General features: G+C 33.2%; 19 protein-coding genes and 3 long non-coding RNA genes across 25 annotated transcripts in view; 12 read left to right on the top strand and 10 right to left on the bottom strand.

Annotated features, from left to right (window-relative positions):
- The window catches only part of LOC101254804 (uncharacterized), a 4,460-nt gene extending 2,215 nt beyond the window's left edge, over window positions 1-2,245 (top strand). The window contains exons 2-3 of the mRNA XM_004240897.5: window positions 819-920; window positions 1,695-2,245. Of these exons, the coding sequence (XP_004240945.1) occupies window positions 821-920; window positions 1,695-1,834 (240 nt within the window). The 5' untranslated portion in view covers window positions 819-820 and the 3' untranslated portion in view covers window positions 1,835-2,245. The remainder of the gene's footprint in view (window positions 1-818; window positions 921-1,694) is intronic.
- Window positions 2,246-4,978: 2,733 nt separating this feature from the next.
- LOC101254496 (putative ABC1 protein At2g40090) lies at window positions 4,979-17,565 on the top strand. Its single transcript, XM_004240896.5, has 12 exons — window positions 4,979-5,314; window positions 6,327-6,481; window positions 6,623-6,748; window positions 6,890-6,985; window positions 7,066-7,166; window positions 10,938-10,974; window positions 12,506-12,724; window positions 13,850-13,961; window positions 15,530-15,621; window positions 15,706-15,885; window positions 16,364-16,477; window positions 17,050-17,565. Exons 1-12 carry the CDS (start codon window positions 5,131-5,133, stop codon window positions 17,248-17,250), a joined length of 1,617 nt encoding a protein of 538 aa, XP_004240944.1. The 5' UTR covers window positions 4,979-5,130; the 3' UTR covers window positions 17,251-17,565.
- A 7,239-nt stretch (window positions 17,566-24,804) lies between these two features.
- Window positions 24,805-28,897, top strand: LOC101254210 (GDSL esterase/lipase WDL1). The gene is made up of 6 exons (XM_004240895.4): window positions 24,805-25,166; window positions 26,348-26,425; window positions 26,821-26,961; window positions 27,375-27,451; window positions 27,587-27,736; window positions 28,379-28,897. Exons 1-6 carry the CDS (start codon window positions 25,056-25,058, stop codon window positions 28,590-28,592), a joined length of 771 nt encoding a protein of 256 aa, XP_004240943.1. The 5' UTR covers window positions 24,805-25,055; the 3' UTR covers window positions 28,593-28,897.
- A 3,375-nt stretch (window positions 28,898-32,272) lies between these two features.
- Window positions 32,273-35,832, top strand: LOC104647972 (uncharacterized). The gene is made up of 6 exons (XM_010323899.4): window positions 32,273-33,758; window positions 33,861-34,373; window positions 34,441-34,740; window positions 34,943-35,065; window positions 35,149-35,573; window positions 35,721-35,832. Exons 1-6 carry the CDS (start codon window positions 33,060-33,062, stop codon window positions 35,830-35,832), a joined length of 2,172 nt encoding a protein of 723 aa, XP_010322201.2. The 5' UTR covers window positions 32,273-33,059.
- On the top strand, window positions 35,826-37,050 carry LOC138349148 (uncharacterized). The gene is made up of 3 exons (XM_069299217.1): window positions 35,826-35,856; window positions 36,085-36,665; window positions 36,742-37,050. Exons 2-3 carry the CDS (start codon window positions 36,136-36,138, stop codon window positions 36,968-36,970), a joined length of 759 nt encoding a protein of 252 aa, XP_069155318.1. The 5' UTR covers window positions 35,826-35,856; window positions 36,085-36,135; the 3' UTR covers window positions 36,971-37,050.
- Window positions 37,051-37,991: 941 nt separating this feature from the next.
- LOC138349379 (uncharacterized) lies at window positions 37,992-39,057 on the bottom strand. Its single transcript, XM_069299707.1, has 2 exons — window positions 38,677-39,057; window positions 37,992-38,432 (listed from the first exon to the last, which is right to left on the bottom strand). Exons 1-2 carry the CDS (start codon window positions 39,055-39,057, stop codon window positions 37,992-37,994), a joined length of 822 nt encoding a protein of 273 aa, XP_069155808.1.
- LOC101268190 (uncharacterized) lies at window positions 38,618-41,076 on the bottom strand. Its single transcript, XM_026031488.2, has 4 exons — window positions 40,572-41,076; window positions 40,175-40,274; window positions 39,234-39,784; window positions 38,618-39,087 (listed from the first exon to the last, which is right to left on the bottom strand). The coding sequence occupies exons 1-4, from the start codon at window positions 40,756-40,758 to the stop codon at window positions 39,065-39,067; spliced, it is 861 nt and encodes a 286-aa protein (XP_025887273.1). The 5' UTR covers window positions 40,759-41,076; the 3' UTR covers window positions 38,618-39,064.
- Window positions 41,077-97,717: 56,641 nt separating this feature from the next.
- Window positions 97,718-98,295, top strand: LOC101267898 (protein EARLY FLOWERING 4). The gene has a single exon (XM_010323897.4). It carries the CDS (start codon window positions 97,718-97,720, stop codon window positions 98,081-98,083), a length of 366 nt encoding a protein of 121 aa, XP_010322199.1. The 3' UTR covers window positions 98,084-98,295.
- LOC101253904 (peptidyl-prolyl cis-trans isomerase B) lies at window positions 98,240-102,939 on the bottom strand. 2 transcript variants are annotated; one of them, XM_010323898.4, is made up of 8 exons: window positions 102,798-102,939; window positions 102,684-102,717; window positions 102,492-102,567; window positions 100,474-100,521; window positions 100,350-100,373; window positions 99,006-99,188; window positions 98,804-98,879; window positions 98,240-98,706 (listed from the first exon to the last, which is right to left on the bottom strand). In XM_010323898.4, the coding sequence occupies exons 2-8, from the start codon at window positions 102,684-102,686 to the stop codon at window positions 98,568-98,570; spliced, it is 549 nt and encodes a 182-aa protein (XP_010322200.1). In that variant the 5' UTR covers window positions 102,687-102,717; window positions 102,798-102,939; the 3' UTR covers window positions 98,240-98,567. The 2 variants fall into 2 exon arrangements, with proteins under 2 accessions (XP_010322200.1, NP_001307125.1); NM_001320196.1 differs by having other exon boundaries at window positions 98,287-98,706; window positions 102,664-102,717; window positions 102,798-102,930.
- Window positions 102,940-112,452: 9,513 nt separating this feature from the next.
- On the top strand, window positions 112,453-115,637 carry LOC100301919 (PI-phospholipase C PLC5). The gene is made up of 9 exons (NM_001247247.2): window positions 112,453-112,816; window positions 112,897-113,093; window positions 113,355-113,490; window positions 113,577-113,816; window positions 113,904-114,133; window positions 114,229-114,346; window positions 114,722-114,874; window positions 114,987-115,073; window positions 115,298-115,637. Exons 1-9 carry the CDS (start codon window positions 112,490-112,492, stop codon window positions 115,589-115,591), a joined length of 1,782 nt encoding a protein of 593 aa, NP_001234176.2. The 5' UTR covers window positions 112,453-112,489; the 3' UTR covers window positions 115,592-115,637.
- Window positions 115,638-116,369: 732 nt separating this feature from the next.
- On the top strand, window positions 116,370-123,583 carry LOC100301922 (PI-phospholipase C PLC2). Of its 2 annotated transcripts, none has more exons than XM_026031287.2 (9): window positions 116,370-116,921; window positions 117,286-117,482; window positions 119,372-119,507; window positions 119,584-119,754; window positions 119,855-120,075; window positions 121,258-121,375; window positions 122,536-122,688; window positions 122,794-122,880; window positions 122,981-123,583. In XM_026031287.2, exons 1-9 carry the CDS (start codon window positions 116,616-116,618, stop codon window positions 123,272-123,274), a joined length of 1,683 nt encoding a protein of 560 aa, XP_025887072.1. In that variant the 5' UTR covers window positions 116,370-116,615; the 3' UTR covers window positions 123,275-123,583. The 2 variants fall into 2 exon arrangements, with proteins under 2 accessions (XP_025887072.1, NP_001234197.1); NM_001247268.1 differs by having other exon boundaries at window positions 116,616-116,921; window positions 119,852-120,075; window positions 122,981-123,575.
- Window positions 123,584-129,237: 5,654 nt separating this feature from the next.
- On the bottom strand, window positions 129,238-132,836 carry LOC101267612 (protein EIN4). Its single transcript, XM_069299706.1, has 2 exons — window positions 132,827-132,836; window positions 129,238-130,229 (listed from the first exon to the last, which is right to left on the bottom strand). Exons 1-2 carry the CDS (start codon window positions 132,834-132,836, stop codon window positions 129,634-129,636), a joined length of 606 nt encoding a protein of 201 aa, XP_069155807.1. The 3' UTR covers window positions 129,238-129,633.
- Window positions 132,837-133,828: 992 nt separating this feature from the next.
- LOC109120429 (uncharacterized) lies at window positions 133,829-182,671 on the bottom strand. Its single transcript, XR_002027865.3, has 2 exons — window positions 182,531-182,671; window positions 133,829-134,066 (listed from the first exon to the last, which is right to left on the bottom strand). It is a non-coding gene; the product is annotated as an uncharacterized lncRNA (long non-coding RNA).
- Window positions 182,193-182,904, top strand: LOC104647971 (uncharacterized). Its single transcript, XR_741973.4, has 2 exons — window positions 182,193-182,356; window positions 182,585-182,904. It is a non-coding gene; the product is annotated as an uncharacterized lncRNA (long non-coding RNA).
- Window positions 182,905-190,816: 7,912 nt separating this feature from the next.
- Window positions 190,817-194,147, bottom strand: LOC138349147 (rho GTPase-activating protein 5-like). The gene is made up of 4 exons (XM_069299216.1): window positions 193,701-194,147; window positions 192,798-192,950; window positions 191,655-192,346; window positions 190,817-191,566 (listed from the first exon to the last, which is right to left on the bottom strand). The coding sequence occupies exons 1-2, from the start codon at window positions 194,141-194,143 to the stop codon at window positions 192,908-192,910; spliced, it is 486 nt and encodes a 161-aa protein (XP_069155317.1). The 5' UTR covers window positions 194,144-194,147; the 3' UTR covers window positions 190,817-191,566; window positions 191,655-192,346; window positions 192,798-192,907.
- A 503-nt stretch (window positions 194,148-194,650) lies between these two features.
- On the bottom strand, window positions 194,651-196,310 carry LOC101267316 (uncharacterized). The gene is made up of 4 exons (XM_004241075.5): window positions 195,872-196,310; window positions 195,649-195,784; window positions 195,069-195,559; window positions 194,651-194,986 (listed from the first exon to the last, which is right to left on the bottom strand). The coding sequence occupies exons 3-4, from the start codon at window positions 195,416-195,418 to the stop codon at window positions 194,788-194,790; spliced, it is 549 nt and encodes a 182-aa protein (XP_004241123.1). The 5' UTR covers window positions 195,419-195,559; window positions 195,649-195,784; window positions 195,872-196,310; the 3' UTR covers window positions 194,651-194,787.
- A 708-nt stretch (window positions 196,311-197,018) lies between these two features.
- LOC101253595 (NF-X1-type zinc finger protein NFXL2) lies at window positions 197,019-214,892 on the top strand. Its single transcript, XM_004240893.5, has 13 exons — window positions 197,019-198,837; window positions 198,915-199,028; window positions 199,107-199,162; window positions 202,933-202,999; window positions 211,079-211,171; window positions 211,300-211,385; window positions 211,467-211,629; window positions 211,778-211,951; window positions 212,144-212,334; window positions 212,609-212,690; window positions 213,924-214,130; window positions 214,286-214,375; window positions 214,457-214,892. Exons 1-13 carry the CDS (start codon window positions 197,716-197,718, stop codon window positions 214,610-214,612), a joined length of 2,601 nt encoding a protein of 866 aa, XP_004240941.1. The 5' UTR covers window positions 197,019-197,715; the 3' UTR covers window positions 214,613-214,892.
- LOC112941687 (uncharacterized) lies at window positions 211,997-212,637 on the bottom strand. Its single transcript, XR_003247204.2, has 2 exons — window positions 212,451-212,637; window positions 211,997-212,369 (listed from the first exon to the last, which is right to left on the bottom strand). It is a non-coding gene; the product is annotated as an uncharacterized lncRNA (long non-coding RNA).
- A 1,890-nt stretch (window positions 214,893-216,782) lies between the features above and the next one.
- Window positions 216,783-220,693, bottom strand: LOC138349146 (uncharacterized). 2 transcript variants are annotated; one of them, XM_069299215.1, is made up of 5 exons: window positions 220,414-220,693; window positions 220,073-220,257; window positions 218,802-218,960; window positions 217,325-217,774; window positions 216,783-217,161 (listed from the first exon to the last, which is right to left on the bottom strand). In XM_069299215.1, the coding sequence occupies exons 3-5, from the start codon at window positions 218,863-218,865 to the stop codon at window positions 217,133-217,135; spliced, it is 543 nt and encodes a 180-aa protein (XP_069155316.1). In that variant the 5' UTR covers window positions 218,866-218,960; window positions 220,073-220,257; window positions 220,414-220,693; the 3' UTR covers window positions 216,783-217,132. The 2 variants fall into 2 exon arrangements, with proteins under 2 accessions (XP_069155316.1, XP_069155315.1); XM_069299214.1 differs by having other exon boundaries at window positions 216,886-217,154.
- A 13,374-nt stretch (window positions 220,694-234,067) lies between these two features.
- On the top strand, window positions 234,068-235,850 carry FER (bHLH transcriptional regulator). Its single transcript, NM_001247725.2, has 4 exons — window positions 234,068-234,540; window positions 234,904-235,077; window positions 235,156-235,329; window positions 235,624-235,850. The coding sequence occupies exons 1-4, from the start codon at window positions 234,082-234,084 to the stop codon at window positions 235,729-235,731; spliced, it is 915 nt and encodes a 304-aa protein (NP_001234654.2). The 5' UTR covers window positions 234,068-234,081; the 3' UTR covers window positions 235,732-235,850.
- Window positions 235,851-248,715: 12,865 nt separating this feature from the next.
- LOC101253292 (putative serine/threonine-protein kinase-like protein CCR3) lies at window positions 248,716-251,294 on the top strand. Its single transcript, XM_004240892.5, has one exon. It carries the CDS (start codon window positions 248,809-248,811, stop codon window positions 251,158-251,160), a length of 2,352 nt encoding a protein of 783 aa, XP_004240940.1. The 5' UTR covers window positions 248,716-248,808; the 3' UTR covers window positions 251,161-251,294.
- A 33,461-nt stretch (window positions 251,295-284,755) lies between these two features.
- LOC101252994 (uncharacterized) overlaps window positions 284,756-288,358 on the bottom strand; it is a 15,924-nt gene continuing 12,321 nt past the window's right edge. The window contains exons 5-6 of the mRNA XM_004240891.5: window positions 285,293-285,446; window positions 284,756-285,191 (exon numbers count right to left, since the gene is read on the bottom strand). Of these exons, the coding sequence (XP_004240939.1) occupies window positions 285,051-285,191; window positions 285,293-285,446 (295 nt within the window). The 3' untranslated portion in view covers window positions 284,756-285,050. The remainder of the gene's footprint in view (window positions 285,192-285,292; window positions 285,447-288,358) is intronic.

Raw genomic sequence — 288,358 nt, 5'->3', positions numbered from 1 at the left:
AATTAACTAAGAACAAAATTAGTCATTACTAATGAAACATAATTCAAGTATTTTACTAGGTACAATAATTTTAAAAAGTTGTTCCATTGACAAAGTACAGAATTGTGGAGCATAACTTGTAATTTTTTAAAAATATTTTTTGGCTCTCACTTAGTTATTTTGGGGTATATGTATGGATAGTGGTTTTGAAAATTAACAACTCATAATACTTCATTGTGCCATCGCTGAACTTTCTTAGCTTATGATATTACTAACCTACTTAAGGAATCAGAAATCTGTTCCTTATCTATCCTGCCCTGCCCTAAATCGATCAAAAAATAATCAAAACATGTTTTTCCCCGCCGTGCCCATTTATATCTTCCACTTCTCTGGCCCGATAAGAGTTTGTCCTGCCTTGTTTAGTTGTCCTCCCGACTTGTGGGACTACACTGAGTATTTGTTGACTTCGACTTCATATAACATTTTAAAATAAGTCGTTTTAAAGCAGTTCAAATAAAGTTTCTCATGAGACAATTTGACTTGCATATAAGCCAATGTTTAGATAAACTGAATTAGACGAGTCATGATGGTCTAAGTTAATAAATATGCGGTACGTACATCTCCCAAGCTTCGTAGGGTTGTGCCAGTGATGTTTTCATGGGCTAATTTTTCCACTCCTAGTAATCTGTTTGCCTAACTCAATTTTACTACATGATTACTGATAAAGTTATGTTTCCTGGTTTGTTAATTCATTAAATGAAGCATTGTTTGTTGTTTATATATTATGAATGAATCTACTGTCTTTGAGTAACTGAAACCCTTTCATTGGATGGAATCAGTAATGGCTCTCTCATTAGAAGACTTCCTTGTTCGTGCCCGAGTACTAAAGCTGTACCGACATGCTCTGAGAATCTCAAGGAGAGCACCTCCTCATGCTAAAGGTGAGGCATATACTTGGTTGAGTGAGTCTATTTTCTGTTGTTTAGTTCGTGGTGAATCTACTACTGTACTTTATTAAGTTAAACTAATTGAGATAACAAGGATGTTTGACACATTTTGTTATTTTGTGCTTTCTGCTCTTTGGGTTCTTCCTGTGTGTTAGTTGTTATTGCAATCATATAGTTTGATCAACTCATTTTGCCAATGTGTTAAAAGTTTACACTTTTGGTTGACTGAGCCATTGATCTTGTGTATAAAGTAGAAAAGAGGAAGCCTGCAGTGTCTGCTAAATCTAGCCACTAATAAGTTACTACGGAACTAGAGAGAATTTCATGATGAGAGTCCATCAATGAAACACTGAGATGTAACTATATGTCACTACTTGTGAAATACTACTTGGTAAATGGGCTTCCCGAGAAATTTTTCGTATCCTTTTGTCATTGCAACCCTGGCCTTTGCTGAGCTATATTAAGAACTCAACAGTCAGTTCTTAATATTTCAAAAAAAGAAATGTTAGTACATTATTGCATCTAAAATTTGTATAGGTAACACTTTTGCAGAGATGTTGAAATGAAGAGTGAATCAAAATGTTGTTTCTATCCATATCCGTCATACTTCTCTAATTATCAGCCATAAGAGTATTTTATTTTGTTCTTTATCCCATGAATTTTTTCTGATTCTACTTTCTAATGGTTCTAGGTGTAAGGCTTTTTCTCTTTTCAAATATGTTGTTTATTTAGTGTTCAATGACTTCAATTGGACCTTTCCGTTTGCAGCTGATTTGAGGCAGATTATAAGACAAGAGATGGAGAATAATAGGAATTGCAATGACAAGCAGAGAATTCGGTTCTTGATTAGTGATGGAATTGAAAGAGTGAAACGTTTAGATGAGACGCTTGATATGCAAGGCCATTGATTTAACTGTAATGTGTATATGGTATGCCTTACATCTTGCAACATCAACCCTGTTGTGACCTATCGGATTAATCAGAGACGTGCTGCAAACATAGGTGGTTCATGCGCTTTAGCCATCTCTGCTTGGTTTATACTGTTATCGCCTCAGAAGTTATTGTTTTTTTCCAACTTACCTCCAATTAAGCCAGGATCTTCACTGATTCTCGTGTAAACATGTGATTTTGAAGATCTCCCTTGATCCTCTTGTAAAGATACTGAGATTGTACTGCTCCTAGTCTCCAACAGCTAGTAGAACTAGAAAACAATTCTAAGATATGCAAGTCTCAAGGTTCAGAGCTATTTAAATTTCTTGTCTACATAGTGTTTGTGGAGGATTGTGTTTATTCTCAATAATCAAGCTTATCATGTTTCAGTTTTTGTACTAGTAAGCTACATGGCTAGGACTCTTCAAAACCGTCGAGGGGTGCGTGTTGGATTCGCCAGAACCCAACACAGGTGTGGCACCAACATAGCTAGTAAGGATTTTTGAGCTGCAATTTCTCTAGCAATTAACAAATGCAAATTGGTATACTCAAGTTGGAAAACTCATAGGTGTAGATGTTTTTTGCATTCAGAACTGTGTATTTAATTAGATGCTACATCTGAGGCTCAACTCCCATTTTAAAGCTTTACTGGGTGTGGGATTAGGTGCTTTTTAGGTGTTTGCTTTTATTGTTATTAATGGTAATGTTCAAAATTTTACCCAAATATGTATTTAGCATAAGGATTCCATAAGAAATAACCTAATGCTATATTCCATAAGCTCAAAGTTAAAATGGAGTTTACTTCTATAGTGGGGAGCAAATCCCAGACCTTCCACTTTTCTTAGCTGTTGCAAAACAACTTCATAAATTGGCTGATGACTCAGTCTTAAACATGAAAATCAATTCACTAGAAGGTTTTTATGGGGTTGAGGGATTCACCCACTCCAATTGCTTATACTTCAAACTCAATTTACGACTGATAATTATTCTTGATTTTAATTCTTCATTGATAATCCTCCTTTTTTTTTTTTTTAGATTCAAGTTGATTGATCAGCACTTTTGCTGGATAAATTAAGATTGATATTAGTGAAGTTATTTTGAATACAAAATTTGATCAATAGAAAATCTATCCGGATTTAATTTGTTTTGGATACAACAATAGGAAGTTTTATTTCAAATTCAATTTATTTTGAATACAACAATTGAAAGTTTTATTTTATATTCAATTTGTTTTTGATACAACAATTGAAAGATAGAAAGGACATGAATTTTTATGTAGGAAGTTTCAAATACGCTGTTGCCTAGACTATGATTTAGATAATGTGATACAAATTGTATATTAAACATAATACACTTTAGAACACAATTAAGTTTCGATATACATTTTTACTTTGAATGTAGTTTATTTGCATCGTGAATGATTAAATGGTCTTGAATTTGAAAGTTGCATAGAATACAATTTAAATGACGTGATACAAATTATATATTTAACATAATACACTTTAAAATACAATTAAGTTACGAAATATAGTTTTATTTTGAATCTAATTTGTTTGAGATGCAAGCATCGAATGATACAAAAAATTACAAAAACATTTTTAGAAAGGGTGACTATATTTGAATATAGAATCGAGGAATACAAAAAATAAACCAAATCGTAAAAATCCATTAAAATTGCAAAAGAGAGAAGAGGTAGAACAAGTCCGTTAATATGTTTTTAAATATGAAGAGTTTTTGTTATAAATGATCCTCCATTAATAAAATATTATTTGTAATAAATTAAAGTAATTTTTTATAATATATTAATTAATTTATTTTTAAAAAAAACAAAAAAAAGAAGAAAAAAACTAAATGTAAAGGGAGACCAGAAAGAAGTGTCACAACACATTGCCATGGTCCTCCTTTATATATATATATATATATATATATATATATATATATATATATATATATATATATATATATATATATATATATATATATATATATATATATTATGCTAGTCAAAATTATTAGCTTATTTACTGAAAACAGTTGTCGTTTAAATATATAATTAAAAAGAACAACATTTTATGTAAATAGTAAATCAATGTACAATATTTTACAAAGGTGTATTCAATGTCCTATTTACTCTTGAGTATTGATAAAAATATCTAAGTCATCAAATATCATCAAGTCATCAAGAGATGTTCTTCCTCAAGATCAACTTGATATGTCAAAGTGATGCCCATCATTTTTTGATAAAACATATTACAAAGAGGCATAAATCATCTCTGTTCAAGAAATACGTTACTAGCTATTTCATCTATCTATTTTATTTGTCATGTTGCGCTTTTCGAAAGTTAATTTGACTAGTTTCTAAAGTTAAACTAGATTACATTGATTCAATATTTTAAACAAAAAAATTTAGATATTTAAAAGCTATATGAAAAGTGCTATACATTGCAATTTTTTGCATATCAATATGATGAAAAAATATATCGTAAAATGATAGTCAAAATTTTTAAAATTTGACTCTAAAAATGAAATGTATGACAATTAATAGTGAAAAGAGGAAGTATACTCGAATTAAGAAGAAAATTTATGAAAGAAAAATTAAAAGCACACATATCTTGCCAAACAAAATTACTTTTATTTATTTATTAATTAATTTGGTTATTCACTTATTAATCATATACAAATAAAAAAATGTTTCATTCAAAAGAGAGAAAAAAACAATAATTCATTCAAAATGGAATATAATTAAAACGATTGACATTGTCAAACTTTTTATCACTAAATTTATCAAGAATAAAACTTCAAGATTCATCATTTCAGCCTAGAACAAAGAGACAGTGACATTCTAATCTCAATGAAAATTTTCATAGACACTTATATAAATAAAATCACTAACATAAATATTTTTGTCTTAAAAATTTTTGCTCTCATAAATAAATTCTGATGAAAACTTATATTTAAATTATTTATACTAATAATATATTATATATGTATAACAACAAACATATGTATATAATTTATCAGTTCGATTTAATCATTTCAAAAATAAAACTAAATCAAATAGTTAAAATTTTAAAGTCAAATCAAATTCAAATAAAATCAATTTTTTTTTTAATCTAAAGGGTGAACGGGAAGTTAGGCTGAGGACAAAAATGCGTAAAAGTAGGTGGGCTACGTTGGTAATAGAATATAGGAGAAGGGGTAGTAGCATTTACCTTCTCCATTTCTCTACCTTGTTCGTCAAAATCCAAATCCTCCAGGAGGGGTCGGAAAAATAATGGCTGGCAGGTCTATGTGGCGCGCCACAACCAAGCTGTTAGTGGCCACCACCACCCTTGGTGGTGGAGCAGCGGCGGCCACAATTGCCAGCTCCGACGACCCAGCCATGGCCCTTAAGCTTTGCACAAATGTCCCTCTCCGTCTCTATCGCGATTCCGTCACTGCTGCCACCATTGCCTTCGGTATGCTAACCTGAGAATCTATCCTTTTTAATGTTTTTCCCCTGCTTGTAGCCATGGCTAGAAAAGTACAACTTTATTTATATTAATCGATTCTGGATCTTTATATTTTTCTCTCTATAATTGTAACTTAGTTTAGACATGTGGTCTTTTGAAAATTCGAACCCCTGTTAGTTTATGAATGGTGCTTGATCAGTTGATGTAATGTTTAAGAACATGGGACTCTTAGTTTCACTTTTATCCAATTTTGGTATGATCTTGTTGAGCTGATTATTTTTGTGGGGCTAAAGTGCTTTGTCCCTTGCAACATTGGCCTAGTCATGGACAATAATTTATTGAGTCTTGCATATTGAAGGTCAGAAATTCTGTCAAACTGAATCAAAACGAATGGTGATTATATAAATGAGCTTGTTGAGGACATGACCTCAGGAGAGTTTGGAGGTCACAGATTTGGGTAGAGGGTTAGTTGGTAGTTGAAGATTCTCTCGTTTTCTGCAGGATATGCTTGATAGTCGTACTTGGACCTTATTTTTTACCTGTTGTATTAGCATTTCATAGTTTCTTGTTCTTAAATTTCAGTTATCACTTGTGCTTTTTGTTCTTTGGTTATCACATTAATTTGTTGTCATTACTGTTTTTTTGTTGTATGTTGTTGTACTGCTCTGCATTTCACACTATTTTGTTGTTGTTAATGCCATCATTTTTGCATTCCTTTTCAAACTGCTTGGAAATGCTTTACTTTAAGCTGAGGGTATCTATCTATTCAATTCAAAATGCTCACCTATTGAATCAAGCTAATAAGGCCAAAATCACAATGCTCGCTTAAAACTTATTCTACTTATTAAAAGCAGTACAGAACAGAGGTGTTGTTCTTATTTCTGTGTTGTGCCATTACTGAGTAATGTTAGGGAAGTTTTTGTGTTCCTAATACTGCCCCTTTATGTGATAATATAGGATTTTTTAAAACGAGAAGTGCTTTTTAATATACTAAGAGATGATCCATACTTGTTGTTAGATTATGAATATTCACTCTGGGGACTGCCAGAAGGTAGTGCAGAGAGAGCAAAAGCCAAACATGAAGTTCACATGAGGGGTGCACGCAGGCTAGAAGAACTTTGTTTCAGAAATGGTGGAATTTATATTAAGCTTGGTCAACATTTAGGACAGCTGGTTTGCAACTTCTCTCCTTAGGTTATTGTATAGATAATTGTGTCATATTTATATTTGTTCAAGGCACAAGGAGACTCTCGCTTCTACAAGTAACTGCCCAATACTTTGGGCTTATCCAACTTGACCTTTGTTTTTTCTCAGGAGTACTTAGTACCTGAAGAGTATGTACGTATTATGAGGGAATCAATGTTAAATAGATGTCCTCATTCTTCTTATGATCAAGTGCATGAAGTTGTGAAGAAAGAGCTTGGAGGTGCACCTGATGAAGTATGTCTTAATTTATTGGATTCTCCTCAAAAGCAATGATTTGGTTTAACATAAAGTCAATTTGATGAATATATGGCTTATATATCCTTGGACTTAGTTGCATTGTTGCGCGATCAACTGAATTAGAACTTTTGTCTACAGATCTTTGATGAATTTGATCCGATACCAATAGCAAGTGCTTCTCTTGCTCAAGTCCACGTTGCTCGAACGCGTGATGGGCAAAAAGTTGCTGTCAAGGTCCTAAATGTTGATATTGTTATAAATTGGTAGTGGAGAATTTTCCAAAACTTATAGCACTCTTATTTTGCTAATTGCAGGTTCAGCACACACATATGACAGATACTGCTGCAGCAGATTATGCAACTGTGGAGTTGATAGTGAACACATTGCATCGATTTTTTCCTTCCTTTGATTACAGGTTAGAAATATTCTCCTTTTCACCAAGTTCGATAAACTTCTAAAAAGTTTTTCCAGAGAGAGTATTTCTTTTGTAACTTGAAATTCTAGAAACAGTGAGGGATGGTTCAAAACTCGGTGGATAATGTTCCCTATAATTACTTTTCCCCAAGAGAGTATTATGAACTTAGCATCATGTACATCAATCACTCGATAGCAATCTACTACTCAATCCCAAATTAGTTGTGGTCTGTCATCTGAATCCTTTCATATGTATTCTACTTTATTAGGTCCATCTCACCAATATTTTTAAAAAAGGGTAGTGTTTTCGTCTCAAACTTTTCTCTATATGGACATGCAGGTCTCTCTTTAGAATAAAGTCTCTTGAGAAATACTTGACCTAATGTAACTGTAACAACAACAACTAGCCACTCTTTATTTGCAATACGGATCCTTTGTTCTGTTATGTTGTATGGTTTGCTAAGTCCGCATCATTTTGAGAGGCTTAAGGTCTGTTAGAAGATGTTTTCTTTGTGATTTTAGATTCACTGTGTCCCTTCTAACGCCTTCAACTACGTAGTATATGGTTTTCAGATGTCTTCTCTCATTTAATCTTTGATGCATGCTAGTTCCACCCTCTATAAGATGCAATCTAGTTGTACATTCATCCTAACCTGTGCATTTATGTGACGTTTATCTTGTTAATACGTTACGGCCTTATAGGCCTAACATTCGCACCTCAAAACAACATTTTTGGCCTTAATACTGATTTGTTGACCTGCCTTTCACTTAGTTAGGTGTCTGTATATCGCATTGCATTTCCATATCACATTACTGCTGTCGCTCTTATTTCACTTGTTACATTGTCATATCATGCCATGAATTGTCTACATATAGGCACCACAGTCCCATTATATCTCTTTTCGTCTTCATTCGTCTTAAGGAGCTAAATTCACCAAATATATTATGCCTTTCAGCTCCTCCATTTCAACTTATCTTTAGTTCGTATTACTTTTTTATATCATGTCATTTTCTTGAAAATTCAAACATAGATTCAATATTGTCTTTATTTAGGTACCATAATCCTAGTAAGACTCACTTTATGTTCATCTTCCTATTATCTAAGTTTATCATTACGTATTTTTTCCTATGAATACTTTTACTTTTTACTAGGGGTGTCAATTGTCAAATGGGGGGGTTGGGTTGAAATTGGAGATATTAAAATGGGTTGAAATAGAATTCGGGTTGAGTCATGACCGATCCAAGTTTACTTTGGGCTTAAAATCGAGTTGAGTCGTGACCTACCCAATTTGACCCGCTTAATTTTAACATATATTTAACTTTTAGAACCAAATTTCAACTTAAGAAGATAAAAAAAAAGGTTACAAATGGACAAATAAATTTTTCCCTTCTTAATGTGCATGTCATTGTTGTCGCGCCTCGAGCTACCCATGAGACGCGGACACGGGACCTAGGACCATAAGTGATCCCAAGCTAACCCTGCTTGCATGATCATGAACATACTAAAGATAATAAACTGATACGGAAGTTAAACCATAATTAAAATGAAAAATATGGGGAATACCCGTATACTATAACTGAGATATTTGAAAAGCTGATGAGTTTAATATAAAGAAAATATTAACTTAATACTAAGCTGAAACTAGCTATGTCTGAAATAAGTCTCTAACTGACTAGAAATGATGGGACAAGCCCCAACTAAGTCTAGAAAAAGTGAAACTACAAGACTGAAATGAACTCATGAATCTTGTCCTCGGAGAATGAGGATTCACCACTGATTCTGCTGAACTGGAGATCAAGAATCGATCTAAGCGTGACCTGGATGCTGAAAACCTGAACCTACATCACGAGAAGATGTAGTGCACGTATGCGTTAGTACTCGGAAGGTACTGAGCATGTAGGATAGAATAAAGCTGAAATAAAACATAACTGAACAAGCACAAAAGCAACTATAATATTCTGAACGTTACATACTGAATTTTGAGCTAACTGGATGTAATGACCAAATTTATGACATGCTGAGACTGAATACTAACTGGACTGTAAATATGGTCAATGCAATAGAGCCTGACTGAACTGTGGGAGTTACTAATAACTGATAATAAAACCACATGAGCTAAATGTGTAGTTCAATGTATACGCCCCATCGAGAGGACCCAATATGCCCTGCCAGAGGTATAGGCATGTTGACGTGATCACTAAACTGATGCCCACAGAGGGGACTTACAATCTACTTGGCTAGTAGTTCTGGGAGTATTTGGGTACGCTAAACCCTAGTCCAACTCAGTATTATGCTACTCCCAATGAATTAAGTGATTAACATATTGTGATTGAATTTATGTAATACTGGATAGCTCAAAACTGAACATGCAACAATTAATCTAATAATAATACATTAATAACTGAGTCATGTATAACTGAAGTACCGAAATATCTGACCTAGCATGTGTAGTTCAACAATTAAAGAAATAGATAGCTAGGTTCTGAAATTCATGCGATAGCCTGAGTAATAACATGGTAATCTGATTTGGAACATATAACTAACTTATTCATGATATTCTGTTGAAGTTCTAGAAACCTTAGGGGAATCAAAAATTTGATTGAAAACTAGGGACCCAATGAGTGAAAGGAACCCACTAGTGAAATACCACAAACCTGGTGATGAAATCCACGGAGAAATCTTTTAATTTCAGGGCTGCAACCGATGGAACCTTGATGCGTTCTTGAATTAGGGTTCTTGACCTTTTTCTCCTTTCTTGCTTCTAATTTTCTAAGTTTTAATTAATGATTTGACTTAGGTAAGTTTTAATTATGTTTCTAGGCTTAAACTGAATTAAACCTCATAATTTAGGGTCTAAACGATGTAGCTTAGGGGTTAAACGAAATAGGAAAAGACCCCTAAATTAACTGCGTCGGAGTGATCGACGGACCTGGTCCACGGACCGTGGTCCTAAATACGGTCCGTAGGTCCTGGCCGTCGTCTTGGACCAAGATTCGACGGACCTGGTCCATGGAGCGTTGTCCTATCTACTGTTCGTCCTGTTCCTTCGTCGTTTGGTTCAGAGAGTGGGTTTATGGACCATGATCAACGGACCGTGGTCCCACCTACGGTCCGTCTTGTTCCTTCGTCGTTTGGTTCAGAGAATGGGTTTATGGACCATGATCGACGGACTTGGTCCACGGACCGTGGTCCTACCTACGATCCGTATGTCCTGGTTGTCGTTTGGGATCTTTGAGTTTTCTGTGGACCAAGATCGACGGACCGTGGTCTTCACTACGATCCGTAGATGGCACCTGCACTTCTGGAAAATCTGAATTTTGGTTTATCTAGGGTATGGGTTGTTACAATTGTCTTCCACGGGCTACAGGCTATATATGTTAGCTTCCAAGTCTAGGTCCACCAAATTGTCAGTTGCATATTACTTTTCTGTTTTTCCACTCTAGTTTCTCAATTCACATGATCACATCGAGGATATGCAACGAGCCAATGTTCCAATACCAATCTGAATTTGAGTCATTTGTGTGTGTGTGCATGTGTGTATTGTGTAAACCAATATCTACCATCTTCTGTAGATATACAATACTGTGACATTTTTCCTTTAATTGTATATAGAAATATAGTATATTGCATTTATCAGATTTGTGCTTCAAAGTAAAAACTAAACCTTTAATTCTAAATGGGTTCAGGAATACTCATGATGCAATGTCTAGTTCCTATTTAATTTACTCTGGTCTAGCTTTGGTTTCTGATCCAACCTTTTGAAGAATGCAGGTGGTTGATTGCTGAAGTTCGTGAAAGTATACCTAAGGTAGCTACTGAAACTCAGTCATATTGTCCTAGTATCAATTTTTGACTGCTCTCCATTTCACTTATCCATGATGGGTGCTCAATTCTGTGAGCACTCCATGTTTCTACGACAGACTTTTTATTAAGTTTCCAACTTTTCTTGTGTCTTCTAGCTCCTTTGATCTCGATGTCGTCTAAACTTGCATCTTGAGAAAGCATTGAGAACCCTTGTCCCCATGTGCTGGAATTTTTTTGTTTCTTGAACATTTTGGTGCGGTCATTAATACCTATATACATATGATTGTTCCTTTTCAAAGTCATATATTTGTGGGAGACTTTTATATTTTTGTACAGATTGTACACGGGATTTCCCTTCTCCTGTACATACGGAGGAAGTATTCTCCTAGCTGGTTCTTGTTTCAGTGTTTAAAATTTCTCCACATTGAAAAGAAAATTTTCTTTGGTAGGTCCCCCTTAAAGTAAATTAGAGACACTTGAATAGAGTTTTGAAAACTTTTTTTTGGAAAAAAGTTTGTGGATGCAGCGGATGTGTTTTGATATCTATAGCTTCCTTGAAGATTTGTGATTTTTTTGTCCGCGAGAGTCTTTTAAAAAGATTTTCGAGGAAATTGTCAAAGCATAACTACTTATTTTTCATAAGCAAAAGATAACTCTCTCAAATCACAAATAAATTATACAAAACAGTTTGTTAGAGCTTTTTGCAAAATAAGCTTCTGTAAACTTATTCAATGTACTTCTCTAATATATGTCCTAAAAACTTTAACTATCAGTTGAAATGCTTAGAGTTTTAACATTCTGAAAGTAGGCATAATCCTTGAAATTACCAGATGCATGACAATCTTATGCAAAACATATTAGTAGTTAATAACGATTAAAATTTTGTAAGCGGAGAATGCGAGTCAATTTTGTCTGCAAATATGGTTTTTTAAATATCACTGTGTTTCTTTAAGAGATTACAGATTAAATTAATCGAAATTGTATTTCACTTATTCCCTGAAAGTTGTCAGAGAACATCCATTTTCATGTTTTAATGTTATAAATATATGAGATTTCATTCTCATCTTAAGAGGTCTTGAACTTTCATAGACCAAGCCGATGCTGTACTTTTCTTTCTACCACCTGCTTGCACAAAAGTTAATTTAGCATGTAATCATGGAATAGTTTACCATTCATAGATGCAAGGAAAGCTTGCAACATGTAGAATATGTTGTGATGGTATATGAACATAGGACACTTCTTTAGTCTGTTTGGTGATTGCAGATTATATCTACAAGTGGCAGAAACCATCTTGTTTTCTGCCACTAATTTCTCTTAAGCTTGCTCTTTTAATTTTCTTATACTTATAGTCAATAATCTTCTTTATACATTATTAAGAAATGTTCAAGATTTGTTTCCACTTTCAAGGTACTGCTGTTCATTAATTTCTGTATTTGGGGGCATTATTTTCTTTTATTGTGATATTTATGCTTGTCATACATTTTATTTTCACTATTGACATGACAAAATTTGATAAGTTATATGATGTCTATCAGGAACTAGATTTCTTGGTTGAGGCCAAAAACAGCATAAAATGTATGGATAACTTTCGGAAGCTGTCTCCTCATATTGCAGACTACGTTTATGCACCAAAGGTGTATTGGAATTTAAGCACTTCAAAGCTGTTAACCATGGAATATATGGAGGCTGCACAAGTAAATGACTTGAAGAGCATTCAAAGGCTTGGAATTCAGCCAAGTGATGTTGTAAAGTTGGTAAGTTGTTTACTTCAACATTAAGACATCATGTGCTAAGTTGCTCGGACTCTTCACTTTTGGTGCCGAATCTGTGTTGATACGACATGGGTGTGGGTGTGGGATCCGTGTACGATTTAGTCAACAGATTTTGGGTACTTTTACCATAATTGATGGGGAAACCTGGATAATATTTGAATGATTTCGGTTATCAATGCAAAAGCAAAGGTGAAATTGAAGAAAATGGAATACCTTTTATATAGAAATTCCTATATCACTCCTTTCCCTTTAATCTCCTTCCCGGATTCTCCTCGAATTCTCCATATAATATCTCCTAATTTAGGATTTATACCTCTATTCTTAGATATTTTAATCATTTTTAGGCTAATACCCGCACCCGTATTCATACATAGATCCATGTCGCGTAATCTTGAAATTTAGACCATGAAAAATCCGACCTCTAGATTTACACCCGTATCGTACAACCGCACCCGAGTCCGAGCAACTTAGATTCTGTGATAATGACAAGCTTTCATAGTATCCTTGGTTAAGGAGGTTTATAGCTTTTATTTTTGGTATATGCAATATGGATATTGGTCATGTTTTTTTTAATGCTTAATGTCCCAAGGTTATAGCCCACCTTATCAGCAGGGGCGGAACCAAGTGGGGGAAGGGGGTTCATCGGGAAAAAATAACACTGTATATAGAAGGTTAAAATTATGTTTGTGTATCTATATAGTAGATGTTGATCCTAGAGTGTGTTTACTTCTTCAAATTCTGAAACCCCCTTGTGAAATCCTGGCTCCACCACTGCTTATCTATTCCAATGTTCAAATAGGTGAGTTAGAGAATGAGTGAGTTTAGCTTCAACAGGTACCTGTGTATTGACTTTGTCACTCATTTAGGCTATCATGCTATTTCACATTGTAGCCTTACTGGGGTATTTCATGACTTGAGTCGAGGACCATGCTGGTCAATCATTACTCAACATTGAACATTCCATTTGATTTCTGTTGTTTTTGCATAGATGTCCATGTCATGACATTCTTTCAAAAAATGTGAATCAATAGGTGTTAGTTTCTGTGATATAGTTTTATACTTATCAATTGTAGTGACAATTAAATGATCATTATACCACTTATGTAGGTTAGTGAGACTTTTGCGCAAATGATGTTCAAACATGGTTTTGTGCATTGTGATCCACATGCTGCAAACCTGCTAGTCCGCCCTTTGCCTTCTGGTCGTAGGAGCATATTTGGTAATTCTTTCATCTCTATCGTGTTAATATTTTTTGTTTCTTGATGGAGTTGGATGGTAAAACTTGCTGTCTATTCAAGGAATTTCAAGTTAAATTTCGATATTGCTGAAAGTTGACTTTTCTTTTTGCTTTAGTGGAAAATCTGTAATTCAATTATCCCATGTTGAAACTTGAAATATCTTATATGTATCATGAGGCAAATTGCTCGCAGTTGTTGGTTTATATCAGTTACACCACCAACCATACCTCAGGTAAATAATTTTCTGTTTTCTGTGTCTGCCTGCATATAGGTTAGGGAGTTGAAACTATGTCAATTTGATGCACGTGAGCCATCTTGAAGGATGGAAATAAGGTGGCATGGATGGGTGTACTGTAGGGGGGGCCTATCTCCACCCACCGGTCACCACTGCTTATTGCAGATATTTCACCTAATGAAAATACAATTCTTATAGGTCAAGATATAGTTAGAATGAGAAGCTAAATATGGTTCCATTTGGATTTGGTTGTGGGATTTGTTTAGAAGAATTAATCTTGGATTTGGTTTCCAGAAACAATTGTGTGTTTGGATTTAGTATAAAAACGATTTGGATTTGAAAAATGTTTGTATTTAGGTTTGTGTCATAAAACTTCTGAAAAATTATTACTGGAGGTGTTGGTTAAAATTCATGAGAAATATCATCTGAACATTTTCATGTGCAACCAACTTAGGCAAAAAGCAGAAGAGAATCTTTTTGTTGACCATATGAAATGAATAGAAGGGGAGGGAAGGGGAAAGGGACTGCCTGGCCATAAAGTCTGGACAATCAGTAGGACTAATTAGCAAAAGAGCACTTAATAAATGTAGGGAGCTACATGGAAAACAAGAGTTTCTTTTTTTTTTTTTTCATTTGGGGGTGGGTGGATCAAATTTCTGGAAATAAATAACCATACCCAAAGTCAGTTGTTGAGCGGATGCCCAAAACCTGAGCAATCCTAATACCAAAGTAGGTTGGTCAAGCCCCAAAAAATGGTTGTGTTTGTTCAAAAGCCTTTTGAATAACTTGGAGGTAAGTTAAAAGGAAGAAAAAGAACAGCGAAAAGAGGGTCTTGATCCTGATGTTTTTAGTTTGTTTATGGAGCATAATTCTTGTTCCAACTTGAACTTGAATAAATGATGTAGGTGCACCTGAATAGGAACTCTTTAACCTTCTTGGTTGTTGATTTTAAAATCTCTTGTATGTGGTTGCATCCTTTTTGTCCTTTCAGTAGTTTAGTAAAACACTTAAATCTTACATAAAAGATTGTGTATTTTCATGCATGTATGCCATCTATTTTCTTGACACCTGCCCTGAAAGTGTTCGGGTTAGGAGCATTTCCAACTTGGGATCCAAAAGTCTTCTTTTGCTTCAGTAATGGGCAAGGTGGTTCTTCAGAATCTACTCTCCTGTTGTGTTCTAATCGTCTTTCCACTTTTCTAGTTAGTCCTGAGATGAACACATCTACCAGTTGCCAAAATATTTGAATGTTTTCTTGAGCAATGAAGATGACATTCTGTAATTTCTTTCTCTAATATTTATCCACTTGCATAGGAAGGAGAAAACCTCAGTTGATACTTTTGGACCATGGTTTATACAAAGAACTTGATTACAATACCAGAATAAACTATGCTGCACTGTGGAAGGTGATTTTCAAATCCTTGCTAAGTTGTACATTCAGCTATTGGTTTACTCGTTCTATTAACATTAAAATCCGGTATGTACTGCAGGCTTTGGTATATTCTGATGCAGATGGGATAAAGGAAAACTGTGTAAAACTGGGTGCTGGAGACGATCTTTACGCATTGTTTGCTGGGATTCTCACAATGAGGCCTTGGAATAAAGTGATAGATTCTTCAGTTGATCATCTTGTTGTCAAAGGCACAGACGGTGACCGTTCAGAATTGCAGGTGACTTATTCTATGATAGTGTGGAGCTAAGTTAATATTATGAATCTGCTAAGCATCTTGTCCTAGATTCAGGGAGAGTGCTTATTTCTCCGTAGCTTCATTATCTAGCAATTATTTTCTATAATTCCTTTTACTTTTTCTGGATAGTCTACATGGAGTATTTTCAGAAGTTCTGGGAAGTATAATGTGTTTCAGAGAGATCTGTCATGAGCAGGCTGATCATTTAGCTTTAGCTGTGTTTTGTGGGGTAACATTATAAAGTATCATGTAATTTCTTTTGGCTGTGCTCCTCATGTGTTGGGTCTATGTTGAAACATAAAAAGAAGAGAAAATGATTTGTGACAGAGAAGTCTTTATTTTACCTTGTAAATAACTAATTCTTTTATATTTAACTTTTCCTAGTAAGTTTGCTCTCAATGAAGGTTTGGATTACTTCTAATTTCATTTGCTTTTGTCAACTATTTATGTTGTCATGCAGATGTATGCTTCTCAATATTTTCCACAAATCACTGAACTTCTGAGGAGATTGCCCCGGGTTATTCTTCTAATGCTCAAGACGAACGACTGCTTACGAGCAGTTAATGGGTCATTGGTATGAGTTTATTTTTGCTACAATTCATATGGTTATACTAGCATGAAAATCTTACAAACTCTGAGAACCCTCTTTTCTTGGATTTGTCCACCAACTTATTCAAATAAGATATTTGATGCTTGTGGACCCTTATTTTTTTGACATTTAGTTAACTGTCCAGTGTCCACCGTCCTGAGTCAGCAAATAGAGGAAAAACTTCCTGCTGTTATACAAAAGGTTTATTTTTTTCTTTATTTCTTATTTATGATATGATCAATTCCATTCCCCAAAATCCTGAGCCCAATATGGCATGTTTTCACTTTGTTCCTTGGTGAGGAGTAAGAGGTGGAAGATCCCGACCTCTAAGCAATTCCCTGCCTTGTCTTCCCAAAAGATTTTATTTCAGTCATAACAGTTGCGAAACATTGAAGTATCCAAAATAGCTGGTTTTTGAGTTACTAATAGGTGAAAGTATTTGTTCCATTCCTGTTCTTGTTGGTGGTCCTGTATGTCACATGAAGCATCTTGTGAATTATTTGTAACGCGACTTGAGCAATGATCAACTGATATTTCTTTCATTCTTCATCAAACAGATTCAAGGGCCTTCTCTTGAGTCATTCTTAATCATTGGAAGGGTTTCATCTGAAGCGGTTCTTGAGTCTATGTTGTTGCAAAAGAGATCATTATTATCTTGGATCAATTTTTGGATACAGAAGATCTTGTTGGAAGGCCGGGTTTGCGTAATGCACATAGCAGTGTGGCTTTTACAACTTCAGAAAGCATTGACATTGTGAAAGCAAGTATACTTCCAATTTTATTGGATGTCCACTAACATAGTGAAAGCAACTAACAATCAGGAGATGTTTGATATGGAATTTTGTTCAAAACTTTCTATAGAAGGTGGATTCATTAATTTTATTTTATTTTTGCAATTCTTTTGTAATATGCTGCATTTACAAATTTTTAAGCAGAATGAACCTCTTAGACTAGGCTAGGGAAGCAAAAATGTTTATTTGGTTGTGAATCATCCTAGGATATTAATGGTATGTTAGCCATAAATTGTGCAATTTCTTTTATGGCAGACTTTTTATCTATCAACTTTTGGAGAATCGCGTTTCGATTACAAACAAGCTTTCAATTCTTGTTCCAAATTTAAGTATATTAGGGGTTGACATTTACTTGAACGATTGCTGATAGTAAAAGTGATACCAGGTTGATTTTCCTCAAGTCACATTATTATACAACCTTCATAAATTTCTCACTTATCCTAGTGAGATTTTACTTTTATCTATCCATCTATAAATTGTCATACTGAGTTAGCATTCCATGTGTAACAAAATGTGTTGAGAAGATGATCTCCAACTTATAATTATAATTTGAATTTCGAATCTAGAGTGAGATCCATCTCGAGAAATTCTCTTATACTCATCCTTTTATGTCATGAATCATACTCTTGAAAGACATGTTAACACCTATATCTCAACTAATAACAAACACCCAATGTCCACAACGGTAACACAATCTCTTTCTATACTTGCAAACCAAAAAAGCAACACCCAGTACCTTTTCAAGAATCAATCTTGAATGAAAATTTTGCAACATACCAATAATCCTCCTTCACCTAGTACCCAAGTCCTGCTTCTAAAGTCAGTTATATTGTACAATCCACCATAAACATACACCAAAATTAATAATACTAACTAGTCTTGTGTAAAGAAAAAGATCCTTAAAGAAGGTGTAAAATAAATATGTGATTGAAGTGTTATATTGGAATACATACAAGTGCAGAAATATTGAGATATTAAATGTGGCAAGGAAAGGTAGTTGAGAATTTTAGATACCTCCATAATCTGCCCCATCCGTGTACTGCTTCTCTTGCAATTAATTACTGCAATAATTAAACAGTTGCCATTTTCCTCATTTCATTTTCCCATTTGGTACAACATTCAACAAACACATTAATGACAAGTGTAAACAGTAGCTCACAAAGACTTTCTCTTTCACCCTTATTTCAATTTTGGTCTTGGTCTGATTTTAAAAGAGTAATTGCTTTCTGAATTCAAATTTAATTTCATTTATGCTTCCTACTTACACTTTAGCAATGAGTATTTGTGACGTATTTAAGATTATAAATTTAAAAAACTTATAGAAAATTTCATGAAACATTGAATTTTCATAATACTTTTCATGCTTGTTGAGGTGTTTCATAATTTTTACGAAAAGAAGATTAGGATATAAATTAGACTTTACTTTTCATTTTTTCCCTTATTAATTATTATCAAATTAATTTTTAGAATAATTCAAAGCAATTAAAGTTTCTTGAATTCATCCCATCGAAAATCTAAATGAAGAGTAAACATTGAAAAATATTTTAAAAATAGTCTTGAAAGTTGTACAATTAAGTTAATTTTAAAATATGAAAAATGTCTCAACTCTCAACAATTCAATTATTTGAAACAAAGGGAGTAGTATTGTTTTTTTAGCTGATGTTCGGAACTTGTATTGGAGCCCAATCCATTTTATATCTCGAATTCAAATTCAAAACTTCAGGCCAAGAATGAAATAGGCGTCCTAAGTATTTCATAGGCATAATACATAAAAATGACCGTAATTTGATTTTAGCGGACAACGACGACTTCTAACGTTGAGTGAGCACAAGTAAGATACATAAATTTATATAAAAATTGAACAAGTAGACACACATGTCTTGCATGACATAATACACGTACGATACAAAATTGTCATATAATATCCATTTACTCTTTTTTATACAAGTGCGCACTTGTTGTAAAATCAAGATTATAAGAAGAAGATAAGAGAAGTAGATGTAGGAGAAGACTTTCTTCTTATTCAAGTATTTGTAAGTTTCATATATATATATATATATATATATATATATATATATATATATATATATATATATATATTATAATAGTGAATGAACAACTCTATTTATAGAGTGAGAAATCATTCCAAAGATCACCATATTAAGTATCATAATAAATAGATGCATACTTATCCAAAAAGGTTCATGTAACCTAGTGAATATGAATGGTTGTTCATGTACTAACTTTATGGACTATCCACTTATTTAATGAATTTATAACACTCCCCCTTGGATGTCCATAGATATTGTGCCTCGTTAAAACCTTGCTAGAAAAAAACCCTGTGGAAAAAAATTCTAGTGAAGGAAAAAGAGTATACATATCTTTTGATACGCATTATTTGTTGCCTCATTAAAAACCTTTCTAGGAAAACCCAATGGGACAAAACCTAGATTAAGGAAAAAAGATTACAGTGCGTATTTTACTCCCCCTGATAAAAACCACGATTCAGATGGTTAAGTTTCCTCATTCCAATTTTGTGAACCATCTTCTCAAGAGTTGAGGCCGGTAAAGATTTAGTAAATAAATCTGCTGGATTATCACTCGAACGAATTTGTCGCACATCAATATCACCATTCCTCTGGAGATCATGTGTGAAGAATAATTTTGGTGAAATGTGTTTCGTTCTATCTCCTTTTAATTGAGCTATGCATGCAACATTGTCTTCAAAGAGTATTGTGGGTATCTTGACGTCACACTTCAAACCACATCTTTCTTTGATAGAATGTATTACTGATCTTAACCATACACATTTTTTACTTGCTTCATGAATGACTATTATCTCAGCATGATTTGAAGAAGTAGCGACAATAGACTGCTCCGTAGATCGCCATGATATAGCAGTACCTCCATATGTGAACAGATAGCCTGTTTGTGATCGAGCTTTATGTGGGTCAGATAAATAACCTGCATCTGCATGACCAACAAAATCTGCACTATCTTTGTTAATATAAAACAGACCCATATCACTAGTTCCCCTTAGATATCGCAATATATGTTTAACTCTTTTCCAATGTCTTCGTGTAGGGGAAGAACTATATCTTGCTAACAAATTAACAGAAAATGCTATGTCAGGTCTCGTAGCATTAGCAAGATACATAAGTGCCCCAATTGCACTAAGATAAGGTACTTCTCGACCAAGAGGTTCCTCATTCTCTTCTTGAGGTCGGAATGGATCCTTACTCACTTCAAGTGATCGGACAACCATTGGAGTACTTAATGGATGTGCTTTGTCCATGTAAAATCGTTTCAAGATTTTCTCAGTATAGGCATATTGATGGATGAAGACCCCGTCTACTAAATATTCTATTTGTGGTCCAAGACAAATTTTTGTCTTTCCAAGGTCTTTCATTTCAAATTCTTCCTTTAGATATTCAATTGCCTTTTGAACCTCTTCTGGAGTTCCAATGAGATTAATGTCATCAACATAAACAGCAAGAATAACAAACCCCAATGTTGTTTTCTTAATAAATATACAAGGACAAATGACATCGTTTATATAACCTTGTTTTATCAAGTACTCACTGAGGCGATTATACCACATGCGCCCTGATTGTTTTAAGCCATATAATGACTTTTGTAATCTGATTGAATATATTTCTCGAGATTTTGAACTACATGCTTCAGGCATTTTAAGTCCTTCTGTAACTTTCATATAAATTTCATTATCAAGTGAACCGTAAAGGTAAGCTGTAACCACATCCATTAGATGAATTTCAAGATTTTCATGTACAGCTAAACCAATGAGATATCGAAAAGTTATTGCATCCATAACAAGTGAATATGTTTTTTCATAGTCGACACCAGGTCGTTGAGAGAATCCTTGTGCAACAAGGCGTGCCTTGTATCTTACAATCTCATTTCTCTCATTTCTTTTTCGTACAAAGACCCATGTATAGCCAATTGGTTTAACATCACTAGGCATTTGGACTACTGGTCCAAAAACCTCACGCTTAGCAAGTGAATTCAATTCTGATTGAATTGCTTCTTGCCATTTTGGCCAATCATGTCTTTGTCGACATTCTTCGACGGATAGAGGTTCAAGATCCTCATTTCCTTGCATAATGTTAAGTGCAACATCATATGCGAAAACATTATCCACTATGATTTTTGATCGATCTAAACTTATCCCATCACCTGTAGAAGAACTTATTGAGAGTTCTTCATTTACTTGAGTCTCGGGTTCACTAATTTCTTCAGGAATATCAGGATTAATCAGATCTTGAATTTCTTCGTGAAATTCTTTTATAGTGTCATTTTTTGTACTTCTTTTTCTAGGATTCTTATCTTTTGAACCCAATGGCCTACCACGCTTCAGGCGTATTTGTGATTCAGAAGCTATGACACTTGTAGATGGTCCTTTTGGGACGTCGATTCGGATAGGCACATTTACTGCAGGAATATGTGACTTTATTATCCTTTTTGAATCAGTAAATGCGTCTGGCATTTGATTTGCTATGTTTTACAAATGGATGATCTTCTGGACCTCTTGTTCACACACAGGGGAGCGTGGATCAAAATGAGATAATGATGAAATTTTCCATGCAATTTCACTTTTAAGTTTATTTTTCTCTCCCCCAATTGCGGAAAATTTGTTTCATCAAATCGACAATTTGCAAATCTTGCAGTGAATAAATCTCCCGTCAATGGATCAAGGTAGCGAATTATTAAGGGTGAATCAAACCCAACATATATGCCTAACCTTCTTTGAGGGCCCATCTTGGTGCGCTGAGGTGGTGCTACAGGCACATATACAGCACATCCAAAAATTCGAAGATGAACAATATTTGGTTCATGACCAAATACCAATTGTAATGGGGAGTATTTATTATAATGAGTCGGTCTGAGACGAACAAGTGATGCTGCATGTAAGATAACATGACCCTAAACAGTAGTAGACAACTCACTTTTCATAAGTAGAGGTCTTGCTATCAATTGTAAGCGCTTAATAAATGACTCAGCAAGGCCATTTTGAGTATGAACATGAGCTACAGGATGTTCAACTTTTATCCCTACCGATACGCAATAAGCATCAAAAGCTTGGGATGTGAATTCGCCAACATTATCAAGACGAATTGTCTTAATGGGATACTCTGGAAATTACGCTCTTAATCGTATCATTTGTGCCAATAATTTTGCAAACGCCAGGTTGCGAGATGATAAGAGGCACACATGAGACCATCTTGAAGATGCGTCTATTAGGACCATAAAATATCTAACGACCCACTAGATGGATGAATAGGTCTACAAATATCCCCATGTATTCGTTCCAAAAATTGAGGGGATTTAATGTTAACCTTCATTGGTGATGGCCTAGTAATCAATTTGCCTTGGCAGCAAGCAGCACACGAAAACTCATCATTTGTAAGAATCTTCAGGTTCTTTAATGGATGACCATTTGAGTTTTCAATGATTCGTCTCATCATTATTGATCCAGGATGACCTATTCGGTCATGCCAAAGCACAAAAGTCTTTAAGTCAGTAAACTTCTGGTTTACGATAGAGTGTGCTTCAATCGTACTTATTTTTGCATAATACAGGCCAGAAGATAAAGTTGATAATTTCTCCAATACATATTTCTGGTTTGAGACAATCTTGGTAATACCAAGGTATTCAACATTCATTTCATTTATTGTCTCAACATGATATCCATTTCGGCGAATATCTTTAAAACTTAACAGGTTTCTTGGGGATTTAGAAGAGAACAAAGCATCTTCTATGACAAGTTTTGTCCCCTTAGGCAGAAATATAGTAGCTCTTCCGGAGCCTTCTATTAATTTTGAATTACCAGAAATTGTAGTAACATTTGCTTTTCTTGTAAGCAAGTAGGAGAAGTATTTCTCATCTTTGAATATGGCGTGCGTTGTTTCACTATCAATTATACAAATATCTTCATGATTGATCATTGAGGTATCCATATATTCTTCAAGATAAAAAATATAAAAGAAATAAACATTATAATATTATTACTAAAAACAATACACAACCTTTTAGTTATTTACAAATCTAGGAAAACATATTCATACTAGTTCATATAAATGACGAAAATGAAATATATTTATATTATTACAGACCCATCACCTATCAGGTGATCTATCTTTCCTTCGGGGTTCTCAAAGAAATCCGTTACATCTAGATGCATGGGTTCAACAGTATCTTCCGTGATAAAGTTGGCTTCTGCGTTATTTTTCACCTCCTTTAGGGAAGCTTGATATAACTCAACCAGGTGCCTTGGCGTACGACAGTTACGTGACCAATGTCCTTTTCCTCCACATCGATAACATTTGTTGTCTGAATTTTTCTTCTGCACTACTTCATGTTTTTCATTCTTCTTTTTACACTGATGGTGTTGAATGTTATTATTTAGTGCAAGACGATCACCATGATTAAAATTTCTTCCTCGACCACGACCACGGTCACGACTGGGGTCACGACCTTTTTCACGCTTAGATTGGTGAAAATTTGCCGTATTTACTTCAGGAAATGGCATAGAACCAGTAGGTCGACTTTCATGATTTTTCATCAGTAAATCATTATGTTGTTCAGCAACAAAGAGATGTGAGATTAATTTGGAATACTTTTTAAATCCCATTTCTCGGTATTGCTGCTGCAGAAGCATACTCGAGGCAGGGAAAGTGGAAAACGTTTTTTCCAGCATATCATGGTCAGTGATATTTTCTCCACATAATTTTAATTGTGAGATAATTTTAAACATAGAAGAGTTATACTCACTGATAGATTTAAAATCTTGAAGTCTCAAGTGGATCCAATCATAACGTGCCTGTGGAAGGACAACCAACTTCAGGTGGTCATATCTATCTTTTAAATTGTTCCACAACACCAGAGGATCCTTAATAGTGAGATATTCCATTTTCAAACTCTCATCAAGGTGATGACGGAGAAATATCATCGCCTTAGCACGGTTTTGATTCGATGCTTGATTATTTTCTTGGATGGTGTCTGCTAGACCCATCGCATCAAGATGAATTTCTGCATCGAGTGCCCATGATAGATAGCTTTTTCCCGATATGTCTAGAGCAAGAAATTCAAGTTTAGAAAGATTAGACATTATTTAAAAATAAAGGAAATTCTTATCTCCGAGGCTTTGAAAGTCTTTACTTGAACTGGTAGAGACTCGTGCTGATAACGTGTTGTAAAATCAAGATTATAAGAAGAAGATAAGAGAAGTAGATATAGGAGAAGACTTTCTTCTTATTCAAGTATTTGTAAGTTTCATATATATATATATATATTAAATAGTGAATGAACAACCCTATTTATAGAGTGAAACATCATTCCAAAGGTCACCAGTATCATAATAAATAGATACATACTTATCCAAAAAGGTTCATGTAACCTAGTGAATATGAATAGTTGTTCATGTACTAATTTTATGGACTATCCACTTATTTAATGAATTTATAACAGCACTTATATATTTCTAAAATTAAAAATCATAATTGCAATTGAAACCAAACTAAAAATCATGTTTATATATGTCATATATTTCAAATGCATGGAAAAAAAATACTAAGTTAGGTGAGGAAGTGTAATCCTAACACCCAGTAGTAGGTAGAAATAAGACAGATGAGTTGCCACTTCCGTATTTGAATTGAATGGAGTAATACAAAAGAGGGGAAAATTGAAAGATGAGGTTATAACAAGGAAGGGAAGAGAAGAGAAGAGAAGAGAATAAGGGTTTCGGTGAATCGAGGATGGTTGGACCACAGAGACCACAGTTCGTTCTCTTTGGATCCTCTATTGTTCAGATCAGTTACAGCAATGGCGGTTGGGGCGCTATTCTCTCCGACATTTATGCCCGCAAAGTATCTTTCTCTCTTTTCTACTATTTGTTTGTTACAACTTCATGTTTTGCTATTTGTTTGTTATTCTGGAAACTATGCTGGGTGGTTGGGGTTACAAAAATAATCAACACTACTGCTTAAACAAACAAGGAACAATATACCAGTTATATTTTAATCATAATGACACAATCAACTATGCTGGTTGCCAAAATGAGTTGTTCTGCATCTTGTTTAGACTCGCATCCTTTTCACAAGTAACCTAGTTGTAGTAATGTCTAAATAATGGAGTTTTCCAAAACTAGTTACTTGCCTATCATTATAACCCTACTACTTCCATACTTAGGGTTCCTTTGGTTGGTATAAATAATCGAAGACTACCTAATACCTCCGACCAAATGGAGGCATTTTATCCCAAGATTATTATACCTTATATCTCACACCTAACGACTCCTAGGTTTAAAGTCATACATATCTTTCCTTTCATCAAGTTTGAAAACCTTCATTGAAATGTTTCTTGTGCTTCTCATCATTCTCACACTTCACTGAATTCCGATATCAATGAGCCAGTGAGAGGTGCCATGTGTTTATAATGAAATAGGTGCTCGCCTTATGGTTCTCAGTCCTCTTTTGCTGAAATGCCTTTTGAAAAGATTTTTTCCTAGCATCGGATATCTTCCTGGAGAGGAAGACTAGTGCCAGATCAAGCATCCTCATTTTCTCTTTACTAGTTTGGAATATTAGGTATCCCTGCTAAATATATTTTTTTTAATTGTTATCATAGGGTCTTGAATGTTAAGTTACACATCTGTTTTTTCTCGGTGTTGGAAACTTAACTTTTCCAGCATTTTCCATTTAGTGATTTTTTTTGATGTTGGAGTAAATTAATCGAGATATAATGGATGAGAGTGTCATTTGATGATGAATCTGATGACTGACATCTGTTTCGTATGTCTTGTTTTGGTATTGGTTCCATGTTACTTGGGGAAATTTGAAGTGCTCTCTTGTTGTGATCTTAAAAGTGCTTGTGTTGAAGTTTTCAGGTTCAACATTTACTGTAAAGTACCTCTTATACAAAGCTTTGTCTCATCACTCATGCACTAACGAATCCTGGCTTAAACTATTAACATCACAGTTCCATTAACTTACGCAGTGAGTCTTGATTTAGTAGAGATTAGAGAGTAATACCTTCTACTATACTGTAGGCGGACATATTATTGCGAGGTTACTATGGTTGGAACTCAAGACGTGCTATACAGGTCCTTGATCAAGTGTTTCCAAAGGTATTGCATCTTGCTCCCCAATATCTCTGAATGTTCAATTCATGTGAAAGTTTAAGTATAGCTGGTTTGGTTAGACGCTCCCTTTGCCTGATTTCTTCTTTTATTGACAGTTAAAAGACTGATTAATACTGCTGTTTGAACAATCCTTTTCCCCAAGAAATAGTGCTATTTGCGTTAGAACTTATCTTATGCGTTTTGGTTCATATCATCTGACTATCAGAACGTTACCAATGTCTTCTTGGATTTTTATTGTGGAGAGCTTTTAAGAATTCAGAATGTCCTGTAGAAACCTACTTGTGTTTTTTTAAAGATATCTCATCTGGACATCTGATATTGGACGACATTTCCTATATACTAACTTTTGACTTCTTAAAATGGTGTTTTTCGTCTTCCAGGATGCAACTGTTCAGCCTACATTGGTGATTGTTTACTTTGGTGGTAATGATTCAATGGGACCTCATTCATCTGGATTGGGTCCTCATGTACCTCTTCCAGAGTACATTGAGAACATGAGAAAAATTGCAACTCATCTCAAGGTATCTTATTTTACTACAATAATGTCCTTTTCTTTTGTTTTCGAGCTGCCTGTTTGCTATTTTTATCTATAAAAATATGAACACATTGAGAACATGAGAAAAATTGCAACTCATCTCAAGGTATCTTATTTTACTACAATAATGTCCTTTTCTTTTGTTTTCGAGCTGCCTTTTTGCTATTTTTATCTATAAAAACATGAACAGTTAGCTGCCTCAAGAGAACATAACGCCTTTAGATACGTAATATTCGAGAGATCTTGAAATTATTTCACTTCGTTATATACATTGGATTTCACTTACTTTAATCAAATTGCAGTAATTATTTTTTTTGAGAAAAAAAATATTAAAAAATACAGTAATTATTGATCCCTGAATTTTTCTTTTTCTTGTTTTCTTTTGGTGGGGGTGGTTAGAGCATCTCAGAGAATATTCGCATAATTTTTCTCAGTTGTCCACCTGTTGACGAGGCCAGAATTCGTGAAAATACAAGGTAATTCAATAACCATCATCAATATCATGTTATCTTTTACATTTTTGCTGTACTTATTTCCAAGTTCCATTCTCTGAACTGCATTTTGCCCTTTTTCTGATTAATGAAAAACGTTTTCATCTCCTTTGGAAACAGTGCATATTTCAGTGAGTTGGTTCGAACAAATGAATTGTGTCGACAGTATTCTGAGGCCTGTATAGAGCTATGCAAAGAGATGAATCTGAAGGTTGTTGATCTTTGGACAGCACTTCAGAAAAGAAAAGATTGGTTGACTGCTTGTTTTACGTAAGTTCAGCTAACTATGTGTTTGTGCAAGTTGTATCTCTACCAAATTGAGAACCTCTGCGATCATTGAACTGTTTCTTTCCTAAAGTTCAGTCAAATTCTTATCTTCTTGTGTTGTTATGAAGATGAAATAAGCTTCCCCTTTTAGTTAATTGGTTTGTCTTTGACTCAAAAGTTCTTTTATAATTATTTATCCCTAAATATTGTTTCTGATTGGTTGGAAAATAAGTTTTGAGATGTTCAGCATTACAACTGAAGATCATGGGAAAATCTTTGTACACTAAATTTGTGGTATTTATTAGCATCACCCACAGAAATTGAACTTCCAGCATTGTCTCATAGCTCTAGTTGTATTTTCTGAATACCTCCTCCAGAAAATACCATGAAATCAGTTTATGGAAGTTCTATATATGGCGTAGCAAGTTGTAGTTGGGATCGAAGTATTTTTTTTCCAGTAGTTTGTTCAAGAATGCTGAGTTATGTTCACTATACTAGTGACAATATCTTTTTGTATCTGATTCCTGACAAGGAATATTGTGTGTCGGTGATTATAGAGCAATCATTTCTCCATTCCCAGTTTCTCATTTTTTCCAGAGGAAACAAGGGCATAGTTTTTGAATTTGTTTGATGTGTTTTATACAGGGATGGGATTCACTTAGCGGAGGAGGGGAGTAAAATAGTTGTTGAAGAGATCCTCAAGGTGTTGAAGGAAGCCGAGTGGACACCTAGTTTACACTGGAAATCAATGGCAACAGAATTTCCTGAAGATTCTCCTTATGATTTGGTTTTAGCAGATGGTAAAACCACAATAAACCCATCTGACTGGACTTACCATCGACAAATTCAATGGGATTAGATTAACCTTCAAACATAAAGCTTCACAATGTATCCTATATTTTCCCTTTTCATTCAAATGCTAATTTGTCACTTCTTTATTCATAAAATATATTGAAATTACTCTTGGCCCAACTAGGCCTTTAGTTAATAAATAATACTATATCTAGTGTTTGTAATTATGTGATTGTATCTTCTATTTTAGGATGGACAATGTAGCACTTTTGTTCCACAAGTTGGAGATGGAATATTCCCAACTTACAATAACATATCACCGTGTAATTGCTCCTTTGGTAAATATATCTGTCCTTTGATCCTTGCTTGCTATGTATTTTGTGTTAACTATACCTTCATGCAATCTTTCTTTCAAGAAATGACAATCTTACTCTGTTTTGTCTGTTCATGATAGGTAGGATTTAAGGTAATTTGTACACTCTCTTTAATTATTTGTCCACTTTTTTTTTAATTGTTTCTAGTTACTTGTTCATTTTGACAAATCAAAAAAAGAACAATTTCTTTTATCTATTATATGCTCAATTAATTATTTTGAAAAAGGTAGAACTTCTAGAAAATCTTAAGTTTTTAATTGGGCAAACTAAATGAATCTCACTAGTATAGATTCTAGTTAGTAAGATTTCCGATAGTTTCAAATAATACTTTTACCATATTTTGCGCTTAGGAAACATGAGCATGAATCCATCTGCAGAATTTTAAAATTGACATACATATAATTATTTGTTTATTTTGTTTAAATTAATTGATTGTAACTAATTTTCTTAATTAGAGGAGTGATTGAGGATTTTCATATTATATGGACAATCGATTCTGGAAATTTAAATTAATCAAATCACTTAATATAAGACAGAAATTTAAGGAGAGTAATTATGTTTAATTAATTTAATTTCATTATTCTTTGAAATAATAAATTCATTAATATTATTAATAAAAGACAAAATCATGTATATCTTGGTCATGTAATTTGATTAATTTTATTTTATTACTCTTAAAAATATAAATTTATTAATTTGATGTATTTACTATCAATATATGATGTATTCAACAAATTAAACACTTAAATGCATAAATATCATACAAGTACATTCATATGTATCATAGAAGTATCTAGTATTAGTTTTATGTATTTCCTATATGTATCTAATATTAATTTCATGTATCTATTTATATTATCTAATATTATCTCATGTATCTTTTATATGTCTAATTTGATGTATCAAATATCAGTTTCCTACTTCATATCCAAAAATATGTATCTCATATACATAGTAAGAATATACATATAATTGTATGTATCTACATATGGAGTGTAACTAAAAATCATGATCTTAGAGTATTTGTTGTAACATTAATAAAAAATATAAAAAACTTGAAAGCTCTTTCTATTTTTTAGTATCTGACATTTTATTCGTAGATACATATAATTTTAACTCGGATACATTAAATCTTTAACTAGATACATGTACAACTAATATCCTTCATATCTCTTTCCTCTTGAGCATAGATCAACGCCACTTCCGTTGCACGTTTCCTCGCCATCATGAAACCAACGTCTCCGACAAAAACTTCACCAAACTAGAAGGAAATCTTATGTTCTTAGTTGCGCTCTTCTCCTAGGCACACTGAAGAAGTCTTGTTTGATCAATACTATTAATGAATAATACTATTAATATCTTACTCTCTTTGGTTCGACATGTATGAGATATACACATGATTATATAACTATTGATAATTATCAGGTCTAATGTGTTTTGAGTTGTCATTATCCCAATATTATACAGATTACATTTAAAAATTATTTATTTCTATAGATTAATTTTATTGAAACTTAATTAATTAAACAAATTACATAATAAGTTTAGCAACAAGCATAAGTAATGATTCATAATTTATCAAATCGACATAATATGGGAGATAAAACTTATATGATTAATAATATTAATGTCTGACTCTCTTTAATTCGAAACATATCAGCTATATGCATGATTTCTGTATCTATCGATATTTACCAAGTGTAATGTGTTTCGAGTTGTCCTTGTCTCAATATTTAATTACATTTTAAAATGATTAAATTATAAAACTTAATTTTATTTAAACATTATAATTTTAAAAAAATTACTCAATTGGAGATCGTTTTAGTAACCAATATAAGTGATGATTCACGACTTAATCAAATTGACACAATATAGGAGGAAAGACTTGTATGATTAATACTATAAATATCTGACTCTCTTTGATTGGACACAAATGAACTTTATGCATGATTTCTATAATTATCTATATTTACCATGTTTAATGTATCTTGAGATGTCTTCACCTCAATATTACAAACTACTTTTAAATTATTTAAATATATAGTTTATTTTTTATTTATACATAATAATTTTTTTTAAAAATACTTAATTGAAGGTCATTTTAGTAATGAATGTAAGTAATTATTCACAATTTATCAAAATCAATGTAATATAGAGGATAAGAAGTGATTAAACGCTTTAGTTTTTCACGCAAGTGTTCTCAATTTACACTATGAAATCATATGATAATATCAAGAATAAGAGTATCAAGTAAAAAGGCAAAACACTTTAGAACATACATCTAAAAATAGTTAAATGATCAGATTAAATAGGTTAAAATCGATGAGAACTCAAAATAACAAGAGGACCATCTTTAACAACCGAAAAAATAAATTAACCTCTAAGATGAATTAATATATCACAGTAGCTTTAATACGAGTTAATATCTTATGAGAAATTATCTAACAAGATTATTGAACTTTATTTTATATCAATAAAATCACTTAATTTAAAGTTTTTTAGCTTTAGAAATCACTCAAATTAAAAAATTTGACATGACAAAATAAATTATTTTATGTAAAAATAACTTAAATACACAACTATAATTTTTATATTCTCTAATTTTCCCTACTTTTTTTAAATATTACATAATTCCCTATTTTTTTTTATTTTAGTATAAGTTTTTAGATACATTACACTCTCTCTCCTATAATACACATTTACCAATTTTAATGCCTATTTTTTCTCCATTAAAACACTCAACCTCTTAAATCAGTTTTTGAATTTTAAATTTTTTCCATTTAAACACTCAACCTTTTAATCATCTTTTTAATTTTGAATTATTAAATTTAATTAAATTTAAATAAAAGAACAAATTTTGAAATTTTGAATTTCAAAATTCAAAAAACATAGAAGCAGGGTTCCACTGCATTCTACCGTTCTTACCAAATTCACGTTGCACTTCTTTTTTTTTCCTTAATCGTCTTCATCCCTTCATAAATTTGAATCTTCTCAACCCAGCAGATTTTTCTATTTTCTTCTTTTTATTCTTAATCCATATTCGACTATTTCTTCCTAATATTGAATCGTAAGAACCCAGACCCTTTTTATAGTTAATCCATCATCAATTCATATATTCTTCTCTTTTTCGTTTTTGTTAATTGTTCTATTACTTCATAGTAATGGATCCGTCAATCAATAGAAGGATATATGATTCCGATGATGATAATTGGAAAGAAAATAGGAAAAAGTTTTTGCATGATCCTATGAATCTTCAAAAGGATTCAAACAAAGACCATGGCGAAACATCAAAGGTTGTAAAAATACAACCAAAAAGGAAAAAAGAAGCAGCAAACACTGTTGTTAGGCCTACATTGTCTCGGGTTAGTATATTGGTACTTAAAAATGGTGTTGTTTAAATTAGTAAAATTTTTAAGGAATCAAGTGTGCTTGCTGATACATTTTAAAAAGGGTGTATAGTGTTTTAGATGGTCAACTGATACGTGAATTTGTTGTGTTTCATAATATTTTATATGTATCATTAGGTTTTTGAAAATTATTATAATGTATCATTCAATAAGTGTAGTAAAGTATAATCTGTGCTTGATGATACATGTTGAATCTGTGTGTACATTGTTTAGTAAATGTAATGATACATGTAGTAGCTATGTATCACATGTTCTGCATGTAGTATGAATTCCTGTATGATATCATGTATCAATAAGGTATTAGTTGTTTAGTTGATTTACTCATACATGTTTTGAAACTTGTTATAATGTATCATTCATTAAGTTTAATAAATGCTTAATCAGATATAGTTGATGATACATATAGATTCTTTGTGTATGTTGTTTAGTCGCTGTTTATGATACATGTATTAGACATGTATCACATGTTATAATGTTTTATTTAATTCAATGATACATGTTATAGACATGTATCACATGTTTTTCATATAGTATGAAATTCTGAAAACTGAAACCATGTATCATTAAGTTATTAGTTGTTTTATTTAGTAGTTATATTTCTATATCGTTTTAATTTGCGGTTTTATTTTCAAATTGCAGCCACTGAAGTACAAGATTAAAAAGATACCAACACATCCCATAAGGTTTGCTGTCAACTTTAACAACAATTTCCTAAAGGACTTTGAAAAATACGTGGGGGATAATGTTATCCAAATGTTTAAGGATACAATTTTTGGACCCTTTTTAGACATATCTAAATGTAATTTTCAGGGTCAAATAACTAAGTGCTTATTGCTTTTAGAATTGGAACAAAGCAACCCTAATATGTTGCATATTAGACATTCCAACGGGTGTGTCCTGAAATTTGGTATAGATGATTTTGCATTATTAACAGGACTTAAGGTCAGAGGAAATACCAATGATTTCAAATACCCAGAACAAACTAATTGTATGCTTTTTAAAAAGTATTTCCCTGGTGCAGTCAATAGTGTTACAAAGCATCAACTAGTTCAAAGGTTTAAGATGGGTAATTGGGAGAGCAATCAGGATGCACTCCAAATGTCTATACTGTTCTTTATTCATACATTTGTATTAGCTTCTATTGATAACACAGCGATATCTATTGTCGACTTTCTAATGGTTGAAGATGGTAGATATCAACATTTTCCTTGGGGTCAGCTATCATTTTCCAAACTAATTGGTTCACTTAGACAGGATTTTGACGTTAGTAAAAAGTTGTACCGATTATATGGGATGCCATATGCACTAAATGTTTGGATATACGAATGTGCATCCAATTTAAATTCAGAAATAGCTGTGAGAGAACGCAATGTCATCCCAAGAATATGCAATTGGAGAGTTGTGTCTGAAAAGGCAAAGTTTGAAATGCTTATGTCCACCATTTTCCAAAAGGTAAAATTTTATTTTTGTATATGGAATATCGTTATTTATGTCTTTGTGATACATTACTGTATCTAACAGTTAAATTATCTTATGTGTTTGTGATACATTTAGAATGCATGTTCAAACATTGTCCCAACAGCAGAGGAAATTGAAGCTTTTGATATTGCTCAAGTTGAACATGCTCATTCTACATCAATACCATTAGTACAACCAAACGAGCAAGATGATTTGGATGATTTCTCCACAAAACCGCCAGAACAGTTATTGAGGACATATTCTAGAGTGTCTGATACATCTCCTCCACCACCGCCAAAAAGAAGAAAAAAATCGATTATTCAAAAAAAGAAGGTGTCAGAACAGAAACAGCCTGATCAATCAAATGTGTCTCCGACACCGGATGATGATGTACATGTTTCCATGTCAAGTCTGCCTCAACATTCGAATGCTGATGATGTACATGGTTCTGTTCCACAAGTGTCACCGAAATCGGTTGCTGATGTACATGGTTCTGTTCCAGACGTTTCTCAGAACCCGGCTGCTCATGTTCATGGATATGCAGATTCACAGAATGTCAACAATATAATTCCTCATATTGAAGAGTTGAAAGGATATTTGAAAACTTACGTAAGTAAATTATTTTGTAATTTTTAAACAAACTTTTATTTATCCTAAATGTATCTACAATTTTTAGGTTGACAAGAAATTTGAGGAATTGATTATTTTGATAAAAGCAAATCACTCCCAGCTGATGCAATCTATTAGCAAAGAGAACATCAATTTTCAGGCTGATACAAGCACATTTCAGTCTTACAAACAAACATCTCAGCAAATACCGGTTGATCTCGATGATATGGGTGGTGTAGCTGAGGATGGTGGTGGTTTTTCTGGTAAAAATGGTGAGCATCATATCGTCGACGATGCAGGGGATGTCAATGTGGATGGTGTTGGTGTTGCCGTAAATGAGGGTGAACCAATAGTCACTGATCCAAAGGTAATGTTTATGATACAGTGGGTATGTTGTGTATCATGCACATATAGTCAATGCTTTGTATCATGATCATTTTTTTTCTCATTTTATATTCTGTCATGTATCATTCATATTTAATCAATACTATGTATCATGTGATTGTTATCAATGTTACGTATCAGCACAAATTATATTAACAGTTTTTATTTCAAAACTGCATATTCAGGATGGTGACGCACATCAGTCGCACCAAGATTTAAATGAACATATCATGGACCAACCCGTTGACGACAATGTTCATCACAACATCCCTCATGTGTTGCCCGAAAAAACAACAACAGATTCATCGGTACATTTTTCAATTTTGATTTATGACACACAATTTCATTACACACAAATTTATTCTAAAAATCATTACATCATATTATACAGGATTCTTCAACTTCAACAACAATATCGCCATCAACTCAAGCAGCAATAGAAGCGCTTATCAAAGATTTGGGTAAAGATGCTACCAATGCTAGACCATTATATTCTTACGATCCAAAGAATATAACTAGCAGCCAGTACTTGTTGACCGACAGTCAATTACCCACTGAAATTCCAATAACGGGGATTGCTGTTAAAACTGATGCAGTCACTCCTGCGCATAGAAATAGAATGCCTTCGAGAAGGATTCAATCTCCATATTGTACTTCTCTTGGGTCAAGCGAAAAGGGAAAAGAGAAATTGAAGGATATGGCTCGACTCCATTTCCCGTTCGAAGGATGTGGCATTGCAGATAAAGTTTCACCGAAACTGATTGAGGATTACATGAATTGGTTGTTGAGGGGGCTTCTAAAAAATCATAACAATAAGTAAGTTTTATACATTTTTTTTCTCAGTGTTAGGCGTAATCATTTTATATACAACTAATTCATTATACTTTGTTATATAAAAACTGTAAATAATTGAGTGTTATGTATCATGTGGATACATTGAAAACTTAAGTATCATATATGCAGGAACCCATCGGACGATAAATACAGATCAAGATCTTCTTCTTTTGGATTTACGATGATGGACTTTGTTGTTGCTTTTCCAATGAACAAGAATTGGTTTTATGCCATGTCATAGCCAAACAAGTGTTGGTCTGATGAGGTAAAATATTAAACTATTTATGAAATATGTATCAGTCATAACTATATTATAACGTCATGATACATTATCTATAAGTATCATACTATTTAATTAGCAATGATACATTATGTATAAGTATCATACTATTTAATTTGCAAAAGTATCATACTATATTCACATAATTATATTTCTTTTTTTATATTGTTTAGATGTAAATAATTTCTTACTCTGTTTTCATTTTGTTTATAGCACATCGATGTGATTTTTTACTACCTTCGTAAAAAATCAAAACTTTGCAGCATGGATCAATACAGATACACAACAACCCACTGTTTGTTCATGTCACATGTAAAAAACTGTTATGATAGATATTACATGGACGATGATGATGATAGTCTTACTACACAAGAACATATTGATCGCGCTTCAATTGTATCTGTACATGAGAGGTCAATAATTAACATCATCAAAGGGTTTGGAATACCAGCTGCTTTACCATGGCATCTTGTAGATGAGGTCTACATCCCAATTAACTGTGATCAACAATTCCATTGGGTGTTGGCTGTTGTTGAGTTGAAAAACAGGTTGATAAGGGTTTTTGACTCATCAATTAGCACAAGGAAACAAACAATTCCTCATGAGATCAAGATGTTGTCTAAAATGCTTCCTTCATACCTACTTGACAGTGGTTTTTTTGAAGAAAATGAACGCACAAATTTTGCTGATTGTCAAGCATATAAAGACAACAATAATGGATCACTTCTGGAGCCTCAAGTTCCTTTCATGATAGAATTTGCACAAGACATCCCTACACAGGAAAGCGATAGCCTGTAAGTATCAAGAATTTTTTCAGTTGCCCTTTTTAATGTATCATTAAGTTTTTAATTTATTCTGTATTTTTTGTAGAGACTGTGGGTTATATGTTACTGCATTTGCCGAGTATATCAGTGACCAAATCAATATATCTTATGCTGATTTTAATCCTGATTACCTGCGTCAAAGATATGGAGCATTGCTGTGGAGTTATGGAATTGAGAAGGCTAAGTGCGGATATGTTAGCGACAATGATGATCCACCAAAATCCAGGGGCGTAGTCACACCACCACCAGAAGAAGATTTAGTTCACATAGCGTAGCATTTCATGATAAAACAATGTTTTAATGTTATATTTATTATTTTTATATGTTATTGAACAACTATTTTTATCCTTTTTAATGTTATTTTTTTGGTTTTATCAATTTCCATGAATATTTTTTTCACATTACGTAACAAATTTGTTTATATTGAAGATATAAATATCAAATGATAGACATAAACATTTTTAAATTTTTAATTAAAAATAGACATAATAAATATACTGACAAAACCAGGTTTAAATCATTTAATAAAGTATAATCAAAGTATTTATAATCAAACATAGACATAAAGATTTTTAAATTTTTTATTTAATCTAGATGATACACTGCCAAAACCAAATGATACATATGTAACAGAAACACACTAAAAATAACTGATACATTGGCCAAACCGTATGTATAATGTACAATATGTTACACTCTAATCCTTAAATTTTACAAGATACTTACGTAAATTGAATAGCATATTCATATGAATTGCTATTATTTTTTTAAAGGAAAATTATTTACTGTATATTTCAATAAAAGCATATCAAAAAAAGCATTACACAAGTTAAATTATATAAATTCACATGATACATGATTTATAGTCATTCTAAAGTACTCAATAACATTAACAATATATTTGTATTTTTTATCTAATGGAGATGTATCATTGTGCAAACCAATGATACACACTAAAAGTACATGATACTTTATATAAACAATGTGTACAAAAAATACACAATAAATGTACATGATACACTAGATTAACCATATGTATCATGTACATTATGTTATCTTACTGTAGCATAAGATTTATATATTCAAAACAAATATTGACACAAGTATTTTTACCAACACCAATAATAAGAAAGTATTTATAATCATAAGCACGACTTCAAATGTAATTACCACATGTTTGTACGTTTATTTATCTAAACACAAAGTGTTCAATTTGCAGTCGTAATTAAAACTGAAATTCATTTAAATGTTTACGTGATAAATTATTCTTTATATCATAGAAACATTACGACAAATTCACTTCTCTTTTGGGTAGAAAGTACAAGTTCTTCTGTTGTGCCCTTCTTGTCCACATTGTCCACAACAATTTGTGTTCACCGAAATCTTTTCATCTGCATTCTTTCTTCTTCTTTTTCTTAGTCGTCCAGATGATCTTCTGTATCTAGGTGGATACACAGTTTCAGCTACCACGTGTTTAGGATCTGACCAATCTTTCTTATCTGGCATTGGCACCATTGGAATTTCATATGTTTTTGCCAACGCATCAGGCTTGTAATAATCAGAGCAATACGGATTCATATCGGTGACATTCTTTTTTTTCAATACAGCTATTGCATGTGAACAAGGTATCTCATCTAGTTGAAATCTACCACAACAACATACTTTCCGCTCAAAACAAACAATATATCTTCTTCCATTTTCATAAACCGAGAAAATAAACTCAGATGATGGAACAACCTGTGTACATCAAAAATTTTAAATATATAACTTTTAAAAACCAAATCATGTTAAAAAAAGCATAATGATACACAGAATTAGATATATATAATATAAAGTATCATTTAATGATACATACCTCCATTTTTGAACTTTTAGCTGCGTTTATAATCAACAATTCCTCAAATTTTCTACCTTATGTGTCCTTTGTGTATGAGGCTACTTCTCTGTTTTTGCAATGCCAAGATCCAAAAAGAATTCTAACCTCTTCCAAGAATTCTAATATAGTTAATTGGCGTGCTTCAACAAGACAACCATTGATACATTCTGCAATGTTTGAAGTCATCATTCTACCTCTGTTTACTGTTGCATGAACTCTTGACCACTTTTCGTAACCTGCATATTCAAGGTACTCCTTAACCCTGTGATCAATTCTATCAACCTTAGCCATCAACTTATCAAAATCTTCCTTTCTATATGCCTTGGCCATAGAGTAGAATAGATCACTTATGGCCTTTCTGCTCCTTTTGAAGTTTCCACATACATTCTTCCAAAGATGCCAGATGCATGCATAATAAGGTACATCGGGGAACACAATCCTTACACTCTTCATGATACTCTCATTTCTATCTGAAACAACACACATATCTTTTCTATCGCCAAATGCATGTTTGAACTGTTCAAAAAACCATTTCCACGAACAATCATTTTCGGTGTCAACAACACCATATGCCAATGGAAATATGCAACCTGATTACACACACATTATATTATTTGATACTTAATATATAAAAAGACATCATTACTATAAATAAAAAATACCTGCGCCATCAAGTGTGCTTGCTGATACAAATGTCCCTTTGTAAGCTCCACTCAGATGTGCACCATCCACAACAACTACTGGTCTGCAGTATTTAAATCCCCTAATGAATGGTCTTAAGGCGATGAACAGATACATAAATTCATCCTCTTCAGTCTTATGCATTCTTATATAAGAATCTGGATACACAGTTTTTAACATGTGTATGTATCGCGGCATCCGTCTATATCCAGCAGATGGTTTTCCTCTAATCATGGAGAGTGCACGTTCTTTAGCACGCCATGCTTGCTGATAAGATATTTCAACACCATAATATTCTCTAATATCATCAATTATATCCCTTGGTGTATAAATTCGTTTATAATTGACCAATTTTGGAGCTGTCACTCCACTTACAAATTCCACTGTTGCTTGGACTTTGGTTAATACCCTCTCCCTCATCGGACACGTATGTTCACTATTGAAATTTCTAACAATGAATATATCAGATTTTTTCCTGCACGACGCCTTCATAGTCCAACCACATTTGTCTGAAAAGCATACCAACACATAGCTGCGTACATTTTTTAAGCATATTAATACACATATCAAATACATCATATATAATATATTCAACAATAATGTTTAAATTAATCAAACAATGAATCACACAAAAAGTATCAACCAATTTTTAAGAAAAGTATCAAACTTTAATGAAATTTATCCACTATTTGTGATATGACTGTTTAAAATGATACAGTCCTTACTATATCAGTAGTAGTACTTTCAAGTATCAAAATACTTATTTCAATGTATCAAAAACAAATTCCTGAAATGATGATACATTAGATTATAAAATAACATATGAAACTTGCAGGTTTTCATATAGAACAGTAATGTTTCATGTACTAATTAAATTATAAAACAACACATGATACATTAAAACATCAAAATACTGTCATACCTTTGTTGATCAGACCTCTTCACTTTGCAGTTGAAGTTGTTCTTTATCTTATATTTCGTCATCACATCTACAAGTGTTGCTTTATCCTTGTATATCTGACCTGTCTTCACATCAACAATATCTGAATTTATTATAACATTTGCAACTCCAACTTCTGAATTTTCATGTGTCTCAAATAAGCTATTTTCAACTATTTCCAAAGCCTGTGTATCATTTGTTGTGCCTTCTACACACGTTATTTCTCCACTTCTTCCATCAAAGTTATGTACAGTACCACTATTCTTCTCAATTGTGTCAATACATAATGGATATATTGAAAATCCAGGCTCGTTTTTTTTCAGTTCAAAATATAGTTTAACACTCATATCGTTCTTAAGTTTCATCGGACAGGAGTTACCTTCTACAATGTATCGAATTTCAATTTCTTTCCTTGATACATCAATGTCCAACTCGGCCGCAATTGCTGCTTTGAGATTAGAAAACGAAATTGAATCTCCAACAACGATTCCATCAATTTTGTAATTTTCATACTGCAATTCGTTCACCCAAATTCCGGAATGTCTAATCAAAATCGAAGTATTCATCTTCAAAAACCCACTGCAACAACAAAAAAATTTCGGCAACTCCAATTGTTTTCTAAATAACTGATACAATCTTTGATTTTCAAATTATGAAATTAATATCCAATTAAGTGCTGATTTAATGCTGATTAATGATCTGTTACCACAATTTAAGCTGTTTTAGTAACAGCTGTAAATTGTCCGTTTTTATCCCCTATTTTTTCTTAACAATTTTAAGTTACTATGTATCATTTACCATGTATCACAACTTTCTAAAGTATCACGGCTCAGCAATTTTAAGGGATTTTTTGTAATTAGTAAACTTGTCGGGACAGAATGTAATTATTGATTTACACTATGGGATTCCTTAAATTTATACTTATTTTATATGCCATGTAAATATGGGCCTCATGACAATTAAACAAAATTTTAAATATATATTTCTTTACCATATAGATTTGAATCCCAAAATTAAGATTTTAGTAGTATTTTTTTTATCGAGTCACCCAATATAAGTTCGATGTATACCCACATTACTTCACTTTCCAATTTCTACACTTTGAGCTACTATCAGAAGAAAATTATTTATTTATTTTTAAATTATAGTTATCATTATATATTGGTTACTTTAGTTAGATATTCCAGTACATATATTCATCAATTCTAATGCATTTTGAGTTATCGTTGTCACAATATTTCACAAATTATATGAAAAATAATTTAAACATATAATTTAATTTAATGCATAAATTATTTACATAAATAATTTGATTTATTAAAAAAAACTGATGCCTAACTTATAGTAATTTAATTTGATTTAGAAAAGAAAAAGCTTAACTTAACCATGGAGCAGGAATGAAGTTCCATTAAATCAATTTAGAAAAGAATTAACAGTTTTAACGCTAATATGAATATGAATGTGTGGTATATCGCATGTCTCTTTTTTATTTATTTCACAATTTGGCTGCTGCAATTAAAGGAAAATATTGTCCCAATGGGACTCTTCATATTCTAAACCTACGAAACAATGTTCTAATTAAATTACAATTTTAGAAAACCACAAACACTTTAATATATTTTTTCTTTATTTTAAACTAAAAGGTTAATATGATCTTTGTACGTTTCTGGTCATATTTTTCTGGCTGTTTAGCAATTCTTTTTTAAAAAATGTTTAACTCATATACAGCTCCTTAAAGCTGTCCGCACACCTATTAGACACAAAAAAACTGACATGACAAAAACGTATGTTTCACCCTATTTTAAGCACGTAGATTTGCTGAAAATATTTTTTTTCCTTTTTTCCCACTAACTTAATACCTAAATTAATAAAAAAGGGAAAACTTTTTTTTAAAAAAAAAGTAAAAAAAGTATTTTTCCCCAACCAATATTCCTAGTTTTGTTTCTTCTTCTTTATCTCTAGATGTAACACTTTTCCGGCTCCAGCGATTTCCGGCGACATCGCCGCCGTCGCTCCTATTGCCATCCACCTTTTTTGTCTCTTTCTTTAGCCACCCCTCCCTTCCCCTTATCACCATCGATTTCTAGCGAATTTTTATTTTTTTCAAGGTTTGATCTCAACATATACGTATGTCAATATAATCCAACAACAAAGAATCACATCAATTAATTAAAATCGTTAGTTAAAAATAAATGAAGAGTTTCTCGATTCCAAAAAAACATCACTTATAAAATTTTGAAAAATATTTGCGGTAACTCCATTTTTTCCGGCTATGGTTATAGAAATTCATAACTTTCAGGCGAAATCTTATTCATCTTTCTCGATGGAGAGAAAAAATTTCATTTGAAAAATAGATCGAGGGAGGAATTGTCTTGAAGAGTGTTGGGAATGTTAAAGTTGAGATTTACCGGAGAGAAAAAAGTGGGGTTGCTGTTAGGGTGGTGGGTGGATGGTTTTTTTTTTAGAAAATTCTTTTTTTTAGTTAATTAAATAGGCTAAAACATATAGTGATTTTTAGAATATCATATTTTGAATAAATTTTTTTTATTTAAATGTTACGTGTTATTGCCATGTTACAACGAGAGTAGCACACACATCTCATATTTTGGTTGATTGTCAAAAAAAATATTAAATAGATATCAAATTTAAGGAGCATAGATGTTCAATAAGTACAAGCATTAGTTGAGGAGTTCAAAACGAATTATGCGGACAACTTTAAGGGGCTACAGATGACTTAAACCTTTTAAAGAATTCGAACCCTAATTTTGGAGTTTAAAGGTAAAGACAACTAGGAATCCTAGTTTTAAGGGATACATGTATTGATCGTATCTTCAATCATATATGGTATAAAATAGAGAAAAGACATAAATTTCCTCATGCACTTATTATGAAATGTCACATATACATTTAAACTATCATGATGACCTAAAATGAATTTAATATCATCATGAGATGTGTAACACCACTCTATGTTGTGTAATACACTCACCGCCACATCAATGCCACGTCAGAAATTATAATTTTTATAACTTTTTTTATTTTGTTTTCTTTATTACTTACTTTTCTTTTGTTAATAATATTTTACACTAATTAATTATTAAAATTCTCTAATAATTACACCTTCTTCCTCACTAAATCTCACCCAGTCTTCCCTTATCTCACCAGAAAAATCATAGTTGGCTACCTTATTAACTATTGATTCTTTGTTCTTAATCATCGTCATATCACCTTCAATTCTTCTTCTTCTTTTTCGTCATCCACCATTAAATATCACTATCACCATTATCAATATATTTTTATTCTTCTTCACCATCTTCAATTTCCACTCTTTTTTTTAAAAAAAATTGTTATCCACTGCCATCATACCCATAAAGTTGTTATTACCATCAAATTCAAAAATTGATTAAATCTTCTTCACACCCTTCAATTCTTCTCTTTTTCCACTCATTACCTAGAGCCACCATAAACATAAAGTTGTCGTTACAATCAAATCCAAAGATCGATCAACAACCAAAATTTCTTTAACAAGATCAAAATATAGAAAAGAAGCAATCAACCAAAATCACCAGAACATAACTTAAGAATTTATTTATTTAAGTATATTCAATTTTTTTTAGATTATTTCTTTAATAATAATTATCACCATATACAATTATTTAAAAATAAATCAATGAGAATTTAATCTAATTACTAATTAAAAAGAAAAATTTTACTTAGAGAATTGATGTAAAATAAAGAATGCAGAAGAAGAAATATGAAAAAAAGAAGAAGAGGTGTGAAGAAGAAGAGGTGTGAAGAAGAAGAGGAGGAGGCCTGAAGAAGAAGTGGTGCAGGGATGGGGGGGGGGGGGTGGTGGTTAAAAGTTGATTCTAATTGTTATTTATTTCTTTGTCACGTCAGTTTTAAGTGATAAATAAATAAATTCATTTTTGAATAGTAAATATGTGTAATAAGTTATCATGATAGTTAAACGTGTAAGTGACTTTTCCATACAAGTTCAATGGGGGAATTTATGTCTTTTTCCTATAAAATATGAAAATGATAATATATGTAGTTGTTTAGAAATAGAGGTAAAATTTGTATTTATGGAAGCGATGTATGTCTAAAAAGTGGTTTATCCTTTTTAATTCACCAACTTCATAATTAATAGGGGTAAAATGGTAAATTTACTAGTCAATAATTATTTTCTTAATAAGTGTGTCAATTCAAGAATGAGCAAGTACTTAGGAACAGAGGGAGTATTACTTTATATATTTCTTTAGTCTATCAAAACAATTATCTAAGGTATTTCTTAAGAAAATGATACAAAATATGAGATGAGTGACACTACTATATATTCAATTAAAAAACAATATGAAATTATAAAAGTAAAAGGAAAAATTACATGAAATAACAAACTTTTAATTCATATTAAATGTTATATCTAAAGGTTAGCAGCTACTATTCCACATATTTTGCCATTTGGTAGAAGCGCAACTTTCACATATAGCAAACAAAAAAATCATATTTGTATAATATAGCAAACTTTGCATAATTGCGCTCCATAGCAAACATAAAAACTGTATAATTCGCTATACATATAAAAGTGTATAATTCGCTGGCCTAAATTGTATAATTCGCTGGCCTAAATTGTATAATTCGCTGGCCTATTTCGCTGCAATTGCATAATTAGCTTTGCATACAGTTGAATCGAATTAAAATGTATGTATATTGCATAATTATAAGTGTATAGCAAGAAGATATATGTTTTTCTCGCTTTATACAAAAACAGAAACACAATATATACACTTCTGTTGTATAAAACTAGAAAAAATTGTATTTCACTACAATTGTATAATTCTTTGGCCTTTTTCTCTGCAATATTTGAAGTAAAATGTTTGTAAATTATATAATTAAGTGTATAACACGAAGATATACATTTTTGCATGTGTATATACAATTTTCTCTCGCTTTATACAAAACAGAAACATAAATTATACACTTCTGTGGCGAGAATGGGAGAGTGGCGAGCGAGACTTCTGTGAGAGAGACGGGTGGCAAATTTTTGCCAACGTTTGCTATGGAGCACAATTAAATCAAATCCTAGCTATTCCATTTAATTTAGGTTATTAGTTTGCTATTTTATACAATTTTCCCTTGGTAGAATTCATTGTTTTGTACTAAACCTAAATCAAAACAAAGTGAATTTCTAAATCCGCATTTATACAAATCAAAGTGGATCCTTTCTCTCTCTATTTATACCATTTTCTCCTAAAATCTCTTATTCATATTTGTTTTGAATTTCAAAATTTTAGATAACAGCCAAAAACGTGTGTAAAGTCAACTTTATATGTTGTTTCTTTTTATTTTGCATAATCTTTTCAATTTTTCATGAACTTTCATAGGTACAAATTCAACTATGCAAAGTTTTATTTATATATAAATTACACATATATACATATACAATTGAAAATTACAAAAAAAATCTATTTATACAAATTATAATTAATATTGTTTTTTATTTGTATATGAATTCCGCATATATACTTATACAAAGAATATATACATATACAATTACAACTATATACAAGATTAATATTAATTTGATTTTAATTTGAGCATTATTAGAGTTACTAATATCTATGGACTATAATTTTTATTGAATCTATTAAAATTTGAAGTCTTAAAAACTTGAAATAATATGCTAAAAGATTAAAAAAAAATATATAAAGCATAATAAATATTTAGAAATTATATCAAAGTAAATTCTTTTATGAATAAATAAATTTTAAAAATTACATCTATAATGTTAGGTTGATTTGATATTGAGCTGATTTTATTTTTTTGTTAAAACCAAATCAATCAAGATATAATCGAATTTTTTTTCTTCAATATGATGTGATTCAATTTTCAATTTGATTTTATCTATCCCTATAAATAATTTCGTAGTGCACATATTCACCAATGAACCTTTTTTAAAAAAATTATGTAGAAACGAATTTATTAAAAGCAAATTGATGAAGTGGAGGTGAAAAAGGGGCACATTGTAAAGGCTATTCAAACTTGAATTGCATATGTTCCAAGAACATTTTTGTGACCAAATTAGGAAAGTTGCAAGAACTTTTAGAAAATCAAAAACTTGTAGGGTCTAAAAGAGCACTTCGCTAGTCACTTAGAAAAGAACTAAACTCCTTATAAGTCTAGAGGTGCGAAAAATCGAACCGACTAATTAATTAAACTTATTTTTTTAAATAAATTTATTATTATTGGATTATTGAGTTAAAAGTTTTTAAATTGTTTTATAAAAAAAGTTATCGAGTTATTAATTCGGTATTAATTTTTAATATTGGGTTATTGAATAAATTGATAACTCATTAGAATTTTAGTAATTTATTATTTTTACCTATACATAAATATAAAATATGAATTTAGTGTATTTAAAATCGAAAACTAATAGATCGAACCAATAATACATAAAATTGAACCAATTGATGAGATGACTTATGGAGTACAAATACAAGCTCTAATTTTTATGTTTTTAAAAAAAGTAAATCAAAATTTAAAGAATATGATTTCGAATCATATATCTATGCCGGTTAAATTCAAAATCATCCCTGGCATAAAAAAAAAATAAATCCAAGATTAAGCTAAAATATATTTAAAGTTTTCATTTTTTTTAATTTTTTTAATGGAATTGTATAGATTATATAGTAATATTCCTTCCGTCTCATATTAATTGTTCACTTTCATTTTTACACCTATATTAAGAAATTATAAAGAAGAAGATAATTTTACCATCACCCCTTAAAAAACTTCTTGAGATACTTACAAGCAAATGTGAACACTTAAAAAAAAAATTAATTGCAAAATAATATAAGAAATATTGAGTTAATGTTTTTTTGATTTAGTAAGGTGAACAATTAATGTAGAACAAATATTTTTAATAAGATAATCAACTAATATAAAATAAAAAGAGTAGAATTTACTATACTTATAATAAAATATATACTTGTACAATTTTTTTAAAAATCTTCACTATTTCTAGATTATTTTCCTTTGATTCTTCCAACGCGAAACAACAAACCTATTGACTTGCCCAAATTGTGAACTTTGCGCTTTTTTTTTTTTCATTTTTAGGACCATTATGTTATATTCTTTTTGTTCGGTATTATTTGTAATAATTTTTATTTTTATAGTCAAATTATAAAAATTTTAATTAACATTTTATGATTTACTTTTTCATCATATTAATATGCAAAATATTGTAATTTTATAATACTTTTCATATAGTTTTAAATTATCTAATTTTTTAAAAAAATATCAAATTAATGTGATCTAATTTTCTTTTGAAAAGTAGTCAAATTGACTTTTGATAAAGCGCAACATGACAAACAATTCCAGACGAAGAGAGTATTCCGTGTCTCTAATTATTTGTCCATATTTATTATTTTAATTATTTTTAATTACATCTTCATTTTAACAAATTAATAAAATATAATTTTTTATTTATTATATCCTTAATTAATTACTTAGAAAAAGTAAAAAAAGAAGCACTTCAATAAATTTTTAATTCATCTACTTTATAATTAATAAAAATAAAATAATAAACTCAATAAATCAATTATTATTTTCTCCATAAATATGTCAATTTAATAATATACAAGTAATTAAGAGAAAAAGAGAAATATCTTTACTCATTACTAATTTCCCATAAATTCCTCCTTATGGAAATTCTTCATCCTATTATTACGTTCAAAAAATTGAACTCAGTTGTTCTATTTTATGACACTCTTTTTTAATTCGTTCAAAAAAATATATTATTTTATTATAATTACACACAAATTTTTGGTGATTATTTTAAATCATAATTTTTTTTAAAAAAATTATAATGTCAATTTAATTAGTGTCACATAAAATGAAATAAGGAATACTTATTTCTAGGGGTGTGCATCGGTCGGATCGGCTCGGTTTATCGATTTTCGGTTTTAAAATATGCTAACCCAATAACAAACCAATAAGAAATTTTTTATCGGTTCATCGGTTTTTGATGTTATCGGTTCGATTTCGGTTAACCCAATAAGAAAATGTCGATCAAATAATATATAATAGTACGTATGTTATAATTACATGTTACCAACTTACAGCCAAAACATAATAGAAAACTTTGAATGTTGATTAAATTACTAACATTCACAAACTTGCAAAAGCTATTGCCTACAATTACGAACTAAAATTAAAACTAAAATAAAATATTTCAATGAGACAATCTTGAACAGTTGCTTGATCCACCAGATAATCAACAAAGTTCTCACCAATTTCCTAACCAAAAAATCAAATAGCCTGAAAAGCTAATATCAAATCTATTTATGTATTAAATTATGTATATTTAATATTGAGGAAGGGTAAAGTAGTAAATAATTATCGTCTTATTGGGTTATCGGTTTACCCAATAACCCATTAGGAAAAACCAAAACCGACCCAATAACCCAATAATTATTTTTTCTAAACCCATTAAAAACCCAATAACCCAATAATATTTTATCAGTTCGATTTATTGGTCGGTTCGGTTTTTGCACACCCCTACTTAATTCACTTTACTCAGCCATCAAATACAGATACTTTATTTTATTTTTCTATTTTAGTAAATTAAGAAGTAAACAATTGTAATATCCTTAATATTAAATAACTAAGAGCCCGTTTGGATTGACTTAAAAAATGAACTTTTAAAATGTACTTTTGAAAGTACTGAAACTTATTTTTAAAATAAGTAGTTATGTGTTTGAATAAAAATGGTGCAATTAAAAAAAAGTTCTTAATGTGTTTGACAAATAAGTGCTGGTAAACACTTTCTTTTATCAAATGTCTGAAATACTCTTAAAGTTGTTAACATGATAAAAAAGTTGATTAATTTAAGGTTTGTATCCTTAAAAAAGATTACAACAAAACTAATTTATATTTTACATCTATAAGTAATAATATTTTCTATCATTCACATATTTCTTTATCATCACAAATTATTATTATTATTATTATTATTATTAATAATAATAATAATAATAATAATAATTGTCATATCCGGAAATACCCCCTAGACGTAATCGGCGAAGTCGTTCTCTTTGAGGACTAAGACTAGCCTCTTGACTTACATCATTCCATTCATAGGCCAAAATTAGCGGAAAATTAAAACTCTTTTTTACTACTTCTACATTGAGGTTTACATAGACCTCTACATGCACATAATAAATATGTATCGAGTATACATAGACCCTTAGTATATGAAGATTACTTAGTCTTCTACTTTTAATGCGCATAGATATATAGAATATAACATAGTCTCAAAAACATGTCTCATCTCATAACCAACTAGCAAGAGTATACAATTTGGGTCTAACTCATACATCAATGAAACAAGACCATATATAGGTCATACAATGTTTAATATCCAAATGAAAAGGAAAGAACACAAGAGTCTTAAACTAAAGCACATCATAGGCTTGATAGTGACATTGCCCTCGGAAAGTGAGAACCTACCCAACATGGATGATCAAGAATTCTAAGTGTTCTTCAAAGTCGTCTTTAAAAGCCCATAGACCAAAACCTAAAATATTGGGGGAAAAGAAAGAAATGGAGTTAGTACACCACTTGTACCAAGTATAAGACCATATGCATACAGATCATGAAAACATGCTAAAAAGGGACATCTCATCAAATATGCAATTTACCTCGAAAACCTTTTTGCACATTCATCAAGATCATACCAATCAACATGACATATTCATTAAGTCATAGGCATGTACATCACAAGACCAACAACATCGAATTTAGTCAACTCAACATCTATATCATGATCATATAATTGAATACATAGTCAGATAACTCAATCATCAAGTCATAAATAAGAGTTCATTATAACATAACCAAAGTAAGACAATTACCCATGAACCTCTATCAAGTGAACAAGAGCAATGACCAAGCAAAGCTCCATAACCTTACTAAATCAAGTAGCTCAACAGGAATCATGACCAACATTCCACTTCACATAGCATGACATTTAAGAGTACATATCATTATACTTTAACAATATAGACCAAAATATATTCATAAGTGACACCAATCAACACATAGTATCATCAATGTGCAAGTTCATCATATACATGTCATTCACCATTATAAGCATATTCATACATAAGAACATCCTCATAAGACTCCCTTAAAGGATAACTTGTGCAATGTTTAGGTAGAGTCTCATATCCCTACTTAGACTAAGCTAAAACCCTTAGGTTATTTTTAGTTAGAGTTCAATCCTTTAATTCATTTTACCTTTTGAAAACATCTTGCCTTAACCGACATAGACCACATGAGCTAATGTGGAATCCGGTGTCATGTAACTCTACACCGAAGAAAGGCGGAGTACTTGTCAAGATAGTACCAAAACATGAACATAGCAACTACGTGGATCCACTAGCTAGTATTCCTATGGGGGCAACATAGTTCAAGAACTAGGAGATATAGTTGGGACCTCTTTATGCTACATGCATTGTAGTCTCCAATCTCCAGAGTACATTAGTGATCCTACCTTCCCTATGTTGGAAAGGACACTCCTCACTCTAGTTCGCTCGGTGCTAAGCTAGAGTCCCTTTTAAATGTCTTTATTGACCATTATAGCTTAATGTAGGTCATAGGGTCTATCCTTTGTATAATCATTATCATCATCATCATAGCTCAATAAGAATTGCGTGAGTATTGTCCTTTCATTACAATTCATATAGGTGAGGTTAGCACATTAACCTTTTCATATCATGATAAGTCAGATTGGTAAATTATCACAATGCTTATAACATTTACTTCTTAGCCAACACCTCACAAACCATAGTCAAGACATTTCAATTCAACATTATACCAACCTTATCAATCCTTATACAAGGCATACTCCAATACAACATCATGCCTTAATCACAATTAACCATGGTTGAAGAAAAGAATAAGGATCACAAGACTTACCAAGTTTCCTTCATAATTCATCATCAAGGTCTTGTCATCAACCCTTTTAACTCAACCTAATCAGGGTATAGTATCATTATATAACCATAACCAACACGATAACAAGGCTAATTGAATCACTATATCACAATTCATCACTAGTTCATAGCTTAAGATAAGATACTTAGGTCAATTCATCGGATACTAAATAACCTAGATCAATTTCTCAAGAACTAGCATGATAGGACTATAATTCATCCTAATCTAGTCATGATTGATACAAAAACATCATAGGATAGTAATTCAACCAATAACCAATTCAATTAAACAACATTACTCAATTCACATCAAGATCACAACCTAGGGTTAAGGGGTAAATGTCATCTTTTACAAACTAGATATATCATAATTTAGTTAAATTACATGTTAATATATTCATAATATCAAAAAAAATCATAAACAAGGAAATCCATAAAATTAATTTCGAGATTGGATGAAACCCACTTGAAAGTCAACTTTTGAAATCACGCTAGTACCTCATTAAACTACTTTCCGAATGTCAAGGACGTTCTTGCACATTTTGGTTTCTAGACTTTCTAAATGACTTATATTCATCAAAATAGACCTTAAGACAGTGTCTAGACCTTATAACACTCATGTTAGACTCTAGAACACTTCTTGAATTTTCGAAGTGTTACAATAATAATAATAATACTAATAATAATAATATAATAGTAATAATAATAATAATAATATAATAATAATAATAATAATAACAACAACAACAACAACAACAACAACAACAACAACAACAACAACAACAACAACAACAATAATAATAATAATAATAATAATAATAATGTAATAATAATAATAATAAAAGTACTAAGGGCAAAAAGACAATATACTTGGTCAACATAAAATGACTTTTAAGTTGAAAAAAAAGCACCATTAACCTAGCTTTTAGCTTTTGACTTAAAATAAGTGGTTTTTGACTTAAAATAAGTTACTTTAATGATTGTCAAACACACTAATAAGTTAAAAATTGACTTTTAAATCAGTTTGACCATCTTTTAAGTCAATCCAAACATACTCAAAATATCATATAATAGTAATTAACTTCAGAGTTTTCAAACTTTATTCATAAAATTAACTTAGATAAATTCATTATTTTACTTTTTCTAAGAATTATATTAAATTTATAGAGACCAAATAATAGAAAAAGAACAAATCTTTGTGTGAAAGAGGATAAAGTCACGGTGAATTCCGAAGCCATACAACACAAAATATCTAATCAACAGATATTTTGGTCCTTAGGGAAATATATTTCATGGTGCTTTCTTTAAAAATTAAATTATATAAAAGAATTTAAATCAACAATTAATAAAGTGAAGAGAAAATCAATCAACCTTAATGCTTATGAAGAGAACATTTTTCACTTTGAATTAAATAACTAAAATCTTCCTATTAATTAAAGTTTATATAATAATATCCCCGAATAATGTATTGCAAATATATGACAAATTAGAGCCATTAATACGGGATAGGTTCGTTGGGCCGGCTTAGCCTAACCCGCAATTTAATAGGGCTGGCTAAGATTTTTGGAGCCTATTTAAAAAAAAGATTTTTTAGCCCGGCCTGAATAAGACTATTAATTTGTGGAGCATGAGAAATATAGGTAGGGCCGGCCCGTGGGCCAATATAAATTAAATAATATAATATAATATTAAAATTTAAAATTAAAGAGAGTACAAACTCAAAACAATTAAGTTAGTAGTTTCTATTTAGATATTTATATTTTTTTTCAAGGAAAAAAACTTAATAAATACTATAAAGATAATTTTATGGAATAATTTCAGAGACCTCCCTCCAAGTTTCGCTCTAAAACACTGATCTCCCCTGTGGTTTACAATATTATGTCTACCTCCCTTATTTCCATTTACTTGTAACCATTCTATGAATCTATTTAAAATGAATATACATTAATTTATATTTGATAATTTTACCCTTTTTACATTAATAAATATTATATAAAAAAAACTTATTTAACAAATATTTTAAAAATAAATCAGCACAAATACATGTTTTTTATCAAACATAGAGTCAAAGTCTTCATTCAAACTGACTCACCATTTTCACCAAATATTAAATCTTCATATCTATTTCACCTTTATCAATTCATGTAGATTTTCCCCCTACAATAACCCATCATTTTCCAACAACAATTTCTTCAAATAGAAGATAAAAATGAAATGCTCAAAAGGGAAAGTCAATAAGAACAATCAAATTTTGTCTAGTTAAACATTTTCACGACCGAAGAGGAAATATGATCCAACGAATAGAGATAAATCATTGAAAATTAGATCTAAACTTGTATATATGTGGGTAAAATTGTCAAATCTAAATTAATTTATATTTATTTTAAATAGATTTAAAGAGTGATTACAAGAAAATGAAAATAAGGGAGATAGACTGTCACGACCCAAACCGGGTTGCGACTGGCACCCACACTTACCCTCCTATGTGAGCGAACCAACCAATCTAAACCTTAACATTTCAATATAATATAAACAGAAACTAATGTGGAAGACTTAAACTCATAAATAATCAACTTCTATAACTCAAAAACTTATCATTATCCCCAGAATCTGGAAGTCATCATCACAAGAACATCTACCTTTAAATTACTAACTAAGAGTATCTAAAAAGCTAAAAATACATAAGAAGCTAGTCCATGCCGGAAGTTCAAGACATCAAGACATGAAGGAGAAGATCCAGTCTAAGCTAGAAGCGTTAGCTCACCCTGAAGATCCGGTGTGGCGAAGACTGGCTTGAGTTACTGTTGAGTCGAAGATGACGGCACGTTTGCTGCACTCCACAAATAACAAGAAGAAAAACATAAAAGTAGGGGTCAGTACAAAACACGGGTACTGAGTAGATATCATCGGCCAACTCAAAATAGGGAACAGTATATATCAATATTATCGTAAATCAACTATAAAACTCAACATGTAGCAACAACAAGTATTATAATCATCAATAAGTACCATCAAGTTCATCCATGAGGTCTCAAGCCTCAACACCATACTCATTTGGGAATTAAGTATATTAAGTTGAGTATATTATCATCTTTCAAGATTCATTATCTTTCCTCCTCTTTTGTCGGTACATGACACTCCGATCCCCTACTACTATGTGTCGGTACGTGACACTCCGATCTCCTAATTCTATGTGTCGGAACGTGACACTCCGATCCCCTACATGTGTCAGAACGTGACACTCCGATCTCCTACATGTGTCGGAACGTGACACTCCGATCCCCTAATTCTATGTGTCAGAACGTGACACTCCGATCCACTAATACTATGTGTCGGAACGTGACACTCCGATCCACTAATACTATGTGTCGGAACGTGACACTCCGATCCACTAATATCATTCTGTAAATCATCAAGCCTTCTCTATTCCAAGGCATCATCAATCCCATTACTTTAATTCATCAAGCCTTCTTCTATACCAAGGCATCATCATTAATAATGTATATTAAAGTTTCTTTTCAAGATTTGGGATTCAATATTTTCATCATGCTTATCTTATCACAATCACATAGTCATATTCATGCAAACATACCATTAAGCATATAGTAGGGTTTACAATACTACCAATACATATCATTCACTATTAAGAGTTTACTTATGAAGCATGAAAACCATAACCTACTTCCACCGAAGAATTGAAATCAACAAGCAATTTCCCAAGCTTTGATATTCCCTCTGCCTCTTGATCGATCAATTTCTCTCTCTCCTTGTTCCCTCTATTTTCTTTATTCAAACCCTCTTTTTTTTACCCTAGTTAACATATAATTAAGTGTAAAAGATGGCAATAATACTCCACTAATTAACTTAGGGTTACCTCTTTTAACCCCCAAGAATTTGAGTTATTAATATAAACCCACAAAATCTATAATTAAGGAAGGAATAGTCCAAAAACGTCCCTTAAAACGTGTAAGGAAATCCGATTCTGCCTGGGATTTGCGCAACCTGTGACGGGCCGTCGTGCCTGCGACGGTCCGTCCTGCAGGTCGTCGCAAGAGTCAGAGAGTCAATTTCCACTGAACAATCTATGACGGTCCGTCACGCCTGTGACGGTCCGTCCTTCCATTCCGTCACGAAGTTCAGAGAGTCGATTTTCAGTACCCAGTTTCAGATTTTCTAAGTGTTTTGAAACGAGACCCTGCGACGGTCCGTCGTGCCCATGACGGATCGTCGTTTGGTCCGTCGCCTCAGCCTGTTTTTCCAGAATTGAAGTTTGTTGCTCAAAACGACTAACAGGTCGTTACAATAGATACCAATTTACCCATCGTTCGTCCCCGAACGATCAAAAGAAGGAAAACAAGGGCGAAAAGGAGTACCTGAATCTGTAAACAGATGTGGGTATTTTTCTCGCATATCCGCCTCCTTCTCCCAAGTGGCTTCTTCAACGGGTCGATTCTTCCATTGCACCTTGATGGATGCAATCTCTCTTGACCTCAACTTGCGAACTTTTCTATCTAAAATAGCAACAGGCTCCTCATCATAAGGCAAGTTCTCATCAAGCAAAATTGAATCCCAACGGATAATGTAGTTCCCATCCCCATGATATCTTTTCAACATCGACACATGGAATACCGGGTGTACTCCGGACAGCCCTGGAGGCAAGGCTAACTCATAAGCCACCTCCCCCACTCGCTTAAGTACTTCAAATGGTCCAATGTACCTTGGACTTAGTTTACCCCTTTTACCAAACCGCATCACCCCCTTCATGGGTGAAACTTTCAACAAGACTTGTTCACCCTCCATGAACTCTAAGTCTCTAACCTTTCGATCTGCATATTCTTTTTGTCTACTTTGCGCCGCTAGAAGCTTTTCTTGAATAGACTTCACTTTTTCCATCGAATCCCTCAAGAGATTAGTACCCCAAGGTCTAACCTCGAATGCATCAAACCAACCGATGGGAGACCTACATCTCCTACCATACAATGCTTCAAACGGAGCCATATCAATGCTTGAGTGATAGCTATTATTGTATGAAAACTCCGCTAAGGGTAAGAAGCTATCCCAATGGCCACCAAATTCTATCACACACGCACGAAGCATATCCTCCAACACTTGAATCGTTCGCTCAGACTGACCATCGGTCTGGGGATGGAACGCAGTACTAAGGTCCAACCTAGTACCCAATTCTGCATGCAATGTTTTCCAAAACTTAGAAGTAAACTGCGTACCTCTATTTGATATGATGGATAGTGGAACCCCATGCAATCGCACCACTTCCGAGATGTAAAGTTTGGCTAACTTTTCTGCATTGTAAGTCACCTTGACCGGAATGAAATGAGCAGATTTAGTTAACCTATCAACAATCACCCAAATGGAGTCATACTTACCCTTTGTCTTCGGAAGACCAACCACAAAATCCATTGAAATTCTTTCCCACTTCCATTCCGGAATGGGCATTCTCTGAAGTGTTCCTCCGGGCCTTTGGTTTCACACTTTACTTGTTGACAGTTTGGACACTTGTCAATAAAGTCAACAATATCACGCTTCATTCTACTCCACCAAAAGTGTTGCTTTAGGTCACGATACATCTTGGTTGCACCCGGATGTATAGAATACCTTGAACTATGAGGCTCTGTCAGAATAGTGTTGATCAAATCATCGACGCGGGGTACACATACCCTTCCCTTGATTCTCAAAACATCTTCCTCATCGATTTGTGCTTCATTAGCCTCTCCTCGCAATACTTTATCTTAAATTCTGCGCAGTTTCTCATCATCAGACTGTCTTCCCTTAATCTTGTCAAGAAAGGAAGATCTTGCCTCCACAGAAGCCAACAATCCTCCCCTCTCATTTACTTCTAATCTCATCAAGTCATTAGCTAGAGTTTGAACCTCTGTAGCCAGTGGGCGTCTAGAAGCTTGCAAGTGAGCTAGACTTCCCATGCTTCCCGCCTTTCTACTTAAAGCATCCGCTACAACATTCGCCTTCCCCGGATGATACAAAATAGTGATGTTGTAGTCCTTCAGTAGTTCCATCCATCTCCTCTGTCTTAAGTTCAAATCTTTCTGAGTAAAGACATACTGAAGGCTACGATGATCCGTGTAGACCTCACACTTAACCCCATATAAATAGTGTCTCCATTGTTTTAATGCAAACACTACCGCAGCCAATTCCAAATCGTGGGTCGGATAGTTACGTTCATGCACCTTTAATTGCCTTGAAGCATAAGCAATCACACTCTTCTCTTGCATTAGTACTGCACCCAAACCAGAATAGGATGCATCACAATAAACAATGAAGTTCTTACCCTCTACTGGCAAGGTAAGGATAGGTGCGGTAGTCAACAAAGTCTTGAGCTTCTGAAAGCTTTCCTCACATTCATCCGACCATACAAATGGAACATTCTGCTTAGTCAAGTTCGTCAATTGGGAAGCAATAGAAGAGAATCCCTTGACAAATCGGCGGTAGTAGCTAGCTAACCCAACAAAGCTCCTTATTTCTGACACATTAGTAGGTCTTACCCAATTCTTCACTGTCTCAGTCTTAGAAAGATCCACCATCACTCCATCCTTAGAAACCAAGTGCCCCAAGAAGAACACTGCATCTAGCCAAAACTTACACTTAGAGAACTTGGCATAAAGCTTTTTCTCCCTCAACATTTCCAATACCATTCTCAAATGTTCTTCATGTTCCTTCTTGCTCTTTGAGTATACCAATATATCATCAATAAATACGATCACGAAGAGGTCCAAATATGGCTTAAAAATACCGTTCATCAAGCTCATGAACGCAGCAGGGGCATTCGTAAGACCAAAGGACATCACTACAAATTCGTAATGCCCATACCTCATTCGAAAAGCAGTCTTTGGCACATCCGTTGCCCGTATTTTCAATTGATGATAACCGGATCTCAAGTCAATCTTAGAGAAGACACAAGCACCTTGTAACTGATCGAACAAGTCATCAATGCGGGGAAGAGGATACTTGTTCTTTATGGTTACCTTGTTTAGTTGTCTGTAGTCTATACACATTCGAAAACTCCCATCCTTCTTCTTTACAAACAAAACCGGAGCACCCCAAGGGGATGCACTTGGTCTAATGAAGCCTTTGTTCAATAACTCTTGAAGTTGTGCCTTTAACTCTCTTAACTCCGCGGGAGCCATTCTATAAGGGGGTATAGAAATGGGGCGAGTACCGGGTTCAAGATCAATACAGAAGTCAATATCCCTATCCGGTGGCATACCAGGAAGATCTGCAGGGAACACATCCAGAAACTCACGAACTACTGAAACCGACTCAATCGAAGGTACTTGGGTAGTGTCATCCTTGAGATGTGCCAAGAAAGCTAAACACCCTTTACTAATCATTTTCTTATCACGAAGAAAGGAGACGATGCAGACCGGATTGGAAGTGTAGTCACCCTCCCACACTAACGGGTCTATTCCAGGCTTGGCTAACGTCACCGTTTTAGCTTTACAATCCAAGATTGCAAATTGCGGAGAAAGCCAAGTCATGCCCAGAATCACATCAAAATCATCCATTGCCAAGATAAACAAATCTACATAAGTGTTGCTCCCCACAAAGTTTACCACACAAGACCTATATACCTTTTCAACTACCACAGACTCACCCACCGGAGTAGAAACACGAATAGGCATATCAAGAAATTCACAATGTAAATTTAGACCATTAGCAAATAAGGAAGATACATAAGAAAACGTGGATCCAGGATCAAACAGTACAGAAGCCATGCAATCACAAACCAGAAGATTACCTGTGATGACAACATCAGATGCCTCCGCTTCAGACCGCCTAGGGAAAACGTAACAATGGGCCCTATCGTTCGTCTGTCCGTTGCCCCTACCATGTTGTGATGTAGTGGCCCCAGTTTGCCCATTACCTCTGCCGTTTTGGTGACCACCATTACCTCGACCACCACGTCCTCCAGAATGACGGCCTCTACCATGACCACCTCTACCTCTAGCTATTGGGGGTCTATAACTTTGTCTGGGACAATTTTTCCTAATATGTCCAATCTCCCCACATCCATAACATTCTCTAGAGTCAATCATAGGCCCCTCGGAGAAGTGTTGACCGGTCTGAGGTGGTCCCCCAACTACAGTCTGTAGTGAAGACTGAATTGGTCGGACTGAGTAACTTCCCGAACCCTGTCCTCTAGTGTAAGAACCATTAAACTCACCTCCCTTTCGAAGCCTTTTTGATGTCGATGTTGTGGTGAAGTCGTCTGGCTTCACTCCTTCCACTTCTATCACAAAGTCTACCACTTCTTGGAAGGATTTTGCCGTTGCCGCGACCTGTAAGGCCGAAATCCGCAATTCTGACCTCAACCCCTTCACAAACCGGCGAATCCGCTCTTGAGGACTGAAACAGAGTGGAGTGGCATATCTGGATAGTGCACGGAACTTAGCCTCATAAGCATTAACCGACATCCTACCTTGCTCTAGGCTCAGGAACTCATCCCTTTTCCTATCCCTCAAAGTCCAGGGGATATACTTCTCCATAAACAAGCTAGAGAACGAGGTCCAAGTCATAGGTGGTGCCTCTATTGGTTGACACTCAATATGTGACCGCCACCACATTTTGGCGTTCCCTTGAAACTGATAAGTCACAAACTTCACACCAAACCGTTCTACTATACCCATCTTGTGTAGTAGCTCGTGACAGTCAACCAGAAAATCATAAGCATCCTCCGATTCAGCACCCTTGAAGACTGGAGGTTTCAATTTCAAGAACATACTGAAAAGTTCATGTTGATCACTTGTCATTACAGGCCCTGTAGTCAGACGAGGAAATGTGCTTATTTCCAATGGAACATCCATGCGGGGATCCATAGTAGCCGCATGTTGTACCTCCGGAGCCTGAGGTGCTGGTGCAGAAAACACTGGGGGTGTCTGGCCCTGATCAGATAACCCGCTAAGATAAGCCAGAACCTGATTGATCATCTCTGGGGTAGGTTGGGGTGACAATTCCTCATTCTGCACTTGTTCAGTTTCCCCATCCTCCCCTTCTCTTATTACTTCCTCAGTCGGTGGAGGAGTCACTGCCCTAGTATCAGATGGGCTAGGTGCTCGTCCTCTTCCCCTAGAGGACGTCCTCCCACGACCTCTACCACGGCCCCTTGCCGCTGTTCTTCCTTGAGCCACAGCCCCAGTGGCTGGCTCAGTTGTTTCTTGTCTGGCCGGTGTTGGTGTTGACGTAGTCGTTGCTCTAGTTCTAACCATCTGCGAAAGAGAGTGAAGATGGTCAGATACCAATTCGTATCGCCTAGATACCAATTGGACTCAAGTAGTAGCACGAAAGAAAGAATGAAAGAGTGAAATTTTTCCTAAAGTCTTATAGCCTCTCAAAGAAAAGTAAAGGCGTCCCCCTACCGTTCCTTAAGACTCTACTAGACCTGTTCTTGTGTGATGAGACCAACGAACCTAATGCTCTGATACCAAGTTTGTCACGACCCAAACCGGGTTGCGACTGGCACCCACACTTACCCTCCTATGTGAGCGAACCAACCAATCTAAACCTTAACATTTCAATATAATATAAACAGAAAGTAATGCGGAAGACTTAAACTCATAAATAATCAACTTCTATAACTCAAAAACTTATCATTATCCCCAGAATCTGGAAGTCATCATCACAAGAACATCTACCTTTAAATTACTAACTAAGAGTATCTAAAAAGCTAAAAATACATAAGAATCTAGTCCATGCCGGAAGTTCAAGGCATCAAGACATGAAGGAGAACATCCAGTCCAAGCTAGAAGCGTTAGCTCACCCTGAAGATCCGATGTGGTGAAGACTGGCTTGAGTTACTGTTGAGTCGAAGATGACGGCACGTTTGCTGCACTCCACAAATAACAAGAAGAAAAACATAAAAGTAGGGGTCAGTACAAAACACGGGTACTGAGTAGATATCATCGGCCAACTCAAAATAGGGAATAGTATATATCAATATTATCGTAAATCAACTATAAAACTCAACATGTAGCAACAACAAGTATTATAATCATCAATAAGTACCATCAAGTTCATCCATGAGGGCTCAAGCCTCAACACCATACTCATTTGGGAATTAAGTATATTATGTTGAGTATATTATCATCTTTCAAGATTCATTATCTTTCCTCCTCTTTTGTCGGTACATGACACTCCGATCCCCTACTACTATGTGTCGGTACGTGACACTCCGATCCCCTAATTCTATGTGTCAGAACGTGACACTCCGATCCCCTACATGTGTCGGAACGTGACACTCCGATCCCCTACATGTGTCGGAACGTGACACTCCGATCCCCTACATGTGTCGGAACTTGACACTCCGATCCCCTAATTCTATGTGTCGGAACGTGACACTCCGATCCACTAATACTATGTGTCGGAACGTGACACTCCGATCCACAAATACTATGTGTCGGAACGTGACACTCCGATCCACTAATATCATTCTGTAAATCATCAAGCCTTCTCTATTCCAAGGCATCATCAATCCCATTACTTTAATTCATCAAGCCTTCTTCTATACCAAGGCATCATCATTAATAATGTATATTAAAGTTTCTTTTCAAGATTTGGGATTCAATATTTTCATCATGCTTATCTTATCACAATCACATAGTCATATTCATGCAAACATACCATTAAGCATATAGTAGGGTTTACAATACTACCAATACATATCATTCACTATTAAGAGTTTACTTATGAAGCATGAAAACCATAACCTACTTCCACCGAAGAATTGAAATCAACAAGCAATTTCCCAAGCTTTGATATTCCCTCTGCCTCTTGATCGATCAGTTTCTCTCTCTCCTTGTTCTCTCTATTTTCTTTATTCAAACCCTCTTTTTTTTACCCTAGTTAACATATAATTAAGTGTAAAAGATGGCAATAATACTCCACTAATTAACTTAGGGTTACCTCTTTTAACCCCCAAGAATTTGAGTTATTAATATAAACCCACAAAATCTATAATTAAGGAAGGAATAGTCCAAAAACGTCCCTTAAAACGTGTAAGGAAATCCGATTCTGCCTGGGATTTGCGCAACCTGTGACGGGCCGTCGTGCCTGTGACGGTCCGTCCTGCAGGTCGTCGCAAGAGTCAGAGAGTCAATTTCCACTGAACAATCTATGACGGTCCGTCACGCCTGTGACGGTCCGTCCTTCCATTCCGTCACGAAGTTCAGAGAGTCGATTTTCAGTACCCAATTTCAGATTTTCTAAGTGTTTTGAAATGAGACCCTGCGACGGTCCGTCGTGCCCATGACGGATCGTCGTTTGGTCCGTCGCCTCAGCCTGTTTTTCCAGAATTGAAGTTTGTTGCTCAAAACGACTAACAGGTCGTTACAATGACGTAACATCGTAAATCACAAGGAAGGTGAGTGTTATAGAGCAAAACCCGGAGTGAGGTCTTTGAAATTATCCCTAATTTTATTTGTGAATTTGATTAACAAGTAGTAACATTAGCATCAAGTAATATTGTTTTGTCGATATTTATGATAATATTTTAAAATTATAATTTATAATTTAATTTAATAATTATTTAAAAAAATATGATTTTTTAAAAAGTGGACTGGCCCGGCAAGCCTGTAGCCCACGTACTTGTGGGTTGGACTGACCGTTTTTTTGCCCACACCAAAAATCCGTTTTCAGGCCCACACCAAAAATGGACTAGCCCGCCCTGACTCGTAAAATGTCAAAGTCTGTATGGATTAGCCCAGATAGGGTGGGCTAGCCCATATTGACAACTCTATGACAAACATTAATCGTTAGTTTAATATTATTATATGATAATTATAACTAATAAAATTATTTATAGCCATAAAAATATTTATGACTTATTTTAAATCATAAACTTTATCAAGAAAAATTATTCTTAAAACTCATGTATAGTAAAATACGTCAGGTAATTTTAAAAAGATTACAATTTACATGATCATTATATTCTGAATGATATTGTATATTGTCAATTTTAATAACTAAACATTATTGACCCCATATCACTAGTAGTGAAAAATGGGCAGGTTAAGTCAAATTTGGACGGGTTGAAAATAAATCAACATAAAATGAGTAATAATTCAATCTGGTCATATTTGATATGGATAAAAATAGTAACAAATGGATTAAGTAAAATACTACTTTATCTATATTTTATCTATATTTTCATGAGTAACTAGTATTTTAGTTAGGAATTCAACATGAAAAAAATATTTGTCTTTTTTTAGATGATGAATATTCAAAATGCTTCATTTAGTTCTAAAGTAAAGAATATATAAAATCCTATAACTTTTCATTGACATACATCAATGTAATAACAAAGAGAAAATATTTTTAATCTCAAAGTAAATGAATATGTTGCATTTTAGGACTAAACATGCTTAACGCACTTTAAGCAATGTCAATATTAATACATGATTTACTTATTTCAAACTATTATTTATTATCTAATATAAAATTAAATAGATAAATAAATATAATTATAATTAACAAAAGAGATGTAGATTTAAAATATATATTTTTGGAGGGCCAAATAATTCACCTTTTCAATTATAGAGAAAAATGAGTAGTTCTATAGAACATAAAAAGAAAAAGAAGTTGCAATATTTTCTTTGATATCATGAATTTTGAGTGAATAAAAGTTAAAAGTTAAATTAGGCTAATCCATATTTTACCCGTGTTTTATTCACAATTTTTACCCATATTTTATCTATAATTGTATGAATTGAATTTGTATATCTACACATATTTTATCCATGTAAAAAGTCACTCACCTAACTTGTTAAAATATAAGCATACAGAATAAAATATTAAAATATAAACTCATTTTGACGGCAATATATACAATTATCTTAAACATGTATATAGTAATGAAATACAAACAAATGACTCAATTTCTTTTTCTTTGAATAAATATATATAATACAATAGTATCTTTTATCTTTTTTATTAAAAAAAATACAAAGGAAGTATGTTTACATGCAAGAAGTTTTTAGATATTTTTCATTTGATTCTTCCATGTGCCTAAGGGCCCATTATTTTAGATGAGTCGTCAATATTTTAGCATTTAATAGGATTTTTCAGTTATATTTTTAATATTTATTAATAATATTAATATTTTAATTTGTTATATAATTGATCTATATATATTTTTAATTGGTTTAATTTTAAAAATATAATTATTCAATAATAGAAGGGAGAAAATTATGAAAAAGAATATTTTTGAAAAGATGAATATCACATAATTTTTTATCATTTTTAAAAAAAACTCAAACGTATTCATTCCCATAAATATACTATCTGTATTCATTCTAATTTTCAAAATTTTATAATCTTTTTAAAATCGTATTCATACCAATATGTATACTATTTGTATTCATTCAAGTTTTTATGTTGTATTTTATATAATGAAATATATATTTTTTAATTAGTTTGTATTCATTCCAATAGGCATGTCCCATGAATTTTCAATTATTCAAGAAAGGTATTTGTTTTTATGTATTTTCACTGTGTATTTATTTATTTTCTTGAGAATCTCTTGTATCCTTTCTTAAGTAGTTATCATTCAAATATGTATTTTATTTATATTTGTACTTATTCTAGTTTTATGTAGTATTTTGTATGATATAAAAAATATAAAAAATGATCTAATGAAAGTGAGAATGAAATATAAAACAGAAAAGGAATAAGTGAATATTTTTTCAATCATTGTTAAATAAAATATATAACTAGTTGGCATACCTTTAGAACGAGTACTAGAATGAACAATACTAAATTCACAAACTATGTATATGATTTTTGAATGAATATAAATATTAACCGCATACATACAATTTTGAATTCAAATTAAGAAATAATACAAAATTCTTATTTTTTTTTTATAAAAGACGAAACAAACTAATACGTGTTGTTCTTCTAATAAATAAAATATATATCTAGTTGACATACCTTTGGGATGAATTCAAATTAGAAATAAATACAAGATTTATACAAACTTATTTGAATATCAATTACAAAAAAATATAAAATTTTAAAAAATTATAAATGCAAAACAAAAAAATTATTCTTCCTCAACTTGGTCTTTCAACAAGTTTTTTGAAATCTTCAACATCTAAATATTTTTATTTTTATTTTATTGATAGTGTTTTTACATAATATATAGAAATCTCAAAAGACACTTGGTGACAATGAATTTACTTTTATCACTAGGTGAAGATTATCTTGAAAGAATTGTGAAATTTCTTGAACAAATTGGAGGAAAATAGAAGAGGTTCTTAGACAAAGAAATGAAGAAACAATGGTGCAAAACTCAAGAGAAAGAAAGGAGGAATTTGAGGTAAAACCTAGAAAGAGAAGAAAGTGGGTGATGAGAGTTTTTCTTTTCACGGGAATAAATTTAGTTCAACGCGGACATGATTTGAGAAATAAAAGGAAAGAATATTAATTTTATTAGGATACATTTTATTTTCTAGAATATTGACCTATTGACATTTTCAATAATTATTCAAAGTGTAGGTATTTTTAATACTTAGGAAGTTTGGCTAATTTGCTAATTTTCATTTTACTATCTCCGTCCACTTTTAATTGTCATGTTATATTTTTAAACAATTAATTTAACTAATTTTTAAAATTAAATTAGATTATATTACTTTAATATTTTAAATATAAAATTAAATAATAAAAATTATACAAAAATTCTATGATTAACAATTTTTTACATATCAATAATTCACCTTATAATATCAATAAAAAAATTTAGCGTTTGTCTTTAAAAAAAAAAATATCACAATAATTAGAAGTGAAACGAGAGAATACTTTTTTAACTAAAAATAAGATAAAATAGAGGAAATACTAAACTTATCTCAAGGAGCGTGCGCGTGGCCTGACCTATTTTTGCTCTTATTTTATTCCTCACATTTAACATATTGGGACTTTAACACTATTTGACTCTAATAATATCTCTAGCATCAACAAATATCTCTATTTGACTATAAATATTTGAAAAAAAACATTTTCGTAACTTTTTCTTTTTACTAATATATTATTTTAAATTTGGACCTAAAATTTTAAATAATGTAATAAAATTTTGTACAACATATAAATATCATAGTATAAGATTTAAAGTATATAATATTTCATTTTTTTGCTATTTTACAAAAATTCCTTAAAATATCAATCATGCGTATAATACATAAGAATCATTCGGATACATTACTTATGATACATTACAAAATGGAAAAATTACATTGATTAATACATTTTAATAAATAATTACTGATTTTAGTGATATTTTTTTTTACTATCACTTATAGCAATACTATGTTAAATCTGTAATATATGTATTAAAAGTGATTACGTATGCAATATATATGAATTATATTTTTTTGAAATATATTATGTTTGTTTAATAAAAATTTGACATATTGTATTATAAATGTATTTAAATATGTGATAAATGTATTATCCATCATTAAAACTTGTATTGTATTTGAATAATAAATTTTTCTTTGTAATATTTATCGAACTTGTATTATAAATGAATTAAAAGTGATCAAGTGAAAAAAATGTTATTGCTACAAATGGTAATTATTTTTTTTATTATTGTATATTTATGCAAGTTTCCCTTACAAAATTTATATGTTGCTCTTAATATAAAATATGAAAGTAAAATTGATTTTAATTGCCCGATTCAGGCAAAATTGATTGATATCAATCAATTCCAATATGTAATAGTTTCACAAAATTTAAAATTCAAATTTTCATTTTCTCCATTAATTTGAAATTGTGAAAACTCCAAGTTACTCAACCGAATTAGTTGATACAAGATGAATATATCAATTTTGTTGATACATTCGAAAATTGTTGGATATTATTTTAGTGTATGTGGATGACTTGTTAATTACATGAAATGATGTTAGTTTGATAGACGGTACTAAATTTGAACTACATAGTCACTTCAAGATCAAGGACTTGGGAGAGCTTAAGTACTTCTTGGGGATTGAATTTTTTAGATCAAGCAAAAATAGAAAGTAATGAATAAAAGAAAATATGTTTTAGAGTTGATATCTAAGATAGGTCTGTCAGCTGCAAAGCCTGCCTTATACTACTAGAATGTAATATAAAAATGACTAGTGTGGAGTATGATTAGGGCACTTATAAATGATAATTTATTTGAAGATGTGAACAAGTATCAAGGATTGATTGACAAGTTAGTGTAGAGTCAATTCATGCAGAAGTCAATATTATCACATTGAAATGCAACCTTAGGGATAGTGAGATACAATAAGGTTGATCAAGGGAGGGGACTATTATTAAGTTCAGTTCAAAAGTCTCAGCTTACAATTTTTTGTGATGCAGATTGGGCTACTTGCCCAAACACAAGAAGATCTGTTAGTGGCTTCATCTTAATGTTTCGTGATTCATTAACTTCATGAAAGTCCGAAAATTAAATAATATCTCTAGAATCTTTCTAGAGGTAGAGTATACAAGTCCTGCAGCCTCGACTTTAAAAGTTTAAAAATTGTCTGAATAACTAACTTGTTTCATGAACTAGGGCTAAATTATTAGGACCAGTCAGTTTCTATTATGACAGCAAGACAACTATATAAATTGCAGCTAACCAGTGTTTCATAAATGAACTAAACAAATTGAGATTGATCATTATCACTCATCCAGAAAAAGGTCCAAGCAGGATTGATCAAGATTGCTTACATTCACACCAAGGACGACCAACCGACAAATTTATTGACAAAGACACTTGGTAGATCTCATCATGAAATACTTGTAGCTAAACTTGGATTCCTGAACCTGTTCAATACATCCATCTTGAGGTGAAGTGTAGGAAACGATTAACTATTTCCTTTATAGTTAGTTAATTAATTAGATTGATTAGTATATAGTTAGTTAATTAATTAGATTTATTAGTATAAAGTTAGTTAAAAGGTGTGACCCACAAGCGCAATGTGTATAATACACTTCTCATTGGAAATGCTGTTAATATGTACTAAAAGAATACTTTTTCTTCTCTCCTATTAAATGAAATCTCGAAGAAAAATATTTACAAAATGACCTCGCCTATTTCAAAATACCACAAATGTTGTTCATCTTGTATTCCTAAGAAACAGAATCTGAAAAAACAGAAAGAAGATCAAGCCCACTGAATGCACTATGTCCCCTTAAGAAAATTATTCCCCTCTAGTATCTGAGGTTTGATTTGGAACATGTCCTCTCATGATAGAATGATCTCAATCACTAGTGTATTGATACCTAAAACGCTGGTGTTAGCGAGCCACTCAACGATAGTAAAATACACTTATAATACTAGATTTAGTAGTAGTAGAAGAAGTCTACAAATTTGTGCAATTAAAATGAGAGGAAATCACTCAATTTATAGAAAATAAAGGGTAGTGTGAAAAGGTTCTTTTTGTGTCTTACTGAAAAGGTCACAAACCTATGGAAAAGTCACAATCTTTAGGAAAGATCACAACCTTTCATAAAAGTCACAACTTTTCATAAAAGTCGCAACCTGTCATAAAAGTCACAACCTTTCATAAAAGTCGCAACTCTTCATCAAATTTGCAACTTTTCATTTTTCATTCACACCTTTTAAAACCTAACAATCTCCCGCATGAATGAGGAATGACTCCAAGACATAGAAAGGGACAAGTATGTGTAGTTTACAAGCAATAATTAATTAAATCTGGATAAGTAGGTTGTCCCTTGGACTTTTTGTAGTGAACATATGTCAGATATACTCGGTCAATCGGTAGATATGATATCTTTGAACAGTCGATCTTTAGTGTATACCTAGACAACCATATGTCACACAATTCACACCTTTACCATTTATGGTTCTTACGGTTGTGTTCATTTCAGCCATGAACACCTCCTGGTTTCATGAGTGCATATAGAATAGGTTTTTGACTATAATTATATTTGAAGCGACTTACACTTCACACTCACGTGATTTCTAACCGTGTTATCGCGTAGGTACAATATTTGGTCAAATCGACCAAACTTAGCAAATCATTAAAAACATTAAGCTTTATTAACTTGTTAACAAGACTTAATGTTGTATCCTTGTTCCTTAGCATTTTCTTCATCCTGAGAATGGATTGAGTTTGTTGACAATACCGAACCATCAGTCAGAATTTTATTTTTCTCCTTGAATCTAGCTCTTGGGATCTCCAATCTACTAGATAGAGTTACCGCCATGATGACTTTTCCTAAGCCGTAAACCCATACCTTAAGATAATTTTTCACCTTACTCTCTAGTTAGGGATTTTTGTAAGTGGATCTAACACATTATCCTTTGACTTTACAAAATCAATTCTGATAATTAAGCTAGACAATAAATTTTTAACGGTATGATGTCTATGTCCTATACGACGAGATTTTCCGTTATATATCATGCTTCATGTCTTACCTATTTCATCTTGACTATCAAAAGTATGCATACTAATTCCAATGGTTTTGGCTAATAAAAATATCTATCAAGAAATTTCGAAGTCTTTCAACTTATTCACCAACCTTATCTAGAGCACCTAGCTCAAAGATCATTGTAGGGCTAGCGATACATGTCTCTTTTGAAATATTTCCAAGAGACCGCTCCTCTACTAAGAGTAAATACGTATCCACTCGTGAATTTTACTTCATTTGTCCGGTGATCCAATTTGCATCACTATATCCTTTCAATACTGTTGGATATTGTTACAATACAAGACACAATTTTATGTATTTCTTAGATACTCGAAAAACTCTATTTATTTCCATCTAATGAGTTCAATTGGGATCACTCGTGAATCAAATCAGTTCACTAATAGCAAATGATATATTTGATTGCGTACATTTCGTGCTATACATCATACTTTTCAATACTCTAGCACAATCCAATTGTGCGTCACTTTGACCTTCACTCTTTTGAAATGTGAAGCTCACATTTATTGGAGACTTGACAATATTTAAATTCAAATATTTGAACTAGTCAAGTACCTTTCCAATGCAATAAGACAGTGAAAATGCTAAACATTATGGAGTTCTAAGAATTCTTATACCTAAGATCGCATCAACAACTCCAAGATATTTCATGCCAAACATGCTTTGTGGCATACGTTAGTAGTATTTATGTCATTAATGTCTCGATTGATGATCAACATATCACCAATATACAAACAAACAATGAACTTGTGATTTTAATGTGAACATATTTATCACTTCGATCACTTAAATCCATTTGCCAACATGATTTGATCAAATTTTTTATGTCATTGTGTGGGTGCTTGTTTTAGTCCATAGTGTGACTTAACAAGTTCGAACACTTTTTTTTTATTTACAACGAACCATAAAACCCTCGATCTGTTCCATGTTAATTTCTTCCTCCAATTTTCCGTTTAAGAGAGTTACTGTCACATCCATTTGATGAATTTGGAGGTCATATATCACAACTAACACAATTAACATCCAAATGAATGTTATTATAGTTCCTGGCGAGTATGCGTTGAAAAGATCAAGAGCTTGTTTTTGTCTAACACCTTTGACCAAAAGTCTTGCTTTAATTATTTGTAAACAGTTCAATTGACTTTCATTTTTCTTTTGAAGATTCACTTTGAACCCAAAGGTTATATCCTGGAGGAAAATCAACCAACATCAAATAGGATTGTTCAAGATTGAACCAATCTCACTGTCCAAAAGGATGAATCTACAAAAGACATAAAGAAATGTTACAAAATCATATCCAAAGGAAGTAGATATCCTTTGACATTTATTACGCCTCTAAATTTCTTTATTAAGTACATTCTTCTCTTGTTCTTCCCAAGGTAGTTTACACCTTTCACTAGACTATTCAAGTTTAAGTTTACAGTTCACAGTCTTTCCTATTTTAATATTTAGGAATAGAAACTTGGATTTTAGATTTCCTTCCTTTTCATTCCTCACATGAAATAAATTGTGTCCTGAACAAACAAAATTTCTTTCTTTCTAAAAAGACAAATCTTTTTGTCGTTCCCTTTTGTAGCAAGGATTGTTCCACCATACAATTTTTGTTGTAAACCCAAACTTATAGATAATGAATCCATCATCTCTTTCAACGTTCGAATTTTCATTCGATTGAGGTGAATAGGGCAACAATTTGATGTATAATTCCACTCTCCAAACATATTTCTGCACAAGGATTTATACTCTCCATTCTTATCACTTCTTATATTTTTCCCAACTGATTTTCTACTTTGATATTATATTGTCTAGACATTTCTATTGCTTCATCCTTATCATTCAGCAAATAGACATAGTCATTTCTAAAGCAATTGTCAATGAAAGTTATGAGATACTTTTTTTCACCACAAGATGGTGTTGACTTCATATTACAAATGTCTGTGTAAATCAACTCTAAGGGATTAGAATTCCTTTCAACATATTTATAAGAATGCTCAACATACTTAGATTCCACACAAACATGACATTTTTATTTATTGCACTCAAAGTTAGACAAACTTCTAAGTTAATCAGTTTTCCTTAAAAGATTTTGTAATTGACATGCGCCAAGTGTTCATGTCACAAACTTTGACTCAAGCAAGTAAGAACAAATAAAAACATTGAGTAGAAAGCTCTCCGCGAGGTAGTTTTTTATCTCACTAATATTTTGTTCTTATTTCTTACAATTTTGTGTGGTACAAACATTTTATCGAGTCATCACCTAGTCAAATGTCCTTTTCAGAAGTACCTTTCTATAGCTTTAAATTTGATTGTTATAGAACTACCCATGAACAAAGTTTCATCGAGTCCAATAAAGACAATATAGTCCAAATGGTTCTTTTACAAAACATAACAAATGACTATTCACCAATATTCATTACAATGAAAATATTTTTATTATAACAAATATACATTTTCATGAAAAATCACAACATTTTAAGTTACAATTTTTCATAAAAGAACACAATTATTTTGAACAAGTATATATATAATTTGATAGTTTCATACTAGTCACACCATATACTAGTATTAGAGAAACTCAACAACCATAATAACGAATATACTCTAAGAATTTTGTGGGTCTAACATAATAAAAAAATATTACCGAATTTCATATCTTTTGCTTCAATATTTTATCTTTACCATAAGCAAAGAACCTCCACATTTTAATGTGATATCAAACATATTTTTTATGTATTTGTAAATAGTTTTTTCACATATTTTCCCAGACTATCAAAATGTCATTGGCAGTATGAAACCTCTTTTGGAAATATTATTCTACAAAAGAATTATATTGCTTCAATTCTCGTTGAAAATCTTCACATAAGTCACTCCTATTTTTTCCTCTATCACAAATAGACATACCACTTACCATTTAGAATATCAATAATAAAGACAATTTTTTTTTTACAATTTGTTTCTATATACTAGTGAAGTTTATAGAAAGTCAAAAGTACAACATTGACTTATTATGTGAAGTTTAGAAGTACAACATTGACTTATTATGTGAAGTTTTCATATAAACCAATTGCATAGTCTGATTTTTCCAGAGTATAAACTACAAAAGTTTTTAGTCTACAAAAATTAGACACAATTAAAATTAACATGGAGTACAAAACTACAAAAGTTTTTTTAGTCTCCAAACAAAATTAAACATATTCTTTATCACATAAAAATGTTTTTATTTTCAATAGCCTTTCAACTATAACATTTTGACATGCTAGTTTATTAAACATAAATATGCATCTCTCATTTTGCAAACTAGTAAATTTTAAAGGAAAAATAATTTGCCAAGGGAAATTCATTTAAAAAATATACAATTTGCTGAACTTTTTCCAACTACACACGTGATAAATATCAAAACCGTTAGAAACTATTTTCCTCCTTAGATAAACAATAATAAGGTTACCTGGTGTAATATTTAACCGGAATACCATCTATTTTTTTTGTACATTCTCACTTCGACCTTGCTTAACAAAGCACTGAGTTATGGAGAAGTAATGCATTAATCTTCTACTTCCACGGACTGTTTCTCTCAATCAGTAGAATATAAATACCAATAATATAATAATTTTCTTAAAATTGTTGTTCATCTTGTATTCCTAAGAAACATAATCTGGAAATATAAAAAGAGATCAAACCCATTGAATGCACAGTGCCCCCTCAATGAAATTATTACCCTCTAGAATCCGAGGTTTGATTTGAATTATATGTCCTCCCACAACAGAATGATCTCAACAACCAGTGTATTGATACCTAAAATATTTGTGTCAGCGAACCACTCAACGACAGTAAAGTACACATAGAATACTAGATTTAGTAATAGTAGAAGAAGTCCACAAATTTGTTCAACTAAAATGAGAGGAAATCCCTCAGTTTATAGAAAATAAAGGGGTAGTGTGAAAAAATTCTTATTGTGCCTTATCGAAAAGGTCACAAACCTTTGGAAAAGTCACAATCTTTAGGAAAGATCACAACTTTTCATAAAAGTCAAAACTTTTCATAAAAGTCGCAACCTTTCATAAAAGTCGCAACCTTTTTTAAAAGTCGCAACTCTTCATAAAATTTGCAACTCTTCATGTTTCGTTTACACCTTTTAAAATCTAACAACAAATACCTTTCAGAGTTAACAATTTAAATTCTTAGTGACGTAGCAAGACACTTGAGACTAATATCTCCACCAAAGCATTGCCAATTTCTTGTAGTGAATACTAGTTGGCAACGCTAGCTCTTAGGTGGAGGGGTTAGTTCCGAATGACTTACCACATCACTTGAAAATTGGGTTGTTAACTATTGACGATATTTGTGATTTCTTGGAATAAGGAAAGGAACATTTTTAATTCCAGAATACAATGGATGGTATAAATAATCTTCATATAGTTCAGGGGGTAATTTTGATCCTTTTCGTTAATTATATACTTTCTTTGTCCACTTATAATTGTCACGGTATCCTTTTTTAGAAGTCAAATTATGAAAACTTTGACTAACATTTTATAATGTATTTTTATGTTATAAAAAAATATAATTTAATATGTTATAAAATCAAGCTCATAAGAGATATAATCATAAAGAGAAGAAGATAAGAGATGTAGGTAGAAGGAGAGGAATTTTCTTCTTATTCAAGTGTATTCAAGTCTCATACGTATATATTACAATAGTGAATAAACAATCCTATTTATAGAGTGAGAAATCACTCCAAAGGTCACCATATTAAGTATCATAATAAATAGATACATTCTTATCCAAAAAGGTTCATGTAACCTAGTGAATATGAATGGTTGTTCATGTACCAACCTTATGGACTATCCACTCATTCAATGAATTTATAACACTCTCCCTTGGATGTCCATAGATAATGTGCCTCGTTAAAACCTTACTAGGAAAAACCCTTTGGAAAAAATTCTAGTGAAGGAAAAAGAGTACACATATATTTTGATACGCACCATTTGTTGCCTCATTAAAAACCTTGCCAGGAAAATCCAGTGGGAAAAAACCTCGATCAAGGGAAAAAGAGTGCAACGCGTATTGTACTCCCCCTGATTAAAACATCACTTAATTTCTTGTGATGATGTCTCCAATCTTCGTACATTGTGGTTGGTATATTCTTTTTTTTAAAGAAAAACCACACATTTCTTGAATATGGTGTGTCATTTATCTCAACCATACACACTTTTGACTTGCTTCATGGAGGACTTTTATTTCTGCAGAGCAACATTTGCTTCATTGATCCCCATGATATTATTGTGTCTCCACATGCAAACACATAGCGTGATTGAGATAGAACTTTATGTAGATCAGATAAATATTCTGCATCTGCTTAACCAATCAATTTTGTCTTGGATTCCTCGGAATAGAATAAGCCCATAACGATGGTCCTTCGAGGATATTCAATCATGTGTTCAACACCATTTCAATGTCCTTTTATCGGGGAGAAACTGAATCTTGCCAGTAAATTTACTGCAAAACAAATATCTAGTCAAATATTGTTAGTAAGATGCACTAGTGCCCTGATTGTACCAAGATAGAGTTTCATCACCAAGAAACTCATCATCCTTCTTTTGAGATCAAACTGAATCATCATTTATGTCAAGTGATCTCATAATCATTGGGGTACTCAATGAATGCGATTTATCCATATAAAATTGCATCAAAACTTTTCAGTGTATGTGCACTGTTAGACAAATATTTCATTTGTCAAATTATCAATCTGTAGGTCAAGACAAAATTTTGTCTTACCAAGACCATTTCATAAAAATACAAGGACTATTAGGGTCATTCTTTTGTACCCTTTTTTCTTCCTTGACTATTTCAATCCATATAAGGATTCTTGAAGCTTTATTGGAAAAGTTTCTTTCAAACTCTTATATGCTTCAGACACCTCGATTGTTTCAAGGATTTTCATATAACCTTCATTGTCTAGCTAGACATTACAATATTCATTGCATTCAAGTTTTCATATTTCGCCAGATCAAAACAAACCTCATTGCATCCACCAAAAGAGAAAACATCTCCAATAATGTCAGGATTTTTGTGAAAAATCTTTATGCCCAAGGCACAAACCGTATTTGATATATTACGGTTATACTATCGCATAATTATTTATTTGTACCCCACTGACATTATACCTTGATTTATGTACTACCAGTCCAAAATGTCACTTTTCTAAGTGAAACAAAATATACTTGAATTATGCATTTTACTTGGCCAACCATTTATCTGTCCACACTATATGACAGATTTAAATTCAAGATCCTCGTCACAATTTATATCATTGAGCGCTACCTCATATCAAAGATACCGTCGATGGTTATTTGATATCGATTCCAACAAGACATAACTTATCGGGATGTCTTCATTTTTCATTATTTCAGGTACCTGAACCTTTTTCAAGATTTTATGAAGTGTTATGTCAATGTGCTCTTTTATAGCACTTGCCTCATTATCATGACCACATTGATCATTTGCTCCTTCCTTCTTCAAGGAATTTCATATTTGGAATCGATTGGTCAATTACGCTTCCGGCGTATTATAAACTCTGTCCTTCAAGGACTTCACACTGGAGCATTTGCAGCTGAATTATATCATAGGGTCAATGCATTCATCTGGCAACTGATTTGCAATATTATGTAACTGAATTATCCCTTGAACTTTAAGTTCACATATTTATTTAACGAGGATTTAGATAATTCATAATTAACCTCACACATAATTTTCAGCTGTCAATCATTTCTCCCCCGAATGTTAGAAAATCTAACATTCATTCCAACCTTATTTGGAAGTTCATCTTTGTGCGTGGTGGAGCAATTAAAATCATAACCGCACATTCAACATTTTAGATGAAAATTATATGGTTCCTGACCCTGAACCAATTTTAATGGGGAAACCTTGTTGGTTTGATGCATACATGTGTTGCTACATGTTAAATAAAATTATCTCATACCAAATCTTATTTAGGAGTTTTGTTCTCATAACCATGATTTAGCTATAATTTGAGGCATATAATTTCTGCTAAATCAACCAGCATTATTAATATAATTTCATAGTTTGGAACTGTGCTCTTAACTTTAACAATTCGAGCAAACAACCTTACAAAAACCAATTTGTAAGTTGACAATAAAAGCATGTGATCATCGCATAGATGCATCTATCATATAGTTGCAGATGATCCACATGGAAGGTGAATGAGCCCATATTCACCTTTGTATATGTTTCAAAATCTTCAGGGGATTACAATCCCAACCTTAGCTGGTACAATGAAAACAAGTAATACAAGAGAATTCTTGAAGAATCTTTTATTTCTTCATCATATAAGCCACATAAATTCTCAATTACGTTTGCATCACATTTAAATCAGAATGGTCAACTGATCATGCCAACTGATCTTTATTTCAGTATACTTATAGTTTACTTTTGCATGTGATTCCATCAGCATGCAAATGTTTGTGTGCAACAAACACGAGGAAAAAATGGGTAATATTTATAACCCTCTTCGATTGTAGTAATTTATAGATATTAAATCTTCTCGTAATTTATAGTCTCAATATTTCTTTTCAATTCATCCGAAACTTAAAAAGTTTCTTTTGAGACTTACTACAATCCAATATTATTCCTTTGATAATAGCACCACTCGTTAGAGCTTGCAATTTAATTTTGTGTACTATCACATATTCCATGACACCATTCCTATGGTGAGCATCTCCTTCAAGGAGGAAATTATATTATCATTGTCATGGTCAAACTCATTAAGAGCAAGACATGTTTCTTGCTGTACTTTTGTTGTACCAATGGTACACAACCAATGACAAATTTGTATTGTCACACAATAATGACTACAACCCTTATAGACAAGAACTATTTCTTTCTTTTGCCCTTTCGGTAGTTCACAATAAACATACCATAGTGACGTATAAACATACAATACCATTAACTATTTCTGGCAAATAAAATTTATTTCCTCTCAAACCTCCCGTAGAGGTGAATTTTGGTGTATATATCATTTCTTTTTCTCAAACCTCCCATAGAGGTGAGTTGTGGCATATATCCAACCCATAATGATTTTATCACATTTTGACTCATTCTCTTATAGAATGGTCGAGCATTCAAGATACTCATCACAAGTCACATTCTCTTCAAGGAATGGACTAATCATTCATATGTACTTCATAAATTTGCATTATAAGTACATTGTCATGATTTTTAAAATTCATCATATTTTCATGACACACCTCAACATCACTTTGAAAGATCAAGTGTATCATCACTTTATCTTCTTGTCTTTTGATGGAGGATTTATAAAGTTGTCAAATTGGGTCGACAACATTCACAAGTCCAATGACCTTTCATACCATTTTATAATAAAAATTGCCTTCACATTTTGAAGGACTTTTTGGAGAACCCATAGTGTTCTTCCTTTTATAATTACCACAATGATGACTATTATAATTCCGTCATTTCATGCCCCTTTTCATATCGTTAAATATTTGTCATCTTTCAGACTAACTATTTACTGCTACAACATTCATACGATAGAATAGAGCAAGTGAACGTGCGATTCCAAAATTATCATATGTTGTTACCACATTTTTTTTTAAGGAGCAAATTCAATAGGACGGATTTCAAGACTTTTCATCAAAGTTTTAGTCATCATTATATCATCACTATGGTGCATTGACTCAAACTCAATGTCTTATCCATATAAGGCATGTTACGCCATAATTCTATGGGACTTGAACCCAATCACAGTGCATCAAAACTCAAATTGATGTCTTACCCTTTTGGTGCGATAGAACTTGAATCTATCGTCTTATCCTCAAATATTTTTCATTATGGTGCATCCGGACTTAAACCTGATGTCTTACCCTTTTGGTGCGATGAAATTTGAATCCATCGTCTTACCCTAACCAACGGTATAATAGACCGAAGTACAACATGACTCACCCTTTGAGTCTTTCAAAATAATCAAAATAACATTCAAACTCATGCTATTAAAATTTTACACTTCTTCAATTTAAGAAGTTTTGTATAGCATGTCAAATTCAACCAATAGTAGTATATGTCTTCGGTTCCTGATAATTGTTAGTGACTGAATATTATTTTATTCTAAATCATAAAATATTTTAGAAAATACATACCTTAATTTATGCATATAATACCTTGATTCTCATAACGAGATAAACCAAAACATGAGTTAAAGAAAAACTAAAACTCAATCTTAATTGGCTAGAGACTCGTGCTGCTAACGTGTTATAAAATCAAGCTCATAAGAGATATAATCATAAAGAGAAGAAGACAAGAAATGTAGATAGAAGAAGAGGAATTTTCTTCTTATTCAAGTGTATTCAAGTCTCATATGTATATATTACAATAGTGAATAAACAACCCTATTTATAGAGTGAGAAATCACTCCAAAGGTCACCATATTAAGTATCATAATAAATAGATACATTCTTATCCAAAAAGGTTCATGTAACCTAGTGAATATGAATGGTTGTTCATGTACCAACCTTATGGACTATCCACTCATTCAATGAATTTATAACATAATAGTAATTTTTATATAAACTTTAAATATCTAATTTTTTTATCTAAAATATCAAATTAATATAATTTAATTTAATTTATTTTTAAAAATTAATCAAATAAATTTTTGAAAAGTATAACAGGATATATAGAAAGTGAATGGAGATTGTAATGAATTTGATTACAAAAGCAACAAAAGAAGAAAGTGATAGTCAAATAAAGTTCACAATGAGATGAAAGATCCTCTTCTTCTTTTTTCTTGTTTGAAAGCTCTATATGATTTCTTTTATTACCCAGCAAAACCCTTTATTCTTAATAGAGCTTTATTGGCCAAATTGTGACCTTTTGCACTTTTTAATATTCTTTTCTTAAAAAAATAAAATCCACAGAAGATATTTATTAAACATACCCCACTTCTTTTAAGAGGGTCGCCTTAAATATTTCGCTTTTTAAATTTTCAACCCCTGCCCTATATTACATGATAATGTCATATCTCTTTGCTATGCAACAATCACAATTAAACTAATAATTCATCTGTTTCTTTTTATGTGTTATCATTTGAATAAATAATTGAATTATAATATTTATTATTTTATAAAATTAATGTATAAATGAGTATGTTAATTTTTTTTTATGAGTTATTAGTTTTAAAAATATACGTTCGATCAATTTAAAAAAACTAAGTAAATGATTAATATTCATTTATTAATTTAATTGATTAAAATAAATTAATTCATATTCATTGATTGAAAACTTGAGTTTCAAAAAAATTAAGTAAGGATAGAACAATAAATTAGTTTTGTTAATATATGTGAAATCCAAAATAATGACATGTAAATAGGAACAGAGGAAGTATTTCTCTGTACATATTTTGGATATTAAAAAATTGAATTATAATCGCTAATCAAATATATGGGTATATGTGATTAGAATCTAAATTGAGCGTCTGAAAAGCTTCTCTAACATAAATTGTTTAGATCAATTCCTAGCTAACTTTAACTGTCTGAAAATGAAAATAATATCTGGAAAAAAAAAATATATTGTCCTCAGAGAGACGAAGACTCACCAAAACACTGTTGCTAGGTGGTTAGAGGTAGAAATAACCACAATATGAATATCAAATGTTAGAACCTATATCATCAAACAAAATAAGAAAAAAGTACACAATTAGTACTGATTATGTTACACAATGCATGATAATCCTAATAAATTAACATGATGAATATGTAAAACATATGTTGATGCAATGACCAAGTAAATATCATACAAATGAGTTATACTCAAACTGAAATACAAAAGTATAATATTAGACAATAATAAAAGATCTGATCGTAAGAGATACTAAAATCGACGTAAATCATATGAGCTACTATATTAAATTCAGTATACTAGTCCACACCAAAAAAATGATTGGTGTCCAATACTTGCCAATATAAGGAACTCGAGCTGAGCTAATATGGATTGACTAGAGTCAATAAAGACAATTTGATATTAAATTTATATAAAAATATAATTTTTAAAAATTTATTTACTTTTGATTTTTTCTTTAGAACTTTAAATTAAATAACAATTTTTTAAATATTACTAAGTATTACTAAAATATGAAATACAAAGAAGGGAAAAAGAATAAATATATCTTCGAATTATCGTAAATGAAGTGCAGATATCCTCCATCATACTTTTAAGATATTAGTGTCCATGACATTCAAGAACTAGAACATATATATTCTCCTCACTCTAACGAAAGACTAAGTAGAGACACATAGTATAATCTCATTCGTCAATTTAATATCTAATAATTGTAGATCGATGGATAAGATTAACAATTACTTTTCGTAGATAGTTGTCTAGATATTTTGTGTTTGATTCTTCATGTGCCTAAGGGCCCTTTATTCTGGATTGAGATGACCTTTTGCACTTTATAATGAGAAGATATTTTACTTATTTATGTCAAAAAGCGTGGCTTAAAATCCTTCACATATTTCCTACTCTTGTCTTATTCCACTGCCTTTTAACATATTATTATGACTATAAATAGCACAACAATATAATCATAACTATCATCCCAACACTAGACATTAAAATTCTTTTAATTTTTCATATATCAATGGAAGACACCTCTAACTTCAATCGCCATCGTCAAACCATAACCAAATCAAACTCTCGTAAGATAAATAATAATCGCCATCGCGTTCGTGACAACTCTACCGTGGATTTTAACATGGAGGAAGGTGATTCTTCTGAGATGTGGAACAATTTTTCCAACAATTTTAGGCAAGTGCAGTCTGTGTTGGATCGAAATAGATTGTTGATTCAACAAGTTAACGAGAATCATCAATCGAGAACACACGATAGCATGGTGCAGAACGTGAGCTTAATTCAAGAACTCAATGGAAACATATCAAAGGTTTCGTCTATATATTCTGATTTCAACACTGACTTCACAAACATGATTCATCAACGGAAGAATGATGTTTGAGATTGACTATCAATCTGCAGTGCTTCTACGTATAATAAACTTTTCAAGTATATTATTATCAATTAAGCTGCAAGTTGTAATTTTACAACATGATATGATGTTTCTTTTCTATCTCCAAATTTCATATGAAATCAAATATATTATGTTGGCAATTTAATTAAGACTAAAGTATATAATTGTTGTATTTTAATTCCTTTTTTTATTACTAAAGTTAACGTCGTCTATCACTAAGATAAGTCAGCTTCAATCCAATGAAACAAAAGAAATGCGGAAAGAGAAACAAGAACAAGATAAAAGCAAAAAACTTCTTCATTCTATAATACCCCAAAAATCTGTCAGTCTCGTGTACAAGCCACTAATATATAAAGTACAGAAGTGACAAATAATTATAAGTTTAAGTGTCTTTGATTCTAGGATGAAAAAAGCATAAAAATAAGGAACAAGAGGTTCCATCGAGATGCCAAACAACTACCCTCTCAACAGTCCTTCGACAAGTCTAAAAAATATGAGCAAAAAAAAAAAAAGCAATCACATAGTACCTAACTCAGAACCTACACAAGTGTAGAAGCAAGGGGTGAATACCAACCAACATGGTACTCAACAAGTAACCAACTAAACAAGTAAAACTAGTAAGAAATCAATTACTCCTTTCATTCCAATTGAATCTCCTCAAACTATAACCTACATAGAAATCAACCCAACCTAATAGTTTCACAGTACACAGTTCAGAAGGATTTACCACATAGTTCAATAGTCACAATTCAACAACCAAAACATATAAAATATGTTCAACAAGTAGATCAAACACAAGTATCAAATACATCAATCATAATAGTCAATATCAGTAGGAACTATTTCTCTTCTATTGTATATCATATCACTAAGCAAAATCCTTTTCCTTGGACTTCATATCATATCACTAGCCAGAACCATTTTCCTTTGAGTTTATGTCACATTAGTTACTTCCCAAAACCACTTTTCTTCATAATATTATTACTAGGCAAAATCATTTTCCTTCGATTTTATATCACGTTACTAGCTGGAATCATTATCCATCAATTTATATCAGATGTCTCATCATTATGTACACAAAAAATGCAAATAAGCCACTTCAAGCAATTCAAGTCCACAATAATTTCATCAAACAACCAACGGCCTAAGGTTCAGAATAGGACTACTTACAAAGCATTATGATCAACATGTTGCCGTTTCATTAATTCCTTTTGTATTTTATCCAAGTTAATAAAGTGGGACATTGAGTCCATCACCTCATTTCCATTACTCTCCAATACACACAATGAAGGTAAATACACGATTTCACTAAATTTATAAGATTTAGAATATCACTTACCTTAATTCAATCAAATAGTCAATTCAGGACTTGAGTCTTTCCATTCTGAACGATGTCCATAGCCACACAAAAAAACATTTTTAATAACTTTAGCCTTTCAAACCCTAAACTTAAAAAATTCACAAATTTTTACTTAAATTTTGAAACCAACTTTTAAAACTCAAGGAAAAATAACTGGGGATCAATATCGTAAGAGACAAAATGATAATTTTATGAATATTTCCAAAAATGACTAATTGGGTTATAAAATGACTTCAAACACTACAAATGACAATAATATTAAATATATATTATTTACTTTTGCATTGATTAAATTAAACAGTGAATATACATTACTTGATTATTTCATTTAGTGTTTAGTTATGTAACTAATACTTGTAAGTCGTACTTATAGCTTGTTTGGCCAAATTTATATCTTTCTAAAGATGTTTTTTTAAAGTGAGGTGTTTGGCCAAACTTTTGAGAGAAAATAAGTATTTTTGAGAATAATAAAAGTTGTTTTTCAGAAGCTAAATTTTTTTTCCTTTAAAAGTGCTTTCACTAATAGAAAATCACTATTTTCCATTGAAATTACCCAATGAAAACTTTATGGATATGTTTAAAAAGCCACCAATTATTTAGAATCGACATAATTACTAGGATAACAATTACTAGCCTAGTAATTGCACTAATCTTTCGTGGATTCTTTGTTTTTCCTTTAGATTTCTTGTTTTTTTTCCTTTTTATTGGATAATTTGGAGGAAAGACATTTCAATTCTCTGCTGGTTTTGATATTGATTTTCTCAAAATTAATCAGACGTTGCTATAAGTCTTGGCAGATTTTCTTATTATGTTATTTCTTTGTTATATCCTAATGCAATTACGTTATATTGGTCATTGGAACAGATGGATATGACAAACAAAGATGAAGATGATGCAATAATTGGAGCTGAAGCTATATCTGTTTTAGCTTTCAGAGTTGCAAATAATGTAGCCTACAAAAATCAAAGTAGCATTTCTAGAGAACCTTATACGAATAAAGATCAAGAAAGAGAATTTTACATGAATAGTATTTTGAATGGAAGTGATGTCCATTGTATAGGACAAATAAGGATGAGCAAGCATGTGTTTTATGAACTATGCAATGCTCTTAGAAGAAATAATTTGTTGAGTTCAAGCAAAAACATGTCTATTCAAGAACAAGTATTAATATTTTTAGAGATCGATGGTTTTAATGAACGATTTCGCATGATTGGATCACAATTCTATAAGTCAATCGAATCTATTCATCGGTGCTTTGACACGGTACTTCAAGCAGTTTTGAAGCTCTACACTATCCTTATAAAACCACCAAATGGTAATATATAACCTAAGATATCCTTATAACCAGATGGTACTATTCAACTGGAGATAAGGAACAACTATCGATATTATCCATGATTTGCTGTAAGTGACATACTAAAATTTTAAAATTTAAATCATTTTATGAAAAATAGTACATATTATTAACTTAGTTGTATATAGAATTGTGTAGGAACAATAGATGGCACACATGTGCTTGCATCCGTTCCTATTGAACAACAAAGTAGATTTTGTGGTCAAAAAGGCACAACAACTCAAAATGTATTGGCTGCCATCAACTTTAATTTGAAGTTCACGTACGTACTAGATGGTTGGGGAAAATCTGCTCATGACTCTCACATATTAAATGATGCATTAAAGAGACCAAATGGGTTTCAAATCCTTCAAGCTATCTTATTCAATCTAAAATAGTTTACGAAAAAATAAGGTGGACAATGTACATTTATTAACTATATCATGACTTTATAGATAAATTTTATCTTGGAGATGCGGGATATGGACTCCGTAAGTACGCTATCACTTATAAGAGTATAATGATCGTCCATCCTAAAATGAAAAGGAATTATTCAATCTTCGACATGCATCATTGAGATCCTCAGTTGTGTTGGGATATTGCTCATGTTCCAGCCAAAGGCCCATGGCCTAATCCTACTTGGAAAAGGATTGAAATTATTTTCATTATTTGGTTTCCAATTCTATTAGGAAAAGAATTGAAATTGTAATCCTATTTGTAGTTGGTTTTGACTTTGTAAGGAAAAACACAACTCTATAAATTGAGGATGGTCTTGAGAGAATAATTTAATTGCTCATTGATATTGTCTATGAAAGACATTAGAACATAGGAGAGGTTTTTGAGAGATCTTTCAACAAGAGAAAAGAGAGAAGGAAAAGGGTTCTTTTGCTGCAGTCTTTTTCTCTGACCATTGGATAAGGCTGAAATTTGGACTGAGTAATCCTGACATCTTGGTGCTTTATTTGAATGGTGGAGATCGAATTATGAGGTGGCAAAGATCATGTCTTAGGTCCCGATTAGAAGCTGGGTTTTGGTGGTGTTTCTTTCTATTTATCTTTTGTTGGTGTAGCTATTGTTTGTTCTCTTTTGGCACTTGTTGTGTAACCATTAGAAGAATATTTCTAACCATCTTATTGGTATAGTGAAGTAATTCGAATCTTGTTGATCCCCAGGTGGTTACCTTCGGTTTGAAGGATTTTTCTTGTTAAACTTGATGTTCTTTATTGTTAGATTTTTGGTTTCATGTTTTCATCACAACAACTGGTATCAGAGCTAAGGTTTTTCTATATGGAGAGGAATATGAGAAATATGGTATGTCTAAACAGAATAAACTACGACATATGAAAAAGAAAAATGAAAGATCTATCGCTCGTGAAAAAGATGCATCTTTCGGTTTTTTCTGCTCATAAACCCGTGAATGTGACCGATGAAAATTGGAAATTTGAGCACCAACAACTATGTGAATATATAAGACAATAGGTCGAAGATAATGTTCGCAACCATATTGTGAATGAGACACATTCTAGAACATTGTGAGAAAAGTTGGAGACGCTTTACGCTTGAAAAATTGGCAATAACAAGTTGTTCTTGTTAAAGCAAGTGATGACCTTTAAATACAAGGAGGACATTCCTATTCTTTATCATATACATGATTTTCAGGGTATTCTTGATTAGCTATCAGGAATGGATGTTAATTTTTATGATGAAATACAAGGACTTTGGCTTCTTAATACTCTGCCGAATTCTCGGGAAACTCTTCGTGATTCTTTAACAAATTCTGCCATTGGTGGAAAGGTGACTATGGAATATGCAAAGAGTGGTGTGTTGAATGAATGACGGTTATAAGAAAATCTCAAGACACATCTTCACGTTAAGATATTCTATAAACAGAAGATCGACGGAGACATAAGACAAGAGATCCGAGGAGTAAAGGTAAAAGCAGAAGTAAGTCAAAATTCAAAAATTATATGTTATCATTGTGGAAATAAAGAACATATTAAAAGATTTTGCAAACAATTGAAGCAAGATCTTAAAGGAGGGAAAAAGGAAGAAAACAATGAAAATAATATTGTTGTTGTTGTCCAAGATGATCTTCTCTTCGTTTCTGATAAAGGTGTAATCAATTTTGTATCTCAAAATAAAGTTGGATAGTAGATTCTGGAGCCACATCATATGTCACACCAAGAAAAGACTTCTTTTCATCTTATACTTCTGTTAACTCTGAGGTGTTAAAGATGGGTAATGCTGGTGGGGTTAAGGTGTTTGTGTTGGCACTGTTTGTTTGAAAATCAATACTGGTTCAACTTTGGTCCTTCAAAATGTCAAGCATGCTCCAGACATTCCGATAAATTTGATCTTTGTAGGACAACTAGATAATGATGGCTATCATAATGACTTGTGCAATGGCCAATGGAATCTCACCATAGGCTCATTAATTTTAGCTCGAGGAAGAAAACATTCAAATTTATACGTGACACAAGGATCGATTCTTGGTGACTCTATAAATTTGGTGAAGAGCGAGACTTCATCAGAATTGTGGCACAAGAGGCTTAGTCATATGAACAAAAGGGGGATCACCTATTTGTCTAAGAAGAATTTGCTTGCTGGTACGAAACAAGCAAAGGTGAAAAAATGTGTTCATTGCTTAGCAGGGAAACATAAAAGAGTTTCTTTTCACAGCGATCCTCCTTCAAGAAAGTCTGAGCTATTGGAGCTAGTACACTCAGATTTGTGTGGTGCTTTTAAAGTGAAGTCAAAAGGTGGTGCACTTTACTTCGCTACTTTCATTGATGATCGTTCTCGCAAGATTTGGGTATATCCTTTAAAATCCAAAGGTCAAGTACTTGATGTGTTTAAACAGTTTCAAGCTTTATTTGAGAGATAAATGGGAAATAAATTAAAATGTATTCGCAGTGATAATAGTGGTGAGTATATTGGTCTCTTTGATAATTATTGCAAATCGCAAGGAATTCGTCATCAAAAGACTCCTCCAAAGACTCCTCAATTAAATGGTTTGGCAGAAAGGATGAACAAAACTTTAGTTGAGAGAGTTAGATGTGTGCTTTCAGAGGCTAAACTTCCAAATTCTTTTTGGGCTGAAGAACTTAACACTGTTGCTTATGTTATCAATTTGTCTCCTGTTGTGGCTTTGGATGGTGATGTTCCAAACAGAGTTTGGTTTGACAAGGATATTTCTTATGATCATTTGAAAGTGTTTGGGTGTAAAGCTTGTGTGCATGTTCAAGAAGATGAGAGGTCGAAATGGGATGTTAAAACTAAGCAACACATCTTCATTGGTTATGGTCAAGATGAGTTTGGATATCGCTTTTATGATCCAATTGATAAGAAACTCATTAGAAGTCGTGATGTTGTGTTCTTTGAAGATCAAACTAATGAAGATATTGACGAGACTGAGAAACTAGATTCTCATATCGATGAAAGCTTAGTTGATGTTGATCCAATTCCTATTATCGATACATCTTCTACACATGAGGGAACCCAAGGTAATGATCCAGATAATGATTAGAGTGTAGAACATATAAATGTTCCTACTTATGATGTTGTGGTTGATAATCAACCAACTTATGGTGAGATAACTACTTCGAATGATCCAGAAACCTCTTGTAGTATATCTACTAGAGAGAAGTGAAGCTCAACACGTTGTTTTCATGATGAGTATATTCTATTGACTAACATGGGAGAACCTGAAGGTTATGATGAAGTCATGTTAGATACTAATAGAGATAAGTGGAAAGAACTCATCGTAGACAATCATGAGTTTTGTAGAAGTGTGGCAGGAAGGAAGCCAGTCAAAAGTTACTTCACTTAAAGTCTATTTGGCCCCTTGGATGGAGGAGGAGTTTATTGGGATATTTCCCATGTTCCAGCCAAAGGCCCATGGCCTAATCCTACTTGAAAAGGGATTGAAATTATTCTCTTTATTTGGTTTCTAATTCTATTAGGAAAAGGATTGAAATTGTAATCCTATTTGTAGTTGATTTTGGTTTTGTAAGGAAAATCACAACTCTATAAATAAAGGATGGTCTTGAGAGAATAATTTAATTGATCATTGATATTGTCTTTAAAAGACATTAGAACATAAGAGAAGTTTTTTAGAGAGCTTTCAACAAGAGAAAAGATAGAAGGAAAAGGATTATTTTGCTGCAATTTTTTTCTACGACCAGCAACGTTCAGATCATATTTCCCGATTAACTAACCATTAGATCGGGCTGAAATTTGGACTGAGTGTTTTTGACATCTTGGTGGTTGATTTGAACGGCGGAGTTTAGATTCGGAGGTTAGATGGATCCTGTTTTAGGTCCCTAACAGAAGTTGGGTTTGGGTGGTGTTTATATCTATTTATATTTTGTTGGTGTAGCTATTGTTTGTTCTCTTTTGGCACTTTTTGTGTAGCCATTATAAGAATATTGTTAACCATCTTATTGGTATAGTGAATCAATTAGGATCTTGTCGATCCCGTTGTGGTTACCTTCAGTTTGAAGGGGTTTTCCACGTTAAACTTGATCTTCTTTATTGTTAAATTTTCGATTTCATATTTTCGTGACAACATTAGAAAGCTCTCAATGTTCCCTTTTATTGCCTAAAACTCTTTTGGAAATCTTAGTTTCCTCTTATATTAAATATGGAAACATTTATAGACTCTTAGGGAATACTTAGTTGTCTTATAACTTTTGAAAAATGAACTCCCGTTTTTACTCTTTACTTAGCTTGAAACTTGAGTCTTAAATAAACTCTTAGTTCCCTTATATTTCTTTGAAGGAAGAACTTCAACTATTTACTCTTTACTTAACTTGAAACTTGATAACTAAAACAAATTTAAAACTTTATTAAAGACCCTTGAGAACTCTTAGACTTTACCTTAACTTGCTTCATGGGGATTCCCCAATAGATTCTATAGATTCGGATTTGGATGCCCCTGCGCATAAACATATGGATAAGGATGCTTAACTTATAGACTGACTCCTAACTTCTTTGATTTTGACCTTAACTTTCCTTGAATTGGATTATGTATTCAAGGTTAATGATCTCATATTTATGAATGATTTCATGATGTTTAAATGTACCTTAGGGTGTTGGAATCAACTAAGAAACATAGGTACATCACTTAGGAACTAGTACAAAAAGATGAGGAAAGAATGGGGTGAACTAGCGCCCTTGGCGCTCTGAGAGGCGTGGGGCGCCAGGCCTCAAACTTAAGAGGACAAGTTGGGGAATTATGGATGGCGCTGGCCCCTGGGATCTAAGGAAAGAGATTGTCCTATGGGGCTATGGGAGGCGCGGTGCCAAGTCCCTACGCAAAGGCGTTCTCGACTTTTCTCATCATTTTTCATCTATAAACCCTCTAAACATTCATGGTTTTTCCCCAAACGCTTATGATCATTAGTAACCTCAATACCGATCAGATTTGACTCGAAAAAACCCCCGAGAAACATGAATTAAATCAACACTAGGCATGCAATAACTCAACAAATTAGAATTCAACGGTGTTATACTAGAACTTCACTTTTTATTGTTGAAACTACTTAAAATCTCTGAATTTAAATAATTTGGTGTGTGGGTTAACTAAACCAACGCAAAAAGATCTCACATACCTTGATAGGAATCACCCCGACGGAATCCACTCACAAACCTTGTCGTTTTTGGCGAATTCTTGACTTTTCTCCCTTTCCTTCTTCTTTACTCTCTTCTCTAAGCCTTAAGCATGATTTTTTATTTTCCAAAATTGAATTGCACTTAGTTTTTACCCTAATAAACCCTTAAAACAAAATTGAAAAATAATTGGTGAAAAGACTAGTTTGCCCTCCTTAAATCCACATTGAGACTTTCCTTAATTCAACAACCGAACTTCTCATAGACATATCTCCCTCATACGATATCGATAATGGGCAAACTCAACGGTTGTAAAGATATCTCAAAGGTCTTTTCAACCATATTAAGAACTACCTCTAACTAATCTTGAGCTAGAAGTTATGACCGTTTGAAAATGACCAAAACTCACTTTCTTAACATTAGGCAATTTTCTGATTTTTTTTCTTTTCAAAATGAATATTTATAGTTTCTTAGCTTATTCTTAGCTATTTCAAATTGTGAGATGTTACAAAAACTAACAACAACTTAACCAATTGTCTGATTTCGAAAAGAGTGGACTTAAACCAAGAGAACTCAAGGAAGCCGGGAAGAACTAGCTCGCCCTTGAATTCAAATGGTCACTAATCTCCTAAGAGAGGTCTGTCAACAGTCCCGTGAAGATGCCCTATTCCAAAATATATATATATATATATATAAGTGCAGAATTAGTACACAACCACAATGTACTGGTAAGATCACGCAGCTATCCCACTAGTGTAACATAAACAAGTCAAACAACATTATAATAACATGCATGGGTGACTATGACTGACTATGACTGATTCCTCGACTAGGGTAGAAACATGGATAAGGGCATCAAGTATATCTCAAACCACATCAAACTCCCAGGCAATTGCTCTGACACATAAGAATAAGTAGAATCTGGGTAAAAAACACATTAGTCATCCGGTCACAACAATTTTATCACTTGTGATCACTACAACAGACCCTCCTATACCCAGGTTTTCCACAATTTTAACACACCTTAGAACTTATATTGGTATGTTGAACATTGAGGTACAATTGAGGGTCCCAAATTATTACTAGGAAAATAGGGAAAAATTGTTGAGGTTCTTCTTCCCGCTCTAGCGGAATGAATCTCGCAGTAGCTGCACTGTACTAGCGGAAGAAATCCCATTGTAGCGGCTCTGACGGGACCATATGCCATGCCATAATTGTTGGGTTCTTTTTCACCCTTTTATGGTTTTCGAGGGTTCCCATTTTTTTTACCATTCAATCAAATTTCTAAATTTTTCCACGCTAGGATATACGATACACGATTCATATTATTGTAAACAACTCACCGTCACCTCTCAAGATACACCCAAAAATATCACGATTAATAACTACAATTTTTCACGATGGATTTCAAAACATTCAAGGAATTAATCTTGCATAACTTCAACGACCATGCCAATGTATTGTGCATATCAAACATCAGATACACCTTTATTGTGCACATAATTACCTCATTCATACAATTACAAGTTCACATTCGAAATTAATTTAGACAACCGAAGCACACATTCACCATTCAGAGTTAGAATTCGCAGAGAATTTCAATTTCAGTAATTAGTTCATTTGATAAATGACTATCAATCTTGCCTTATAACGTCCCTAAGTCCAGATACCGATTGGAACCTTCTCCATTCCAATTAACTTGCTTGTGTTAAATCTAGTTCACTTTATTGAGGTACCAATTGAAATTGGAAGATACCAATTTGACTCAACTCATACCACAACCGACAATAGTAGTTATCGATCCCCATACAACTTCTAATTTTAATCATATAACTTGGCCAAACCCAATCATAACCTTCTCATTCTTTAAATGATGTTAACAAGACCTTAAATAAATCCTAGAGAAAATCAATGCACCTTGCCATTGGTCAAAAATGTCATCTATCCGAGCCAATGGCTACTTGTTTCGAATGGTAACCCTATTTAACTTGCACTCCTATATACACAATCCTCTCTTACTAGCGATGGCGTTACCACTTCTGTTGCGCTAACTCGAACAATAGAGTGAAGGAGGAAAGATATAAATTTGCATCACCTAGATACCAATTGGTTTCAAGTCATAGCACGAAGGAGTAGGAAAAAAGTTAATTTCATTCTGCCATTTTCAAATTTGAGAGCTAAAGAATGAACCCAAGGCTTTTCTTGACTTTTTCCCACTATTCTCAAGGCTAAAGTAAGAATCTAAACCCCTAAGTTCATTTTTTGTTCTATAGAACGTAATCTAATTGATAATTATCGATGGGAATAGTTTTGATCAGAGAATTATGATAAAAAAAACCCTAATTTGAATAGTGAGATCATGGGTATGATCTAGGGTCTATAGAATTGTTAGTAATTTGGGTAATTAATTATTTTTTATTTATTATATTTATTATTTCTAGACAAGAACAAGAGGAACAAACCCGGAAAGGGAAGGATTAAGTTTCTTGGATTTTAAGTTTTTTTCGAGGTAGGTGATGATTGTGATTTCATATTTGTGATATATGTTTATAATAGCTTAATTATAATGCATGTAAGTACGTGAATGTTGAATTGTTGATCATCCAAATCGTAAATGAGGATAATTGAATAATTACATGTCATCAATCAGTTCTTGTTGTATAATTATGAGAATATACATTTTGATTGTGATTGTGATTGGGGTTTGTTAAATTGGTGGGTGCCATGATCTGACACACTAACTAGGATCAGTTTTCATATTCTAGCATAAACATAGGATTAGTTGCCACATTTTGACATAAATATGAAATCTGTGGACACGTTCTGGCATAACCATTAGATCGGGTACCACATTTCGATATGCTAACAGTTTAGGTGTGGGTTCTATGAGAAGACCATTAATTTGACATAATTGTATATCTTCATAAATATAAAATTGTTCGTTTTTCGTAAATGATATCAATATTGTGTATGTTCAGTGTATGCATGTTATTAGATTGTTGTAATGAATTACGTATGTTGCTCTTAGTGGGATAAAAGTATGATCCTACCTATACACTGTGGTTGTGTACTGATATTGCACGTTCTTGTTCTTTGTTGAGTACAAGGCATCTTTAGGCGGCTGTTGATGGACCTCAGCTAGGTGACTATTGAGCGTGACTGGATTCAAGGGTGAGCCAGTTCTTTCAGGTTACCATGGATCTCTTTTGCTTAAGTTCACTCTTTTCAGACTCAAACTAATTGTTTAAGGTATTTTTTTATTTCGGGGTCGTACTCCTTGTACTTACACATGTCTTTGGTAGAGGTTCGGTACAATGACTTTCAGGTTCTAGGGGTTATTCTTCCGCATTAGTTTGGTTAGTTGTTTGTTAAAAACTTTGAGTTTATGGGGACACCATTTTTATTGTCATTTAAACATGCTTTTGTGTCTTTAAATGCTTTAGTTTTCATAATATTTATTTGTTTGGATTGTAGTATTGTTTCTCCCACCAGAGGATTAGTGTGTGTGCCAATCGTGACGATCTGAGTCATAATAAAAACACAATAATATGTCAAAGTAAAAATAATAGCTTAAGATGTACATACAAAAAGACATACTAATCCAAGATGTCAATTGCTCATCCTCATCTCTGATACCCAAATGCTACAGTACATGACACAAGCAATAATCGCTAGTAGTTTGTACTAGCTACTGCATCATGGAAAAGAAACAGAGTATAACATGAATACTAAGAACACAGATACTGCTAAAATAACCATACCTTGACCTTCATAAGCCCATAACGTACACTCATGTGCATGTTTAAGCAAAACTCGAACTAATAGACGTACGCCTAAAAGATATGCAGAATAGTTAAGTCCATTACGAGAAGAGTATCACAAACCTAAAGATGGGATCCAACCCCAAATAACCATCATATACAATCAACTCCAAGTCCTGATCGCAAGCCTGATAATCGATCTAGGTCGCCTAGGCAACTAATCCATTCATGTGGGTGTAACTAGCGCAGCTAAAAGGGATTGGTTCAAAAAATTATACATACACATGCGATATGGAAACAAATTTAAAATTACATTTTGACTCAATAGAGCAAACAAAATTTCCATACAAGGTCGTCTTGACAGAATATGGATCCTATACTGAACCTAATTTCAAGGAAAAATCCATAAATTGCTCTTAATTAGCATGACGGCCTCGAGATCTAAATAGCAGGTCGTTCTAGACCAAACTCAACCTTGTAAACCTAAATGAGTAAGCAAAATTCTCATTTGAGCTCATCTACCAAGATTTTGACAAATATCAAACTTAGGTCTTCGCTTTGAAGTTAAAATGTTCGATCACACCGACTCGTATTTAAAGACTCACGAGTAACACCTACATTGATACTAGCCAAATTTGACCCTTACAAAGTTTATGAATTGTCAGAATAGGATCATAAGGTCATTTCTAAAACTTCTTATCAAAGTTGACCTTAAAAATTTCAAAAGCTTAATGACAAACTTACATATAAATCAATCAAATGACGAACTAACCATATTTTTAGTTCCAACAAGTCATAAAATTATTTGGGATCTCTTTAAGAATGTTTTAAATGGCAAATAGGTTACATAAATACAAAATAACCTGGAGATCATTAATATATAGTCTACTAAAAAAGACTTTCATCTGCGAAAGTAAAAGTCATGAAGTATATCAAACTTGATCTTCTAGGTAGACTCTTCAACCTGAAGATGCCTCCAGTAGAGCTTAACAATAAGACTGCTATGTAAGATAACCACCAAACATCAAATTCATACATAAATTATACAATAGTAATACATATTAAAATTGTCAAAAATCTACATTGTGATGACTATCAAACTCATAAATTGTACTTATACAATATTATTATACCAATTCATATATAACTCATACAATATTAATACATAATACGATTGTCAAACAAAATTAAAAATTATAATCATATACATATAACATTTTACCCAAATTTCAAATTATGTGTTTTACTTACCTTAATCACTTTTTTGACTTCCTTGGAAGTATGTACCTTTGACTCCTATCTTTTTTATAATGTTCTTGTTGATTGACCAAATTCAACATTTCTTGATTTTTTTTTATTTCATCATTTTATTTCATGAACAAAGTCAGAATCAGATGTTGAAGAGGTCTGAATAGTTTTTGCCTTACTCTTCTTTCCTTTCTTTGGAGACCTCTTTCCTTTGCCTCATTTTTTTAGTCTTTTTGAAACTTTGATTTAACAAAACTTCCACTAACTTTCTTCGACATTGTATAAGAACTTAAAATAAAATATTTTATGAAGATTATAAAAACGGACAATATTGTTGAGTGGTGTTTGTGGAAGGTTTGGATTGGGAAACGGTAAAGTAGGAAGGTGATAAAATTAAATCCCTAAAAATATGTAATTTATTTTTTATTTTCAAAAAGATAACTGTAAACTAATAATATTAATTTAGTATTTATTTTCAAAAAGGTAACAGTAAACTATTGATACTTAATCTGTTTAAAAATTTAAAGAGTTTGTTTTAAAAATTGTAATTTTAAAAATAAAAATAAAAATTTAAACATATTAATTATTATTTAAATTATATTATAATTTATTTTTAATTAAATATATTTTTAATTGATATGCTATAACTCGAAAATAATCTGATATAAGTAATGATTTTTAAAAAGTATGTTTATAACTTGATATATATAGTCTTAAATGTGTACAGGGTGTGATTTTATTTTTACTAATACTTCTATGAAAAAGTAGTTAAAATTTTACAAATAAATGTGAAAAATTGAAAAAAAATTAATTGCAAAGACAATATAGAAAAAAATGAATTAATACTTTTTTGATTTATTAAGATAGACAACTAATATAAAATAATTATTTTTTAATAAAATAGTTAAGAGAGTGTTTGAATTGGCTTAAAAGTTGATCAAACCTACTTTTAAGTGACTTTTTATTTTTGAAAGTATTTGACGAATATATAAAAAATAACTTGAAATGAGTTAAAATAATTTAAAATAAGTTTTGAAGTATTTGATAAAGTCAAAAGACTTAAATAAGTTTAAAATAACTTTAAAAAAGTCAAAAATCAAAAGTAGGTCTCCCCCACCCTCACCCCCCTTTTCTTTTTACTTAAAAATCTTTAAGTTGATTTTTTTTATTCTTGACTTAAAAGGTACGACCCTCTAATCTCTATGTTCCTAATTAGTTGTCCACTTTTGAATTGACACACTTATTTAAAAAACAATGATCGACATATTGAGTTTATAGCGTTACCCATGTTAATTATAAAGTGGATGAATGGATCATCTTTTTACAAGAATATTAAGAAATCATAAATAAGTAGATAATTTTACTAATACGTCTATGAGAAAAATTTTAAATTTTACAAATAAAGTGAACAATTTCAAAAAGTTAATTGCAAAGATAATTATAGAAAAAAAGTGAATTAATATTTTTTGATTTAGTAAGATAGAGAACTAATATAAAATAATTATTTTTAGTAAAATGGTTAAGAGAGTGTTTGGATTGACTTAAAATAGGTCAAACCTACTTTTAAGTCACTTTTTATTTTTGAAAGTATTTGGCAAAGTAAAACAACTTAAAATAAGTTTAAAATAAGAGATAAGTGTCAAAAGCACACTTAAACTATTCACTTTTTTTGAGTTTCATACCTAAACTATTGAAAGTGTGAGTTTCATATCTAAATTATCACTTTTAGTTTGAGAAGCACATGTCAGTGGTGTGTGTAGTGCACTCTCTCTTTTATATGAAAATTTTTTGACACGTGACATTCCACATAGATTAAATATTTTATCTAGATAAAAATAAATAATAAAAAATTAACATTAATTAAAAAATAAACATTATTATCCATATAAAAAATTAAATAATTTTTCTTATCTCAGTCCACCACCTCATCCATGTACACACACACACAAACTGAATTAGGTGCTCCATGACCTACCAAAAGATAGATAATTGAATTAGCTTTCCATAGCCACCAACCTTGCTAAAATTAGACTTCCGAGTAAAACGTTATGACCGTTTTAGTAAAGGTCTGTCAAACAGGCCAAACCTACGGACCGTCGATGGAAAGACGGACCATCTGTCCAGGTCGTTGTTTGGTCGGACAACACTTTACCCAAGGGTCTTTTGATTTTTTTCCCACTTCGTTTAAATCTTAAGATACGTCATTTTGATCCTAAATCATCAGATTTTAATCAATTTAAGTCTAGAAACATAACTAGAACTTACCCCAAGTCAAATCATTAATCAAAACTTAAAAAATTAGAAACAAGAAAGGAGAAAAAGATCAATAACCCTATTTCAAAAATATAAAACCTCTTTGAAATTTATAATTTAATATGAGATGTAACTTTGGAAACATTTCAAATTGTGACTTTTGCACTTTTTGATTATTTTAATACCGTCCAATAAGCCTTAGTACTAAGATATTTTTGGCCAAAACTCTCTTTCCCTGCGCGTGGCCAGCAATGATTCACCTTCTTTCTAATTTCTTACATTTTGGCCAAACAAATGGTGTCGCGTGAATAAGCACTGCCAAGCCAAACCATGGTTAGTCATCTCTGTACAACCCCACCAAATGAGGAAAATATCTAATCTATGTATGTATGCACCTCACCTCCCCAGAGACTAGAGAGAAAGCGTCTGTGCGTGTTTCTCTCATGTACGTTTATGATTGAATCGACATTAGGAGCATGGAAGACACCTTTAAGCGCCACCGTCAAACCCTAGCCAAACCTCAATCCCTCACCACTGACGACCGCCGCCGCCCTCGTGACCTCAGTACAGAGGAAGGCAACTCCGATGTGTGGAACAACTTCTCCAACAGATTCCGGCAGGTGCAATCGGTGTTGGATCGGAACAGATCGTTGATACAGCAAGTCAACGAAAATCATCAGTCGAGAACGACTGACAATATGGTGCGGAATGTGAGCCTGATTCAGGAGCTTAATGGCAACATTTCTAAAGTAGTTTCTCTCTATTCTGATATTTCTACCAATTTTTCAACCATGTTTCGTCAAGGAAACGACTTCATTGGAGACGACACCAACAACCACTGATGCTTTTCTCTTCTCCAGTCTAGTTTATAACATCCTCAGTAATAATGCCCTAAGAGGTGCAAATTGTTTTACAACTGAGTTGATGTTGCTGTGAAATCGAGTACTCTTAATATACTCGAATTTATCTTTAACTTTTTGGGTCATAGCGTGTGTGTGTATTTCATAAGCATGTTTGTATTAAATTACTGAGAACAAATTGGAAATTTCAACAACGTATCTTTCTCCTATGGTACATACAACAGAGAATTCATTCAAAATCCTTTACGAAAATAAATATAAAAGCAAAGGTTTTATTACAATTTTCATAAAATGATCCTTGTGTCTATTCTACGCAGCAGTTGTGATCTTGTTTCACGAGGGTTGTTTTAACTTTACAAGCAGCGAAAGTCCCATTGAACATTTCTTGACAGTGTATGAACCTGGCTTTAGCGTGAGGTTAAGCACTTTCAAGCATTTGATGTATTCTGATACATGGAAAATTGAATCACTGAGGCAGATCTCCACTATTTGTTATTCTAACTTTGCTTTTCGGGGTTCCACTTTGTCTGCCTTCAGCTTCAATTTTGTGGACAACATCCATCCCAGACAGCACCTTGCCGAAAACAACATGATGTTTGTCCAACCTAAACATGGGATGGAAGTAAACATTTTGAGAAGTGGCCCAAAATTGAAAGTTGAGTTGAAGATAAGTTGCACAAAATCAGTAACTTAGTTGAGTACCAGCTAGTCGTTACAGTTGTGATAAAGAATTGAGATCCATTGGTGTCTGGTCCAGCATTTGCCATTGACAAGATACCTTTTCCCAAAACAAGTCTTTCAGTGGATAAAAAACCAGTGTGGCCAAAAACACTTCCAAAGTGCAAGATCAAATAAAACACAAAAGACAGCAACAACCAATTACTAATGAATAGTTAAATCTCACCAGGTTCAGTGTGTTTTAGATCAAAGTTTTCATCTGGAAAGCTTTCACCATATATTGACTCTCCACCTCGCCCATCACCACGGGTGAAGTCACCTCCCTGGATCATGAAGCTTGGTATGATCCTGTGGAAACTGCTACCTTTGTAATGGAGAGGCTTGCCAGCTTTCCCTGTTCCTTTTTCCCCTACAAGTTGAGTGATAAATGTTTGCCATATTTGTAACTTCAGTATTAGTGTGCATAGTGGATGTTAATGCAGTAGAAAGCTGGTGAGGCTTCATCATGTTTATGCATTAATTTTCCATCTATACAACCCTCCTTGTCTGATCTTATTCTAGCCATGAGACACCCCCGCCCCTCCCTAAATAGCTAACAAGTAGTATCTGAACTCTGAAACCATTCATGTCTAGAACAGAAATTTAGGAGAAGATGAATGCTAAAGGGGCCTTCATAGAAACAAATAGATAACAAAAAAAAAAACCTCATGCAAATCTAGATGTGTGTCTTCAAACAAACCACTCAAGGAAGAAAGAGCATGTTGGCCGGCCCTTGCATCAGCAATGACCTGTGCCAATTAGAAATATCTGCTTTTGGCTCCAACATACCTTACAGGCTACAAGATGGACATGAGTTTAATCCTTTAGGGGTCGTTTGGTAGAGTGTATTAGGAAAAATAATGCCTGCGTTAGCCTTGTGTATTGACCTTGTTTAGTACACTTTTCTAACCAAAGTATAACTAATGTTACACTCTATTGTGTGTTCAAGTGTGTATAGCTAATACCATGGTTTTCTAGGTATTAGCAATGCAGTGGTTTTAATGCTTGCACTAAGCATGATTAAAGATTCAATTGCCCCCCTCAACACCATTTTTTACATCTTTTCCACCATAATAGTGGAGGGTATCTTTGTATATAATTTTTTTATTGCAATGCATGCTATTTATAATGTATCAAACCAAACAATGCATAAAAATAATCTATGCAAAATTAATCCAAGCATAACTACTACATGCATTGCTAATACAAACATTACTAACACACTCTATTTAGCATTATTCTTATACACACTCTTACCAAACGACCTCATACAGTATAGGAGTTCTCATTCAACCTCACGCGTAATGAAAGAAATCTTCAGTTATTTTTTTGTCAATAAACTGTAACTAGCTTTGGTATTGCTTTAAATTGCTGGTTCACTTCTAAAGTAAGTCTCGTTATCCAAGAGCACAAATTTATAAGAATTTCCAGAATGGTATCCTCATTAACATGATGTTCAAATAAAAAGTACTGTATTGGATATGAAACTCTTGAAAAGATGGAACTCAAGGAACAAAAGTTTATTGGTTACCTGTGCAAAGAGCTCTGAAGTTTTCTGCAGAAAAAATAAATATACAGCAAGTTCATCATTGTAGTTTACCAGATAATGTCCAAAGACAAAAAGAGCCAACATAATTCAGCACAAGATGGAGTACCTGCTGTCTTTGGGACAGTTTTCCCAAAGAGGCCCATGACAATACGACCTGAAAGAGAAGTATCAATGTGTTCAAGATTAAGTTCAGAAGAAAACCAAAACAAATCACAAGAAACTCTTCCACCTATGACTACAACTGAAATAGATCTGACAATCTTTAACAATCCTGCCTCAAACTAAATTAGATTTATCTAGAATTATATGTCTTATGAATAAAACATGGTAAGAACAAAAAACCTAAGCCGAACACATATGCGGCCCTTAAACTGGCCAGGGTCACAATTTTGTAAAAACATTTTCTCAAGAAAAACAAGTTCCTCATAGATAAGGAAAATGACTTCCCTGGTGAAAGTAAGGAAAACAAGTTTCATAAGTGACATTTGATTGTCTCCTCCCCACCCGCACCCTCACCTACCCCCTACCCTTATAGTGTTTGCCTAGATTATACATAAATGTTTTTGAAACAATATTTTCTACTTAATTGCTAAACACAAGAAATTGAGTAAGAATTACTTTCGAGGAAAACATTTTTTAAAAAAAGAATCTAACTCAAAAATGTTTCCTTCATACCAAACACATCTTTAGTGACAACTTCCAACCCCATATGGTTGCAAGCTAATTTGACCAAAAGTCCTAATTTATCCAATGCATCACCATGATTCTACTACATCCATAATTCAACATGCAAGCTAATATCTTTTCATTAATCTAATTGGATTTCTTCAATACATTGTAAATGCAAATTTCCTAATTACTTTTGTACTTAGTCATGAAATAAAATTTGAAAGGCAACATAGATTGCCAGTGAGTAATGTAACAACTAGATAACATTCATTTGAAAACGAGATACATTATTTCGACAGGAGCAAGGGTAGATTGTTCATATTTGTTATCATAAAACAGTGCAAAGTTGTTTGATTCATGTAGTCATGAAGGAATTATTAAGCATGAATCTTTCATACAATAAATAATATCACGGGAACTGTTAGTATGAAATCCTCTTATCATCATTGTATTTTCTTTACATACTCGACTTATGATATGCATTACTTAACTAGGTAGGCATAAGGCTGCGAACACGCCACCCTCCCAAACCTCACTTGAGGGATTAACACTTTATATGTCATTTTTTGAATTGTTATGCATGATTACTAAAATATGAAATGTTATGCAGGTTACCTACTTTAAGATATTTTTGTATTGAGATCTTTATGCATTGCTAATACATATATTCTTATTCCACGTTATGTATCCATAAAATAATACATAGATTCCCTCATAATTACGTGTGTATTAAGTTTAATACTGTCAACCAAACTTTGTATAAGTTGAGCGAGATTATTTATGCAGCCTGCCAAGCACTATATTATTTTGTGCACCAATATGTTTCTTATGTGACTTTTGTTTTTATATTAATTTTGTGCAAGGATACCTCTATTGATGTAACCAACTAAACATCCATGGACATGAAGGCTAACTGAACTCCCATCTTGAAGAGGGTACAACTTTAACATTGTTGGGTTTAAGCAAGGTGTGAATGGGGAAATAAGAATGAATGAGAAATTGGGAAATGTGGGAACCAATTTGGAGTAAAAATTTCTACTAAGTAATGATGAAAATTCCATCTTCTATTATGTACGTGGTGAGTGAAATTGTGATGCATTTCTTACCCTGTTCTAATAAGAAATCTTAAAACATTGCCCTAACCATTTAAACATAAAAGCTACCTCGTTCATTTCTCAAACTTCTGTTTTCCTTTTTCTTTCTGGTCAGACATGAAAAAAGAGAGAAGTCCAAGAGTAAAAACCACCGGTATAATTAGAAGAGTACATGCCAGGGGTAAAGCTTAGCTTCCACTGTTCAGTTATCAAATCAATCCATCTATTAGAACAGGAACATAGACAGAAAAGTATGATCTAGCATCTACATTCGGAATTTTTTCTTCTTTCCAAGAACAAAACAAAATCACCTACAACTCTACATTATTCTCAACAAACAGTAAACTTGAAGAAAAAATACCAGTAGGTTTTCCATTAATTTCGACATCAAAGTATACTTTATGCGTCACCCGCTCCAAATCCTCTGATGTTTTTGCCTGAAGTAAAAATTATGCAATCAATAATAATACGAAATCCTATGGTTCGGAGTCAACAAAATACTAATGTGTAACGTGTAAAACCCAAAATTGAACCTCGATTTTAATGTCTTTACCATCTGAGGAGACTCCTGAATCACCTAATCGGTTCTGAGAATACAATTAACAAGACAAGTAATGTTAGTAGTAGAAGAGAACAAGTCAGAAAGAGAAAGGGTTGGGGAAAATACCAGAATGAAAATTAGGGTTCCGAATAAAACTAGAACCCAGACAACAAGGGAAGGAGATAATTTGTTTCTGTTCGCCATTTTCTTTTCCTCCGGAAGTCTTCACTCTAGGTCGGAACTGATCCAATTGAAACACTAAGGGCCCGTTTGGCCATAAATTTTCCAAATAATATTTGGGAAAAATTTGGCAAATAATGTTTGTTCATACAATTTGCCATTATTTGATAAATATTTTTGACAAATATCTCAAATTTTCAAATACTAGTTTTTTTTAGTATTTGGGTCAAATCTCATTATTTGGGATATTTTAAAAATTAAAATTTTATCCTAATCTTTTATCTTTTACAAAAACACTCTCTATAGTAGTTGCTTGCGTTGTATTACATCATTTTTTACGTGAACACCAAAATAGTGATGAAATATGTAGTGAATATTAAATAATGATATGATTGTTGATGAAAATTATTAAAAATTGGCTTTAGGTAACAAAGTCATGTACTTTGTCTACTTCACGATGTATGGAATAATTCTTGTTGCACTCGCTCCAAATTACCACATTGCTTTAATGTCATAGACATTATTTTGTTATTGTTGTAACGAACATGCATTGACTTGTAATACAAACTTTTAGTTAATTTTGATAGTTTTTAAAACTTGTGTGTTATAAATCATATTTTTCTAAAAAGGTGAAATATATTTCCCAAATTTTATGGCCAAACACATGGTGAAATTTCACCCAAATTTTCACTCAAATAATATTTGCCAAGAATATTTGAAAATCTATGGCCAAACGCTAGCTAAGAAAGATCAAATTAACTTTGACCTCAGTTGTGAAGTTTGAGTGGGTATACAAATAGTTACTTAAATTAGAGTTAAATTATAACAATTTTAATTAATATATTAGAATGTAGAGAAAATTAAGGGAAATGTGTCCAAAAGTTGTTTTTGTTTGTGGTGATAGATTGACCAAAATGTAATTAAGTAAATATGGGATCAAATTAATATTTCTAAAACTTTCTAATCTCTTATAAAATACAAAAAAAATACATTTTTATAATTCAAATCAAATCATTTAAGAAAAAAATCTTTTCATCTTTTTCCTCTCTTCTTCGTCTTTTGGGGATTGTTCTTCTTTTTTCTTAGAAATTTGGAAATTCGTCTCTTGTTACTCTTCCTCTCCAAACATTGTACTCTTCCTCTCTAGTCCTCCACCATTATCTTCCTCCCAGTCGTTACTCTCTCATCTGTAATCGTGTTCGACTAGAAATGGGTAAGTTATTTTTTTGAAATATTTTATAATTTTCGAAGTTTTTTTTGGATTAATGAACAATAAAATGTTCAGTAGATGTAAAAATTGAATAATCGACTTAATGGTGTGTATTATTTATAATTTTTTAAAGAAATTCAACCAACCCAAAAAAATCCTCATTTGAGAAAATGTATACGTATTGTTATCTCAGCGAAAAGTAGTTTTTTGTTGCTGTTGTCGTTCTTTTTGTGGCCATTTTGATGATATGATTTTAGAAATATAGTGTTGTTCAGGTGTCCAACATATATTTCATTTGTTGAAATATTTAGCGTATGTTGCCACATTTTAGTGATATGTTGGTGCATATTCAAACAGTTATTATATGTTGTAACATCTCACTTTAGGTCAACAAAATGGTCATTTGTTGTTACATAAGATTCATATGTTGCAACAATCGGTATATTTGTGTCAACATATGATTCATATGTTGCAACAGAAATTTTATGTGTTGCAACAGTAGGTACATATATGGCAACATAATGTTAATTTATGGCAATAGAGTATCCATGTGTTGCAACATACTGCTATTATTATTTTATAATGAACTGTAAATTCTCAATCTTTTTTTATTCACCTTGTAGATGAAATGATACAAGAAGCTTCATCCATGAAAACAACTCAATCTTTTATTTGTGGTGCTTCATCTTCTAACATGAAATGCACTTTTTTTCTATGCGAAGAATGTGAGTAGCAACATGATTATTTTATTAGTCGTGTTAAAAAACTCAGGGATATTTTTGAGAAAATGTCTCATAATATTGATGTGCAAAGATCCAAGAAGATTTCACAGCCTTTAAAGTGTAGGAGGTTGAAAAAAAACTATTTCCCAAACACTTAATATAATTAGTGAGAAGAAAGAAAAGGAGAAGAATGCAAATGAGGAGAAGGAGAAGGAGAATAAGGAAAAAGAGGAGGAGGAGAAGAAGAAGAAGGCAAAGGAGGAGAAGGAGAAGGAGAATAAGGCAAAGGAGGAGGAGGAGGAGAAGGAGAAGGAGAAGAAGGCAAAGGAGGAGAAGGAGAAGGGGAATAAGGAAAAAGAGGAGGAGGAGGAGGAGAAGAAGAAGAAGGCAAAGCAGGAGAAGGAGAAGGAAAAGAAGGCAAAGGAGAAAGAGAAGGAGAAAGCAAAAGAGAAGAAAGTCGAAGTCGTCAGTTGTGATGTGAAGCGACAATATTCATTTGAAGGTTTTAACATTGACGGCGAGGGTCCAACTGAACTAATGTCATCCTTCTCGCAATGAATAAACGAGGGTTTTTACAAACATCATGCAAAAAAGAAGGTCGTTCAACTATTATTAGTATTTCTTCTTGTTGTCCACTAAATTATTATTTATAATGATTGCACAATTGTAGAGGAAACAAGGAGGATCACTACTTAGTCAATTGCTCAAAACTTGATTTTGACTAATTCGATTTTGTAGTTGCATTTCCAAGGAATAAGGACTGGCTCTACGTAATGTCTCAACCCAATAAGTGCTGGAATGATGAGGTAAATCCATGCCCACTTTTATATGTATTGTTTAGTACATGAATATACACAATTAAATTGATACACTTGTTTGATGCATGTGTGCAGTATGATGATGTCATATTTTACTATTTGTGTAAGAAGTTGAAGCAAGAGATTCAGTCTAAATATCAATATACCACCACTAGTTTTTTTTTCAAAACATACATTGACAATGCTAGTGAATATGAGGTTAAAATCGTTGGCATAATGAAAGGGTTTTCTATACCTTGTGGACTGCCTTAGCACTTGGCAGATGATGTTTATGTCCCTGTAAATATTAATAAAAATTCCATTGGGTCTTGGCAGTCGTTGCATTGAAGGAACGATGCATAAAAGTGTATGATTTCATGTCCTCAACTAGGTCTAATAGAAAATTATCCTCCGAGCTTAAAAAGTTGTCTACAATGTTGCCAAAGTACCTTGAGTTAAGTGGATTTTTTGTGCAAAAAGAGCGAACCATTGTTAAGTTCTTAAATGTTACCAAGGAAAGAACAAATCTCACACATTCAAAGTCAAACATGTTACTGGTATTGGCCAACAAGAAAGCAATAGTCTGTAAGTATCACATTATTTTTTATTTTTGTCTTACAACTATCGAAATTTGATGTTATTATATTTTCTGATTGATGATATGCCATGCAGAGATTGTGGACTTTATGTTGCTGCATACGCTGAGTTTTTGAGTGATGGATTAGAAGTACCATCATGTGAAATTAGTGCTGATACCCTTCGCTTGAGATATGCTTCACTCCTATGGAATTATGGGATTATAAAGGCTCGAATTGGCTATGTTAGTAAAAATGAAGAATCAAAGATGCCTAAACCTAAAAAAAGCTAAGATCGATTAAAATGTTGTGTTCACAACCATTGATTAGATAGGTGATTATGTATATTATATCATTGTGAATTACCTTTTTGTTGATAAGTTGTATAAAATAATTGGTGAAGTGTTAATATAAATGTAGTTTAATCCTCCCTTCATTTTCCTTCTATCCTCGCTCCTATAAACGTAGTTTCATATTTCAAATTCGATTTATTTTTATTAATTTCAATTTTTGTGCTGATAATATTAATCATCACTTGTCTGCATGTGTACTAACAGAAAGGATTCATGTGGCAACATATAACACAAAAATAAAATATGTAGCAACATTATAGTACATATATAATATATGTGTCCCAATTGAGTATATAAGAAATAATCTATGAAACAAATTTCTATTAAAAAAATAAATATAAGCTTTACAATGAAAAAAAGAAAACTGAGAAATAACAATTGAGTACATTAGTTAATGTTGTACTATGATGAAAAATAAAACACAATAAATAAATAATATTTATTAATAATCAAAACTCTAATATATATTTATACAAGTAAAAATAATAGGTAATAATAATTTTAAATAGATTCAATAAGAGTAGTATAAAATAATTAATAAAATAGAGGTATATTTTGTAATAAATTTCTAAAAGATTATCTATTCATATATACGTAATATATATTTATACAAGTAAAAATAATAGGTAATAATAATTTTAAATAGATTCAATAAGAGTAGTATAAAATAATTAATAAAATAGAGGTATATTTTGTAATAAATTTCTAAAAGATTATCTATTCATATATACGTAATATATATTTATACAAGTAAAAATAATAGGTAATAATAATTTTAAATAGATTCAATAAGAGTAGTATAAAATAATTAATAAAATAGAGGTATATTTTGTAATAAATTTCTAAAAGATTATCTATTCATATATACGTATTTTTTAAATTTAAGTAATATTTTATTATTGACAACCAAATATCGTTTAATCATATAGACATTAAAGAACAAGAGGAAATTGAAATATGCAGCTATATGCATATATACTGTACATTATTGATGCATGCAATATTAAAAATAACAACCATAAATGATAACATTAACTTCTTTGACAAATTAGTAAAATAATTATTCTACTTATGTTATCAAAATGAGCTTAAATACAAATCTGTAAATATCTAGATTAAGAAAAATAAATATTATATATAATATAAATAGATATTACATAGATGAAAGATTGAAAATGTCAAGGATAAAGGGTGTGTTTGGTATTAAGGAAAATATTTCTCGAAAAATGTTTAATAATTTTTTTATATTTGGTTGGGTTAAATATTTTGAAAATATTTTTTAAATCAATTTATTTTCCTCAAATTTAAGAAAATTACTTGCTTTCAAAATTTTAGTTTTTTCAGCTCCACCCTCGACTCACTCTCAAAAAATTCAAGTTTGTTTTTTAAAAATATTTTCAACTTAAAATTATTTTTTTGGCCCCTATCCTCCACCCTTCACCCCTTAAAAAAAAAAATTAAAAGTTTATTTTTAAAAAATATTTTTAACTTCAAAATTTTATTTTTTTCATCCCTATCCTTGATCCCCCACCCCCAAAAAAAAAAGTTTGTTCTTAAAAATATTTTCAACTTAATTTTTTTTTCATCCCTACTGTTGACCCCCAGCCCTCCTCCCCCCTCCCCCAAAAAATTAAGTTTGTTTTTTAAAAATATTTTCAACTTTAAATTTTTGTTTTTTTATTCCTACCCTCAACCCCCTTCCCCCGGCTAGCACTCACACCCAAAAAAAATTTTAAGTTTGTTTTTATAAAATATTTTCACCTTTGAATTTGTATTTTTCATCCGTACCCTTGACCCTCCCTCCCCAGGGTAGCCCCCCACCATGCAAAAAAGTTTAAGTTTGTTTTCAAAAAATATTTTCAATTTTCCAAATTTATTTTCTACTCTCTAGTAAAAATAAAAAATATTTTTTCAAAAACATTTTCATCCATAAATCAAATAGTAAAAAAAAATTAAAAAATATTTTTTACTCACTAACTAAATATGAGAAAGTAAATAAAAAATCTACTTAGCTTTTAAGAAAAACATTTTCTATAAAAAATAAAAATTCCTACCAACACACCCGAAATAGACATTACATGATATGATAACCCGAGGTGACAATGATTTATAATTGAGGGGAGGGTGGGGGAAGGGTTGATTTTTAAAAGGAAAAATGAGTATGTTTGCAACAAATTTTAAACATATGGAAAATAAATAAACCATACAAATAAAATCGGAGGAAACATGATTTTATTAATCTAGATAGATTGCGGGTACAATTTTGTTGATCAATTGATTCTATTCTCCTATGATTTATTCATTATTCTAGAGCCGTTTGTGGCGTATTTCTCAAACTAGGATGGTTTAGATTTTGACCTCTCTTTGTGAATAAACCATCAATTTGTGGAGTATTCGAGATCTTGATCTCTTTATGAAATTTCCGAGATGCCTTTTAAGAGAATTTAGTACCCCTTTATATAGGCATAAACTAGGGTTTAGGGTTGAGTAGCCTCCAAGAATCTTAGTTTGAGTTGAACACAATTTGTAGAGTTCCACTTGAATTAAATGCATCTTGTAGAGTCCCACAAAATTTCAATGTCTACAAGTGTCTCATGCTTCAAGGCTTGTCGGAGTATAGACTTGATGAAACTCAAAGACGAGGCTTGAAATACGTACTCATTCTTCCACCTTTGCAACTTCAGATTTTCAGATTTGTTTTAAGAGAGAAGAGATGAAGGGCAGATTTGCTCCCACTGGGCATGCCAATTTGTTTGCAACAAATTTTAAACATATGGAAAATAAATAAACCATACAAATAAAATCTGAAGAAACATGATTTTATTGATATAGATAAATTGCGGGTACAATTCTGTTGATCCATTGATTCTACTCTCCTAGGATTTATCCATGATTCGAGGGCCGTTAGTGATGTATTTCTCGAACTAGGATGATTTAGATTTTGACCTCTGTTTATGAATAAACCATCAATTTGTGGAGTATTTGAGATTTGATCTCTTTATGAAATTTTCGAAATGTCTTTTAAGAGAATTTAGTACCCTTTATATAGGCATAAACTAGGGTTTAAGGTTGAGTAGCCTCCAAGAATCTTAGATTGAGTTGAACACAATTTTTAGAGTCCCAACTTGAATTAAACGCATCTTGCAAAGTCCTACAAAATTTCAATGTCTACAAATAATTTTTGATGTATTTTGTTATTACCAAAATCTTGTTGACAATGTTATGCTCACAACACTGATAATTACTAAAATTTTGTTGACCATGTTATGTTCACAACACTTGAAGAGTAATGGTGGATTCATAATTTTTATTTTGCAGGTTTCAAAAATAAAAGAACGTGTAAATAAATTTTTTAGAAAGGGAAATTTTGAATTTTTTTGAATTAAAAATCACACTTTTAGCACGTTTTTAAAGTAAAAACGCTAAAAAAATGAAAAACAATACTTAATTTTTTTTTAAAAAAAGATAAATTGCTTTCACTGGAATTCAAACCAGTAATACATAACTTAATTTTAGTAGACTTGCCACTGCACTATCAACTTTTCTTTGTTAATGAGGGAGTTTAAAATATATATACCTATAAAATTACAAAAAATCTATGACATATATACAATATAATTTTTTTATCGAAAAAGTTTGGGTGAATTCCTTAAGACCACGTGGTTCTGCCCTGGGAAAGAGGATTTTTTTTTTTCAAAAAAAGGATTAAAAAAACCAATTGATATTTAATATTGAAAGTTAGATGCAACAATCCATTTCAAAGATGCTTCAAAAAAGCAAGTGATTTCCCTTTTCAGTCTTTTATTTGATTCTTCGTAGTCCATTTGGTTACCTTGCACTAAAGCATATAATTAGTAAGAACAACAAACTTTTAGATGCATTAACCTAATTTATAATACTAGCAACCCCAACATGTGTGAAATTGTGATAACATATTATATTCACTAAATAACTTTGAGAAAGAACCGTGATTTTCTTTAAAGTGAAGCATTTCTATTCGTTTTTGTTATGCTTCCACTTTTATCAGTTCTTTTTCTATGCATACTTCATTAGTTTTTTTTACGAGTCAATTTTCTTAATGGTCACTCAAGTTACAGAAATTGTCTTAAAATATCATTTATGTTTTATTTAAGATCAAAATATCACATAACTATCACTATTTTCTTTCAAATATACTTGACATTTTAAAATCATTACTCTCTCCTAGTTTGAATGACATGTCATAAAAGTCTTTTCTTAATAATAGACTAATTTAATTCATTAAACTCATTTAACTAAAATAATTATCATATTATTTTTAAATTTTTTAATTAATTTATCAAGAATAAATTTTTAAACTTAAAATCTTTTGTCATAATTAAACTTTTTATTTTTTATGTTATGCAGACTACGTATTTAAAATATTCTATAATCTCATCAATTTTGAATACTTATAAACACATACATTCAAAAAAAAATTGATATACAAATCACTCATGAACGCTAATTTACTTTAATTAATTATAAATTGTATAACGAATCAATAATATTAAATGTCGATTAATTATTTAAAAAATAATTATTTGGATGCTTTGAAATTCTTATGTGCTTACAATATCTTTTTTAAACAGAAAATAAAAACTGAATAATATCTATAGAAAATAAAATTTTAATCTTTATTTATCAATATATTAATCAAAGTTATAATAAAAGAATAAAAATAAAGTAAAACTAAAAAAAGATAAATAATAATTTTCTCTTTCTTACCAATTTAATTGTAAACCTTAAAAGTTTATGTAAATACTTTTATAAAACAAATTGCTTAAAATTTTCAAATAATTCAGTTAAAAATTTTAAAATTATCTAATAATAAGTGCACACAGAAATTTCATATAAAGTTACTAGACTTTTAATATTATTTTTCTTATAATCTTTATGAATTCTCATGTAATTTATATATATATATATTGTAGAGAAATAAAGTTGATGAATTGGATAGATCTATTATAGACATAAAGACACCATCAAAGTTGTCCAGTACTTATATAAATGCATAAAGACACCTTAATTTCAAAGTGTGCTATTACTCACAAATCTATTTAATTTCTTTATAAATGGGTCATTTTGACCCATTCCAAAAGAGACATGTTGACTTCTTGTTGCGTAATAAAATAATATATTCCCACTATTTCATATTAACTACTCCTACTTTACATTTTATGTGATACTATTTTTTTTTTGTCAGTCCCAAAAAGGATGTTATATTTTTTTATTTGGTAAATATTTAACGGTACAATTCCTCTTTTACTCTTGCTAATCCTACTTAATTTTAAATAATACTCTAATTTATGAGGAGATAGAAAAATGAGTCTAATTTTGAAGGACAATTTGATAAACAATTCAAAGTATTCATTTATTTCTTAAACTCCGTATCGGGTCAAATGGTGCCACATAAAATGGGACGTAGAGAGTATTAGGTGAACTTTTCCAATATTTTTCATTATTCAAAATAATTAAATTGTTTAATATTCAAAATAATTATCTGATTTTTTTCGTACATTTTATATTTTTAAGAGATAAATTACATTATTAATAAAATTATCACAAAACATAATAGTGAAAATATAATTAGATTTTATGCGTGAATGCTCTTTTCTTAATAGGCCACAATAGGGAATAGCATCAACAAATAAAAACAAATAGAGCTTAAAAAAAGAAAAAGGAAAAAAAAAAAAAGAAAGCGAGGATTCCATTAGTTGAATACAAAATTTGATCACCTAATTTTTTTGCTTATTCGTTTTATATAAGCATCTGAAAAGTGCTTTAATTAAAAAGAAAGACGAGCGGGAATTATTCGACTCTCACGGTACGCAGTGAAAGATGTGAGATTGACATATTTAATTTAAACATAACAGTATACGACTTGTTCAATAATAAATCTCATTCATTTCATCTCACCATTTTTAGATTTAGATCAACCTAACACTTTTCTCTCTCTAGAAATGGGGAGTAGTTACAATTATTACAGAATGTTTGGGTGTTTCAACCGTAAATTTAAGATCAGGGAGAGGGAGCCACCGCCGGATGTGAGGAATGCGTTTTTCCGGTACACCGGTAAAGCTAACCAGATGAATGCGGATCAACTTTTTCGGTATCTGGTGGAGGTACAAGGAGAAGAAGAATGCACTATTAAGGATGCGGAGCAAATTATACAGAATGTTGCTAGCCGGAGGCACCATCTCATCAGACGCCTTAACCATTCACTTGAACTCGATGATTTCTTTTTTTATCTTTTTCAGGATGATCTCAATGGAGCAATCAAATCTCAGGTTCTTCTTCCTCTTTTTTTATTGTTCTATGTCATTCTCAATGGTTAATTTATTTAATTTGTTCGTCATCGTCGTTCCAGGTGCACCATGACATGACTGCTCCATTGCAACATTATTTCATCTATACAGGTCACAATTCCTACCTAACTGGAAATCAACTCAGCAGCGATTGTAGTGAAATTCCTATAGTTAAGGCTCTAGAAAGAGGTGTCCGCGGAATAGAACTTGATTTATGGCCAAACTCAGGGAAAGATAATATTCATGTTCTTCATGGAAGGTACAATTAATATGCTCCACATTCTAGCACTGTTTAACATTATAGCAACTTAAATACAAAGGGAAGAAGTAGCGTCTCTTCAGTCTTCGATTATCAATCTTAAGTAGTATTTCTTATTCAATAAATCTGTGTTATCGAACGTATTGTTCAAAGTAACTAAGCATTTCTTATGCTCTCTGATGTCCAGTGTCTAAAGTTCCTAAAGATTGACTGGTTGATTAATTAACTTTGTTGAATGATTCCAGTTCTAATCATTTGCAGGACCCTGACTACACCAGTTCCACTTCTTAAATGCTTAAAGGCCATTAGAGACCACGCTTTTTTTAAATCCCCTTATCCTGTCATAATCACATTGGAAGACCACCTGACACCAGATCTTCAAGCTAAAGTTGCAGAGGTGAGAATTCATATATTGTTGTGGATAACTGCCAGAAATATTTCATGTTCCTATTTAATCTAGTTTTAACTCCTTTGTATCTCTAGATGGTTATCCAAATCTTTGGAGAAATGTTATATTATCCTCAATCGGAATGCTTAGATGAATTTCCTTCACCTGAAGAGCTTAAGAATCGCATTATTCTTTCTACAAAACCACCCAAAGAGTACCTTGAGTCAAAGAATCAGAGAGATACATCTCCAGTGGGAAAAGATTCATTTAGAGAGGACCTTTTGAAGAAGGAGAAATCAGAAATTGGTGCCGAGGATCATGACACTGATGAAAGGGTAAAATGACATTAAATGGTCTCTTGATTTTCTTATTGTGAGATGCTGATCTACTTTTATGTGCCCTTTTTCTTATCTGGACACTAGAGTGACAGTGATCAAGATGATGAAGACGGTGATACCTCCACCTCCAACGATCAGCAATCATCCCAACCAGAAGCACCTAAGTACAAGAGTCTGATAGCAGTTCACGCTGGGAAGGCAAAACATGGTTTGAAACGTGCACTAAGAGAGGAAAGTAATAAAGTCAGTCGACTTAGTTTGAGTGAACAAGAAGTTGTAAGAGCTGCAGAATATTATGGAACTGATTTGGTTAGGTACTCCACAATTTTGTGCATATAAAATGGAATGATTGAGGAGAATGCTCTAGCTCTTCTTGACTGAGTTTCCTCTTCGTTCTTTCATTTGCTAGGTTCACACAGAAAAATATTCTAAGGGTGTACCCCAAGGGAACAAGAGTGACCTCCTCAAATTTCAAGCCTATGACTGGCTGGATGCATGGAGCTCAGATGGTAGCATTCAACATGCAGGTTAGTTTGAACTTCTGAATGCTGGTGCATCCGTAGTTATGTGCATTAACATCATGATTAGTATGTAGTGTTTGTTGGAAGGTCTTGTACAGGCTGATATATATCAATCAAAATGCAAACTAGCATGTAAGATACTGTATCAGCTCTGCAGCTTGAGCTTGCTTGACTAACTTAACATTCAAGGGCATCCATGCCTTACATCTCATTGTTGCCGATTGCTTCTGCAGTTCTTTATGTCCCTAAGAAACTCCTCTTCTTAAATGTGTTGGCAATGAGTATGATTTAATAGATAATTCAACTATTTTGTCTCCCGATTTTATCGTTCTAATCAATTTGGTTCCATACCTGCTGTCTAATTGCTAACTGTATAAATAGGGATATGGGAAGTCACTTTGGATGATGCACGGGATGTTTAGGTCTAATGGAAGCTGTGGCTATGTGAAAAAACCTCAATTTCTCATGGATAAAGGCCCAAACAATGAGGTATTTGATCCTAAAGTAAAATTGCCAGTGAAGCAAACTTTACAGGTAAGCAAAATCTGTTTTCATGTGGAGAGCTTACAAAATTTTAAGTCACTAAATATGAAGGTATTGGTTAAGAAGTATAATTCTTTTTAAAAAAAAAAAAATAATTCTGCAGGTTAGAGTATATATGGGAGATGGGTGGCGCTTGGATTTCAGCCACACACATTTTGATGCCTATTCACCACCAGACTTCTACACAAAGGTTAGTGACAGTGACTGTTCCCTCTTCCACGACTCATTTGCTTACCTGAATTAACACATTCGTAGCTTTGACCCTGTCCTGAGCTCATAATTAAGGTGTTATGTTTCTTGTTTGGTGTGTCCTTGCCTTTTTACTTTACATATTTGTATGGTCATTGATGTTCTGCTTTATACTCCAAGAGGCTGCAGGAACTTATTATAACTCTATTGATCCTTATGTCGCAGCTATATTTAGTTGGAGTTCCTGCAGATAGTCGTAAGAAAAAGACAAGGATACTGGAGGATGACTGGTGTCCCGTATGGGATGAAGAGTTTAATTTTCCATTGACAGTACCAGAGCTGGCTTTGCTTCGAATTGAAGTACGAGAATATGACATGTCGGAGAAGGATGATTTTGGTGGACAAACATGTTTGCCTGTCTCAGAGTTGAGAACAGGGATCCGATCAGTCCCTCTGTATGATAAGAAGGGTCATAAGATGAAATCTGTTAGACTTCTCATGCGATTTCAATTTCTTTGAACTCCAAAGTTACTTTCCTATATACACATGCTTCAATTTGTATAAATATTCATGTACCAAAATGACGGATTTACTCGAGATAATCTCAGATGGTCATTCAATCTTTTTATAGAGTCACTAAATTTTTGTTTTTTTTTAAAACTGAAAAACCATTCAACTATGAATTCTTTTAGTTGAAAGTTGATCTACTTTAATTTTTTAACTCAAAAGGCAGAAAGAGGATTTGATCTATTCATTGGCATATTCAATATAGAAAGAAGACAAACTCTCAAACCAATGAGAATACTTGCGAAAATTCTTTTGCAGAGGATGAAATGTTTCAGATAAATCATTTCACACTAATTCTTGCATGTATTACAAAGATTAGCTTTAAAGAAAAAATCGACATTCATTTTAAATGAATCATTTGACATTCATTAAGTTTAACAAAAATTGGCAAAAATAATTTAAAGCCAAATTTAGGGTTTAATATATGTATTATGGCTATATAAAAAGGCATAGTTGAACAACTTCAACCGTATGTTTCAAGGCCTTTATTTTATTTGTTTGTATAGCAAGTTGATGTATTTACTTATAACCTTTGTTATGAAATTCAAACAACGTTAGTTACATATGATATTTTAATTTTATAATATACCGACTTCAAATCATGTAGTTTCACTTTCACACGTTACATTAGACCAAAAAGGAAGAAGCAGAGAAACTCCATGTTTAAAATGTCTCAATCAGTAAATCGGATAAGCCGACTAAAACATCAGACTAGCCTTGTGGCCCTACCATAATTAATCTCCTTTGAAATTTTATTAAACAGATGGCAAAAAATACAATTCTGTACTATTTGTTAAATGTTGAATGGTTGCCTATAGCCTATACTTAACCCAATTCATTTTGTTTAACAGCACATTTTTTCTTTTAGTAATATAAAAGAGTACTACTCAACGCATAACGAAAAAGTGTAAATTTGTTAACACGACGATCGGATCCTGCCTGAGCAAAAACGAAATCGTTTTCCGTTAGGGTGACAATGTCGAAACAAACGTACAAAGTCGGATTTTTTTTCCGGCGGCAGTTCACCATGGCTGCCGCGGAAGCTCCGGCGGACATTAAGAGCCTATTTAAACGTTATTCCGACGACAGCGGAGTTATGAGCGTCCAGAATCTTCATAGTTTCTTAATTGAGATCCAGAAGGAGAAAAATGTTAGCTTAGAGAACGCAGAAGCCATTATCAATAATCACGGCGGCGACTCCAAGCAGAAAGGCCTCCAGCTCGATGGCTTCTTCAAGTTTCTCTTTTCTGATGTTAATCCTCCTCTCGATCCTAAACTTGGGGTACTAATTTTAATTTCATCAACAGTGACTTTCTTTACAAATTGTTTGACTTTGTGATCAACCAAATCCTTCCCACTTACTATATAAAAATGATTTATATTAGGAAAATGTATGATATAATTTGACTTGATACGAAATTTAAAAAAAATTGTAATGGTAAACTGAAGTTATGTCAAACTTATTAAAATGTCATTTAATTTCATGGCGTTAAATATGCTATCTGGAAAGTAGAATTTAAAACGTTGTTAAACAGACTAAAAAGAAAAATATTTTTTAAACAGAGGGAGTATATTACTTTATTTTAGATGTTGAAACACCACTCTATTTGGATAAAACTCATGATGTACTCTTCTTTGGATTCCAGATTCACCATGATATGACTGCACCTCTGTCTCATTACTACATATACACAGGCCATAATTCATATTTAACTGGGAATCAACTGAGTAGTGATTGCAGTGATGTTCCCATAATACAAGCTCTTCAGAGAAGTGTTAGAGTAATTGAATTAGATATTTGGCCAAATTCAGACAAAGATGATATAGAAGTTCTACATGGAAGGTGTGTCATGTTCTAATTTTTTTCTATCACCCTTAGCCTTCTATATTTTTTACTGAGCCAGACTCTAAAATTTTGCAGCACCTTTGCTTTCATTTGCACTTAAAATTTAATCTCAGTAAATAAGCTTATGCATTTGCACATAATGTACATGCATATCTTCACTCATATTATATAGACATGCTATGCATTTCTACATGTATACAAAGCACTAAACCAACAACACTAACTGATTAAGACCAAGAATTAAGACTATAAGCTGACAAGTGAGTGGACAACTTCCACTTACTAAATCCATATTATGAGTGTGCTAAAGCTTTTCAAAGGTTACTCTAGTTGTTTTATACAGTCGTGCTTTAGCTGTCTTGTTGCTTTTGTTAATGAGCTTCTTTTTCACACATCACAACATATCCAGATTGTTATTTACTATGGTACTAAATTTTACCACAAAATAATTAGATGAAGTTTGAGGAAATCATTTCAGGTGGGATGTTTTAAGAATATTTAATTAAAATGGAAGTGTCTCTCTCTCTAAGTATAGTTTAACTTTTAGATGAGGCAGTTCATACATCTAATTAACTGATAGTGCCTAAAAAACCATGTTGTTGGCACTATTTTAGAGCATGCCATGTCTGAGGAAAAAGGGACCTGCAGTTGTTTTATGAAGCCAATCAACCAAACTGAACCTGCTGGGCTTGTGTTGACCAGATAATCAGCAGTCAGTAGTTGATATTACTGTTGAATAGATTAGTTGGAGATGCAATGGCCATGGAGCTACCCAACGAACAGATTATGACAAGGAAAAGCTGATATCATGCTTACATCTGAGTTAAAAGGTGAAAGCAATCTAGTGAGGATCATATTCAATCTGATGTGAGAAAAAATATGTTTATTAATGTCTGCTTGCATGGCCGATATTTGGCATCATCTTGTATCCTTGCCCGTATAAGACAGTTGGGAAGGCGAAAAGGGGCTACTATGTCAACAAGCAGGCAAGAGGAGATCGGGGATGTAGATTGGTGGTGAAGCAAAGTGTTACTAGAACAATTTCATTTTTGTCACATTGCACAATCCAAATGCAGTGATTACAGGATGATCCTGAATGCATTTCCCATCTAAGAAATAGCCTGAAAATGTCTTCATGATTATTACTCCATAAGAGTTCTAATATAAAGCAGTTAGAACAAATGTCAAGGAAAACATTCAAAATTACATGCTGGATCTAAGGTTTCCTAAGAACTAGAAAAATGACAAATTTTTTCCTTTTATGACTTACAAGATAATTAAACTAAAGGTCCTTCTAACAAGCTGGAATAACCTAAGATGTGAATTTATGATTTTAGGACCAACATGAGCTTTCCCTTATTGTAATAGAGATCTGGTGGAATTATGCTGACCTTCTTTTAGGAAAAAGACTTAGCTTTTAGTACATAGCTTTCTGAGTTGGTAGAGGCTAATGCTTGCTGCCTTCATTCAGAGAGAAATGACTCTCTCTATTAAAGGATAAATATCTCTAGTTCTAGAAAACAGCCCAAAGGAAAATTTTATATTGCTAGGTCAGTCATCACTGCCGAATTCAGGAGTGGGTTTATTTTACCACAAGTATTCGAAATTCAAACCTATCACAATCCTTTGAAATTTAATATCAGAAAGTAATAGCTCTTGACTTATCTTAATGCTTCAAATTTCTTTGAAGTATACCTTTCGCCTCAAGGTTGAATTTAAAAACTGCAGAATACTAGCTAAAACATTTCTTTATTTAACACTATATGTTACTTTTAATGAGGTTTTGGGTGTTTTTAAACATGTGAATAATCAGATTGAGTTCCCTTTATAGTGCTTGTACTTTTTCATTCTCATTGCAGTTTTGACGTTAAGTAAATTTCACACAGGACACTGACTGCTCCAGTGACGCTAATCAAATGTTTGAGGTCTATCAAGGAGCATGCCTTTTGTGCATCGGAGTATCCTCTTGTAATAACACTTGAAGATCATCTCACGCCAGATCTTCAGGAAAAAGTAGCTGAGGTGTGTATATGTGTGTTTTCTGGATAAGATTACCGCCTGTTTTGATCATAATAATGCTTTTCTAACTACATACTAGATGATCACTCAAACATTTGGAGAGATGCTGTTTTCTCCTTCAGAAAGTTTGAAGGAGCTTCCTTCTCCGGAGTCACTGAGAAAGCGTGTGATGATATCAACTAAGCCACCAAAAGAATACTTAAAATCCAAGGAAGTTAAGGAAAAAGATGACACGAAGAAAGAAGCTGAGGTGCGAAAATTGCATTACTAGTTTCTCAATCCAGTTATTCATTGTGTCCACTTCTTCACGAAATCCCTTGATTGACCTACCGCACAATGTTTTCCAGCAGGATGACGTTGATGAAGAAGAAGATGAAGATGATGAAGAAGATTCAAAGTCAGATAAAAAGGCAGCTTCAGAATACAAGCGCCTAATTGCCATTCATGCTGGAAAGGGGAAAGGAGGACTATCTGATTGGTTGAGGGTTGACCTCAATAAAGTAAGACGGCTTAGTCTCAGTGAACCAGAACTTGAAAAAGCTGTAGATACTCATGCAAAAGAAATTATCAGGTATTTCTCTTTATTCATCCATCAACTGAATACAAAGTTCCTCTGTTGTCTGTGATGTTATTTATGCATTGGTGGATTGGTCTTTACATGTTATGTATAGCTAGAACATCTCAATGGAAGTTGAATAACACACTGACTTTACATTTCATTTGCTCCTATTCTTTTTTCTCTTTTTTTGCATGAATATATTAAGATGTTTGAGTTTAACATATCTGCCTCTTCAAAATATTTGGCTGTAGCAGAATTGACTTGTCTTATTGTGTCTGATACAGTGTACAAGTTTCCATGTTTATGCACATGAAGGTTTCTACAATTTTCTTACACCATGTATATGTAACTTTCAACTGTGCATATGCAAAGAAAAGAACAACAACAAACCCGGTGTAATCTCATATGAGGTCTGGGGAAGGTAAGATGTACGCAATGTCACCCCGACCTTAATGGGGTAGAGAGGTTTTTTGCGATTGACTCTCGGCAGCCCCCTCCTCCTTTAGTCAGACTTGGGATTGGCAATGTGAACGAGCTCTCACAAACAAGTTCAATAAACGAAACTGTAAAGATATGACACCTGACCCTAACTCAACCCCAAAAGCTAGCTCATGAGGGGAGGATTGGCCAAGTTCATGTAAGGAGACCGCCTGTCCATTCCCCAACCAATGTGAGACTTTTACCCACTCTAACACCCCCCTTTCATGCCCAAACCCGACTGGAGCGTGGACAGGAAGCCCAAACGAGGATGGACCTGGCTCTAATACCACGTAAAGATATGACATCTGAGCTTAACTCAACTTCCGAAGATAGGTCATGAGGGGAGGATTGCCCAAGTCTATATAAGGAGACAACCAGTCCATTCCCCAACCAGTGTGAGACTTTTACCCACTAACAAAAAAATAATTGTGAATAAGTAGGTTTTAAGATGTTAAGCTATTTCAAGCAAATGTGAGTACATTAACGGATAGGTTGGAAAAGGAAACTCACCAAGTCAAGAAAGGGTCTAATCTAACTTACTTATCAAGTTGAGGACAACATTTTAACTAGTGACAATATCAAGCCTTGGACTAGGAATCGACCATCTCCAAAGATAACATTTTAATTAACTGTCTAAGCAATTTACTCATATTGTGCATATCCCAAGAGGACATATTAATTAATTGTCTATATCCCCATGATGGTTTTTTGTAGGTTCACTCAGCATAACTTGCTGAGAATATACCCAAAGGGCATTCGAGTTGACTCGTCCAATTATGATCCTTTTGTTGGTTGGATGCACGGAGCTCAAATGGTAGCATTTAATATGCAGGTTAGGCTTCTTTCTCCGTCCTGTACAAAGAAAAGTAAAATTGTGTAATCATGAGGTTAATTAGAGAGAATAATTTTTTGTGTCATTTCAGCTATCCTCTTCTTAGTTCTTCGTTGCTGATATTTTTTACATGAATATAATATTTCAAACATGCCTTGTACCCTTTTGAAGATTCCTATTATCTTTTATATAACCAACCTTTTGTCTTGTGTTGATAGCATAGGCGATAGTAATATCATAGTCCTTCTGTCCCCATTTATATGATGCACTTTCTTTTTTAGTGTCAACATTTTCTTTTTAGTCTGTTCCTAAAAGAATGACAACTTCTACATTTGTAAAAAATATAACTTAAACTTTAAATTTCACCTTAGTGACAAACTTTTATAATCACACAAATATTATGATATATTTAAAACCACAAATTTCAGAAGTCTTATTGTGACCCAAATGTTACGACACTATCAAATTATGCCACTTGATCATGAATTGATACAGAGTGAGTAGCAAATATGGTTAATTTGTGTTACAGATTTAAGACCGAGAATCTATCTCTCAAAAACTAAATTGTCTAGAACTTTCGGAGGGAGGGAGAAATAGACTTTATTGTTATTTCTTCTTTGTTCAACATAACAACTTACTGTTGTACGCAAAAGCTAATACTTGAGGATTTTTTTAAAAGTACAATGTTTTGAATACTAGAATAGTTGGTTCCTTTGGATCCTAACCATATATCAAAGGAATTGTGAGTGGTGAAATTTAGTGAAAGAATTAGCATGTCACCATTTCTTGAGAATTGGAGAGGAGCAACACCCATTAGTATGTGCCCCATTTATTACTTGTGTACTAGAAGCTAAGCTTCGTATGAAAATAGATTTCCTTGTGAACGGTTTTGTTTGATTTAATCACCAGAGCCAAGCTAAATGCTATAAGTTTGGAATTGAAAACATTTGATTCTTGGTTGATAGTTTCTTTTACTATTGTTGGGTATGGGAATAAACTTCAAATTAGACTGCACCTCTTCAGTAACGTTCCTTTGAATTGCTTTGCTCTAGTCTCTAAAACATGTATTTAACCTGACGGGTATTATTCATTTGCAACCTGTTAGTAACTAATTATCAAAGTTCCAAGGAAATAGGTGCTAAGTAAGTGTCCTACGACAGGGTTATGGAAGATCACTTTGGTTGATGCATGGTATGTTCAGGGCTAATGGTGGCTGTGGATATGTTAAGAAACCTGATCTACTATTGAAAGCTGGTCCCGACAATGAGGTCTTCGATCCTACAGCAAATTTGCCTGTCAAAACTACACTAAAGGTAAATGAGGGATGGTAATATCCTCGTTGACGTAGTAGGATGTCATAATTGTAACTTAGGTTCCATTGTTCTTGAAACCGATCCAACTCTTACTGCATTAAGCAGGTGACTGTATATATGGGTGATGGGTGGGACAAAGACTTCGATCAGACAGACTTTGACACGTACTCACCTCCAGATTTCTATGCAAAGGTAGATGAATAATACTTACCATCTATCGTTATCTTTCAATACTCTTTGTCGTATTCTTGCAAAGGTAGATGATGAATAAAATACGTAAAACTATGTGCAGCTAGGAATTGCTGGAGTTCCTGCTGATGAAGTAAAGAAGAGAACAGAGACGATAGACGACAATTGGATACCAAGCTGGAATGAGCAGTTTGAGTTTCCACTAACCGTTCCTGAGTTAGCTCTACTTCGTATCAAAGTTCTTGATTATAATTTGTCCGACAAGGATGAGTTTGCTGGCCAAACATGTCTACCTGTGGCAGAGCTGCGACAAGGTATCCGAGCAGTCCCACTCTATGATCGGAAAGGAGAGAAGTACAGTTCTGTGAAGCTTCTCATGCATTTCGAGTTTAAATAACTTTGTAGATCTTGAAAAGGGAGCTTTGCTAGTTTCATCTATGTGAAGCGTAGCAAAGTTTATAAACTATATACAAGTTACAACCACATGCAAAGTTGTAAGATATATATGTACCATCAGATAGAGTACACACAGACTGATGGAAATAAGGTTAGTAAACAAAAAACAATAAAATTACTATGGGAGAAAAATATGGGAAGATTGAAGATAGAAAATAAGATTGGTTAAATTTGAGAAATAACTTCCCAAATAACCTCATGTATATGATGCCCCTTACCTTAATCCATATCAAATTGCTTATTAAGAGCATACTCTTGAGCCAAGCTTTTAAGTCTTTCGAAAGCTCTACCGGTTTTGAACGTCAAATGAGTCCAATCAATGCAGAAACACACTCTATAATGTTAAATGATGACTTACATTAACATATCAATAATTGTCTAAAAAAGTTGACAGCAAAACCAGCCTAGTCTGTAAGGTCAAATTTAGATTTTTTCTTTCAAAATTGGGTTATACCTATTTCTGAATCCATATTTAAAATTTCTACCCAAACTAGAGCAATGCTTGAGCCTCATGGATCATAGTATATTTATTTTCTTTTGTCTTTGTTTTTAGCTTTGGCGATTGAAAGAGAGTATGAGCCCATTCTACTAGAAAGAAAGTTTAATTTGGTGTTGATTTTAAAGGTTGTTAAACTCTACAACAAAGTCAGTAGCTAATACAACAGAATGGGGATCTCTTATAACACACACTTGCAGTTGTGATGCTGAACCAAGTTACTAAGGTGAATATAACTGTTTGTTGTAACTTATTCGAAGCACTGAAGGGATGAAAAGTGTAATCAGGACCTCACAGGGTAAAATATTGAGACATGATGAATGTGACTCCAAAGGGAAGAGAGCAACAGAAGTCAAGTGACTCTAAATTAGAGGATATGATGGCACAGATGCTGGGATCAACGACTTCGAGGTGATATATATCGAATGTGACCTAGTTATCTCACTCCACTACCATCAAGCAATTGAAGCAGCAAATGGAGCAACTTTCTGCATCTCTAATCAAGGAAAGGCTTGTAGTTTATGTAGTGATGCTGTAGAAAACGACAATCATTGCATGATAGTCACTATAGAAGTAAAAATTAAGTTGATGTGCATCCCAAAACAGTTGTTGCTTGATAAAAATGGAGAGGTTGTTGCAGATTTTAGTGTTGGGTATAACAACTAAAGAAAGAGCAGAGGTTGATGAGAAACAATAGATAGCTAAAAGTCTCCAACTGATGTAAAAAAAAAAAGACTAGTAGTGTTAATAAGGGGAAGGAAAAGGAGGTTCCAAAGATTTTGACTCCCATCCCCACGCCTCCACCTCACTTCTCACAACACTTGAAGAAAGTGGAAGTTAAGAAATTCCACAAATTTATATCTGTAGACTCAATATTTTAACAACATGCATTTAGTGGAAACACTTGCTGGTACAAATTGTTATGTTTGCAAGGATTTTGTGAAATCGTTAGCTTTGCTATGCTATACATTAACGGAAAATCACCAATTATTTGTAGGTATTTGAATAGAAGGTATGCATCCTTTTTAGCTATAACTATTAATACTAATAATGTTGATTACAAAAAAATCAACAATCTCAGTTTTGCACACATGAATTAGAGCCTTGATGCACTACCATGATAAAATTTTGGGTTCAAGTCCCATCGATTTATGACCTAAACTAAAAGGGTAAGATAATAGATTCATGTCTAATCAGACCAAAAGGCTAAGACCATGGATTCAAGTTTTATCGTACCAGGAGGGTAAGATATCATAATTCTGTCTAGGTGCACCATGATGAAAGATGTTAAATTTAAGTCCCATCAATTTATAAATAACGTAACAAGCCTTTATATAGATAATACATTGTGTTTGACTCTCAATGCACTATTGATGATATAATAATGACTAAGGTAAAATAATATATATTGGATGAAATCAGTCATGAAACATGCCCCATTGAAATCGCTTCATTTCCTAAAGTGAATGTGGTAGCAGTGCATAATATGTCTAAAAGTAAACAAGTGATTGAATAATTCACATGAATGTGGAATGAGATACTAAGTTATCTGTAAAGAACATGCATGCCCCGAGCTACCCCCGAGACACGGACACGGGACTTAGGACCACAAGTGATCCCAAACTAACGCTGCTGGCATGATCATGAATGAGCATACTAAAGATAATATAATTAAAATGAAAAGATGGGGAATATCCATATACTATAACTGAGATATTTGAAAAGTGATGAGTCTAATATAAAGAAGTTATTAACTCAATACTAAGCTAGAACTAACTATGTTTAAAAATAGCCTCTAACTGACTAGAAATGTTGGGACAAGCCCCAGCTAAGTCTAGCAGAAACTAAAACTAAATGACTAAAAATACTGAAAATAGACTCATGACTTTGTCCTCGGAGAATGAGGACTCACCAGTGATTCTGCTGAATTGGAGATCGAGAATCGATCTAAGCATGATCTGGATGCTTAGAACCTTAACCTACATCACGAGAAGATGTAGCACACATATGTGTCCGTACTTGGAAGGTAATGAGCATGTAGGATAAAATAAACCTGAATTAAAACATAACTGAACAAGCACAAAAGCAAGTATAATATTCTGGACATGATATACTGAATTCTAAGCTAACTGGATGTAATGACCAAATTTATAACATGCTGCATCTGAATACTAGCTGAACTGTAAATATGGTCGATGCAATAGAGCATGACTGAATTGTGGGAGCTACTAATAACCGATAATAAAATCACATGAGCTAAATGTAGAGTCCGATGTATATGCCCCATCGAGAGGACCCAATATACCATGCCAAAGGTATAAAGGTATGCTGGCGTGATCACTAAACTGATACCCACAGAGGGGATTTACAACCTACTTGGCTAGTAGTTCTAGGATTATTTGGGTACGCTGAACCCTAGTCCAACTTGATATATGCTACTCCCAATGCATTAAGTGATTAACATATTATGACTGAATTTCTGTAAATACTGGATAGCTCAAAACTGAACATGCAAACTGAGAATGCAACAATTATTCTGATAATGATGCATTAATAATTGAAGCATGTATATCTGAAGTAACTGAAATATCTGGTCTAACATGTGTAATTCAAGATCTATAGAAATACAGAGCTAGGGTTTTGAAATTAATGCAATAATCTGAGTAATAACATGGTAACCTGATTTGGAATATAAATTAACTAATTCATGATAATCTACTAAAGTTCTAGAAACCCTAGATCTAATCATGATAAGTGAATCAAGAATCTGACTGATATCTGGGGACCCAATGGGTGAAAGGAACCCACTAGTGAAATCCCATATACCTGGTGATGAAATTCACGGAGAAATCTTTAGATTTCGGGGCTAGAACTAATGGAACCTTGTTGCATTCTTGAACTAGGGTTCTTGACCTTTTTCTCATCTCTTGCTTCTAAGTTTTGATTAATGATTTAAATTATCTAAGTTTTAGTTATATTTTTAAGCTTAAACTAACTAAAATCTCATGATTTAGGGTTTAAACGACGTATCCTAGGGATTAATGAACTAGGAGAAGACCAAAAAACCACTGAATTAACTGTTGTCGGAATCACTGACGAACCATAAATCGACGGACGGTCCGTACTAGGCGACCGTCGTTTGTGACTGAGATCTGAAAGTCAGCTAGCGAATCGATGGATTCAACTGACGGATCATAAGTCGAGTGACGATTTGTACTTTTCGACCGTCGTTCGTGACTGAGAACTGGAAGTAAGCTGATCAATCGACGGAGTTGGCTGACGAACTGTAAGTCAACTGACAATCCATACTGGTCGACCGTCGTTTGCGACTGAGAACTGGAAGTTAGCTTGTCAATCGACGGATTTGATTGACGGAAGATAAGTCGACTGACGGTCTGTACTGGTCAACCATCGTTCCAATTGAGAACTGTGAGTTAGCTGGGCAATCGACAGAGTCAACTGATAGTCCATAGTTGGCTATGTTGCTGGCACGTGCAAATCTGAAATTTTGGATATTTTTATCTATTTTGAATATGGGGTGTTAAAATTCCAAAGTACACCCTTGACTAAACATGTTGTATACGACCCCAAGAGTCTCTGCACAAGCCACTTAACATATATTATACAAGATGATAGAAGTAAGGGAAAAAGGTCTGATATACCCCTCAACTTTGTCATTTAGAGTTGATATACCCCTCATTATAAAAGTGGCTCATATATACCCCTACTTGTAAACAAATGGCCCACATATACCCTTTTCCTCTAACGGATATGAAAAAAATAATAATTTTAATCTAAATTTTTATTATTTTTTTCTAAAAAATATAATCCCATATGAGTAAATTTAATCCTTGTCAAACATTTTTTTTGACTTTTTTTTGTTTTAATGGCTAATTTATAATTATTATTTTGATAATCAAATTTACTTATATTTCACTAATATTCTTGTAAAACTTATTATAGATGACCAAATTTTTTCTTCGAATACGAAATTAAATTACAATACACAAAAAAAAAATAGTTTAATTTTTTCTTCTTTAAACTAAGGAATGAAAGAAAAAACAAAATAAGAATAAGAAACTCAAATAATTATAATAAAAGAAGTCAAAAAATAATTTATGTATGAAAAAAATTAAAATGTACCTTGAACTTTGATAAAAGAATCATATATACAACTAAATAATTTTTTGAAAAAAATTAGAAGTAACAAATATAAATTTAAAACTAATTTTTTAATTTCCGTTAAATAAAGGGTATATGTGAGCTATTTTGTAACGGCAGGGGTATATGTGAGCCGTTTATATAACGGTAAGGGCATATATGAGCCACTTTTATAACGAGGGGTATATCAGCTCAAAGAGTTCAAAGTCATAGTTTTATTTCATAAAAGATCTTGAAAAAGTGGAAGTCTAATCATAAGTCTCGATAAGCCATTTGAACATTTAAAAAAATTGGTTGGAAAGTAACCCATGCACCACGTACATCATCCAAAAGCTACAGAAAAGACATGAAAAAGTAATTTATCTTGGTCATTGAAACATGAGGGCTCACAAAAATCATAGAATCCAGAAGAGAAACCTAGCCATGGGGGTGAGAGATAGAAGTGTCAGACCCTACATTAGCGAGATAATGTAGACACAAGTATATTTTACTATATGAAATGTACTGATCATGGGGCAATATGCATAAAATAGACATGACTGCATGAATGACTTAAACATGTAGGCATGATCATTTTTTAAAAAATTTAAGGACATTATGAAACCATGACATGGAAATCATGAAATATGATCAAATGCTTTGAAGTAAGAAATATAAGAAAAACTTTTAAAAAAACATAACCGTTTTGTTGGATATTAGATTTAACCGATAATAGGACTATAAGAGCTATTTCATGAATTCGGTATATCTCTCAAACAGAAAAAAGGGAAATTTACTTGCCAAGTTATAATTCATACATATCATTATTTTCTAAGCAATAACTAATGAACCTTGCTCATGAATTTTACTCAGAGGGAGCAAGCTATGATGAGCAAGCATTGGAAATCCTTAGATTTTTACCTACTTGCGCGATACTACTTTTTCTTCATTACTCCCTTGACCCTGTGCCTTAGCAATATTTTTGGAGAAGTCCTCATCGATTTTCTCCTTTCAAAAGTGGGAGGAAACTGAAAGACAACACATTAATTAGGTTGCATAAATTCGACGTCCCACTACAACAAAACTCAGAATGCTATAGCGGTACTGCTATAGCTAGAAACCTTCATTATGGACATGACTCATAATTTAAGAAGACAAAAAAAATATCGTGTTCTCAAATTTAAAATTTGTACCACACTTAAGGACCTTTGGGACTCTGAGCAAAATGCCCTTTTAGTAATAACGGATCGGGTCCTTACATAGAGTGATTTTTATTCACATATATTAATTTTCTTTATTTTTCAAAATAACTGTTTTGATATGATGTGCTTTAAATATATTTTACAAAACACTCAAAAATTGACGAGTTAAAGTGTGCATTGTTCAAACTCATATTACAATATTACGAGACTTAAGATGTAGGAGACAAAATACTAAGGGATCATTTTGGTAGAGTGTAAAGACATAAATACACCATCGAAGTTGTTCCATATTTTCATAAAGACACCTAAATTTTAAAAGTGTCCTATCACCCCACTAAACAACTATATATCATTGTAAATGGGTCATTTTTACCCATTCCCTCGTCTACGTCATGCACGTGTTGCTCACTCCCTAGGATAGAATTAACCCGACCCGACCCTTATCTTTTGAAGAAAAGTCGACTAGGTTCTCTTCTCATCACCCATCACCAGATTAGGTAAAGAACTTGGAACATCCATGGAAAATCCAAAGCCCTTATAAACACACAAGCACTTAACTAGACAAGAAGCCTCTCTGATAAGTGAATGCAACTGAAACGGCATCATTTTTACTGGGAATCTCCCTTCGTATTTGTTAGGTATATCCATTGCATCATTTATTAAGTTTAACAGAACGGTGCTTATTCTCACAATTGTGTCGATAATAATCTTCTGATTAGTGCTTGTGTTCTCATCTTGAAGTATGGAAAGCAAACCCAAAATCGAGTGCATTGGTCGTCTCATCCCATTGTTCATTACCTTCTGAAACGAATACCTTGTCTGGCTTGCCTTCACAGCATTCTCCTTAGCCTGTTGCAGCAAATCGTTCCTCGCTTCTAGTTTCTCCCTCATTAACTCTTCAAGAACAATCGCATGGGATAGGGCCACAACCACCTGATCAGCAACTACTTCCACTATCTCCATCTCATTATGGCTCCAATCATCATTTGCACTTGGAATAACCAAAACTAAAATAGCATAACGAGTGTCAATCAACTCAGGTGTCACACCTTTGAAATCTGAAGCAACATAGTTCTTGTTATAAAAATCAAAATATTAGGGCTACCACATCTATTTTGGGTTTAAATTGGGTAAGATGACATAAATTGATTAAATAATTAATAATAAAGAAAGAAAATGACATGTGACACTTTTAAACTGGTCAATGAAAGTGAAAACTGATCCATGACGCGCCTAACGTGCGTGTAAACAATCCAGACGAGGGAATGGGTAAAAATGACTCATTTACAACGATATATAGTTGTGTAGTGGGGTGATAGGGCACTTTGAAAGTTTAGGTGTCTTTATGCAAATATGGGACAACTTCGATGGTGTATTTATGTCTTTTTCTCTAGTATATATATACATGCATTAGGTGTATGTATTAGTAATACTTGTTTGGTACACTTTCTCATGCCATCTATAACTAATGCAAACATTAGTTATACTCTCTATTGCGTATTAACTTGTAACACTAATACCAAGGAATTCTAGGTATTAGTAATACACAACATTTTAACACTTGCATTAGATTAAATAATTGCAAAACTATCCTTAAAGCCTTTTTATTTTCTTTGTAGTCATAATTTTTATTTTTATTTTAATTTGATTTATGGTGTATTTTAATTTTATGGTGTCTTAATTGGCTTTATGGCCTCTTAAGTATCTTTTTTCTTTGAAAAAAATAATCTAATTTCAATGTAACTTAATCAATCTTTTTTACTATTCTGACGATAATCTTGATAAAAAAATTATTTGTCAATTTTTCACAAAAAGATTTTGATGCAATAGTACAACTATTTAATATTATTTTTGAAAAAAGAAAGAAAGAAGAAGAGTTAATGATGTTTTAACAAAGATTTTTTTTGATGTTTTAGCAAAGTACTTTGTTGCAAAGGAAGTTTACAAGTAAATAAAGTGTGAAGGGTATACTTCTAAACCTATATTTTCTAATAGAAATTATTCAATATTTGTTATTTCTATTACATCAAACCAAACAATGTATAAGAAATAATGCTTGCATAACTAATGCAAGCACTATTAGTGCAAGAATTACTAATACACCCTATTTTACATTACTCTTATATAATGTACCAAACGACCCCTAAATTTTATTTAGTTGCATAGAGCTTTGATAAAAGATATTATCTAAAGATGATATTTATGAAATAGAAATATCAATTATGTCCATCCTTTTGGTAGAGAATGTAAGGAGGACAAAACTCTATTTTTCTGCCTGCTTCACTTGGATATTTAAGAAATCCTCAGTGGTATTAAACAAAGCTTCCAATTTGGTTATTTATTGCGCATTTAATTGGTCCATGCACTCCCACTGGTGATACTCTAGCATTATTCATTTTCTCTATAGAACACATTTTTTTCTTTTACAACATTTTCTCTTATATCAAATTCATTTGGCGTGTCGTTGGTTTGAATTACCTTGTTACGTGCCTTTACAACACCAATTTGTGCACATAGATCTAAATCTTTTGTGGGGTTTATAATATGATTAATGTGGAGTTGGATGAACAAATGAACACGGTTTACAAGATGGAGAAGAAAGAACCACTCCAAGATGGACATCACAATCTCTTACAACGACGTTTAGAAAATGTGGTGTATCGATCAACTTCTTTTTTTATTTTTTCTAATAGAATTTTTTGATTTCCTGCTGTTTTCTTACTCATACTAGATTATTGATCAATTGTTTAAAAAAAATATGACTTACAAAAAATCAAATTATCATCACTTTATATACACATAAATTGAAAATTTACTCACCATAATATTTAAATTTCAAGCAAAATATTGCAATTTAATGTAATCTTTTCTTCATATTAAAAATCATAGTAGTAAATTTAAAATCAATTGATAGTCAAACTCTGATTTATGATAAATAAATCTGTAAATTTAATGGAAAATAGGTAAATCATTTAATATACTAAATAACATTTATCAATTAGTATTAGCCATTTTGAATATAATGGTTCATTAATTATGTACCAAAATCATTCAATTTCTTCATAGTAACTAAATCAAAATTTTCGCTTTCTTATATAAAAAGAAATCTATCATTTATTTTTTTACAATAACTAAATAAAGAATGTCACTTTCTCAGATTTAAAAGAAATCTATCATTTAACTTGAAATGAAAAACTGTATTAATATACTTACAATTTTAAATATACATAGATTCTTCACTTAGATTGATATTCATATAATTTGGTATAAAACTTATATAATAAAAAAATTAACTTGATTAGTTAATGCTTTAATAAATAACTATAATGGAAATAAAAATTTCAACATTTATTAAAAATAACCAAATACAAAATTTAAAAACTTAAATAAAATACTTTAATGTGTTCGTTGAAATTAGAGAAAAACTTATAATTTCTATGACTAATTATTTTTTGGAAATGCATTACAAATTAAAAAGTTAAATTTAATGCAACCTTTTACGGTAAATACATTTGATTTTACTAAGGAAAAATTGTATGTAATAGCAAACTAATAACCTAAAATAAATGGAATAGCTAGGGTTTGATTTAATTGTGCTCCATAGTAAACGTTAGCTAATATTTGCCAGCGTCTCTCTCCCAAAAATCTCGCTCACCACTCTCCATTCTCGCTCGCCTCTCTCGCTTTATACACAGAAGTGTATAATTCTGTTTCTATTTTGTATAAAGCGAGAGAAAATTGTATATGCACATGCAAAAATATATATCTTTGTGTTATACACTTAATTATACAATTTACAAACATTTTACTTCAAATATTGCAGAGAAAAAGGCCAAGGAATTATACAATTGCGAATTATACAATTGCAGTGAAATACAATTTTCTCTAGCTTTATACAACAGAAGTGTATACATTGTGTTTCTGTTTTTGTATAAAGCGAGAGAAAAACATATATCTTCTTGCTATACACTTATAAATATGCAATATACATACATTTTAATTCGATTCAACTGTATGCAAAGCAATTATACAATTGCAGCTAAATATGCCAGCAAATTATACAATTTAGGCTAACGAATTATACAATTTAGACCAGCAAATTATACAATTGTATATGTATAGCGGTCTATACATTTTTATGTTTGTTATGGAGCGTAATTATGCAAACTTTGATATAGCATACAATTATGAATTTTTTGTTTGCTATATGTGAAAGTTGCCCTTTTATTGATCCTTGGGACATTAACCCACCCCACACCCATTTACGACCACTGAAATATTGTAGTAGTACAAATTATTAGTGATACTCTTCGTTTGGGATTAGTCCTATGACTTTCAAAGTATAAATATCTCAAAATATCACTTACCAATGAAATTTTGTAGGGAACTCATGCATTAATATTTGTTTTATATCAATAAAAGTCACACAACCTAGGATTTTTTCTTTATAAAATCACTCAATTAAATTTCTTATGGAAAAACTCATTTTACCATTAATATTTTTGTAATGACCCGTTCGGTTATTTTAAGAACTAGTTCTCTCTCTTTCATAAGACCCTTTCCATAAATTTTAAATTATAAGCTTAACTAAATTATTTAATTGATGGCTATCTCATTAAATAATTAATTTAATTGTGGGTAAAGGCTAGGTCCATAATTCTTAAGGAAAAATGTATAAGATAGTGAACCATTAATGCAAAATAAATGTTACAACCATAGTTTTATTTAATTCTAATTCGTAACAAACACTTCGTCATTCACCTCACTCCCCTGAATCTCGCTCGCCACTCTCCGTGAATCTCGCTCACCTCTCTCACTTAAGGACTCATCACAAGATTTGGAGAGAATCAATCCAAGCTTTAGACAATAAGGAATATCACCTCAAACGCCAAAGCCTACACTTTGTGAAAAATGTTAAAGAAATATGAGTTAGCACAAAAATGCACCAAGTATGATAGCCATGCATAAAATCATTGAAAACATACTAAAAAGGACATATCAGTTGAAAATCATGCATTCACCGAGTTTGAAAATCATTATGCACCTTTAGTGTTAGACACAAATCATAAACATATTCATCCTGCAATTCATTATCACCTAATAAAACAATTTCTTAAGTAACCCTAAGTTATACTTGTTCAATGTATGAATGGCATCCCATAATACCACTCATACTGAGTATTACTTTTAGGCCACCACAGCCATACATATCCCACTTGGACCCTATCATAGTCAATACTCAGAAATAAGGAAACATTCATGTTCAAAAGCTCATATCAAGGAAAATTACTCATAGTGACAATTTATATTAAGCATGCATAAATCATAAGTCTTAATAGCATAAGAGAACTACACCACAACCCGTCACAAAGTCCACTTGTGGCATGTATGAATGAAGTCCCATACCCCATCCACACCAAGTAGAGCCCCTTGAGAAGTCAATAGTGATAGTTCATATTCATGTTCTTGTCATAGTTCAAATTCTTATATGGGGAAAAATAGCCTTAACGGACACAGATCATGTGAGATACATGGACTCCATTATCTTTCCCCCACACCAAAGAGGTGTCCTACTTGCCTAAGGTAGAACCACATGTATGATCTTTTAAATGGATCAACTAGATAAAGACCCATGTGGGTACATAGTTAAGAAATAGGGATATTGCTTCTAGAAACCTGTAGTATCTGAGGTATAACGTTTCTATCTCATGAGATAATCGTGTTGGAAACCCGAACTAACTGATATATAAGGAATCTGTAAAGTAAATCCAAACTAACTGACGTATAAGTTTTCATCTCATAACTTCATCCACTTTGTACTAAGCATGACATGTTAGTACTTTACTTAAGTTCTTATTCATGGTAGGATTTCCTAGCACCAAAGCCAACATAGTATCATGATAGCACATAGATTTGATAGCTGTGAATTAGCCTTTCCACCTTAGAATCATTAATATGTGAATAAATCTTTCGCATATTGTTGATTATGTGTTCATGACAATGACCTTTCATGCAGCACATCAAGACTATAATAATCTTAGACGTTGCATGCATAGTCATGTACAATGTTTTTAGACGAGTTTCGGGACGGGGCGTACCAAAAATGCCCTGGGCGTAAATTAAAAATGTTGATCCATAAGGCGTAAGTCCTAAAATTAGAGGCGTAAGCCTAAATATAAACACGTAACTCATGTGCGTAAAAATTTACGCCTGAGCATTTTTATTTTTTATTTTATTTTGCTTTAAATCATATTTTTATTATTGGTTTAATAATATTTCTCGAATATTAGTTATAACACTTTTTTTCTTCATTATTGACTATTAATACTTATCTCAAATAAAAATCATAAATCATTAAAAGGTTTATTTTTCTTATTTTATTAGTAATAAAACTATAAATTTGAATATACATGAGACTACGCCCTATAGATCCATGGGACTTACGCATGCGTCTCGAGGCTTATGCCTCATCCCGCACTGTATAAAAGCCTTGCCTCACACCCCCGCCTTTTAAAAACATGATAATGTATAAGGGTATATGTGAGAATGACATTTCAATAATACCACAATTGTTTCATAACATAGAAACATACTTCTCAAAACATTCATAAAGCACATGCATAATTCTCATAGTCATGTATATGTTCTCACTCATAGCCCTCCAAAAACCCTAGATCACAAATTCATAATTTACATCTTGTATCACTTCCTTATATATAGATGTAAACATCAATTAGATTAACTTCTACATGCATAATTCAATCATAATTCACCCATATCAATCATCAACCACACTTTAAGATTCAATTTCACAAAATAGGGGAAGTAGGGAAATTCATAGATTCTTGGATAATGTATCACGACAATAGTGATAATTCATCAAATTGGTCATAATATAAAGCAATTGACACATTGAAATCATTTTTAGAGTGAATTCACGACTTAGATTTAAAACCCTAGGTTTTGGAGAATTCCCAAATTTGAAATTGAGAGTTTGATGGCTTCATGGAAGAAAGCTATCCATGAATCAAGACTGCCATACCTTGATTGAAGATTTAGTCAAGCACTTGAGTGGGGAATATGAGTTCTTGAGCCCTACTCTTCAAGTTTGTATTTTTAAATAGAGGTTTTAGTGAGAGAATATTTGGGAGGGAAGGAGTTTATTTTGAGGTCTTGAGAGAATGAACTAGTTGACTTAGTTTAGGGGTTATTAAGTATTTATATACGTCTTAATTAGTATTTAAATGACCTTAATTACTTAATTAACCCTAATCCCCTTCCTTAATTCCCAACTTAAAAATTAAACGACCATTATAGCCTTGACTCATGAAACCCCCACCCATGAACCGCGGGTGGGTCCACAAACTGTCCTTCATGAGCATGGATGGGGCAGAGATTATTGGGTAAACACGAGAGGTCTAGCCTCTATCCACGACCCCCAACTATTGGGCGTTAGGTCCACCCACAACTCATGGGTGCCCATACATAGGTCAAAGCAATTTTGGCAAGTTTTTGGGGCTGCCTCAGGATCCTCCTCAAGGACACTTGGTTGGTCCTTAGGGGGTCATACCTTGAATCTTAAACCCAAAAACATTTATACCTAGTACCAGAGGTTATTTTATGACTCTAATCATTATATTAAACCCCAAATAGGTCTATTTATGTTATGCCCTAGTTTAGTCTTACTAGTTTTACTGGGTGTTATCGGAAATGCCCATGTCCGCATCACATAGGTGTTTTAGAATATCATATTTCAGTTAGTCACCCCCCTTTCCGTGACGTGGAGGGTATAGAGAGTCCTACCTCTTAAAAAATGTTTCACAACCAAACATTCAATTCATCTTCCGTGTCGTGATGGTGATCTCCAATTTGCGTCTTCACTCATTTCTTATTATCAACTATAATATTTCAAAAATCTCAGAAGAGTTTTAAAGCCTAAAATAGGTGTCGTGGGGTCTAACCACTGTTTTAAGACATAGTTTAATGAATATAGGTCATTTAGGAAGTTTAGGCACCAAAATGTCCAAGAACGTCCGTGACGTTCCGAAACTAGTTCTAAGGGGTACTAGCGTACCTTAGACTATTTACTAGTTTTAGGAATCGAAAATCTATGAATATGGATGGAAGGGTAGTTAACAGGTGTTTAAGATTATTCATGGTCGAAACGTACGGGTATGACTCCCCAAGGACCAATCAATGGCCTTTGAGGAGGACCCTTGCACGTTGGTGTCAACACTGCCTGGGCAGTGTGTAACCATGAGACACAGTCGACGATCCATGTGTGGGTCGGTGGGACGTCGTTGCCAACTGTCGACCAACACTTAGAATTTTTGATGAAGAACCCCAATTGCATAGTCTCTGACAAAAACGACAGCTGTGCAGCGCGGAAGGGAGGCCTGGACGTCGATGGACCAACGACCCGTCGGTCGAGGTCTCATAGATGGGCCTGCAACTTTCCTACACATTTTAAAGTTGGTTTTTAATTAGTTAGGGGTTTAGGTGATTAATTAGGGGTGTAAGGGAACTTAATTAAGTTAATTAATCCATAATATAAAGATATCCTACCCTCATTAGTCCAAACATATCTCACAAAATAAACTCTCTTCCTTCTTTATTCTTTCTCTCTCTATTGGAAGACACCATTGAATACAAGATAGGGGGAGGTTTTTGGGCTGTAAAGGAACGATTTCACCATCAAATATTCATCAAACTTTAAGGTATGAGATCTAATTCACCTTTGAGACTTCTTTAGTCAAAGAGCTCCATCAAAGTATTTCCAAAAGTTGAGTTTTCAAGTGGGTTTCATTCAATTACGAATTTGATGTTATGAACTGAGTTTTTTATGATTTATTTAGGGTATAAAGAATATATTAACATGTATATTAACTCGATTTTGATAATTTGTGATGGTTTGGTCTAAATTGAAGAGTATGATCCTTGACCCTATGTTTGATCTTGATGTGAATTGGGTTGTGATTGATTAAATTGACTTGATTATTAGTTAAATCACTATTAGATTTTGTTTTTAAATTAATCATGAACAAATTAATATGATTTGTAGCCTTTTATACTAGTTCTTAAGAAGTAATCTAGGTTATGAGAATTGACCTAAGTATCTTCTCTTAAGCTTCGATTTAGTATTGAATTATGGTGTAGTGACTTTTCTAGTCTTGTTATCATGTTCATTATTGAATTATGATGTGGAACATCTAAATTGGATTGAATTTAGGGTTTATAGTAAGGCCTAAATGATGAACTATGAAGGAGACTTGGTAAGTCTCATGATCTCTATCTTTACTTCCAATTGTGATTAATTGTGGTTAATTCATGATGTTATATTGGGGTAATCCTTGTATTAGGATTGATAAGATGGTATAATGTTGAATTGAAATGCTTGACTATGTTGTGAGGTTGATTAAGGTGTATGCGTTATAAGGATGGTGACGACGATCCATGTGAATTATTATTATATGAAATGCTAATGTGTTAACCTCTCTTATATGAATTGTAATGAAAGGACTTATACTCATACAATTCTTATTGAGCTATTGATGATGATGATTATAAAAGGGCTAGACCCTATGACCTAAACTAAGTTATGATTTATAATTAAAGACTTATAGACATTTCAAAAAGGGATTCTAGCTTAGCACCGAGTGAACTAGATTGAGAAGTGTCCCTTCCCACATAGGGAAGGTAGGAGCACTACAATACTCTTGAGATTGTAGACTACAATGCATGTATCATAAAGAGGGTCGCAACTATATCTCCTAGTTCTTGAACTATGTTGCCCCTATAGAAATACTAGCTAGTGGATCCACATAGTTGCTATGTTTTATGTTTTGGTACTACCTTGGCAAGTAATTTTCCTTCCTTCGGTGTAAGGTTTTATGACACTGGATTCCACACTAGATCATGTGGTCTATGTCGGTTAGAGAAACAAAAGGTAAAATAAATTAAAAGATTGAACTCTAACTAGGATAACCTAAGGGGTCTAGCTTGGTTTAGGTAGGGGTATGGGACTCTACCTAGGGATTGCACTAGTTAGTCTTGAGGGGAGTATTAGGAGGATGTTCTTTTGTATGTTTATGTTTATGATGACATATGATATGTATATGAAGGACTTGCATATTGTTGATACCATATGTTGGGTAGTTCACTTATGGATATGTTTTGGTCTATATTGTTAAAGTAAGATGAAATGTATATCTAAATGCCATGCTATGTGAAATAGGGTGTTAGTCATGATTCTTTTTGGGTTACTTGATTGAGTAAGGTTATGGGACTTTTCTTAATCATTGCACTTGTTGACTTGATAGGGGTTCATGGGTAATTGTCTTACTTTGTTATAATGAAATGTACTCTTGTTCATGCTTATTATTTAAAATGACTTGGATGTATAGTAACCTGAATATGAATCTACTTGTATAGTGGTCATGTTTGATTGGACTATACTTGATGTTGTGGTATTATGATGAGTAGCATGCCTGTGAGTTAATAAATGTGAAATAATGTTGGGTATGGTATTGTTGAATATGCATAAAGATTTTTAAAGAAAAATGCATACTTATAACAATGTCCAATCTTAGCATGTTTTATAAATATATGTGCATATGGTCTCATACTTAGTACAAGTGACGTACTAACCCCATTTGCTTCCTATTTCCTAAACATTTTAGGTTCCGGTCATTGAAGACTCATTCGAGAGGACTCGAAGAAGACTTGGATATTCACTATCATCCAAGTGTGTAGGTCCTCACTTTCCGAGGGCGATGCCAATATCTTGCTTATGAAGTTGATTTGTTTTTATAAGACTCTTATGTTCATTCCACTTTCATTTGAGTACGATTTGTATAAGCATATATGTGGCTTGTTTACATTGATGTAGGTCTATGCCCAAATTTTTATAATCTTTAGATGGTATGAGATGAAATAATCCTTAAGACTATGTTCTATCTTATGTATATATTTATGTGCAATAAAATTAGAAGGATATGTAACCTTCTTATACAAAGGGTCTATATATACTCGATATATATATTAGTTCGTGTTCATAATTGTGAAGCACGCCACACTTTTGGATAGGAACCTACATGATACCAGGAAACTCTCATTTTCTTGGAAATCTTATATCGTACCATTAGAGTATACTTATGGTGTGATTTTGCATCTAATCCTATTGTGCTTATAGGAAGAATGAACACTCGAAAAAATGCGGCACGAGGACTTGAAAAGGAAATTACTAGTGCGGGAGCTCCTTTCCGTGGTGAGCAAGTTCCTCCACTTGAAGAAGATACTAATGTTGATCAATCTTCGGTCAATCCTCCACGCTTGACGGATGGAGATATAAGGGCTTCCCTCATTTTATTAGCTCAAGCGGCCACTATTCAAGCCCAAGATATGACGGCCCAAGCCAACCGGGGGGTTGTACCCCGTCCTCATCAACAAGTCACTACTATGGCTTCCCGTCTAAGGGACTTCACTTGAATGAACCCTCCTACCTTCTACGGGTGTAAAGGTTGAAGAAGACCCCTAAGAATTCATTAATGAAGTCTATAAGATACTTTTGGCTATGGGGTTGTCCACAACTAATAAAGATGAATTGGCCACTTATCAACTTAAGGACGTGGATCAAGCATGGTTTATGCAATCGAGAGATAATAGGCCATTGAGGAGTGGTCCTTTTACTTTGGAGATTTTCAAAAAGGCTTTTCTAGATTGGTTCTTTCAATAGAGATATGAGGGATGCTAAAGTGGTGGAGTTTATCAACCTTCTAAAAGGAGGTATGAGTGTTCATGAATACTCATTGAAATTTACAAAGTTGTCAAAATATGCTCCTTCTTTGGTCTCCGATCCTAGAGATGAAATGATCTGCTTTGTGACGGGGGTGTCAGATCATTTGCAAGAGAAGTTTCATTCGGCTATGCTACATTACAAAATGAATATTTTTCGTCTTATGGTGCATGTTAATCATGTGGAAGAGGCAAGGGCTAGGAGGAAGAGTAGATATGCTAAGAGGGCAAGATCTTTTGATGGAGGTTCTTCAAAGAATAGGCTTGAGATACAAGACAAGCCTAGGTTTAAGAAGCGGGTGTCAAGTAAAGTCCTTTCCAAGTTCCCAAAGGTTAAAGTTTATAGGGTGCTAACCCTAAGTTCAAGAAGGGAAAAGGTACTAATTCACCAACCGAGAAGCAAACTTATGGAAAGTGTGACAAGAAGCACTATGGTGATTGCTTTAAGGGAACGGATAATTGTTTTTGTTGTTGCAAGAGCGGGCACAAGGTTGGAGATTGCCCTAATATGAGGATTCAAGACAAGGGTAGTGGTAAATCTCAAGCAAGTGTTTCTAATGAGGCTTCAAAGAAGAACCACTTCTATGATTTCCGCTCTAGGGGTGAGCAAGAGACTTCTCCCGACGTGATGACCGGTACGTTGAAAGTCTTCTTTATTCATGTATATGCCTTACTTGATCTCGGTGCTACTTTATCCTTTATTACTCCTCTTGTAGCCAAAAAGTTTGATATTTTACCCGATATTTTGCATGAACCTTTTATAATGTCTACTTCGGTGGGTGAGTCCGTTGTTGCTAAAAGGGTGTATAAAATTTGTCCTATAATTTTGCCCAATAGAGTTTCTTATTTTGAACTAGTAGAACTTTACATGCTTAATTTTGATGTTATATTGGGTATGGATTGGTTTCATGATTTCTTTGCTTCTATTGGTTGTAGGACAAGGTGGTGAAGTTTAACTTTCTAAATGAACCCGTGTAGAGTGGAAGAAGGGAAACTCTTTTCCTAGAGGTCGTATCATCTCTTGTCTTAAAGCATGAAAAATGATCTCTAAAGGTTATCTATACCATATTGTAAGAGTCCTAGATTTAGACTCCGAAATTCCTCCTATTGAGTCGGTCCCCATAGTGAGTGAGTTTTCAGAGTTTTTTCCTAATGACTTCTCGGTATTCCTCCCGAACAGGAAATTGATTTTGGTATTAATGTGCTACCAGATACAAATCCCATTTCAATTCCTCCTTATCGGATTGCTCTGGCCGATTGAAAGAGTTGAAGGCTCAACTCACGGATTTACTAGACAAAGGCTTCATAAGACTTAGTATTTCTCCATGGGGTGCTCTAGTTTTGTTTGTGAAGAAGAAAGATGGGTCTGTAAGAATGTGTATTGATTAACAACCAACTCAATAAGGTCATAATCAAGAACAAGTATCCTCTCCCTCGGATTGTCGACTTGTTTGACCAACTCCAAGGGGCAAGTTACTTTTCAAAAATTGATTTAAGGTCGGGGTATCACCAACTTAGGGTGAGAGGTAAGGATATACCAAAGACGGCGTTTAGGACTATATATGGTTATTATGAGTTCTTAATAATGTATTTTGGTCTCAATAATGCTCCAGCGGAGTTTATGGACCTAATGAATAAAGTGTTTTGAAATTACCTAGGTTCATTTGTCATTATTTTAGTTGACGACATCTTGGTATATTCAAAAAATGAGGGTCATCATATGAACCATTTGAGGGTAGTGTTGCAAGTACTTAAAGAACCTCAATTGTTTGTCATGTATAGAAATTGTGAGTTTGGGTTGAGCTAGGTGACATTTTTTGGTCATATCATCTCTAGTTAAGGAGTTGAGGTTGATCGAAGGAAAATGGAGGTGGTAAAAAATTGGCCTAGACCTTTGACTCCAACCGATGTTAGGAGTTTCTTGGGTTTAGTGGGTTATTATCAGAGGTTCGTGGATGGTTTTGCATCCATTGGATATCCTTCTACTACTTTGAACCAAAAGTGTAAGAAATTTGAGTGGTCGGAGGCATGTGAGAAAAGCTTCCAAATGTTGAAAGATATGCTTACTTCCGGTCCGTATTGACTTTACCGGAGGGTACAAAGGGGTTTATTGTGTACTATTATGCATCCCGTGTGGGTCTAGGGTGTGTGCTTATGCTACATGGGAAAGTAATAGCCTATGATTCTAGGAAACTTAAGGTGCATGAGAGAAATTATCTGACTCATGACCTTGAGTTAGCGACCGTGGTGTTTGCCTTGAAAATATGGAGGCATTACTTGTATGGTGTTTATGTTGATGTCTTTACCGACCATAAGAGTCTCCAATATGTGTTTACCCAAAAGGAGTTGAATCTCCGACAAAGTAGGTGGTTATAATTGTTGAAATATTATGACATGAGTATCCTTTATCACCCCGGCAAGGCTAATGTGGTTGAGAATGCCCTAAGTCATATGACTATAGGTAGTGTATCCCACATTGATGAAGCCAAGAAAGACCTTGTGAGGGATGTTCATAGGTTGTCTAGGTTGGGGGTGAGAATTGAAGATTCTTCAGATGGTGGTTTCATGGTTTATAATAACTCCGACTCATCATTAGTAGTTGAGGTGAAGTCTAAACAACACCTTGACAAATCATTGATGGAGTTCAAGGAATCAGTCCTTGGCAAGCTTAACGAGACATTCTCCTTAGGGGTGGTTGACATTTTAAGGTGCCAAGGAAGACTATGTGTTCCCAATATAGTGGGTTGAGGGACCGGATCCTTGAGGAAGCCCATGGGTTCCACTACTCCATTCATTAGGGTTCTACAAAAATGTACCATGACCTTAGCAAGTATATTGGTGGGAAGGAATGAAGAAGGACATTGCAGAGTTTTTTGCTAAGTGTCCAAATTGCCAACAAGTAAAAGCCAAAAATCTAAAGTCGCAACAAATCCAAGTTTCTACTTGGAAGTGGAAAGACATCAATATGAACTTTTTAATGGGTTTGCCTCGGACTCAAAGGCAATATGACTCTATATAGGTGGTTCTGGATAGGTTGACCAAGTCCGCTCACTTTATTCCCGTCAAGTCTACTTATTCGGCGGAAGATTATGCTAGGATCCTCATAGATGAGATTGTATGTCGCCATGGTATTCCGTTATCCATCATATAGGATCGGGGTGCACAATTCACATCTAGGTTTTCGAGGTTATTTCAAAAAAGGTTGGGTCCTAAGGTGAGGTTAAGTACCACTTTTCATTCCCAAACGGATGGTCAAGCGAAACGTACTATTCAAACCTTTGAAGATATCTTTTGGGCTAGTATTATTGATTTCATAGGAAATTGGAATAAGCATTTGCATTTGGTGGAGTTTGCTTATTATAATAGTTTTCATTCATCCATTTCCATGGCTCCCTATAAAGCCTTGTATGGTAGGAGGTGTAGGTATCCTATGGGGTGGTTTGAAGTGAGTGTGCCTTCGCTTCTTGGTCCCTATTTGATTTATAAGACGTTGGAGAAAGTACATATCATAAGGAACCGGTTGCAAATGGCCTATAGCCGGCAAAAGTCTTATGCTGATCATAGGAGAAGAGATTTGGAGTTTGAAGATGGTGATAAGGTGTATTAGAAAATTTCACTTATGAGGAGGGTGGTTAGATTTGGAAAGAAAGGGAAGTTGAGTCCTCGTTATGTGGATCCCTATGAAATCTTGCAAAGGGTTGGTAAGGTTGCCTATGAATTGAAACTTCCTAGTAAATTGACTTCGGATCATCCCTATTTTTCATGTTTCCATGCTTAAAAAGTGTATTGGTGATCCCGAGTCTATTCAACCTATTGAGGGTCTTGGTGTCAAGGATATCTCTCTTATGAGGAAGTTTCAGTTCAAATTCTTGGTAGGCAAGTCAAGTGGTTAAGGAATAAAAATGTGGTTTCCATAAAAGTGTTATGGAAGAATCACCTAGTTGAGGGTGCAACATGGGAGGCCAAGGCCGACATGAAGTCCCGTTACCCTCATCTTTTTTGAAAATTAAGGTTAGTCACTACTTTTAATAATATAAATATGACTAGAAATTGAAGTTTCATGATTTTTGGTGAAGTCTTGCAAAAATGTGCATTTTGAATCATATTACAGTGAGTTACATTGAATTTGATGCGAAAAAACTTGAAATTTTGCCTTTTGGTTTGTTTTAGTGATGTTGTCCATTTTGATATGATGAGTCTTCACAAATAATATATAGCATGTTGATAAGTTGAACTTTATGCTAATTGACTCATCTAATGCATGTTGATCTCATGTGTGTTGTGAGAGGGAAATGCCTCATAATGAAGTGTTTGAGCCTTGTGTGTGGTAATTGAAGTTTTGAAATTGCCTTGTTGAAATCATATGATTTATGTTGTTTAAATATTGTTGATTGGTTGGGCTGCTAGTCTTGAGTTTATTCCTTCCTTTAAAGAATTTTAGTGTCATTCGGGGACGAATGTTCCTAAGGGGAGGGGGGGATAATGTAACATTTCAAAAATCCAAGACGAATCTCAAAGCCTAACATAGGTGCCATAACGTCTAAACATTGTTTTAAGACCTAGTTTAATGAATATAGGTCATCTAGAATGTTTAGGAACCAAAACATCCAAGAACGTCCATGACATTCGGAAGCTAGTTCTAAGGGGTACTAGCGTGCCTTAGCCTATTTGACTAGCTTTAGGAGTTGGAAATCCATGAAAATGGGTGAAATGGTAGCTAATAGGTGTTTAAGATGATTTGTAGTGGAAACATTTGGGTACTACTCCCCAAGGACCAATCAAGGGCTCTTGAGAAGGACTCTTGCACGTTGGTCTCAACACCGGCTAGCAGTGTGTAACCACGAGACCCATTCGACGATCCATGTGTGGGTTGATGGGCGTCGTTGCCAACCATTGACCAGCACTTAAAATTTTTGATGAAGAACCCAAATTTCATATTCTCTGATAAGAACGATGGTTGTGCATCACAAAAAAAGAGGCATGGTCATCGATGGACCAACGACCCATCGATCGAGGTCTTGTCAATGGGCCTACAACTTTCCTGCACATTTTAAAGTTGGGTTCATTTAAATTTTTAGGGTGTTAGGTGATTAATTAGGTGTTTAAGGGAATCTAATTAATTTAATTAATCCCCAATATAAAGACACCAAACACTCATTAGTCTCAATACACCTCACAAAAATAAACTCTCTTCCTTCTCTCTTCTTTCTCTCTCTATTGGAAGACATCATTGAAGACAAGCTAGGGGGAGGTTTTGGGGCTGGAAAGGGATTATTTCACCATCAAATCTTCATTAAACGTTAAGGTATGGTATCTAATTCACCTTTGAGACTTCTTTCCTCAAAAAGCTCCTTCAAAGTATTTCTAAAAGTTGAGTGTTCAAGTGGGTATCATTCAATTATGAATTTGATGTTATGAACTTAGTTGTTTATGATTTTTTTAGGGTATAATGAATATATTAACATGTATATTAACTCGATTTTGATAATTTGTGATGGTTTGGTCTAAATTGATGAGTATGATCCTTGACCCTTAACCCTACGTTTGATCTTGATGTAAATTGGGTTTTGATTGATTAAGTTGAGTTGATTATTGGTTAAATCAATATTATATGATGTTGTTACACTAATCATGAACAAATTAAGATGATTTGTATCCTTTTATACTAGTTCTTGAGAAGTGATCTAGCTTATGAGAATTGACCTAAGTATCTTGTATTAAACTTTGATTTAGTATTGAATGATGGTGTAGTGACTCTTATAGTCTTGTTATCATATTAATTATTGAATTATGATGTGGAAAATCTAAATTGGATTGAATTGAGGGTTTATGGTAAGGCCGAAATCGTGAACTATGAAGGAGACTTGGTAAGTCTCATGATCTCTATCTTTACTTCCAATTGTGATTACTTATGGTTAAGTCATGATGTTATATTGGAGTAAGCCTTGTATTAGGATTGATAGGATGGTATGATGTTGAATTGAAATGCTTGACTATGTTGTGAGGTTGATCAAGGTGTATGTGTTATAAGGATGGTGATGACTATCAATTTGCATTATTATGATAGAAAATGCTAATGTGTTAACCTCACTTATATGAATCGTAATGAAAGGACTTATACTCATACAATTCTTATTGACCTATTGATTATGATTATTATACAAGGGGTAGACCCTATAACCTAAACTAAGTTATGATTTATAATTAAAGGCTTAAAGACATTTCAAAAAGAGACTCTAGCTTCGCACCTAGTGAACTATATTGAGGAGTGTTCCTTCCCACATAGGGAAGGTAGTAGAACTAGAGTACTATTGAGATTGAAGACTACAATGCATGTATCATAAAGAGGGTCGCAACTATATCTCCTAGTTCTTGAACTATGTTTCCCCCATAGGAATACTAGCTAGTGAACCCACATAGTTGCTATGTTTTATGCTTTGGTACTACCTTGGCAAGTAGTCCGCCTTGCATCAGCGTAGGGTTTTATGACACTGGATTCCACACAAGCTCATGTGGTCTATGACCGAGCAAGATGTTTCCAAAAGGTAAAATGAATTGAAGGATTAAACTTTTACTAGGATAACCTAAGGGGTCTAGCTTGGTGTAGGTAGGGGTATGAGACTCTACCTCGGCATTGCACTAGTTAGCCTTGAGGGGAGTCTTAGGAGGATGTTCTTATATATGTTTATGTTTATGATGATTTATGATACATACATATATATATATATATATATATATATATGAAAGACTTGCATATTGTTGATACTATATGATGGTTAGTTCACTTATAGATATGTATTGGTCTATATTGTTGAATTAAGATGAAATGTATATCTAAATGCCATGTTATGTGAAGTAGGGTGTTAGTCATGACTCTTGTTGGGTTACTTGATTGAGTAAGGTTATGGGGATTTGCTTGGTCATTGCACTTGTTGACTAGATAGGGGTTCATGGGTAATTGTCTTGCTTTGTTATATTAAAATATACTCTTATTCATGTTTATTGTTTAAAATGACTTGGATGTATAGTTACTTGAATATGTATCTACTTGTATAGTGGTAATGTTTTGTTGGACTAGCCTTGATGTTGCTGTATTATGATGAGCATGCCTATGACTTAATAAATGTGAAATAATGTTTGGTATGGTATTGTTGAATATGCATATAGGCTTTTAAAGAAAAATGCATACTTATAAAAATGTCCTTTTGCAGCATGTTTTATAAATATATGTACATATGGTCTCATACTTAGTACAAGTGGCGTACTAACCCCATTTTCTTCTTATTTGCCAAACATTTTAGGTTTCTGTCGTTGAAAGCTCATTCTAGACGACTTGAAGACAACTTGAATATTTTCTATCATCTATGTGGGTAGGTCCTCACTTTCCGAGGGCGATGCAAATATTTTGCTTATGAAGTTGCTTTGTTTTTCTAAGACTCTTATGTTCATTCCACTTACATTTGAGTACGATTTGTATAAGCATATATGTGGCTTGTTTCATTGATGTGGGTCTATGCCCAAATTGCTATGATCTTTAGATGGTATGAGATGAGATAATCCTCAAGACTATGTTCTATCTTATGTATATATTTATTTGCAATAAAATTAGAAGTCTATGTAACCTTCTTATACGAAGGTTTTATGTATACTCGATATATATATTATGTGTATGTATAGGTCTATGTTAACCTCCATGTAGAAGTAATAAAAGTTTCAAATTTTCTGCTAAATTTGATCTATGAATGTGATGATGTAAACTAAGAGGCTAGTCTTAGTCCTCAAAGAGGGCGATGACGCCAGTTACATCTAGGGGGTAAACCTGGATGTGACATCAACTATCTAAACCTTCCCAAATTTATTGAGATATCCTACATTCTAATCATAGATCTTAAGCATTTATGTCAAATTAAAGTAAAAATGAAGAGTAATGTTCGAGAAAACCTTTTTGAGTTATTATTAGAAGTCTTTTACAATCTTCTAAAAACTTGTTTTAAGACTTGAGTACATGAGTATAAATGGGATAAGTTGCGTTCATATTTCAAAATGAGTATGTGGGCATTAATTATTCCCGTGTATGTAACAATTTTACATTTGAATGAGAAGAAACCTTGATTTCTAATTAGTTCATGAGGTGTTTTTGAGCATTATCTCTTTTAAGAGAATCTTTTGAGTTTACCTCAAATTGAGGAGGAGTTATGGTTTTAAACATATTATCATGAGTTATATTATTGGGAGTAGTATTGAGCACCGATATGGGGATGAGTTCAGACAACACAAAATCGTCATAAACCATATACACCAATGTGGTAAGGGCCATATTTTTTAGGTGATCTCTTATTGCCTTTAAGAAAACGAGTGAATCTACTTAGTTGAGGATATTTATACTCCAAAAAAGTTATAGACATTTCTGACAGCGTGAGCGAGACAATATATCATCACGTATCTTGTACTGATAGTTTTCGATTAGAGAATCTCCAAATGAGAGTAAAAGGTTTATTGTATACTTTTATACATATTGAGTTATTATCTACTATTTTAAAAACTTTATATATATATATATATATATATATATATATATATATATTGAATCTCCATTGTTGATTTTATATTGTGTTGACTGTTCTTGATTGAGTTGAGGTAAGTATGGTTTCCCTTAAACCTTTTTATCAGTTCAAGCTTATGTTTATTGTCAAGGTTCCCCTTACATGCTCGTACATTCGGCGTACTGATTGATACGCTCAAATTACACTTTCCTAAAGAAGCATAAGAGGTCGTATCAAGTAAAGAACCCAACTATTAGGTTGGGGTCGATCCCACAAGGAAAATGATTTAGACTTAATACTATTACCTTTTTTTAGTCAAGTCCTTAAAGAAAACTAATAAATTAAGGAGAGTTTTGTGAAACAACAGTGTTGCAATGTTGTGAAATTAAACAAGTAGCAAAAGTAAATTATTTGTGTTTATCAAGTTGTGAGAGAAACTAGGGTATAAGTGTTCTCCATAGGTTCATAACGCCATAATCCTAGCCATGACAACTCTTTCCTAGTGTTTTGCATGCAAAGTGATAAGTTATGTATCTCTAAATCCTTGGTCCGGCATTTAGAGAATTTCACCCCGTACCTTGGTCCAGCTACATGTGTCTAAGTTACTAACCCTTACCTTTACTTCATATGAAGTATCATATTTGATGTTTGGATTAGTTATTACTTCGCACCAATCGAAACTAGCCTAATAGATAGCATCCACTAAATCTATGTCGATAATTCTTTTCCTATTAACTACTCCATTGGTCCGAAAAGTAGCAAAAAGGCGAGTTCTAACGTGTGTGCTTGTTAAAAAGACTTCTAGACGAATGAATTATCGATGCTTATCGTCGTTCCATACTTACGTTTTCTTTAACATTGAGTACTAGGCCAGTCTCTGATCACATCGATGATTTTCCAGGACAGTCATTCAATCAGTAGACGGACCATCGATCCCTCTGTAGACCCGCACTTAGTCAGAATTCCCCGAGTTGCTTCTAGATGCCTAAACCTTCAATCAACGGTCACCACGTATGGTCTGTCGATGGGGCGATGGGCCGTCGATAGATTCGTTGATCACTTATGTACTTAATTTCCACAGCCTTTTGTGTTTCTTTTTTGGATAACTTTCCTACAAAACAAAGACGAACTATGACTTAACACAACACTTTGTACACAAGTATCCTCTCTTAAGCTTCCGCAATCACATGACTATCAATCACAACTTTTCTTTTTCGTTGCTTTAGTGCATGTTTCTTCTCTTAGGCTTGATAGGCTTACTCGTGTGGATAATACCATGACACAGACTCACCATGTGCTGACACCTCAACTCTATTATCTCTCACCAAGGTATCAACTTACCAATATTACAACTAGTGCCCCCACTTCAAAGATATTCTCCCTTTTCATACAGTGATTTCAACTTTGAGTATAAGGATCATTATTCAACACTCACGCTCATAAGAAATTCACACCTAGTTTGTACTTGTCGCATAGGCTTGACCTTATTTTCATTGCTTAAGTTCACCATATTAGACTCTTAGGATCACGATAGGACTTTCTTGGGTTGTGAAGTAGGCTCAGGGTCAGGTATGGTACATATGGGTACATTTTAGTGACTTGTTTCCCTCTTTGATATTACGACTAAGCGTTCTACCTCTTTCATTATTTATTATCCCTACTTTTCTTGTCACCTTTGCCTTATTTTCCCCTTTCTTTCTCTTTTGTTGAAGTGACTCTTATTTCTTTTTGTTCAACACTAATTTTCTCTTCTTTTTATATTCAACTAACAATTTTGACTGAGTCATTTTTTTGGTCATTGTAACTTTTATTTTCTCCATTACTCTTTGTCATACCCATTTTTTGTTCATCACTCATAATAGCCACCCTCAACTTATGTCTTTACCATGAGTCGAGATACACATTACCCAAGGTTGGGTCATGGCCAAGACGAGGTCAGTTTCTGCATTAGCCACCCTTAACTTATACTTTTGGCCTAAGTTGAGGTGCACATGTCCAAGGAGGGACTAAGGCTAAAACATTATACCCAGGGAGGTTGAGTTGGTGAAGAAAAGCAAGTTCTAATATAAGCTCAAACTATTTAGATCAAAAAGGGATAACAATTTCATTCGGCTCACTTAAATTTAGGCTAGATGTTTGCTAATTTCAGCAAGGACCTATGATCCTTTCCTAATTGTCTAACACAAATTCCTTTTGCAGGACCAACTGAGCAAGTTCTAGCTAGGTGCCAACAAGGGAAAAATTAAATATCCTCACACTCTCTTGGCACCTCATACACTATCAGATTATCGGTCACCTAGTTTGAGTGATAGAGTGAGGATCATGCAGTGAGTGTATCTCTATGTCATGATTATAGCCAACATATAACATTCATTCAACCTATTCATGCAAGCATGTTCTTAGAAAAAAATATCATTTAATTTTATCCATCATGCTTCATTTTGTTTGTTTTATACTTTGTACAAGTTACGACACATGCTAGTTCAACAGTAAAGTAATCAGTCTCTTGGGGCAAAAGAACACAGGCAAGAAAACCACCAAGAGAGGATCGTGAGTTGGGATACTCAGACTTCACCCTAGAACTCACTTGCCATTTACCCCACCCCAACAAAAAAACATGCAACTGTCCCCAATTCATAAGAAAATAAAGAAAGGGTGGTATGTGAAGCAAACCTGAGGCGCATAGCGCCAAAGATCAACAAGCACACGGCTTTGGCTTCCGGAATCTGCGCCCTCAATAGGGATACCCTCGGTAGTGTACACAACAATATCTTCACCCTCAGTGGTGCTCCTCTCAACAACCTCTACTCTGGAGCTAGACGCCCCAACAACCAACTCTGTAGCCCCCATCTGCTGGGCCTCCTCATCAAGCAATGAAGCTCTCCTCATAGCCTACAAATCTTTCCACTCCTCATTCTGAGCACGAGCATCCTCACCCTCACTAGTACGTCTTAAACGCTGCCTCTTGGCACACTCACGAGGCTCAAGTGGTGGTGCAAAGGAAACAGTGAATAGTGTCGTTGTAACACTCCGGAAATTCCAAGACTTATACTAGAGATTTAATATTAAATAATGTTTAAAATTATGTTTACAGACCTATATTAATGTAATAAACTCATTTTGAAAAGGTTAGAGCCAAAACGACTAAGAAAGACCTTGATGTTCGAAAACTAGTTAATTCAAACTAGTTGACGTCCCTATGTATGGTGAAGGTTTTGAAGTGTCAAATGAAGTCCAAAACTTGTAAAGTGACCTTGGATAGGTATTATGTAGTACAAAGGGTCAAAAATTCTGGTAACAACACCCCAAGGACCACCCAAAGGGTCCTTGAGAGGATACAAACATGGGTGCGCAGGCTGCCTGGCAGCCTACAAACATGCAGGATTGGAGAAATAGGTCGCGACGCGTGTTCCTCACGAGGTGTTCTGCCTCAGTATTTGAGACGCACCCTTGCGACGCGAGGCTGACTCCCACCTCACAGCCTCAACTCAAAATATAATAAAAATGATGGAATTTGGCCCCGCGACACGCAACTACTTCCCAGAATCGTTAAAGTCATATTTTTGGTATTTTAACTTCTTAAAAAGACTCATTTAAGTGGAGGGTATTTTGTATAATTCATAGGACGACTATATATTGATATCAGGTTAGTTTTAGACCACTTTTACATGTCCCGAATCAGATCAAGTAAAATTTCTTTCATCTCTTTCAAGAAAGCTCTCTTTTCCAAACTCCATTGAAGAACAAGAAGGGCTTAAGGAAAAAGACGAAGACCTCAAGCTTTTCATCCAATTTTCATGGATTCTTCATTTATAAGGTATGGGTTTTTCACTCTTGGGATTCCTTTCCCCAAGAGGTCCTTTCAAGATAAGTTTTCAAGAACTTCAAATACTAGGGTTTTTACTCTACAAAATAGATTTTCTTCCTAACCCTAGATTTATGATTTTTGACGAAAAGTAAGTATTTTCCCCATGGTCTATTTCACACGAATTGATGAGTATGTGGTTAGTTATGTTTTAATTTCATGTGAAGTATGTTCTTATCTAGATTATGGTTTCGTATGATTGTTTCTACTACTTGATAATATGAAAACGTGGGGATTGGAACTAAGACTAGAATGAACTCTTAAATGATTCTTTCCTTTACCTTACATTATGCATTGATCTTGTACATGATTTAAAGAGTTGTTTTTTTATAATGACATTGACTATTTCACTATGTTATGATTATGAATGTTGTAAGTTGAACTAAGTTCTTGAATAAGGTTCTTGGAAGCAAAAGGTAAGTCTTCTAAAGTTGTGATTACTCTACAATTTTTATGTTAGCCTATAAATCATGATGATATGTGGTGAAAGTATGTATGATTTTTATATGTGGATATGTTGGTCTATGAACATGTCATTTGTGAGATCATGATAAGAACGCAAAATTGCAAGTTACGATATTCTCTTGTATGCTTTACACAAGATGACCGTGTTATGTTAATCTCACAAACAAAGGGTTAGAATGAAAGGAAATTCTCATCTAATTCTAAAGAGGTCATGATCATGTTTATACAAGGAGTTAATCTGCTATGACCTATGGTAAGTTTATTATTAAAGACAACTTAAAGTTTATCCAAGAAAGGGACTTAAGCTAAGCACCGATGAACTAGATATGAGAGGTGTCCCTTCCCTAGTTGAAAGGTAGGTTGACAATGAATCTCATGAGATTAAGGCTTCCATGCAATGTGGAACTATTGATCTCTAATACATCTCCTAGTTCTTGAACTATGTTTCCACCAAAGGATGAAACCTAGTGGATCCACCTAGAAAGCTTTGTCATGTTTGGTTCTACTTTGGCCAGTAGACCACCTTCTTTCGGTATGGGGCTCTATGACACCGGATTCCATGTTTATCTCACATGGGCTATGTCAGTTAAGACATATTTTCCCTCATGTAAAATAAAAGACAAGTAAATGAACGTTGACTAGGGAGACTTAAGGAGTCTATTTAGTAGAGGTAGGGGTATGGGACTCTACATAGACATTGTACAAGTTGACTCTAGTGGAAGTTCTAGGATAGTGTTCTTATATAATATGATAACATGAAAGGTATATGTTTATGATACATGATGTTACTCTTATATGATGTTGGTCATTATGATGAATATAATATTGGGTTATATTGCTATATGAAGTGATGATTAATTATGTTACAAGTTATATGAAGGAAAGATTTACCTATGGTCTCCTATCTTATCTACTTGGTTGTGTGGGATTATGGAGCTTCAAATGACCATTGCACTTGTAGGTTGGGGATGGGATAATTGGTAAGTGTTTTGTATGTTATGTTATATGATCTATTGAATATGAAAAGTTAACATGACTATGATTATATGTCTTTAATTATGATCATGATTTACATTGATGGAATCCTTGACTTGTATATTTTCTATGATATGTGCATTAAAGACGTTCACATGACTTAACACATTTTCTAAAGATATGATAAATAATCTTTTTTCATGCATATCCTTAAGTGGTATGTGAATATACTTATACTTAGTACATGTGACATACTAACCTAATTACTTTATATTACTACAACTTTAGGTTACGGCCATTGAAGTTAAGGAGGTCAATTTAAAGAAGCTTGGAACTCTTTCTCCAAGTCTTGTTAGGTTCTCATGTTCGGGGATGTTATATTTAATATTCTAGCTTATGCATATTTTTAGTAATTTTAAGAATACGTTGTTTCCACTATGTTCTTTGGATTATTTTGTATTAAGGCTTATATGGCAACATTGACTATATATTGGCTAAGTCCAAATTCGCACTCTTTAGATGGTTTTATATATGTGAGACAATTTCTTAGAATATCGTATGGTTTATTAATGATAAGTATGAAATCTAAGTATACTTCGGGTTGAATATAAAAGTTTTAATTTTCCGCAATTTTTACTGATCACATGTTATGACGAATGCTAAGGGCTTGTGTGAGTCCTCTGAAAGGACGTCGATGCCGGTGTCATCTGGGTATGCGCTCTGGGTATGACAAGCTTGATATCGGAGCATGAGGTTAAATATCCTTAGGATCAATGACTCACTAAACCACATTACGTAGAGTCTTGTTCATGGTTGTGAACTGCGCCACAATTATGGAAAACAGGCTATGTGATGACTAGGAAACTTCTCTATTTTCTTGATACTCCTATTTCGTGCCTTTAGAGTTTTGACACTATGTATCTTTTAGAATCTAATCCCTTTCTTATGGTTATAGGCAATGAAAACAAGAAGTACAACCGCGAGAAGAGTAAGAGAAGATATTGTGAATGTGGGAGCTACTACCCAAGGCAATCAAGTTCATCTTCAAGTGCAAGCTGCTGCTAACAAACAACTTCCGGTGAATCCTCCAACTATGTGGATGGTGAGGTGAGGGCATACCTGTTTCAAATGGCCAAGCCATCACCACCCAAGATCAAGCCATCACGACTCAAGCTAACCAGGAGTTTGTTCCTCGAGAGAACCAACATGCTACTATTATGGCTAGTCATTTGAGAGATTTTACTAGAATGAATCCTCCCATGTACTTTGGATCAAAAGTTGATGAAGACCTCCAAGATTTCCTTGATGGGGTCTACAAGAATTTGTTTGCTATGGGGGTGAGTACTTTTGAGAAGGTTGAGCTGACTGCAAATCAACTTAAGGATGTGGCTCAGACATAGTACAATCAGTGGAAGGATAGTAGGGCTTTAGGAGGTGGTCTCGTGACTTAGGAGATCTTCAAAAAGGCCTTTCCTGATAGATTCTTCCCAAAGGAGAAAAGAGAAGTTAAGGTAGAGGAGTTCATTAACCTTCACCAAAGAGGTGTGAGTGTCAAGGAATACTCCTTGAAATTCATGAAGCTATCCAAATATGCTTCTTTTTTGGTTTCTAATGCTAGTGATGAACTGAGCCATTTTGTAATGGGTGTGTCCGAAGATCTTGAAGAAGAATGTCGTGCATCTATGCTTCATGACAATATGGATCTTTCTAGTTTGATGTTTCATGATCAATAGGTTGAGTAATGTTGTCTAAGGAAGAGGTATAGGGAATCTAAGAGAGCAAATTCATTTGAAAGTGGTTCTTCTAAGAGTAGGCTTAATGTTCAAGACAAGCCTAAGTTTAAGAAGAGGTTCTTAAATCAGGTTTCTTCTAATTTATCCAAGAATCATAACGATATAAGTTCAAATCCTAAATCTCAAAAGTGGAGAAATTTTGATCCACTAAAAGAGAGACTAGCTTGTGGTAAGTGTGGTAAGAAACATGCGGGTGAATGTCTTGTTGGGACTAATAGTTGCTATGGTTGTGGCAAGGGTGGCCATATGGTGAAATATTGCCCTAATGTGAAGCCAAGGCAAGGGGAATGGTCAAGATCAACCAAGCGGTTTTAGTTTTAAAGCACCAAAAAGGAACCGTTTCTATGCACTCAAGGCTAGCGGTGAAAAAGAAAGCTCTCCCGACATCGTAATGGGTATGTTACAAGTTTTTTCTGTTAATGTCTATGCTTTGCTTGACCTAGGTGCTACTCTTTTTTTTACACTTTTGGTAGCTAGGAAGTTTGATGTACTTCCCAATGTTTTGATTGAATCATTTTCGGTTTGTACCCCAATGGGTGACTCTGTAGTTGCAAAAAGAGTCTATAAAGAAATGTCTTGTGATGCTGCCCAATAGAGTTACTCTTGCCAATTTGGTAGAACTTGACATGTTTGATTTTGATATCTTCTTGGGTATGGATTGACTTCATGATTGTTTTTCGTCCATAGATTACATAACAAGGGTAGTAAAGTTTCAATTCCCAAATGGAACCCATTGTAGAATGGAAGGGGGGAATTTTATGCCGAGGGGTCAAATCATTTCTTTTTTGAAGGCTAGTAAAATGATAGCCAAGGTTTTTTTATACCATGTGGTGAGATTTAAGAACCGAGAATGTGAAACTCCTTCTATTGAGACAATCCTTATAGTGAGAGAATTCCAAGAAGTTTTTCCTAATGACCTTCTAGGAGTTCCTCCCAAACAAGAATTTGACTTCGGCATTGATTTGTTATCAGATACAAATCCCATTTTAATTCCTCCATATAGGATGGATCCTGCTAAACTAAAAGAAATGAATCTCCAACTCAAAGATTTACTAGACAAGGGTTTCATTCAACCTAGTATTTCTCCATGGGGTGCTCCGGTCTTGTTTGTTAAGAATAAGGATGGGTCCCTTAGAATGTAAATAGATTATCGCCAACTCAATTAGGTCACCATGAAGAACAAGTATCCTCTCCCTAGGATTGATGATTTATTTGATCAACTCCAAGGTGCTAGTCATTTTTCGAATATTGACTTAAGGTCGGGATATCACCAACTTAGGGTAAAAGGTGAAGATTTTCCCAAAACAACTTTTCGAACAAGATATGGTCACTATGATTTCCTAGTTATGTTTTTTGGGTTAACAAATGCCCCGACGACGTTTACAGACCTAATGAATAGAGTTTTTCGAGATTACCTTGAATCATTTGTGATTGTATTCATTGATGATATTTTGATATACTCCAATAATGAAAATGAGCATGAGAGTCACTTGAGGTTGGCCTTGCAAGTCCTCAAAGAACACTAACTTTATGCCAAATTTAGAAAGTGTGAATTTTGGTTAAGGTCGGTTGCTTTTCTTGTCCATAGTATCTCTGTGATGGTGAAGATATTGATTCGAAGAAGATGTATGCGGTTAGAAATTGGCCTAGACCTTTGACTCCCACACACATAAGGAGTTTTTTCGGTCTAGCCGACTACTATAGAAGATTTTTTGATGGATTTTCATCTATTTCTTCTCATTTGACAGCTTTGACCCAAAAGAAGGTGAAGTTTGAGTGGTCAGAAGCTTGTGAGAAAGGTTTTCAAGAGTTGAAAAATAAGCTTACCTCTGCTCCGGTGTTGACCTTACCGGATGGCAATCAAGGCTTTGTGGTGTATTGTGATGCTTCCCAAGTGGGCTTAAGATGATTTCTCATGCAACATGGCAAGGTGATTGCTTAATCTTCTAGGCAACTCAAGGTTCATGAGAATCATTACCCAACTAATGATCTTGAGTTATCTGCTGTAGTTTTTGCCTTGATAATATGGAGGCATTATTTATATGGTGTGCATGTTGATGTGTTTACTGACCATAAAAGTCTTCAATATGTGTATACACAAAAGGATTTGAATCTCTGAAAGAGAAGATAGTTAGATCTGTTGAAGGATTATGACATGAGTGTCCTTTATCACCTCGGTAAAGCCAATGTGGTTGCGGATGATTTGAGTCGAATGAGTATGGGTAGTGTGTCTCATGTGGAGGAAGATATGAAAGAACTGTGAAAGATGTTCATAGGTTGGCTCGGTTAGGTGTGCAGTTAAAAGATTCTTCAAATGTTGGTTTCATGGTCCATCATAACTACGACTCATCATTAGTGGTGGAGGTGAAATCTAAGCAACACCTTGGTCCTCTATTGATGGAGTTGAAGGAATTGGTACTTAGTAATCTTAATGAGTCATTCTCCCAAGGGGTGGATGGTGTTCTTAGGTACCCAGGGAATTATGTGTACCCGATGTTGAGGATTTGAGAAAATAGATTCTCAAAGAAGCTCATGGTTCTCGCTATTATATACATCCAGGTGCCCACCAAAATGTATCATGAACTTAGAGAGGTCTATTGATGGGATGGTTTAAAGTGGGACATATCAGAGTTTGTTGCTAAGTGTCCAAACTTCCAACAAGTTAAGGCTGAGCATCTCAAACCGGGAGGGTTAACCCAAATCATGGACGTTCCTACATGGAAGTGGGAAGCCATCAATATGTACTTTGTTGTTGGGTTGGCTCAAACCTGAAAGCAAAATGATTTATATGGGTTATTATGGATAGGTTGACCGAATCTGCCCATTTTATTCCTGTTAAGTCCACTTACACGGATGAAGACTATGCAAGGATCTACATTAATGAGATCGTGAATCTTCATAGGATTTCTTTGTCCATCATTTCGGATAGAGGTGCTCTATTCACTTCTCATTTTGGAAGGCTTTTAAAATGGGTTTAGGTACTCAAGTGAAACTTAGTAACGCTTTTCATCCTCAGACGGATGGTCAAGCGGAATGTACCATTCAGATTCTTGAGGACATGTTAAGAGCATGTGTGATTGATTTCAAGGGAAGTTAGGATGATCACTTACCTTTGATTGAGTTCTCTTACAACAATACCTATCGTTCGAGCATCTCCATGGCACCTTTTGAAGCTCTTTATGGTAGAAGGTGTAGATCTCCAGTTGGATGGTTTGAGGTTGGTGAGTCCTTAATCCTTGGTCGAGATATTATCTATGAAGCTATAGAAAAGGTTCAAATCATAAGGGATAGATTTAAGACAGCCTATAGTCGGCAAAAGTATTATGACGACAATAGAAAAAAAGATCTTGAGTTTGAAATAGGTGATCATGTCTACTTGAAGATTTCTCCTATGAAAGGAGTGATGAGATTAGGTATAAAAGGGAAATTAATTCCCCAGTATGTTGGTCCCTATGAGGTTTTACAACTAATTGGGAAGGTTGACTATCAGTTTGAACTACCTAGTGAACTAGCTTAGGTTAATCCTGTGTTTCATGTTTTCTATGCTCAAGAAATGCATAGGCAACCCGGTATCCATTTTTCCTATAGAAGGTTTAGGAGTGGATGAGAACCTCTCCTATGAAGAGGTTCTGGTTGAGATCCTAGATCACCAATTCAAGAAGTTTAGAAACAAGGAGGTTGCCTCTATTAAGTTCTATGGAGGAACCATCTTGTAGAGGGTGCAACATGGGAGGCTGAATTTGACGTGAAGTCCCGCTACCCATATCTTTTTACTACGTAAGGTTAGACGTTCGTCTTGATAGATAAATTAATGAATAATCATGAAATTAACTATTTTTTCTAAGTGCAGGTTTGGTAAAAGTTGTACCAATTAGAGTTCTAAGAAAATGTCTTCATACTCTATTCTTGCACTTATGTGAAATATGTATGCATGTGTCATTTTGAGATTTTACTATTTTTGTTGTTTGCTTGACAATAACGATAACATGGTAACTCTTTGATGCATTTTGAGCTTATGATAATATTGAGAAGGAAATTCTTCACTATGAGTTATGAATATGGAGCTCTTATATGTTGTGTATCATGAATTGAGTGCTATGTGTAATGTTATGATCTGTTGTAAGGAGTTTTGATATACTCCTATGAGCGGTGACTCGTATGATTTTATATTGTTGATTGGTTGGGCTGCTAGTGTTATGTCTATTCCTACCCTCATAACGATTTTATTGTCATTTGGGGACGAATGTTCCTAAGGGGGAGGATAATTTAACACTCCGGAAATGTCATAACTTAGAATAGAGCTTAATATATTAAATAATATTTAAAATGATGTTTCTGAATCTATATTAATGTAATAGACTCATTTGGAAAAGGTTAGAGCCAAAACGACTAAGAAAGACCTTGACGTTCGAAAACTAGCTAATTCGAACTAGTTGACGTCCCTCTGTTTGGTGAAGATTTTGAAGTGTCAAATGAAGTTCAAAAATTGTAAAGTGACCTTTTATAGGTAGTATGAAGTACAAAGGGTCCAAACGTCTGGTAACGACACCCCAAGGACCACCAGAAGGGACCTTGGGGAGGACCTAAACATGGGTTGGAAGGCTGCCTGGAAGCCTACAAACATGAATGATTGGAGAAATGGGTCGCGACGCGCGTTCCTCACGTGGTGTTCTGCCTCAATATTTGAGAGGCAGCCTCGCGACACAAGGCTGACACGCACCTCACTGCCTCAACTCAAAATTCAATAAAAATGATGCGATTTGACCACGAAACGCGCAATTACTTCCCAGAATTGTTAAAGTCGTATTTTTGGTAATTTAACTTCTTAAAAAGACTCATTTAAGTGAAGGGTCTGATGTATAATTCATATGACAACTATATATTGATATTAGGTCAGTTTTAGACCACTTTAACACGTCCCGGATAAGATCAAACGAAATTTCTTTCATCTCTCTCAAGAAAGCTCTCTTTTCCAAACTCCATTAAAAACAAGAAGGGCTTAAGGAAAAAGATGAAGACCTCAAGCTTTTCATCCAATTTTCATGGGTTCTTCATTTATAAGGTATGGGTTTTTCACTCTTGGGATTCCTTTTCCCAAGAGGTCCATTCAAGATAAGTTTTCAAGAACTTCAAATACTAGGGCTTTTACTCTACAAAACAGATTTTCTTCCTAACCCTAGATTTATGATTTTTGATGAAAAGTAAGTGTTTTCCATGGTCTATTTCACACGAATGTGGTAAGTTATATTTGAATATCGTGTGAAGAATGTTCTTATCTAGATGATGGTTTCGTATGATTATTTCTACTACTTGATAATATGAAAACGTAGGGATTGGAACTAAGCCTAGAATGAACTCTTAAATGCCTCTTTCCTTTACCCTACATTATGCATTGATATTGTACATGATTTGAAGAGTTGCTCTTTATTATGATATTGAGTATTTCAGTATGTTATGATTATGAATGTTGTAAGTTGAACTAAGTTCTTGAATAAGGTTCTTAGAAGCAAGAGGTAAGTCTTCTAAAGTTGTGATTACCCAACAATGTTTATGTTAGCCTATAAATTATGATGATATGTGGTGAAAGTATGTATGATTTTTCTATATGGATATGTTGGGCTATGAACATGTTATTTGTGAGATCATGATAAGAATACGAAAACTGCAAGTTACGATATTCTCTTGAGGATGCCATGTAATGTGGAACTATGGGTCTATAATACATCTCCTAGTTTTTTAACTATGTTTCCACCATAGGATACTAGCTAGTGGATCCACCTAGAAAGCTATGTCATGTTTGGTTTTACTTTGGCTGGTAGACCACCTTCTTTCGGAGGGGTTTTATGACACCGGATTCCATGTTTAGCTTACATGGTCTATGTCAGTTAAAGCGTATTTTCCCTCATGTATAATGAAAGAAAAGTAAATGAACATTGGCTAGGGTAATTTGAGGAGTCTACTTAGTAAAGGTAAGGGTATGGGACTCTACCTAGACATTGGACAAGTTGAGTCTAATGGAAGTCCTAGGAGATTGTTCTTATGTAATATGATAACATGAAAGGTATATGTTTACATGATGTTACTCTTATATGATGTTGGTCATTATGATGAATATAATATTGGGTTATATTTCTATATGAAGTGATGATTAATTATGTTACAAGTTATATGAAGGAAAGCTTTACCTATGGTCTCCTATCTTATCTACTTGGTTGTGTGGGGTTATGGGCTTCACATGATCATTGAACTTGTAGGTTGGGTATGGGATCAATCCTAAGTATTTTGTATGTTATGTTATATGAGCTATTGAATATTAAAAGTTAACATGAATATGAGTGTTTCTTGAGTTAATTTGAATTTAAAATGAGTTACTTTAGTGTTCTTAGGCAGCGTGTGAAGTTTGGTTAAGTTTGGAGGTCAAACGTCCTAGAACGTTCACGACGTTCGGAAGGTATGCCTTAGAAAGTGTTCTGCGTCTTGTTGTGTTTGAGTGAGTTTTACATGTTCATTTTGCTTGAAACCATTGTGAGGTGTTTCTAAGACCTAGACGACTTAGTTTAGGGGTTTAACATCCGGGCACTACCACATATAGTACCCACAAGGGGCCCTAGATGAAGGGCCCAAGACTTGGACAAAACTACCAAAGCAGTGACCAAACGACGACTCTAAGGACGGATGTCAACCTAGAGCGTCGATTGTTTCTGCAAGTCAGGATGGACAAGATCCATTTGGAGCTAAGTATCAAACCACAAGACCCTATCAATGATCTGTTGATGCACAGACGGTCCCTTGGTTAGGTCTCGTCTGTGAGGTCTGCCAAAAGTTGTAAGTTTGCTGCCTTTGCTTGGGGTGTTTGTTAAATTCACCCCGAGTCTTTCATGACCCTAGGAAGTTAGTTTTAGTGTTTATTAGGTATATTAAATTTTTCTAAACTCTAAGACCTCATTTTAGACCCTTCTTCCTAAAATCCAAAACCCCTCTCTCTTAGAAGACTCTCTCAAGTATCCATGGAAGTTAGAAATCAAGAAATACTAGAAGGGATGTTGATGGTTGTTTCTTCATAAAAAATAATTGGTATTTATTCAATGTGAGTTATGGTGTCCATCCTTCAACTCTCTTCCATTCAAGGAGTACCTTCAAATTGAAAAGAGTTCAAAATTGAGGTTTTGTTCATGTAAAAATTGGTCATCGCAATTACAAGCCTGTAACTATCGCAATCGTGAAGAACACATAGAATCACACCATGATCTTGAGACCCCCTATCCGTAATCGTAAAGGTTAAACGGTGGGCTCAACATGAATGCAAAACAGAGGGCCATGATCGTAAAGACATATGGCGATCGCAAGCTAACGAGCCACGATTTCAAAGGTCAAATTAATATGCGCTTGAAATCATAAACCAACAGCTCAACTAAAATTAAAAAGTCCCCTAACAGACTCTTGGGAAGTCGTTAGGGGTCCGGTAAAAAAAGGGACATGCTTCCCCACTAAATTCGACATTTCAAATTCAATTTAATTATCAAATTTTTGAGAAAAGTTCAATGACAGAAATGCCCTATAAGGCCTCTCTTAAGGATTAAAACTTAATTTCCCACCTAAATACCAAAAACTCAACGTAAGGCCTCAGAACCATGACAAACCATCTTAGTATCTTAAACTCAGTGTTCCAGACGTGATGTGTCTAAAAGAAATTTATTTGACTGTCAAAACTCAAAATGTTGACCAAAGTCAACCATATCAATAACATTTAATTAAAGAATGTCTGAATCACCAAATTACTCTGATCACATTAGGGACAACACTAACCATTTTTAAAATACAGACTAAGCATGAAAACACTAAGAAGAAGGACAAAATGGTCATTATATAAATAAAAGCAATTTCACAAGAAATGGGACAATACATTTACGTTTTTATGCATTTTCACATACTAAGTACATTTATTATACTAACGCAATTTGTGCCTATATTTTCTCATAACATAGAATTTGACGCTCCTCCACCCAGAAATACTTAGTTTGATTGCTCTACTGTTGACTATATTGGATTGGTGAGTCCTCACGATTCGAGGGCAAGGCAATGGACAATTTTTGTGATTTGATGTCTTTTAGTTTTTAGATTATGTTCTTGACCTAGGGATTTGTCCAAGTCACGTCTATGATAGTAGAAGACTTATGTTAAACTTAGCAGTATTCCTAATATTCTCTTATGTAATGTGGGTATCCTTTATGCCATCTTATGGGTTGAGACTCATATTGCTTATTTTGATTTATTGTGTTTCTTTTACATCCTGCCTATGTAAAGTTTCTTTGTAGGGTCTCTCATGGTCATATTTTTCATGTAACATCTAGAGTCTACTTTGAGTCATGAAATAAGTTATCATAACGGTGGGACACACTGTTATAATTTTAAGTCCTAGTTATCCTATTAACTATCTAGATAATAAATGATATTTTCGCACTTCAAAGAAGTTTTACTAACTGACAAATCAACAATCAATAATATTTTCCTCTTTAATAGCTAATATGAAAATGTTGGTTCACACGTTTTCCGTTTTTCCTGAAAATTCCACTCTAGTAATTATTGTGTGTCTGAATACATAATGAGGACAAATTTTAGTCTTTTTTGTAGTCAACTTTTTTGTTCCCAAGAATCTCCGGGTCATGATATTTCAAAACAATAATTAATTTTACATGACTTTTACATATATAAATACATCCATAAGTGTATCATCTTCCACATAGTATATTTCTTTCACTTGTTTTAGAAAATAATTATCATCAAGTGTCTTTCTGCAGAAAATCATCTCAGTTAAGAGAAAAAAATGGTGCCTTACACTAATGTGATTGCATGTAGAGTATGTGATAAAATCTTTTCACATCCTCTGCCATTACTCTATCACTTTAATCAAGTGCATGGAAGAGAAGGTTATGTGTACACTAATGCAATTGCATGTAGAGTATGCGATAAAATCTTTTCACATCCTCTTCCATTACTCTATCATTTTGATCAAGTGCATGCAAGAGAAGGTTATGTGCTAGAAAAACAACGAAGTGGTAAGACCATACATGAATATATTAATTCAAATATTTATTATTTGGTGTAATAATTTTAAGCTCATTATTTATTTGCCCAGCTAATTCTATTTGTTACAAGAAGTTTTTTTGTGTTACCTCTTTTTGAGCCAAAGATGATTCATTCTGGTTTTGATCATATAATCACTATTTTGATAGGAGGACTACCTAGGGTGTTCATCCCTTATATTGTTGGGTGAAAATTCATTCTAAAGGGAGACAAATCACCTTTTTTATACGAGGAATATAACATTCAATTCTTAGTTTATGTGAAAAATTTTCTTAGAAGGGAAGCGATTCTAACTAGTGTGTGTATTTGAACATTCCTTTTTAGGAACGTGCTTCATTTACTTTGATCAGTTAATCACATTTTTTATGGAAGAAAAAAAATTCTCTTATTTACTACTTCTTTACAAGGAAAAACACTTTCAACAAGAATGTTTCTAATTTTTCTTAAGGGAGGAAATTTATTCAGATCCATTAGATAATTCACCTTCTTTATAGAAGGACGGGGATCTTTAAATTCCTAGTTAATTTAAAAACTTTCATATACAAAAAAGTGATCCTAACCTTTTCTTTAAATAAATTCCTTTTACAGTGGGGATTGATTTTTGTTCAATTATCAAATCACATTACCTAAAACAATCGTGACCAAAGTGTTCCTCTTTTATCGAGCTCAAATAAAAAAAATTATTGAAAGTTAGGAATTATATCCAATCAAGACCCATCTGGTATATATGTCTCATAATAAAAATTCAATTATTTAAATTTTTCTTATGTACGATCTACTGATGGGGAAGGACTCTTGATTAGATAATGATTATACATGAGAGTGGATGAGTCTAATTCATCTCAATGCTTATTAGTGACACATAAAAGATATAAATACAAACATATATATATATATATATATATATATATAATTCTTCATATAAATTTGTTTGATAATTTATTTTTACTTTAACATCATACGATTAAATTTACAGGTTACCCTGTGTCAAGGACGACACATTTCAAGTTAAATTCTAAACAAGGTCACTATCAATTTGCTTCAAGAGCAAATGGTCGTTCAATGAGTGAAGAATCACATTCAAGGGGTCAAGTGCACAAAATTAAGGAGTTGAACCTATTTGACTTCACAAATGCTTTAATCAAGAAACTCGACAAGCCATTCATTTTTGAAAATGTGGAAGCAAATGAAGATCAAAATGTGGACTTAGAATTGAAGCTCTAGAATGTAATGAAATGATCAAGCATGTGAAATAACTTCTAAAAATGTTTATCTTTTGGTGTTCTCCCAAACTTAGATTTTTAAAAGTGTGTTTCTTTATTAGTATGTCAATTGTCCTTCTTGTCATATCCACCTCTCCCCATCCCCCACCTGTTTTAATTTTGAGTCGAGTCTCTTAAATGTTGGTATAATAAAGTTTAAAACTTCTTGAGATAAAATTATTTATCTTACTTTTATTTTTATCAACGTGTTCAACGAATAACTTCTAATAAGAGTGTTTCGCTACTCTCAAGGCACATGGATTATATACATTCCACTAGGTCTTACATTATATATATTTGGTATATTAGCACGAACAATTGAGATTTGTTTTGTCCCATAGAATTCATTAAATGGGGGAAGCTCCCTTGATCAAAGATTTCTCCACTTTCAAAAATCGAATACGAAACATTTAATTAAAAATTAAGAGATCACGTTTTTCCTTCCATATTCTTTGCTAGTATGTGAAATGACATCTCTAAGATAATGTGACATCTCTCTCTCTCTCTCTCTCTCTCAATCCTATCAATCCTAATATAACACATAATCCAATACAACATCACGACTTAATCACAATTAACCACAATTTGAAGTAAAGGATAGAGATCGTAAGACTTACGAAGTCTCCTTCATAGTCCATCATCAAGGTCTTTATATAACCCTTAATTCAACCCAATTGGGTATACATCATCATTATTCAATAATGAACATGATAACAAGTTTAGAAGAATCACTACATCATAATTCAATTCTAAATCATAACTTAAAACAAGATACTTAGGTCAATTCATAACATACTTTCTAACCTATATCATCTTCTCAAGAGATAGCATAAAAGACTACAAATCATTCTAATTTGTTAATTATCAATGTAAAATTTCATCTAATAGTAATTCAACCTTAACCAAGTTAATTGAACCAAATACAACCTAATTCATGTCGAGATCAAAACATGGGTTAAGGGTTAAGGGTCGTCTCTACAAACTAGACCATACCATCAAGATATATCATAATTAATTTAGAATACATATTAATAAATTCATATTATCCAATATAAAACATAAATAAACCAATTCATAACATAATTTTTGAGATTGAGAAAGACCCACATGAAAACTAAACTTTTGAAAATACTTTGAAGGAACCCATTGAGGAAAGAGGTCTCAAAGGTGAATTTGATCTCATACTTCAATGTTTGATGAAGAATTGATGGTGAAATAATCCCTTTACAGCACCCAAATCTCTGCCCTAGCTTGTCTTCAATAGTGTCTTCCAATAGAGAGAGAAAGAAGAGAGAAAGAAGAGAGTTTTATTTTAGAGTTGTAATTAGACTTCCCCTAATCCCTAAATAACCACCAAACCTTTTAATCAATTAGTTCAGACGAAGTTAAAACATGCAGGAAAATTGGACCCTCACAGATGAGACCCCATTAACGGTCCGTCTGTGAGTCGACAACTGGTCCCTCCTCCGTGCTGTACACTTGTCGATTTGGTCAAAGACTGTTCAGTTTAGGTCCTAAAAAATAGTCTAAGTGTTGGTCTATGGTTGGCATCAACACCCTATCGATCAACACATGCCCTTTTGATGCCCTTTCGTGGGTGCACACTGCCCAGGCAGTGTTTGTCTCCACTTGCAAGGGTCTTCCTCAAGGACCCTTGGTTGGTCCTTGGGGATTCATACCCGTACGTTTCTACTATTAATTAAGTTAAACCCATGTTAGACACCCTTTCACCAATTATAATCTATTTTCGAATCCAAAAAGCTAGCCAAATAGGCTTAGGCACGCTAGTACCTCCTAGAACTAGTTTCGGGACGTTCATAGACGTTTTGGCTCCTAGACTTTATAAATGACTTATAAACATTATAATGGACCTTAAAAAAGTGTCTAGACCTTATGACACTTATTTAGGCTCTAGAACATGTCTTGAATTTTTGAAGTGTTACAAAACTATTAGATATGCAAACAAAACTCGCATCCATAACCAATGAGCTACGATGTCTGGGTGAACCTATCAGCACAAACAAGCAAGTTAGAAAAGTTCTTCAAATCCTTCCTATGTCTTGGCAAGTAAAGTTGATGTTATTACTAGGGCTAAGGATTAGTGATTTTCCAATGGCTAAAGCTAAAAACAAAGAGCACCACAGACCTAGAGGTGTAAAAGACAAAAGAAGGGACCTGGTCCTTGATAATAATGGAAGGAATGTTGTAACTGATCATGTGGTGAAGAAAGCTCTTGTAGTATGGGGATACTCATCAAGTGAATCAGAATAGTCAGAATACCCTGATGATGCCTCCATAATGGTTGTTCAAGACAAGACAAATGTGTTTGACGGGTTGTTCTCTCTCACGGCAAAATCAAACGATGAAGATGATGAAAAGGTAAACCTCTTCGATATTAAGCAAAACTTAAATACATATTATGTTCGAAGGTTGAGGAACCTAGCAAATGTCTTGATTGACTATGTTATAGAGTTAACCACTGAACAACAGTCTTGATGTTCTAAATAAAGAAAGGGGGTTATAGTGGTTCAGATGTCTATTCTTGAGGAACAAGTGATGGTTCTAGAATCTGAAAAATTACAAATAAGGGAGCAACTGGATCTAATGATTGAGAAATCTAGAAAAATAAATGGGGAAGTCACTACTTTGCAAGTTGAATTAGAAAGCAATCTAAACACTGTTAAGACCATACTTTCTTAAGCCCTAGAAAGAAATGACCAGATGGAGAGGGACTTGATCCGTCTTAAGAAAGAACTTCAAGTTTCCTTAAAATGGACAAGCTCCACCAAAGTGCTCTCAAACATTATTAGTACAAGTTACTATAACAGAAAGGGGTTAGGCAGTCTGAACATTACTCCTCCTTACAACCGCACGGCAAATATGTGTCTGTCTCAAACAACATAATGTGTCTTCACTGTGGTGCAAATGAGAATCTGAAGAGGGATTGTCCAGCCTGGAAGGCTTCACAAGAAAACTTCTATGTCTACTCTAAATAGAAAAAAGCTCAGCCAGGGGGATCAGGTCTTACTGTCAATAAGCGTAGCTAGGAACCTTCTAAATAGAGAGGAATTTCTCCAGTTCGTAAGGCCTCAAACTTAAAGAGGCCAATTCTGCCCCATTGGGCAAAATACACTCTCATTACACCTTTGTCAGTTTATTGGGAACTTAGATTGAAGTGGTTTCCCAAGCTAACAAGTAATATTTGTTGCAGGTGAGTGAAGAAAGTAACATCAAGTGATTTTATATGGATAACAGTTGCTCAAAGCACATGATTGGAAATACCAAAACTTCCTTTCACTCAAGGCACTTATAGGTGGAGGTGTCTCTTTTGGCGATGGCAAAAAAGGGTATATTCTTGGAGTTTGAAAAGTTGAAATATCTCTTGAAAATTCCATTGATAATGTGTACTATGTAAGTGGGTTTAAGTACAGTCTCCTGATTGTTTTCTAGATTTGTGATAATGGAAATGAAGTCAAGTCTTTGTCGGACAAATGCATTGTCACTTGTTTGTCTACAAAAAGAGTGATTTTGATGGCCAGAAGGAGGAAAAAGGAGAACTAGAAACAACTCATAGAGACGATCTAACATGCCTAAGTGCTCAAAGTGAAAGCTCTGACGTGACATAGGAGACTATGTTATGTGAGCTCTTCTCTACTGAACAAACTGGTTTCTAGGGAGCTGGTTCGTGGTCTGCCAAAGCTGAAATTCAGTGATAGTAAGGTGTGTGGTGCATGTGTTATTGGGAAACAAACCAGATCCTCATTCAAATAAAAGACACAGGTCAGCTCTTCAAGGTTCCTGAGTTGATACATATGGACTTTTGTGGACCGGTGAAAATCCATAGTCGAAGTTGAATGAAATACATCTCGGTGATTGTGTATGAGTACTCAAGATTCACGTGGACTATGTTTCTTAAGTAAAAGTTGGGACTGATGATGTGCTAATGATCTTTTTGAAATCGATTCAAACCAAGCTAAAGTACTTGATTATTCGGATAAGGTCCGACCTTGGAACAAAATTTGAAAATGCAAAGCTTGCTACCTTCTTTGTGGAAAATGGTATCAACCATAACTTTTCAGCACCCAAAACACCTCAACAAAAAGTGTAGTGGAAACAAAGAACAAAACTCTGGTAGACATTGCTAGAACCATGCTTATTGAGTCAGATTTTCCGTAAAACCTACGCTGAGGTAATCAATATTGTATGTTACGTGACCAACATGTATTTTATTAGATCTAGCCTAAACAAAACACCCTATGAGCTACTCAATGGCAAGAAACCAAAGCTAAGCTACCCAAGGACTTCTGGGTGCAAGTGATTTATGCTAAACAATAGTAAAGACGATCTGAGAAAATTTGATTTCAGAAGTGATGAAGGTGTCTTTGTGGGATACTCATTTTCAAGCAAGGCTTATAAAGTCTCCAACAAAAAAACACTATGCATTGAGAAAAGTTTTCATGTGGTCTTTGATGAGAGTGGTGATCTGAAGAACATAGATATGAAGGATGATAATGATCTGTTAGAGCTATTCAAGCTGCAAACTGGTGAATCAAGACTCTGATATTCTTGATCCTAGCCCATCTGAGAAGTGAAAGAGGATGACCAGCCTACTAAGGGACCTGGTCTCTCCAATGATGCACGTCAAAAGGAAATTCATCCTCTTGTGAATGATGATTCTGAAGATGAAGAAGAACAAATGGATCAACCACAACCTATGGGCTCTAGATCTGGATGGAAGCATTGTTCATCTCATCCTCTTGAAAATATCATCTCTCCACTAAATTCTAGAATGCAAACCAGGTAAAAAAACAATGAATTTGGCTGCATGAATTCTAGAATGCAAACCAAGTAAAAAATAATGAATTTGGTTGCATTCTCAACATTCATCTCTACTATTGCGCCTAAAAATGTGAAAGAAGCACTGATAGATGCTGATTGGGTGATCTCAATGCAAGATGAACTACATCAGATTGAGTGAAGCAATGTGTTGTACCTAGTCCAAAGACCTACCGATAGAATCATCATAGGGACGAGGTGGGTGTTCAGAAACAAACTGGATGAAAGTGGGGCTATCACGAGAAAAAAGTCCAAACTGGTGGTTCAAGGGTATAATCAGTAAGAAGGCATAAAATATGAAGAGATATTTGCTCCTGTTACTAGAATGGAAGCTATCATAATCCTAATAGCATTTACAACTTTCATCGGCTTCAAGTTATTCCAGATAGATGTCAAAAGTCCCTTTTTGAATGGAGATCTAAAGGAAGATTTAGATCATGGATTTGAGGATGCTAATTTATCAAATCAAGTGTTCAAACTCAAAAAGGCCTTAGATGGGTTGAAGCAGGGACCTAGAGCCTAGTATGAAAGTCTATCAAAATTTCTACTGAAGAATGGTTTCAAGAGGGGGAAAGTTGACAACATATTGTTTTTATGAAAAGAGATAATGAATTGTTCATCATCCAACTGTATGTGGATGATATCATATTTGGAGCTACCTCGGAACATCTGTGTGAAGAATTTTCCACCCTTATGGGAAAGAAATCGAGATGAGCATGATGGGAGAGTTGAACTTCTTCTTAGGTTTTGAGATCAAGCAAACCTCAAGTGGAACCTCAATTTGTCAAGAAAGTATACAAAGGAGTTGCTAAAGAAGTTTCTTATGGTGGACTCTATTCCTATTAATACCCTCATGGGTATAAACTCAAAAATGGGAGCAGATGAAGCTAATCCTTTAGTGAATGAAACCATGTACAGAGGCATAATTTGATCTCTATTGTATTTACAACAACCAGGATGGACATTATATTAAGTGTGGGAATGTGTGCACAGTTCCAAGCATGCCCCAAGGAATCTCATCTAAAGGCAGCTAAGAGGATCATAAGGTATTTGAAGAAAATAGAGGACCTGGTCCTATTTAACCCTGAAGGTATTCTTTTGAATATCAACTGGACAGGAAAAGCACTTATGGAGTGGAACATTTCCTAAGATCCACATTCATCTCTTGGGGAACCAAAAACCAATATTCAGTAGCTCTCTCAACAACTAAGGCTAAGTATGTAGTTTTTGCTTCTTGTTGTGCCCAACTATTTTGGATAAAGCAACAGCTTGAGGATTTTCGAGTCCACATCAACTCCATTCCTCTCATGTGTGATAATGGTTAGAGTTGTAAACATGGGGGAAAATCTAGTCCAACACAAAAAAATAAAACACATTGATGTCAGGCATCACTTTTTGAGAAATAATGTTGAGAAAGGGAACATTATCATGAATTATTGTAGGACTGAAGACCAAATTGCCTACATCTTTACCAAAGCTATCAACAAGGATCAATTTGAGAACAATAGTTTGAAGTTAGGGATGATGAACATGAAGTAACCTAATCTCATCAAGAAGCCTCTATTCTCTATTTTGGCTAAGATTTGGAGGGCAGGTATCCACAAAACTTGTAATGCATTATTTAAAGTAAGATCATTTATGTGCCTGACTATATGTATACACCTATGGAAAGCACTGGAACAGAGAATTGCCAGAACCATTCAGGAATTGTATTTCATCTACAGTTAAGGACCTGGTCCTTCCCAAGGTTAGCACTCTTTACATTTTTTTTAAGTTGTATAATGAGAACTGTCCAGATCGCCACATGTCAATAATCGTTCCTTCTAACTATTGTCACATCACTTTTAATCCGAGATACACGTCTATCCAGGGACCTAATACATCTTTTCAAGGTCTTTTTATAGTGCCCTTTCTTCACTCCATCTCCTAAAATTTCAAAATCTCTCTCCAAGTCTAGTATCAAACCCTTTCTATCTCCCTAGCATTTAAGCCTTTTCTCTCAAACATATCTGTCTCAATCTCTATCTTCCTCAAAGAAAATGCTAGACTCTCTAAATGAGATAGATCCACTGGTTTTTTACACCTCTTTGAAGTCATATCTCCGTCGTTGTCGACCATTTCTCCGGTAAACATTAGCCCATCGATTTCTCCTGATCCCTCGTCCCCGTTCGACCTCAATAACTTAGAACCTTTATGTCAACCTAGTCTCTGCTATGAGGTAATCTAAAATCATCTTTTTAAGGGAGACCTTCCCAAGACCAAGTCGTCTGAGTCTAACGTTCTTGTTGCAAGTGAGAATTTGGTTGTGGAAAGTTCAACTCGTATGAGGGAAGAAGTGTTAAATGAAGAATATGGACAGGGTATGGAAGATCTATTAAATAGATCTCAACCTATGTTTGATCAGACTCTTGAGATTGGTGGAAATCCCTCATCCAATTCCACTGACACTGATGAAGACAATCGTCCCCTCAATCGGATGGTTCAAAAAATATGGTTCCAACATCCAAAAAAGGGAAGGAGAAAATGGTTGAAAATACTCCTCGAATGTGACCCTCCACCAGATTAGTTACTAAAAAACTCATAGTTGATGCCTTGAAATCCAATGAGTTGACCACTACTGAGAATCAACAAAAAAGGCACTTCGGTGAGGCAGCTTCTGAAGTGCTTCTTGATAATTTGGTGGAAGTGTCTGGAGAAAGGTCTAACAAAAAGGGTGTGCAAGAAGATTCTGATGGTACAAAGCACAAATCATCTAAGAAGGTTATTAAGGGAAAGAGCAAAAGGAAATCTTGGACTTCTGTGAGAAAAAGGGTTGTCTCGATTAAGGAAATATCAAAGATTCACAAAAGAAAAGGGAAACGTTAAAGAGGCAAAGAGAAACCACTCTGGATGATCCCAATTCAAATCTGGAAGACCATACAGTAGTCAAGAAGACTATCATCGATAATCTGGCAGAAATTCAATCCTCGAAACACCTGGTTGAGATCAAATCTCATGTTCTTCAAGAGAAAGAGGTGCGAGAGTTCTATAAAAAATATGACTTTGCTGAGAATAGAAGCATTAGCACCAGGATGGGTTACCACAGTATGAAGTTGGACGAGGACTTGCTTGGAAAAATTTTAGGAGTACCAACGGGTGGGATCAGGTCTGTTGTTGGAAAAACTTGAAGTGTAGAATTTGTGAAGGAATGTTCAAAGATCCCTAATGCTTGTCGTGATGGGTCCTGAAGAAACTCATGAAAGGTGAATATCAGTTTGTCTTTGAAATAGTCAACAAAGTTCTTCTTCCTCAATCTCAAAAAATGACTATGGCCTCTGCAACTAATTTGTTCATCATGGAGTAACTCTGCAAATTTGAACCTTTGGATCTTCCAGCTCTTATGATGGAACACTTGTACAGAACAGTAATAGAAGGCAAAGAAAAACACGGGATGGGCTATGGCTACTTTCTGAAAGGTGTTTCACCATTTCAATATACCTGTGGGAGAAGGAAAAATTGGTATTGCGAGGCAATCTTTATCTCTAAACACTCTGGTGTAATGTGAGTGTATTGAAGGGAAGAGAAATCCATTGAGTAAGGTATCTGAGTTGATTAAGGAGCAAGACCAATTAAAGCATGAATTGGTTATTATGATGGTTGTGTTAGTGAGCAACAACGAGGCTGAAATTGCTTTTTTAAAGGTAGAACTGCTCAGAGTGCAAATAGAGGGACCTAGTACTGAGGTTATCCATGACCTACAAAAGCAGAATGATGAGCTCATTGCAGAGGTTGTTTCTCTTTAGGAGAAGAGGATCAAGGATAATGATGCAACAAACTCTAGGCCCACCCTTGTTATAAACTCTCTCTATCATCTTCCTTATAACGACCAGGGAGCACCCCTTAGAAGTTACCGACGTAATCGACCTATCGGAGGTATCATACCAGCTACATGGATCATTCATTGAATAATATACTCAAAATAAGAAAGAATTTACAACTTTCATTACACACGAAGAAATACTTTTATTAACTAGCTAGGGGAATACTTCTTTAAAAACATTTAACTTGCAACACTTTTGTCTCATGAACCATCTAATACTTGGAGTAACCTTTGGGACTAAGCCCATACAAAACATAATATAAAGACAAAAGACACAAAAGAACATATGGTTATCCTCGAACCGATGAGGACTCACCAAAACTTTATTTTCAACCTTTAGAAACATATTCATCATACATGGCATATCAAGACTTACAATTCCCTATACTTTAGTCAAAAGGAGAAATAAGGGACATAATGCAAGTCAACATCACATATGAAGTCATTTCAAGTAATATCAATATATGACATAAGACATAGTCATATTCATCAAATAATCCTTTTCATCATTTAGACTCCCTACCTAATATTACTCTAAGATCTACCTAAGTAAGTGATAAAGAGACCGCCCATACACCCTCTTCAAGCACACCAAAGTGTTCCTCAAAGCTACCTTAATAAGAACCTTTCAATTCAACATGCTTTAACTAGGTCAACCTTCATTAACTAATTCAATTAGAAGCCAATCATACTATTAGGGGACTTCACATAATGGTCTTGGAAAACCTAGGGAACTCATCCTAGAATCTTCAAGTCCTACTCATGCCATGTTTAAATAGTGTCTCATTCCACTACCCACACGTTGTTAAACCTATCTAATAACTAGAGTGTGCATCCCACATGAAGAGAATAGTCATTAACTGGCATAGACCATACTAGCTAGGTATGTAATCCGGTTTCATAAGACCCCACAACATGAAAGGTGATCTACTTGCCAAAGGTAGAACTAAGGACACATCCCATGTTGGCACATGGTTTAAGGGATATCAAAGGCTTTTTGTACTCTAGTCTCATACTCAAGAAGAGCTACTACCACAAGAATATTCACTCGATGCTTTTCTTTGGTTCTTATAGAGTAATTTCATTCACATAAAGGTATATGAGAAGGCACTATTTCTTATTCCTACCAACTCATAATACCCCTACCAAGAATGGGTCTACTTGGGCTGCCACTCAAGGTTTATTAAGATAGCTCACTCTTAACCTTCTTTTCATATTCAAGTTTCCATATACGTATTTCATAGAAGGGCACCACTCTAGGTATACCGATACTAGACTTTCATTCTTTCATTCATTCACATACATGACAAGGGTGCCTAAGCCCACCAAGTCAAGAGACCACATATTCACATAACTTTCATGTATCAAGAAGAGGGACTTAGGTTTACTAAATCAAGTCACTACATTCATCATTTCACGTATTCAACATCATTCAAGTACCAAGTTAGGAAAACTAGGTCTACCAACACAAGATACAACATTATGCAATAAGGACACTTCTTAGTCCTTCATTACCATATAACATCAATTAGAGAAGAATCATAACATTAGCACTCATACAAGATCACATAGACATCACATGAGTACTTCACTTTATACCTTCACATTAAACAAGACCACACATGTATCACATCATCACTTCATTATATATACATACATATAAGTCATAACACCTTATATATAGCCACATTGCTTCATATAATCAACTTCACATTATACCTTCATATAAGTACTAACATGATACTACTACAATTCATATAATAATACCGACAAGGCCATGATCATCGCATATTCAACATATTAGCACAGCCACCATAAGTGCACCATACCAACAAATAGCAATTCTATATCAATTTTACACTAAACTAAGGGAATTAGGTCAACTTACCTTCTTCTAATATCCAAGATAACTATTCCTTAAAATCTCCAACAATTCACAATATAATAGAACAATTCATCATAGAAATCAACATTACAACATAACATAAACTCAATTCTACCATCATTAGATCATAAGCAACTAACCCACTTTATAGCCAAATTTTTTAGAAGATCAAGAGTTCATGGAGATTTTCATTGGAAAACATCAATTATACATCAATAACATCATATCTCACTGTTTGAAAATGTTTCATGCGAGAACCCATGACTTAGAGGGAAAATTGGACTTTTTCATAAACTTTGAAATCTTTGAAATCACTTTGAAATTGACTCTAAGATGGTAGGTAGCCTTAGATAAAGAACTCGCATACGTATTAGAAGAAATCCCATGAGAATTGAATAAGAAATCTTTTGAAACGAAATTGTAGCTCCACCTTCATCTTCATCTTCTTCCTTGACTGTTTTAGAGGGTTTTGGGAGATAAGGATTTTTTATTTGGGTTTTTTAAAATAATGAGTTGAAGACTAGTTTCAAGACTTAAAAATGTTTATAATAATGATATAAACCTATCAAAATCAACCCCACTTAATAAAAAGTTAAAACCAAATTACTCAAATGCCCCAACTTTAAGCAGCCCGCCCGGGACTACGCCCACACACGGACTGTGAAGGTGGTTCACAGTCAAGTTGACGGCTTGTGGTCCTTAGGGCAGTGGCCAATTTGCCTTTACAAGCCTACAAGAGGCTAAGTAATGTCCACGACCTCCTCCACAGACCGTAGTCAAGTCCACTGGCCGCGAAGTGGTCTGTGAACTTTGAGGCAGTGAACTACTAACTTGGGACAACCTTAGTTTTTTGGCTAAGGCTTGTCCCTTTTGGCTTGGCTTTTTTTCAAGCACTTTCAACCAACATACACTAGGGTACTTTAGCCTCGAGTTAGACAAGTGCCTTGACGTTGACCCACTAAACTCATTCAAACAAGACACACAACCATAGACACACACAAGCACATAGATGACTAGTCGTTGAATGTCTTTATCGTTCCTTAATGTTTGACTTCAAACTCAACCCAATTGACTTAAAAACTCATATACACATTAATTAAGCTAGTTAACAGCCCTTAAAACACAAGTGAAGCTCTAGTCCAACCTAGTTCATTATGAGGGTCATTACATGTCTCCCTCCTCTTATTCCTTTATGTATCCTTTCTTTATGTGGATAGTGTCCAGGTTCTCAGTTTTCAATTTAACTTAAACGTATTGACTGCTGATTTTGTTATGCTTATGAAATGGAATCCTGGTTTGTTGTGGCTAAATTTTGTTGCTTCCTGGCTTAATAATTATGTTTATGTTATCCTTGACTATGATCTCACTTATCAATCTTACATATTTTGTTTGTTTATTGAACTGCTTTTTATGATGCCAAAAGGGGGTATCAATTGGAGGTGTTCAGATGATGCTTAGGTTGATGAGAGTGACGATAGGGGGGAAGGAAACAATAGATAAATAATGAGTAAGTCTACTCGGTAGAGGGAAGAAAAATGCAGGCACCAGTGTATGGTTGTCATCATCAAAAAGGGAGAAAATATTATTTGTAGTTTTGATGATTTAACAGGGAACTGGTCCATGGTGTAATAAATCTCTACTGTCAGGTTGAAAAAAGGTACAAGTGGTTGGTACACAGTCTCCAACTGATGATAAGACAAATCCAGGGACCTTCTCAAAGGATCTGGTCCTTCATTCAACGTACTCCTTACTGCTAGGATGGAAAAAGTACCAACCTCCAACTATGGCAGAAAGTGCAGAGACCTCGACCAATGGCGTGGTCTCGAAGGTTGTGACTATTCTTCGTTAACCTAATGTCCAATAGTTACAACCTTAGTTTTTGCAACTTGAAAAACCTTTCAAGAACTCTTGCAACGGCTGATCGAAATGTTAAGATTCATCCTCAAGATCAAACTCGAATAAGATAGAGCAGCAAGCTTGGTGGTCTTATGATTTATTCTTCTGAACATATATTGTAAATCTGATCTTAAATCTATAAAGGAATCATATAGTTGTTTGGTGCTACATTCTAAATTAGTTAGAGTTAACTGATTTAGTGGGTATTGTTGTATCTGCCTAAGGAAAATCTAAATCATCTAGAGTTAGGTGGTTCAGTGGGCGGTTTTGTATCCACTTTGAAAAAGTCTAAGTTATCTAGGGGTGATAGATTAGTGGGCGGTGTTGTATCCGCTTAAGCTCTTCAAGTAGTAGGTAGATTACTAGTTCGTGAAAATAATAATGTTTTCTCACATTGGTTGTAACTGGGTTCACTTTTGCTTGAGGAAGATTAGTGGAGGAGTTGAAAATCCTGTGCAACATGTCGTGGTTTTACTCCCTTGAGCAAGGAGGTTTCCACGTACACTACTTCTGTTGTGTTATTATTGTTATTTACTTTGCAATATCTTTAGAGTTCAATCAAGATACCTGGTCCTTGACTGGTAGAGGACGCACGCATTCTACTAAGGTACAAACAATATTTATGCTTGAAAGAGAGGTGAATAGGTTGGCCTTATGAATTTGTTCTTAAAGAAAATATGCATATATGTAAATAGTAATAAAAAATTTATGTTTATTAGATGACAAAATAACTAATTGATTGTTGCATTATAGTTTGATCGATTTCTACAATAAGCAACCAATACCAACATAGGAAAATGCAACAACTAAATTTGGGAGTTTATTTAAAATCTATAACAAACACTATAGATTCATCGTTCTCAATAGTGTAGTAATTCAAACTCAATTATTAGTTCATCATAATCTTATGTTGGGTTGTCAAATTTTAGCAGAATATATAAATATATAACAATCAGTCGACAGAATATATAAATATGTATCAATCAAGAACGGTGTTGTGAATAATTATTTTTGAACAATTAATTAAGAATGATTAAAAAAATTTCACAAGAATATGAAAGGGAAACTCCAAAATTTATTTTTTTCACATAGTAAATCCCATTATTCAAACAAGATGTCAGATCGTATACAAAAGAGAAACCATCAAAAATCATATTTAAGCAAGAGGTCATATCAAACACACCAAAAGAACTTGAGGAAAGTATCTTCATATAGATAGATCGAATGATAAAGTTAAGAAAAAAAAAGAGGTTGACCACCAGTGGACGTTCAATTTTTGGATTTAATAATTTGGTAATTGGTTATTAAAAGTAGATATCAAATATAAAAAAATTCAATATTTATTCAGTAATTTGGTATTAAATTTTGGTTTGGTACAATATCCGGTAACACCATATTGAAGTTATAGCCGATTGGATTACAAAGTTAATTAATATTATTTCTCCAATCACTTTTATTTTTTATGTGGAGACACGATATAATAAAAAATGAACAAGTAAGAAAACATCAAGAAAAGAAAATTGATACAACTAAAAGACATTTGTATTTGGATTGTTCATGTTTATTCTGTAACTTTCTCTTTGTACTTGTAGTAATGAGTAATGAATATGTTGATGTATGACCTTCAATAAGTAAATAATTTGATATTCGAAAAATATCAAATACATAATAGTAGTAATGTCTCATACAAAACTCACACCAAAATACTATAATTCTTAAATTTAATCTCAAATACCATACCAAAAATTGAATTACTGAATACCAAATTACGAAAAATTTTTATTCAATTCGATTAGTTGATTTTCGATATTTTATGCACATCCTACTTTTAGATTGTTTTATATAGTAGTAAAGTAATATTAGTATTCCTTTACTAGTCTCTTTTACCAAAAATAATTTTTTTATTTTTGTTATCAATTTAGAAAATAAAAAAAGTTATTATTCTCTTTTAATATTATTTTTATCAATTAATAACTACACAAAATACTAATAGTCAGATAAGATTTTCTGAGATACGATTAATATTAGATAATTTGGTAATGTGAACCTTTAATATATAATTTCTCAAGTAAACTATCAAATTGAAAGAGGACAAGTAAAAAAAAAAAGAATTAATAATAAATATGAAAATCTTTACAATGATAAAAATATAGCTAATAATAGTTGTGTGAGGCTTTATTGTTTGTTTTGACATTTGAATAATGGGTCCATTTTCATACCTTTTTACCAACCCTTTCCAACTCACCCCCTTTTCTTGTTTTTTCCTCCTAACAAATACTCAATTCTCAACTAAATACATTTAATAAGAAAAATGTACAAAATTAATATATTTTTTGTTAAAATAACTGAAACATTATAAACTTATTGTTTGATATTTGTTTATAAAATAAAATTAACTCAAAACACGAACTAATTTAATTTAGAATATAAATTGATTAGATAATATTATTTATAATAAATATTATTTATTTATTTAGGTGTCATGTAATAATTAATAAAGGAAAAATTATAAATATACCCTCAAACTATCACAAATAATATGTTAATACCCTTCGTTATACTTTAGGGTTGTATATACCCTAATTGTTACTCTTTTGGGTTGTGTATACCCTTAAAATTAACGGGTGCATACGTGACTTCATCCCAACCATTTACTCGATCTTATTTATTTATTTAGCTAAAATTAAAAGATTCACCCATTTTTCGTAATTTACCCACTCATGACCCAAATTAAAACACCATAACATTTAAAAAGATACATAAATAAAAAAGGAGCCCTCTTCCATTAAATCATAACCCAGAACCTTTTAAATCAAACTAAAGACAAAATTATTCTTCATTATATTTTCATTTCAGATCTATTTTAATTTGTTGTTGAACGGAGTTGGAAATGCTATCACCATTGATGGACAAAACTTCTGGTTTAAAAGTGAGTCCTCAATTGAAACAAAAATTTTGAATTTAAATTGATTTATTGTTATTAAAAGGAGTTGTAAATACTACCAACATTGATGGACAAAGCTTCGAGAAAAGTGGGTTTCAAATCAACTAAGAAAATTTAAACTTAAATAGATTTGTTGTTGAAATGGGTTAAAAGTATTACCATAATTGACGGATAAAGCTTCAAGCTCTAAATTGGATTTTTATTTTTCTTCAGTTCTGCCATTATGGCGAGCTCCAAGCTCCAGCGAAATTGAAGTCTGACAAAAGTGGTAAACAATACAGTCAACAACGAATAGATTTCAGCAACGGAGAAAAACCAACAAACCAACGACCAGCTTCATCTCCAGCCAAGTGAATTGAACCAAGTCCACCATATTTTTGTGGTTGTTGGAAAGTGTTTTTATTTTAATATTGCTCAGAATTTGAAAATATTCTTACAATCTATTTGTGTTGTGAGGATGATTAATTGTTTTTTTCTTTTTGTAACTTTAAGAAGGATACATTCATGAGCTTATTCCAGATTAAGTTTTTTTTCTCCTTTTTTGTTAAGCAAGGAATCAATGATATTTTCTACAAAAAAAAAGATAGGGTATTTGATTGTGGGTCAGGTGGGTCTTTTAATTATGGGACGGGTTCATAGGGAGAATTGTTAGTTTATGAATTAAAAATAGTGGTCAAATGCGTAGTTGATTAGGATTAAGATACGTGTACAGAAGATCTAAAGTATTACGAAGAACATAGACGTATCATTTAGCAAAGTTTGAGGATAAATTTGTCATTATTTAAAAGTATATATTGCCACAGATTATCATATGTAGTAGCATATGACTTGAATGTTGCTACATATAATCATTTGTAGCAACATATACTTTTAAATAATGATGTGGGAGAGTGCTTTTATATAAATTAGATGTGGCAACATATACAACAAATGTTGCTACAGGCGAATCAGTTGTAGCAACATATGACTCAAATGTTGCTACATCCAATCATCTGTCCCAATATACTTTTCACTTAATGATAACGTGGGAGTGTGCTATTAGATAATACCTTTTGTTTAATAATTAGGACTCTTCAGTTCACTCTATTGAAACATCATATCTCGCAACATTTAAAAAATTGTTGGCCTTTATAAGAACACAAGAAGGGGGAGATTAGTCAAAAGTTGTATTTTCTTCTTCTCTTCTTCTTCATTCTCAAAAATGGCTTCAACTAGTTTAAACCTCTTGGAGTTTCTCCCGACTGAACTAGTAATTCTTATCGTTAGAAGGGTTGCTTCCTACTCTCTAGAAGATTTTGTTAGTGTTAAATTATGCTCTAGGTTCCTCAATGAAGTTGGTAATGAACGTTTTATATATCAGAAGGTTACATTGGCCAGCTTTCCCACTGAACCAAAATGGACAACGAATCAACATGTCGTGTCTTTCATGAATATTTGCATAGCATCGGAGAACTTAGAAACCTTATACAGAAAAGACGTGGTAACTTTACTGTTTTTAGTTCTTTTTCACCTTGCATCAGTTTATTTGTAATCTTAATGTGTTGTTTCTTTTATACTTTGATTTTTTCAATTGTAATGATCCAACTGCACTGAGAATGGTTAAAAAGGCAGTAGAAGGTGGCCACCGTAGTGCAGAGTATGTGCTTGCCGTAATTTCAATCTTTGAAGGCGGTATTTCCATGAGAGAAGGCTTGATGTACATTGTCATCATGAAAAAAAAATATGTCAGTAATAGTGAGAAGATGTCGACACCATTTGCGATGCATTTTAAATCGAATGTAGGTGCAAGAACCTAATATTTTGGATGTAAGAATCATTTGTTGCACTGTGCATCAACCCCAACAAAATGCCCGCAGGATTGGTTGGCCTAGAGGAAGTAATGATGAAGACGATATTCGTTGCGAATTGTGTATTTGTGATTTAGAACTAGATTATCGAGTTAAATTTCTTCCGCATACTACTGTGTGGGAATAATTTAATTTAATTTGTGTTGAAGACGATGTTGATTTTATTATTTTTTTGTATTTATTTTGAATTATGATATAATAAATTATGGTCGTACACAACACTCTCCATTGTTATACCTTATTATTATTGATTATTTATATTCTAAATCACTAAAATATAATTCAAATTTCCATTTTTTTCTTTCCTAAATCGATCAATTCGTCTATTAGTGTCTCCTTGACTTTTTATCAATAGCAACATATGCAGTTTCTGTTGTTAAATTTGTAACATATAACCAAACTATTGCAACATATAATTATAACAAATGACTCTTTTGGGGTTTAATTCAATTAAATTTTCACGTAATTCGGTATGTAACACCAATATATAGTCCTACAACATGTCTAATAAATTATGGTCGTTAACAACACTCTCCATTGGATTATAGCAATTATATTTTTAAAGACAATCATCTTACTAGTCATCATACATTGTCCTAGTAAATCCATATGACAGTCATATGACACCCTTCTAAATCGTTGTTCCAAATGTTATACCTTATTGTTATTGATTATTTATGTTCTAAATCTTTAAAATTTATTTCCATTTTTCCTTTCCGAAATCGATCAAATCGTCTATTAGTGTCTCCTTGATTTTTCATTTGTAGCAACATCTGTAGTTTCTGTTGTTAAATTCGCAAAATATAACCAAACTGTTGCAACATATAATTATAACAAATGACTCTTTTGGGGCTTAATTCAACTAAATTGTCACGTAATTCCATAAGTAACACCAATATATAGTCCTACAACATGTCTAAGTAACAAATTATGGTTGAAACACAACACTCTCCATTGGATTATAGCAATTATATTTATAAAGACAATCATCTCACTAGTTCATCATACATTGTCCTAGTAAATCCATATGATAGTTATATAACACCCTTCTAAATCGTTGTTCTAAATGTTATACCTTATTATTATTGATTATTTATGTTCTAAATCACTAAAATTTGGATCATATTTTCATATTTCCTTTCCTAAATCGATCAATTTGTCTATTAGTGTCTCCTTGATTTTTCATCTCTAGCAACATATGCAGTTTCTGTTGTTAAATCCGCAACATATCACCAAACTGTTGCAACATATAATTATAACAAATGACTCTTTTTAAAAAATGGTCCAATGATAGGCAAAGCCCAGTCTTTTTACAAAAAGTAAAATAGGTCCAACCCATTCTAGAATACGTTTTCGTTTTCATTTTCATTTCAAGAATAGGGTTTTCAAATTTTTCATCTTTGCTGCTTCAGTTTTGGCGCCTTTTTCACTCTCTATCTCTCCTGGGATGTCCTAGATAGGACATGTCGCTTCACATTAAATGTAATGATCTTATTTGATTTTTTTGTCAGTCACACTGTTCTATATTTGATTCGCCTTTGGTTAAATCAAATTTTGGTACTCCCATGGTATGATGTCAAATGTTACACTAAGTCGAATTTGTGATAATGAAAATGATACTATGTTAAATGTTAAAATGTATCGTAAACATGAAGATCTACTTTCAATGCAAACTTCGTGGTCAAATAGAATCCAGGTCGCAGATTTTGGTCTTGTCAACGATATCGTATATGTATGTTGATTTCTAAAATATTTGGACATTTCATATCTCTTTTTTTAATTAAAATTTATTTCTTTGTGGTATTTTAGGAGAATTCATGCAACTTCTTTAGATGGAGGGATCGTGAAGATGTTGATATACGATCCAAGTTCATTATTCTCCGATTAGCGAACAAAATTAAAGAGTTGGACACTATTAATGAAAGTCATATCAAAAGAAATAGCGAATAGGGGATGATGGAGAAGAAAAAGACCAAATATTGTAGCATCTGGATGTTAATGTTGGTGTTCTTTATTTTTTTTCTTGTATTTTTAAACATTACCAAAAAGAATTTTGTAGAGGATACAAAATTATTATGTAGTAATGTACAACCAATACAATTATCATAGTTGTGAAATTAAATAGACGTAATTTTGCACTCCTGATCAAATAACAAATTATTATGTAGTCGTGACGGACGAATGTTGCGATATACGCTTCAGTTGTAGCAACATATGACTCAAATATTGCTATATATAATCAGTTGTAGCAACATATAACTCAAATGTTGCTACATAAAATCATCTGTAGGAACATATGAGTAAAATATTGGGGTAGACATTCGGTATTTCGGTTCGATTTCGGTTTTTTCAGTTTTTTTGATTTTGTAAATTGCGTACCGAATACCGAATCAAAATATTTCGGTTCGGTTTGATTTTTGTTAATTCAATTCGGTTTTTATTAATTCGGTTCAGTTTTTTATTTCGATTTTTTAATGGGCCTATTTAGTGGGCTTTTTAAAATTTTAAACTTTACAATTTTTTCAATTTTTTGTTTGATTTTTCAACTTAATGGGCTAAAAAGTAAAAATATACAATAAATCAAAGAAGTGCATTACTAATTTACTACAAAATTTCAATATATCAATGATTCAAATCTTCAATATGTCATTAGGCATTAACACCGCAAATTTTAAATTCACAATATCACTAAAACATACAATTTGAAATTCACAATGACACTAAAACAAAAGTTGCATTGTAGATTTATAGTTAATGTCTTCACAAATACAACATAATAACAATCTAACAAGTAACAATAAAGTCTTTCATGAGCTCATAATAAACAATAATAAGCAACAAACAATATATTTTAAACTTTTTGTCTTCTTCCATGAGATTACTTTCAACAATAACAAACAACTATAATGAGTTTCTTGACTTTCTTCCATGAGATCGCTTTCAACTTTCAAGTGTCATCTGCCAACAAAATTATTTCTTCATTGTCTTGACCCTTGGACCTTTTAAGATAAAATCAAATATTAGAAACTTAGAATACTACTTTTAAGATTAAAAATTATATGATTAAATAAATGATGTATGTCAATCATAGATCAACAATGGAAGAGTTTCTTCCACTATTTGACATCTCTATAATTAATAAAAAGAAACATGTCATACAAGATACAACACAATAAGTATTTTATTTTTTCCATAAATAAATAAAAAATAAAAAGTCTTACCAAGTTCAATTTTTTCAAGAAACTCCAAATTTTCTTCAACACAAATAGGCTTGGTTTCTTGTCTAAGCCAATCTTGGACACAAATAAGACATTGCACACATTTGGGAGTCAATGAACTTCTAAAGGGATCTAGAATTCGACCACCGGTGTTAAATGCACATTCCGATGCCACACTTGACATAGGAATAGCCAATACATCTCGAGCCAACTATGAAAGTACTGGAAATCTAGGAGAATTAACTTTCCACCAACTCAAAATATCAAAATCTTCAGATTCAGGTTCTTGGTCTTCAAGAAGATATTTATCCAACTCAGATTTAACAACTAAACTTCCAGAATCATTCTTTTGTTTCTTCATGTGAAACTTAGTTCTCAAAGAATTTTTGGACATATTTTGAGAAATACCACTACCAGAAGAATCAGATGAATCAGATGAAGATGGTTGACTTTTTGAACCTTTTCCATACTTACTTACGTATATCGCAAACAAATTCCTCAAGTAAGCCTCTACTTTCGTATTCACTACATTTCCCGTTTCTTCCCCAAGTAATTCTTCAAGAGCAAAACTAACATAGACAAATTTATAGCGAGGATCCAAAACAGAAGCAATAAAAATCATTTTGTTCATTTTTTCAGGAGTCCCTCAATATTTCTTGAATTATTCTTTCATTCCCGAAGCCATTTTACTCAAATCAAGGTCATCACTTGCTATACATAATTTCAAATAAGCATCAAGTTCACATATATCTTCAAAATGAACATTACAAGTAACATACCGTGAACCTGAAACTTTCAAAGTGAGTTCATAAAATTTTTCAAGAAACTTTGTGACATTCCTCACATTAGCCCAATCTTCATATTGAATTGACCCTGCGACACTTCCATCTTCACAAACATCAGTAGCAAGAAAAGAATTAAAATTACCATCACAAAGATCAAACCACTCAAAAGCCTTCTCAAACTTTTCTGCTGTGTCTAACATCAAATAGGTGGAATTCCACCTAGTAGGCACATCTAAAAACAACATCTTATCACATTCTATCTTTTGCATTTCAACACATTTCAAGAAATTTCTTGCCCTTGAAGAAGATGATCTAACATATTTCACCATTTGTCTCACCCTTTTGATAGAAGGACCAATTTCTTTCAAACCATCTTGCACAATTAGATTAAGTATGTGAGCCATACATTTCACATGGAGATGCTTAGCTTCCATCAAATTAGTTCCCCACATATCTAATTTTTTGGACAACTCTAAAACTGCCACATCATTTGAAGAGGCATTATCAACCGTAACAGTAAAAACGTTATCCAACTTCCAATCAACTAAACAATTACTAATAGACTCAGCCAAATGCTCACCTTTATGACTAGTGATAGCACAAAAATTTAATATTCTTTTATGAAGCACCCAATCTCTATCAATAAAGTGAGCAGTCAAACACATATAATTGATTCTTCACACTGAAGTCCATGTGTCTGTTGTGATACAAATTCTTGGTTGTATTTCTCTTAAAGACTGTTTCAAATTTATTCTCAATTCACCATAAACTTCATAACAATCCCTTGTTATGGTTCTACGAGAAGGAATATGAAACAAAGGATGAACTTTACTCATAAACTTCTTAAAGCCTTCTTTTTCAACAAAACTAAAAGGTAGTTCATCCAAAATAATCATCTCAACTAAAGCTCTCCTACATACCTCTTGCTCAAATTTCCAAGTCTCTAAATTGTTATTTTGAATATTTAATAATTTTTGAATACCGGGTGCAACAGTCGGAGGTTTATACACTTTACACCGATAAGTCAAATGTTGTTTTAGTCCACTTGTTCCATTTCTTCTTGTATTGGCGGCATAATATTGTTTACAATGTAAGCACTTTGCTTTAACTAATACACCATTTTCAAAAACCTTTTCAAAGTGTTGCCAAACAAGAGATCTAGGATCCATTTCTTTTATTTTTTTTGTTATTTCTGTGTCAATCGACAGATCATTGCTATTACTAGGTGTATTATTCGTAGAATCAGCCATACTTATTCGACTTTGATCAGCTACACCCATATTTAATTCTGTTTGTTCAGCCATCTATATTTATAAAAAAAATTACAATAAATTTCCAATAACTAGCAACAAAAACAAAATCAGAAAGAAAAAAAATGAAAATAGTCAAGAAAAAAATTAAAAAATCTGAAAAAATACCTGCACCTGGCTGCTGCCTGCTACTATTGCGGGCGGTTGGCTGCTGCTGTCGCGGCTGCTGGTGGACGGCGGCTGGCGGCGCTGCTGCTTCTCTGGTGAACGGCGACGCTGCTGAAGAGTGGCTGGAGCCTGGAGTATGAGAGGAATAGGAGAAAAGAAGAGGAAGAAGAGTTGAACTGCTGAAGAGGAGAGGATGAGGAGTGAGAAAAATTGAAAAAATCTGTAGAAAGAGTAAAAAAGATAGGGTATTAGGGTTTCTTACTTTTTTTAAAAAAAATTATTCAATATTAATAATTATTAATTAATATATTATAATTTATAAATTATAATATAATATTTCAGTTTAAACCGAAATACCGAATTTCAAAGTAATATGTACCGAAAACCGAACCGAAATACCAAAAATACAAAGATCATATGACTCAAATGTTGCTACATAAGATCATTTGTAGAAACATATGACTCAAACGTTGCTACATATAATCAGTTGTAGCAACATATGACTCAAATGTTGCTACATAAAATCATCTGTAGAAACATATGAGTCAAATGTTGCTATAGATAATCATATGTAGCAACATATGCCACATGTTGTGACAGATGAATGTTGCTACATATAATCAGTTGTAGAAACATATGGCTCATATGTTGCTACATATAATCAACTGTAGCAACATATGACTCAAATGTTGGTACATAAAATCATTTGTAGAAATATATGAGTCAAATGTTGCTACAGATAATCATATGTAGAAACATATGAGTCAAATGTTTCTACATATAATCATATGTAGCAACATATGCCATATATTGTGACGGACGAATGTTGCTATATATAATCAGTTGTAGAAACATATGACTCATATGTTGTTAAATATAATCAGTTGTAGCAACATATGACTCAAATGTTACTACATAAAATCATCTGTAGAAACATATGAGTCAAATGTTGCTACAGATTATCATATGTAGCAACATATGAGTCAAATATTGCTACAGATAATCATATGTAGCAACATATGCCACATGTTGTGAGGGTGAATGTTGCGATACACGCATCAGCTGTGACAACATATGACTCAAATATTGCTACATATAATCATCTGTAGCAACAAATGACTCAAATGTATAGGCGAATTATCTGTAGCGACATATGTCAAATGTTGTGACAGATGAATTGATAAAATAAACATTGTCTTTAATTACATTGTCTTTAAAATAAAATAAAATTGTCTTTATTACAAGCATAATGTCAAGGCTTTAAGCTCTGAGATATTATCCCATAAGTCCAAATATATTGCATTTGTTCAATTAGATTGTCACATAACACTGAAGTGGGTGGATCCAATTCTGCCCGACTAATCAAATGCTCAATGAATGAAATGGAATACGACCCGCACGCCGATCCAGTTGCATTTTGTACCATTAGTTTTATTCGACCATTAAATTCTCATGGTTGAGTGAGCAACTTCTCTAGAAAATGATTCATTATTCCACTCTGCTTCAGCAATTTAGGCAGCAACTCGGAGACATGTTGTATGAGTGTGAAAAACTTTTCATGTTCCGTAACCACCAGGTTGCTCATAAACATTGATCAATCCTCGTGCAAGAGAATCTCGAGAGTCACGAAATTGTTACCCAACGTCTTCATGACTGTCAAAATCCTTTTTATATCAAGCCAATCCATGCCTCCAGGAGTTGTCCTAATACCCTTGACATAGTCAATCATATCATCATCCCATACAAAGTCATCTACTAACTGAGTCATGCTTTTACCACCTGACATTGTTGCCTTATCGCTCATTTGATTATATCTATGTAGGAAGTTTGTATAGAAGTTGAGATCAAGGATTCTATCTTTGGGATCATAGTTGTACGGGTATTTCCAGTGCCTCTGACGCACGAGGTTAAGAATTTCGTCAATATACTAAAATAAAAAATAATATTAAATAGTTAGGAAAAGGAGTCACTGAAAAGACATAAGTAATAGTTAATAATATAAAAAGTAGGATTACCCAATCTTCCCACCAAACTGTTAGGCTTGTCATGTTCCTGAAAATCTTGACCGGTAAAAACATGCATGTCGTATTCCATTCGAATATCCTTTGCACTGGTCACCTTAATTACTGCTTCCTTTTCAGCTACAGAGGGACGCCTATAAATATTCAACCTTTTATACTCCGTCACCACTTTCTCCATTACGGTCCTTGGAATTTCTCCAAACATCTTTCTCTTCAATTTTGCATTGCCTTGGCAAATGATTCTTTTCTCCGCTTGGACTTTGGAGTATATGCATGCCGCATATTCTTTGATACAATGTCGTTCACACCCCTCTTGTTTTTTAATTCATTGACAGCTTCACTCAATTTTTGTGGATAAATAATAGAATCTTTATCATGTTTCTTACACTTCTCACAGAGAAAGACAGAACATCGTCTACAAGAGGTAGCCCCTTCGTGTTGTCCTGCACCAGCAGCACCACCACCGCCAACACCAGCACCATCATCAGCAGATGTACCATCAAAAATAAGTAATTCATTAATGACTTCATTAGGAACTCTCTCTCTCTTTTGATGGTTGTTGCTCCAACCAACACAATTTTAACTCTATCCACAACAGGATCATAAATGATTTCAACCAACCCTAAAGTTATTAGATATGACATTTGCGATTCCTCTTCTGTTGAGGTAATCCATGGATGGACAACCTAAAATTGTAAAAATGAGTCATCAGTAAGAATTATTTGTTGCTACAAATGAATTGTCTGTCACAACATGTGTCACATGTGGCAACACATGACTCGTCTGTAGCAACATGTGACATAAATATTGCTACAAATGAATCATGTGTTGCCACATATGTCACAAATATTGCTACAAATGAATCATGTGTTGCCACATATGTCACAAATATTGCCACAGATGAATCATCTATAGCAACATGTGTCATATGTCGCAACACATAACTCGTCTGTAGCAACATTTGTGACACATGTCGCAACAGACGAGTCATCTGTAGCAATATTTGTGGCACATGTCATAACACATGATTTGTCTGTAGCAATATTGGTGTCACATGTAGCAACAGATGAATCATTTGTAACAACATGTGACATAAATGTAGCAACATATGCCTGTAATATACTAATAATAACGTACTGCTTCAAAATGAGGGTTAAAAAGATCTGAAATATGTCTTTCTTTGGTAGTTTTTGTTCTTGCCATCAACCATATCATCATCCTTGGGGATGATCTCTCTTTTTCTGCAATTACTTAATGGGTGAAATAAGGAATGACTTCAAATTCCCAGACCTGTAAAAAAGAAAAACTTGTCAATATTCAAATGTTGAATTATTACTTAATATAATATAAAAAGATTTCAGGTTTATCATGAAAGCCTATGGAAATACAAACAAGTTAATTGTCTTTTCTTCTGATGGCCTCACAGTTAGATGAAAGATCTCATGACCCCAGTGGTAGTTCTTGAAAGCTTCAATATCCTGACATAAGTTGACGTACTTTAAAAGTATGTTATTGCCCTGATCCTTCGGCAAAAGTATATTATGTGTAAACCAAAGTAAGCATAATGACTTCTTGTGCTTCCTTGGTGTATCCTCTCGTTCCAACAAACTTAATAAGTCAGAATTTCTAAATCTTTTGCCAACAAGGGACATCAAGTCCTGCTCCTCAGTTGGTAGTGACTGTTGTCCTGCTTCTTTTACTTAGTTAACTACTTTCTTTCTTCGTGATTCTGTTTTAACAATGTATTCAGGGATGGGCTCAACAAGAGGATGACATTTTAGCCCTATAACTATAACAAACTCTTATGCCAAAAAAACTGGCATGCCACAATAATTAATTAGAATCTCATCCTTCTTACTGAGATTTTCAAAAATGAACCTTCTTTTCAGAAGTTCATATACAATGGTCATTCGAAAACGTGAAAGTGAATTAATGGATAAATCAAGAATATGACTTAAAAAACTATTTTTGAAAAAATATTCTAATTGATTTCTCTTTAGGATATCCCTGAATTTGACGAAAGGTCTTCCTAAAACTGACCTAATAATGTTGTAACCATTAGCATCAGGCTGTAGATGCACAGGGAAAGTGTCTGCATTGATGATTTTAATCCCATCATCACCACTAGCATTGAACTCTTCATGAAGTTCTTGTTCTTCTTCATGGACTTCATTTATTTTTTCTTGTTGTACCACAATTACTACTTCTGTATTTTCCCCTTCTTCTTCCAGAACTTTATTTATTTTCCATTGTTCCTCAACTTCTTCTTGTTTTCTATCTTCTTCCTCCACTACTTGTCTTTGTTCATATTCCTTTTGACAAAATTCTACTTCTACTTGAGAAGAAGAAACTGCTTCAGTTGCAAGATTTTCTAAAAGTGAAGTATTTTCGTTCCTCTTCCTAACAATTTTAGACCTAGCCTTCTTCTGGATCTTTGTTTGGTCAGATGTGTCAATATCAAGTTTTCTTTTGACAGGAGACATTATATTTGTATCTGCAACCACAAGTCAAAACAGGGTAATAATGAGATAAGCAAACAAATGCATTTCAAATCCTAATTAAATATTACATGATAAGATATATATTAACAATAAAGTAGAAATTATGAGGATAACACAACACCGCCTTTGCTGTAAAAGATGATCTGTGAAAGAAGGAAGAGAAGGAGAAGTATATTGTACTGGCAAAGGGAGAGGAGAGGAGAAAACTGAAATTAATTATTAGTATAATAAATAAATAAATTTTGAAATACGAAATGATACATTTATAGAAGAGAGGAGAGAGGAGGAGAAAGGGGAGAGAAAAATGAAAATTAAAGCCGTTTATTTTTTTAATTAGGACAATTCAAATTGTGACATATGTTGCCACATATATATTATATGTCGCTATATATATACGATTTGTTGCCACATATAATCTTGTCGTGTTTATTACTATAGAAATTATATATGTTATGATGCATATACTATCTGTTGCTATAGATGATTCGCTTTGTTGCCACATATAATTTTGATACTTTCCATCATAATTGACATTTGTTCAAACAAGATCAAAATAATCATAAAAATATATTAATACATAACCACCTATCTAATCAATGGTTGTAAACACAACATTTTCATCGATCTTAGATTTTTTTTATAGTTTTACGCATCTCTGAGTTTTCATTGTCACTAACATAACCATTTCGAGCCTTTACAATTCCATAATTCCATAAGAGTAAAGCATATCTCAAGAGAATGGTGTCAGCACTAATTCCACATGATGGTACTTGTAATCCATCACTCAAATACTCAGCGTATGCAGCAACAAAAATTCCACAATCTCTGCATGGTATATCATTAATCAGAAAATATAATAAAATCACATTTTGATAGTCGTAAGACAAAATAATATTGTGATACTTACAGACTACTGCTTTCTTGTTGGGCAATACCAGTAACATGACTGACTTCGAATGGGTGAGATTTGTTCTTTCCTTGGTAACATTTAAGGACTGACCAGTTGGTTCGCTCATTTTTCTCAAAAAATCCACTCAACTCAAGGTACTTTGGCAACATTGTAGCCATCTTTTGAATCTCGGAGGATAGTTTTCTATTAGACCTAATTGAGGACATGGAATCATACACTTTTATGCACAGTTCCTTCAATGCAACGACTGTCAAGTCCCAATGGAATTCCGTATTACTATTTATAGGGACATAAACATCATCCGTCAAGTGCCAAGGCATTCCAGAAGGTATAGCATACCCTTCCATTATGTTAATGATTTTATCCTCATATTCACTAGAATTGTCAATGTATGTTTTGAAAAAACAACTAGTGGTGGTATATTAATATTTAGAATGAATATGCTGCTTCGACTTCTTATGTAAATAGTAAAATATGACATCCACATACTGCACACACATAGATGAAACAAGTGTATCAATTTAATTGTATATATTAATGTACTAAACATTACATATAAAAGTGAGCATGGATTTACCTCATCATTCCAGCACCTATTGGTTTGAGGCATTACGTAGAACTAGTCCCTATTCATTGGAAATGCAACTACTAAATCAAGTTGGTCAAATTCAAGTTTTGAGCAGTTGACTAAGTAGTGATCCTCCTTGTTTCCTCTGCAATATACCTTATTATTATAAATCATTATTTATTGGACAACAAGAAGAAATTTGAATAATAGTTGAACGACTTACTTTACTTACTTTTTTGCATAATGCTTGTAAAGACCCTCGTTTATCCATTGCGAGAAGGATGACATTAGTTAAGTTGGACACTCGCCGTCAATATTAAAACCTTCAAATGGATATTGTCGCTTCACATCACAATGGACAACTTCGACTTTCTTCCTGTTCTTTTTGCTTTCACTTTTTCTTTCTACTTCACCTTCTCCTTCTCCTTCTTTTCATTTGCTTTTTTCTTCTTCTCCTTCTCTTCATTTGCCTTCTTCTCCCTCTCCTTCTCCTCCTTTGCCTTCTTCTCCTTCTCCTCCTTTGCATTCTTTTCCTTTTCCTTCTCCTCCTCCTTTTCCTTCTCCTCATTTGCATTCTTTTCCTTTTCCTTCTCCTCCTTCTCCTTTTCCTCCTTTGCTTTCTTCTCCTTTTAACCTCGTTATATTTCAAAGTCTGTGAAGTCTTCTTGGATCTTTGCACCTCAATATTATGTGACATTTTCTTAAAAATATCAGTGAATTTTTTTAATACGACTAATAAAATAATCATGTTGCTGTTCACATTCTTTGCATAGACAAAATTATCATTTCATATTAGAAGACTGAGTTGTTGTCATGGATGAATCTTCTTGTATCATTTCATCTATAAGGTAAATAAAAAAATATTGAGATTTTACAATTCATTATAAAATAATAATAGCAGTATGTTGCAACCGATGTATAATCTGTTGCGATAAATTAACATTATGTTGTCACATATGTACCTGCTGTTGCGCAACATATACATCTTATGTAGCAACAGATGCATCATATGTTGATACATCTGTACAAATTATTGCAATATTTGAATCTTATGTGGCAACAGATGATCAAGATATTAATTTTTTCAATTCACTATAAAATAATATTAGCAGTATGTTGCAACTGATGTATAGTCTATTGCGATAAATTAACATTTATGTTGCCACATATGTACCTGCTGTTGTGCAACATATACATCTTATGTAGCGACAGATGCATCATATGTTGACACATCTGTACAGATTATTGCAACATTTGAATCATATGTGGCAACAGATGACCAACATATTACTAAAATGTGGCAACATACGCTAAATATATTTTGGACGCCTGAACAACACTATATTTCTAAAATCATATCAACAAAATTAAAAAAAAGAACAACAACAAAAAATGACTTTTCAGTGAATGATAACATTACAGATACATTTCCTCAAAATAAGAATTTTTTGAGTTGGCTGATTTTCTTTCAAAAATGATAAATAATACACACTATTAAGTCGATTATTCAGTTTTTACACCTACATAACATTTTATTGTTCATTAGTCCAAGAAAAAAACTTCAAAAATTGTAAAGTATTTCAAAAAAATAACTTACCTATTTTTAGTCGAACACGATTACAGATCAGAAAGATGAGAGAAATGGAGGACTGGAGAGGAAGAATAACGATTGCAGAGGAAGAATAAGGACAGATTTTCGAATTTCCAAGGAAGAACATGAAGAAAAGAAGAGAGAAAAGAGAACACAGAAGATGAAAAGATTTTTCTTTTTAAATGATTTGGTTTGAACTATAAAAATGTATTTTTTTGTATTTATTAAAAGATTAGAAAATTTTGAAAATGTTAATTTGACCCATAATTAATTAATTACATTTTAAAGAAAATTTAACAGACTCCTAAACCAATCTCTAAAAATAAAAACGAGAACTTATTTGATGCCTTTAGCTTAATTTTCTCTCCTTTGTTTTAATTTTCTCATATTTTTCTCAGAATCTCAGCTTATAATACCAACCCAAGGAAGATCCGATCTCTCACTTGTAATTGTTAGCAGAATTCAGCTATCAGTAAATTGACAATATGATCTCCACTTCTACCACCCCTGCACCACTTCTCTCACCGCCATCTTCCGACTCCGATTCCGATTCCTCCTCCCATCGCCACCATCATTCCGACCTCTCTTCCACCATCTTCAAGTCTTACCTTGAACTTTCCGGTGACCACCACAACCAAAAACATGACCTCATCAAAATCCAAGCTTTTCTCACTTCTTCTCGTTCTGGTGCTCTCTCATGCCTCATTTGCCTCGAAAGAATCCGTCCTTCTGATCCCACATGGTCCTGTTCCTCTCGCTGTTTCGCCGTCTTTCATCTCCACTGCATTCAGTCGTGGGGTGTTCAGTCCTCCAATTTGGCTGCTGTCCGTGCCATCACGCGAGCTGCCACTCCAAATGACAGCTCTCTTCTATGGCACTGCCCTAAGTGCCGCGTTGAGTATTCTAAATCGCAGATCCCTAAAACATACTATTGTTTCTGTGGAAAACTTCCGGACCCACCTCACGATCCTTGGGTTTTACCTCATTCTTGCGGTGAAATTTGTGGGAGGCCATTGATGTACAATTGTGGACACAATTGCTTATTGTTGTGTCACCCTGGACCGTGTCCGTCTTGTCCTAAATTGGTGACATCCAAGTGCTTTTGTGGGGCTGTGGAAGATGTCAAACGATGTGGGTTTAAGAATTTCTCGTGTAATGGTGTTTGTAAAAAAATGTTGGATTGCAACACTCATAGGTGCAATGAAATTTGCCATGCGGATGATTGCCCTCCTTGTAAAGCTAAAGGCATGTTTAATTGTCAGTGTGGGAAGGTTGAGATGAAAAGAGAGTGTTTTGATAGGGTCTTTAGGTGTGAAAATCCATGTGAGAAGTTACTTGGGTGTGGGAGGCATAAGTGTGAGAAAGGTTGTCATGAGGGTGACTGTGGAGATTGTCCACTTCAAGGGAAGAGGACTTGCCCTTGTGGGAAAATTTTTTATGAAGGGATTGCCTGTGATGTTATGGTTTCAGTATGTGGAGCAACATGTGGTAAAATGCTGAGCTGTGGATTTCATAGGTGCCCTGAAAGGTGCCACCGAGGCCCTTGCGTTGAAACTTGTAGGCTGGTTGTTACCAAATCATGTAGGTGCGGGAGTTATAAGAAACAGGTAAGATTTAATCATATTAATTTTGAATAATATCTCTCGGTTCAAAGTTTGTCACCATTAAATTACACTCACAATAGGTTCCTTGCCATCAACACATGACATGTGAAAGGAAGTGTCAAAAATTGCGGGACTGTGGAAAACATGCCTGTAAACGCCGCTGCTGTGACGGGGATTGCCCACCTTGTTCTGAGGTGTGTGTGGCGGTTCATATTTGACAATTTTGTTACTGACTATTATTCCAAATTTGTTCTGAATCTGTCAAGTGATAGATGTGTGAAAGGAAGCTCCGTTGTAGGAACCACAAGTGTCCAGCTCCATGCCACAGGTCTGATATTGTTCTTTCTGTCTATCTGAGTAGCAATTCCCCTTCATTAAATGGAAGATAATTTCCATGCTATTCGTCTTAAAGGAAAAAATTATTATCTTTATTATTATACTCACTTATTTGGCAGGTTTCGTGCATGAAACAGTTAACTTTTTTTTTTGAGAAGCCTAACATTTTATAGACAAAATACACCAATAATGTATTTCAATAGTAATTACGATAGGAGTTCAAAGTTAGCAAAACCAAATGTAACTATCGCCTATACTTCTCCGAATCTATCTAAAAAGTGAGTAATATCCTTCACCTTTCTGGGGAGTACACAGTTACACTAAAAATAAAAGGTTATAAGGCAATTCTGTTTCAAGCTTCAGGAAAGGATGCTCTTGTTTTAAGAACATCTCTAGTTCCTTTGCATCGATATTGTCCCCCCAGATGCAAGCAGGGACAATTTTCCATCTCTCCTTATGGCTTGACTTGTTTCCTTCTCTATTCGATCTGGTAGGGCTTCTGATGTATGCCTTGGCATGGACCAACTGATACTTAGGGATGGCAATGGGGGTGGGCGGTGCGGGTGCTGGGTAAACCCGCCAAGATTTTGGCCCGCTCCGCTCTGCCCCACATACCATAATTTTTTTATTTTTGCCCCGCCCCATTCCGCGCTGCATGAAGCCGCCCCACATAAACCTGCCTTGCGTAACTTTTAATTAAAAGTAATGTACCAGTACTGCTAATGTTAAAATATAATAAGTGCCTTCATTTCAAAGCCAAATTGTAGAATATATATAGTCATTAACTGAACTAAGCTTTAAGTCCTCTTCCTTTTTGCTTTTCCTTTTGTAAATAAATTTTATTAATTGTGTGTTATTTATTCCAGAGTCGTTTAAGTAATGAAGTTTGTTGAACTAGAGAGGAATGAGTTTTATTTTATTTTGTTCTCTTTAATGTATATATACAAAATTTTGATTAGTATCAACTCATTGCTCTAGCCTCTAGTTTGTACATAAAGCCATGATTTTAGAATCAAACATCAGCAAATGGACCATAAATTTAAATAGTGAAATTATAATTAAGAATGAGTTAATAATAATTATGGCATAAGTTGAAACAACTGATTCCTCTAAAAAATCATAACTTACTTTAAACAAGATTTTGTTAGACATGCAGTTGCCTCCCCTGTTTCCAAGAAACTCTCAACACATTCATTCTATAGTTAAGTTTCAAAAGAGAACTTCGCAACCCGTGTACCCACCCTGCATATTTCTTTTCAAATATATTTTACACCCACCCTGCTCCACCCCGCCCCGCAAAAGCTCTAACGCGCCCTGGCCCGCAAATACTATTACCCGCCCCGCTCCTCAACTGCACCGCCCCATTGCCATCCCTACTGATACCGTTCAAGTTAAAAAACCACATGCAATAGTTTCAGCGTCACTCTACAATGAATGATGAGATGGTTTGTTGTTTCTGTTTCTCTTTCACAAAAAAGCACCTGGAGTATAATTCCCTTCCCCTTTTCAGTAGATCGTACTATGGATACCAACCAGGTGACACAAGCCACCTTGCGGGTATCTTTACCATCCATATCATCTTCCAAGGCCATGCATGATAAGAGCATTGCAGCTGATCTAGGTATCTGTAAGCTGATTTTACTATCCTTTCCTCCATGTGTACCTTCCTCCTGCTAATTGAAGGTCTAACAAGCTCATATCTTCAATGAAATCAGAGAGGCCAGTAATCGATTTTGTGATCCTTGAACAATTTTTTTTCTCAGAGGGGAATCTAACGGTGTTGAAATCCCCACAAACTACCCAAGGGCTATTGAACAGACCTCTAGTTGACCCAACTTCCCACCAGACTTCTTCTCTTTCTTCTCTATTATTTGGAGCATATATGCCAGTAAGTACCCAGGTGAAGTCAAGACTTTTACCTGTGAACTTGCAGGATATAGAGTATGCTTCCACACTGCTAACCTCCCCTGTCCAAACTTTCCCGTCCCAAAGAATTAGGATGCCCCCTCTAGTACCACTAGCTTCAAGTTGACAAAATTCAACTCCTCTGTTCGCCCATAAATCTTTAATAATGTTTCTCACATCCCCTTGGATCTTGGTCTCTTGGAAGCAATAAACATCAGCCTTCCACCCTTGGATTAGATTCTTAATTACACACCTCTTATTTGCCTGATTCAGACCCCTTACATTCCATGAAATTATCTTGACTGTCATTTATCACTAGCTAATGTGAAACCCCCCCTGCTTCTGGTACCATTACTTCTGAAGTTGCTCCCACATTCTAGACTCTTAAGTTCTTTTGAGCCTTTAACTACTAAAGTTGAATTCAAGTTGTTTCCCCCCTTGTCAGTGTTATTTTGTCTCATACTGTCGATCTTCATGAAAAGCCTCGTAGATTCCTCTTTGAACCCTTAATGTTTACTCCGAAATCCTTGATTTTACGATGTTCTGGTGGATCCAAATTGACATGTCAAAATCTGCATCGTCTTCTTCCTCTGGATTACGTTGATTTAAAGGAACTACATCTTCAATTGTTCTCAAAGAGTTGTTCTCTTCACCTCTCTGTGAGTTAAGTTCTTGGAAGCGAAAGTTTTCCAAAGGTAGATGAGATTCAGGGAAGTTTGGGCACTTGTCTGATAGTTCCACTGTTTCTCTATCAACAATATCTTCTGTATCAGCTTCCTTTTCCATCTCATTTTCTTCCAGTTCTGTCCCTTTTATTTTATTGCACCTAGAGGCTGATGGAGGAGTAGAAATGGCTTCAAGTTCCGCAATGATTGGATCATTCAACTGAGTGAATGGTTCTTCAATGAAAGGCCCACTTGAAATGAATTGTGCCAGTAGATCCGGGCCCATTTTTCCCTGTTTCTTACAAGTTTGGATTTCTTAGGAGTTGTTGATAGATGCAAAGGTTCACGTGATGGTACAACAAGTTGTTTCAGAATTACTGGATCATACGAAGAGCTCACGTGTCCAGAAACCTCTGTATAGCCTAAAAGGCTCTCATCCCCTCTATGCCCAATCAAGACTTTGGACCTCTGGTTGTCTGGGGGGCAGCTGGAGTTCTCTCATCATAAACCACCCTCGCAGGCGTCTCCACCCAAATCTGAACTTTCAAAGTCAAACCCTCATGAACCAGCTGTACTGAATTAGGAGCAGAGTCACCATCACCTCTCACTTTTAACCTCGCCCATTTCAAGTGATTACGAAGCTGTCTCTTCTTCAGTCCGAATCCGACCTCCACAGAAATTACCTATCTCTTGAAAGACTTTCTGGGACCAGAGTTGGGGGGTAGACCCACTACCCTGAGCCAAGTAATGCCCCGGCCTTTCATAATATCAACTCTCAGAGGTCAGTACCACGATCTCCTTATAAATTAGAAATAAAAGAAGTCCGATAAGACTGAAATAATAAGAATCCTAATCCACTCAGGGAAGTTCTATCCGACTAACAAAATAATTCAGAAAATATTAATCATTATCTGTCATATTAATTCTTGTGCCTGTAATTTGTTTCCCGACACATGCATCAATAACAAAACACTTGATTATATGTAGGAAACGTAACAATTTATACATGTTGGTCGCTTGTAATTTAAAGTTGTGTTACTTTAGCATTGATTTGCTAAGAAAAAAATAGTCCTATGAGCTTAGTACTCTATTTGTTTTTATATTGGATATTTGGTTGACTGATAGTTGCTGATTTTGTATGCGTGCATCCTTATTTGAACAAAATATGACCAATTTCCTGTGGTTACTGCAGAGGCTCTTGTGCACCCTGCCCGGTAATGGTCACAATTTCATGTTTGTGCGGAGAGACACATTTTGAGGTAAGACTTCAGCTACTATATGTACATTAATAACCTTGTTAAAGATTTATATTTCCTACAGTGGAAGAGATGGTTGTGTTTACTCTATATCTGTTTCCTGTTCTATCGATTAGCCAAATAGAAGTGAGTGTTTTTTCCATTCATTATGACTTTCACTCTATCTGGTGAACATAGTTTTTTACTAGAAGTTCTCACCAGTATTTTGTGATGAGTCAACAACATCATTAGGTTTTTCACTTAGCAATTTTTATGTTTGGACAAGTTGTGGTCTCAACTGCATGATATAGCATGATGCACCTAGTGGCTGATGGTGACAGGTGCTCATCATCAGATGCTCTATGGTATGCACCAAAAACTATCACCAATACTCTTTTTTTAGGATAGTAACAGTAAGCTATATATTCACTGGTATACTACAACCAAAATATGTAGTTTTCCTTCAAAAGGTATTGCATAGTTATCATATTGCCCCCTATCACCTCTATTACTTACAAGTAATCTAAAACATCCAAGATTATCTTCTGCTTGAACTAAAATTCTGTTTACACCAAAAGTAAAACAAAGCTAGACAATTCATCTTGAAACTCTGAAAGTTCATTCTGCTCGTCTTCAGAACACCTCTGATTTCTCTGTTTCCATTATTGGAAGTATGACAATGAACTATAGGAAGTAAATTGTCAGATCTACTACCAGATCACCAGTACTAAAAGCATGACAATTTACTCTCCAGTCTATCCTCTTTCATCTTGTCAGATGATTTGACATCGCAAGGAAGTCTCTTCATTCCATAACTCCATTAAAATACATCAACTTGCAAATTCTCTATCTGATGGCACTGTCACTCCTCATTCAGTTTTCACCACTGTCAGATTTCTGTTTTCTGAACTCTACTAGAATTCTGTTACAGTAGTTGAGCACCCAAACTGTTGCTACTGTTGTCCTTTTCATCTGTTTTGAGACGAGGTCTATCCGAAACAGCCTCTGCCCTCTCTACCTTCTCAAGGTAGGGGTAAGGTCAAAGTACATACTACTCTCCCCAGACCCAAATTATGGGATTATGCTGGGTTTGTTGTTGCTGTTGAGCATCCACACTCTTCTTTACAATCCTTCAAAGTTTTAACAAGCACAATCTACTCTGTATTGTAGAGTTCTGTATTTTCTTTGACTTCTTTTTTGTACTTGGTTGATAGCTGATTGCTTTGTGCACATATTTTTGTAATTCTGGATAAGGGTACTTTGAATATTACGGGTCATTACATGTCAGAGTATTTTCATGTTTTCCTTGAGCAACTGGTCTTGATCATTTGGATAGATTTCTCTGAAAATGGTTGACAAATGGTGGAATTCTGATGAGATTCAGAGCAGGCCAGACTCAATACTTGCCAAGAAGCTGAAATTCCTCAAGAGCGATGTTATACTAAGTTCTTTTACAAGATGGCCAAAGCTCACAAAAGATATAATAACGTTAACAAATTTGAAGTGGATGGAGAATAAATAGAAGATACAAAGCTGATTAAGAACATTTATTGAGCTTCTATGAGAAATTATTTCATGGAATATAAAGAATGGGGACCAAAATGGAAAAGATACAAGTTGGTGGTGCTAACAGAAGGTGAAAGAAAATGAATGCAAATACCTTCCTAAGAATCATGTTTTGTTTGCTTTAAAGCAACTCCTTTGTAAAAAATCCCCTGACCGAGATGGCTCAAACATGCTGTTCTTTGAAAAGTGTTGGCCCACAGTAAGAAATGATTTACTGAAGAGACTTGTCACTCCTATCATTAAGGTTCTTTTGTGAAAAAGTTCAATCTTGAATTCCTAAATGTTAGGAGTTCCTGTCTAAATCAAATAAAGAAAGATATAATAGCTAAAATTTAGTTAATAGCAAAGTCCCAAATAATAGGAAATACAGATAAACAACAATTTCTCCAATGTGAAATATATGTTTGAATGGTAAAAAAGGTCGATTCCTGTTGGAGCTTAATGCCTTTATAATAGTATAGATAAAGATTTATCACATAGAACTCATTAGGAAAAATATACATCTTCATACAGTCACATTCAAATTTAATTGCATTCTTATTTGAGGATCTGCTTGTGAGACTCACGAGGATCATGCATGGCTCACCAGTGTAGCGTATAAAAGTGACCAATAAATCTATCTAGAACTAGTTATCTCTGTTGCGCCCAAATTGCACACACAAGTGTAAGTGGTCGTTCAAGTATTAAAGTAGCTTTTATTAAGAGCCCAGTATCGTACCCACTAAGACTCACGATTAGAATAACTTGATTTTTCCAATACTTTTAGTTAAACACAAGTGTTATCAAGGTAACAAGATTGAGTGATTTTATAATCTAAAAGTTAAACAAGAACTAAACAAACACCAATTCAATTCCTAAGGTTTCAAACAATGATTGGGTAAGGTCCAGGGCTGTAGCTCAATTCAGGAATCATGCACATTATCTTGTAAAACGGATATTCATCAACTATCGAATCAATGATCGCATGGTTAAATGTATGAACGCATGGTTAAATGTATGATTATAGTCTCCCGACCTCTAATCGCCTACAATAAATGACAACCTAACTACATTATTGAGTGGGGATAGTCTGGACAATTATCGAGCATTACAATTTCTTCTTGTATGATGACCAAGCAAGGTTTCTAGGTATATCCCTATCCTAGATACAAATTAACTCTAATTATTAAGTGAAAATCATGCTCCTCGTATCCTACGTTCTATCCTCTTATTCCTCTCTCGAGTTCAATTCATCCAATGGTGAAAAACAATAACAAAAGAGAGATTCATATGATAGTTAATGGCAATCCATAAAAACTCAATAAGTTACCATCATTCTGTAGCCACAGCCCTAGAACTATGGAAATTAGCTACTTATAATAGTAATTTCGACTAAACAAAGTTTAAATATCATAAATGAATCGAAAGTAGAAGAGTTTAGGAAAGAACCCTAAAACTGATGAAATAGCTCTCCTAATCGTTGTTCTTTAAAACCTAGAAAAAGAATGTTTAAGAAAATAAAATCTTCATCTATTTATACTTAAGTTGAAACGGCCAAAATTGGCACACTGAAGCGTGACTCGGAGGCGTTTGTTAGATTCGATTCATAGAAATCAACTCTTCTCCGAGACAAGGCCACTCCACAGACCACTCAGTCTCCAATTCAACTTTACGAACCAAATTACAACTCCCTCTCTGCTACTCGGAAAGGACACGAACGGTTCTGCCTCAACTTGCATTTAACAAAAAAAGGAAAAATTCCTCTTCGTGATGCAGAGAGGATATAGACTTGCTTTTGTCATTTTCTTCTTTTCTCCTTTCTTACTGCTTTTTGACTTGGATCCTTTCGTGCTTCCTAATGCCTGTTTTAGTGCTCGTTTCTTCATTCAAGCTTACCTACACAACTAATCATGTTGTTCAACGTATATGCAAAGAATATACGCGACATAACTATAAATAAGCATAAATTGATTCCAAACTTGGCTTAAATGCAAGTATTATTCAGTTCCTAGGCATATAAATACGCCTAAGATTACTACCCCACACTTGGAGCTTTGTTCGTCCTCGAACAACTTACTAACTACTCCTAGACCTAAACTCCCTACTATGGTATTTGTGCATCCACCACTTTCTTTTAAGGATCTATTATTAATTAAAATAAGCATGTTCTCGCTCACAATAGGCCTTGCCCACCTTAACACATCGTACAACTCAAGTGTTAACTCGACAACTTTTTGCAACCAACGCATTCAACTTCATATGCACCATTACATATCACCTATCTTTCATACAACAAGTGCCCCTCGCTCAAAAGAATGGTCCACACACTCAACTCAGCAAATTGAATATAGTTTAAGGACTTTATAAACATAACACGCTCTTACTCAACAAAGACATCATACATGCATGCATTGAGAACCATAAGCTATCCCATTATGTACATCTCTACAAATTAAGTGTGCTTTGCCTAGAATCAAATAGGACTTGGTTGTAATGCAAGCTTGAGGTAAGGGAGGATACGTTTAGGTAAAATTAGTGACTTATCCTCCCAAATGCACCTGTTTTGATTTGTTACCTTCACAACTTTTTCTTTTCTTTAGCCCCCCTTTTGCATATTTTCCCACTAGTACTTCCAACCGTGCCTTTCTTTTTTTTACACATCCCTTTATTTTTTTTTAACACTTAACAATAACCACCCTCAACTTATAGATTTCTCTCGAGTTATGGTGCATATTGTCCTTGTAAGGACCAGAGCCATTATTAAGGTAATCTCCAAGTTGGCCACCTTCAACTTAGGCTTCTAACCTTAGTCGAAGTGCACAGTGTCCAAAGGACCGGGGCAATCACAGGTTTAGGAACTTATAGGGCATCATTTTTCCTACCTCTTTTCTTTCTTCCCGACAAAACAAAGCATTTCCACCCTATTTAGTCTCACTGCTATTTTCCATTTTTTCATCTTAACATAGTGTATTAGGGATTACTTTGGGATAAAAAATGAATGTATCAATGAAAGGGGTTTGGCTAAATTACATAGATTAGAACTAAATCAAGGCAAACAGGTTCCTGAAAAGGCTAACCTTCACATGACAAAGCAAAGAAGACTTGTTATAATTTTTTAAGCAAAGCAATACTTTCATTTCGCTTCAATAACATATCGGGCAAGTTGTAGACTCACATGCATTACATGTGCCTCACCCTCATGGCACACCCTCATGGCACATGTTCTACTCAAGATGGATCAATCACAACAACAGAATCAGTTTATGCACAAGGTTCTATTTGAGCTTAAGTTGCGGTCATTAAAGCCAAATACAAGAATTCAAATGCATTCATACATCAACTTCCATTCATGCTTTCATACAGTCTCCTTTCGAAATTTCAAGCTTCAGGACATACCAACCTAAGACTCAATGACGAAAATTGCCCTTAAGACAGTCGTCATCCATCTGTCATTGGGCAATGCAACTCAGCCACGACGATTGACTCAATCCTAAAACTACAATTTTTATTTTTTTATTTTATACGGTTCAAAGGGACTTTCCTTGGTCAAAGAACCGAAAATAACCTCCAAGGAGCCCAAAAAAAACAATAAAAAAAGACGGACATAGACACTACCCGTGTTCAGAGATAATTTCACCCTCACCCCACACTTAAACATTAGCACTGTTCACAGTGCTTCACGAAATCACAGAAGTTAGTATAGAGGTAAGGGGCGAAAACTCCAAAATCCAAAACGTTGGTTTTTCTTCCTCTCCTTTCAGACACTCCCAGATCAAGTCCTCCATAGTATCTCTGCCGTTCGCCTTATCACCGGCCTGAGTAGGGTCTACCTCCTCATCAGAATCTGACTCCATATTTGAGCTAGTGCGCATCTCTCCTCATCGATCAGGATGTTATCGTCCATCGACTCATGAAAAGCAGGACCAATGCCAAGCAAGGCCTTAACATGTGCATTCAACTGGTACCTTCTCTCGACGTCCCTAGTTGCACATCAACCGATGCCTGACAACCATTTTGGTAACGCAACATCTCCAGCCCATACATCTTGGCCATGATCAGCTCATCAAGTCTATGGCGCTCCATGGTAGTGAATATTGGGCCGAGCTCAGTGTTGGGCCCCTTAGTGTTCGTGATATCTACCAACGCTGGGAATATTGGTTCCATGTAGTCCAAATGCTCCTCCAGTAAACCTGCAGCATGACAGAGTCTAGTAATGAGACCACCAAATGCATACATGCACCTTTTATGGACCCGGGCCTTCCTCATTGCCGATTACAACATAGCCCCAATGTTCAACTCTGTGGGTGACACACTCTGTCCCGGGTGATGTTCGTGTAATGTAGCCCAGGTATCAAACAGTTCATCACCATTTTGAGCCAAATCGAGCCTTCCCGAGCATGTGTGCATAGGGTAGAGATTGAAAATATCTCTTGCCGCTGTGTTTTGTCCACTGCACCATGGACTGAGGTCCCAAAAGAGTGTGTCGAATGGCCCGGTAAGCTGGGCAGATGTTCAGCCCTGTAGCACAAGTGGATCGGCATCCGATGATGTTCCAATAATCTCATTGCGAACCGCATGAGTGAGAGTCACATCCACTCCCCGCACCTTTACAAAATTGGATTGGGACTCCGTTGCCCAATTGGCTTAGAACTCACGAACCATGTGCAAGTTGCACTCACTCAGTTCTGCAAAATGAACTCCATGTGCAACTCTTGGATCCGAAAGATAAATTTCCGAACATATACTCTGTCAACTAATCAACACTCCAATATTGAACAGTGCTGAGAGATGAATGAGCTAAAGGAACTACTTGACAAACTAGAAACTAGTGAAGTTAATCCTCAATTAGAGATGAGTTGCTATAGGAGGACTCAAAAAGTGGGACATTCACTATGAAGAAGGGATACTCACAACTCTGATCCAACAAGCAGTTGATAGACAAGTGGACATGCACATTCACTAAAGTGGCTTGTTTCTGGTGGATGGACTTATAAAGAAGCTTGCTTAACTCAAGACAACCATAGGGAAGAAGCATTCAGATAGTGAACAGGTGTTACATGTGTAATTAGAGTCTGAAAGTGTGAGACACCATTTCCTACATTTTACAGCAGCAAGAGATATGTGAAGTGTGTTCTTTCCTAATTTTTTAGTACCTCAGGTCATGCCTTACAGTAATAAGGAAGCATATGAAACTGGTGTTCATACTTCATGGAAAGTTGGTATTCCCTCAAAAACTTGGTTGATGGTGGCATGCTACAATTTTCGGTGCATTTAGAATGAAAGAAATTGGAAATGTTCTGATAGTGTCTCAACTCCAAATTATGCACTCTAGCTTAGTTTATTTAGTTCACTCAATCAGGCACTGTATCTAGCTGTGATCACTTTATGGTTTGTGTTTGCTTATGTGGTAGACTAGTTTTTGTATCATAGCAGACGCTCTCTCTCTTTGATGTAACTTTTGCCTGCATTTGTTGATGACTTTTTGATGAAATTTCTCTTCATTAGGAAAAAAAAAGTAAAAAATACCCTATAGATGAATTTTGTTCAGCTCAGGGTAGTATCTTGTTCCTTATCTTTTGGTGTACCATAAGAGTCCTTTATGTTTATTAGATTGAGTATTGTATGTAGAGGACCATCTCTTTTTGTAGGATTTCTATTTTTGGTGTACTTCTTGTATATGGACATGTTTTTTGCCCCAAACATTTGATAAAATTTATTACTGTATCAAAAGAATAAAAAATGACATACCCTATTATGTTAAAGAGTAAAAATTATTTTCTTTACAGGAACTTATACCAATATAGTAAAATAATATAAAGAAGCCTAATTGGGTTCCCAAGTTTATCTCGCTTTATCTATTGTTGTATGCCTGCTGATGTTCATTTTGATCTACAGAAGCGGCCCTAAGATTGCTACCTATAAGGTGACAAAATGCCAGAATCTGGGTCTTTTGTATGCTCTCTTTGTTCTCTTCCATCCAGTTGGGTGTTCACTAAAAGTGAAAAAATTTAATGACCAAGTTTGTAAGGTTCTTGTTGATTGTTCTGGCTAAACTCTGGAATAGATTTCATTTGCATTACAACCAATCTGGTAGACCAATAAAATAGTACACTTGTAATTTAGTTGTTCTCTTTAATTTTCTTTTGGTTTATTGAAGTGTACTTTTTGAGTCTCTCTCTCTGTGATGTTGCTACTCTGAATTAGGATGGATGATTGTCGTTGTCATTAATAAAAATTTTAAGTTACCAATCAAAAAGAATAGAAAACTTAGGTGATGTCTACATGGTCTTGACTATATTTAAAGATGTTCGGGAAAAAAAAAGTATAAACTTTTTACAGTGTATATTTTAAGATGTTTCTTTTTAGAGGTGATGACTGTATCTACTCATCACCAAAAAAAAAAAATAATCAACAACAACAACAACAAAGCAAAGAAGACCTTAGAGTACCAACTAGGAAATGTTGGTTCAGTATTTACAAATATGGTGCTAATATCATGATTCCTTTTGTGAAGATTCTTGCTAAATTGTTTCTGTTAATATTGATTGCGTTTGTCAGGTTCCTTGTGGTGCAGAAGCTGAGCAAAAACCTCCAAAATGTCGTAAATCATGTTGTGTAGGTCGCTTATGCAGGCACGCTTCTAATTGCAAGGTTGTATTTAGTGCATGTACTACTTATCATGTAACATGGTGATCATATGAACATCTTTTAATCCAACTTCTAGAGTGAAATAAAATACTGTTTAATGTGGAGCCTAACATGTGCGGTAATTTCTCTAGCCACATAGGTGTCACTATGGAGCTTGCCCACCGTGTCGTTTGCTTTGTGATGAAGAATATCCTTGTGGGCACAAGTGTGAATTGAGGTTTGCCTTCATTACATTTCTGGATATCTAATGTATACTCGTTCATTCATTAAATCTTTGTTGTTCGTTGATTGTAAGCAGGTGCCATGGCCCTAGGCCTCCTCCTCTTCCAGAATTCACTTTGAAATCAAAGAAAAAGAGACCGAACAATCAAATTGAACCTACGCCTGGTTCACCATGCCCTCCATGCCCACAACTTGTTTGGAGGTCTTGTTTGGGTAATCATGTAGGAGCAGAAAGAATGGTGGGGGTCATATTATCCTTAAATCATGGACAATACTTCCATTTACCTTTTGTTCATTCTCTTCAGGAGCTATTTATTCTTTAGTTTCTGTCAGAAGCTTCATATTTACTTGCCAACAAGAATTCATGTGAGCTCTTTCTTGTTTCAGATGGTCTGCTCAGACAGGGCAACATTTTCATGTGACAATCTGTGTGGAAATCCTCTTGCTTGTGGAAATCACTACTGCACTAATGTTTGCCATACCTTGGTTACTAGTACTTCAAAATTAGATAGTAGTAGTAGAGCCGAGACTTGTGAAAAGTGTACTCTTCCTTGCCAACAGGTATGAATAAATATTCTATCAATCTCATCTGTGCGTCTTACTAAGTTTTTCTTTGGGGCCAAATTCAACGATCAATACTTTCCATGACATATATACTGGCTCTATCAGTTTGATGTTGCATTCTTTATGAGTTGGAACTTTATAGTTAGTAGTTCAGGCATTGACTGTATACTTTTGTTGATCCTTATTTAGGAGCGGAGACCTACTTGTCCTCATCCTTGCCCCTTGTCTTGTCATCCTGGAGAATGTCCCCCTTGCAAAGCACTGATAAAACGTTCATGTCACTGCGGTTCCATGGTTCATGTATTTGAGTGCATATACTATAACAGCTTGTCAGCAAAAGAGCAGCTAACTGTTCGGTCATGTGGTGGACCATGCCATAGGTAGTTCATATACTTTGCTTGCTTTTCCTTCAAATCTAGCATCACCAGAAGCTATAATATCAATTTATAGATAGACTATATTTCTTATATCACCAAATAGCAAAAGAGGTATGCACCTTGATAGCTACAGCGGCTATTAGGCTTATCAACTTCCTTGTGCAACCCCTTTCCCCTTTTAGCTTTAAAAATGCTGAATTATGTGCATTTGCAATGCATCTGAAACTCCCTAACTGATCTCGATGAGCCCTTCTTTGTTTGGATGCCAAATGTGCAGAAAATTACCTAATTGTACGCACCTCTGCCCTGAAACATGTCATCCTGGTGAATGTCCATCTCCTGATCAATGCTCCAAGAAGGTAATTGATTGATGTACTATCTAAGTTAGTTATACTTCTTAATACTAAAGAGTTTATGTTCTTAGCATGTTGTTTTAAATCAGACATAATAGTACCTAAACCATATTTATTATTAAAGGAAGAAATCACGCCTTTCTCACCAAAGTGAATATCCTTTCAACCTTTTCTACTTTTAGTTGCCAAGGAGTCGAGGAGGGCATTTTACTGGTTCTGGAACATACAATACCCAGCCTTATATCCATTCTCTTCCAGACCTCTCTTCTGAGAGAGAGAGGGAGAGGGGGAGGGGAGGGAGAGGGAGAGGGCGAGGGCGAGGGGGAGAGGAAAGAGGAGGGGCAGGGGCAGGGGCAGGGAGAGACGTGCGTGATGTGTGTATCTATACGTGCAAGTATGTGTGCATGCATCTATGAAATAGAGCAAGGAGAAATAGAAAATGAAATCAAGAAATGTCTTTTCGCGTTTGGTACGTAAAGGGTGTAATTTCCATGATGCCTCCATACTAGGAAACATCATTTTCCTTCTCATTTTCTTTTACTTGCTTTTCTAGCCCAAGGAAGGATTTAACTTCAATATTGCCGGTGCATAACATTTTTCCCTCCACCACTTTCTTTGCCATGCTATCTTATCAAAGAATCACACCATTGGGATTTGATGGGCTTCATTCACTTGATTCCATTAAACATCCCACTAACAGGTGTTTACAAGTCATCTTTGTGAAAGCAAGTTGCCTGGATATGCCATTGCTTTCCATTAGCAGCTTCTTAATTGTGTTAGTCATCTATTGAAATTTAAGTAAACCACAAAAGGAAGGAAGTTCGATTTTGATTGTCAAGGAGAAAGGAAAAAAATGGATAAAAGAAAAGAGAGTGTTGATTTCTGTGAGAATAGTTACTAATATTTCAGTAAAAAAAGTTTTAACTTCTGTTAGCTCATCCAATACAACTAAACTCGAACTCGAACATGAAATTTTCTCCTAAGATAACTCTTGCTATAGGCACCCTTAACCCATATAACTAATTAGTGCAAATGTTAAATTGATTCTCTTTTCTGATTGATGGCATATAGTATGAGTTCTCAGTTGATCAGCCAGAAAAAGCCGACCCTATATCCCAGAAATGGTTCCATTTATTTTGTTTAACTTGCACTTTTTTCAATCTTTTCTCCATGTTCTATCCATTATTTTCTGATGAGCATGTCCCATCTACTGTTAATTTTTAATGAATCTTTTATTAGGTTAATGTTCGTTGTGGATGCCAAAGTTTCAAAAAAGAGTTGCTATGTAAGGATGTCCAAGCAGCCTATCGAAGTAGTGGTACTGATCCTAAAGATGTATCAAGAAACCAATATGGACTTGGCCTCCTCCCTTGCAATTCAGATTGCAGGAGCAAAATGAAAGCTTCTGAGGCAGAGTTGCAACATCGTAAATCAAAAGCTCCGGAGGTAAACCTCTATAATTCTCTAAAATGCTTTGTCGCATCTGCTGTACATTATCTTCTGGAGTTCAACAACATGAGGGTTACTTTCTTATCTTTGCGTTGAATAGTTTATTGACCCAAATAAGTAGTTGAGATTTAACTCAAATTTTCCTTGCACAGGAAAAGGAGCCAGAAACAAAAGATAATGCGACGAAGCGAAGACGGAGACGAGTACGGGTACTCGAAGACGAGAAAACTTCGACACTGCAGGTTTGTCTTAGAATTAATGATGCATCTGTTCTCCTTTCGAAGTTTTCAATTGATTAACTGCAGTTATTTTAACTTTGACAGAGCATTGTAGCTGGCATCAGGAGATTTCTTCTATTTGTTATCACTATAATAGCTCTAATTGCTTCAGTATATTTGGGTTATAAAGGCCTACAATGGCTTTCTGAACGGATGAATGAAGCTGAAATACAACGACAAAGAAGATACGCACGAACATAGTTTGACAAGATCAATTTTATTGGCTGATTTTCCAGGAGATGAAACATTCTTTTTTCATTTTGGATTTAGTTTATTTAGATTTAGTTCATATAAGTAGAACAGAAAACAGACATGTCCTGGTCTGACCAAGTTTTCTTTTTTCCCTTGCAATAATGAATTAGCTTTCGAGTTTGTTAAAAGTTACTTATAGGGTGGCAAAATCAGCCCATATAACCGTTTAGGTTTGGGTCTGATAGTGACTATCGAATTTTATTAGTTCAGTCCATTTTCACCCCTTGAATTTGGTCCATTTTAAAATTGATTTTTATGTGATATGTTACATGTAGTTATAAAAAGGGACAAGTTCTATGAGCTACTCAAATGAATTATAAGAACACAGGGGCAAGTTGGATGAAAAATCAAATGAAAGATGTCAAATAAGTCTTGGTTTTATTTTTGTTGACGGATTGACCAATAGCTGGTCATATTCTCTTTAAAATGTAATTGAGTAAATTTGGGATCAAATTAACATTTCAAAAACTTTATTTTTTATAAAATACAAAAAAACACTTCATTTTGAACTTCTATAATTCAATTCAAATCATTTCAAAAAAATCTTTTCATCTTCTCTCTTCTTCACCAAGCTTTCTCTCTCTCTTGTGTGCTTTTTCTTTTGTCTTTTTCAATCCGAAAATTCGACTAGATTATCTCCATTATCTTTCTCTTCCTTTTCGCATGTCTCCATTATTTTCCTCCTCATCTCCAGTCGTGACTCTCTTCTTTCAGAATTGAAATCATGATCGACTGAAAATGTGTAAGTTATTTTCAATTTTTTTTTCTTGGATTAATGAACGATAAAACGTTCTGTAGATGTAAAAATTGAATAAGGATGTGATGGTGCCTATTATTTTTTTTTTGAAAGACAATCAACCAACCCCAAAAAATTCTAATTTTGAGGAAATATACATGTATTATTAATATTCAGTGAAAAGTCATTTTTTGTTGTTTTTGTTGTTTTTTTATGGTCATTTTGTTGATATGATTTTAGAAATATAGTCTTGTTCAGTTGTCCAACGTATATTTCGTTTGTTGAAAGATGTATCATATGTTGCCACATTTTAGTGATATGTTGGTGCATATTCCAACATTCATCATATGTTGTAACATCTCACTTATGCGTTAGGGCAACAAAATGGTTAACTGTGGCAACTTACGATTCATCTGTGGCAACAAAAAGTTCATTCGTGGCAAAAATAGGTACGTTTGTGTTAACATATGCTTCTTCTGTGGCAACATAAGATTTATATGTGGAAATAAAAATTTCTTGTGTGGCAACAGTAGATACATATGTGGCAACATAATATTAATTTATAGCAACAGACTATCCATCTGTGGCAACATAATATTAATATTATTTTATAATGAATTATAAACTCTCAATCTTTTTTTATTAACATTGTAGATGAAATTATATAAAAAGCTTCATTCATGACAACTACTCAATCTTTTATTGGTCTTGCTTCCTCTTCTAACATCAAATACTCTTTTTGTCTATGCGAAGAATGTGAGAAACAACATGATTATTTTATTATATGTGTTAAAAAATTTACTGATATTTTTAAGAAAATGTCTCATAATATTGATGTCCAAAGATCTAAGAAGATTTCACAGCATTTGAAGTGTAGGAGCTTGAAAAAATTTATTTCACAAACACTTTCTGTAATTAGTGATAACAAAGAGAAGGATAAGAAGGTAAAGGAGGAAAAGGATAAGAAGGAAAAGGAGGAGAAGGAGAAGGATAAGAAGAAAGAGAAGAAGAAAGAGAAGGAGGAGATGGCACTCTGTTAATGATATAGACAGCAGCTGTGATGCATTCACCCCAAAATCTAGAAGGCAAATGACCTTGAAATCAAATAGCCTTGGCAGTTTCAAGGATATGCCTATGCTTCCTTTCCACCACTCCATTTTGTTGTGGAGTGTGTGGGCAGGAACTTTGATGAACAATACCATGATGATCAAATAACTCCTTACATTGAGTATTAAAATATTCTACCCCATTATCATATCTAAGTACCTTCACTTGCCTTCCAAATTGAGTTTTTATCAAAGTCAGAAAACTTTTAAGTAATGTGCAAACATCAGATTTAAGGTGCATCGAGAATGTCCAAGTCCATCTAGAATGATCATCAACTAAAGTGATAAAATATCTCATATTATTATGAGTAGCAACTTTGTATGGTCCCCAAACATCCATATGGATCTAATCAAAACAATGAGAAGCTCTAGTGTCACTATTAGGAAAATAAAGTCTAACTTGTCTTGCCAATGGACATATATCAAAATGTTGTAAAGAAAATGCTTGTTTATTCTTTACTATGTCTAATTTCCTAATCGCAGACATGGGTGCATGACCCATCCTCTTGTGTCACAACTCAGTTGTTTCCTTGCATTCTGCTACATTCAGAGACTTTATTCTTGCAGATTCCTCCTTAATCTTAGTGTTCAGTGTGTACAAACCATCTTATTCATCACCAATCTCCTTCATTTTCCCATTGAAGAGGTCCTGAATGCTGAAGAAATCAGGGAAAAATGAAACACAACATTGTAACTCTTTTGTCAACCTAGCTACAGATAACAAATTGAACTGGAACTCACGCACACATAATACATCAGTAATCACATCACCTCCTTCTAATTGACATTTCCTAGAGTGAGTTATCATAGTTGACTCACCTGTGGGTACTTGAACCTTCTGTGTTCTAGTAACTGTTAATCCAGTATTAAAGAATAAGTTGTCATTCACCATATGGTTTGTGGCTCCACTGTCAACTATCCATTGTGAATGTGTAGGATGTGTATGGATTAAACTAGAAGAGCTAGCAAGTATACTTGTCATGTTTGCATTTGCAGAAGTCTCATTCAATTGAGGTTTGTTTAACAACCTCAGAATTTGATTGTATTGATCCATTGTTAAGTGAGGTTGTTGGATATGGTGTGGGTGTGGAGTGACTCCATTGTCTCCAGTGTGTTGATTTTGGACATTAGCTACAGAGATTTTGTTCTTTCCTTTGAAATCAGCAGGGTAACCTATGAGTTTATAACAATTGTCCCTAGTACGACTCCATGAAGTGTAGTTCTCCATGCATGTTAATTGAATCCCAATCTGCACCGATCCAGCAACATCTGAAGAAGATAAGAACAAAGGATGATTGTGATCCTTCCTTCTCGCCATTGAAATTAATTTTCAGATCTCTGTTTTCTAGTTGATGAATCTTTCAATCCTTCAATAATTACAGATGAAGAATTCCTAGATCTTTTCAGAAAAGCTCTGATACCATATCAAAATATCTACTAAAATAGAGAAAATTGAAAATTTTGTTTATTGTTTTAAAACGTGTATTGAACTATGCATAGTACATATGTATATGTACAAGTATTAATTGACTTAAGCTTAACTAACTAATAATAACAGAATTAGTATCTAGCCACTAACTCTATGACATCTGACAAACTGTAACCACTTGGACAACTCAGCGCATCATCCACTTTCTTTCATATGCTCAATAATTCTTTCAAGTTTCAACAATTAGTTCAATATTAAGTTGTGAAAACATTCACAATTTACTATGTTTATTCGATGTTCATCAATTTACACATAATAAGAAAGCAATCGAATATCATATTATTTTGTAGATATTGAATGCACGATAGAAAATCTACTTGTAAAGCACAGTTCATTGTATTCTTTAAAAAATAAAAGAATTAAAAAAATAAAACACAAAACAACTTCCTATGATTAACTTTGATCCTTTTGCAATTAACCTTTCAGTGATTTAGATTCCTGCAGACCATTACTTAATTGCCATTTTTTTCTTTAGTAAAAGATAGGTCTCTAGCTTCACCAATATAATCATGTATATGAACAAGCACATCAACAAGCGGACTAAAAAAAGATGATCCTAGATGATTCTACTCAATAACCAGTCGATACACCAATATGTGGATTTAAAGGCATTAAAGGCAATGCAAAAGTTCTAACAACATTAAAGTTGACTCGCATAAATCAAAGATTTAAAATGCTTAAAATAAAAAATTAAAGAAAGACTTGGAGTACAAGGCAAGATAAATGTCTCAATAGTTAGGGAATTATCATATATTTTCATTTAAGTTGACAAATGGAGTACCTGTAAAAACAAAACTTTTAACTAACCTGCTATCACAGGAGAAAATATTTTCAAATTCCACAAAAGCATAGGAACATAAGGCATCCACATAGCAACATCAAAAGCTTTCAAAAGAGGGCATTCAATGGCAGCAGCAAAAGAGTGCAAAAAATGGCCATTCGAGAACCACAACAAAAGTGTTCCAACTGCAATTCAAAACAATAAAAGATAATGTGTCTAGACGCTGAATTGAATTCAAATAAATTAGATACAAAAATAAATAAATTCTATTTATATTAGTCAAATTGCAAAGGTAGAGTTTCAAACAATGTACAAAATAATTCAAATACCTTTTAATTCTTTTCATGGGAGAATTTTTCATTTTTTCCCCTAAACAAAAATGTTCAATTATGTGCTTTTTTGCTTCTGTAACATTGACTGTCGTAAATGAAGATGGCCTCTTCACTTATTTAATTTATTAACTATGTATGACTCATCATTTCAGTTACTTTCTTTATTTATTTTCAATAATTATCTTATATTAATTGTAACTACTACATTGTTTAATATATTTTTTATAAACCTTTATTTTTCTAGTAAGCAAAATAAACAACTTAAGAATGCTTTACATTTATAAGTTTTGTTTTTTTATATTATAAAGAAACAAATTTTCTTTTCTTATGGTACGCATGTAAGTGGAGAAGAGTAATGCACACGCAGTTTATATATATAGTAGTAATATATATATAGAAAAAAGAAAAGGAGGAACAGTCTTACTAAAAATGAAAACAGGAGTCTACACCACTTCATCTGTTATTGTGTAGATCAGTGTATCTTTTCTTTATGACGCGTGTCTCGTTTACAGTTGTATTTCATCTCTTATAATTAATCTCTTCCTCTATCTTTCCCTTTTTTATTTTAAAAATTAATCCAGAAAGGAAAAAAATAATAAACACTTCTTGTACATATACATCTCTATGTTTTATATTTATTTATTATAATAATTATAATTATAAATTATTATTTATAATTTTTCGTTAGAGATTTTGTGATTCAGACAAAATGAATGAAACACATCAGAAATTAAAATCCAGTTCAAGAAGATAAAGCAAGAAATTTGTTGTATAAAATTTTATATCAACAATTTTTCTCATAAGATGAGTTTCATATCTGCAGATCAATAACCATTTAATTTTATAACACTCATTTTACCCTTTAATAAAATAATCCGTATGCATATAAAAATCTATAACTTATTTAAATTACACATTTTATTTTTCTTAAAAAAAATTCGTGTTAAGTCAAAGAAGGAACTAACGTGGTAGTCTCTTGGCCAGCTCCTTGAGAGCCAGTACTCAAGAAAGTCCCTGCTGGTTTGCCTGCAAGTTGTTGAGTTCTCCACAAACCTCCAGTAGAATCAACAAATGCCTTAAATTGAGCACACATCATTTCAACCCCATCTTTTCTCTTAAAAGGTATATCTTATTTTTGAAGCTGATGAAACTGAAAAAATGTAAAGCAGAAAAGTAAAAAATCTAGAACTTTAATGATACCTCTACCAAGCTAGCTACATTCTCGAGTATTCTACACTCTGTGACTTGCATACTTAAAATCCCAGATGGGCTTGAGACCATTTTTTACAAAAGAAAGAAAAAATACCTGAAATTATGAATTGCAAATCGATTAGTGGTTGTTGAAACAAGAGAGATGGAGGAAATTATGCTTTAGAATCATGTTTGAGTAAGTATTTGTGCTTGGAATGAATTGAACTCTTTTGTTTGGATGAAGACGGATGGTTCTAGAAAGATGGAAGAGAAATGGATCTAGAAATCTTGCTTTTGAAATTGAAATTTGTCTATTTGTTAATGTAGAGTTACATATTTGCTTGCTTTTTGAAATGAAATTTGTCCATTTGTTATTAGTGTAAAATGACCAGTATACCCTTGGTCGTCCTCTCATCACTCTTGTATATAGTAGTAACTAGATATGAAAAGGCTCGTTAATGGGCTCAATATTACGGTCTTAAGTTGTATTTATATATTATTTAATCATATTCTTAAATAATAAATTAATTTTCAATATTTTACATAAATAAATTAAAAAGTATAATGAGCATTAGACTTTGAAGTACTCTTTTTATTTCTATAAAATTAAAAAATAACTTATAACTTATATAAGTAATCATTACTAATATTAAAAGAATATGTAATCTAATGTTCATTTTAACATCATGTTAGACACTAATATTAAATTAAATTACAATATATTTTGGATATAAATGTGTCATCTTCTTTAATTTTATGTATTCGACTGAATAAAAAAAAAGGTAAACCTCAAGCATGTTCTAATTTGATGGATGTAGATATAATTAATTGAGATGACATGTTTATGTGGTTATTATAACTATCTATAAGCATTTATAATCACGCACAAAAAGTTCTTTTTTTCAAAATTTGAACAAAAAATGTGTGAAAGTTTAGGTATTCCATCGAAACAAATCGTAGTTTGTATATTAAAACAAAATTTAGTGACAAGTTTAATTGAATATAATATATAAAGCCAAGTCATAAATTTATTTTATTAAAAATTATTAAAAACTTTATATCCAACTTGCACAACTACAGTTCCATTCAATTAATTTTTTATACAAAATAACAAAAAACCGGATAGAATTACATTTATTTTGTCTATTTTAAAGATAAAAATATTTTTTGTAATTAAAATTTTACCTTTTTAGTATGATAAAAATTTGTTTTACTTTTTTTAATCATGGTAATATGATTCATACTTAAAATATTTGTGTCATTTATGTCTCTAATGAAAGATATTACATGTAGTTTCAAAGCATAAGTTATGTTTCTATGTTTTCTGTCTTGATTCAATTGATAAATCTTTTAATAATTTTCTTCTTTTTATGAACTACAACTACATATAAAATAATTTTGAAATTTAAATTTGTCATATAGCATGTTCATGAAAGATAATAATATTTTGAAAATAAGATAATTTACTTAAAAAGAAATAAATCCCCCTTCTAATTTGAGACAAGAAGATAGTAATATTTAGAATTAATTGATAATTTATCAAATTTGCATTCTAATGTTTAAATTTCTTTTTTTATTTTAAAATTTGAGTTCTAAAATTGCCAAAAAGATAAATTCTATAGTTAAAAACATTTTTAAAATTGTACTGTTGTAAAAACTAACTTGATTTTATATTCTGAAGACTAAATATAGGGCATGTAAAAAAAATATATTGAAGATTGAAAAGTAAATGAGGTGCACAATATATGAATGAAGTTAATAATTGTTGAGAATTTAAAATTTATAATAGATAGTAAATTTATATTGATATAAAGAGAATGGACTCACATTATTACACGTGTTTAAAGGCTATTGGTGAGGAAATAAGACAAGACTAAGTACATAGTACAATTGATTTTTCTCATTGTACAACTCTTCATAGCCATGGTCGTCCTACCATGACTCTTCTATATATTAAAAAAATCTATATAATAATAATTTAAAATTTGAGTTCTAAAATTACCAAAAAGATAAATTCTATAGTTAAAAACATTTTTAAAATTGTACTATTGTAAAAGCTAACTTGATTTTATATTTTGAAGACAAAATATGGGCATGTAAAAAAAATATATTGAAGATTGAAAAATAAATGGGGTGCACAATATATGAATGAAGTTAATAATTGTTGAGAATTTAAAATTTATAATAAATAGTAAATTTATAATGATATAAAAAGAATGGACCCACATTATTACACGTGTTTAAAGACTATTGGTGAGGGAATAAGACAAGGCTAAGTATATAGTACAATTGGTTTTTCTCATTGTACAACTTTTTATAGTCATGATCGTCCTACCATGGCTCTTCTATAGTCATGATCGTCCTACCACGGGCTTAGCTTGTGTCATTGGTTTTAACGGTGGTTTCATCATTAATTTATATAACGGGATACCTATATAGTCAAACAAGAAAGTATAGTAGAAAGTAAAAAGTGAATGAAATAATGCATTGCTATTAATTTTCTTGAAAATGAGGAATAGTAGAAAGTAAAAGTTACAAGTTAAGTCATACACTTTCAAATTAGGGATGACAAATCAATGGATTTGATTGAATTCAATTTGAATGAATTGAATATATATTGCGTTAAATCGGATTAAATCGCAATTCACTCATATTAAATATGAGTAAGAGCTAATTCATCCGTGGCCATTTAAACTTGACATCAATTTTTACTTAGACATCTTAACTAGGTTTTGTTCATTTTAGACACCTCATATCATGTTCAATTATGTCATTTAAACACTTTTTTTGACAATCTGCCAAATTTGTAAGGTCTATGTAACACACTTGCTATTGATGTGTCAAAGTGACGAATTAAATAACAACATATGACATATATAATAAAAAATTTAGTAAATGATTAATTTTTTTAGTAGAAAAAAAACTTACCAATGACTCCTTGACATGTGACATTTATTTAACTAAATAATTTTTTTAAAAAAATTAAACACTTTTAATTAAAAAAAGTTATTCCCACGCCCCCACCCCAAATTGTCTTCTCCATTATCCCACCCCCACCTCAAACCCCAACCCTTCTCTCTCACCAAGATTGTCTCCTCCACCCACCACCATCCCGACCTTCCCCAACCAAATATGTCAAAAGAAGAAGCTTTTTTTGTTTGATTTTTTCACTCTGTGAATGTAGTGTGATGAGAACGTTTTTTATGGTAAATTGATATTTGAATGTTTGATTTGGTGAATGTAGTAATGCATTTGTTTGACTTTTTTCGGGAATTTTTTCCCTTTTCGGCTGAATTTTGGATCAATACAAATAAAATTCTGTTGCTTTAGTATATAAATATAGAGTCTCAATCTGGACTTTTTTCGTGATTATGATGTGAGAACGCATTACAAATATATTACGGTAGCTGTCGAACAGTCAAATCGGCTTGATTTGATTTATGTTGCTTCGTTGGGAGGCTCGCCTCGAAGTCCCACGGTATCATTGAATTAGGTAGCATATGAATCGGGAACGCTAAAATTGAAAATATAATTTCTTGCCATTTTTAGTGTGTTTTTTTCTTCTTAAAATTTATGTTGATTTTTCTCAAAATTATTTTGAGGAGGAAGAAGAACAACAAAATAAGTGAAAGTATTGAAGCTTAAAATTTTTGGACGCTACAATTTACTTTTTGTTTGTGGCATCATCAAATTTATTTCATCATGAAAAAAGTTTAAGCTTGAAAAATGGTAGCTGGAAATTGGGGAAGAAGAAGAAGAAAAATAAAATAAAATTTGATAAAATGAGGCTCTCACGCGCGTCTAGTGAGTGTACCACACTTACTTTGCCATCTCAGCAAAAAGTGTCAAATTGACACATCGGGACATAATATAAGGTGTCTAAAATGAACAAAACTCAGTTAAGGTGTCTAACTAAAAATTAGTGTCAACTTTAGGTGGCCACCGATGGATTTGACCTATAAGTAAATATGAATTTGCTAAAAAATGATTCACTTAAAAAGGTTGTAACTCACTTTAATCTTCTAAAGCCAAAATATATTAAATCAAAATTAAATTGTTACTATCCTACTACCCACCGTATCTCTATATTATTATTTTTAAAAAAATAAATTTTCATTCAAAAGAAAGATTTTTTTTGCCATGTACCCCCACCCCCACGCCCCTGTCCCCCAACACCCCATCCCCATTAAAAAATTGTCAACCCTACCCCCACCCCTAGGGGTGTAAATGAGCGAGTTGGTTCGGATTTTTCAAATATCAAATCAAACCATTTGTCTCAGATTTTTAAATGTATAAATCAAACCAAATAAATAAAACTCGGGTTTTTCAACTTCGGATTTTTTCGGGTTTTTTTTGGATTTTTTGGGTTTTTTTTGAATTTTCAGATTTTTTCGATAAAGTTTTCATACAAACATATAATTTACTTGTACTTCAAATATTTCTTTAGTCCTACCAAAATGCAACTACCCGAGTAATTTCTCAAGAAAATAACAAAAAATATGATATGATTAATGACACTAAAATATCCAATAAAAAATAATAATAAAATCACGTAAAAAATATTGCAAATAATGAGTCATAATGAAATTGATTATTGTTTAAAGTACTAAATCATGCTAAAATAAGTTTAGTAAGTATTAGTTCTATGACTAAATATTAAAAGAAGTAAAATTAGATCATGGATTTTAATTGTCTAAATATATGTAAAACTAAAAAATAAATATTCAATATTATTGCCATTCTTCGTGTTGAATTGATTTTCTTTTGCATTAGTATTAAATTGATTTTTATTTAAACTTTGTTATAATTACTAACATGTATGGACTATAATCTTTACTGGATTATTAAGAATTCTAACTTCCAAACATGAAATAAATATATTAAAAGATAAAAACTATGAAAAAGTATAAAAGATATTTAAAAATTATATCAAAATAAATATTTTTACGTATAAAATAAATTTTTAAAATTATATATATTGTCAGGTTGTTTTTTTTTTACTTGAAATCAAACTAACACAAATATAGTCGGGGTTTTTTTCCAACACTAAACCAAGTCAAACCAAATAACTAGTCGGGTTTTTTTTTTGTTTGACTCGATTTATGTTTTAGTTCGATTTTGTACACCCCTACCCAACCCCAACCCCACCGCAGGACACCTCCTACCGACATCTTTTTAAAAAATTTCCAAAAAGAAATAAATTGCCCCCACCACCACAACCCAGCCCCCTCCCCCCCCCCCCCCCCCAATTTTTTATTTTTTATTTTAAAAAATAAATAGGGCAACTAGAGGTTTTCATCATAAATCAGTGATATATGGTATATATGGGTTTTCATTTTACCCATTTTGTTTATATTTGTATGAACTTAAATAGGTTGAAGTCCATATTATCCATTTAAGAACGAGAAAATTATGTGAAAAAATAAATATATACTAATTAATTAGCTAATGTAGCTATAGTTTGAACTAATTTTAGATGTAACATGTCCTCTTTTATACACACACTCTTGCTTTCCTCGCTTCTCTCTCGCGATCTCGCTCTCTAGACACACACACTCTTGCTCTCCTCTCTTCTCTCTCCCGATCTCGCGCGCATATACACACTTATAGTCTTCCTCTCTCCACTCTCTTCCCTCTCTGCTTGCCTCTCTCCTTCCTTTTCCATTCATGGTCGCTAGATATACAAATAATATATATATATCAGTTACATATATATCATTATTTGATAGATATACATATAACATTTAACACATATATATATACAATTCATCTCTCTCCACTCTCAGTCCTCTCTCGATCGCTTCTCTCCTCCCTTTAACATGTAACTATGAATGAGAATTAACAAACTATATCTATGAAGTATAATTAAGTTATTTTTGAGTGGCTATATGTGAAAATTTCCCTTTAAGAAAATACGGAAAAGGGCCTAAAATACCCTCGAAGTATTGGAAAAGGTACAAAATTACTCTCCATCCACCTATTGGCTCCAAAATGCCCTCCCCACCTGCCTATTGGCTCCAAAATACCCTTGTCATCCATTTTTGGGTTCAAATTGACCACTTATTTAACAATTTTAAATTTAAACAATTTAACTATTTTTAAAATATGTGGCACTCAACTTTTTGTTATAATTTAACTTATTAGTATAATTTATAAATCAATTCACTTCCCACCAATTACTAAAAAATGTTCAAAATAACATACTTGTTTTACTTTTTTCAAAAGTCATCACCAATAGATCATGAACCTAGGGCGTAGGAGGGTTTGGCTAGAAAAATAACCTATTCTATCACTAGTAGGCCGTGAACCCTGGGGCGGGGTGGGGTTGGCTAGAAAAATAGCTTACTCTATTCAAGTTCGGCTTAAAAAAAATTAAAAATACTTTTTCTGATTTCTCATTTTATCGTTAAAAGTTTTAAAGGTATAATTCATAGGTCACATCTATATATATCTATGATTTATTTTACAACACAATTTTAAATTCATTCTTTTTATCAATAACTAAAACAGTGAACATTTGACTTTATGTTAATTTCATTGAAATAATGCGCTGATTAGTAAGAAGTGAATCAATCATTGCATTTTTCAAAACTTACCATCATAAGAAATGTTACTGAACTAGCATCGAAGAGAAGACAATGCAATACTTATTATAGTCAAACATGGAAACAAAGTTAAGTACATAAAATGACTTGCGGGGAAGTGGATTGATTTATTAATTATACTAATAAACTATATTATAATAAATAGTTGAGCTCCACGTATTTTAAAAAATATTTAAACAGTTTAATTTTAAAATAGTTAAATAAGTGGTCAATTTTGAACCCAAAAAGTGGACGACAAGGGTATTTTGGAGCCGATACGTAGATGAGAAGGGCATTTTGGAGCCAATAGGTGAATGGAGGGTAATTTTATTTTCAATACTTCGAGGGTATTTTAGGCCCTTTTGCGAGAAAATATGAGTGATCTATTTCATTTAATATGGAAAAAATAGATCTATTTCACTTATATGGATTGAAATTGTCACCCCTTGTACACAATATAATTTTGGAAAACTTACTTAAATATACTATATTAAGAAAATATTTACTATTTATAGCAATACAATTCATTTTCACTTGATCACTTTTAATACATTTATATTACAGTTTTAATGCATATAATAGATAACAATTTATAGAAACACATATAATTAGAGTCGTCAATATTGGCTAGGCCCGTTGGGCTGACCTAACCAAACCCGAGATTTAATAGGGATGAGCTAAGATTTTTGGAGCCCATTTAACAAAAGGGCTTTATAGCCCGGTCTGGCTAAGTCTACTGATTTGAGGCGCTTGAGAAATATAGATAGGGCCGACCCGTGGACCAATAAGGATTAATTAAAAAAATGTAATATAATATAAAAAATTTAAAATTAAAGAGAGTCTAAACTCAAAATAATTAAGTTAATATTTATGTGGGAAAATTGTATATAATAGCAACCTATTAATTCAAATTAAATGTTATAAATATACTTTGATTTAATTTTACCCTATATAGCAAACTATAGCTATTTTCCTCACTCTCTTTGGTGGAATCTCGCTCACCACTCTCGTTTGGTGGCAGACTCGCTCGCCTCTCTCGCTTTTTGTACAAACATAAATGTATAAAATGTGTTTGTATTTGTATAAAACAAGAGAAATTGTATAAATACATATATTTTCGTTCCCCTCTCTCCCCCTCTCCCATGTCACGCCCGCCACTCTCCCTAATCTCGCTCGCCACCGTCGCCTCTCACGCTTATACAAACAGAAAGGAAATGTATAAATTGTGTTTCTGTTTATATAAAGCGAGAAAAAATGTATATACACGTGCATATATATATATATATATATATATATATTCATCCTATACACTTATAATTATACAATAAAAATACTCCTATGCCCAGTTTCTTTTACGTTTCTCTCTTTCTCGTTTTAAACAAATTTAATTTGTATATAATTTCCCTCTTTCTCGTTATATACAATTTGATTCAATTGTATATTCTCTGTCCAGGTCTTTTTTTGCCTTTCTCTCTTTCTCATTTTATACAAATTCAAATTGTATATAATCGTCTTATACACTTATAATTATACAATAAATATTCCCCTGCCCAAGTCTCTTTTGTCTTTCTCTCTTTCTCGTTTTATATAACTTCAAATTGCATATAATTTATCTCTTTCTCATTTTATAAAATTCGTTTTATACAATTTGCTTCAATTTTATATGCATAACAAATTACACGTATATATGTTTGTTATGGAGCGCAATTATACAAATTTTGCTATAACATAAAAATATGAATTTTGTGTTTGCTATATGTGAAAGTTGTCTTATTTCTATTTATATATTTATTCTTTTACTTGAAAAAAAAAACTTAATAAATATTATAAAGATAATTTTATTTGTGGATTTGATTAACAAGTAGTAACATTAACATGATGTAATATTGTTTTGTCGAAATTTATGATAATATTTTTAAATAATAATTTATAATTTAATTTAATAATTATAAAAATATATACCTTAAAAGTGAACTGGCCCGGCAAGCTTGTATCCCACGTACTCGTGGGTTGTGCTGACCATTTTCTGGCCCACGTTACAAATGGACTAGCCCGGCCTGGCCTGTAAAATGTCAAAGCTTGTATGGGTTAGCCCGGATGGGGTGGGCTAGCCCATATTGACAGCTCTACATATAATACAAGCTCTATTGATGAATAATGTATTTATCACACATTTTAATACAATGTGTAAATCTCTTACCAAATAAGCATAATATATTTTAAACCGGTTACAATGCATATATATTGCATACATAATTAACTTTTTAATACACATTGTTAATTTATCATAGTATTACTATAAATAGTAATAAATAAAAAATATCACTAAAATCAATAATTATATTAAAAAAATATTCACCCAAATAATCTTTCAACAAAAAATGTCCATTAGTCACAGTTCCGCTCCAGATCAGTGAGAGTAGTGAGCATATTAAATGATGTCTTAGTCGTGATACTAATATATATATATATAAATTGAGGCACAAATAAATAAAAAGAATCTTTAGTTAGATTAGTAAAATTAGATCATGACATCCTCTCTTACTTCATCAATACTTTAAACAAAAAGTGGTAAGAGGTCGAATCTGGTGAAGGTTCATTTGATGCCTCAATAAAATTAATATTAGATTAAATTAAAATTTGTCAACAACCCTTGGGGTTTTAATATGAGTTTTAACAACTCCAAGTAACTATATTCATTTACCTTCGCATAGTAATTAATATATGTAATAAAAGAAAACATCTATAAATCCCCCACTAGACCTCTCTCACTATTTATCCATAAATCTTAATTAAAATGGAAAGTGGTAATGCATCAATGGAAAATAATGTTAATGATATTGGGCTTATTAATTATTATTACAATGGAGCAAGAAATGCTTGGTCTTCTTGTCCTAACAAAAATAAATAAATAATAAGATTAAGTGAATTGAATGAAATAATTATTGTCGATTCACAAGCATGGACAAACATTAAAATCTTCTAAAATGAAGGAACATATAATACATTCTCAGAAGAAAAGAAATGCTAGTCCATCACCTGTGACGAACCACTGTAAGGAGATGAAGATGATAAAAATGATCGATTGTTCATAACACGCACAATACTTCCTCCAAATTCATATTGGCAAATGATTTCGATAGTAAATTTAAACCATATGAATGATTGAAATGATTCCTACACTCCAAAGTAGTGTGCTTAAAGTGGAGGGATAATGTCCAAGTAGCCCCTCAACCTATGTCCAAAATCACAGAAACACACTTATACTATACTAAGGTCCTATTAACCCCTGAACTTATTTTATAAATAGTTTTCTACCATTTTCAGCCTACGTGGCACTAGTTAAAAAAAAAAAGTCAATCATCATTGGGCCCACAAGATAGTGCCACGTAGACAGAAAAGGGGCAGAAAATTATTTAAAAAATAAGTTCAGAGGTAATAGAACCTTAGTATAGTATAAGTGTGTCAAGGTGGAATATTAGTAAATTGTTATTTAATTTTTGTCAAGGTGGAATATTTTATTCAGTGAAATGTTACGTGTCAAAGGTTTTTTCAAATAAAAAAGAGTGTATTATACACACACCAATGAAATGTGTTTCTCAAACTAAAAGACGATAGTTTAGGTATGAAACTCGAATAAAGATCCGGTCAAATATAATTAGGTCAAGTAATGTTCAATGACCTTATAAATTCATGCCATGTATACTATAAAATAATTTATGGTTGAGATTGATTTAAATTATATATTCATCTTAATAATAAAAACAACGAAAGTGTCAATTTTTTTTATTTCTTAATACTATCAAATAAAACAATCAAGTGTATCATAGCTAACATTTTCAAGAAAAAATAAGACTACAAAAATATGAGTACTTTCCGACTTTTTAACCTGCCAAATCTCATACTTGTATTGAATTTTTTTGTATTATACTAATTTTAAAGAATCTGACGCTTTTGAAAATTCTGAATAAATGTATTTTTATAATTACTTGAAAACCTCCAATTAAGTATTTTTTTTATAAAAAAAATGTATTATCATGTTCTTATGTTGAATTATTATTTAGAACTCAATTATGTTTTTAAGTTTGATCTATTCTTGGAGATTTCTTCAGAATTTGGAGATGGCATGTGTGAAATTACTCCTGAACAAGTTTGTCGGGTAAAGAGTCAGAAAGATTGCGTTTTCCCATCAATCTTAATTTTTTTTTGTGAAAATATTAGTTTGGATACACATAATTGCTTTATTTGATAGTTTTAAAAAATAAAAAATTTGACAGCTTTGTTGTTTTATAATTATTATTAATGAGCATATAATTTAAGTTGATCTCAACTATAAATTATTATATAGTACACATGGCATGAATATGTAAGACCATTGAACATCACTTAACCTAATTATACTTGACCGAATCTTTACCCATGAAACGTACACTATCGATAATTTAGGTATGAAATAAAAAGAAGGGATAATTTATGTGTGTTTTTGATACTTATCTCAAAATAAGATTATATTAGTTATTTAGGTTGTTCACTCTCTTTGAGAGAGTGTACACACTCTCTATGTAAGGTAAACAAAAAAAATGATATAATAATATCAGTTTAATATTATTTACTGGGTAATAGGACGCTCACATAGTTAAGATTTTTTTTTTTGAAAATACGGGACAAGTTCATATGACACTCAATGTATTTTCTCCAAATATAAACAACTCAAACACATATGTTTTTGTTGTATAGATTTTTTTTTCTTAATGTCTTCTTAGTTGTTGATATTCCATTATATTGTGCATCCACATAAAAAAATAGAAATAATTGGAGAAAGAGAATTAACTTTGTAATACCATTGGGTAGAACTTAAATACGGTATTACTTAATACTGTATCAAATTAAAATTTAATTTATCAATCATCAAAATTACCAAGACGAAATTTAAAAAATTGATATCTACATTTAACTATCAACACCGAATTTAAAATTTGAGAATCCCAATCCGAAACGCCCACCTCTATCCAAAGTCATTAATTTTTGAGATCATACTCATACTCTATTAAATTAAGTAAATCAAGTTAATATATGATTGTTAGTGGCGGCAGACGGTGTGCTTGTGTGACACAACTCGTTGCACAACGCAAGCACGAGCTTTTATATTTAATTGGATAAAAGATTCTCATATAGAAAATTCCATCCATGGGCTTAGCTTGTGTCATGGGTTTTTGCAGTGGTTTCAGCATTAAATTAGATAACGGGGTACTTATATTGTTAAACAAGAAAGTATAGTAGAAAGTAAAAAGTAAATTAAATAATGCTACGACTATTAATTTTCTTGAAAATGGGAATAGTAAAAGGTAAAAGTTACAACTTAAGTCATTTCTTAAGTGTTATCTGTTCTTTCGAACTAGGGATAACAAATAAGTGAATTAAATTAGATTGAATTTGAATAAACGAAATATAAATTGAATTAAAATGCATTGGATTGCAAAAAAAAAAAAATAGAACTTTTTTCTATGAAAAAATTTGCCAACTCTACCCCCACCCCCATCTCAGGACACCTCCTACCAAAAAAATTTCCAAAAAGAAATAAATTGCCTCCGCCCACAGCTCCCCCCTCCCCCCTATCCCCCCCACCCCAACCCAATATTTTATTTTTGTTCTCAAAAACAAATAGGGCAACTAGAGATTTTTATCATAAGTTAGTGTGTTATATGAGTATATGGATATTCTCATTTTACCCATTTTGTTCATAATATTTGTATGAACTTAAACAGGTTAAAGTTTATATTATCCATTTAAGAATAGAAAATTACATAGAAAAATTAATATATATTGGTTGCTTAGCTAATATAGCTATAGTTTGAATCAATTACGGCTCATAACTTAATTTTAGATGTAATTACGTAGCAGGTCCTCTTTTATACACACTATTGCTCTCCTCTCTTCTCTCTTCCAATCTCGTTCGCCAGACACACACACTTGCTCTCCTCTCTCTCTCTATCGATCTCTCTCTCGCGCACACACACAATCCCCTCTCCCCACTCCCTCCCCTCTCTGCTTGTCTCTCTCCTCCCTTTGACATTCTTGGCCGCTATATCATATACAAATAAATATATATACCAGTTACATATATATCATTATTTGATAGCTATACGTACACGATTTAACATATATACATATACATTTCGCCTCTCTCCAATCTCTACGTTCTCTCACTCGCCTCTCTTCTTCCTCTCCCAATCACTCCTCTCTCTGACATGTAGCTATGAATGAGAATTAACAAACTATAGATATGAAGCATAATTAAGTTACTTTTGAGTGACTATATGTGAAAATTCTCCGTTTAAAAAAATATGAGTGATGGCCATTTCATTTAATTAATATGGGAAAAATAGATTTATTTCACTTATATGTATTGAAATTGTCATCCTTTGTACACAGTATAATTTTGGGAAACTTATATAAATATACTATATTAAGAAAATACTTATTATTTATAGCAACAACATTTGATCACTTTTAATACATTTATATTACAGTTTTAATACATATGATAGAGAACAATTTATAAAAACACATATAATACAACTTCTATTGATGAATAATGCATTTATCACATTTTAATATAATGTGTAAATTTCTTATTAATCAAGCATGATATATTACATACATAATTCATTTTAATACATATTACAGATTTATTATGATATTACGATAAATGGTCATAAATAAAAATATCACTAAAATTAATAATTATTTATTAAAATATATTTATCTAAGTAATTTTTCAATAAAAAGTGTCCAATAGCCATAGGACAGGGTAGCTCCGACCCCAGAGTGAGTAGTGAGCATATTAAATGATGTCTTAGTCGTGATACTAATATATATATATATATTGAGGCACAAAATAAATAAAAAGAATATTTAGTTAGATTAGTAAAATTAGATCATGACATCCTCTCTTACTTCATCAATACTTAAAACAAAAAGTAGTACGTGGTGGAATCTGGTGAAGGTTCATTTGATGCCTAAATAAAATTAAAATTAGATTAAATTAAAATTTGTCAACAACCCTTAGGGTTTTAATATTAGTTTTAACAACTCCAAGTCACTATATTCGATTCCCTTTGTTATAGTAATTAATATTAATCAAACATCTATAAATCCCCAGTAGACCCCTCTCACTATTTCTCCAAAATAAAAAAAAAATGGAGAGTGGTAATGCATCAATGGAAAATAATAATGTTAATGATATTGGGCTTATTAATTTCTTGGATGAGGATAATTTTGAACAATTCATTGAGCTTATTAGGGGTGAAACTGCTGATCCTATTGTAAATTTTTGCCCAAACTATGATTGTGAACATATGACAGGTTGTTTTTCCGCAGCCAATGCCCAATTTGAGCCAATATTATCGTCGATGGATTTCTATGATACAACATTGCCAGATCCTATTTCGCTATATAACTGCGAAATCAAGCTGGATAATAATGATGATGAAGACGATGATGAATCTTCTGGCACAACGGCTACCACCAAAATGACTCCAACAAGCAAAGGCACGAGGACTGACCGGTCCAGAACTTTGATTTCGGAGCGCAAAAGGAGAGGAAGAATGAAGGAAAAGCTTTACGCTTTGCGATCCTTAGTTCCTAATATCACAAAGGTATGTATGTACATGCGGATTCAGGATTGAAAGGTTGTGGGTGCTTAAAAAAAATTTTAAAAAAAAGAAATGCTACTGGCGAGATTGAACGCTTGCCAGTGGCTTCGCGCGCCTCTTATTGCAGAGGTTTAAACCAACTCACCTACAGCTACTTTTGTTATATGAGTGCTCATTTAAATTATAATAACATATATATCATATTTTATATATATATATTAAAAATTTTCGAAAATCAATGGATGCTCGAGTACCCGCGTCTGGCTTACTGGGTCCGCCCCTGTATATGTATGTATGTAGTTTCAAATATTGATAAGACCCTTCACCCTCAATCAATTTCATGATGATTTTTTGTTTGATTGGCAGATGGATAAAGCCTCCATCATTGGAGATGCAATATTATACGTACAAGGACTACAAACCAAAGCAAAGAAACTTAAAGTTGAAATAGCAGAGTTTGAGTCATCAAGTGGAATATTTCAAAATGCAAAGAAAATGAATTTCACAACCTATTATCCAGCAATCAAGAGGATAACAAAGGTTTGTTTAGTTTTTACTAAAAACTTGTTAATTACTTATTTTACCAAATAAAACATAAATAAATGGTATATATTGCAGATGGACATTAATCAAGTAGAAGAAAAAGGATTTTACGTGAGATTAATTTGCAACAAAGGGCGACACATTGCAGCTTCTCTTTTCAAAGCTCTTGAGTCTCTCAATGGATTCAATGTTCAAACTTCCAACTTGGCTACTTCTACCAATGATTACATTTTCACCTTCACTCTTTATGTAGGTTACCAAACTTACATTATTCTTGCAATTATTTAGTTTCAACTTTCCACCTCATATATTTAACATCTCAAAATTAAAAAAGTATATATTTTGATACATTTTAGTCTAAACTACAATATTCAAAAATGTTTCTTTATTTTCTTAAATTCAATATGTCAAAGTCAAAATAAGATAAATAAATTGAATGAAGAAAGTAATTATCAATTCATTTGCACCTATTTTTGTTTATTGGAAATCTATGTATAGTGATCCTTTTTGTTGTTGTTTTTTTGTGTGGAAATGGATATGCAGGTGAGAGAATGTCATGAGGTGGACATAAACTTTGGCAATTTGAAGCTATGGATAGCTAGTGCTTTTCTTAATCAAGGGTTTGACTTCGAGACATCTCCGTTGGTCTAATATCATGTTATTATTGTAACTTTCTAAAATACTGAACTATATTTAATTTGTATTATCATTTAGTACTCATTATCCAAACTAAACGGGACTTTTACTTAATGAAGGAACACTTGTTTTGATTTTATCATCATGACTTTATTCTTCCTTATCTTCAAAACAACAATTGATTTACAAATAGATAATGAGGAAATTAAGATCAAATCCTCCCCACTAACCTAGAATTAATTTGAAGTTGTTAAGTTATAAATGTTTAAATTAATAATTTTAATTACATATTAAATGAGTATAATGTTTAGATAATTATTGGGTTCGATCAAATTCATTCTTCAATAATATTGAGTTTGATCGAGAATCCATGCCTCAACGTGCATGCTCGACTTTGTTGTATTTGGAAGCATGAATTTGCAAAGCCAACAAGTAAGGAATGTGGCCAAAATAGTCTCATCTCTAGTGACTCTTCCGTGTCTAGCTCGCCAAAGGGAGCATTCTCCTCGTCAGTCCATGGTCGACATCTCGAGCCATCTCAGAAAGAAATGGAAATCTAGCTGAGTTAACTTTCCACCAAATCAATACATCAAAATCAGAGTTTCCAATTTCAGTTTTTTCATCAAGATATTTAACTAATTCTGACTTGAACTTGCTCCTCCCTTTTCAGATTTATGTTTATGTAATTCCTCCAAAAATATTTTAAATTCTCCTATAGAACTTGAAATAGAAGTACCACCTCAGTTGAAGAAAATTGGCCACTTTTATCATTTGAAATGAGCTTTGTATACTCATTAAACAAAGCTTCCATGTACGTTCGCACACCATTTTCTAAAGCAACCCCTTTTTATCCAAACATCTTCTTAAATGCAAAGCCAAGAGTACTAAACTTGTGACGAGGATCCAAAACACATGGTATGAAAATCATCTTATTCATTTTTTCAGTATCATCCCAATATTTGTCAAATTTCTCTTTCATATTTTCTGCCATTTTAACGAAAACTTGATCTTTATTTGATATCAATTGATTCAAGTAAACACCAACTTGACAAATTTCAAGAAAATGAATATTTGATGCAACATATCGTGATCCATATATCTTCAAAGTAAGATTAAAAAACATTTTAAGAAATTGTGTAATTCTCTTTACGCCTTCCCAGTCACTACTCAAAAGTGTACCTGTAGAATTTTTATCAACAAACTTAATATATAGTGTCAAGCTAATATCACGATCGACGTACTCTACAATTTCCCCTTCATATTCAATAACCCTGCTCAACATCATGTAGGTGGAATTCCACCTTGTAGGAACATCTAATCATAAAGACTTTTTAGCAAGATTTTCATCTTCACAACATTCTTGAAACTTTTTCCACCTAGCAGGAGATTGTCTGATGTAACTCACTGATTGCCTAACTCGTTCAATAGGCACATTTGCTTCTTTTGTACCATCTTGAACAATAAGATTTACAATGAGTCATACACCTTATATGAAGGTGACTACTACCCATTAAGTTGGTCTCCTATTTAGTTAATTTCTTAGAAAACTCAGTTATTGTGACACTATTTGAATCAACACTATCAACTATAATAGTGAAAATTCGATGCAATCCCCACTTATGTAAGCACTTACTAATAGACTTTCCAAGATTTTCACCTCTATAACTAGTGATTGGACAAAAGTTGATAATTCTTTTATGCAAAGTCCAATTTTTATCAATCCAATGAGCAGTAATGACCATATAATTGATTCTCTGTATGAAAGTCCAATTATCAGTGGTTAAATACACCCTTTGTTGTGTTTCCGTAAAAACATCCATCAACTTACATTTTTCTTCATCAAGATGATCAAAACAGTCACAAGTCACAGTGGTACGGGAAGGGATGTGGAAACAAGGTTGTGCTACTTCCACAAATTGTTTAAAACCTTATTTTTCAACAAATCTGAAAGGAAGGCCATCAATAATTATCATACGACGCAAGACCTTTCTACACTTTTCCTAGCCAAGTTTCCATGGAACAACAACTACATCACCATTGTTACCACCTATCATTGGTTGAAATGCTAATCTTGATTGTTTAATATCAATATTATAAGACATCTTTGTGCATTTGTTTATATGAGTAAGCATTGACGTCGTACCATGTTCTTTTGTGTAAGCAAAATACTCTTTCTTACAATAGTTACAAACAACCTTTTCACTTCCTTTAGAATTAGTTTTATAAGTAAAATGATTCCACACACGAGATCTTTTTTTCTTCCTTTCCTTACTTTAGACTCAATAGTTTGACTTTGATCTATTGCATTTGAATTAGAAGCCCCACTTTCACCAATAACCTTATGATATTTTCAGCCATGATACTTTTCACCAAAAATTGCGAAAAGATATAAAAACTAAGTAATTTTATTAAAGAAAGAACTACAAGTACAAACAATAGGTTAAGTGGTATCAAATTTTTACACACTTGACAATAGACACATCACAGTTCACCCAAAGCAACAACTAGAAGACAACAAAGTGCAAACAAATGAGCCAAAGTGCCAAGCTGTGAATTTCTACAGCATTGAACAACTTCCAAAAATTCTTGAGACCACACTAGAAATTTTGATCAAGCTATATCAACAACCATCAAAATTTCCCCTTGATTTCTTGTTTCTTTGTATTTCTAAAACATTAAAGTTTGTAACCATTATTCACATACTTTGGACCAGTAGGAAGTGACTGATCTTAAAGCAAGAACTACAAAGTACAATAACTTACTTATGAGGCGTGAGCAATGAGTGAATGAGAATCTAAGACTAGGGAGCCGACTGCTAGTAGTTCTGTGCAGACTACAGAAGTCGTGGGAACTGAAAGGAGTAAGACTCAAAGTCTCAAGCAGATGAACTTCTAACTTCTGAAATTTGAGCTTGTTCACCTATTAGACAACCAACAAATGAACAAATAACATCTAAACGAGGAAATTTTCCCACCAATGCAGAACAAGGTGCTACTGTGCTACAAATGAAATACACCATCACTAAAATCATACATTAGACTACAAATGCACTGAATTCATATCTCTATCGACATTAGACAATAAATTAGTATGATATAGAGAAGAGACACTATCAGAACTCAAAAGATACAACAAAAGTACAATTGAGCCTGTATGAATCAATATGTCCTTCTTCAGAGTAACTCATGAAGTTCGACTAACAAACCAACATTATGTTCTTCGTTTGAACTTTGAATCATGAAAATAGACATAAACGAATAAAAAAATTGTTGGCTTGAGGTTTCATCGTTAGTCGTTACCTTGTGTCCTCGCCTGAGTGACTGGAGACTGGAGTAGTCGTTGGCTCGTCGCCTCGCCTGAGTTTGGAATTTGGAGAAAATTTTGATTTGGAGTTTGGAATTTGGAGGTCAGAGGAGCGACGACTGGCGAGAATGAAAATAATTCTAAACCCTAAATCCTAAAATTTTAAAACCCTAAGTCCTTAATGTGAGAAGTGAGAATTGTATAATTAGAAAATTTAGGAATAAAAATAATAATAACGGGTCTTATCAGGGTATCGGGTAGCTCGAGATTCTGGCTTACCAACCTGGCCCCGAACCAATTACCCAATAAAATAGATTCCTGAACCGAGCCCCGAACTAATTATCCGATAACCCAAACCGTTAGCCCAATAAACTGAAAATCGATTTGGATTAATGATTTGACCCGATTTTTGCACAGTCCCGATATAGCTTCCTGAAAAGAGGGAATAACAACTCTTTATTTTGTTCACTTTGGTTTTATGGTTAGAACGTAAGCCGCCGGACAGAAACTAAATCGCAAGGTCCTAAATAAGTAAAGCTTTCAGGATTTTGTTTTTAAATTCTTCGTAAGTTTAATTAAGGTGTTGTAATTGTTCCATTAATTTTTGGTCCCTTATGCATCGGCTGTAAAAAGATTTGGACAGTAATCGGGTTAAATCAGGTTTAGCCAAAATAATGTCCCGCAAAGAAACTTATTATATGATTATTATTATACTAGTTTCCGAAACGTGCGTTGCACGTTTACTTCATAAGGATGAATAATAAATAATTTTTGTTTTAAAAGATAAAATAAAGTAGCAAAAACAAAATGGAGGCACACTATCTTATGATTAACTTTCTTAAAATGTCTTTTTTGTCTCATAAAAATGTTGAAATTAAATTAATATTTATACATTTCAAGAAGATAAAATGTTTGGCATTAATTAGTAAAAGATGAAATTCTCCTTCTCATTAAGTAGAAGGCAATTAAGTAATTCAAATTTATAAATAAAAAACTTATTAGAAGGAAATAACTAAGATTTAAAGTGCAATGATTGATATTTAAATTATGTAATTATACAAATAAAATATTTATATTTAATTAAATAAATTAGATTTTAATTTAATGGAGAGTCAAAATGACAATATTAGTATTCTTACAATTAAAAGTTTGTTAAAATATATTTTAAATTTTTTTGTTAAAAAATTAATAGGAGCAATATTTGGTCAAAGGATAGAAGATCTTCTAACTTCTTAAGCATTTTGGTGTATCATTTTTTTGACTTTGGGATTTGGATCTCATGATAATTTTAATGAAAATTGTCGAAAAACTATAGATTTTATCCACAAACACATGTAAGAATGATTCTTTACAAATATTTAAAATTTAAAATGCATAAACGTAATTATTAATAATTTGAAATTAGAAAATCTTGTAGGCATAATTGTTTTGCATGTCTTATACACTATTTTTATGATTGTATTTGTCTCATTTTCTAAAGCAAAAAACACACCCTTCAATCAAATATATTCTTAAAACAAAATTACAAATACAAAGATAAAGTATCATATATAGGAGCAAGTTTAGCATAACGCAACCAACGAAAAATAGAAAAATTCTAAGACAATCTTTTTCCTGTTTTTTCTTGATAATGCAAATTGAAACAAAGTTTTAGTAATAAACATTCAACTTTTGACCATAAAAAATTAAAATATTTGAAAGACAAGTTAATGGAAGTGATATTTAACTACATAAATGGCGGGGTCTTACCATAGTTCCAATCTCGACAAATAAGTAAAAAAAAATACATCAAGCTTCGATACTTTAGTAGAATCATACTATGCCTTGTAATCTTGACATAAATTTTCTTGCCTTGAAATTTTCTTCACTTGATTAAAGCTTCTCTAGTCTTCCACACAAAAATTGTATCACATATAAATCTTCCTATAAAAATAATGTTAAAAGATTTTATTTATCGGAAAAAATATAGTTTTGGAATATGAAGATTCACTTACAAAGTTGAAAGGTCAAGTGTTACAAAAATTTAAGACAAATATTAATGAAGAACATAAATTAATTTAGAAGATAAATCCTATACATGTATCTATTTAAAGGGTAAATAATTCAAGAAAATAAATTAAATTAGATATTTTAATTAAGAATTATTCTAAAGAAGTGCAAAAGTCATTAACATTTCCATAAAATAATGTAACTTAATATTTAAATTAAATAGTTAAATATTTTTATAATATTTTAATTTATAATAAGGATAAAATCGTAATTCAACTTTTAATTTTTTTGTTCCCTCTTATAATAATATATGATTACTATTATATGTAGTAATTATTTATTGAAAAGAATCACATACTAATGTAGTGATTTTTTTTGGGGGGAAAGAATCCTTGTCCTAATTTTTACTTTCGTCATATCTCTTTAAAATAATAAAAGGAGATGAAAAGTAAAAGGAGATGAAATTATATGCATCGAGTAAGTGGCGGTAACAACCACTGTACTGTCTCTACACCTTTGTATCATAATTTTTTCCTTTGTTAAATAATTATGTGAGTCTTAATTATATTCTTACTAGGAAGATATGACGGCCCAATGTTTAAAAGATTTTTGCAAGCTAAATAGGAGCATACACACCGTTTTGGGATAATGCATAACATACAAAAGCAAGTGTTTATGGCCTCATTGTTTACATTGGATATTTTATTCATACTATTTACTTAATGCTGCATTTTTTCTACTTTTCGATAGTAAATACCTATCAAGAAGCATCAGAAGAGGGAAAAAGAATTTAGGTACAAAGTGGAATATTTTTAGTCATATATATATATATGTGTGTGGTGTGTGTGTGATTGTTAGGATATTTTTTTGAATCAGTTTCAGCTGGGTTAGATTTTACGTGTGGATTAACCACAAGCAATTTTTCAGTGGTGTGTTGGGGGCCAGGTTACTAGTAAAATGGTTCCTTGTGTATGCGCGCGCGTGTGCGTGTGCGTGTGTGCGCGCGTGTGCGTGTGTCACAATTAGACAAAAGTTTCATTTGTATAAAATAATTGGATTGTATTAAGGTGGTAACATGTGGTTGATACTCCAACGCAATTCAAGGCAACATTAGTTGTTAAGGTTATTGATAATTTTTACCATCTTCATTCAATCGATTAGGATAACTTTCACATTTAGTCTGTCAAATTTAGTTTGTAAAATGACTAGAATTAGTAAGAAAGAAAAGAAGACTTTCGAAACTTATTTGCTAAATAAATCATCGATTGTTAGGTTATAGTTCATTTCATTTAATGATTAAAATAAATATATTAAACTAAATATAGAAACATATCATTCTTTTTGTGACCGACTAAAAGGAAAAGAGTATCGCATAAATTGAGAATTTAGACAAAGGGTGTAATAGATATCTTCTATATAGATATCATTCTCTCGCTAAGTCTACATGGATCCCTGAAAAACTTTAGGCCTTTCTTGACATCATTCCAGATTAATTTTAGAATTACCTTGGGTCTTTTTAACAACTTCACTCACTATTATTGCACATATAGGTATACCATCAACCAACATAAGAAATATAAATAGTCACAACCACAATTTTCTAATTCATATATAGGTCCACCATTGAACCAACGTAAGGAATATAAACAGGCACAACTGCAATTTCCAATGGTATATGAATGGTAAGTAAAATTCACTACAAACACCATGGTCTTAATTTATTGAGATTGTAAAGAGAGCATACAAATATAATGTAGAAACAAGATATATGTTAGGATCGAATTCACGCACACACACTAGATGAATGAAGAACACAAGAACTTTCAAGAGAAAGAGATGAGAGATCTAGAGAGAGAAAGAGAAAACCCAATATTTCGTGGTAACACCCCGTGAGTAAACTTCCACAGCGGTGAGATATATTTATATTAATAAATCAGAGTATTTTTGGTTATAGAGAATAATTAGAGAATAAATAGGAAAACCTAAAATTTAGGTCGGGGCGCTGCCCCCAACCCCGCCTTCGGATGGGGGGCTCCCGCCCCCATAACCCCCTGGCAACCTCACCGCGGAGGTTAAACCGCGTAAACAGTTATATATATTAATCAGGATCCACTACCTAACAATATAGACCAACATTTGATCTTACCATTCAAGTAATCTATAGTAAGTTGCTGAACCTCCGATCCATTGTAGACATACAATTAGAAATCTGTAAGAAAAAATGTGGATTATTGAAGGAGATATGATCTCATATACATAGGATGCAATGTCAGGAAAAATTGTGGATTATTGAAGGAGATATGGTCCGTCCTGCACATTCGTCGATGGAGTCAGAAACCCCCACTTCTCAGCCTAGGAAAATTTGACTAAAAGTCGAATGACGGACGGACCGACGGTCCATAGGTCAGGGTACGGTCCGTTGTCTGTATCCTTTGATCGACATCCTATTCACCCACTCTCTAACAAGAACCACGATTGACCATCACGGTCCGTAGATGGACCTACGGTCCGTAGGCCTAACCATAGGTGGAAAAGTTACAGAAAGTTAAGGGGAAAACACAGTTGGGTCAACTTCAATTGATCATAACTCTTAGCATAAAATGAATTAGGTATCCCATGACATGTTCGCAGATCCATAATTGAATTAGCTTTTCATAAACACCGACCTTGCTAAAATCAGACCTTCGAGTAAAAAGTTATCCTATTTTAGTAAAGGCCTGTCAAACAGGCCCAACCTACGGACCCAAACGACGGACTGTCAATGGAACGACGGACCGTCTGTCCAGGTCGACGTTTGGTCTGACAACAATTAACCCAGGGGTCTTTCAGTCTTTTCTCACTTCGTCTAAACCCTAAGATACATCGTTTTGACCCTAAATCATCAGATTTTAGTCAGTTTAAGCCTAAAAACATAATTAAAACTTACACTAAGTCAAATCATTAAATCAAAAGTTAGAAAATTAGAAGCAAGAAAAGAGAAAAAGGTCAAGAGCCCTAGTTCAAGAACGCAACAAGGTTCCAGCAATTCCAGCCCCGAAATCTAAGTGTTTCTCCATGAATTTCATCACCAGGTATGTTGGATTTCACTAGTGGGTTCCTTTCACCCACTGGGTCCCTAGTAGTTTTAGTCAGATTCTTGATTTTCTTAACATGATTAAACCTAGGGTTTCTAGAACTTCAATAGAACTTCATGAACTTATTAAATATATGTTCCAAAAATCAAATTGTAAAGTTATTATTCAGTATGTCGCATGAATTTCAGAACCCTAGCTTTGTATTCTCAGTTCTTGAATTATACATGCTAGGTCAGATATTTCTGTTATTCAATTATATATGCCTCAGTTTTTAATGCATCAATCTAAGATCAAAAGTTGCATTCTCAGTTTGCATGTTCAATTTTGAGCTATCTAGTAATTACAGAAAATTCAGATATAATCCAATAACTACATAAATCAACTGGAGTAGCATAATACCGAGTTGGACTAGGGTTCAACGTACCCAATTAGTCCCAGAACTACTAGCCAAGTAGGTTGTAAGTCCCCCCTCTGGGCAATCAGTTTAGTGATCACGCCAGCATTCCTTTATACCTCTGGCAGGGTATATTGGGTCCTCTCGATTGGGACGTATACATCGGACTCCACATTTAGCTAATGTGGTTTTATTATCTGTTATTAGTAGCTCCCATAGTTCAGTCTGATTCTCATGCATTGACCATTTAACAGTATACTCAATATCCAGTTTCAGCATGTTATAAATTGGTCATTGCATACAGTTAGCTTAGAATTCTCTATATCATGTTCAGATTATTATACTTGTTTTTGTGCTTGTTCAATTATATTTTCTTGCAGCTTTATTCTATCCTACATGCTCAGTACCTTTCAAGTACTGATGCATACATGTGCTACATCTTCTCGTGATGTAGGTTCAAGTTCTCAGCATCCAGATCACGCATAGATCAATTCCCAATCTTCAGTTCAGCAGATTAAGTGGTGAGTCCTTATTCTCCGAGGACAATAGTCATGAGTTTCTTTTAAGTATTTAGTCTTTTAGTTTCAGTTTTTGCTAGATTTAGTTTGGCTTGTTCCAGTATTTTTAGTCCAATTTAGAGGCTATTTTCAGATATAGTTAGTTTCAACTTAGTATGAGTTAATAACTTTTTTGTATTAAACTCATTGATTTCATTTATCTCAGTTATTGAATATGAATATTCCTCATCTTTCTATGCATGTACATATCCATACTTTTTGTCCCATTACTTTCTTAATAATGGCTATTAAGTTTTAATTTTGAAGTCAAAGAGGCGAATAAGAGATTGAATGGAAGCTTTTAAAAACTCGCTCTACATTTCAGAGCTTTAAGATTTATAAAGAGAAGTTTTGATCTTTTGAAAATTAGCAATAGGTTGAGTGTTGGGAGAAGGTAAGGCAAAAAAATGAAAATGGAAAAGGCACCTTAGTTTGACTTTGAAAACTCAAAGGTCAAGTAATGGCAAGGGCCGTAGATATATAGAGAGTAATACAGGGCAAAGAGAAACTTTCTAGATTGGAAGATGCAGAAGTCCAAGGAAACCGTCAGGCCAATTGAGTGCATTTGACAAGGTGAAATAAATATTGATTGTTTTAGGTAAGTTACTAATTCATTTGAAAGATTACACAAAGGAACTAATTTAAACTTTGTGTAGAAATTTTAATTCATGTCACCAAAAAGGATAAAATCTGCATGAGGTTCATAAAAAGATTGTTTCCTTAGTTTGTAGTTGCTATTTGAATATGTATGTTAGTGTGTCACTTATTTTGTAGGTCCTACACTTTATATGTTGCATTTCGTATTGAGTACATTTGGTGCAATGAGTTGCCACTGTTTTTAATATATTGATCCTAGCAAAATTAGCGTATTCATTCCACATATTCTTTGTTTTGGTGTATCTATCTAATTTCAATTTGAACAAAGCTTTAGGACATACAAAGAGAGTTATAGTCCTATGCGTAAACTTATAAGATGACATCTTAATATAAGAGTATTTTTTCCTATATTGCAGCCTACAATTTTCAATACTCAAAAATTTTGTTAATAGATAGAATTAAGTGTAGAAAAACGAACACTTATTATTACAATTTGTATTTATGACATGTCAGGGCGCAATGTATTAGTATGTCTAAACCTATCCTCTTCACCCAACAATTTCTCAATCCCAAACTCACTTAAATGGTCAACCATTTCATTTTCATATAGCAAAATGTTGCTAGACTTCAAATTATAATGCACCACCGGCTGTGAATAGACATTATGGAGACTAAATTGGGTATAGATATTGTTGTATGTCTAGTGATAGTAAGTTTAGACCTCAAACATACCTAAGTATCTAATAGTTTTAGTTTCATACCTCATTTGTTGTACTAAGAATAAGTATACAGGAAATTAACTGCTTCGTCACTTTAATTAAGAGGTGAACAGTTGAGAAGCGAGTGTTTTGACAAAGCGATGTTAAGCGTGAATTTTAGTAGGGAAACATCTTTTTTTATCTTCTCATACTTCTCCATCTTGCTATGTTTTCTTCTTCTTTCTTCTCCAGCGCTCTTTATTGTCTGCGAGGTTTGTTTTTCTTTTCTTTCATCTTCTACTTTCTTGATCCTAATTTCAAATGTAACATGTGATTTTGATCAAAGACAATTCAGAAGAAATTCATCACAACATACCAGATGCTCTGTTAGTGTTTGATTTATAAATAGTATATATGCAAGTATAATTAGTACTTTCACATATGTATATATTCCACTACAACATCCAATAGTATGAAGTTTTGCAAAATATATAGACATTGTGAAGTTACTATGTTCAAGATGGTAATATTTTAATTTACTTTGTATAATGGTGTTTATATGCAATTTGATCATTTACATTAATCAATCTTAGACTACTAATACTACACGTTGGACCCGTGTTGGCACGAGCTACACTTATCTACAAAGTGTGACTTCTTTTTCTTCTTCTTTCTGGTTTTTTTTTTTTTTGGGAAAGTTACAAAAATACTAGGAATAAAAAGTACACTACAAGTCTTATCAAATCAAATAATTTAGTAACTTGACAATCACAAGTTTGAATTAATTGCAAATAAATAAAATTGTGCTCGTGAGATGATTGAAAAAGTTGAAATATTTTTATCCAAATATTTTATATTTTTGCATAAAATGAACTTATCTGTATAATCTAGTGTTTTCAAAAAAGAAGGTCAAAGTAACAACTATCCACATTTTCTACGAGGTAATTTAGCAGCCACAAATTTATCTCATTTGAAACTAAGTCTTTGATCAAGTCATATCTATATAATTTCAAACTTAAAAATTACTAGAGTATTATTTAACTAATTATACGATAAAAATGTATTTGCACTCAATGTTTAATAATAATATGTATTCTCCCTTTAATATTTCATCTATTAAAATTACGAAAAAGAACCTAAAATACCTTTAAAGTATTAGATGGTACAAAATTACCCTTCATCTACCTATTGACTCCAAAATACCCTTTCCATTCACCTATTGGGTCCAAAATATTATTGTCATCCACCTTTTGGTTCAAAACCAATTATTTAACGGTTTTTATATTTAAATATTTTTTTAAATACGTGACGCTCAACTATTTCTTATAATTTAACTTATAAGTACAATTTATAAATCAATCCACTACCCACCCATTACTAATTAAATTCCTCTAAATTAATAAACTCGTCACACTATTAATGTAAGCTACTGTCAATTGAGAGTTCTTAAAAATTATAGAATTAAATTATCATACATTCAAATAAATAAAAATCACCGATAAACTTAAAATTCTGACTATGTTTATCTTAATTATTCTTACGTCTCAATTATATGATGTTACTTTATAGGTAACTTTTTTTCAAAATAATATATTAAAGGTTTTAAAACAAATCATAAATATTTATAAAATTATATTTAAAAAAAGTGCATGAATTAATTCGGGATGTATTACTTTTTTACCTTTAATAAAAAATTTATAATTCAATTTTGAAAGAAAGTGTCCTCCTAAATAAGCGGCTCAACCTAAATTTAATTGGGGCTTCGATTCGGACTCGAATAATTTTGGATGTCATTTTCAGGAATCTATAATTTTATCGTGTTTTAGTAGTGTTTACGACGATTTTGATATTATAATTGAATTATTAATTGGATGAGGTTTAGTTAGTAATGAGTGGGTAGTGGGTTGGTTTATAAATTAAAATTATAACCAATAGTTGAACGCCAAGTATTTTTCAAAATATTTAAAGAGTTTAATTTCAAAACAATTAAAAAAGTGGTTAATTTTGAACCCAAAGTGGATGACAAGGGTATTTGGGAGCCAATGAGTGGATGAAAAGGACATTTTGGAACCGATAGGTGGATGAAGAGTAATTTTATACCATTTTCAATATTTCAAAGGTATTTTAAGCCATTTTTCCTTTAAAATTAATATAAATTCTTTATATTGATTTTTACCAAATCCTAGTATTTACCCTAATTCTTCCCAATGAGAAAAGTAAAAGAGAAATGAAAATTGTAGTCAAGATTCGCCAAACCCCTTTAATCCTAATAAAAAAATTACGTGTGCATTGTGAGTTGTCGTGTTCGATGAAATTCAGCTAGCAATGGACCCCACACAGCCACGTGCGAGGTAGAAAATCCAGCAAGTACCATCTCTTTTAGCTCTCTCTTCACTGTTTTTAGCTTTTAGCCCTTTTCCCTCAATTTTCTCTCTCTCTCTCTACACACAGATGACGGAGGAATTGTCAAATATACTTAGATGACGACGCCCTCAGCCGCCGTCGCCACCCTCGTTTTCACCCTAGTAAATCTCTTCATTTATGTTCAAGCCTTAGGTGGCTCCGCCACCACTCTTGCCGTCGTCTATGGAAGTTCCGCTACTATCTGCGGCATAATTGCTAACCAACCAATACAAACAATCCAATGTTGGAAAGACAACCAATCTATTCCTACACCAATTTCACCTAACGTCTCCTTCGACTTCATCGCCGGCGGCTTCGACGGCTTCACCGCCGTTCGCTCCGGTGGATTTTCACTCCTTTTCTGGAACACGAGTTTCGTCCCCAAACGACTGTATTTCAGCAACTCAAACGTGTTAACATCCGTTACAATGGGTGGTGACAAAATTTGCGGCATAATGAAGAGTACAAAAAATGTTACCTGCTGGAGAGGCGATTTGAGTGAACCGTCAAATGGGTCATCACAATTTTTATCAATCTCATCTGGGTCTGAATTTTCGTGCGGAGTTTTGGAAAGTTCAAACAGGGTTGTCTGTTGGGGAAATAGTGCTATCGCTTCAACTATCCAATCTGAGTTCCGTAATGAAAGGATGATGAATATATATGCCGGCGGAAGACACGCTTGTGGGATGAACGCTACCGGATTTTTCATTTGCAGAGGTGATAATAAAAACGGTCAGCTTGATGTTCCTTCTCATTTGTCTTACGAGTATTTTGGATTTGCTTTGGGGATTAATCATACTTGTGGAATTCGTAGGGTGAATCGCACGGTAGTTTGTTGGGGCGGAAATGGTACATTTTCAAGTAATATAACAGAAGGATATTTTTTTGAATCAGTTTCAGCTGGGTTAGATTTTACGTGTGGATTAACCACAAGCAATTTTTCAGTGGTGTGTTGGGGGCCTGGTTGGACTAGTAAAATGGTTCCTCAAGGGTTTGCCCTTCCTTTACCCATGATTCTTCCAGGTCCATGTGTACAAAGTAATTGTAGTTGTGGTATATATCCGCAGTCACAAAATCTCTGTTTTGGCAATGGTAATATTTGTAGGCCTTGTGATTTCTCAATTTTAACACCACCTACTTCACTACTACCGCCGCCACCATCGCCACCTTCTTCTTCGCCTTCTAAAAGGCTAAGTAGAGGTTTATTAGCTTTTGCAATTGTTGGGTCAGTGGGTACTTTGGCAGGGATTTGCAGTATAATTTATTTTCTGTGGGCTGGTGGTTGTTTTGGAAAGAAGAAAGTACATAATTCAGTTCAACCTACTATTACTGCTACTTCTAATGGTGGGCAATTATCAAGTAGTGGTCCTATTTCAAGATCATCAACTCTTAGGCGTCAAGGGTCGCGGTTGATGAGGCGTCAAAGGAGTGGAACTTCTTCTAAACACGCAGACAGGGCAGAGGAATTTCTGTTTACAGACCTTGCTGCAGCTACTAACAATTTTTCTCTAGAAAACAAGATTGGTGCTGGTAGTTTTGGGGTGGTTTACAAGGGCAAACTACCGGATGGTCGTGAGGTAGCCATCAAACGTGGAGAAACGGGTACAAGAACAAAGAAATTTCAGGAGAAAGAAAGTGCATTTGACTCAGAATTAGCTTTCTTGTCTCGGCTACATCACAAACATTTAGTTAGACTTGTTGGTTATTGCGAAGAAAGGGATGAAAGGCTTTTGGTTTACGAGTACATGAAGAATGGAGCTCTTTTTGATCATTTACATGATAAGAACAATGTGGAGAAGACTAGTAGTATAGTGAATTCTTGGAAAATGAGGATCAAGATTGCTTTAGACGCTGCCCGAGGCATTGAATACCTTCACAACTATGCAGTTCCGCCTATAATTCACAGGGACATTAAGTCATCCAACATCTTGATTGATGGAAACTGGATTGCAAGAGTGTCTGATTTTGGATTATCGTTAATGGGCGATCACAGCAGCAGGCCAATGAAGGCTGCTGGTACAGTTGGGTACATTGATCCGGAATACTATGGTCTGAATGTGTTGACAGCAAAGAGCGATGTGTATGGACTTGGAGTGGTATTATTAGAACTTTTGACAGGAAAGAGAGCGATATTCAAGAGCGAAGAGAACGGAGGTGCACCAATGAGTGTAGTGGACTATGGAGTAGCAGGAATTATGGCTGGAGAATTGAACAAGATTTTGGATAAGAGAGTAGGGACTGCAGAGGCAAGTGAAGAAGTAGAAGCAGTGGAATTGGTGGCTTACACTGCAATGCATTGTGTACATTTGGAAGGCAAAGACAGACCCACCATTTCTGATATTGTTTCTAATTTAGAGAGAGCTTTGGCTGCATTTGATGATAGCCATGGCAGCATCTCTAGTGGTCCAATTTCCTTTGTTTCTGATTGATTCATAATTCCACTCTCTCATTCTTTGTTTAATCTTTTGTTACTAGTGTAAAGACTAGGATTTTTTTTTCATTCTAACATCATGTTTAAAAAAAATCTGTAAATTGCCAATTGCTGAAAAAGTTGTTCAACAAAGATTGCTAACTGGAAGGAATCAGTGGCGTAGCTATAGCCACCCCGTTGGTCCGATGTATATATATGTGTCAAAATTCTACATTTAAATGATATATGTTTAAGCAAATGTGGTAATGCACAAAAAGAAAGCAGAAGTCTCCAACTAAGACTTAGTCGTTAAAAAGTAGTAGAGGATTTTCACTGCTTCCAGATTGGTAAACATAAGTTTCTTCCAAATCTAAACAAAATACTTCTTCCTTTTTTAAATGGAAAATTAATTTAGTTTGACTGGAATGGGGTTTGAAAAAATAAAAAATATTTTTAAGTCTTGTGATTGTAAATGGAGTTTGAAAAAATAAAAAATATTTTTAAATCTTGTAATTGCAAGTGTGAAAATTAGAATTAAAATACTGCAAAAAAAAAAAAAACAGTAGTTCTTTTTAAAATAAACTAACAAACAAAGTGCATAATCACTCTTTAAAAATACGGGAGAATAAATATTTGACTGTTGCAGCTTGTGCTGAATAAAAGGAAAGAAAAATACTTTTAGGATCCGTTTAGTAGATGGTATTTGGTAGAATAATATATGGATTAAAATTTGATTCAATTAATACATTGTTTAGTTACTTTATTTAATTTAATTCATGGATTATTTATCCATCATGGTATCATCTTATCCGTTGGAAATGGAGCGATAGCTAATCCAAGGTTTGTTAAATCTGGGATAAGATCCCTAAATGACTAAACTAACTTTTTATTCTTTTTTTTTTAATTTCTTTTTGTAATTTAATTTCCTTTTTATTTATATTAGAGTAGTTCTAAATGTTCTTTAATTCTCCAAATTTGTTTGGTATAATTTAATGATTTTACTAATATTTTTTTCTCCATTTTTCTTCATTTTTTTTATATTCAAGATAATTTGTCAATAACCCACTTGAATTATTGTTTTAAAAATAAAAATAAGCTTTAGATATTAACAATTTAAGTAGTCTTAAATCTATGTTAAGTTTAGGATGTATACTTAACCCACAAAAAATTAGAAATACATTGTGGCATCACTGATCTTCTTAGTGGTACATCATACCTTAAAATTAATAATTTTATATATATATATATATATATATATATATATATATATATTTGATTTAACTAATTAAATGATATAAATAATTCTTTAAAAAAATTATCCGATCGGATAGTTATCTACCTTGACACAGTTACATGAAATAAACACTCATAATAACACAAGGGTATAATAGAAAAGATTTTTTTTTAGAATTATAAATTAAACACAAAATTAAATGAAAAAATAATAAACCAAACACTTAATCAAAAATAATTCTTACATTACTAATCCATATATTATTAATTCCTACATTATCAATATTTATACCAAACAATCCCTTCATTCATTTCACGTTAACCAAATTTTATTGAAGTGAGTAGTAGGAAGTCTAAAAAGACGTACCGAACCCAAAAAGTGGTCCACGATTTTAATGTTTTTTCGCTTTACACGACTAATTCCTACACGTTTGGCATGGAAATTGACTTTCAAAGTTTCATACTTCTGCCGTTTAAATTTTTCTGGCTTATTTTTATTTATTATTATTATTTTATAAATAATATTTTTATTTATTCTTTTCAATACATTATAAAAAATTAAAAATTGTATTCTATTCTTAATATTAGATACTTATCCTCCAAATAATTTTTCTAGACTAGGACGGTAGAAATTATATAATAAAATATATATGTCAATAATTATTTTTTAATAAATATGTCAAGTAAAAATAAATAGAAAAAATATTTTAATTTAAATTTTTTGAATTCTAAACACTAAGTAAAAATTATAATGAAAAGGTTGCTACATACTAAACATAAAAATAAAAATAATAAAAAACAAATTAAAGTAGGGGGAATAGTTATTAAAATTAGTCAATTAATGCGGTCTCTCCAAGATGTTTACACCTGTAATCACTTTTCAGCTCCATTGGCCATTAGGGATAAATTAATTGCGCTTAATCCCTTAACCGACACTTCATCCTTTTTTTTATTTACTAAAAATAAAATATCCACTATATCTAATTTTTTTTTGTAAAAAATGCATAATTATGTTTTTCGAATTTTATTTTTGGTCGGGAGTAACTATTTTTGGAAGAAAAAATGGACGAAATTAAGATAACAAATGTTGATTAAGGATCTATTTGGACATGACAATGTTTTGAAATTATAATAAAAAAAAATTTCTTTAAATATACAATTTTAATTGTAAAATAATATATTTTTTTATTATAAAAATATGAAAAATCCTATATGGTGCAAAAAGAATCAATAATTTCACAATTGTTATACAATTTTACTATCCTAATGCGTCATATTGATCAATCACTAATCTTTCTGTTTTTTTTTTTAAATTAAATGTACGTAACTTAAATTTTCAAATATACATAATTATATAATTATACGTTAGTCAATAATAGTACTACCTACTTATAAGTAAAATTTATTCGCATCGAGTATTTATATTAATTTAAGATATGCATGTCATGTGTTTAATTTTATATTTCATTTTAATTAATAACATGTATTTTATTTTATTAAATCACATAATAATGAAATTGAATTAGTTTGATGTATACATCTGGTGCAGATATATTTTTTTCCCTAATTATCCTTAAATACATGATACAAATAATCTCTTAACGCTGAGTGAGTATGACTCTTTTTTCACAAACTTTAAAATAATGAATCTTTTTATTAAAAAATATAAATTTATGAGTTAAAATTTATATTTATTTTTTAAAAAAATCGTGACGATTGTTGGAGAATAGGATATCTTCCACACTTTTCATTAATTAATAGAGGTTAAATAGAAATGACTAAGAAAATAAATAAGAATATGATGGTAAAAATGCATAAATTTCTGAAGGGGTGCCTAAATAAAAACTGTCACATAATTTTCTCCCTTAAATATGCTAAGCATCAAATTAAAAATTCCAGAGACTCATAATTCGAAATTTAACAGTACTTTAGGAAAATAATAATGGTTGTTATGACAAGTTTAGACACTATTCCATCCATTCATTTCATTTGGTATTTTTTGACTCTGTACATTCATTATTACTTTCTGTGTTTAAGAATGGATGACTTAATGTAATTTGGAACGGAGTTTTTAAAAAAAAAAACTGTTTAATTTTATGGTTTTAAATTAAAGTTATATCAAATGTATTAAATTATCCTTTAATCTTATGATATTAAATATGTCATATAGAAAGTTAAAATAAAAGTGTTAAAAAAAAATCATTATATTTGATACAGATTAAAAAGGAAATAGGAACAGAGAAAATATAAAAAATAAAATTATGTATGAAGAGGTATTTTTACCAAACTATCCTTTGAAAAATAATATTTAATACCGAAGGTAAAACATAGAAAGAAATATATATTTTGACACGCCAATAATAATAAAAAGGAAAAATTTATTTTAAAAATTATAAACAAAGCTAAAAATGAAGTGATGGAATAATTAGTAAAAGATTTTATATTTGGTGAGCTGTAAGGACGAAAATAAGAATTTTGGGAAAAATAGTATTTGCAGCGGTGCGTCTTAAATTTTGGAAATTAATATATAGTAATATATTTGTTCGGTTACACATTCTATTTTGTAGTATAAATTGATTAAGGGTAGTAAATGTGGAATTTATTTATGGTCGGTGACACAAGCTCAATTCATTTGATGTTTGCCGTTATAACTCATTTATTTATTTATGAGAATCAAATTTGTGGCAAACAAATACTATAATTGTATTCATAAGTCAAACGGCAAACATTAATAGTGTTGAATCATTTTAACGTAAGGGAGAATATGTAAAAATTGAAGAGTTATAATGATGTGTAAGAAATTACTTTCTTGTTTTGACCGGAATAGAAATTTTCACATGCAATAAGGGCTAAGTCAAGTAAGATTGCAACATTGAAATTTTCAATATGAGTTGCGGTGTAGTGATGAAAATTATTTTATGTTTTTATTTTTATTTTTAATTAAAGGTTTTGGATTTGAGCTCTGACTCAAATAAGTCTTCTAGTGTGTGAAGCAAATATAATTCGAGCTATAATATGGACTCAAGATATTGAGTGAGACACAAAAAACAATTAAAAACAAGTAATCCACCTAATAATTATATCGGAATTACTAAAGATTTAATTTATAGATGAGGTGCTCAGAGGAGAAGTCAAAATTAAGAGTTTAGGGATTCTAAATTTCGTTAATAAGTGTCAATTAATTTTGTTAAGAGTTCATACATTAATACGCATGATTTTTAATTAGTTTTCTAGTATAAATATAAAATCTACGAAAAAACTAATAAATAAATTTATTTGAACTCATTAATCCCATCTAACTTCGTCTCTGAAACGTGGTAAATAACAATTAATTCATGATAATAGTGACCCAATCTTATATTGAAAGGCAAAAAGCAACTCATTAGAACGATTAGTTTTTAAAAATAATTGAACAACTCATCATGCCAACTTTAATGGTCAAATATTATGGTTCTTACATAGGACCCATCCTTGCTTTCCCATCTACAATAATCATGCTTCTTTTATATGATCAAACACTCATCTCTAATATATTATTTTATTGATTCTTTTATAATTTAATAAAAAGACAATTTTAGGTTGGATTGTTCTTTTTTTTTTAAATGTAGTTTGTAACATGGAACTGTTAAAAGAAATAGTAAGAAATATAATTGAAGAATAATTTTGAAGTGTGTATCACTTTTTTTAAAGAGATATTGCTCATATATATATTGACATAAAGTCAAACAATTCTCTTCAACAATACAATAAAACTCATTGTTTGTATATGTGGATTTTTCTTACACTATTTATAGAGAATCTTTATATTTTTAGAACTTAAGAGATAAATCTTCGTAAAAGTCATGTTCTTTTATAAACGGGTGACTTTTCATAGGAGTCATGTTCTTTCACGAATAAATAATTTTTCATAAAGGTTATGTTCTTTCATGAACAAATGATTTTTCATAACAGTCATGTTCTTTCACGAATAGATGTGTCTGATCAATTTAAGACCTCTATTTATTACAAAATATCAAAAATCCCCCACTAGTTCGGAACATTTGACATAATATCATGCATATTAGAGAGCATCTTATAATAGATTTGAATTTTTCGTTATTGCACATACTTTAAAGTTTTTTAACGAAGTACAACTTCATGTGTCAAGATAAAAAATATCACACATAATTTTATTTATAGCTTAGCAATCTCAGTATTTCATTTGGCACGTTTATCGCCATATGTTCATCCTGATTTCATGAATATTTACAAGTCTTAATTGAAGCGGCATCACTTCAATATACATATAGGTGAAATAACTATGTCTCTGTTATTGTAGATATTTACTTATTTCATTAGAATAAATTCAACCTCCATATACCAATATGCACTATGGAGTAAGTCACTATGCCCCTATTATATCAAGCATTTAACAACTCATCTACTTGTCACATAACAATATGCAGTACACTTGAATCAAGACTCTAAAAATAAGACTCGTGTTTTAGCAACACAACGTAACTTGTATTGTTAGAGTTTATACTAACTAAAAGTTGGGTTTCCATCACTTACATTTAGTTTAAAGATTTTAGCCTTATTCATTCAGACATTTGTTGTGTTGCATCTTTTGAATGTAAATTTTACAAGACTAATAAAAAATCATAAACAATTTTTTCACATATGTTGTGTTGCATCTTTTGAATGTAAATTTTACAAGACTAATAAGAAAATCATAAACAAATTTTTCACATAGGCATGTCAGAGATATCATTATTATCCCAATAGCTTAAAATGGTTGCATCAGTTGTGGCTACAACATTTCAAAATCACATATTTTTCAACAGTTCCATTTCTTTAACATCTCATATCTAGAATTAACTAAGGTTAAGCTAAGAAAAAAAAAACAAGAATAATCAAATTTGAAAATAAGTAAGGAAATCTGAAAAATTTCCAGATTTCAAAAGTGAATTTTGGTCATTTTCAAATGACCATAGTTTCCATCTCAGGAGAAGTTTGGATAAGTTCTTTATATGGATGGAAATCTCGTCGTACGATCTTGCCAACGACGCCAAGGTTGATAAATTCCGAGATTTATATGAGGGAGATATCCTTCGAAAGTTGGTCTGTTGAGCAGAGGAATTTCCAATCCGGATTTGTTAAGGGTGTTTTGATCTTTTCCTAAATCAATTATTAATTTCCTTTTTGGGGTATTAAGTTGGGACCTAAGCTGATGCCAATCAGTTTTCACATTTAGAAAATAAATTAGGGGTTTCTAAAAAAAGGAGAAAAGAGGAGAAAGAAGGAGAAGACGCAAGAACACCAAGAATTCTTTGCGAAAATTTCGTCAGGGGTGATCCCTATCAAGTACGTGAGATCATAGGTGATGGGTCCTTTCACTCACAGCAAAATTCTTTATATTCAGCAAGGTTTTCGTTAGTGAATGATGAACATGTAAGTTCTTGTAGAAATATTGTGCAATCGTGTTGATTGAATCGTAGTTCATATCCTGTAGTCTTAATCCATGTTTCTGTACTGTTTTTGGGTCTAATATGTGGGGTAATGAAGTATTTGGTGATCCCTAGTGCTTGGGGTGGGATCCATGGGAGTTTAGAAGAGTTAAAAGTAAAATCAGAGAAGAAAAGTCGAAAATCGCGTCGGACACCCCTTGGGGCGCCATACCTGCCAAAGCGCCTCAAGGCGGGCTCTGTCAGACAGGACCTGGCACGGCGTTCCATACAGAACACCCCATACAAGGGTCTTTCCGACAGGCTTTGGCGCCCCTGCCTCTCAGAGCGCCCCAACCCCCTGGAGACTCCGTTCTTTCCCTATCTTTTCGTACTAGTTCCTAAGTGATGTACCCTTCATTCCTAGTTGATTTTAACACTCTAAAGTACATCTAAACATCATGAAATCATCCATAAACATGAGATTATGATCCTTGAATCCATAATCCAAATTCATGGGAAGTTAGGATCAAAGTCAAGAAGTAAGAAGCCAAGTCTAAAGCTATGAGGTAAGTAAAAGTAAAATTTTCAAAGTTCCTAGGGTCTTACTTAAACGTTCTTAATTCTTTTTAAGGCTCAAGTTCGATTTAAGGAAAAGATTAAAAGTTGAGTTCATTTCTCAAAAAGGTATAAGGGGACTAAGTATTCCCTAAGAGTTAAAGTTTCAAGTTAAGTAAAGAGCAAGAGTTGAGTTCATTTCTCTAAAGTTTATAAAAAGGGGACTAAGTATTTCCAAAAGGTTGATAAATGTTTCACATTTAAGGAAATGACGATTTCCAAAGGAGTTTTGAACTAAAAAGGGGAATATCGATTCCCAAAAAAAGCTTTTTAAAGCTAAAGGGTCCAGTAAATTATCTCAACTCAAAGGAAGTTTTTATTTAAAAACTATGAGCTAAAGTATGTTTACAGAGTAGTATTGGGCACCGATGTGGAAATGAGAGTTCAGATAACTCAAGTTCTCATGTAAACCATGTAGCCATCTTGGGTATTAACGTGTCATACTTTTTAGATGATCACGTAAGGTTAGCCAGTGGATTCACTAGGTAGAGGATATTCTATGCGACGACAAAGTATAGGACAGTTCTATCAGCATGGATTAGACGTTGTATCATCACTTAGGCTCATAGTGGTGGTTGTTGGTTAGAGAAACTCCCATAGAAAATTATATTACTTTCATATATAAGTAAAGTCAAGTTTAGTGTTGTTATATCTTTAATGAACCAAGAGTTACACTTTTTTTTTATCAGTTTTACATATATATATATATATATATATATATATTGCATATATTATTATTGTTTTATATTGAGTTGTTATTTTTTGAGTTGAGCAGAGCCAAGATAAGTTCATCCTTATTCCATTTCAAGATTTATAGTTGTACTTAGCATTCTAGCTCGCATACTCGTAAATTCAATATACTGATGTCAGTTGGCCTGCATCATTTTATGATGCTGACGCAGGTAATCACGATCAACACACAGTGCTCCGCTGATCCAGATTGAGCTCCACAGTCAGTGGTGAGCCTCATTGCATTCTGGAGGACATCTATTTCATTTTCTTAGTGTTTTAGTTGTAGGATGTTGTGGGGTCTATCCCAACATTCCTCTTTAGTTAGTTTAGATGTTTCATAAATAGTTAGTGATTCAATTTGAAGTCGTTTTACTTGTTGAGACTTAAATGCCATTTTGCCATTTTGGCCAGATATTATATGAAGTGTTGGTTTTGAACATGCTTTATTTCATAATTAAGTTGAGTTTAGTCTTCCGCTAAGTTAAGTAAGCTAAGCCAAGGGTTCGCTTGGGAGCTAAGAATGGTTTCTAAGTGCCGGTCACGTCCAGCGTGCACGCTCGGGGCGTGACAAACTTGGTATTAGATCACAAAGTTCAAGAGTCCTAGGGATTCTATGAAGCCCTGTGTATAGAGTCTTGGTCATAGGTGGTGAAGCGTGCCAAATCTATGACATTTAGGAATATTTCCCTTCTTTCATATTCTTTTCGTGCGAAGAGTTTATCTCCAAAATTCTCTCTCTAATTCGTGCTTACACATATTTTTATATTATCGTGCCTCCAAGAAGAACAGTCAAAGGTCGACCAGTCCGAAGAAATATGGAGGAACAAGAGGTCCCGAATGCACCATGTGTGCAACCCCAAGGAGAGGTTACCAATGTTGAGTTTCGGGAAGCTATCCGGATGCTAAGTCAAGAAGTAACCAACCAAGTCGAGAAGCAGAGAGAAGCTCGACAAGAAGGAGCTGATACCTCAAGAGTTCGTGAGATTCTGAGGATGAATCCTCATAGTTTCAGCGGTTCAATCATTACTGAAAATCTCCGGAAAACTTAGTGAAAGAGTTGAAAATAGTGTTTGAGGTAATGCATGTGGTTGATGTGGATAGGGTTGAATTGGATGCTTATCAACAGAAGAGTATGGCTAGAACTTGGCTTAATGAACTAAGAGTTACACTTTCTATTTTGGGTAGGCCGATGATACCTACTTAGTACGTGTTTCTTGTACTGACCCCTGCTTGTATTTTCTTCGTTTTTCTTTTCTGTAGTACAACAAGTGAGATTCTGAAGATGCTTATGATTTCCTAGTTGATTTTTATGAGTTGTTACATAATATGGACATATTGCAGTGACTTGGTGTTGAGTTTGTGACCTACTAGTTTAAAGGGGATGTGAAAATGTGATGGAGGTCTCATGTTGAGTGTCGATCAATAAAGGCACCACCTATGACTTGAGCATCATTTGCTAGCATATTTATGGAGAAGTATATACCCCAAACTTTGAGGCACATGAGGAGATATGATTTTCTGAACCTAGAGCAGGGAAAGATGTATGTTGCAATTTATGAGACCAAATTTCGTGCATTACTCAGGTATGTCACTCATCTTTGCTTGAATGTGCAAGAGCGAAATTGCCGCAATGTGAAGGGATTAAGGTCAGATTTTCAAATTCCATCTTTACAGGTAGCTGCTGCTGCAAATCCTTTCAGGAAGTGGTTGATTTTGTGATAAAGGTAGAGGGAGTAAAGCCAGATGACTTCACCTAAGTGTCGACATTTAAGAAGTTTCGTAAGGGAGGTGAGTTTAGTGGTTCTTACTCCAGATGGCGGAGTTCAGGGGGTTATCTCCCCCCCTGGTCCTATCAGTCCTCATTGCAGGCTTCAAGTGAGGGTCTGTCCCAAACCAGTCAACCTTTTTCTAAGTCTAGATGTTATCTCCAGATTTCTTCATCTTAACAAAGACCTACACTCGAATTCAGGACTTGTTCTGAATGTGGGGAGGATGGACATATTAGGAAATATTGTCCAAATTAGAGTTACAGATCCCTAGTAGTTAGAGGTAGAGGTGGTCATGGTAGAGTCCTTCATTATGGAGGACAATGTGGCCAAGGTAATGGTGGTCATCAGTTCAGTCGGGGTGGTGGGAAGTTTGGAACTACTAGAGCGCAGCTCAATAGGGGCAATGTACAAACAAGTGATAGGGCCCATTATTATGCTTTCCTTGGGAGGTTAGAGGCAGAGACATGTGGTGCTGTTGTCACAGGTATTCTTTTGGTCTGTGATTGCATGACTTCTATGTTTTTTGATCTTGGATCCATATTTCTTATGTATCTTTCTCATTCTCTACTGGTCTTAAGTTGCATTGTATTTGCTTGACACGCCTACTCGTGTCACTATTCCTGTTTGTGAGTCGATGATAGTTGAGAAAGTGTATAGGTCATGCCTTGTGACTTTTATGTAGAGCAAAAACACTTATGTAGATTTTATTATTCTAGAGATGGTTGATTTTGATGTAATTCTGGGTATGACTTGTCTTTCTTTAAAATTTTCTATCTTAGATTGTAATGTTAAAATCGTGACATTGGTCAAGCCTGGGACAGATCCACTAGTGTGGGAGGGTGACTATATTATCACCCAGTCCGTATTATCTTTTTTCTTCGTGCTAAGAGGTTGGTGAGTTAGGGTTGTTTAGCTTTCTTGGCATATCTGAGCGATGATACTTCCAAAGTGCCTTTAATCGAGTCTATTTTGATAGTACGTGAGTTTGTAGATGTTTTTCATGCAGACCTGCATGGTGTTCCACTAGATAGAGATATTGATTTTTTTATTGACTTAGAGTCGGGGACTCGCTCCATTTTCATTCCACATTATAGGATGGTCCGATCTTAGTTAAGGGAGTTAAAGTCCCAACTTCAGGAGTTGTTAGGTAAAATTTTTATTAGATCGAGTGCATCTCCTTGGGGTGTTCTAGCTTTATTTGAGAAGAAGAAGGATGGTAGATTTCTGATGCACATAGATCTACAAGTAGCTGGATAAGGTAAATATTAAGAACAAGTACCCCATTCCTCACATTGATGATTTGTTCAATTAGTTACATGGTGCTTGTGTCTTCTCTAAAATTAATTTGAGGTCCGGTTATCATCAATTGAAAATACGGGCAACAGATGTGCCAAAGACTGCTTTTCAAACCAGGTATGAGCATTATGAATTCTTAGTAATGTCGTTTGGGCTTATGAATTCCCCTGCTTTTATGAGCCTTATGAACGTAAATTTTAAGCCATATTTGGACCTCATTGTATTTATTGATGATATACTAATATACTCAAAAAGTAGGAGGGAACATGAGGAGCATATAAAAATCGTACTGAGTTGTTATGGGAGAAAAGGCTTTATGCCAAATTCTCCAAGTGTAAATTTTGGCTTGATTCAGTGTCCTTCTTAGGACGCGTGGTTTCTAAGGAGGGAGTGATGGTGGATCCCACTAGGATTGAAGTAGTGAAGAATTGGGTAAGACCTACTAATGTTTTAGAGGTAAAAAACTTTATTAGTTTAGCTAGCTGCTACGTCAATTCGTCAAGGGATACTCTTCCATTGCTTCCCATCTGATCAATTCGACTAAGCAGAATGTTCCATTTGTATAGTCAAATAAGTGTGAAGAAAGCTTCCTGAAACTCAAGAGCTTGTTGACTACTGCTCTGATTCTTGCCTTGCCAGTGGAAGGTAAGAATTTTATTGTGTATTGTGATGTATCTTATTCTGGTTTGGATACAGTGCTAATGCAAGAGAGAAATGTAATTGCTTACATTTAAAGGCAATTGAAAGTGCACGAACGTAGATATACTTAAATCTAACATTAATTTGGAACACATCTATATAAGAGGTTGCACCACAAGTGTCATATTCCCTCATTGCCCCAAGTAGTACACATACCTTAAATTTTTGGGAATTTTTAAAATTTTAAGTTTATCCAAGTTTTTATATTTCATAAAAAAAAATGCTCCATCATTTATTAATCCCAAGTTGAAAAACTTGAGAAACCTATGAATGCACTCACTCAACTTATGTTCTATATTTCCATTTATAATATGATGCGTTTGTTGTTATATGACTCTCAACTCTCAACTCTCAAGTATGTAATAGTATTATTGCATGAAATTTGTTAATAGTAATGTAAATATAAAATTTGATGCTCCTTTATAAATAGCCTGAAGCTTATAATATATGAATTTATTTTTTTATCAAGAAACATATTTATTGTAAAAATAAAATAAACTTACAAATATTTTAAATAATTTTAAAAACTTATCGTTTTAAATCATTTTTTTAAGAAAATCAATTTTTTTTTAACATTACCAAAAACTAAATAAGTTCATCCAATTAAAAATGCCATGCATGTATTTTCCTCCCAAAAAGAAAAAAGCTGTATACTCACAATTTATTTTCAACTCTTTTTTTAATATAAAAATATACCTTTACTCAATTTAAGGATCAGAAAAATGACGGAAACGTTGTTTACCTACCAATAAAACAATATTTAGTTAGATGTCGATATACTTCTAAAAGTTTCTAATTAAAATAAAATCGTAGATGGATATGAATAATAAAAAGAAAAAGGTGTTAAGAAGGACACTGAATATCCAATCCAATAAATAATATAATACTCAGCCACTTTCTATAATGTCATGTAAGTCAACTTGTTTCAACATGGCCAAAAGAAATTAGCCAGACTTTTTATTTTTTAAATAGATATTGATAGATACTACAAAAAAAAATTAAAAATAACAATGCCTGGTAAACGTTGGCGGATAATTGATTAATGAGTTTAGGTTTTGTACACCGTCAACTAACTAACTGATTTCGATTTTTTAAATATCAAAATCAACACTGTTTGACACTGCTATTGGAAGACTGACTAGAAGTGTTTTCCTCAAAAATTAAGTGTGGGGCAAATACGTAAAATTATTTTAAATATTATTAGAAGTAGTTTTTTTTTGTATTAGATATTTAAAAGAGTCTCTATAAATAATCTTAATATTAAAAATATATTGATATTTATCTTTTTTTCGTAATTTGACGCTCAAAATTATTTTAAACATAAATTGTTTATCAAAACCACTTATCAATTGAATTTGTCAAACAAAAATTATCTTTTTTTTAAAGAGTTTATCGAGAAAGCTATTTTTTTTTAAAAAAATGTTTCTAAAAATAAGTAGCTTAGTTAAATAACTTAAATTTGTTAAACAAGATATTTTTATTTCATTTAATATTCTGTTTGAGGATTAAAGAATTACTTAACAGGTTGATTCATCATAATGGTGAAAGAAAATAATCTTAATCTTTGGTAAATAACGTTTAATTATGAAATAATTTTAATGTTAAATATAGTGACGGCGTCATAATTTTTTCCAAGAAAACAAGCCCACAAAAATTACAAGGCAAATGACATAGAGCGGCGGCGAAGGAAAAGACTAAAGTTATAACTTTGACTAAATAATTTATTGTGTTTTTTCTCTTTCCCTTTATTGTGTTCTACTTTATTTTTATTTTGAAAAACCAATCTGAAATAAGCCCTTCGATCATTTCATTTATTACTTAAAAAATATGCTAAGGTTCTTTAAAAAGGTCTAAACACTTAAATTACTAATATTATAATACATAGTGTTCATAATTTGAATAAAAATCTATTGGAATTAATGAATTGAATCAAATCGAATCGATTTTATGTAGTCTGGGTTTGGTTCGGGTTTAATTTTTTTTAAATTGATAGTATTTGACTTGATTTTAGTTTTATTAAAAAAACGAACAAATAACCGAACTAAATTGATATATTATATATATATGATAACTCCAAGAATGGACAGAGCATTTAGAAGAAGAAGATTGTTTAAATGTATTGATCCAATGATTCTGTACATACATACCTTTATATACTACTCTCACTATGAATAATTACAAAATATCTCTTAAAAACTTTGTAACTAACTATTGCCACATCATCAGCTAGTAACTAACTTTTGGAAACTCTAACTAACATAACCATATAGCTTGTTATTGCTAACACTCCCCCTCAAGCTTATAGTAAAAATACATTTTTCATTCCAAGTTTGCTTAGTATTAGATTATGTTGCTCTCTTCCAAGACTCTTTGTAAGTAGATCAGCAAGCTAATGCTTGGTGTTGATATGTTCTGTCTGCAGTATTCCTTGACGGATTCTTTCTCTTACAAAGTGACAGTTATGTCTATGTGCTCTGTACACTCATGGAAGATAGGGTTGGCAGCTATTTGTATTGCTGCATTGTTGTCACATATCATTCTCACTGGTACTGTTACATTGGCTGCTAGCTCCTAATATAGTCCTATCAACCAAGTTATTTATGTTGCACATGTAGCCATGCTCCTAATTTCTACCTCAGCTGAGCTTCTTGACACAGTCCCTTTCTTCTTAGACTTCCATGATACCAATCCTTCTCCAAACTTCACTAAATAACCTGTAACCGATTTTCTTGTTTCCAGACATGGACCCCAGTCAGAATCACAGTAAGCTATTAATTGTGTAGTCTGTTCTGCTGGCATAAGTAATCCTAGACCAGGTGTTTCTTTGATTTACTTTACTGCTCTTAATGTTGCATCCATGTGTGACTCCTTAGGACAATGCATGAACTGGCTAAGTACTTGTGTAGTGAAAGAAAGAACAGGCCAGGTCATAGTTAGATATAGAAGCTTTCCCACCAACTTTTGATACATTGTAGAATTAGCAAGTGGCTTATCATGGTCAGGACTTGGACCAGTCACATGTTCATCATATTGCACTGATACAAGCTTTTTGTTCAGCTCAAATGGTGTATGAACAGGCTTTGCTCCTCCTAAGCCTGTTTCAGACATTAGGTCCAAAGCATATTTTCTCCGTGTCATCAGGATGCCTTTGTTTGATCTAGAGAACTCAATGCCTAAGAAGAATTTTAGTTCCCCTAAATCCACCATTTTGAACTTCTTTTGGATGACCTGTCTTGTGTTACATAGGAGTTTGTGGTTGCTTCCACTAATTAAAAGATCATTTACATACAGCAATACCACCACAATATCACTTCCACTTTGTTGTGTGAATAAAGAGTAGTCATAATGACTTTGTTTGAACCCCATCTAAACTAGAGCCTCAGTTAACTTCATGTTCCACTATCTAGGTACTTGTTTCAAACAATACAATGACTTGTGGAGTTTGCAAACCTTGTGACTCTCCCCCTGCCTGGAAAAACCACATGGAATGTCCATGTAAATCTCTTCATGCAAGTCACCATTCAAGAAAACATTGTGGACATCCATTTAATATATGAACCATCCTTTGGGGGCAGCCAAAGCAACCACAGACCTGACAGTGACCATCTTAGCCACAGGTCTAAAAGTATCACCATAATCAAGTCCTTCTTGTTGACTAAAACCTCTAGCCACAAGCTTAGCTTTGTACCTTTCAACCTCTCCTAAAGCTAAGAACTTAATTTTATAAATCCATTTGCAGCTGATAGGCCTCTTACCAAGTGGTAGATCAACTATGCCCCAAGTGTGATTACTTTCCAGGGCATCAATCTCTAGTTGCATAGCCTGTCTCCACTTAGGATTATTAGCAGCTTCATAAAGGGACCAGTTTCAGAAACAACTGAATAGGCACTCAAAGCCAATCTATAAGTAGATGATAAGTGTTTGTAAGACAAGTGATCATCTAGTGAATAAAAGCATGCAGTTGACTTGGGCTTAGTAACAAAGTCCTGCAGCATAGAGGAGGCTTGCTAGACGTACTTGATCTTCTAAGAGGCATCTCAACAGCTGAAGGAAGTTCACCAGGAGACTCGGATGTAGCTGGTCTTGCAGAATCATCAGAGAAGCAGGCGGAGATGAAGTAACTGGAGGTGACGAAGGAGGAACATATTCCATTATTAGAAATATAGAATTTGGTAAGGCTTGGAGATGTTTAAAAGGAAACAACTCTTCTTGAAACACAACATGCCTATTTATGGAGAACATCTTGGCATGAATATCGTATAAAAGATAGCCCTTTTGTGTGGATGAGTATCCCATAAACACAGTTGGAACAACTCTTGCAGAAAACTTATCAGGCTTCTAAGAACTCGCAACATAGCTCAAACATCCAAATACCTTGAGATGAGACAGGTCTGGAGGATGGATATAGAATTTCTCAAAAGAAGACTTGTAGCCTAATAACTTGGTAGGGATTCTGTTCAACAAATACAGAGTTGTAAGGGCACCCTCCCCCCAAAATCTCAATGGTATAGAGGCTTGAAATCTTAAATCTCTGGTCATATCAAGAATAATTATGTGCTTTCTTTTAGCAACCCCATTTTGCTGAGAGGTGTACATACAAGTAGTATGATACACTCAAATAGATTCTGAAACTTAGTACTTAGGAACTCACAACCATTATCAGACCTGAAGGTCTTAACACTTGTGGAAAATAAATTTTGAACTCTTGTGAGAAATTTCTTTATAACAACTATTGAATCAGCTTTGGAAGCAATAAACAATATCCAAGTGTATCTACTAAGTTCATCTACAATAGTAACAAAATACTTCTTACCACTATGAGTGGGAACTTTATAAGGTCCCCAAAAATCACAATGAAGCAACTCAAATACAATAGTAGTTTTATGAACACTTAAAAGGAAATGAAAGATTAGATTGTTTAGCTACAGGGCACACAGTGCAATGGGAGCAGTCTGTGAGGTTTAGAGCTTTAAGGGACTCATGCATCCTTATTACATCAATTGGAGCATGTCCTAATATCCTATGACAAACATCATTAGAATTAGACCGATCAGATGCATTAGCTATATTAATAGTATTAACTAGCTTCTGTGAACCTGTTGATCATCAACAAAAACTATCACTTCATTACAACACTATCTTCATTTGATAAGCTATTAACAATGACTTATTAGGGGTAAGTTTATTAGTATATGTGTCATGAGTGAAACTTATTGGATTATGTGGCATGTCATGTGGCATCCACATGGCATTCAAATGGCGTTTAACATATCTGTTAATGAGAAGGGTATTTTTGACCCTATAGTTTGACGGGAGGGGTATATTTGAGCAAAGTATAGTTGCAGGGTATATTTGAGCTATTTCAGATAAATTAAGGGTATTCATGACCCTTGATTTAATTGATTGGTGTCGATAATTCTAACATGGGGAATTAAATAAGTTGTATCGATAAAAACGTGAAATTAAATAGAGGAGTGTAGTTAAGAATTTTTAGTGGTCCAATTTGTGATTTATTATGATCTGATTAATTCATGCTTTTACGAATTAAAAATTATAATTGGAAGCCTCTGTTAATAAATTTGCAGTCCCTACTATGCCTGGTTAATTTATCGAGTTTAGAAAAAAAGATTGTTAGTATTTTTTTAGTTTAGGAATAAATCGTTTTTCACTTTTATTAGTTTAAAAGAGAAAAAAAAGTAATCCCTTAAAAGAAGAAAGAAGAGAATATTGCATTTCTTTATTTCCCTAGACGATGAAAGAAGAAAATAATAGTGTTCAAATGATCATTAATGACTTTATAAATACACTTAATGGTATTTAGTGATCATGATTGTTGGATACTCTTAACGGTGTCAAAATACACTTGATGGTATTTAATGATTGTTGATGACTATTGATCATGGTTATTGAATACACTTAACAGTGTCTAACAGACACTTAAAGGTATTTAATAACTATTAATGACTATTAATTATGATTAGAAACATTTCATGTTTCAAACTTTTCTCTTCTACTGAAAAGTATAAATATGGATGGTGGTTCTCAAGGAAAGATCATCATTTTTTCTGAAATTTTTCTTGCCGCACAAGACTTGATTGAGAGAGTTAGTGAGGAATTAGTAGAAGATTGCAATTATAGAGTCTCTACAAAAAGTTTGAGTTTCACAATTATTTTAGTCACATTATTATGCTATCATGTAAATATGTGATTTTGAATAATGCTTCCGATGTGCATATTCTAACAAAGGAACAAGCGAGAAAGATAAGAGAAGACAATAATTTGCATCATTTCAAGTTCCCAAATTCCTAGGGGTTTCACACATGAAGGTTGAACAACTTTTTACATTTATTAAGAGTTATTTATTGACAGTTTTATCTGATTAATAAAAGTTTGTCTTTATTCCAATTGAGTTTTTATTGACAATTTTTTATGCTTACAAGAAGTTGTTGATTTTTTTTTATCTCAGATGATTATGAAGCAGTTATACTTAGCTAATATACAAATTATAGATATAGTAACATATATATGTATTTCTCTTTATATTTTCTCCTTTTATATGCATTATTCTGGATATACAAAATACATGTATTTCTCTTTATATTTTCTCTCTTTTATTAAATATAAAATCTCTATTTTTATCAGTGATATCAAAGTCAAGTTGATTTTAATGGTTAACACATAAACTAATGCTTTCCAAAGCGAACTTATCATGTCAAATCATGATCAGATCATTCTATCATTGACCATTTTTCCAAAAAAAAATCAAAAGTCATAAGTGCTTTGGATGTTGATGTGGTTGCATCATCCAAAAAAAATTAAGTTTTACTAGAAAAGTCTGAGGTTGATAAAATTGGAGAAATCAAAAAAAAATATTGATATTCACACACAAATATGAAAATTTTTAAAGTATGGGAGAGGAGATCCTCGAGATTGAATTCTACGAGCAAAGAAACATTCTCAATATTATCAAACACATGATTTTTTAAAAATCAAAGACCACTTGGGTCAGAACGTTTATTAAAAATAAAGAGTAAATATATAAAACATTGTGTGGGTTGACCAAGTGTACAATCCACCAAAATAAAATAAAGAAAAAAACAAAAGAGAAAATCTACCAACTAAGAGATATCAAAGAACAAGAATACAAAAGTGGGAAGCTGAAGAGTTCGTGCAGTTGCGTTTCCTCTTCCTCAGTCCATCATTAAATTTGATGTAAGTATTCTAAATCCTTGAAACATCTTAGAGCCTGTTTGGCTCAGCTTAAAAGCTGGTAAAATTGACTTAAAAGCTAATTTTTGACTTATTTAGCTGTTTGGCAATACTCAAAATAACTTATTTTAAGTTTAAAAAAACTTATTTTAAGCCAAAAGTTAAAAGCTGGGATAGAGGTGCTTTTTTTTAGCTTATAAGCTGTTTTAAGTTGATCACATTTTTACCTTTTTGCCCTTAATATTTTTATACAATCTCCAAATTACCCACATAGCCCTAACATCTCTTTCTTCCATTTTTTTCTTTTCACGTGTGGATGATAGATAATTACTATTACTAATGAATGAAAATAAAATAAATCTTAAAACTTTCAAGTGATTTATTCAAATTATATATTATTAAAATGTAAAAGAAGTTGCACATATAACTTAAATAAAAATTTATATTCCTCTTATAAATAATTTGTGATAATAAAGAAATACGTGAATGATAGACAATTATTATTACCTATGAATGAAACTAAAATAAAATCTTAAATCGTTCTTTGATCTATTCAAATTATATATCTTTAAAATCTATAATAAGTTTATATTCCTCTTATAAATAATTTGTGATGAGAAAGAAATATGAGAATAATAGCAAAATATAATTATTTATGGCTGTAAAATATAAATTAATTAACTTTTATTATGTTAACAACTTTTAAGGTATTTCAGACATTTTGATTTAAAAGACTGTTTATCAGCACTTATTTGCCAAACACATCAACAACTTTTTTTTTTAACTTCAGCACTTTTATCCAAACGCATAACTGCTTATTTTAAAAATAAGTTTCAGCACTTTCAAAAGTACTTTTTTAAAGCTGTTTTTATTAAGCCCATCTAAACGGGCCCTTAGTATTTTACCTACTAGCTTATAAACGCCATCTCAATCTATCCATGATAAATAATTTCAATCTTTTTTTAAAACTTTCTTCTGATAGATTTCATGTGGATCCAAGATCGTGTATATTGGATCTATTGTTGGTAATCCATTCATTTAACTTGTAATAATTGCAAGGTTGATATGAATAATTCTTTGGAAGGAGATTTGTTGGATGTTGGATTGTTTTGCTTAGATCAATGGTGAATGTTCATTATAAAAATGAGTTGGTGAAGGTTATGCGAGGAAGACGAACTTGTATAGTGTCAAGCGGACAAATAAATCAAATCAACTTGACAAAATAAACCCTTTTATTTCGTAGATGTTATACGTTTTTATACTTTCAAATGAACATCTCTAAAGTATTCAACAAAATGAATAGGTTCTATAGTATAAACAAAAATTTACAAACGGGCAACTCATGTGCTAAATTAGCCAAAACATTTACTTGAAGTTTTTCTTAGAGTGATTAAAAAAGACCTTCATGTGGCTGTTAAGATTTACAAGCATTGGTGCGTGTATGAAGAAATGAGCCTAATTTTGGGTTTTATTTAGCCTGAGTTACTTATCATAAATAGGTTTTCTTTTTAGAAAAAGATTTTGGATTGACTAATTTTTTTTCTTGTAGGAAAAGGTTTAACACTCTTTGAATAGAGGTTTGTTCCTTCTAATTTAATCAACATTAAAATTTAGTCTTAAGGGCTTTGAGAGTTTTGATTAGGGGGAGAATCTGTGGGTCACAAACACGTTATTATTTGTGTGAACCTCCCATGTATTCCGAGTGAATTGGTTGAGGTTGTTTCTCTTTATAATTTGTACTCTCATATTTATAGTGAATTTCTTATATCCTTTGTGGACGTAGGTCAATTGACCTAACCACGTTAAATCTTTGTCTCTTTTGGTATATTTCTTGTTTGTCTTCTTACTAGCTCGTGGTCTTTCGAGGTTTGCTTTGTTAGGTTCCGTATTTACACCTGCTTATTTTGGTCCTAACAAGTGATATCAGAGCAAGATTCAATAATGAAGTCAGGTTCAGTAGTTCGATAATCGATGATTGAACCAGGTTAGAATGAAGTGTTCATCTTGGCGGGTGTAGTTCTAGCCGCAACCTTTTTGACAGTAATGACGTTTTTTGTTGGAGAAATTGTTTGAGAGAGGTTTCCTACGTTGAAACATAAATTTTGCAAAGGAGATTATGCAGAGCAGAAGCAAGTTGTTGAAGATTAAGTGAAGAAGGTGGACAAATTTATTTTTTCAGAAGTTCAGGCCTAAGGGGAGATTTGTTGGGTTTTATTTGCCTTAAGTTTCTTATCATAAATAGGTTTTCCTTTTAGAAAAAAGATTTAGATTGACTAATCATTTTTCTTTTAGGAAAGGGTTTAACACTTTATAAATAGAAGTTTGTTCCTTCTAACTTAATCAGCATTCACAATATAGTCTTAAGGGCTTTGAGAGTTTTGATTAGGGAGAGAATTTGTGGGTCACAAGTTTGATACATAATCAGTTATGTAAACCTCTCATGCATTCCAAGTGAATTGGTTGAGGTTGTTTCTCTGTATTTTGTACTCTCATATTTATAGTGGACTGCTCATCTTCTTTGTGGACGTAGGTCGATTGACCGAATCACCTTAAATCTTTGTGTCTTTTGGTATATTTCTCTTTTGTCTTCTTACTCACGGTCTTTCGAGATGTGCTTTGCTAAATTATGCGTTACATCGTCTTATTTTCGATCCTAAAAATTTCAGATTATGAAAAAAAATAATTAAGGACCAAATAGATCTAATAACATATCTGCTTGAACTTCTGTCTCATGACATTCATCAACCATCGACTTGAGAATTCTTTAATTTTCAATCATGTTGCCAATTAGTTACATGCCCTTTTCAACTTTCATTGCTTCCAAACACTTGTCCACTAAATTTTGAACAAACTTTGACAAGGAAAAGGCTTATGTTATCATTGTAGAGACAAGTTCACCCCTAATCATTGTCGTAAATATAATCAATTCTTTTATACATTTACATATATAATTAATAGAGGAGAAGAGAAATGTGCAAAGTGTTCACTATAAGTTTTACTGCTGGAGAGAAGTATATAATTTTATTAATATTTATGTGTATTTATACAAGAGAGCAAACTAAAACTAAGGAAAGAATCAATTACTAATGGATTGTGATCTTAACCTAATTATAATAGAAAGTAAATCAATAATGAGATACTAAGATACGGAATATCAATCAAGAGATATCCTAATATCAATCAAGAGATATAATTAATATGCCCCCGCAAGATGGTAGATCGGGCTGATATACCAATCTTGGATCTTAGTGCTTCAAATGGAGCTTATGGAAGCGGCTAGGTAAGAAGATCAGCCAGCTGATCTCGGGATGAAACATGAGAAACACGCAGTAGGCCTTGTTGACAGATATTTCGAACAAAATGACAGTCAATCTCGATATGCTTCATTTTGGAGTGAAAAACTAGCTTAGCACACACATAGGTAGCACTAAGATTATCACAAAGATAACTAGCGGTTCCTTGAGAAAAATAGATAACTCCTAAAGCAAATTATGGACCTAACAAATTTCAACTGATGTTGAAGCAATAGCACGATATTCAGCTTCTGTGGACGAGCGAGCAACTACTCTTTGCTTCTTAGATCTCCATGAGATCTGATTGGAGCCGAAAAACACAATGTATATTGTAGTAGAAGAGCGATCATCACGATTACCTACCCAGTCTGAGTCAAAGAAGGCGTGCATATTTAGTTACTTGCTTTTGCGGAGAAACATGCCATTAGCAGATGTGCCAGCAAGATAGCGAAGAACCTGTTTGACCATACCCAATGTGTAGTTGTGGGAGCACTTATAAACTGAGACAATTTGCTTACAACAAAGGCAACATCTGTTCTGGTAAAATGAAGATATTATAAACTTCCAACTATACTCTGATATTCTTTAGGATCCTCAAATAAAGAGCTATCACTATTCATGGGAAAAGATCCACTTGCCATTGGTGTGCGCATAGGATTAGCTTCAACCATGTTAGCTCAGTCTAAGATCTCATGATATACTTATGCTGGCTTAAGAAAATTCCAGAAGGTGAGTGAATAACTTGAACACCCAAGAAGAAATTCATATCACCAAGATCTTTAATTAAAAAATGATTAGCAAGACACTTAATATAACCTTCCACCAAACTTTGATGATTACCCGTGATAATTAGATCATTAACATAGACAATGAGATAAAGCATAACTCCATATTTAGCATATATGAACAAGCAGTGATCTAACTGAGAGTGGCAACATCCATATGAAATAAGATAGGATTTTTGTTCCTCGGACCATGCTCGAGGATCTTGTTTAAGCCCATAAATTGCTTAGTGAAGCCGACAAACATGAGTGGTATATAAATCATGCACAAACCCATGAGGTTGAGACATATAAACTTCTTTAGCTAGATTACCATGCAAGAAGTCATTGTTAACATCTAATTGACGAAGTGTCCAGTCAAATGTGGCAGCCAATGAGAGGATAACATGCACTGTGGTATGTTTTGCTACTAGAGAATATGTTTCATCATAATCAACACCTGGACGCTGCAAGAAACCTTTAGCAACAAATCGAGCTTTATAGAAGCTAGTACTTCCATCTGAGTTGTATTTAACATGAAAACCCCACTTAGACCCTAGGGGTTTAGCTTGAGGATTTGTAGGTACAAGAGACCATGTGTCTTGACTCTTAAGAGCTGATAACTCTTCATTTATGGCAGCACGCCATTTAGGATCTTTCAAAGCTTGACTAATGCTCCTAGGCTCAATAGGTTTGGGAATTGAATTTAAAAAAACAATGATCTGGTAAGTTTGGATTTACAATGGGAGTTAGAGGAAGTGGCTTGCAATTTAGAAGGTTGTGCAGCAGGGGATGATTCAGCTTTAGTAGATAGAGTAGCATTAAGACAGAGTCTTTGAATTGACTTACTAATATTGTTTTTAGAACGTGTAACCATGGAGTGATTTGTTATAGGTGCAGAAGAAGGAATGGATGAAGTGGAATGGGTCCGTACTGATAATAAGGATAAGGAAGCAGAGGTAGGCGATGATGTGAAATAAGACATACCTGAGAAAGATGTGATGGAGTTCTCAGGCCATGTGGGCTTGATGTAAAAGGAATAATGTGATAAGAGGGAATCCATACATCAACAGTGTTCGACTCAGGTCGATTGGTCTTAATTTCCATAGATGAGTATGAAAAACGATGCTCCACAAAGTCCACGCGTCTGGATACTGTAGGGGGAGGAGCAAAACAACACAAGTAGGATACAACACCTACAAGGATCGACTTCAAGACAATCAACCAATTATACTTCACCCAATTTACCAAAAGAAATTCACCACTAAATTAACCAAGCTCAAATCAGCAACATATCAAAAAAATCACAAGCAAATATGAATAATAAATATGCAAGTGACACACGAGATTTATACGTGGAAAACCCCTTCGGTGTGAAGGATAAAAACCACGGGACTTGTAGGAGTCCACCCTTCTTCTTCTCTTATTATGAAAATTGAGGGTAAAGACACCCAATCAGTCTACAAGGATGTCACAGCCCACCAACAACAACATACATAAGAGCCAACACAAAAGAGAAGAGAAATTGGGAAATATCACCCAAAAAATGCAGGTTATACCAACTGCAATAACAGACGATCAAGAGCTCCGATTGACGATCTGAACCATCAAGATGTAGTGCTATATGTTGTGAACCAGCTGTGAAAATTTCAGAACGATCCAACGGTCGGATCTCCGGAAAACTGAAATTTTGTCAAGGCTGTCAAGAAAATCTGCACTCAAACCCTCTCTCAAAAATCTGCTTCTCTCTCTCTGTCACACACCCTCTCAATTTCCTCTTTTCTTCACGTCAAAAACCCCCCCAGAAGAAAACAGCAGCTCCCAAAGACTTCTAGAAGAAGTCAACAAAGCCCAAAACATATGGGCCACACATCAATAAGTGATTGGGCTTTCACTTAAAAAAAATATAACAAATGGGCTGGTCCCTTAACAATCTCCCCCTCCAGCCCAGTTCGGGGAGACCAAACATAAAAGGTCATCAAGAAGACATACCTGCAAGCTTGGAACAAAATTCAAGCTTGCTTCCAGGGACCACCTTTGTCAACATATCAGCACCATTCTTGTTGGTGTGAATCTTCTTCAACTTCATTAGTCGCTCTTTAATGACAACACGCAACCAATGATATCTCACATCAATATGCTTTGTGCGAGCATGGTACATGATGTTTTTGCTCAAGTCCATAGCACTTTTACTATCACAAAATACAACATACTCACTTTGCTTCAAACCTAACTCTTGAAGGAAACGCTTTAACCAAAGCATTTCTTTGCTTGCTTCCACTGCTGCTATATATTCTACCTCGGTTGTAGACAACGCTACACACTTCTGTAGCTTGGATTGCCATGAAATGGCTCCCCTTGCAAATTTGAACAAGTAACCCGAGGTAGACTTCCGGTTATCAAGATCTCCAGCCATGTCAGCATCCGTAAATCCCTCAAGAATAGGCTCACCACCTCCAAAACACAAACTCAGATTTGATGTGCCTCGCAAATATCTTAAGATCCACTTTACAGCTTCCCAATGAACCTTGCTCGGATTTGCCAAGTATCTGCTAACCAATCCAACAGCATGTGCTATATCCGGTCTTGTACACACCATGGCATACATCAATGAACCAACAACAGAGGAGTAAGGAATATGAGACATACTTTCCTTTTCTTTCTCGGTTGTAGGACAACAACGCTTGCTCAACTTGAAATGGGCTGCAAGTGGTGTATTAACTGGCTTGGCATTCTTCATATTGAACCTTTCAAGCACCCGTTCAATATAATTTTCTTGTGACAACCAAAGCTTACCAGCTTTTCTATCACGAGCAATTTCCATACCAAGAATTTGCTTCGCAGGACCCAAATCTTTCATATCAAAGGACTTTGACAAATCCTCTTTCAACCTACAAATCATCTCAACATCTTGTCCCACAATCAACATATCATCAACATACAAGCAAAGGATAATGAAGTTACCTTCAGAGAATTTTCTAAAATACACACAAGGATCTGCAGTAGTTCGCTTGTACTCATTATTACTCATGAAGGAATCAAACTTGTGATACCATTGCCTTGGTGCTTGCTTGAGTCCATAAAGACTCTTTTTCAACTTGCAAACAAAATTCTCTTTTCCCTTAACTTCAAATCCTTCCGGCTGCTCCATGTAAATCTCCTCATGCAAATCACCATGTAAGAAAGCAGTTTTAACATCAAGTTGTTCAAGTTCAAGATTCAAACAAGTAGCTAGTCCCAAAATCATACGAATGGAAGTCATCTTCACCACCGGTGCAAAAATCTCATCGAAGTCGATGCCCTTTTTCTGATGGCATCCCTTCACCACTAATCTTGCCTTCCGTTTCACTAGTTTGTTGCCATCTTTCTTGTTCTTAAACAACCACCTGTTCTTCAAGACTTTCTTCCCTTTTGGAGGCTTCACCAAGTCATAGGTTTCATTCTTCTTCAAAGAATCCATATCCTCTTGCATAGCCTTGAGCCAATGGTCTTTGTCTGAATGTGACAAGACCTCTTGAAGGCTTTCAGGCTCCCCCTCATCAGTGATTAGGATGTATTCTGAACTTGGATAAAGTCTTGAAGGTTGACGAACTCTGGTCGATTTTCTAAGTGTTGGCTCTTCTACATGTGGGCTGGATTTCTCCCCCTGATTAGAAGACTCTCCATGTTGAACATCTACAGCTTCATCATCAGGTTGTGGTACAACAACATCAGGTTGTACCTCTTCAATATGGTCATGTTCATGAGCAATTTCATGACCATCCTCTGGAGCATCACCTGTTAATTGATCATCTGAAGCAGAAACATGAGGCATGGGCATATCAATAACATCATGAGAGAAATTAGAATAATAAGTCTTATCAGCACCCAAGAGATGAAAACTCATCTCGTGCTCATAAAAGACAACATCTCTACTTCTCACAACTTTTTGCTTTGCTGGATCATAAAGTCTGTAACCAAACTCTTCATCACCATATCCAACAAACACACAAGGAGAAGTCTTGAAATCAAGCTTCAATCTATGTTCCTTCGGCACATGCATAAAAGCCTTGCATCCAAACACCCTCAAGTGAGAATAAGAGGGGTCTTTCCCAAACCAAACTCTCTCGGGAATCTCAAACTCCAAAGGAACTGATGGTGCTCTATTTATCAAATACACAACAGTTCCAACTGTTTCACCCCAAAATGACTTAGAAAGATTGGACATTCTAAGCATGCATCTCACTTTCTCAATAATGGTTCTGTTCATCCTCTCGGCAACGCCATTGTGTTGTGGGGTACCCGGTTCTGTTCTCTCATGTCGAATGCCATATTTTGAGCAATATGCTTTAAACTCATTTGAAGTGTATTCACCTCCATTATCAGTTCGAAGACGCTTCAGTTTGCAATCTGTCTCCCTTTCAACCATTGCATGAAACTTCTGGAAGATACCGAACACCTCACTTTTGTGCTTCATCATATAAACCCAAGTTCTCCGAGTAGCATCATCAATAAAAGTAACAAAGTATTTGTTACCACCAAGTGATTCCACCTCTATAGGACCACACACATCAGAGTAAACCAACTCTAACTTCACTTTCTTTCTTGTAGATGTCCTCGGAAAAGAAACTCTGTGTTGCTTTCCTGCTAAACAATGATCACAAGGGTCAAGTGAAATAGTAACATCAGCAGGAATAAGAGATTTACCGGCCAACAGCTTTATACCCTTCTCACTAACATGCCCCAATCTTCGGTGCCATAAGTTAGGAGAAGTTTTCTCCTCAATAGCATTCAACTCACCACTACACACTTTCAAATGTGTCTTATACAAGGTACAACAAAGCTTGCCACGAGCAACAGTCAAGGAACCCTTAGACAATTTCCATTTACCCTCACTAAAAGTGTGCTTGTAACCTTCTTTATCAAGTACATTAGTAGACAATAAATTGAGGCGTAGATCTGGAATGTGGCGAACATCTCTCAATGTCAAATAGCACCCAACATTGGTTTGGACTCGAATATCTCCAATGCCAACAATACTTGCTGAGCTCTAGTTCCCTATCTTCACACTACAAAAATCTCCAGCTCGGTAGTCAATAAAGTACTCCTTATTAGGAACACAATGATAGGAAGCTCCTGTATCAATAAGCCATTCAGTGTCAGAACTATCAACATGACAACACTCTCCAATAGCACATATCAAAAAAACATGATCATCAGAACTAAAAGTTGTAGCAGCTGTATTCTTGTCATCACCCTCTTTATGATGGTCATTTTTCTTATTTCGCTGGTCTCTTTTCAACTTGTAGCAAAACTTTTGAATGTGGCCTGGCTTGCTACAATAGTGGCATATCGTAGGTTCTCTCCCATCCTTGGACTTTGACCTATACTTTGACTTGCCACGCCCTTTGGGACCTCTACTCTTGCTTCTTCCTCTATTCTCTACCACAAGTGCCTGCGAAATATCAACACCCATCTCCTTTCTTCTAAGCTCTTCATTGAACATGCTCTCTTTGATGACATCCAATGAAATCGTACCATCTGGAGCTGAGTTGCTGATGGACACAACCAAAGTTTCCCAACTATCTGGCAAAGAACTCAAGAGGAATAAAGCCTGCAACTCATCATCAAGGACAATTTTCATAACAGTCAACTTGTTAATAATATCTTGAAAGTCGCTAAGATGCTCAGAAACAGACTTCCCTGGCTTCAACTTGAGATTAACAAGCCTATTAATCAACGAGGCCTTGTTATGAGCGGTCTTCCTCTCATAAAGACCCTCCAATTTTCTCCATAGTCCAAGCGGCTCAGTCTCCTAGGATACATGATTGAATATGCTAATATCAATCCACTGTCTGATTGTCCCCAAGGTCTTTCTCTTCAGCTTTTCCCATTTTTTATCTGTCATCTTCTCTGGCTTAGTGGGCTGGACATCTTTCTTTGTTTTATCCACATCAATTGGGTCAAACAAATCCTTGCAATATAGCAAATCTTCCATCATCGGACGCCAAATGGAATAATTGGTTGATGTCAGTTTAACCATAGAGTTATTTACATGCTCCATGTCTATGGTTTAACACTCCGCTCTGATACCAGATGTAGGGGGAGGAGCAAAACAACACAAGTAGGATACAACACCTACAAGGATCGACTTCAAGACAATCAACCAATTATACTTCACCCAATTTACCAAAAGAAATTCACCACTAAATTAACCAAGCTCAAATCAGCAACATATCAAAAAAATCACAAGAAAATATGAATAATAAATATGCAAGTGACACACGAGATTTATACGTGGAAAACCCCTTCGGTGTGAAGGATAAAAACCACGGGACTTGTAGGAGTCCACCCTTCTTCTTCTCTTATTATGCAAATTGAGGGTAAAGACACCCAAATCAGTCTACAAGGATGTCACAGCCCACCAACAACAACATACATAAGAGCCAACACAAAAGAGAAGAGAAATTGGGAAATATCACCCAAAAAACGCAGGTTACACCAGCTGCAATAACAGACGATCAAGAGCTCCGATTGACGATCTGAACCATCAAGATGTAGTGCTATATGTTGTGAACCAGCTGTGAAAATTTCAGAACGATCCAACGGTCGGATCTCCGGAAAACTGAAATTTTGTCAAGGCTGTCCAGAAAATCTGCACTCAAACCCTCTCTCAAAAATCTGCTTCTCTCTCTGTCACACACCCTCTCAATTTCCTCTTTTCTTCACGTCAAAAAACCCCCCAGAAGAAAACAGCAGCTCCCAAAGACTTCTAGAAGAAGTCAACAAAGCCCAAAACATATGGGCCACACATCAATAAGTGATTGGGCTTTCACTTAAAAAAAATATAACAAATGGGCTGGTCCCTTAACAGATACATATAACCTAGACTTCAGAGATCAAGACAAAGATAAGCACTTTGATTTTGTGAGTATACAAGAAATATACATGGCCGAAGATGAATAAATTCTCCACCATTGTCAGAATAGAATGAGATGATGGGCTTTTGAAAAAGTTTTTCTACAATTTTCTTAAATTTGGGAAGTATAATGGATACATCAGATTTTCGTATCATGGGAAAGAACCAGATGTATTTCAGGTAATGATCAACAAATAGTAAATAATGTTGAAAACTATCTAATAAAATTTCTGGCGAAGGACCCCAAACATCCGAAAAAATGTACTCAAAAAGAGCATTGCTCTTTATTTTGTAGAGTTATAGCAAGGAAACTTATGCATTTTACTGCATTTACACAAACTGCAAAAAAAGGATTTTCTAAAGAAAATGAAATAGCTAAAAGCTCAAAAACATGACGAAGAGCGGGAGAGGATGGGTAACCGATACATCAACGTCAACTGGAAGCACTTGAGGTTGTGGTGGTGGTGAGGGCTTGAGGAGAGTTGGCGATCAAAGAGATGAAGGTCATGGATAAACACCGTTTTCAGGTTCCCCTGCTAGTAGAGGCGCCGATGTGCAAAAGTCCTTCATAAAAAATGAATAAGGTAAGAATGTGATGGAGACATCATTATCATTACAAAGTTGATGTACAGAAATAAGGTTCTTTTTCATCTTAGGCACACATAAAACATTGGATATACAATATCTAGTATTCCTAAACACAATATAAACTAATTGGAGAACGAGATGTTTCTAATCATTCAATTGAATGATGAAGTGTATAGATTGCAAGGTGTTCCTCATAAAACACACACAACATCTTTTCAATCACTCTTTGAAGAGTAGATGTTGAATATTGGAAACCTTATGCTAAACAAGTTTTGAATCATTGGAAACACCCAATCACCAATCCACAACTTGAGTTATTGATTCAATGGATTGGCCGACCTTTTAAATAAGTCAGTTGGAAAAATTATGATTTATTAGTTGCACAGTTTGTTTAATCTTCTCTTTTAAGGGACAAAGCGTCTTTTTTAGGACCGGCATAATGATAAATTACGTATTTTACATACTTATTTAAGAAGGAGAACGCAAAGAAAGATAGAAGATAATAATCTATATCTTCTCAAATTCTTGGAGAATTTACACATAGAAGATTGAGAAGTTTTTGTGGTTATTAGGTCTTATTCGTTGGCAGCTCCTTAAAGTTATTACAACTTATATCTTTATAGTAAATGGTTATGAAGTACGGTAAAACCTCTATAATTTAATATATGTGGAATCGTGAAATTTTATAAAGATATTATTTAATCGATAAATTAATATTTATTAATTTAAAGAATGATTTGAGATTTAATGAAGATTAATTTTTTATTATATCAAAATTATTGTGTCTTACTAATTTATATATCATATCTATTAATTTCACATTAAAAAAATATTATACATAAAGTACAACGAATGTATCAAATCATTATATTTTACTAATTTATATATCATATTTATTGAATTGTCACTATCATGCAAATAATAGAGCATGGATGACAAGTGTGTTTTTTGATGAATATATTTGTTGGTTTGACCACAAAATGCATGGTAGATGAGTTTTTCTTATGGTAGATAATTGTCTAGTTCATAGTAGAAATATTGAAGGAGTACAAAACGTTGGACTTGTTTTTCTTGCCACCTAACATGACATCCAAAATTGAACCTTGTGATGTTGGGATATTAAGAGATTTCAAGATATATTATATCGTAATAGATTTTATCGTAGAATATTATAAGGCTATAAAGTAGAAAATTGATCCAACAAAGATTAATGTTTTGGATGATATCAACTTTACAGTCCCTACTTGGACAACAAATGTTCAGCAAGAGATTTTAACAAATTATGTTCGACACTATAAAATTCATCCAAGGGATACAATCTCAGAGAATTTGAATGAACCCACTTGTGAAAAACATCATTCATGAACTTGACGTCATGATTAATGATCTTGGTTACCACAGTAAAGTAAATGTCAAATAACCTGTTAGATTATCATGGTAAAAGTGTTACATGTTCAAAGGACCAGAGCTTAGAAGAAATTGTGGATACCATCGAAACAAGCAATGTTGATGATAAAGTTGAAGATGATATTTTATACCTTTGCTACCAATTACGCATAAGGAAACACTAGTGCATCTGAAACTCTTCACAATTTTATGGTGTGTTTCTAGACAATATCAGAGCTCTTGGATACAACAAGAAAAGTTAGAAATGAGTCTCAACTAGATTTAAATTTAAGAAAAATCAAAACACAATAGAATTATATTTCACTAAATTATTTTAGATATATTTGTACTACTTTCAAAAAAATATTAATTTATGATATTAATGGGACCATATATTTATATAAGGGTCTTCTGAAAAAATATTGTCTTATTATCTTATTATTATCTTATCGAAATTGGTGATTTTTTCCATTGGCTCAAGTCGGAATCGAAAGAAAATATTATTTTAAAGAGATAATTAATTTACCGAATATTAATTAATAGAGATTTTACTATAGTTATAATTAGATATTTAATATGAGTGAATTTAATAAATAATGTATTTAAGAGTTGTTATTATCAGTATTAACAGGATATTTTAGTTTTTGATACATAGCATTACATTTTTAACAAGATGTAAGAAATCATTTAAAATAAATAAAAGAAGTCTTAATATAATTAATTAACAAAATATATTTTTTCATAAATATAATACTAATTTATAGTTGAGAAGATAAATCAATTCCTTGATTTTTTTTTCCAATTAGTTGATTCTTATTTTGATTATCTCTCTTTTCCTTCTTATTCTCAATCTTGGTTACTATTTAGATTTTTTAAATTTTATCACCATAAGTAATAGGGTTTATCCAATATTTGATTCAACAGATAGTAATCTTTAGGTATGTGGTAATATCTTTCATATGCAAAAATAGAGATACGAGGTAATATTTGTGTCTCTAACTCTATTTGCTCTGCCTATTGTCCCATATATAACCTCTGTTTCTATTTCGACTAAAAAAATGTGCAATCAAAACAAAACTAAAAGTAAAACTTTACCTAGTTGTTTTTCAACCTACTTCTACCTCTTCTTAAGTCAAACTCTCAAACCTTTTTATTGGTGAACCCATGCATCTCTTCTTCACGTATTCAATCCATTTCAATCTCATTTTTTTCGTCTTTCTTTTTTTTTCGAAAAGTAACTTCCACTTTATCTTATATAACTTCATTCTTAATCCTACCTCTCATAATATGTTCACACAATAATTTGAGCAGCATCATTTCCACTACCTTTATATTTTACAAGAAGTAGAACTTCCCTTTTAGCCTTTATAACACGTTCTTACGACTGAATACCCCATGTATAATCCTACATTTCACTCACCCTATGCTAATACGATGGTAAGGTTGAAGGTTTGGAAGAAATAGTGGTTGGGTGAATATGAAGTATATGCACACTTGTAAAACTTGAGTGAAACTTGTTTTACCTACTACTAGGAAGTCATTTTCCTACTGAAAATGTTTTCCAAAACTATTACTAACGAGTAACGACTATGAAAAAATTGAAAAATATTCTCCATACTTCACACCCAAGGTGTCACCACCAAGAATGTTTCAACATTACCATTCCTGAAGAGAGCATCCCAACGGTTAAACCTTTAAACTAGAACTCGTTTAAGAGAAAAGGGAATAATTATTGGCAATGACTGGTTACACAAGTGCACAAACACTATTCCAAGAACTGGGGCTATGAACAAGTTACACAATAATCTTAATTTCCACAATGAGAATGTTGTGCGACACAGTGGGAGAGAACGTTCCGATCTGTACTTGAGACCTCCCTGTTGGCTGCTCTTCTGCACAAAAATAGCTATACAAACATTGTTTTTCAGGTGAAGAGGACTGCCCTCGCAGAACAATTACAGTATTGGTGTCCAGGAATTAGTAACAATATCACCAGCAAGATTTTCATTCCTCGCTTGTCAATGCAGAAGCAGGGATTCCGTGCTTTTGAAACCATTCTGGCATATGAAATCTATCGTACAGCACAGGCCGCACATCTTTTTGCTTGGATAGATGCTTGAGAAGTGGAAGAATTACCTCCAAAAGCTGATACAGAATTTTAGGAAAAAAAACGAGTTGAAGTCAAGGGAGCATAGTAGCTAAATTTAAGGAATAGATTCCGTACATGGTTTTCTTATTTATTAAACCTGTATATCATGTGGTTGTCCAGCAGAAAATGGAATGCATGGAATTCCATTTAGAGGTTGTAATAGGAAACTGAATGGATTGTTATCAACAATGACGATTCGGCTCAAGTCCTTTGAAATGCATACTAAATCTTTCACATGTTCTCGGTACTCCCTGTGAAATAAGCAAAATGTCAAATTCACAATAATAAGCTGAAAAGAAATTCTTTTTATAATTGTTGCATCAACAATAAGCTGAGTTTACAAGGACACAGAAATCAACGCGATATGGATACCACAAATTTATGGACCTGACGAATGTCATAATATTTGATCTGAACCATCAGGTACAGGAAAATTCATTATCTAATATCAGTAATCAATTTCTAATGTCATGACTATCTTTCTGTCTTGGGGACATCACATTCATCATTTTCCTGATAGGTAGAAACTTAAATTAGGCATACTTGATGGGTAATCAATCCTGTTATAAGTATCATTTAGGTAACTCCCTTTTATTCCCAACAAGTACTAGCATTGAGTGAACATAAATTCCATAAAAAATGAGGTCCTTTCACGAAACAATCCAACAGGATTGATGTATCATAGGAGTGATTGATAAAAATAATGTAACGATAGATCCTTCTCAAAATGCATAGTATACTAATGGGTTGATTAACAATCCACATACGAGGAAATGGCACAAAATAAAGAATCCACTCCTCTTTTCTAACAACGATAGAAATTACGCCGTCTAAGCATGTGACAAGCATTCAGTTCGAAGTATCTCATATCAGAGACATGTTTTGTGTCCATTATCTCTTAGGAAACCAGAAGTGTCACAATTCCTAGTCTCGAGATTTAGAACGTTAGATGGTCGCGAGCCGGTACTAAGGTTAGAGTATAATCTACAGTGGGTTTCACCAGTTTTTGATAAACATATAGAAGTGAACCCAATAATAATCACTGAATCGGGCAATTGTCCAACATAAGAGATGAACTATAAAGCTTGAAACCTTTTTTAGAAACATTGATCCACCATGCTTTTCAACAAATTTAGGATTTAATTTGAAAATCATACACAGCCCCAACACTAATGGGTGACAATCTGAGCTGGAAGTAATGATCCTCCAGGTGGCTAACCGTTAATTTTCTCAATAATCCCATCCCATATCTCTAACCCCTTGTGGTTGTTACCCAGAGGCATCCCAAATATGTAGTTGGGAGCTTCTCAACTTTACAACTCAAAATATTAGTTAGGCCAAAGGACAGCGCACAATTTCTAGTGTGGGGTGAAGAACTTGCTTGGATGTCCTTCTATACTATTTTATCAGTTGGTGAATAATTTCCCCTGGTTTTGTTTTCGGTTCTTTTCCAACTGGCTCCTTGAACTGTATTTTTTTCTTTTAGTCATACGGAGAGACTTTTCTCAATGATGGATGAATAATGACCGTCTTGAGGAAAATTAGTCGTCAGATTTATTCTTTTTTTAATTATTTTCTTTTTAGTAGTAGTAAAGGAGGGAAACAAAAAAACCCTTTTTGACTTGGTTGATGCTAAGCATATTTAGGTCTAAGCTTGAGCTGTACTTTCATGTGAGTGCTCGAGTGTTTGATTTATTATTTTTTTTGAGAAGGCAACGATTTGTATTATAAACCAGTACTTATGTAGTACTGAAAGCCCTTTTACAAAAAAGTATGAAAATGTAGGGACAAAAACAGCAAGCCTAGCATGATTCTAATACTTCAAGGATTGCTTCTGCATCTATAGGGGAACTCTTTGTACACCAAAAACATAATAACAGAATATATTCTGTTTTGATCATTTGTAGGGATCTGCTTCTGTCCTCAAAGCTTCTAGCATTCCTTTCTCTCCAAATGGTCCACCAGATGCATGTTGGAATGGTCCTCCAATAACTTCTGCTCTTTGCCTCAATTCCTGCTTCCTCCCAACTTGAGCTAGAGTATTTAATACAGTGTTGTGAAAGGCGATCGCCAATGACGAGAGGCGAGGCAAGGCAACCCTTCATCGCATTTTAGCATTGTGGCGAGGCAATCATCAAAAGGTTTTCTATTTTCTTTAAAAAAAAAAAAAAAGCGACCAATTTAGGGTTTTAAATGTTGAAAGGTAATTTTAGGATTTTCGACTAGACTCCTCAGGCGACTAGCTAGACTTTTTCGGCTACTCAGAAGTCCAACCAATATGCATTTCATCTTTTCCTCTTCAAATTTCTTCTTCCTCTGTTTCTTTTTTCCTTCTTATTTTGAGTCACAATATTGACTTTTGTTTTATATTTCTCATTCAAGTTCTAAGTATGTATTATCTATTTTCAGCTTTTGGATTGAAATATATTTTTATATGTTATTGCTACTGAGATTTTGATTATTGTGAGAAGAGAAGAGTTTGAGAGAGAACTCAGCTTGATTATTTCCACAAGCTATTGGGGTTAAAATAGCTACATATACATGTCCTAAAAAAAAGGAAAGGAAATCAATACCTAATAACTACAAATCAATATCAAATCAAGCTAGAGTAAATCAAGGAGGAAATCAAGCTACCTACTATATATACATATGCTGTAGATAATAGAATATTCCTAGGATTCTAGCATCCCCCTCAAGCTGGTTCATACAAATTATATGTACCAAGCTTGTTACATATATAACTTGTTTTGGGACCAGCTAGGGACTTGGTGAATATGAATGCAAACTGGTCACTTGACCGCACGAACCTTGTTACTATGTCTCCTGAAAGTACCTTTTCTCTAACAAAATGATAATCAATTTCTATGTGTTTGGTCCTCTCATGAAATACTGGATTCGATGCAATGTGAAGTGCAGCTTGATTATCGCACATAAGTTCCATTCCTTTAGTATCTCCAAATTTCAACTCCTTCCGTAGTTGCTTGATCCATATGAGTTCACATGTTGCCATTGTCATAGCCCGATATTCTGCTTCTACACTAGATCTAGCAACCACATTTTGTTTCTTACTTTTCCAAGACACCAAATTTCCCCCAACTAGAACACAATATCCCAAAGTAAAACTTTCTATCAGAGGGTGACCTTGCCCGATCTGCATCTGAAT

The sequence above is a fragment of the Solanum lycopersicum genome, chromosome 6 (genome assembly GCF_036512215.1).
Source record: "Solanum lycopersicum chromosome 6, SLM_r2.1".
NCBI classification, from domain to species: Eukaryota; Viridiplantae; Streptophyta; class Magnoliopsida; order Solanales; family Solanaceae; genus Solanum; species Solanum lycopersicum.
The sequence above is the reverse complement of the archived record's forward strand: the minus strand, read 5'-3'. Positions and strand labels throughout refer to the sequence as shown.

Excerpts from the sequence above, each read along its gene's own strand:
- LOC101253292 (XM_004240892.5), top strand. The coding sequence starts at position 248,809 with ATGACGACGCCCTCAGCCGCCGTCGCCACCCTCGTTTTCACCCTAGTA.
- LOC138349147 (XM_069299216.1), bottom strand. The coding sequence starts at position 194,143 with ATGTCTCCTGTCAAAAGAAAACTTGATATTGACACATCTGACCAAACA. Across the intron at positions 192,951-193,700 it reads AATGGTTACAACATTATTAG|GTCTGGGAATTTGAAGTCAT; the intron begins GTCAGTTTTAGG and ends TCTTTTTTACAG.
- LOC101267316 (XM_004241075.5), bottom strand. The coding sequence starts at position 195,418 with ATGGAAGGGTATGCTATACCTTCTGGAATGCCTTGGCACTTGACGGAT. Across the intron at positions 194,987-195,068 it reads CAACAAGAAAGCAGTAGTCT|AGATTGTGGAATTTTTGTTG; the intron begins GTAAGTATCACA and ends TATACCATGCAG.
- LOC100301919 (NM_001247247.2), top strand. The coding sequence starts at position 112,490 with ATGGGGAGTAGTTACAATTATTACAGAATGTTTGGGTGTTTCAACCGT. Across the intron at positions 113,491-113,576 it reads TTCAAGCTAAAGTTGCAGAG|ATGGTTATCCAAATCTTTGG; the intron begins GTGAGAATTCAT and ends TTGTATCTCTAG. Across the intron at positions 115,074-115,297 it reads CACCAGACTTCTACACAAAG|CTATATTTAGTTGGAGTTCC; the intron begins GTTAGTGACAGT and ends CTTATGTCGCAG.
- LOC101253904 (NM_001320196.1), bottom strand. The coding sequence starts at position 102,875 with ATGGCGAACAGAAACAAATTATCTCCTTCCCTTGTTGTCTGGGTTCTA. Across the intron at positions 102,568-102,663 it reads GTAAAGACATTAAAATCGAG|GCAAAAACATCAGAGGATTT; the intron begins GTTCAATTTTGG and ends TTTTTACTTCAG. Across the intron at positions 98,707-98,803 it reads ACAACTGTAACGACTAGCTG|GTTGGACAAACATCATGTTG; the intron begins GTACTCAACTAA and ends TCCCATGTTTAG.
- LOC138349146 (XM_069299214.1), bottom strand. The coding sequence starts at position 218,865 with ATGTGGATGCCTTATGTTCCTATGCTTTTGTGGAATTTGAAAATATTT. Across the intron at positions 217,775-218,801 it reads ATTTTCTCCTGTGATAGCAG|ATGTTGCTGGATCGGTGCAG; the intron begins GTTAGTTAAAAG and ends TATCTTCTTCAG. Across the intron at positions 217,155-217,324 it reads GAAGGTTCAAGTACCCACAG|GACCTCTTCAATGGGAAAAT; the intron begins GTGAGTCAACTA and ends TTCAGCATTCAG.
- LOC101253595 (XM_004240893.5), top strand. The coding sequence starts at position 197,716 with ATGATCTCCACTTCTACCACCCCTGCACCACTTCTCTCACCGCCATCT. Across the intron at positions 212,335-212,608 it reads TGTGGTGGACCATGCCATAG|AAAATTACCTAATTGTACGC; the intron begins GTAGTTCATATA and ends CCAAATGTGCAG. Across the intron at positions 212,691-213,923 it reads CTGATCAATGCTCCAAGAAG|GTTAATGTTCGTTGTGGATG; the intron begins GTAATTGATTGA and ends ATCTTTTATTAG.
- LOC101268190 (XM_026031488.2), bottom strand. The coding sequence starts at position 40,758 with ATGAATACTTCGATTTTGATTAGACATTCCGGAATTTGGGTGAACGAA. Across the intron at positions 40,275-40,571 it reads AATTCGATACATTGTAGAAG|GTCAGATATACAAGGATAAA; the intron begins GTAACTCCTGTC and ends ATGTGAAGACAG. Across the intron at positions 39,088-39,233 it reads AAGCACACTTGATGGCGCAG|TTCAAACATGCATTTGGCGA; the intron begins GTATTTTTTATT and ends TTTTTTGAACAG.
- LOC138349379 (XM_069299707.1), bottom strand. The coding sequence starts at position 39,057 with ATGTGTGTTGTTTCAGATAGAAATGAGAGTATCATGAAGAGTGTAAGG. Across the intron at positions 38,433-38,676 it reads TATTAGAATTCTTGGAAGAG|GTTGTTCCATCATCTGAGTT; the intron begins GTTAGAATTCTT and ends TGATGTACACAG.
- LOC101267898 (XM_010323897.4), top strand. The coding sequence starts at position 97,718 with ATGGAAGACACCTTTAAGCGCCACCGTCAAACCCTAGCCAAACCTCAA.
- FER (NM_001247725.2), top strand. The coding sequence starts at position 234,082 with ATGGAGAGTGGTAATGCATCAATGGAAAATAATAATGTTAATGATATT. Across the intron at positions 235,078-235,155 it reads CAATCAAGAGGATAACAAAG|ATGGACATTAATCAAGTAGA; the intron begins GTTTGTTTAGTT and ends TATATATTGCAG. Across the intron at positions 235,330-235,623 it reads TTTTCACCTTCACTCTTTAT|GTGAGAGAATGTCATGAGGT; the intron begins GTAGGTTACCAA and ends ATGGATATGCAG.
- LOC100301922 (NM_001247268.1), top strand. The coding sequence starts at position 116,616 with ATGTCGAAACAAACGTACAAAGTCGGATTTTTTTTCCGGCGGCAGTTC. Across the intron at positions 116,922-117,285 it reads CTCTCGATCCTAAACTTGGG|ATTCACCATGATATGACTGC; the intron begins GTACTAATTTTA and ends TTTGGATTCCAG. Across the intron at positions 121,376-122,535 it reads TGGTAGCATTTAATATGCAG|GGTTATGGAAGATCACTTTG; the intron begins GTTAGGCTTCTT and ends GTCCTACGACAG.
- LOC138349148 (XM_069299217.1), top strand. The coding sequence starts at position 36,136 with ATGGATCAATACAGATACACAACAACCCACTGTTTGTTCATGTCACAT. Across the intron at positions 36,666-36,741 it reads ACACAGGAAAGCGATAGCCT|AGACTGTGGGTTATATGTTA; the intron begins GTAAGTATCAAG and ends TATTTTTTGTAG.
- LOC104647972 (XM_010323899.4), top strand. The coding sequence starts at position 33,060 with ATGTTTAAGGATACAATTTTTGGACCCTTTTTAGACATATCTAAATGT. Across the intron at positions 34,741-34,942 it reads CAATAGTCACTGATCCAAAG|GATGGTGACGCACATCAGTC; the intron begins GTAATGTTTATG and ends CTGCATATTCAG. Across the intron at positions 35,574-35,720 it reads CTAAAAAATCATAACAATAA|GAACCCATCGGACGATAAAT; the intron begins GTAAGTTTTATA and ends TCATATATGCAG.
- LOC101254496 (XM_004240896.5), top strand. The coding sequence starts at position 5,131 with ATGGCTGGCAGGTCTATGTGGCGCGCCACAACCAAGCTGTTAGTGGCC. Across the intron at positions 6,749-6,889 it reads TTGGAGGTGCACCTGATGAA|ATCTTTGATGAATTTGATCC; the intron begins GTATGTCTTAAT and ends TTTTGTCTACAG. Across the intron at positions 6,986-7,065 it reads GGCAAAAAGTTGCTGTCAAG|GTTCAGCACACACATATGAC; the intron begins GTCCTAAATGTT and ends TGCTAATTGCAG.
- LOC101254210 (XM_004240895.4), top strand. The coding sequence starts at position 25,056 with ATGGTTGGACCACAGAGACCACAGTTCGTTCTCTTTGGATCCTCTATT. Across the intron at positions 26,426-26,820 it reads TTGATCAAGTGTTTCCAAAG|GATGCAACTGTTCAGCCTAC; the intron begins GTATTGCATCTT and ends TTCGTCTTCCAG. Across the intron at positions 27,452-27,586 it reads AGAATTCGTGAAAATACAAG|TGCATATTTCAGTGAGTTGG; the intron begins GTAATTCAATAA and ends CTTTGGAAACAG.